The sequence below is a fragment of the Pseudopipra pipra genome, chromosome 1 (assembly GCF_036250125.1).
Source record: "Pseudopipra pipra isolate bDixPip1 chromosome 1, bDixPip1.hap1, whole genome shotgun sequence".
Lineage (NCBI taxonomy): Eukaryota > Metazoa > Chordata > Aves > Passeriformes > Pipridae > Pseudopipra > Pseudopipra pipra.
The window spans coordinates 96,679,729-96,968,086 of record NC_087549.1 but is presented as its reverse complement, the minus strand read 5'-3'; the positions used below and the strand labels follow the sequence as shown (position 1 = coordinate 96,968,086).

The 288,358-nt window shown below is 38.8% G+C and overlaps 4 protein-coding genes across 14 annotated transcripts; 3 read left to right on the top strand and 1 right to left on the bottom strand.

Moving 5' to 3' along the window:
- Positions 1 to 28,190: 28,190 nt before the first annotated feature.
- Positions 28,191 to 52,195, bottom strand: BRD9 (bromodomain containing 9). 6 transcript variants are annotated; one of them, XM_064666620.1, is made up of 18 exons: positions 52,053 to 52,195; positions 50,869 to 51,089; positions 49,064 to 49,196; positions 47,298 to 47,358; positions 46,234 to 46,378; positions 44,961 to 45,071; positions 44,021 to 44,196; positions 41,857 to 41,946; positions 40,913 to 41,045; positions 38,574 to 38,649; positions 37,220 to 37,315; positions 36,313 to 36,445; positions 35,489 to 35,600; positions 33,854 to 33,892; positions 33,326 to 33,397; positions 31,921 to 32,023; positions 29,068 to 29,235; positions 28,191 to 28,364 (listed from the first exon to the last, which is right to left on the bottom strand). In XM_064666620.1, exons 1-18 carry the CDS (start codon positions 52,123 to 52,125, stop codon positions 28,264 to 28,266), a joined length of 2,043 nt encoding a protein of 680 aa, XP_064522690.1. In that variant the 5' UTR covers positions 52,126 to 52,195; the 3' UTR covers positions 28,191 to 28,263. The 6 variants fall into 6 exon arrangements, with proteins under 6 accessions (XP_064522690.1, XP_064522699.1, XP_064522708.1 ...); XM_064666629.1 differs by having other exon boundaries at positions 44,021 to 44,136; XM_064666638.1 differs by having other exon boundaries at positions 44,021 to 44,133.
- A 74-nt stretch (positions 52,196 to 52,269) lies between these two features.
- On the top strand, positions 52,270 to 64,950 carry TRIP13 (thyroid hormone receptor interactor 13). 3 transcript variants are annotated; one of them, XM_064666666.1, is made up of 14 exons: positions 52,270 to 52,350; positions 52,571 to 52,673; positions 54,230 to 54,395; positions 54,702 to 54,831; positions 56,095 to 56,150; positions 57,883 to 57,973; positions 59,137 to 59,209; positions 60,157 to 60,220; positions 60,461 to 60,547; positions 61,276 to 61,382; positions 62,437 to 62,590; positions 62,772 to 62,884; positions 64,075 to 64,144; positions 64,700 to 64,950. In XM_064666666.1, exons 2-14 carry the CDS (start codon positions 52,582 to 52,584, stop codon positions 64,793 to 64,795), a joined length of 1,299 nt encoding a protein of 432 aa, XP_064522736.1. In that variant the 5' UTR covers positions 52,270 to 52,350; positions 52,571 to 52,581; the 3' UTR covers positions 64,796 to 64,950. The 3 variants fall into 3 exon arrangements, with proteins under 3 accessions (XP_064522736.1, XP_064522741.1, XP_064522751.1); XM_064666671.1 differs by lacking the exon at positions 52,270 to 52,350 and adding an exon at positions 52,366 to 52,474; XM_064666681.1 differs by lacking the exon at positions 52,270 to 52,350 and having other exon boundaries at positions 52,422 to 52,673.
- Positions 64,951 to 91,549: 26,599 nt separating this feature from the next.
- LOC135419770 (collagen alpha-1(XV) chain-like) lies at positions 91,550 to 217,841 on the top strand. 4 transcript variants are annotated; one of them, XM_064666583.1, is made up of 42 exons: positions 91,550 to 91,864; positions 91,982 to 92,064; positions 131,699 to 132,246; positions 136,475 to 136,549; positions 136,973 to 137,065; positions 141,334 to 141,460; positions 142,716 to 142,834; positions 147,113 to 147,235; positions 148,110 to 148,172; positions 153,396 to 153,473; positions 154,490 to 154,552; positions 156,630 to 156,755; positions 160,409 to 160,471; positions 163,508 to 163,543; positions 164,063 to 164,215; positions 167,268 to 167,330; positions 170,173 to 170,217; positions 172,592 to 172,627; positions 175,166 to 175,228; positions 176,130 to 176,165; positions 176,259 to 176,342; positions 182,415 to 182,480; positions 184,308 to 184,343; positions 186,784 to 186,846; positions 188,829 to 188,906; positions 189,026 to 189,061; positions 194,807 to 194,860; positions 194,941 to 195,000; positions 196,703 to 196,771; positions 197,137 to 197,178; positions 199,506 to 199,551; positions 200,596 to 200,685; positions 203,126 to 203,175; positions 204,915 to 205,025; positions 205,759 to 205,903; positions 209,367 to 209,431; positions 210,477 to 210,605; positions 210,777 to 210,836; positions 212,178 to 212,237; positions 213,152 to 213,337; positions 214,343 to 214,458; positions 214,799 to 217,841. In XM_064666583.1, exons 1-42 carry the CDS (start codon positions 91,854 to 91,856, stop codon positions 215,013 to 215,015), a joined length of 3,867 nt encoding a protein of 1,288 aa, XP_064522653.1. In that variant the 5' UTR covers positions 91,550 to 91,853; the 3' UTR covers positions 215,016 to 217,841. The 4 variants fall into 4 exon arrangements, with proteins under 4 accessions (XP_064522653.1, XP_064522645.1, XP_064522674.1 ...); XM_064666575.1 differs by having other exon boundaries at positions 91,551 to 91,864; positions 147,107 to 147,235; positions 214,799 to 217,522; XM_064666604.1 differs by lacking the exons at positions 91,550 to 91,864; positions 91,982 to 92,064 and adding an exon at positions 126,722 to 126,807 and having other exon boundaries at positions 147,107 to 147,235; positions 214,799 to 217,522.
- A 13,699-nt stretch (positions 217,842 to 231,540) lies between these two features.
- On the top strand, positions 231,541 to 265,778 carry TGFBR1 (transforming growth factor beta receptor 1). Its single transcript, XM_064666610.1, has 9 exons — positions 231,541 to 231,735; positions 238,727 to 238,978; positions 239,369 to 239,611; positions 244,614 to 244,844; positions 252,071 to 252,238; positions 252,801 to 252,957; positions 258,862 to 258,986; positions 259,645 to 259,775; positions 261,172 to 265,778. Exons 1-9 carry the CDS (start codon positions 231,648 to 231,650, stop codon positions 261,295 to 261,297), a joined length of 1,521 nt encoding a protein of 506 aa, XP_064522680.1. The 5' UTR covers positions 231,541 to 231,647; the 3' UTR covers positions 261,298 to 265,778.
- Positions 265,779 to 288,358: the final 22,580 nt, after the last annotated feature.

Below are 288,358 nucleotides of genomic sequence, written 5' to 3'. Positions count from 1 at the left end.
ATACTCAAAGCAGTCCTTTACTGCCCATAACCTACTGACAAATTCTGTGCACTTCATTAGTGCAGAAAGCGACTTCTGCACTGTTTGTTCCTCCACCTAACATTGAACTGGGCTTAATTGGGGTTCGCAGCCCCTTGCAGATCTTACCAGCTTTAGAAAGGCAGTTGAACATCAGGGAATGAAATGTAAAGGAAAGACCCTGCAAACTAACCTGTCACTACCTTATAATTAGCTTGATATCTCCAGATTTTTCTCACTGAAATATCTACTTGCTCCACCCCATTCCACTTGGCCAGCAGTTTTTGTCCATATATGTGGCAGAAGTGACTAATGATAGGTAAAGTGTTGCAGAACCCACTAAAAATTTTAGTGCTGCAAGATAATTTCATGCAAACAGTTGGACAGTCAAAGGAGGACAGTTGTTAAGGAAACTCCTCTGTCCCACCATCCAGGAGCCACTCTGGCAGTCACGCTCGTTGTCGTGGTTTGAACCTTGTTTTCCCCAGAGGCTGAAAAGTGGTAGACCCCAAGGGGTGGAAACCTCTGGAAGTTTTGAAGTTCTGCCCAATGGGCGCTCCTGCAGAAATGTAAACATATCACAACCAGACCGGAAGAGAGGAGTTGTAGTTTTGGTGGTTGTAGAAGAGGTGGCTATGTTGTGAGCCACGAGGTAGGGGCTCTGTGCCCCTTGGGGCCTCTGGGCCCTCCCAGCCCCTGGCTGGGGGGGCTGCAGGGACCTGGAACAGCATGAAGCTGGGCTAGGTGCCTGTAGTTATGCTGGGAGAGTGTTTTCTCCATGGGCACAGAACAGCAGCCGGGACTGACCAGAGAAACGGTGGCAGAGAGCCAGAGATAAGAACCTGAACTGAAGAAGCAGCAGAAACAACATGCAGCACCGCAGAGAAGACTCCTGGAAGACAGAGCCAGGAGAAAGAGAGCCAGCAGCTGAGAGACAGAGTTTGGGGTAAGACTGATACCAGATTCCCCAAAACTCCCTTGGAGACCCTCTTGGAGAAGAGGGACATGGACTCCTATTTTAGAGGAGCCTTGGAGTACAGCAGCACCGGAGAGAGAGAGGAGCTGAGAAGCTCAAGAGACGTCCCGGGAGCTGGACCGGGACGGCCAGATGGAATGCAGGGGGAGTTGACCTTGGTTCTTCCCCCCCTTGCACTGCTGCCACGGTGGCAGCCTGAGAGGCAGTGGCACAGACGCCCTGCAAGCAAGGAGCTGAGTCTCCTGCAAGAGATACCAGACAGTCACGAAGACCCCCCTGTGTCTTCGTGATATGACGTGGTGATACGACCTTGTCTGGGGTTACGAAGTCCACGGAAGACCCCTCGGTTGAGGCGATGGGGCCGAGGGAGTTTGATACCTCCCTCGTTGAGTGCTGGCAGAAAGCCAGCTATCAGCTGCTGCATGTGGAGAAGACAGACAGAACCTGCTGCCGTAGAAGATCCTGCTGCTTAAGGACTGGAAGGGATCTGTCCTTCTTTCCCTCCTGGACTTTTATTTGGAGGGGAGAGGAGACCTGATCCACTGTAAATACTATATGTCATGGTAGAGATAGTTGTGATCATGTGTATAATGTGATGTTATATTTATTTGTACAGTCATTGTAATATATTCCCTTTCCCCCACTTTGAGTCTGGTGTGTTTTGTCTGGAAAAAACCCATCTCACATTAGGTTGAGATGTGGGAGGGCGGATGGAGCCAGGGAATTGGATTTTGGGGCTATCTCAAACCATGACACTCGTACCACCTGAGCTGTGACTGAGGCCCCTTCACAGCTATGCAGCCCACACTCAGTCAGACCAGGTTTCCTTACCAGTTCGACCCAAGGTTTCCCATTGCAGAACCTCAGACACCTTGCTCCTTAAAATAATTTGATCTTGATGCAATAACAAAATAATAGCTCGAGTTGGTGCCTCTGAGGAGCGACCCCAAACAAAGAAAACCCTAGGCTTTTATGCCCTCATATTCTAGGTGAGGGAAAGTCTGGGGGGTGTCAACTCCCACTGTGCCCCGGAGTGCCCCCGAGTGTCCAGTCCCCTGGACGGGCCACAGGTCCCTGGGCCCTTTGTTATGCAAAGGGTCAGCAGGTCATGGCCTCTTGCCCAGGGCTCGGGCTCCCACCACCCAGAGCCCAACCTGCAGCTGCTCACTAAGCTACCTGCACTGAATGTATTCGTCAACACAGTGACCGGTAACAACTCCTGATATTTAACACAGCAAACTCAGCTGTTCATTTGGTGATGGTCTGACTGCAGACAACAGCCTTTAATGTAGGAGGCTGAGGTGCAAATCTGTTTCTTCATTCCCACAGCAGTTACTTACGCAGAAGTTAAGGATTCTGGAATGGATCATATATAGGTCCCTATTAAAAAACCAAGCAAACAAAATGTCTGCTTCTGATCTCACCAATTTTTCATCAGCATGGAAAGAACGTCTCACTTCTTACTCTTATTAAGGCAACAAAGCTTATGTGGCTATGTGATCATTCTCTCTGTTTTACATGAGGTTTTAATGAAACTCACAAGAGACTGAAATGGCTCTTCTGGTACTTAGAGTAAAGCAGAGAAACCCAGTATGTACCCTCATAACATGGAAAATTGATTTCTTTGGTTCCATCATCATACACATGTAGAGTATAAAAAGTAGCAGGAAAAAGGCAGACTGAATAATAGGATGTACTCAAAGGTGCCTGATGCCTCCATAAGAATTTTGTAATTGCAAGTTTTCAGTATTTTAACAAACACACTTCTAAAGTAGTTTACACTTACTCTGATTAAACTCTTAATTTATGCTCAAGACTATGATCTAAAGATCAGCAAAGCATATGGTTCTTGTTCATCAGCAGAACAGAAAGCAGCAGCCAGCATCAGAGCTCAGGGAGGTGGGCTAGTTGCTGCTTGGCCAGCCAGGCCTTCCTACTATTAAAATTGTTAATTAATTAAATGCATTAATTTAAAAGCGCATTTTTACCTGCTCAAGGCTCTTACTTGTTAGGTATATCAATGATCAAAGTGTTCTTTCATTCCAGCATGGGCTAAAATACATTCAATTAAGGTGTGTGTGTGCACAAACACACCCACAGTGCATCTCAACACCCTCCAGCCAAAAATGGAGAAGGCCAAGACAGTTCTTATCTTTTACAGCAACCCAGGTTGCAAGAAACAAGTTTGGCCACTTCTTTATATAGGTATTTGTAATTTTCTGGGGGAACAATGCCTGCTCCCCACAAGCCACCTGGAATTTATAGGTGAACAAAACAATGTTGAACCACAATTCAGGCTACCAAAGGAGCCTCTCCTGTCAGAATTTTGTTTGCACAACAGAAAATATCTATACAAGCACTCACTGCAACTTCAAAGTTAAAAATAACATATTCTGGATGAAAGGGCATTTACAAATCCTTATATTTGGGGGATCCAAAATGAAGAATTTTTCCCGTATTAAGATTTTAATCTTGAATCAAAGTTCTAGAAATAATTGATTTGTAGGAAGAACATGCAGAACCTATTATAGTTCCACAGATTTGAACTAACTGTTTTTAAATACTTATATGAAAGTACAGAGCTCAGCATCTCATATGTCAGTGTTTTGACACTGTATGGAAACATTCTTTGTGGTTGTTTACTTCTCATTTTAAAACAATTGCTCAATTGTGTATGTCTAGGACTGGGCAAGGTAGGAAAAAATTGATGTAAAATACTCATATATTTATCTTCCTGAAAAATTATAAAGAATTTGTGAACTGTTCCTTCAACTTAACAAAGGAAATTTCAGGCAGTTGCCAATACCCAGGAGCAGAATAAAGAACTAACAAACAAATGGATCTTCTGAGATTAGAAAGATTTTGTTTTGTTGGAATACCATTGTCATGAAACAGTCACTACAGTTCTAAGTACAGTGTTTTGGAAAATACCTCTGTAATTCAATTGCATGTCATAGCTCATCAATACTATCTCTTTAATTTTCTGTGGTACAAAGCTGAAAGGCCCATTGAAATCTCTTCCATAGGCTAAAAAAGTGTTTCCAGGCTTTGCCCAACTCAAGCACTGTCTAAATCTTTTCTGCAAAACCTCAAAATATACCATGTTTTTTCTCTGCAGTGCTGCTACTATTTTTTCTACTAAGAATAACACGAAAGAATCTAAATTTTGAACACACTTTCTGAATTTTATTCCCACTCTCTTCTGCCTGGGTGCAAGAATGGTTTTGTATAACTTTTACATTTTGCCCTCTTCCTGCTGCCCTGCAGTTACTGAGATAAGCATCTTTCTAAGCATTGGTGCCCACAAGTCCAGTGTTCTGCATCGAGGTAGCCAAGAAGGATATTTATTCTGTGTCAGACCATTTCAGTACTGCAGGTACAGGGGCAAAAGAACCCCAGTAGACTAGCGTCACTTAATTTTGTGACTGGCATGTTTAGCTTCAAGTTCTCTGAAGATGGATTTACATCTTTCTAGCATTTCTGCTAACACCCAAATGATTTTCCATGTTTCTCTTGCTGTTTACAGAGGCTATTTATCTAAAGGTATGAGTATAGTTTCACAGTTTCAAACCTGATTTTTAACGCAGAAAATGACTGGACATTATGTCTGCAGGTTTCCTGTGTAGCTGTAGACTTCTAGGATTTATTCCTCAGACAATACCTAACCCTTTGAAAAGCAAGTCTGTTCTTTTCTCCAAAATATGGATATGTCTCTCATAAAAATAAAATAATCCTGAATTTATCATAGAAGCAGCAATATAAAGGATTGCCTATCCATGCTGTCAGTCTTATTACTGTGTCCTCATTAAATTGCCTCCAAACTAGCTTGAGATTTCTCAGTGGCACAGGCAAGACTGAAGGCAGCTGTTCTAAGAATGAGCAGAATGGGTCTACATTGCTTCTGCAACAGCAAAAGGAGATGGTCTAACATGAGGCAAATGTGGCTAAGACCTGGAAGGCTTGGCTTAGTTTTCTGGCTGCTGTTTGGGAGATGAGGAAACTAAGAGAGGTGGCAACAACTTGCTTTACCCCCACCCTTTCCTTGCCATGTTGTACCTGTGTGTCCCCAGTGTCAGCCATTCTTTCAGCAGCAGGCAAACTTCCACTCAGGAGTAAAAAGCAAAAAAATAAATAATGGACATAACCCCAAGGACCAGAAGAGAGACAGAATGAAAATAAGGTCAGTAACTTTCATCAGAAGACATTCAGAGAGGCACACTGCATTTTTCTCTAAGATTAACCTACTGATGAAGAATGTAATTGTCTCATGCCTTTTTAACATATGTCAAAACCAGTTGCCCACTAACTCTGCTGTAAAATTGGAAGTTTCAGTGAAAGATCTGAACACTTTCCCCCCAGATACACTTACCTGGTCTCTCCCCCTTAGACGAGAAGCTGAAGGCACTAGAACAAGGAACCAGAACTAATTTACTAAGACATGTATGCTGAATGATAACAATCCAGGACATCATGTCCAGTCTGTAGGAGGCTTTTGTTCTGAATTTTGGATTGCTTCCATGGCAGGAAGTTGCTTCAGTTGTTGCATTAGAGTTTTCTCAGAATTACTATAGCAACAGAAAAAAAATCTTAGAGCAATTAAGGTTTCTGGTCTTATTAAAAATATTCATTGCTTTATTGTTTTGTGCAATGATCACAAAGTTATAATGAGATCACGCACATGTTTCCTACTAAGTCCATTTCAAAATGTTGCATCAGTTTAAGGAAAGAAAATACAGATTGCTTGTTTCTCTCTGCTAAGTTTAATAACTTTTGTCAAGTGTTGAAAATGATTATTTTCTTCCTCAAACCTACTGTAGAACTTATTCACAAAAACAGAGTGCTAGACTCTAGAAATTATAAAAACCACAAGTTAAAAAAAATATTCTACCATTCCTACCAGGAAAAGCAATATTTTCCCCATCTCTGGCTTTAGGTTGCCTCAAAGTTAAACCTTTGAAAAATTGAGAATTGAAAGGGATTTGCTCTGAAGAGAGGAATTTCATTCATGGAAAAGAGAATACCAGAAAAATTCACAGAATTCGAACTTTGCTTTAAATTTACATTTCTATTTAAATACCAACATTAAACCTTAATGTTAACTAAATCAAAACTCAATATTTTTGGTTTAAGTCAATTAGTGTAGCAAGGTTGATTTACAGTTACTCTAAGATCTTGGTTTTTACCACTTCTTATATGGATTAGTGAAACACTAATAAGTTAAAAACAATCCCAAGCTGATGTATTACCAGCTGTATCTCTTTTTACTGAAAAATTCTATTTTAAAACTAACATTTTTATGCTATTTTAGCCACACATTTATATGCAATTCTTAGCTTACATCTTGACTTTTTCTACAAGTTTGAGTGTTGAGGGTTAGTGTTTTGCCATACTGCAGCTGAGGATTTTCCTGAGAATTTGTCTTTACCAGCCCCAGATATAGCTAGCAGCTCAGCAAGGAAGCCTCAAAGAGTCTCCAATGCTTTGTACCTCAAAATCAACAAAATTAAAATGTGCTGATGATCTCCATCAGTTCTGTCAGCACTCAAGAGCTCTAAAACTCTGATTTCTAGAAGGAAATACAAACTGACAAGGGATTTTTAAAATTATTATTTAATAACAAAAAAATAACCTAGAATGGATGACATGAAATCTTTACAACACAGAGAAGATTGTAACATGCATGTTTAAAAAGATCATTTTGATATTAATAAGTTAAAATTGGAAAACAAATTCTTACTGTTAAATGCCTTTACAGTTTCATGATTTGTTTTCCTCATGTCCTCAACTGAAAATTTTACTTCAAAAAGTTCTTGTTAGTTCTGGTCTGATTTAGAAATCTAACAAAACATCTTGCTTTCTGTTGAGTTTTCATACTAGTATGTGGGACATATATAAATCTCATGTTGAATATTTTATATCTCCCTCTGCATTCTCTCCACACATCCCACCCCACCACCACCCCACTTCCTTAAAAAAATAAGCATGGTCTAAACTGAAGCTTTTTTCTTCATGTTCATAGATCAAGAATTGAACAAGTTCAATTTATTTGATTCTGTTTGCTATAAAATGGAAGTTGATATCAACTTATATAATCTTATAGCCAGTGAAAATCTCCATTTTGGGGAAATACTATCAATGCTTAGTTAGTTTCAAACATCCCCACATCCCATGTCTAAAACACATTTGTTGCATATTTTTAAGTAGAATACTTTTTCTAATTTGGAATACACAAGACCATAGGAATTCAGAGTTCATTAAGAAGTTTTCAAAGGAAATACAAATAAGATAAAAATTTAAAATAAACTACTAAAGAGAGTAAATTGCTCAGAATCTAGCAAAAGAGATCTGGCAGTAGAGCAGCAAAAGGACATGGAATAGGAGATCGATACATGACAGTGGGCAGCTGCAACTTTCAAGACACTTATCTCTAGTTTGAAGCATTTTACTTCATTTGAATCTTAATGAAAATTAACTAATTTGTCTTCAAGCCCTGACATTTTACTCAGTGACTGACATTCTTCCTTACTGTTTAGTTACTCTGACCTTCGACCACTATAACTGACCCAAACCCTCCAACAACAGAAGGCTCAGAGGAGATGATCAAATGAATAATCATCTCAGGAAGTATTTAAATAATGATCACCAATTATTGTAGAAAAAAGCTGAACTTTACACAAAGAGGACTGGAGGATGCTCTTGTTTTAGATACATGAGTGCAGCAGTGGGTCACTGGGTATATACCTTGAGGTGACTAGTGGAGACTAATGTCTTCCTGTGGCAGCCAGACCAGCATGAGGGAAGTGGGTATGTGGTTCAGCCCAACAGAGAGTATAAAAACTGAGCAACTAATAAAACTTGTTTTAGTTTGTGCCCATTTTCTCTTGTCCTGTCAATAGGCATTGCTGAGAAGAATCTGTCTCTCTCTTCTGAACTCTCTCCTGCTGGATATTTGTACACACTGATGAGACTTCTCTTCTCCAGACCAAAGAGTCCCAGCTCTCTCAACATATCCTCATATGAGAGGTGCTCCACTTTCCTCACCATTCTTGTCAGCCTGTGCTAGAATTGCTGCAGGAAGTACTTATCTCACTTGGGGAGTACTTGGGGAGAATGGAACAGAACACAGCATTCCAGATGTGTCTCACCAATACTGAGAAGGATCACCTCCCTCAACCTGCTGGCAAAGCTATGTTGTATGCAGTCCAGAACATGGCTGGCTGCCTTAGACCTGAGGGTACATTGCTGGCTTGTGGACAACTTGTAGCCCACCAAGGATTCCAGTGTCCCTCTCCGCAGAGAGGGCTCCCAGCATGTACTGGTGCAAGGGGTCATTCCTCTGCAGGTTGCAGGACTTTGCATTTCCCCTTTTTGAATTTCATGAGGTTCCTCTCTGCCCAGTTCTCCTACCTGCTGAGGCTCCTCTGAATGGCAGCACATCCATACCACAGGAGTGGTACATAACCCTCTCCTCAGAGTTTTGTTTTATCTGCAACATTACTAAGCTTCTCACTGGCACATCATCAGATCTCTAATGGAGATGTTAAGCAGGACTGTTTCATCTCCAGCTGGACTTAAAACCATGACACACAAATATTCATGCTTGGAAAAATCCTTAATGAAATGAGTACAAAGCAACCAAAGTGAGAAATGCACCAGAGTTTAACATGGCCCTCTAAAGCTTTATTTTAAAAATAGTTTGGACATTATTTCTATCCCTTCCTTCTCACAGTGTGATGATATTTTCAAGTTTCTTGAAAGTAAAGTAGTTAACTATCAAAACAATTTTATTTTTTTTAGGAGAAAAATTCCTTGCACATGGTAAGATCTGCCTGCCATCTCGGCAGATTCAGAGGACAGAGAACCACACAGCAGTGAAGACAGAAGGGGTTTTTATGTGTTAGCAACCATGAAAGTGTCTGAGGACAGTCATGTAGGAATTAGGACTTGTCTCACAAAAAGGGTAGCAGGATCAATAGCTCGACTGACATGCATCTACACCAATACACACAGCATGGGCAACAAACAGGAGGAGTTGGAAGCCATTGTGCAACTGGATAACTGACATAATTGCAATCATGGAAACATGGTGGGATGACTTGCACAACTGGAGTGTTCAATCAATGGCTGTAAACTCTTCGGAAGGGACAGGCAAGGTGAGGTAGCCCTGTATGTTAGGGAGGACAGCAGTATGTGACCTGTATCAACTGGATTGATAATAAATTTACCATCTGGAGATGCTGTAAAAAATTTCTATCAAATCTACTTGTGCTATTTTTCGGTCATAAGATTTCTCACTTCATTGAAAAGCTTTTAGCAAAAGTTTTCAAGAGGTAAAACAATTATGAAAATTTTATGGAGGAGATGAAAACAATTATCTGTTCTTGATATGCATACTAGAAATTTGACAATGCCAACTGAATGGAAACTGTAGAAAAAAGTTGTATGTGATAATAGTAATTATTAAAATAAATCATGAGAGAGAAAAATAAAGCAAACATAATACTAGCATTTAATTATAATTAGATATCTTGTGTTCAGACAAATATTATTTGAAAGAGAAGGTGCGTACAGGTATCCTGAATTACTGCACAAAATTAACGATTTTGATTGAAAGCCAAAAATTTACTCTAGTGTAGGCTTGTTCTTAGCTTAATAAAGCTCAGAGCTGAAGAATTTTTGTATCAGCTCATAACCAATTGTTAATAAAATGCAGCAATTCTGCATATAAAATTACTTGAGTGCATTACCAGAGGACTTGGAGAGAAACTGGTAAAGTAACCAATGACATTTCTGAAGTTTTGGTACAGCTGACTCTTTATCCTTTGTTTGGAACTGGCTTGATTCTTGAACCCTGGAAGCACTAAAACAGAACATTAGAAATTTTCAAGAAACATCACATTTCAGCCTAATTTCACACAACATCCATAATGGCAGATTAGTTTCTCTTAGTTTTCTGCTTAAGACTCCAAGACTGTGTTTCTAGGTGGAAAATATTTTTACATAGATACCACTATGGTATTATTTTTGAGTGAGGACTGGTACAAATATAGTAATAAATACACTATTCCCATAGGCAATTGATTCATGACATCTATCAAGCCAAGAGTGAGTAAATGCCTTTGAAAGACACAACAACCTTTCTTGAATTTCTAATGATGATTTAGGGGCTCTGGTCTGCAGGTAGAAGACTGAACATTTGTCTGTTTTACTGCAACCACCATGATCTGCACTGCAGTGGTTATACTCTTAAGAGACACCAACTGATAAAATTTGTAGGGGTCAGAAAACATTAGACCTGCCAACAAGAGAAAAAAAGTTGTTATACTTACCAGAACACTGATAGAGTTTCTAAATCGGAGCTGCAGAGCATAAATTGAAATCCAGTTCAGAATCTGCACTAGCCTTTTTCACTTTCAGATATTTAGAATACCAGCAGTACCACCCGAGGACAGTAACATGAGGCTGCTTGGCAATTTGCAAAAGCCCAAAGTAGTCAGGCAATCTAGAAATATCTAAAGTAACTAGACAATAATTAAATACTGCCAAGTGTAAAAGGTCCAAACTTGTGTTGTTACTATTCCACTTTATAAATGGGTAGAGCAGTCAACATAATCAGTCCTACAGCCTGACTACAAAAGTACCAACCCACCAAAACAACTTTCCTCCAGGAGTTATATTAATCAAAATTCGACCTTACCTACAATTTTACCATACTACAAGTCATGACATTGTTCTGCTGTCCTCCTGTCAGAATTATCCTAGCAAATGTTTAGTGGCAAACTATAACCCATCATATCATTCAGAAAAAAAGAAATGTTGCAAATTATCTGTCAGAACTGAATATTACAAATGAAATAAATCTGTTTTACCATAATCATATATTTTCACATCTGCTACATTTTTTTACAACTCCTGCAGTTTTTTTAGTGCACTAGGGATTTCTTGAGTGTATAACATACAGCTTTATGATTTAGTGCAAATATCAACGAGGATTTCTGTGTTCATCACATCTACAATGCTATAACTTCATCAACTCAGTTCATTCTTAAATCAAGTTACATGGCGATCCTGAATTACAACAGGAATATTACTGCATACCATTATAAATTGCTGCAAGCTAGGTTGTTTAATAGTAAACTTCAATAATATTCTAATCCCTGTGCACCAGAATTGGCCAGGAGATGATTTTTTCTGAAGCCTTTCATAGAACTTCTGGCAGCAAAGTAGCATGTAAGAACAGAATGCTACAGATAACCTCCTGTGTTATCTCAGTTGCTAAGCTATTGCTTGAGTCAGTTAACAATTCAAAGGCCAGTATAAATATTTATATTTTATTAACATTGGCCAAGCCCTAAGACAAAGGAAGCACCTTAAAACGGAGGACCTAAAGGTGCAAATAATTTGAAACAGAAGCTACACGTTTCTGGTTTAGAAAGCCTGTGCACATAACTTAAACTCTTAATCATTCATTGTCGTGACCCAGAAAATTTTAAGAAGCAGTGAAATGTTAATCCTCAAAAAATTATTTAGTAATTTCATTCATCAGGAATGGTGTTAAAAGTTTTCTGTGTGTCTTATGTCACAAGCAGTTGAACCTGTAATATATGAGTTCAAAAAGTTTCACATTGTAGTTTAATGACCAGAAGATAAGAGAACAAAACCTTCAGAACTCTGGCTCTGAGGCAGCATAAAAAGGACAAATGGAAAAGAACAACAACCCAAGATCTTCAAAAATATTACCAGCTTCAGAGCACAAAAGAAGAACCTTTGTTAGCACTTCATTTAGTATATAATGGTATAAAAAAGTACTAAATGGAAGATCTGCCACTACTTTCAAAAAGTAGGACCTGTTTGGGAGATAGGGAGAGTGCAGTTTGTTGTCCAGAGTATATGCAACCCTACATACACCCAATTAAGGATGCAGATATTTAACTTCAGAGCCATTTCCATGGATTAACAGAACTGACAAACAGCTGATCTAGAAATGGAACCAGCTTTCTCTACACTCTGTAGTGCCCACTCAGTTTGGCTAAATGTACAGTATGCAGCAAAAGGCAAACCACCCAAAGGAGAGAGGTCCAAACATGTCCAAGGAAATATATAAATCCATAAGATCTCAAAGAAATTTAAATAATCACCATTTTACTTCCAAGTGTCAAAACATAAATTCCAATAAAATAGTTTCAGCTCTGCCTTTGCACATCATTGCAGAAGGGGGTGATTGTCCACTACTATTTTACCAAAATATTTACTATTTTTTCTCTTCTCTCTCCCCCCACCTACATTTTTTATAACAGCATCAATTACTTTTACATTCTTACTGATCTACACAACTCATTGTTTGATTTTTTCAAATATCAATCCTTTAAATAATGGTCAACCTACAGATTTTTATTACTACTGCTCTTCTAAGACAGAGGTTAAGCAGTGAGAAAGAAACATCATCTGGTTGCTCTCAAGAAAAATAAGTCAAACTAAATGAGCAAAGCATATCCTGACCCGTTTCCCCTATCGCAGGCTCCTAATACAATATCTGTTCCTCCTGTCTCTCTTACATGTTTTCAAATTCTTTTGACCAGGTTCCTCTTACTGCTGCTCATAGTTAGGCATTACATAGAACAGAAAAGAGCATTCTAGGTATCTGCTGCAAATTTTGCCTCCACTTAAGTCGAATCATCTTCACTGCAATCAGGATTTTGTGCACCATGTTAGCAGAAAAAAAGATCAAGCCATGTACAGAATACATAAGATACCAATTTACCAATTTCAAATGTTTTGCAGTTCATACAAATCTTGCCAGTGGACATTTGACAGAATATTATATTTTTTCTTTATTACATTAGCATTCTTCAGTTGAAGAAAAAAAGACAAATGTGAATCTTAAAAAAATCTGCATAATAAATATGATAGTTATTTCATTTTGCTTAATATTTTAAAGAATGAGCCTTGTACACATAAATTTTTAGATCAAATACTACGCATACTAACAACATGGAATATAGAAAATTTTTTTCCAATTTTCTCTCTATAAACCAAATATATACATGAAATTAAAAGCAGCTGGTGTTAGCTTTGTTATAGTACATCCACTCAACACTCAGCCTACCTAAACTTAAAAGCTTGAATGCAATATTTCTTCCGCAACCAAGCCAAAGATAAGATCAAAAGACATTTAAAAAAATGTACTTGAATATTTGCATGGCTCCAGGAGTGCTACTATTACTATTTTTATTTTAAAATTCTGTGAAGCTCCTGTAGTATTTTGTTGCTTGGTTTTTCCTGTGCTAAAGAACACAAAGGCTGGTTACTGCCTGAGCCCCCATGATTTCAATGCCAACCCCACCCCAGTTAATTGCAGAGGTGTTCAGGAGTAGGGCAAATAGCTACTAGTAACAAGTTGATCACTGTACACTGGTTGGCCTGTCATTCCCCTCCCACCTCCAAACCTGCTGCCCATGTTCCAGAGAGAAGCCCAACAGAAAAAACAAAGCGAAAAATAAAACAAAACAAAGCACAACAACTCCCCCCACACACCTGGACCATTGTTCAGAAAAAACAATCCATGCTAGGCTTGAACTAGAGGACACCTCTTGCCCTGGTTGAAAACTGAAGTGTTTTACAGCCAGAAGAGGTATCACATGTGCAATGCTGAAAATAGTTGCCACACCATGTTTTTGTTTTGTTACCATGACAGCAATTACCAATATTTTGAAGAGAATGACTGCTTGCTGACACAACACTAGGACAATGGGAAGGTGTGTTTTCTTCACCAGTCCAGGAAGTCTCATTGTGTGCCAAAATGCAATTATTTCCTATGATGTTTAGGCAAAGTTATTCTTCATCAAAAACAGAAGAGCAGCTAAAGCTGGTGAAATCTAATTCAGAAAGGACCAATGCAAAGATACAGAAGTTTCAGGACTTTCCCTCTTCAAACATTTGCTAAGAGGCAGAAATTTGGGATAAAAGAAGTATAAATATTTCTTGTATTTAAATCCTCTGTCAGCTAGAACATAGAAACACTTTGGCAAATAGGTGAGAAATGTCTGTTTTGGCTGCCTTTTATACTTTCACTAGTGTTAGGATCAAAAACTCTTACTACATTCAACAGCTTTGGTATGTACCAACTATATTTTGAAAACGGCATCAATATCAAGCTTTATAACAGTTTGTATGATTCTTCAAGTCTTCATAGCTCAGACCTATCTCCTCCTCCAGAGATATAAATGGGAGGTCCTCTGAATGGACAACCTCATCTGTCATCTCTTTCAAGAATTCCTGAGCAAGAAATGGGTTTACAGGTCTGTCTTCCTTTCCTATATCTCTCCTGTATTGTAAATGGTCATGGGACACAACATTGTTAAAGTGCAAGTCCTCAGCTGATAATACAGAGGATGCACATAATTGAAAAAACAGGACTGCAGGCACATCAGAGCTTCGGCAAGGCTGTTAATTACTCACCTATAAGGACATGATATTTATCAGCACTGTGGTTTTTCCCTGTATGTTAAAGTTGTCTTTCATCTTCAAAAGAAGTAGAAGAGAAATTAGTAGACTGTTTTCTTAAACACATTGCAAAAAAACTTAGTCATTAGACCTACAGCTATGCTGACTACTCAACCTCTGTTTCAACAAGAATTACAGTGCTGTCATGAGAGTGCTCCATTGACACCCTACCACTTCCTAGCAACAATCAATGTTTTGTACATAAAAAAGTGAATGAAACACTGCCTATCAGTGTTTTCTTTCTCATTATGCTGCTAAACTTTCTCCCTCTTCCATATAAAAGCAAAAGAGTCTTGCTTGGGTATAATGTAGAACTCCAGACTGTGCTCTGTAATATACTGAATTGACAAAGAACAAGCAAACCTAACATAAAACAAGGTGTTCCATCTTATCCAAGCTGACCCTTCTAAAAACAAAATTAGTGTTAGTTCATAATTCCACAACAGACTCACCAGTTTTTAATCCTGCAATGATGGACTGAGAGCGCCATAGGCAAATAGAGTGATGGGCTTTCTGCTTTTCACAGAGCTGCTTCTGAGGGGTCTTTCCTTGCAAAAATAGCATCCGTTCAAATCCTTCATAAGCCAAAGTATTAAGCATAAATAATGTTTCATCCAGTCTTCTGTTCCCACTAATAAATCCCTAGTGACAATGGCAGCACACCTGCACTGTCACACGTTACTCCTGCAAAGCAGCACCAATTGCACTCCAAGCACATAATGGCAGCCCAGAATAACCAGTTTATGGTACCATTGTAGGATATCCCAACATTTATGGTAACACTGTAGGATACACCAATGTTCATGAGTAGAGATACCTGGACCATCACAGGCAGTCACGGAGATTGCATGGAGTTTGGTTTTGTGTATTTGTTTCCTTTATCCAGTATGTGGAAGAGCAACATCATTCTGCCCTGTCTCCTTGCAGATTTCTGGTGAGGATAACAACTCCTCACCTGCAGTCATCTGATGGGACAACAGCTGCTTAGAATTTGTTTCTTCCCTGCACTGTGAGCTGGGGTATAGAATTCATAGCGGAGGTGGGCACAGTGAAGAATACTTTTAAATTCATGTAAAGATGTACTTTCTTTCTATAGTATATTATTTTTTCAGTATCCAAAGGACTTTGATTTAAAAAAGAAAAAGACCCCAAAAAAGTTTGTTTTACTAGTTCAAAGACATACCGACATTTCTCTGTAGGAGGATATTTTCTGTGATTCATAGTAATTTTTGATCAGTCTAGGAAAAAATCATTCAACTGCATTGCCTCCTACTTCCAAACAACTGTGGCTCTTCTCCATCTCCTGCCCCCTGCCCCTTTTCTTCCAGTCACCACCTAAGTTAAAGGATCTTTCAAAACCTAATTAATATTTACAAACACCGAGTTACATACACACATGCCCTCCTGCAAGATGGGAACCAACATAAACCCAAATAATCTACTTCAACTGAGGTCCACAACATTCAACTGGGGGGTTAAACTCACTGGGAAAAAATGTCATCCCTTTGGAAATGCCCTGGCTCTCACTGGTAGCATAATTAGTGAGGCGGGTGGGTTTTTTGTCCCCTCCCCTTAATTGGAAACAGATTAGCATTTATAGTAAAACAAAATTCAAGAAGAATGGTAGAAGGTTAGAAAAGAAAAACAAACCAGAAAAAACAGCATGTTTCCATCTCTGTGGCAGTAATGGTGTGTAGACTCCAAATCCTATGGTAGCCAGGTAGATAAAAAGCAGTAAAGCAACAAATACAAAAAGGAGTGGCACGGTGAGGACCAACCATTCACTCTGGAATGTAGGGGTGGAGACATCAGGTTATTTCTGTTGGTCAGCTGTTCAGGTCTCGTCTGCATTAATCTCTCATCATAGCAATTCATCTGCCAGAAAGCAAAAGAACTACATGACTGTAAAAATACCTTGGTGCTTTTTTTTTTTTTTTTAAATAAAGAGCAAGGGAGACACATTAGAAAGATTTACTATTATTTTTTTCCCTAATATTTTCATGCAAATTCTGTCCCTATACTTGTGTATCTCAGACAGTGGAAGAAAGTTGTTTCATGCTGAATCCTTGTTTACAAAGATGTTTGAAATGTGTGCAATACAGTCTCAACATTCCCTTCGCTGCCACTGAAGATGGTTTTGCTAAAACATGAGATTGATGAGATATCCAAAAAAGTAAAAAATTAATCACAGTTATTTGGACCATTCTTCATTTTCATTGATGTATTTCTATCCTGTGGAAGAACAGAAGTAAGGAGATGTCTCTTACCTGAAACACAGGTTTTGATACAGCAGTATTAGAGGAAAAAAATAAATTGCAGATCAGTCTTCAGTGTTTCCTTGAAATCTTTCAGTGCATTTAGAACAAATGCAATTTGTTTTCTCAATTTTTTATAGAAACTCCGGGTTGGTTTTACAAAACACCCTGGGAAATTCGACTCTATTTCAATGGCAGCAACAATATTCAAACTGATGGGAACTCACAAAGTGTGTTGACATATGGTGCCACCTAGCTAGATGATTTTACATATTACAGATTTATATGTGTTGCCATAGACACGCAGTCCTCTTCCAAATGAGCTAAACAGGAAATACCTACCAGATAAACACCATCCCTTTCTAGTGTATATGGAATTAAATAATGACATACGTTAAATAAACCCACAGAAGTAAAACTTTTCAAATTCTTAATGTTTAGCTAGGACCATGAGATTACAGGCCTTAACTGGTTATTTCCAAGCTTTTCAATGTATTTTAGTAAGAACTTACAGCCTGCATAGACAAGAGCAAATGAGACACGGCTTAGGATTTTTTCCCCCTTTCAAATAAGTAGGAAGAGGACTGGCAAGATTGCATCCTATGTTGGGGAACGAAGGACTGAGTGGGAGGAATTTCAAAGATGGAGAGAAATCTACAGCCCCGAATGACATCCTTTACACCAAACAAGACACTCTTACACTGGATTCTACTGTACACCGGAAATGACACTTATAATGGACTGGACAGTTATCCCCAGTTGTTCCCCAGTTGATGTTGTATTGTTATGATGTTGTTTGTACCCCAGTTGTTGTTTTAAAAATTTATCCACCATATTGTCTTCTCCCTTCCCTCAGAGTTTCCCGCCTTTTTCCCCTGTTTTCCCGCTCCTCTGCCTGCTATTGGCCAGAGTTTGCTGCAGTGCAGAGGTAGCTTCCATTGGCTCTTTCCCTGGTTACGCCCAAGTTCCTCCCCTCCTTATCCGAACATCCAATCACCTTTTCCCCTGAAGTTGTCAATCCCAAGCTCCTCCCCAGTTCTGGATCCTTCCCTAGTCCAACCCTATATAAGTCCCTGAATCCCTTAATAAATTGGCATTGCACCCCGAGACCGTCTACTGTCCTTCGAACCCCTTTCGCAGTGCCCGATCCCGTTACCCTTCCCCCACGGGTCGAGGCAAGTGGCGCCCAACGTGGGGCACAGTAGAGGTCTCTCGTATCGAGAGAACTCCTGCGCCTTCACTGGACTCAAGGATCCTCAGGAGCGAGGATTTCTCCGCCGACCCTCCCCTGCACAGCGGACGACTACGGGCATCTTCTGCTGCCGCGTGGGTCGCGCACCGGACAGGTGAGCTGCGGGGGACATTCCCTACACCTGCACCCCACACCTTCCCCAGCAACAAATTTAAACAAAAAGGGAGGAATTACACCGGAGAGTGTCGAGATACCTATTTAACACCATGGGACTCACACTCTCCACCTCCCAAAAGTACGTCTACAGACGCCTCAAAGACTTTGTAATTGAGCACGGTCACCCTTTAGACAAGAAGTCAGCAAAAGCCCTCGCTAAATGGCTTGACCGCCATGGCCATCACGTCAATGATAACACCACGTTTGATAAATGGCAAGCCATAGGTTTCGAACTCTGGCGAGAGAGCGGCAGGGGTGACCGGCTCGCGAAAGAGGCGCTTATCGCCTGGAGGCTTATTCTGATGGTGCTACAGCACCAGATGATGAATAAGAACGACAGCGGTAACACCAAAGAAGCTGTTTCCTCCAAGTTTACTGAAGAAAAGAAATCACATACGGACACGGAAAAAGACTCTAAATATACGGACACAGACACTTGCACCACAGATAAGGACACCGGGAGAGGGAAGAAGAACATCGGACATCACACTCAAGATGGCGGGAGGGATTCGGACAGTGATTCACAAGATGGCGGGAGGGCAAGAAGAAGGGACTCGCGGCGTTCGCGAAATGGCGTCGAGGAGGCGGGGCCCCGGGGAGCGCGGGAAAGATCTAGGCGGGAGAAGCGGAGGCGGGCTCTTGTAGTTCCACCCACTGCGCCGTCTCCGCCCCCGTATCGGAGCCCCTCCCCGGACACGCCTCCCTCTACGCCATCTTCCACCACTCCAGACTCCTCCCCCGATCGATCCCCCTCCCGGAAGTCGCGCGGTGCAATGGGCGGGGCCAAGGCGAAGGCCAAGAGGGACATCCGCCAAGATGGCCGCGCCCATAAGGCCCAGACCACCGGGGCCTACTCCGCCCGCCGGCATCCCACCTCAGACTATTACTGGCCACCCTACTCCCCGGACGAGACACCAGACGCTCCAGATGTATGGAGCGAATTCCGGGAGGAAGCCGCATCCGCTAGGGATGCGGAATTCCTAAAAGCTTTCCCTGTGTACTATGAGGAAGGAAAGCCACCGGAGTGGCGCCCCATCTCATACCCCATGCTTAAGGATATCAAAAAAGCTATAGTGGAGTATGGGTTGGGTGCGCCCTTCACCATCGGGCTAATGGAATCATTCTTTCTAGCTTACACACTGATACCTTTTGACATCCGGGGAGTGATGGGAGGGCTGCTTACGACAGTACAGGCCTCAGCATTCGAATCGGAGTGGAAGAAACGTATTGTAACCTGGGTGAACGATAAGATGGAGAGGCGAGGTATTCCCCCGAGACAGGCAGTAGACATGCTTTATGGCGAGGGTGACTACACGCGCAGAGGGGATCAAGCTCGATTGGATCCAAAATTATTAGACAAATCAAAAGAATTGGCCTTAGACGCCCTGAAGAAGGTGGCCGACGCGTATGTGCCGACCCCCTCCTTCACGATGATTGACCAAGGCGTCAAAGAATCTTTTATCGATTTCATAACCAGACTTAAAGAGGCTATTGCCAGGCAGGTACCTCAAAAAGAGTGCCAAGAAATTTTATTTAAACAATTGGTTGTCGAAAAGGCCAACGAGGACTGCCAAAGAGCATTAAAGCTCTTGAAAAATCCCACTCTGCTTGAAATGATTGAAGCGTGTAAGAATATAGGGTCACACTCCCATAAAGCACGCCTAGTGGCTGCCGCTTGTTCGGGACCAAATCGTTGTTTTGAGTGCGGGGACAAAGGGCATTTCAAAAAACATTGCCCTAATCTATCACAATCAACGCCTAACCTACCTAATACTCTCTGTCGTAGGTGCGGGAAGGGACGGCACTGGACCTCCAGTTGCCGGTCCCTGACCAACATTAATGGCGAACCTCTCCCATCACGTCGTTCACCCAGGCTACAAAAAAGAGTCACCTTTTCGTCTATGCCGGACCTTCGGTCGGGAGAGTGTGAGCTGTCGGGAAACGGGGAGCTGAGCGCTCGGGGAAGCGCGATGACACCAAATGCCCCCCATGTGCGCTCCATCCTGCGCCAGTCATCGCGCCCAGCTACCCCGTAACTCGACGGCCGCTCCCTGACCCAGTCCCCATGACGAAACAGTGCATTCCACTCCCCTGGGTAATCCTGTCCGTCGTGCATCCTTCCCTTCACTTAAGCTCGTACGAGCAGCTCGCTAGAGTCGAGCCGTCGACCGCAGTCGACCCCGATGCTACTTACCTGATAACATCACATCTTTCGGCAGTGGATAAGGGAATATTAGTAGTGCCTTCACTCCTGACCGGACTTACAAACACTAACATCGCTGTTTGTCTCTGTGTTCACACTCCCCCAGTACAGCTAGAGGAACACTCTCCCGTGGCCAAGATGGTGTCCATGGATGACCTGCTGCGTGTGCTGTCTGTAGATGAGGAGCGAAGAAGAGAGGACAACAAAGAAGTGTTATGGTCAACAACAGTCGAGTCTTCTCGCCCTCTGTTAACATGTCTTATTTACTATTCACAGCCCAGACGCCCGCAGCGAGTTAAAGTGGAAGGCCTCTTGGACACGGGAGCTGATGTAACTATCATCGCCTCAAAAGACTGGCCGCACGGGTGGCCCGCGACAACGGCCTACGTGCAAGTCAGCGGCGTGGGGGGAACACAATATCCGGTCCGGAGCAAGGAGGTACTGACTGTCTATGGGCCGGAGGGCAGACCAGCGTCCCTCCAACCTTACATCTTAAACATTCCAATCACGTTGTGGGGACGGGACGCGATGGGGCAGTGGGAACTCTCCTTGAGAACCCTGTCCCCAGACCAAAATTTTTAGGAGGGGTCACTGAAGTGAAGCAGCTCCCCAAACTGAGCTGGAAGACCGATGTGCCAGTTTGGGTGGATCAGTGGCCCCTACCACGCAAAAAGCTGCAAATTCTCAACGATTTAGTAGATCAAGAATTGGCCAAAGGACACCTGGAGTCTTCCACCAGTCCCTGGAACACTCCAGTGTTTGTCATACAAAAAGCCTCAGGTGCCTGGAGATTTCTTCAGGATCTGAGAAAAGTAAATGAAGTCCTTGAACCAATGGGAGCCCTCCAGCAGGGAATGCCGTCACCATCCATGCTCCCTGCTGAATGGCCCCTAGTGGTCATTGATATCAAGGACTGCTTCTTTCAAATTTATTTAAATTCGGCTGATTCGGAAAGATTTGCTTTCTCAGTCCCAGCTATCAACGTTTGTGAACCCCATCGCAGGTTTCAGTGGAAGGTGCTTCCCCAGGGGATGAAAAATTCCCCAACACTCTGCCAGATGTTTGTGGCAGAAGTGTTGCGTCCGATTCGACAACAATATCCACAATCAATCATCTTCCATTATATGGATGATGTTTTGATTTGTGCCAAATCCCAATTGGCTGTCGACAGAACACTAAATTCAACCATCTTGGCATTAAAAGATAACGGATTGGAGATATCCCCTGAAAAAGTTCAAAGGGAATCACCTTGGAGGTATCTTGGACTCAGAATCACAGAAAAAACAATTCGGCCTCAATCGGTTGAAATTAATAAAAGAGTCCAAACGTTAAATGACCTCCAAAAACTACTGGGCGCGATCAATTGGATCCGGCCTGTGCTGGGGATCACAACCGGAGATTTGCACCCACTATTTGAGCTGCTTCGCGGAGACGCTGACCTGTCCTCCCCCCGCCATCTAACACCAGAGGCAGTCAGTACCTTATCCATTGTCGAAAGAAAAATAACAGAGAGACAATCGTATAGGAAGATGGAGGGACTGCCATCTTCCTTAGTAATCTTAAGAGAACAAAGACAACCATTTGGCCTTCTCGGCCAATTCACTGACAGTCACAAAGACTTCTGTCTGTGGGAGTGGATGTTCCTCCAGCACCAATTCGGAAAGACGATCACCACCGTCGCAGAAATGATTGGAAAAGTAATATTCAAAGGCCGCACTAGATGTTTGGAGCTCAGTGGTGAGGAACCAGATTTTATCTACCTCCCACTGACCTCCGAACATCTAGATCAACTGCTGCAAACCTCTGTCGATTTTCAAATTGCCATCGAGGGCTACCCGGGAAAAATTCAGATACATCTCCCGGCGTGCCCATTTATTCAGCGATTAATTCAAATTCCATTAAAGCTAAAAATTGTACAATCAAACTTACCTATAAAAAATGCAAAAACAGTATTTACCGATGGCTCAGGGAGAACCGGCAATGCAGTAATAATTTGGCACGAAAAAGATAATTGGCAGTATGATATTCATAAGGTAGAAGGTTCTCCCCAAATCGTCGAGCTTTCAGCAGTTGTGCGAGCCTTCCAAATTTTCTGTGGTGAACCAATCAACATTGTTTCCGATTCGGCATACGTTGTTGGTGTGGTCAAACGTATCGAAAATTCTTATTTGAAAGAAGTATCTAATCGGAGTTTATTTGAATTATTAACCAAATTATTGTTCTTAATCCAAAACAGGCAATTCGGCTTCTTCGTTGTCCACACCAGGTCACATACCACTCTACCCGGTCCTGTGGCGGAGGGAAACCAACTTGCCGACCACCTGGCAGGTATGGTCGTTACTCCCAATTTATACCAGCAAGCCAAAATATCCCACGAGTTCTTCCATCAGAATGCACGATCGCTAATGAAACAATTTGGCCTTAAATTATCTCAAGCCAGGGAAATTTTGAAAACGTGCCCTGATTGTCAAGTTATCACGCCTGTCGCCCCGGAGGGGACCAACCCAAGGGGGCTCTCAGCGCTGGAAATCTGGCAATCAGATGTAACGCACATCCCTGAATTTGGAAAGCTAAAATATGTGCATGTGTCCATCGATACTTTTTCGAAGATGGTCGTAGCCACCGCGCATACTGGTGAGAAGAGCCGTGATGTCAAGAGACACTTTCTGTCCGCATTCGCGAGGATGGGTGTCCCGAAACAGGTGAAAACAGACAACGGGCCCTCCTACGTGTCTGCGGACACGAAACGGTTCTTTGAGCAGTGGGGAGTACACCATACCACTGGGATCCCTCACAATCCCACGGGACAGGGTATAGTGGAGCGTGCCCACCAAAATATCAAAAATTTGCTTAAAAAACAAAAGAGGGGGAGTATTGGCCTCTCCCCCCAGGAAAAATTAGATAAAATTATGTACGTTTTAAATTTTTTGAATTTGCTGGAAGAACAGGAAACTCACTCAGACAGAAGTCCAGCAGACCGTCACTTTGGACCAAGCGTAGTTAATTCGTCCTCCCAAAAAGCTAAGATCATGTACCGGGACCCGCTGACGGAAACATGGGCGGGCCCTTTCCCCTTGATAACATGGGGGAAGGGTTACGCTTGTATTTCAGGTCCCGACGGACCAAAGTGGGTCCCGGCGAGGAGGATAAAAATCCACCGCGAGTGAACAGCACCAACAACATGTATCTACTGCGCTTTGTCATCGTCTCCGGTTTCGTCATCTTCGGACTCATCCCTCTCAGCGACACGTCACCTCTGCGAGAGTGGATGAGCCAGCCCGGAGAAAATTTATGGGTAACGCTGGCTAAGGCTACTGGCACAGACACCTTATGCCTAGCCTTAGCCAGCGCCGGAAGTCCTTTTCGCACATGTTTAGTTGGAGTTCCCATTACCCCTGCAGAATGGGGCTCCTTTGTTGCTCAAACAAGAAATAAAGGGGCAGGCCCACTCAGTTCCCCCAACCTCGCCCAGACGATATCAGCCCTCACTTTTATTGATATTCCTTTTGAAGAAATTGATTTATTAGGTTCGCTCCCAACCACCGCGTGTGTTTTATTCCATCGCTATACCCAACCTGTTTTGTTTACACCTCATAATGTGACAGCCAATAACCCCCTTTATCGCAACCTTACTTCGCCGTGGTGCAACGGGTCAATGGTAACAACCATCCCTACGGAGCATGTTCCTAGGAACATGAAGCTCCCAAAGGGATATTTCCTATTGTGCGGGGATCGGGCGTGGCCGGGAATTAGGGCCTACCCCGAGGGAGGGCCCTGCACAATAGGAAAGTTGGCCCTGTTCAACCCGGCGAAATTCCACCTGCAAAATCAATTTGTATTCCCCAAGAACAGAGTTAGAAAATCCCTTTCCTTTTCTATGGGAGCACCCCTTCGTTTCCCCGGGTCCAAATCTGTCGCCTCAAAAGTTAACTATGAACCTCAAGTGATCAACGCACCAATTCGGCTCCAAAATTCCCTCCCTGCACCCCATGCGAATGTTGGAAAGCCACAATATTGGCCCACTCCTCTGCCCTTCCCAGAGGATTGTGATTCTAACATTCACATATGGTCCAGAGTGAAGAATTTCTGGGCGTCCTTCCCTATCCCTGGGATAGGGACAGCGCATGCCCTCTCTTTGCTAACGCACCTTGGTTGTTGGCTCACCAAGGAGGCGAATGCTACCACCCAAGCAATTGAGGGCTTGCTAGCGGACACCCAGAAATTGAAAGAGGTCAGTTTGCAGAATCGAGCCGCCATCGATTTCCTCCTCCTGGCACACGGTCACGGGTGCCAGGAGTTTGAAGGCATGTGTTGCATGAATTTCTCGGACCATGCCGAGTCAATCCACCAGAGTATTGACCGATTAAAGGGCCTGGTCCGAGAAATTCGGCAAGACAGAGGCGGAGGACTCGATGACCTCTTTGATTGGCTACAGCTACCAAATTTACCTAGTTGGACCCGGAAATTAATTATTTTATGTCTTATTGCTCTTTTTGGTTTAACCTCGTTGTGTGTTATTTTACCTTGTTTAATTGTGTTTCTGAGGAAAACGCTGATATCGTCTGTGACCGCCAACATCGTTGCCGCTTCTCAAGCAAACAAAGAAGGGGGAGATGTTGGGGAACGAAGGACTGAGTGGGAGGAATTTCAAAGATGGAGAGAAATCTACAGCCCCGAATGACATCCTTTACACCAAACAAGACACTCTTACACTGGATTCTACTGTACACCGGAAATGACACTTATAATGGACTGGACAGTTATCCCCAGTTGTTCCCCAGTTGATGTTGTATTGTTATGATGTTGTTTGTACCCCAGTTGTTGTTTTAAAAATTTATCCACCATATTGTCTTCTCCCTTCCCTCAGAGTTTCCCGCCTTTTTCCCCTGTTTTCCCGCTCCTCTGCCTGCTATTGGCCAGAGTTTGCTGCAGTGCAGAGGTAGCTTCCATTGGCTCTTTCCCTGGTTACGCCCAAGTTCCTCCCCTCCTTATCCGAACATCCAATCACCTTTTCCCCTGAAGTTGTCAATCCCAAGCTCCTCCCCAGTTCTGGATCCTTCCCTAGTCCAACCCTATATAAGTCCCTGAATCCCTTAATAAATTGGCATTGCACCCCGAGACCGTCTACTGTCCTTCGAACCCCTTTCGCAGTGCCCGATCCCGTTACCCTTCCCCCACGGGTCGAGGCAATCCTAAGGCTTTTTTTGAAATAAAATAGAATAATTTTGAAAATGCAGCAGCATTACCCTGGCACAAGCATAGGCACATACACAAACAATGAAGAGGAGAAAGAGATTCTTTTAGCTCGAGAATCAGGAAAATGCACTATTACAAATATGTGACTGAAAGAAGTTACTTCAACCACTTAAAAAAAAAAAAAAGCTGAAGTTTTAAAGTTTTACCAGAGGCTGCAAACTCAAGAGTCTAATCTTTCCATAAAATAAATGAGAAAGAGATTTTTGGAAGAAAAACAAAAGCTTTTCTTGAGGCACTTAGTGAGCCCAGTCATGTGTATCAGTACATTCAGCAAACAGGTTACAAGTCAATGTCTGCCATTTGGGAGAAGACACCATAGCAAAAACATTTATATTTGCCTCTGGGAAGAAGTTTTGCCCTAAAAGCATTTTTTTCCTGAGGAATACAGGCAGCAGGCCTATTGAGAGGATTGTCCAGCACCTGTAGAACTGCAGTTGGGAGTGCATAGTGCTGTAAATAACTGACATTGCTTAAGGGTCAGATAGGATGAATAAATAAGCAAACCTTCCTCAGGCACAAAGTGCTTTCTGGTATGGTAATGATACAAACAACATACAGCCTTTGATACAACTAACTCATGGAGCCCATAAAGGCTGTTTTACAGAGTTTCATAAAGCTTGAATGTATTGTCTGAAATCCAAGATGAAAATATCAAATAAGATACTGCATGTTACTTCAGATTTCATTAGTAAACACTGAAGTTTAAACAAAACCCAAAACAAACCAGCACATTCCTCTAGAGGAGTATTTTGAACATTCTACTGTGGAATTTTATCCAAAAGCTCAGGCAGGCAATTCAACAGCAAGTGTTTCAATAAAGATTTCCTCACCAACTGCAACTATTACTTAGAGTATATTACAGGAATCAATTTATATTTACTGTATGAGAAATAAAACCTATTTGAGATCAAGACCACATTAGCTTTAAAGACATTTTTCAATTAAAATTATTTTAGGGAGCTACAGACCGAAACAAGGCTGTGTGTCCATGCAAACACCTTCCAACAGTCAACACTGTCATAGTGCAGCAGATCATACATGTTATTTCCAAGAACCCCTGGTCACGATAAATCAGAATGTAAGAGCAGCAGAGCAGCCCAAACACATTGCCACACACATTCCTAGCAACTACCAACAGAAAAACATAGCTGTATGCTTTCTTTAGCATATCTACTTTGAATTAACAAATCTCCCTATTTAGACTTTATCAAAACTTTGCCATCAGTTATCTGACAGACTTCCTTGATGGTTCCTAAAAATTCACAAGTTTTTTTTTGTTTATAGCTACATGTGGCATGATGAAATTTATCTTCTGAAGAAGCATATAAATTCAGACCCAAAACTCCTATTATTTCAGACTTAGTAAAGGAAACAAATTTTCTCCTGGAAAGAACAAGATATTTGCAAACATCAAAACTGCTTTTCTATTTTTATTAATATTTACAAAATATGGTAAATTCATAACATTTGTCTGCTTGCACATAGCAATAGTACAAAATCCCTCAGTTTTGCTACTGATGCATTATCCTAGTGTGTTATAAAAGTTTTATTTTGAAATTACTGAAAAGCACACCTTATTCAGTATTTTTTCCATTCACTTAGATATACGTCTTAAAAAATACACGTATTGTATTTTCTTGGTGTTGCAAGATACAAGGGATCACAAAAACACCCATCTTTTTCAGATCCAGGGTAGAAGTCCTGTAGTGAGCATTTTACTGCAACTACAAAGTACCGTTACTCTCAAATTAAGTATTCTCTAGAGTGATTAAAAAACAGATTTAAAAATATGGGGAAATGCTTAAAACCAACTTCTGCAGATTATTAGCATTAGGAGGTGGGAAACAATAATGATCCCAATTGCAGTAGTTCTTTGTTTCTCCTTGGATATGTTCAGATTAAGATCTCAACAGAACTAGTAGATTAAATATCATGGCCAGTCTTCGCGAACGAAGATCTGGGAAAGGTCTTTACCCTTCGAGCCTGCGCAGTGGATTTTTTAGGTGAGACACAGTGTGCGCTGAACTGAGCCCACCCTTTAATCCTGAGGTTCATCTGCCGGGGCCAAGTGAGCTTGGACGGTGGCAGCGAGGTCCTCAGGATGTAGGTTTGTTTAGAGTGACCTTCTCTTAGACGGGTGGCCTTACGGGGCTGACGAGCTCCATCTGCCCGGAGGGGTTCCCTGACCGGGAATCAAACCCGGGCCGCGGCGGTGAGAGCGTTGCATCCTAACCACTAGACCACCAGAGAACCCCAGATTAAACATATTAGAAATATTTAATGACTGCTGCCATGATTCTGGGAAAATTATCACTTTTTAGTTTCTATAAAATATGAATTTTTCTAACACATTATTTGTTGTTTTTCAGTCAAGATTCACACACCAGTAGACAACAACCTCCCTTAATACACAAATTGAAAGCAGTTCTTGGTACATTGCTAACAACACAATGCACTAAGTAGGGGGTTTTTTTCTTATTTTTTTTCTTTTTTTTTTTGTTTGCCTGTTTAATCCTGCATATACAATAATATTATACAGGAATCCTCATAGAAAAGAGGACAAAATTACGGTTTCTGTCATGGACAAAAACTTTATAAAAACATAATACAATTAAAATACAAAATATATATAGTACATGTCAGATTAGTTACTAGTGGCATTTGAGGTTTCCGGAGACTGAAGAAATTCATAGGGATCATGAACCATGTCTTGCTGTTCTCCAACACTCAGATGAGAGGGGCTTCCTGTAGAACACGGGGAAAAAAAATCAAAACTTTTAGAAGTACAGAAACATAATGAAGAGATAGTTATGTATATAAACAGCATGGTTATTTCACATTCTCAGTTTATACTTTTAAATTACATTTAAATAGGAGATTATGAAAAAGAAACCACAAGATTCTTAGTAATTTAGCTAATTGCTAATTTAGTAATTGGAAAAGTAGTCATATTACTCTGAGTTGAAAAATTATACAAAATGCAACTGAGTATCATTCAACCAACATCTCCTACCTTCTCAGAATGACACCAAATTGTTATGCAGTTTATCACCGAATTTTACAGTTAACAATGGAATGCTTTGTAGTAGTTGCTGCAACTACGCTGAAGCAAAATAAACATTATATACTCCTTATATTTCTAAAGGCATTAAATGCAAGTCCTTATAGGGATTTGCCAGTCAGTATTGATTTACTTCACGATTGCTTCAATCACACCTACTCAAAAAATAAGTAACTACAATTAGTGCCCTGAATTCCAGAGGTCAAAAGTATGTCTTCTTAGTTGTCTTTGCCATACATATTTAAAAATTAAAACATGATCCTGCAGTCAGTACACTGTTCTATCAGTGTAGTTTCACACAAAGATTCATGTAAATTAAAATGTAAGTTTAAATGAATTTCTATTGGAACACAAGTACTGCAACTTCTGTGACACAGCTAACTTTACCAAGATGATGTTGATCTCTTTCAGAGGTATTGGAGAGGGAACTCAAATTGGATGAAGGCCGGGATCCCACTCTGTCAGCCTGAGCTTCATGAAGGTCCTGCAGCAGCTTAGTTGTTTCATCCAGATGTAAATGATTATCGTCATGGTCAAGCTCCTTCTTCACTTTTCCTAAGAGCCACCAGTTACCAACCAAAATCCATAATTAGCATATGTACATTGACTCATGAATTACCAAGTCTTATAAAAAAATTCTAAAATAAATTAACACAAGTGTTGTCTATTACACAAATGACCTCAATCTTGCATTTTCCTTCGCACTTCTAAAAAGCAACAGCTGCAGATCTGTGTGATATTGGAAGATGAAGGAAAGCCCCACAGGAAATGGCTGAATCTGAACTGACTGAACTGAACTGAAATGCCCACTATTTAAACAGCTGTAAGAGCTTAACTTTTCTTCCTTATCTTTTAAACTCCAGATATGAAATCATAGGATAATTTGCTTTGGAAAGGACCTTAAAGATCATCTAGTTCCAACCCTGCTGCCAGGGGCAGGGACACCTTTTACTAAACCAGGCTGCTCAAAGCTCCATCCAACCTGGCCTTGAACACTTCCAAGAGATGGGGCATCCACAGCTTCTCTGGGCAATCTGTTCCAGTGCCTCACTACCTTCACTCTAAATAATGCATTTAGTTTGCAGCAAAGAAGTCAATAGAAAGATCACTTAAATATCTAACTTAAAATACAGTTAAAATAGGACATGTAATTTACAGAGGCAAAGAAATCTCCATCACAGAAGAACAGTATCTTCTCCAGTTACCGTGATTTTATAATAAGCCAAAAAAACCTGAAATTGGAAAGAACTGGAAATATGTGCCAATATATGCTATTCTTTCATCTGAAGACCTAAAAATAATTCACTCAACTTAAAACACGAAAATAAACTCTTTCCCTTTGTTTTCTTCGATGCAATTCTTGCTAACTTTTCAAGAATTATGATAAGTAATGCCATAAACTCTCTCTGGAAGCCAACTAATCTGGAAGTACTAGAATTTACTTCTAGTACTAGAATTTACTTCTAGTTCAAAGAAGAAAACATAAGCAGTTTTCAGTGGCACAAGAAATTCACAGTAAGATTGATATGTCTAAACATTATCTATAAAATGGATATTCGTTTTTTACTGAACTAAATAAAATAAACTAAATAAAATTAGAGTGTGACAGGATAATCAGAGCTTATAATTGCTTTTCAAAATGCATCTATGTCAGAAATCCTGCTGGAGGGCAGGAGGGCTCTTCAGAGGGACCTGGACTAGCTGGAGAGATGGTCTGATTCCAAGATGAATCAGATGAGGTTCAACAAGGCCAAGTGCCAGGTCCTGCACTTTGGCCAGAACAACCCCAGGCAGTGCTACAGGCTGGGCACAGAGTGGCTGGAGAGCAGCCAGGCAGAAAGGGACCTGGGAGTTTGGATTGACAGGAAGCTGAACATGAGCCAGCAGTGTGTCCAGGTGGCCAAGAAGGCCAATGGCATCCTGGCCTGGATCAGGAACAGTGTGGCCAGCAGGACCAGGGAAGTGATTCTTCCCCTGTACTCAGTGCTGGTGAGGCCACATCTCGAGTACTGTGTCCAGTTCTGGGCCCCTCAGTTCAGGAAGAATATTGAGGTGCTGGAGCAGGTCCAGAGAAGAGCAACAAGGCTGGTGAAGGGACTCAAACACAGGTCCTATGAGGAGAGGCTGAGGGAGCTGGGGCTGTTTAGCCTGGAGAAGAGGAGGTTCAGGGGAGACCTCATCACTCTCTTCAACTACCTGAAAGGAGGTTGTAGCCAGGTGGGGGTTGGTCTCTTCTCCCAGGCAACCAGCAGTAGGACAAGAGGGCACAGTCTAAAACTCTGCCAGGGGAGGCTTAGGTTGGATATTAGGAAGAAATTTTTTCCAGGGAGAGTAATCAGACATTGGAATGGGCTGCCCAGGGAGGTGGTGGATTCACTGTCCCTGGAGGTTTTTAAGATGTAACTGGATGTAACTAGATGGCACTTAGTGTCATGGTCTAGCAACTATGGCGGTGTTGGATCAAGGGTTGGACTTGATGACCTCAGAGGTCTTTTCCAACTTGGTTAATTCTATAATTCTATGATTCTATGAAATCTGTGGAAATCTTCTTTTCCTTTAAGTCTTTCATTACCTTATGTTTTATAATAGATAGTTTGGCCTCTTTCACATTCTGAATTAAAAGTATCTTAAAACATAAGCAGGTTGTTAGTTTGGATGACACTTGTGAAGGCATTTGACCAGCTCAGCAGCCTGCAGAAATGGCAACAGTACTTGTAGCATTTAAAAGATACCTATCAAAGGCATGTATTTGAAACAGCATCCTAATACTTTTACACAACTGCCTTATCTGAGGATAAAGTCTTTCCAGCACCTGAAGTTTCTTATGATTTTTGTTCTGGGATATTCCAAGTGGTGATATGATCGCCCTTCACATAATTACCTAATTCCCAAGTTATTTCAAAAGACATCATATGAAGTAACATCATTTCTGAGCTAAAGCTCCACACTGATTCTTAAAGTTTATGTTACTATGAACAAAAAATACAAGCAAAGCTATCAAAATTGTATTTCTTCAGTTGTACAAGAAAAGTTAGCTTGGATAGCACATGGATGTCTCAAAGGAGAAACAGAGCAAGGTTCATTTATCTTGTACCAGCCCTAGACTTTTACTTATGTCAAAATAGACTTGATACTACTTTTTGAACACTTTTTTATGTGTGTTTGACAGCAAATCCAGCTGTCATTTTGTCTGTGGTACAACTAAACCATAATTGATGTCCTGTATATTTAATTACTTACCTAACGAACTTAACATAGAAATATCAAGAGATACATCTGAATATGGTTTCATAGAGAGAAAATCCAAGTCAGAAGAGTTACTGTCTCCAGCAGATTCTCCAACCTATTAAAACACAAGAAATAGAAAGACTAGCCATAATGACAAGCTGCCATAATAACTTTCTAATGTTTAAGATAAATGCAAAATCCATTCCCTCAAAAGTGTGCATCACAACGCTTGAGACTGGGGCATCCATAACCATCTTGGCCAACCTGAAATTCACAGACACTTCAAACATGGTTTCAGGACAGACCAGTCGTATGAACGGCAAGGGATGTGCACAGTAATCTAAGTATCTTTTATCTGATATCCAGAACTGTTGAAACTCAATTACACACTCAACTCCTTCATGTCTCACAGAAGAACCCTAGTAGGTGTCCCTATCATGAACCACTCCCAGATCCCCTTTTCCCTCATCTCCTCAATGCATGAACACTGATTTATTGATATTTTTAGTATGGTGGGCCTTCCTATACGCAGTATCAGCTGGAACTGGCCTCTCTAGTATTTCTTCTATACATGTGCATAATGACATACAGCCTGCACTACAACAATTTCATTTCTTTCCACACCTGTTGCCATACTGCTAATGTAATGGCACGAAGTTAGAAATCAAAGTAAAAGTCACTAAGCTTCGAAACCTATTCTAACAGAAGTCTATGAGGATGCCTATTCCAGCAGGAGAAATAAGACACTCAGGTAAACACATGACCAGGTATTATCTTTTAGAAATATGAAACTTAGCACTTTAATGAATTAATTTAACCAGTCACCTTCTAGACAAAGATGACTTTTCACAAAACATAATGAATACTTATAAAACTATAAAATTTTATTAGTTGCTATATTGTAATCCATATAATTTTTATGTGAATTGGCATGGAATGCAATGCATTAGTTCTGTTGTCACAAATAAAGATAAAACCTGCACCACTTAAAGAAAGATTTGATTAGTAGCTGTGAAAGCATAAAAGATATGCATTTTTTACCCATGCTTTCTACGACATTTTCAATGGATGTGGTAAAACTAATCAATACTAACGATTTTTTACAATTTTACAGCAGGTTGAATCTCAAATATTCATCAGCAGATCAAGTATCGTTTTCAGTTTCCTAAGTGATCTTCCTGCATTGGATTTAATTACACATGCTGAAATAAACTGGAGAATACAGAACAATAAAGCCACTAACTGCCAAAGAATTAATTTTCAGTACTGAAACATTATTCTAGATACTGTAATTCTAATATTCTACTTCAGACTATGCACATCCTTGCCCTGAAACAAAATGAATGTCTCAATACTACTTTTTTGGGGGGTTTTATGTTGGTTTTTTTTTTCTGTTGTTCCTCTCCAACCATCTTACCATAATCTGTTTGGAAGAATCCAGACAGGTATTATGCAACTTGTGTTCTTCTTTTATAAGAACTGGCAGAACCTAAAGAACAAAAGAGTATTTTAGATCTTAGCATTTCATAGCTTATGCTTATATTTCCTAAAAATGTTTTCTAATAATGCTTGTGTAATTTACTGGTTTAGCACAAGAAGATCCTGGGCCACCACAGAACACTATCACATTTTGTGATGTTTGAGTAGAACCTTTATGAAAAAAAAAAAGACTAGCTCTTCTCTAAGGGCAACCATATACATTCATATAAACAATTTAGAACTAACCAGGACAGGCTCTTCAGGACTAACCTAACAGCCTCCTCTTTCTCCTATATTCCACTTACCATCTTTTTCTGCATTACTATACAGAACAGATGCACATTACATAAAATCAAGAACTTGAATGCTGGAAGCTCCAAGAACATCACTTTCTCTACCTTAAATGCCCAAACACCTTTTCAAGTTTAAAAAAAAACCAAACAGACTGAATGTCAACATAACTTACCTTAACTTCATCCAGTGGTTTTACTGGGATGTTTCGCCTCTGGAAAGAAAGAATACTAACAATTGCTTATATTCAACATATAATAAAGACCTCTTTCTTGTACAATTTCAAGTATTTTCAAACTTCATGCACAAAAGAAGGCTAGAGACAGCTAAGTTTTTGACATATCTGCAATGCAATTACAATGTAATAGTTAATGTTCTGCAATAATTTAGCATTATGCATTTTAACTAATCTTTGAGTCCCCTTATGCTATTTCCTCTGTTCACAAATTTTATACTCAAAAGCAGTATCTTAGTCACTACTTCAGTAACTTCTGAATCACAAATCATCTAAGGTTGTACTTTTAGAGATACTAATTCTTACTCAAATGTAGCAGCACAAAATGGTCAAGCATAAAACACCATGGCATATCATCACTGAAACACATTTAATTACGTGAAATCGGCGTATATTGACATATGTCACAACTGAACAGCACTTCTAAGTGTAAATACTCATTGACCATTTGAAAGGTCTTCAGAAATTCTCATATGGAACCACATTCATAGAACAAGGTGGCAAAAAGGAAAAGGCACATTTGTAAAGCTAAGTTCTCTATGCTGTATACACACATTTGTATATGTAGAGAGTATTCAAAGTACAGGGTTGTAACTTTTTTTAACTAATCCTTTACATTTCTTCCTGTTTCATATACAGTCTTTTTCCTGGTAAAAAATAGCCAGAAAATTCTGAAGGATTGTCTTGTGGTTTTCATTCTATTGCCTCCTTTTCTCGAAACACCGCGCACCTTATTCTCTTTCTAAGTGTGCAGAGATTTAGCATAATCTCATTTCCACCATGTCAGGAAATCTAAGTACCTTCCATCTTCCCATCCTGCCTCCCTTTTTTTATTCCTCAATCATTCACAATGTCAGCATTTTAAATAGCAGACAATTATTTCAAACTAAGAGTGGTTTTCAGAGTGAAAATAACGTGCAATTTCTATTAGACTATTTGGTCTTGGGAATGCAAACATTCCCACTAGAATCATACATATTTCTGAGAAAAATCTCTTCTGAAATCTTAGTATGAATCCCATCAGGAAAGTGTTTTTGTAAATAAGTTCTTCCTTCAGACATACTACATGAATTTAAAAGTTAGCACTGTTGGGTAAAAGATACCTGTACAGTGATATTAATCTGTTCTTCAACACTACTTCCATGTTCCAAACAATTAATTCTTCCAAAAGAAGTATATTTTGCATTTCAATTAAGAAAAAAACCCAAAAACCTCAACAAAAGCATAGCAATATAACTCAGAAGTAGGTACGTAAGTTATCACATTGAGTGACAAGGCTGCCCAAACACTATTCAGTTAGTTGGACCCTGCTATGTCACATGCCCCTGCCCCTTCCTTTCTGCAGCCATATAGTGAACCACAGAGAACTGATCGAGCCAGAGATAAGAAAAAAAATTACTCCTCTGTTGATTAATTCAGTCTGTAATTTGGTTCACAGCATGGCTGCTTGAACAGCTAAGCTTGAACTGCCTAAACTGACAGTGGAAAGCAAAGCATTTCATACAACATTGAAAAACAAACAGGTTCATTCTTGTTCTGATGAACTCGTGACAGTTCTGTGCACCAAGAACACACCTGCTTTAGCTGATAAATAGTTTTGGAATGATCGCCACTGGTGATCTGGTCCAGAAGATCATCCACTATTTTCTTGCTGTAACTTCCAGCATCCTTCACGAATTCTTGTAAGCTAGCAGGAATGGAGATAAGCATTACAGAAAATGTTTATTTTAGTAAAAAATATTTCAACTCAAAATATGGTTTTCCCCAACAACACTACATTACACCTCTATTTTCTTTGTTCTTTAACTCTTCCATGCTTCTTCAGAAAAGCAATTAAGACAGAGTTTTTTTCTTTTTTCTATCACTGATAGTCAGTTAAAAAACAAAACCCAAAAAAGAGAAAAAAGCTTGCCACTAATTCTTTTGGTCCAAGATTAAGAATTAATGAAAAGTGGTATTTTCCTTTTCAAGTAACTTTAACTCTTTTGAAACTCCTTGAAAAATATCACTGTTTTAAAGCCACTGAAATCTATTACTTGCCTATTTAAACTTATTTTCTGATGGGTGTAAAGCAGAACACTAAAGCTTTAGCAACCTGTAATATGCTGTTGTTGAAGACCCTAATAACAGCCTTGCAATAAAATTGGATAATTTAAAAGGGCAAATGGAAAAAAAATGCATCCCCCTACCTACAATCAAAAGCAAAAAACCAAAAAACCAGCACAAAAACCCCACCAACCAGGATGAAAGGTAGCTTCAAGTTTTATAGTGATTTATTTTAAAAATAAGTTTTAGAATAAAATATCAGGATTTGAACACTCCTAGTTGGCATTTAGTCCAAATTACTTTGCATAAAATTACTACAATAAGTTAAGACTTTCTAACTAGGAAGTGCTTACCTTAAGGCACACTGTATTCCAGTTTCATCACCATATGCTGAGTACAAGAGTTCCATCTCGTCTGGTTTCAAATCATGAAATATAGAGTTGTTTTGCAAGGAAGGTGCTGTACTAGCACTTGTAAGAAAGGTTACTAAGGTAGAAGAAAGAGATGATAAATGATTAACACAAGTGTAAAAGACCACTTGGGCAAAAAAATTGTTTTCTGAAATGGATACAGAAATTGCAGTGTCTTTTTTTCTCCAACTGAAATCAAGAGCAATATCTCAAGGACACTTCCAGACTCTAGAATCAGTGCAACTATTTTAACCATATAAACAAACGTATTTATATTATTGGCAAATCAAGAACTAAGTTAAGCACCACACTCCCAGAAGAAAAAGATTCATGGCCACACTTCCTTTTATATTTCTATTTTTTATGTGTGTCTACTTTAGTGTTGGTTGCTAGTCAGTTTCTGGACAGCAGATTAGAAACTATTAACAATATCAATAATACAAGGAAAAAAAAAAATCCACAGTCTGCGAAACCCTCGTCACGTGATGCAAAAATGCAAGTGACTGAAAGTTTTTTACCCTCAACTGTAAGCACAGTTAGTCTGGAAAAATTATCTCCCACAAAGAAAACACACTACCATTATTGAAAAGCTTCTAGTGTGGCTGTAACACTAAGGCAAAACATTAATCCATAAACTTCCTAATTAAGTGATGTTTAATAAGAAGAAAAGTCATTTTAAAACTGCATTCTGCTGTCAGTGGAATAATTATACACTGTAAGAATAACCAAGCAAACTTTCATACCAAGACAGGTAGAAACTGAAACTATTTTATTTTATTTTATTTATACATTTCATTTATACTATTTTATTTAAAAAACAAAAAGCTAAAACATGTTCTTTGGCATTTACCTTTATTTCTTCGTTCATCTTTAAAGCCCAGTGTAGTGAAGCCAGGTAGTAATTTGCTTGACAGCGAACTCAGATCCACTGGGTGAGTCTCTTCCTCTAATAATTTGATTTAAAAGAAGACTTAGAAAAGCATTTAATGCATACAGTTTATGGTGAATATTTAGATTTTACTATTTTAAAATGTTGCAATTAACATAAAGACTAAATGTCTTTTAATCTATACATTAAGCATAGGTACTGTAATTCAGGTTCTCCATTTAAACTTCCAACACATGCTGTAAATATGTTTCCATGTCTAATTGACAAGATCTATGGCTTACTTATTTCATTTTTAGAGTATACATCAACGTGTGATGTATACTAGCTGATTCACAAACATTCAAGACCCAGATTTTATGAAGTGATAAAAGCAGTTTCTTATGTTGACTAAGTGGTAGTTCGTTTACAGAAATCCAGACACCATTCCCATCACTGTCTAAACTTTCAGTGGCCTAATTTCAGAGGTATTAAAGCATATGAATTTTATTAATTTTTTATTTTCAGATATAGGGAAGGGCATGTTAGCAGACAAAATGCTCAATTTCATTCCAGAAAAATTTACTATCAAATGAAAAAGAATTGAGACAATAATAGTGTTAAAGGCTCGTGTCTCCCAGTGTGATTAGTCTAAAGCACTCATATATTCATCAATGAAACAAGAGATAAGCTGTGAACAAATTCCAATCTCAAAAGGTGCAAAGAAAGTGCTAAATCAACATGCCATACAGGAGCATAAAGACTATGACATTTCATTCATTACAAACTTTCAAAACTTCTGCATTTTGAGCTTGAAACTAAAACAAGTGAAAAGCATAAGCCAATATAAATAGCATATAGTAGTAACAGAACAACAAAATAACCAACAGAAAAGATAAGAAATTTAGCTAATGATTTAAATTAGGAAATAAAAAGGTAAAAGATTATTCTGAATTTCATTCTGTGCATCGCACATTTACATAGGATTACAGCACTTTCATTCACCTTCAGACTATTAGGTTTTAACACTAAACTGTACTTGCAGCAAAAGCTTGTATTCCAAGTCTTTATAAAGTTGTAGCAATGTATAAGTGCTTATGAAGAGATATTATCTTCTTACTGTTAGAAATAGTAAAACAGAGCACCTGAAGAGTGAAAATTTGGAACGCAAAGAGAAACAACTTTGGGGTGTTTGGGAAAATGGTTTGGGAAATAATTAATGAAAATAATAAAAATTGTTTAAAAATTAAAAAAAATTTAAAACTCATCTATACTACACAGGATCCTTATGTACAGTTAAGACTTCAAAATCTGCTAGAACATTCAAGACTGCTTTTACCTTCTGCTTCAGGATCAGATGAATTTACTACGCTAAATAATAAAGTTCCATCTCCATTTTTTTTCAGATAACCAATCTGTGAACAGAACCACAAAGATGTAGAAGTAATCATTCAAAACTGTTGAAAATTCAAAGAAGGAGTTACTTCCTTAAGAGAAAACTATAAAAATCATTTTTAGCTGTATTGGGATCCTGCACTGTGGTATTCACTTTTTAATACAGAGAATTATGGGTCACAGCTATTTAGCACCACTTAGCAAATGCTTCAGAACAGAAGACTTAGGAGTAGAAGTTCATATATGCAACTCCTTATTCATCTTTCTATATCAGATCTAATGTTTTCATCCAAACAAACCCAATTCCATTATCATTAGCATGAAGCCAGCCTCTCTGACTGCTAAATCTAGAACACACTTTCTTTTTAGAAGCAGAACTCCTAGCCACAATCTAAGTCACTGCTTATTTGCAAATCTAGAATGAACTGCTTGTTTTCATATCTCACCCACAACCTTCTCTAATTAGAAGTACTTTTATGAACACACAGTCAAATTCTTAAAGAGGAAGAAGTGCTGTGACAGACCTATTGAATCACTCAAGCACAGTGCTCAAAACACACCTGTGAAAGACAATAGAGTACACCAGGGTCTGTAAAGATAGAGCCAGATCTGATGCAACAAGCAAAGCTGATGCCAGAAACTGACTACACGTGAATTGGGCAAAAAAAGACTAACCTCTCAGTAAATGGGGAAAATGAAAACTATTCTCTCCCTACAGAAATATTAGTAAATACTTTGAAGTAAATTGAAAAATAAATCTCTCCCTATTTTGGTTTTTTTCTCCCCTCCCTCTGAAAAACTTTAAAACTCTCTCTATACAGGAGGCCAAAGCTAAAGCTGGCATAAAATAAAAACAGAGGTAAGAAATGCTGGAAAGAGAATGAACAGGAAAAAAATACCTTCAAGTAATGGCAAAAGTTAACAATGGTTGAGCTCTAAAAACATGCCAGTGTTACCTAGACGCTGGGACACTGAGTGAGTTGTCCGGCTGATTAACAGCCTAGACAATGAAGAGCAGCACACCTCGAGCAACTTTCTCAAAAACAGACTGCATCAGCATGAAAGGCCTTTTCAGTGAAGCTAGTAATTAGCAGAAGACTGGTATTGCTTTAAAGAATTTTTAAAAAGCCACTGTTAATTTGGAGGTTTCAAACAGCCTTCAATCCTAGCAAGTCTTCTAATTATCTAAAGAAACAGAAATATACTGAAGCTAAACCTTCACCCACTATTCTTTGAAGCTTTACTTCCTAATCCAGTTGAGCCTAAGGTGATTGCATGACAAGGGCCACTGCTCAAGAAACAGACATTTAAGTTTGAAGACACAACACCACTAATGCTTCAAAGCAAAGTTTCTTCTGCAACAGTTGTTAAAAAATTAGGTAGATAAGTCAGGATGTAGCAACATCCTAATTCTTTTCTCAACTGCAGTGACAGATGAGAAATGAGAACAAGGGTGGTAATGAGAGTCCACATGAGTCAACCGAAACAGAGTAAACGTATCTCAATATAGGTCTGTAGTGAATGTCTGTAGCATTCACTCCAATCCCAGCATAAAGAAATGAAGGAATCCACCACCACTATCACACAGCCCATAAACAGATCGTTCTAAGAAAACTGCACCAATGGCATCATTGTCCTTCTAACCCTTGGAAGGGCACAAAAGCCAAACACATGGAACATCAGAATCACATTCAGGACTATCAAACCTGCTCTCTTATCCCAGTTATTGAAGGATGTCTGTATTTTGTACTCATGCTACAGCTGACAGCTACTGCTTGTAGGTACAAAACTACAAGAGGTTACAGACTCTTCTCATGGAAAACTTCCCATTGGAATTTAACAGATTTAAATTCCAATTTAAATTTAAAAATTCCTGAAATCCTTGGGGGGGTTGGGGCAGGGAAGGAGGAATCCTAATAACACTTCAACTTATGCATAGTTTGCTTTTTCTGAGGTTGCAACAATAAGAAGAATGTGATGTTATTTTAATCACATGCTAAGGGCTGCAATTCAAGACTGAGCAACATTTCACTGCTTCCTGCAAGAGAATTTTCAAAGATGTTCAACAGACAATATAACCCGAGATCCATTTAGGACACCCTACAATGGCTTTCAGTGGGAACTAAATGACACACAACAGCCATACTGGCAATCCACACAGAGCACACATCCTAGATGTTACAGTCCCAGAAAACACAACACTAAAGCCTGTCTCCTAGCATGAATCAAAGCATCCAGTAGTCAGATACAAAATGGAATTGCAAACTGCACTGTGCAGTGGACCTTGCTGTTGGGTAGATATCGATTGATCCTATCCCGAGCTTCATCTGCCGCATGTTCCACTAGTGCCAGGACATGCTCTTCAGCAGTGCTGTCTGTCAGGCTGCATGCGTTTCCCTCAGGTTCAAAAATGCAGCTACAAAACAGAAGAGGAACAGCTGTAGAAATTAAAAGCGAAAACAAAACAAAGGGCTGAATTCTGGGTTTTCCTAATAGAACAATCAGTCCCACTACTCTCCCAGTGTCAGTCTACTTCAGCATTTAAGTGGAATCATAATCATACTATGAACTGAAGTTTTGGAGCAGAAGCTGAGAACTACTAAACTACTGAATTTCAAAAGTGTAATAGTTTCTGTACCTTGGTGAAAATGAAGTATTACAAAACAGAGACTGGGAGTAAAACTGCATTAATACAGGGTGAATGCTATATGCATCTTTAGTCTCCCACATGCATGAATATGCTATTTTCACAAATTCCAAACAGAAAGATGCAGAGAAGATATTACTTGATGAGGGATGGAAACTATGTAACTAATCAGAGAAAAAAAACCAACAGGCTTATCATATCGTTGCTTGCAGTAGGACACAGCTCCCAGTCTAACAGGGAGTCCTTTACTTCCTATGTTTGTTAGTATTGGCAATTAGCATTCCTAATCAGTATTAATCACACCATTCTTTGTAATTGAAATTACTAAATTTAACATTTATCTTTCAGTAGATCCCTTTCCATTAAAGCACCAGAAAAATAAAATTGTAACAGATAAGCATTTCCAAGATGGAACAGGACATAGGTATTACACAAAATCAGAAGAAGGTAACATCATAAGGACAAGTGTGAAGATATCACAGAATATGGCAGTCTTCATTATATTTTATATATAAAGTAAACTTGGTACATCAAAATATTTCAGGGCATTATAGGGACATTAGACACTAGGGCCAAACACCTTAGGTACTGGGTAGAGCATCTCCTCACACCAAATCCATTTCTCTCTCCTGGGTTATCTTCTTCCATTTGCTTAGCTAAGAATTTCTCTCTGTATAGAGATTCAGATCCGATACACAAGTAAGTTTTGCTATTAAAGACAATAAAAAGATCACAGGATCATACTATTGTGAGACAAATGTGTTATACAATTTTGTGTCATTGAAACTTAAGAAAGGGTGTACACAGCAGGAAACTCCTCAACAATTGGCACTTACTGTCACGCTCTACAGGATAATTAAAGGACAAGAATTTTAAGAGAATGTTCAGAAGGTTGCAACATCCTGAACAAAACTTTCAAAAACTACTTAAACATTAGGATGTCTGAGTGATGAAGTCACTTTTAAAACTACAGTAAAGTAGTTTAAAGCTGCTTTAACACTTTCCAGGCACTGACTTCCCTCTTTCCCTTTTTATAACTGTGAAATATGAAGGCAAAAATATCCGCTATTAGGTTCGATTCTCCCCGCAAAGCTTTTACTGTTCATCAAAAAGAATAATACCAGTCTTACTGATGCAAAAATACAAGTGTTTAAAAGGTCAAGTTAACTAGAAAAAACAAATTCATTCCAACGACTAAAGTTGCATAAACATTGAAAACAATAGGAAGGTAAATTAAGGTAAATTCATACCACAAACTCATTGCAAAGAAACCGGTACCCAAATAAAATCAAAGGTCAGTTATTTTTAACTACGTGAATTGTATGTTAAGGTACATATCAAAGACAGAGCAGTACTACATGGATTGGCAGTGCCATTTGCTGGCTCTTTGGCAAAGTACGAAAATACTCCTGTAGCAGAGTTTATGCAAGAATTAATCCTGGGCACCATACAAAACAAATTATGTATCTCCTAAAAAAAACAAAGAACCAAAAACCAAACTACCTCCCCCTCAAAAAGGTGCTTTCAGTTGATTTCTATATGCAATTCAAAAAAGAAGGAACAAATGACATTTTGTTAGTTCTCCATTATAAAGCAACAGGTATGTTTCTGTATGCTGTCAACAGAATAGTTTCCACTGAAAAAATTACTCTGTTTAAAATTTTTTTTGAAGATACACATTGCAGTCTTCTATTTCCACAAAACAACTACATTAAAATACCACTTCTTTCATCAGACATTAAAGAGGACTACAAAAATGCTGGAAGGGTAAAAGAAAATAAAAGATCTGGCTGATTAGAACCCTAAAGTTCACTTTTTAAAAAAATGAGACGACATTTCACCTTTTTTACTTTGAAGGTTTAGGAAAGAAGCCTGCAGAACACATCCACATGATCAGATTATTTAAGACATAACTAGTGATGCTCCGTTACAGGTTTTCTTTCTTAAAATTGCAGCTGAGATAATACTCTACAATTTAAATTCAACACCTGTCTTTGGATGTTTATGCAAGAACACTGAACAAAAGTTGTTTGTAAATTACAGTTTCTGCTAATATCTCATAAAATAACTACATTTACATTCAAAAAATTTACGAAAATTGGATTTTAGCTGTTATAAAAACATGGCTTTGTGAAATGGGGGTGCCTATTAGTTGGAAGATTACTATTGCACTAGCAATGTATTTTATAAAGAAGCTTGATAAGATTTCACTGGGGAGATGTTATCATCTGCTCCAGAAACAATCTCCTGTATCTACACATCATGCCAGATAAGGTTAAAGTTAAATAAAATCATTCACTGATCTGGGACCACTTTGCCCTCCCAGAAAGATCCTGTTACGTTTTGATACAGTCATCCATTTTAGGAAAGGAGAAAAAAGGGACAAAATGCAAAAGGTACTTGTGGCTATATTCCAAATGAAGTAATATTTCTTAACATCATGAGAAGAAACTACTCATTACTTAATATAAAGAATAATAAAAATATCTATATAGACATTAACTGTAAGTGTTTAAAAGAATATGCAGTCATCTTCTGAATTGTTTGTTTCAAGGTGGGAATCACTGGGTTATTAAACAAGTTCTATAAATAAACAAGCAAACAAAATACAATAAAATTGTCCATTTATCCTATGGACCTCAGCAAAAAAGGCCGAAAAGAGGGTTTTTTCCTCACTTCTTTGCTGCTGTCTAATATTACAAAAGCTGCAACAAAGCACTATGCATGCCCATTAAAACCTTTACCTAATAACTTCTTTATTTTGCTTTTTGGATTTCTTGGTAGTCTCTGCTTGTACAGGAACAACTTCAGGGACAGGTTCTTCAACTGCTGTATCTTCATCACCCAGAAGAGCTGCCTGCTGAGAAAAATCCATGTCCTGCATAAACGACATGCTGCGCTTCAAAGCTAACAGCCGTTCCTAGAATCAGAAAGGACAGAGCGGCAGGGACTTAACCTTTCCCTCATAGCCAAGATGCTATGATAATGGGATGGGATGGGAATGGCCATGGCCTTATTTTGTTCTTAATGTCTCGTTTCCAATGGCGATGCAACATGATTTGGTCATGGTAGCATGGCATCAGAATTTCTGCAGCCCAACTATCAAGAGAGAAACAAACAAACAAACAAACTGCATATACAAAACCAACTATTTTACACAAAACTTACCATCACTGTAACACATGCAGACACACACACAACATGTGCACACAGAGTAGCTCACCAAAACTTCATTTTAAAAGCCAACAACTCTATTTGAGTAAAAAGCGTATTTGCAACACACCTGAAAATTCTCCCACACCCAACACCTTGAAAAAAGTAGAGCTTTCTTGTTTATGCAGAAGTAAAACTTAAATGAGATCTTGTTTTTGAAGTTTCACTCAGAAGCAATATTTGACAATAGGGTTTTACAGATGTGAATCTTAATTGCTTCCACTGAGGCCAGGGGAAGAAACTCCTACAGACTTCTGCAGTGCAGATATAGTTGAGAAATAAATAAAAATTACTGAGTTATAATAAGAATGCTATCAAGCCCTTAAATACAGCAGCACTAACAGGCACTGCTATGGTTAAACACAGAAAGATGAAATAACATTTATCATTGCCACTAATTATGTTCCTTTTAAGTATGATAACAACAACAAAAAAACCCCAACTGTTTTCTGTTTTTAATAGGTCTCTTACTTTGCTCATCATCTTAAAGCCTGTGTGCAGTATCTTCTTGGCTAGCTTGTAGTAAACAGTATCTGGTCTGTTGTAAGTCATTGCATTATCACACATCAGTTTAAAATCTGCCTGTAAAATACAAGACAAAAGAACTGTTAAAAATTCTAAGTCCTTTATTAAATGACTGGAAGATACCATTCCACCATGGTAGCTCTGTGATGAACACAGTAATATTTTAGCAGCAAATTCATGGAGTAAATGCAAGCCAGAAAGTAACACAGAAATGCAAACAAGTCTTTTTTGTTTCTTCAAGATGCTCCCAAACTTCCCTTTTTAAGTAGTTGAATAAGACAGTCCAGCAAGCCAGAATTCAGAGACCTGAAGGCATTGCTGATGGCAAGGTTATTATAAATACTTTTTTACTATTTCCTACAAATCTCTGTAGCATACCTAACAAAACAGAATAATCTTTGTCAAAGCACTTGTAAGAAACCTAAGCCATTCTTTGTTCACCTTGCTGGACCTTTCAAGAGAAGAGATTAACCCTGAGAAGCAAGCCAATGCTCTCTGTCAAGTTTATTGTTACATCAACACCACTTTAGGAAACAGTAATTCTGAAGGCAGCTAATAGAACTTCATGGATCAGTTAAGGAAAACTCCTTTCCTTCCAGGAGCTGGTGATATCATGAAAAGATTTCTTACTGCACTCTCTGTAAGACCACGATGCATCTAATAAAGTATTACAACAATAGCAATACATAAATTAGCTATGGCAAGTTGCCAATAAACTTGCCAAGTAACTTTCTGCCATTTCAAATGAAGCCATATGGAAAATAAGACAATTAAAGATAAAAAATACGTAGTTGTTATTGACTCTTACACAAGAAGTTTTAGTATATCCATAGTTCTCTTGCAGACGAGTCAAAATTACATTTTAATCAATCTAACCAGGTCTAGATTAAAAAAAAAAATGAAAAAGGAGAGGCAAGGAGAGGAAAAAAAGAGCTCCAGGTTCTTCAACCACTTAAGTCTTCATGATAGCCTCACTCCTGTTTAAGTTTAGCAGCATGCTTTCCATAGAACTTTAGAACATGTTTTTGGTATCCACAGTAATTTGTAGTAGACTGTAGTAGAATCTGACAAATACAGAGTATTCGTAACACACTGAATACACAAAAGTGCTCAGTTCTGAACAAAATGCACATTAATTAATGTCAGAAAAGCTTCTACAGTTAAAAAGAATCTTCAGTTTCTTATTAGTTCTGAAATATCTACATCTTTATTAATTCACCTTGAATTCAGTGACTGATTTGTATTCATTTGCTGCAATTTTTTCCTTCATCGTACCAAAATCCATAGGGTGTTTTATTATCATGGAATATCCAGGAGCGATGGCATCCGTGACTGGAAAAGCAAAAAACCCATGAGGATCTTTCCTAAAAATAAAAACAATACATTTAGATTTATAGCAGCAAACAGAACAGTTCTTGTTTTTATACCACAATAATGACATAATGGTAGTACTTATAAAAGAAAAAAACACCAAAAGCATTCTCATAAAACAGAAGCACGTTTGACAAATTTCTTGATAAATTAAAAGCATTTTGATTATACCTTTGCAGACTTTTTGAAACACATTAAAAAAAGTCTTTCAATTCAATGATCAAATGATCAACTTAAGCTAGTTCTTGTATTTTTTAATTAATTTTTGTATGTTTTCTACATCTCTACACTCCAAATTAGTCTTTTGGCTTCACTGAGTAAAAAAACCCCAATTCTTCTTGTTCATAAGGTCATCTAAAAATAAATACAATGTTTAATATTTTTGAACTAGTTCCCAATTCAGCTTATTGCTATGTAATAAAAAGGATTTTTTTTTTAACATGAGGTACAAGCTTAAGATCTTATTGAAAACAGTAAAATAAAAAGCCTCTCCAAATCAAGGGGATTATCAAGTAAGCAGGTATAAATTTATTTTGTATCAGACAGGGGACACAGAAATAAACATAATTAAATTAAAACAGTTCAATCTTTTAAAGCATTACAGAATCATAACTGGGTTTTAATCCCTAAATTAAATCATCAGTATTTAATAAATTTAAAATGGCAATTACACTGGCCCAAAACACTTACTTCCCTGCTTAATGCTAGAATTGTCAAGTTGGTAATAGTTTTCCCAAACTAATCTTTAAAAACTACCAGGTCTGGCATGATTGCAAAGGTTAACAGATATACTACAGTCAGTCTTCAGGCACTATTTTCAAACACAAAACCAGGAGAAGAAGTTGTAAAGTAACACATATAAATATGCATTAGACACTGTCGACACAGCTGAACGTACGATACAGTTTATACCTTTGAAGCTGCCGAAGGAAGTGTTCTAGTAATTGCTGGATCGGTGTGCTCTCGTTTTCAGCTGCATTTTGAGATGAAAACACAGATAAGTGCAAGGAAACAGAATACAGGTATATTTATTTATTTAAAAACATAAATACCAGAGAGAACATCTTAACTACAAGTACAGCTTGTATATCTGAAGCTCAGCGTGACACAGGTTTCAAAGCAGAAGCATACAGTACCTATTTCTTCTCCTTTACTGTTTTCTCAGCTTTCATCACATTAAAAACTAATAGACATTAAGTCAGATGTAATGCTAAGTCTAGTAGCTCTTAGAATATATATTAATAAGATTAAAATAAGATGTTATATATTTTTACAGGAAAAGAAAAGTGAAACTTAGTTGCTGAAATCATGCAATTGGGAAATCCACATTCTTACAACATGTTATCAGTGCAATTTTAATGGTTTCTTTACCATTAACCCCATGCAATTAGCTTCTCTGAACCTTTCAATCACTGAGTGACAAACGGATGCAGATTTGCTGGCACGTGAGGTACTGATTACAATTTCACTTCCTGTACAGGTACAAATTACACTATTAATACTACTAGTTAATTACTTGTTCCATAGTTCAGAGAGGTTGCCTTTAATGTGAAGTTTGAAACACTAAACAAGCAGCATGCTGAAATCTAGAATTAAAACTCCAACTCTTCACCATGATATTGGAGCGACATTTCCCTTCTTAACTGGAATAGGTAAGGTAATTTATATGCTTTGAAATATCATTTTACAAGCAGATGAAAATAGAATAATAAAGAGACTAGTTTTTAGCCTGTCAGTTTTCCAAGGTTCCTGACTACCCCGAGACATAAAACTCTGACCAGAAAATTTCAGTTACCTTGACAGTTGATGGCCAACATTCCTTAATTTAATGCCCAGTCATAATTAGAAAACTCCTCAATGAATTACTTGACCAGTCAAAGGGCAGTATTCCAAAGACAAGACACACAATATTCCTAAAGACACAGCTTTTTGCTACCAGGTTCCACTTTCAAGCATATGTGTAACTGAGATCGTGATGTATTTGAAAATTCTCTTAAGTAAAAGTTTCCACTGGATAATGTTGAGTTTTAACTATCAAGCAATGGCTACAGGTAGAAAAAGCATGACAAAATCTGAAATGAATAAACACACAGAAGCTGCCACACACAGTTCATAAATATTTTGGTTGGTGACAAGAATTCAAGATTGGTAAATGAAAAATAGGGTGGTGGGGGGTGGTGTCTATGGTCATTAGAGACACCCTATCACAACTTCCTGTTAATGAAAATAGATACTAAAACTCAACATATGTTATAAAAAAAAAGACTGTAACAACAACTAAGCAGTCTTCACAAGATTTTTTTTTTTTGCCTTGAACTAAGGAAAACTGAAAATTCAGACATTCTGATCACTGTTCAGTAAATGCTAAGGATAAGGCATTAGGGGAACACTGTGCACAATAATACTTTTATGCTAGCTTTATTCTGCCAAGTAATAGAAGCCAGAGACCGATGTCCTTGGCAACTTCAGTCACCTGAAAACAAACCTACTAAAACCTGTAAGCACCATGAGGAATATTGACTTTTCAGACAATGCAAAGTTCTAAATGCTGAAAAAAGTGAAGTCTCTAGATTTCAGCAAATCTTCATGAAAATTTTACATTTTGGTACCTTTGACAAAACTTTGTTGTACATGCTTTAAAAAACAACCAAAATGATTTAATTCCTCACACTGCTCACCTGGCTGAGTTCTGCATGCTCTGACAGGACGATCTGGAGGAGGTTCAACCTCTACTTTTTTCCCAGGATCAAAGTCATCAGTTTCTCCTTCAGTGTCACATTGTTCTTTCTCCCTTTTCCTCTTTTTCTCTTCCTAGCACAGCAGGAAGAAGACATCTTTTAGAAGAACATACTTGGAACGTGCAATCCCATACACCAAAAGAAAAGAGACAGAGATTTCTTTCATTTGGAATAATCATTCTATATCTTAGTCATAATATGGTTTAAACAACACTGCATATATTTTCACTATCACTTTTTCAATTTTCTTCTCCAATTAAAACTAAACTGTTCATCTTTTGCTACTTTGTATTTAACATACTATTGTACTATCATTACTGTACTTTCATGGAAAAGAATGTTGAACTCTGAAGGTATTTATATGTAAAATTTCATGATAACAAGCTACACTAGAGAGCAAAGGAAGTTAATTTACTATTCAGTAAAGATTAGTCTGGAGCTATGCTTTGATCAGTGCACTTTTGTTTGGTGCATTGAACAGGAATGAGTAAAGTATATGATAATTCACAAAGCCCACAAAAGAACCACAAGGACTGCTCTGTAACAGTGGTGGCAATTAATGATCTCCTCCTGAGCTTCACAGCAAAGGCAAGCCTAAATCATTCCCATAATCTTGCAGTCATTATCCATGTTTTCACAGAAAAGCATATTTTCATTAGCCTTGTTTAGTCTGCTGTTTTGCTTCTTAACTATCTGTTAGCTTATTTTGAATGCACCAACAATGAAGTTCTGGGAAAAAAATCCAAACAATCCCCACACTGTAACTTAGTAAAGGCAATTGATGATGCAATACCTGGTATGAAGGACAGCTGTTTTGCTATATTTCAAATCCCAGCCATACTCTTAACTGAAACATTTGTACGAAGAAAATTTTGCACTGTCTATGCTGTATTCAAGAGCTTCTAACGATCCTATGAGATATGTCACTTTCAAGCAACTGAGTCTAACAAATCAATTGGAAATGACAGATGTTAGCCACAAACCCATACACAGTAGCACCAAAAAAATCATGATATGAGCAAAACTACATAACAAAAAAAGAACTAAAAAAGCAGAGAGGTCAAAGAATCATTAGCACACAAAAGAAATACTATTAAAATTAAATTGTACAAGTAACTGTACTGTCAATGCCTTCTTGCTGATTTTAATCAAACTCCTTAAGGTTCAACACAGACAACTAAGGTGATCACACCATTTGCTACTAGCAAAGTCACAAAGCCTTACATGAAGGTTATTCTAAGAGCCAATCTAACTATTGTACCACAATACTCAACAGATCAGACCTCAGAAAGCTGTTTTGAGTAAACATATCAATTTCAATGTCCAGTAACTTGGCATATCTCAGGAAGAGAAATGCAACCGAGATTTATTTGAAAAGCTGAAAATACCCTCCCTGAAAGGGTAGCAAAACATGATTGTGACCTGGCTGAAATACAAAACATCTAACTTAAAAATGGAAGTATTCATTCAAAGCAAATAAATAAGAAAAATGAGCAGTTACAAGAAGGAAGCTTTTACTTTGTTTATAGAATCATCACAAGTATATATCTCCTTTAAATGGCAGAAATACACCAATACACACACAAAAGTTTTCTAAATTTATGAGGTGCTGAGTTCAGACAGTAGGCTTCTTGGAATAGTGATTTAAACAAACAAAAAAAAGCTCTGGTACTCTGCACCAGATATTAGATCTGATAAGCAAGCATGGTGGCTGCTGTGCCTGAATTCTAAAACCCTCAGCTTACCTTTCTTTTTCTTCTTTCTTCATCATCTAGATGCTTTTCTTTTTCCTTCTCCGACTTTTTTTTCTTTTTTTTCTTCTTTTCTTTATGTCGTTCTCGCTCATGATCTGATCTGTCATCATAGTAACTGGAATCATGCCCTGACCCAGAGAGTTCAGTCACTTCGCTTCCTCCAACTTTAAGCACCAGCTTTAAGGGTTTTTCCAAAGGTTTATCCACGTAATCTAAATTAAAAAAAAAAAAAAAACACACAAAAAAAAACAAACCAAAAAAAAAAAATTTTTCATAAATGCACAGAGAGATGATAGCACACAGCAATTACAGAATCACAGAACCAATTCAGTTGGAAAATACCTCTGAAGTTATTGAGTCCAATCTATCACTGAACAACACAATGTCAACTAGATCATGGCACTGAGTGCCACATCCAGTTTTTCCTTAAACACCTCTAGGGATAGTGGCTCCACCACATCCCTGGGCAGCCCATTCCAATATATAACCACTTTTCCTCCAAAGAAATTCTTCCTAATGTCCAACCCGAACCTCCCCCACTGCAGCTTGAGGCTTTGTCCTCTCATCCTATCACTAGTTCCCTGGGAGAAGAGCCCAATTCCCACCTGGCTACAACTTCTTTTCAGGTGTTTGCACAGAGTGATAGGGTCATGCTGGAGCCTCCTGTTCTTCAGGCTAAAGACCCTCAGCTCCGAAGCTGCTTCTAGAAATACTGTTTGTAAGAATTTGCTGCACGTCAAAAATATACACAATACATTTGGAAAGAAAACAATACCTAAGACTCATAAATCCAAACTAATAGACAGTCGTTCAGCACATGTTACGTTGTGATTTTCCACAAACCCGTAACACGGAAGAAACCGACTCCTCGGCTTTCCCTGAAAACGTTGCAAGGTCCTTGTCAGAGCAAGGTGAAATTAAGCATCACTCGAGCACCGCAGACACCGGATCCCACCAGGAACAGCCGCAGGAACCACGGAGACGCCCGGGCTCACAACCCACCCCTCGTCCCGCGTTTCCCAGGCCGCCCCCGTCGCCGGCAGCCCCGGCACTTAAACCAGGGCCTGTCCCTGTGAGCCCCCAGCCCTGCAGCGATGCCGGGTCCCGCCGACAGCCGGGGCGGAGGGAGGGGCGGGCGCGTCCCGGGCACAAAGAGGGTCTCCCCCGGCGCTTACCGCTGTAGGCGGTGGCGGAGGTCGAGCGCCATTCTGCCTTCTCCGCTTTGTGCTTCTTGTGCTTCTTCCCCATGGCAGAGCCAGCGCCGGAGCCTGAACCAGCCCCGCCGGAAGCGCCGGGACGGGCGGGCCCTCCCACCCCGGGCGGAGGAAGATCCGGGTGAGGAGCCGACCCGCCCTGCCCTGCTCAGCGCGCCCTTTACGAACGGGCGGCGGCCGCAGTGTGCTGCCTCGGGCTCGTCCCGCGCTCCTTCCCGCTGCGCTAGCGCGTCTCTCCCGAGACCGTGCCTGCCGTGAGGTGATTCCCTGTGTCCAGCGTTGAGGGCAGGAGCGGCCCGGCCGCGCTCGCGGCGTATCCCGAGGCTGACGTCGCCATCTCCTGAGGGAGGGAAGTGCCGATCCCGATCCTTGCCGTGGGCGAGGTGCATGCGGACGGGGCACCGGGAAAGGACTGGCTGTGCCCTGGGCGTATAGCAGACCCTGGGAATTCCTTCTCCTTGGTATCGCTTTTCCCCTAGGAGCGAGAAGGATGGATGATGCCGCAGGGGAGCTGAAGCAAGCGCTCCCAAACGTGTGTGACAACGTTCAGATCCATGTGGAAGTTCATCAGAAATCGAACAGGTCTCTCTGATCACCATGTAATTTTCTGTAACTTGTGTCTGTTTCCTTTTGGCCTCCTGCTGTGCACCCTCAGGAGCCCACAGGACTCTGCTTTGCCATCTCTGTGCTCTCCCATGAGTTTCCACGCAAGTGTCTCTTCCTAAGATTGAACAAATCCATTTCTCTCAATTTCATCTGATAATCAAGTTGGGGGCCACATTCGGGATTTGCTCTGGTTTGTCCTTGTCTCTCTTATGGCAGAGCTTGAAACTGCACGCAGTACTCCAGATGTGGTCCCACAAAGGCAGTGGATGGGAAGAATCGCTTTCCCTAATGTTGACGCTCTTGGTAGCACAGCCTAAAATAAGGTTGACCTTATTTGTAGCAGGGGCACACTGCTGGCTCACTGCCATTTTGTCCAGCAGTACCCCAGGCCCTTTTCTACAAAACTACTCTTCATCAGGTTGACCTCTGCTCTGTTCTGTTATCTGAGCAGTGAATGGAGAGATAGGATTTCATGTTTACTTTTGTTGAACCTCAAGAAGTTCCTGTCAAACTATATCTCCAACCTGCAGAGGTCCCTCTGAATGGCAGCCCTGCTCTCTAGAGTACTGACAGTCTCCCTGCTTTGGTGTTATCCATAAACTTGCTGCAATTGCTTTCCATTCCATTGTCAAAGGTGTAAATGAGGGTGTAAAAACAGTGTTGACAGTACCCCCCCACCTCTTCCAGCCTGAGTTATTGGCAGCTTTGCTTAGTCTTTGTACTAATAATTGCAACCCTCTGAGCTGAACAGTCCAACCACCTCACTGTCCATTTATCCAGTCCTTATCTTAGCAGTCTGGCTATCTGAATACAATAGGAGAGCATGTCCAAGTTGTTGCAAAAATCAAGTTGTAAAATATCCACAGCTCTCTTTTTGTCAGGCTTAAAAAACAAGGAAGTTGGAATTTGCACTGGTTATACATCCCTGAAATTGCAAGACTAAGTTAAAGCCTTTCTGAAATCTTCAAATGGCATTCCTTTTCCTGTAGCTTTTTTCTCTTCTACTGGAATTCTGCTTATAGTACGTCCCCATCCCGAAGTACCAGCTGCCCTCAGACTTGAAAGTATAATGGAGCTTCCAAGCTAATCTTACCACATTCAGTCTAGTAGCTTGGCTATGAGTTTTTCTGTTTTTTCTGCTGAAACACAATCAGATTGCATAACTGATTTCCATTCTTGAAGTCTTCTAGCTGTGTCATTCTGTGTCCCCTGATATGATCTCAAACAGAGCAAATAGTATTCTTTGGATTGTGTCTTTTAGTGCACAAATTAAAAACAAGTATCAAGTTTGTTGCTTTTGCAAACAGACTGAATTTGATAGGTTTTTTTCTTTTTTCCTGCAGAATGTCGTGGGGGAGTTAAGTGGGTTTTTTTGTATTGGGTTTTTTTTGGTTGTTTTATTGGTTTTGTGTGTGTGAGATGGAATCTGTTTTCCATGAAGACTTAGTGTATGAAATAATGCACTCTGACACTAATTCATATTTCCTTATAAATGTCAATGCCATGTAGTAATGGTGTTCCTTTCTCGTTAGTGTGGCCAAGAAAGAAGATATTAGGATGAGTGTCCTAAAGCTGTTGAACAGACATACCATCGTGTTTGGTGATTACAAGTGGACAGAGTTTGATGACAGTTTCCTTAAGAACAATGTGCAGTCTGTGTCGATTGTGGATACGGAGCTGAAGCTGAAAGACAGACAGGTATTTTCAGTCAAGAAAGTACAGCTCTGTTCATATGCCTGTGAAAGAGTTGTAGGTAGACTGGTGGTGGCCTAAGGACATAAGCAAGACAAGGTCTATAGGATGACATAGTATCTCTTATTAGGCTGACTAATATAACCAGGAAAACATGGCTAATTTTTTGGGCCTACATTGCTTAGTAAGGTCTGAAATAGAAATAGTAGGCTTCAGAGATGAATACCAGCTGAAAACTGTAGCTGTCTTTTGTTATAATTAGCTTTGAATGAGAAATATGATGCATTAGAAGTCTTTTCATGTTCATTCTAGCCTATTGACTTGAGCAAAAGCAGTCTTTCTCTGCATATTTTTCATCTGAATGAAGAAGGACCAACCTCTGAGAACCTGGAAGAAGAAAATGAGGATATCACTGCAGCTCACCACTGGGTGCTGCCAGCAGGTACCCGTGTGATATTTCTGGAAGGTCTAGAGCAATTACAATGAAAGAAAACCTTGGAAAGGCTAGAAGGGTTTATAGGGTTATCTGTTAAAGGTATTATTTGTATATATTGTTTAACTTTGTCCTTTGTCTGTGGAACCAATATATTTGGACATTTTTCTTTATGCTTTTGTCTGAACTCCTACAGTGGTTCCAAAACACGTCATTTATTTCTATAATACTCATGGATGTGTGGAAATAACTGGTCTTGTGGTCTAAAATGTATAGGCATAATCAGAAGCATTGAAGTTTTTAATCCTACAAGCTGCATTCCAAATTTTGACTTGGAGACCCACAGGAAACTCATCACTTTAAATACTCATTTTCCAGAGCTCACTGCTGGCTTCCAGCCCCCAAGGCAGTGTCATTTTTATATCTGAAACAGACAAACAAAGAGATCTAGAGTCCTCAGAATGTGTTCTGAAGAGAAAAATAAGGCTTTGCTCTGCAATAGAGCACGACCTGCCTGTTACTATCTTGAGCTTGGGGAAGTTGGATTCTGTGCCTGGAAGGAGAAGCACAGCTGTGAGCTTAAGCTCAAACAGACAGTTATTCTGAAGTGTTTCCTACTTTCTCCGTGTTTCAAAATGCCTAACTATCTATTACATTTATTTTCAGAAAGAATTCAATCTGATACATTGACATTATTCCTACATTATTGTGATTTATAGTTGCTCAGTCTTTCCTGCTTTTGTTTGCTGAAAGTAAGAAACTAACTGCTAGGAATGACTGATACCCAAATGACAACTTCAGGTTTTTGTGCATTATTCAGCCATATGCTTTTTTTGGTCCTCTACATCTTGATGTTAATTAAAAAAAAAAAAAAAAAAAAAAGGCAAAGCTGAATAATAAAAATTGCCTTAGAACCCTCCTCCCACCCCAACTTCTCCTAGCTCTCTGTCTTGGAGAAATGTAGGTCCACCGCCTCTTGAGGGTGGAAAGAATTATATTTGTCCTTTCATGTTAAGAAATCAACATTAATTTCTCAACACAATTATTTGACGGATTTGTGCAATTTGAGAAACTGTTGAATTTGTCTGTTAGGAAGTAGTGTTTGCATTTTGAGAAAAATAACTCATGATTTTTTTTACAGATATTTTAATTGCTCTCATTTATCTATTTTTAGTTGAGAATAATTTGAAAACTGCTTTGTGCTGCAATGATAGGCTACAAGTTCCCAGACTGATTTATCCTAAGCAAGTATATAATATATTGCTTTTCCAGCTGAATTCCACGGCCTTTGGGAAAGTCTCATATATGACAGTGAAGTAAAAGCAAACGTAAGTTGAAAATTAATAACAATTAAGATTGCTTGAGGAGAAGTAAGAGCTGAAAAGAGGCCTGTTTGAAGTTTACTGCATCCCTTGGAGATGTGGTGGGTGCAGGCTAGGCAGAAGGGAATGGGAGTTTAACTGTGTGTTTCTGGCAGCAGCTAAACAATTAATTGGCTTGGCAGTCGTGTCAGCCAGCACTGTCGCTGTTCATAAAAGGCACACTGAATGATTGGAGTGCGCTCCCACTTGAATGCTGGTGAGACGTTTGAAAGAGGCAGAACAGTTCCATGGGGTCATTTTCTGGCTCGAAGATTCTGTGCATTCATCAAAGGTCATGATAATAAATGCCAGAGCTCGTAGAACAGAAATACCGCAATCTGGAATCTAGTAATTGTGATGTGACTATAAACCACAAGTGACTCAACTCAGTTGTTCTTATGACAGCACTCATTAAAATGTTTATTGTGCTTCTTAAAAAAAGAAGCTTCTAACTGACATTTTTGGACACAAGTAATTAATTTGTTAGCTTGTTTGTAATACCATAGGTACAGTATGCTCACTTAAGTCTTTATAAACAAATATAGAAAAGCAAAACATTCCAGTGATAGTACTTCATTTATAAGATAAATATGAATTAACGTGTCCATGTTTGTCTAATTTATGAAACTGATTTCCAAGTCATCTATGAAATGACAAGACTTATCTAATTAGACTTGTTGATGTACTAAATAACAGCAAGCTGATCACTGTTGACTGTAAGTGTATACTGGTAGAACGAAATGGTTGCTTTTAATGACTGAAACTAGGACTACTTCTGTAAAAATAATTGTGCTGAATCTTCATTCTTTAAAGCATGGAACTGCCTGGGCATGGTTGGGTTCTACAGGCTCTGAAATGGTTGCTGTGAATTTTCAAAATAGTACAGTCTGTGTCCATGGAATATTGAAAAACATGTGGATTAAGTTCAGTTGTTTTTACTGTTGTGTAACTGCTCCACTGTGAGCATGAGATTTTGCAGGAGTACTGTCATATTGTCCTGTTAACACCTGTGGATCAAAAGCATGTTACAGGTAAGTGTGACAGAAGGTAATGTGGTATCAGGTGTTATGATAGGTAAAAGTCAGTATAGATTCACACTTGAAGTTCATAATCATTTTGTTGAAAGAGTTCCTAATTCTAGAAATTCTAAATTGAAGTAGCAGTATTTTTAGAAGCAAGCATTCAGGGAAGTACATGAAACTTCCCTTATTTGGAAGGGTAAACAATCTACAAATTTGTTGCAGTAGCTGATACAAATGCTTCAGTAAAACTGAAGTAAAATGTGAAAGGAAATGCTTTGGTGGGCTTAGTAAAACAAACTGAACAAATGTATACCTGTACAAACAGTACCGAGAGTTTGAGTCTTTGACCCTCTGTGCTTGGGCAGCTTGTGTTTTATAGATGCACTGTAAGTGGGACAATGGAAAACGAAAATAATTTTGCTTCCTTAAAGCATTTAATTTATTAATTTAAAAGTTCTAGGTCTCTATTTGTGCCCAGTACATTCTATTCATATTCTTGAGAGTAGGACAGAAATTAATTCCCATACTTTGGAGAAATAAGTTTGCCTATGACTAAAAGACGTGAGCTTTTTTTTGTTGTTATGAGTACGCAGTAGGCATGATTAAGAGATTGTCTCTGTCTCTAATTGTATTTGCTCTTATGTCTCTAAGTGTCTATTTTTCTCCTTTTCAATTAGTTACTTGATTACGTGACAACAACATTATTATTCTCTGACAAAAATGTCAACAGCAACCTGATATCATGGAACAGAGTTGTTTTGCTGCACGGTAAAAACGATCTCTCTTAAATCGAGTACACTTGTTGGCCATCTGTTTATACTTTCCTTCTGGCAAAAATTGTATTGCAGGCCTGTTGTAGTGAAATTAGATGATACAAAGATAGCAGGGAAATATCCTCTTTATTATACAAGTTTAAATTAAATGTAATGTCAGAGTGAAATCAATATTCATGTGTACTATGTTTTGCAGGAATTTAAATTCTAAAATTTACAGTGCAGTGACAACCGTGGGGTTTTTTAATTTTCATTTTTAAGTGATATTGCAGCTTTTTTACATAAAGAGCAAAAATTATGCAGATACTGAGAACATTAGGAGGCTTATATTAGTTTCACTTCTATCCCAGTATTAAATATTTTGTTAGTTATGGCTTTATAAAAACTTTGAGGAAACTGGGAAATAAATCTATGTGTTGTGTTTTTTACACTTTTACACTGTGTGTTCTATTGCCAAGTATGTAGGCAGTACTCTCACTAATTTAGTTGTTTCAGTGAAGCTGTAACCTTCAGTCAGTCCTAGCTTACTGTGGAAGTTATATCAGAAATGAGATTAGCATCAGATGAATCCATTTGCTTGCAAAATGCAGCTTGCTACTGATTAATTGCAATTTTGTCATCAAGAATAATGTTCAAAAATAAAAGATCATAGTGGAAGTATTTGTTGATTGTACTTAGGTTATAACTGTCAATATAAAAGCTGCGGGATGTTTTTGTTTGAAAAACTATTTATTTCAGACTGTTAGCAATGTATTTATGATAGATATATTTAATTTTAATAACGAGCTTATTATTGTGATCACAAATAAATTAATTCTAGGAAATCTGCAACTGTTGTAGTGTGAAATACATTTATGCTGTAATGCCAGTACTGGCTTTGAATGAAAGTACTGTCACTTGGTTGACATTAACAGTTTGTTTGGCACCCACACGTGATTTCCCATAGATTCATACTCTTGTATGAATCACTATGCTTGTACTTGCCTGTTTGGCTCTAGGACTGTAGTGGGATAAGCAATTTTCTCAAAATACTCTGGCCTACTGTGTTTTTATTCTACAGTTAGTTCTATGATGAAATAGAGTACTTAAAAAGCTGTTACATGTCATTAACAATCTGATGCAAATTCTGTGTAATGTATGGATCTGATTTCAAACCAGGTCCTCCTGGAACTGGGAAAACTTCTCTCTGTAAAGCATTGGCTCAGAAGCTGACAATTCGACTGTCATACAGGTGATAATTTTTTTGAAATTTTTCACCTTAGTTTACTTTGTAAACTAGTTGCTCTTTTTCACTAGCCCAAATATATGTAATATTTGATTTCAAGTAACTTGTGCCAAGTCTAATATCCTTTTTTTTATACTGCACCCACCTAGCAATAAAAATGATCTGATAGACTGTCTATGATATTTAATGCCTTTAAAAATGTGTCATGATTTGTGCCTAGGTGTGTAAAACAAATTCCAGTGACAATATAGTAATTTGTGCTCCTATTGTACATGAATGAATATTAAAGGACAAAGGATACAGATTATTTTGATATTTCTATCTTCTTGTTCAAGAAAGCCTGTTCTTAATAGGTAGCAATTTTGTAACCAATTTGTTTTGTACTTGGATTGTCTGAATAACACAATCTACAGAGGTCAGTTTGTATATCAGACAAGTAATAAGAATTAGCTTTAAAATTTATAGCAACTTAACAAATTTATTTACAAAAATAAATGTTATATAAAATATGAGGTGTAACGTAAGTAATGGGAGCGATCTGAATGTGTGAAAAACATGGGCTATACGTTGTGTGGTTGAAATATTTTGTCATAAGGAGATCCATGCACTGCTAAGTAAATAAGTTTCATACTTTTATATGAGTTCTTGCTATACTGAAGAAAATCTTACATGAACAGAAGAATGAGGCAATTAGCATGGTAACTGTTACTTAAAGTATATTTAAATAGCACCTGTTCTAATGGAGACATTCTAATAACAATTTAATGTGAAGAATTCTACTGAGACATGTTGTTGGAAATCACAATTGAAACAGGTATTATGTCTTGAAAAGTAGGTAATTTAAAGTACTAATTCACAGAATCCCAGGGAGAGAATGAGATTTGCAGGATTAATGACAACACTGACTTTTATTTACAATGGAGTTGATACTTCCTTTTCCATTTATACTTTAGGTACAGATATGGACAGTTAATTGAGATAAACAGCCACAGTCTTTTCTCTAAATGGTTTTCTGAGGTATGTATTGATGTAGCTAATTAAGTAGACACTGTGTTTTAGAAATTACACTGTTTCTGTTGAGCTTGTTTCATGTATGCACCAAAGATTACTCACAATAATTAACATGTTTGAGAATGCTTAAATAGAAGTTATACTAGAAAGTTATTTTAAAAAACAGGTATTTCCATCTTTAAATATGGTAAGCCTTGAAAAGTTGTGTGGTAAGGAAATAAACATCTACATATGGTGTCTTTATAGAGTGGCAAGCTTGTAACCAAGATGTTCCAGAAGATTCAAGAGTTAGTTGATGACCAAGATGCTCTTGTATTTGTACTGATTGATGAGGTATGATTCCAATAGCATTGTTGTATATAAAATTTAGCAGGAAGTAACTTGATGGGGAGAAACTGTAATAGTCCTCATTTGTAAAGAACAATAAAAGCACATCTATGGTATTTCGTAAGCTATGCAGCTTTGTGCAGAAGAGTGAATTTTAATCTTGACTGCTGCAGATTTGAGAGATTTGGAAGGAACATAGTGCCATTTAGCAGGCAAATTACAGCTGAAAATTAATTGAAGCCTTTCTTGGTGGGACTTCCTTGCTGCTGTGTGTTTACAAGTGGAGCAAAAGCAGCCTAGATTTGTATTATTTGTACTCTTCACTTGTTGTAAAGCTCTAAAATACATTAATATGGTTCAGTTCATTGTCTACATTCTCTGCAGAGTTACATACCTAAGCAACTCAGTAAGTATGTACTTTATTAGCTTGTTTTATTGAAATATCTATGGGGAAGCTCATTCTAAATTAAATGTATTTATTATTCTGGTGGTGTGTTCCATTTCACTCACTACACTTTGCTTCCTTGACATGCCTTTCCTACTCCCTGTAATTTCCTACTTAACAAAAGATTTTGAAGATGGAGTTTTAGAAACCAGACACAAGGATCTGAGGGTATATTGTCTGGGTCATTTGTTTGCTGCCAGGACTCCAAATCTGCAATCTTTTTGGTGTTTTTGGTATTTGGTGATTTTTGTTGTTGTTGTTTTGGTTGATTGGTTTGGGTTTTTTGTAGGTGGAAAGCCTCACAGCAGCCCGCAGTGCCTTCAAGGCAGGCACAGAGCCTTCAGATGCTATTCGTGTGGTAAATGCTGTACTGACACAAATAGATCAGATTAAAAGGTAAACTCATATTATTAGAACAGCAAAAGATAATTGACAATTTCAGGATTCCTGCTAAATTTCAGTTCCTACTTGGAATGCTAAAACAAATTGGTTAGTGAACTGTTGTTTGTTAATGATGCTAATTTTGAAAAGACATAGGAGTAATCCAGCAGAGTATTTTGCATGTACCTGAGTGGACAATCAAATCACCAAGCTGTATACTTACCTTAAAGATAGGGAGAGAAAAAGGACAGATCATCATGATGTGTGCTTGGAGAGACAAGAATAAGATGAATGAAGAATTTGTTTATTATATACTGCTTCTGGATGTCAATCTAAATCAGACTTGGACAAAACATGGTTTAGAAGAAATTGTTAATCTTGCTCGCTCCACTTTGTATGCTGGATTTAGTGCAGCATACCAGCTGTTTTTCATTCCTGCCACTTCCCTTTCCTTACTGTGCATCCTTGGCACTGTTCACAGAACGGTGCCCTAGTATTTGGCCTTGTCGTGCAGCTAATTAAATATGTCTTATTCATATATAAAAGTTGACAGGTTTTGTCTAAAAGCAGCTGTGGTTAAGAATGTTCTTTCATTGCTTAGAGCAAGGATATGTTCTCTTTTAAGCTCACTCTGAAGTCATTTGCAGTTAGAATATGTCACAATGCCAGTTAAACTATATACTTTCTACTAAATTGAAACGGAAAACATGTAGATTAAAGTTTCAAATTTATGAGTCTTCTTTTCAAAATCTTTTTTTTGTGGTAGAAACTATGCCAATAGGCTCTAGATAGTTAATGTATATCACTTCTAGAATAGGATTAGAGAAACTGTGGACACTTGAGAAACAACCAAAAGAAAGAGACTATGCATTGAAATAGGCTGGCCAAGAGCTGAAACTGGCCAAGAGCTTCAGATCATTTAATGTAATTGCTGGTTGACAAGAGTGATGTGACTGCTTATTGCAAGAAATTACGTGAGTCATAAGAGGGAAGGTCTTGATTTGCCAGTCAGAAAAGGAGATAAAAGGAGATAAAACATGTGACCTAAAAATATGCTTTTGTCTTGAAGGTATCCCAATGTAGTTATCCTGACTACTTCAAATATTACGGAGAAAATTGACATGGCCTTTGTAGACAGGGCTGACATAAAGCAATACATTGGACCTCCATCTGCTGCAGCAATATTTAGAATATATCTTTCTTGCTTGGAAGAACTGATGAAGGTAATATTTGAAAGCAAGACTGCAAAATGTCCTATTTCGATAAATTTGACATTTTAACCATACTTCCTAAGTAACAAAAATACAAAAATTTAATTCTTTCTCTGTATTTCCACTCCTACTGTAGAATTTAATTTTGAATGTATTTGTTTTTCATACAACAATGTATAACTCTTCTTTCTAGTGTCAAATAATATATCCTCGACAGCAGCTTCTGACACTCAGAGAGCTAGAGATGATAGGCTTCGTAGAAAATAATGTGTCAAGGCTAAGCCTTGTACTAAAAGAAATCTCAAGGTAAGATTCTGAAATTCTACTTTTTTTCATATATATATTGAGTTGTGGAATGATGTATAAAAGTAGCTGATTTTCATAGCAGGGAGAGTTCTGAAACATTCCCATTTTTTTTCTGTTGGGGATAGTGCAAAACTTTTTAGGGGACCAAAAATCGAAGCAATCATGATTTGCTCACATTTCTTAGTCTCAGAACAGACTTGGCTTAGTACTGCTTCTGGTTTCTGCTCTGCCATTTGAAGTCCTCTTGACAGATTGCTGGCCAGATTAGTGAGATGCCTTAGGTTTCAGTGGATATTGGAAATTGTAATGCAGGTTAGCAGAAATAGCATGGGCCTCAGGTCCTGCTAAGAAAGCGTTTTGAAATACCTAGCAATCTACTAAATCAGTATTTAACATGGAGATGTAAGTGGACAGAAGCAAGGGGGAAGGGAATGAAGTGTAAATGGAACAGTATTATGGTTTTCCGAGGATGTTCATAGAGCAAATAGTCTTTCACTGCAGCCTAACAGTTCTTGAAACAATAAATAAAAATTATATTCACAGTATCAAGCAATTTTTTTTTCCAAAGTGCTGGTCCCTGTGGAACAAAATAAAATAACATAAAGTTAGCAAAGTGTGTTTTCTTTCTGTTCCTGAAGTATGCAATCTTAACCAGTGAGGAGTGGAGTAAAAGCATGTAAGTTTTTCCAGGGATAGAGGTTTGCAGTCTATGTACACAGAGTGGTGCTTGAAGACAAGAAATATGTATCAAGCAGGTGAGGTGAAGGAAACTGTAAATGGTTGGTAGAAGGAGAAAAGCAATAGCGATGAGGTCCAAACTTCAAAACAGTTTTTTTTCAAGTCCTTCCAAGAGTGGTTATGTCTGTACCATACCCTTTTGGTGTAGACATTCCCCCAAACTCATGAGATATGGCACAGTGATATGAAGGGCATGATGTAAGCATTGGCAGGCAACTGTGACTATGCTGTTTCTGTACCCTTGCTTCCTTTTTTGTATTATACTCTGTAGCCTCCCATAAGCAGAATTTGTCTGTTCTCTTCCTGCTCCTGCTAAAAGAGCTGCAAGTGACCTACTGAATTGTGATCTGAGGTTTTTTTAGAGCAATTTAGTGGAGGAACAAGAAAAAGGAAAGGTCTTCTAAGAGTGAACACTTAGCATTTAAGCAGCACTTGTGTCTGTTTTACTGTAGAAGAAGTGAAGGTCTTGGTGGCCGAGTCCTGAGAAAGCTTCCTTTCCTAGCACATGCACTTTATATTCAAGTAAGTTTATTATATTCAAGTGAGTTTATTCTATTCATTATAATTTAGTTTGGGTTTGAGACAGGCAGGAAGACATTGGGACACTGCCTGAAGTTAACCCCCCTTTTGATCTAAATTTCACTTGTTTCTGCAGCTTTGTAGACTGCAACAATTATGTGCTGGCCATAATCTAAAATGGGATTGAAGAAGTGATGGGGGATTGACCTGTCAAGCAGCATTCTACTTTTAATTAAATTAATGAATATTGATATTGGTTCTCTGATAATTCCTTGCTGAAAAAGCCCTCTACCACTTTATAAATATTATTAATTTGTTAAAAGCCTTTTTTTAAGCAAATCTACAGTAGTAGTAATTGACTCAAGACCTTCAATAGCTTGACTTTGACTTTGCCATGCTATCTTGTTTAAAATAAACTTGCAGTTTGTTTTGTAGCATTTTGAAAATTTTGTAACATGGAAGTCAAATATTTCTCTTACTGATACTGTGATTTTTATGTAAAATATTATGTCTGCCTGTTGCTGTAGTGTGTCTAACAAAATGTTCTCTTATTTTCAGTCCCCCAGTGTTACCATGACAACATTTCTTCAGGCTCTTTCACTTGCAGTAGACAAACAATTTGAAGAAAGAAAGAATCTTGAAGACTGTGTGTGATACTCTACTGTTTTGTAGTTGACTGTTGTTATATTTTTCATACAAATTGTGCAACTTTTATGCATCTGTAAAATAAATTGTCAGCACCTTAAAAAACCTGGAATGCCTCTTCTAGTTTTTAAAAATATTCATTAATAAACAATTAAGAAAGTTTACAGCCTCTTTTTTGAAGCTTTATTTCAAATGTCAATAAGAAGATTGTAAAAAGGTTTTGCTTTAAGTCAGTTTCCATCTTTTGCAGTTACTAAAAGTGGGCAGACTTCTGTTCCTTGCTTCTTAATCACTAACTTTCTATCCATGCATCAGGTTTTAAATTTCTGGTTTCTTTTATATTTTTAATAGCAATAGAAATTCACTCTTTGGATCTGATACTTCTGCTATAAATGCAGTATTTGTTATTGCTTTTGAAATAATGAGGATGAAACTGGGGCGGATTCAAAGTGCTCAGTGATAGACCAGACTTTTTATACTGACATCTCTTTATCTTGAAATTTAATATCAATTATTACTTTCTTTAAATTACATCAGATTCAAAAAATTAAATAAAGAGTACTTAATTGTATTTTGTAATACTAGGGGAATTTTGTGTTATTGCAAGAATGTGAACCAGAGCGGACCGTATTTTCTCCATGAAGTGTAACTACAGTGTGTAAGAAAGGTTCTTTAAAATGCATGAAGTTTGGTTTGGTGTTGTTTTATGAAAAAGAGGGAGGGGGACTTTTTACAAGGGCATATTGTGATAGGACAAGGGGGAACAATTTTAAACTGAAAGAGGGTAGGTTTAGCTTAGGTATTAGGGATAAATGCTTTACTGTGAGAGTGGTGAGGCACTGGAACAGGTTGTCCATCCCTGGAATTGTTCTAGGCCAGGCTGGATGGGACACTGAGGAATCTGGTTGAGTGGGTAGAATCCCTGCCATGGTAGTGGTGGAAGTTGGAATTAGATGATCTTAAGGTCCCTTCCAACCCAACCCATTTTATGATTCTATGAATTTTAAGGGAGTTTCCAGAAAAGTTTTTCTTAAATGAAGATAAAATGGTGAGATTTAAGTTGATGATACCCAATGCATGTCTCCTACCATCTTTTATCACAAACAATAACTTTCTAATCTGTTGTTAACAGATTTGTTTTAATTCTGATCAAAGCCACTAGATGGCAAGAATGAATCCTTGAGATTCAGCAAGTCATGTGAGAACGGGAATGCTGATTGAAAGTTTCCAAAACCCTAATGAACAAGACTTTGCTGCAGTGAAAATCCCTCTTCAAGATGTAATGTTAGCTGTAATGTAATGTAACACCATAGAACTTCTCTACTTAACCTAATAGAAAAATTCTGGGATTTAAAATGTATTGCCACATACAAGGAACCTGTTGATGCAAAGATGAAAAGCAGTGAGTTCTCTATGCTACAGCAGAAGTTATTTTGCAGTGTGCTTTAACCATTTCATCCACTGGGTGGTGGGTTTAGAAAAATATCTGGGATCTAGGTCACTATAAGCATAGATGATGAAATGTTAAACCAGTTGAATGCAAAGATTTTCAGCATAAGCACATTAAAGTGTGGAATTTTAGAACAGTTAAGTAATCCTGAGATAGAAAAGTAAAAGCTTTTCTTTTTCTTGCAAAAAGCAAATATAGAACCTTTGTGAAGCTGAGCATATCTTATTTTATGAGATATTTCTGTGACAAATGTTTTTCCAAGCAGCAAAGATTGTTCATTTCTAATCCACATCTATGATGTGATTTTCAAAATTTGGGTACAGAGATTGAAGAGGGAAGAAAGCTTTTATTACTTGCTTTATTTGCTGGAAATTAATGCAAAGACAGTGATTTTTCTAAAATGCATCTTCAAAGTTTCAGACAGTTATTTAACTTTTGACCTGCAGAAATATTCAATTAATTTCAAAATGATCCTACTTCCATGGCTTGCTGTCAGTGCAGTGTTGCACTTCATAATTTTCAGTTCAGAAAGGGATGAGAACCCAGGGTAGAAGAGTCAAGGCCATACACTGAGAATATGGTAATTTTAGAGCAAGCTTTTGGAAATCAACAGAGGTTTGGTATTGTACTTGGCAATATGCAGAAAGCTAGACTAGGGAGATGCTGTTTTCCAAGGAACTTTTCTTTCCCCCAGATTTCTTTTGTTATGCACAGAAATAAGCCATAATCATTAGAACTGTAGGAATATTTGTAGAGTAGTTTGCTCTGGAATTCCAATTACAACCCTGTGGAAGAAGTTAAGAGCCGTCATAGAAATATCTTTAAGGATTTTTGCTGCTAAAGAGAATGATCATCAAATTAATCTGAGATAATCATTAATCATTAAGTAGGGCAGTTGCCTTACTTCGGTTGATAATCTAGGAATAACACTAGGCTGGTTCTCAGCCTCCCAAGCAAACCAGGTGTGAAGCAATCAAAAATCATTTTCCTCTCAGGGAAGGCACCGATGTTAGAACTCCTAATCCTGAAACATTTTAATTAAACTCATTCTAAAGGTTAATATTTTCAACACACTGCACAAATAGAATTGCTGGGACCTACCATAAGTAGAAGTGCACCAAACAGGGAGCAATGTCCCTGCTGATCTTCCCCACTAGAAAAAAGCTGTCTAGGGACCAAATTTGTCTAAGAAAGCAGGCCCTAGATGTGATGGCTGTAAGATTATCCTGTCAGCTCTTCTAGTGTAATGAAATGTAAAACGGACTTTGAAACTGGACTCAAATATTTAGCTGTTTAGTAAGATGCTTAACTTTAAGTAAGATCGCCTAACTTTTTGTGACTGTTTGCAACTCTAGCAATTATTTTCATAAATATATTTTATTCATGTAAAGCTGGGGTTTGGGTCGTTTTATTTGGGGGTTTTTTTTTGGGGGGGAGATTGTTGGTTTGGTTTGGGGTTTTTTTAATAATCTCGTCTTTAAACCCTGTCTAGTCTGTAACTCACCTGCACTAACGAAGATGTTAGTATATACTAGTTTATCCTTCCACTGACATATTCTATTCAGCTAGAACACGTGGACTTATCTTCCTCAGACTGCAAAGAGCTGTCAATAGGGTATTTATAGGGTACTGTTAGAGGCAACCAGATCTGGTGAAATATTATCAATGGGTTATAGAGTTTTGGCAAGCAGCTTTAAAGTAGTAAAGGGTTGATGATTTGGGAACACTGCAAAAACTTTGACAGATTCAAATTCAGAAAATCATTTATCTGGAGTACTTAAGCATAGTCCTTTGCTTAAGTTGCTCAGGGCTGCAGGAGACTATTTATCTGCTTAACATTGGCTGCCAAAGTTAGGTTTTTGAAGGGCATTGGTCCAAAGACTGTGACTGTCTAAAAGAGTTTTCTTATAGTAGATTTTCTTTAAGCAGCTGTTTCATCTACTTAACACATCTGCTGTAAAGCATCTCATCTGAACTGCTCTGCATGCTTCTCTTCCACTTAGTCTAGGGAAGTCTGGAGTTTCTAATGGAATCTAACTAAATGACAACAGAAGAATTGTCATGTGTGCACACAGAAGCTAAGGTGTCTTTCCAACTACTGGCTTACTTATATTGCTTTTGTTGCTTTCTGTTTCTTGAATTACCTCACTATATATCCCTTCTGACAATTCCAGATAAGTTGTATGGCCTTATTTCAGTGTTCAAGCACCTGTGGTACAACCACTTAGGTGCCAAATTAAAAATTAATTTCTGAGAATACCAAGGTCTGTAGTATCAAAAACATATTTACAAACAAAATATGACAAAGAGAACTCTGAAAGCATTTCCCCTCCCCAAAGGCATAAACTTGACTGAACTGAAATCTTAAAAAAATCAGTCAAACAAACAAATAATTTATTGAGCATTCTAGGAAGGTTCTTGCTCAGCCCAAGGAATTATGCAAAGCATAATCAGCAGGACTGAAAAGAAAAAGGATATGGGAATACATCAGAAGTTATACAACATCATTGGAAGGGGCAGAATAAAAAATCCTTACAAGTGAATATTTCTTTGAAAAACAAAATGATTTGTATGAATAATTAGTGAGATCACTGATACAAACCAGGAATTTTCCCATGAAGGTGATGATTAGGCAAAAAATGCATTTACACAAGCATGTCTATATGAGCCTCTCTCATTGTGGTAATCATACTGTGCAAATTAGATGAATGACTCCACAAGTTCTTTCAATGAGAGTTTGCAGCTAACCTATTTTAGTAAAATTTTAGTAAAACTAACTTAAACTTTGTATTACTATAATTATTATCCTTTCTCAATAAAAGAATTTGGAAACTTGACAGAAAAAGCAATCTGACAGCAAGACTAGAGTCTTAGGGGGAATAATAATATTACTTTGAGAATTTTGTGTGGGAGTTTTAACATTTGTTCTGCTTTCCTCTTTTCTCTCAGGAGTATAAAACAAATATTGGGAGTGGTGCCATGGGAACTAAAAACGCATTTGCTTTTCTGGAAGCCCTCTTTTCTGCATTAACCTGCTGCCAATTATTATTTAACATTCAATTCTTATTTGTAGATTGAATATTAAATATAATGTGAAGCAACACTTCTAAAATGGAAGAGTAAATTATGTCAAGTTTTCATATAGCTAAATCGCTGAGCCTTTAGGGACTGTAATCTAGCTCTAATGGAATAAAAGATTCATGTCAACCAACATGAAAGGATTCATGGGTCCTTTGACAAGGCAACTAAAAGTCAGGTGCAGTTATTCTGAAGTTTTTATATCCAAAATCTGAATTTCATTATCCACATCAGGGGTTATTTCTTTCTCAAGACACTAACTATGAACAGGTTTATCACAAAAAAAAAAGAAGTCAGTAATCAGAAGCAGAATTGGTAAACTTGTCCTAGAAGCATTAACTTTTTGCTAATGCTTTGATTAAAGAAATGAGAAGACAAGAGCAAGAATCTTTGACTTGGGAGAAAAAAAAATTACGCAGAAAACAAACAAACAAACAAAAAACAATTAAAAAACCCCCGCACAAAACAAACAAACTCCACCCCCACCCCCACCCCAATTTTCTTTTCTTTTTCTGGAGAGTATACCGGAAGGTAGCCAACTTTTGGCTTTCCTTTTGGGGGAATTCCTGCTGTCCCAACCTGTCAGATGCAAACCTCTTGCAGTTCCATGTCCCCAAGTCCAGCCAGTAGCAGGATTGAGCCCACATCCTGTGCTATGGGTGGAGGCCCCATGTCTGGTGTCTCAGTGCCATTAAGGTCACCCTAGTGCACTCAGAGCCCTGACTCCTGCCTGGTGGCGGAGGCCCCTTACAGGTAAATGGGGTAGTAACACCTCAGATGGTCTTCTTCGTGTGGTGTCTGCATTTTGAAACAAAATAGAACTCTGATGAGCATAGGATTGCCTGCGAACCCGCTTTGCAGCTGTTGCAATAGTTTTAATGCTTGAACTCTTGTCTAATGTAAAATCTTCTCCATGTCCTTGGCTGGATTTGGAACCTTCTGAAGGCAATTAGATTCATAAATGGGAGGTGATCCAGGTTTCACTTCTCTGAAGGCACCTGTGGGATTCACTTTGTCAAATAAATACTATTTTTTTTCTTCTCTCTGTTAGCTTTGTTCTTCTTCCACCATTTTAGTAATTTTTCTTTAGTTTACATTCAATACTTGCAACAACATAATGTGTAGTGTTTATAGTTCTCTGTTACTGTTCCTCTTTTTAATCATCCACATCTGTTAACTGGGAAGCTGGAGTGCAAGTATTTACTGAGGTGATTAACTAAGTTGCATTTTACAATATTTGAATTTTTTTTTTAAAGTTACTGAAATAAAACGGAATGTGTACTGTGGATATTTGCACAGGGCTTGTTACATTACTGTTTTTCCAGCTTTGTTCAACATAATACTAAGTATTTTCACAAAAAGAAAAATCAGAAAATGTGACTGATATGCTTGAGCCAGATCATTCCTAGTTTTATAATAGCCTATGCCTGGCCTTGCTACTAATTTTTAAAAAACTTTGAACAACTTATTTCAGCTTTTTCTAAAGCGTATTCTAAAGCATTCATGTGAGTGCCCTTGAGAATAACTTTCATATTTCTGTAATGCCCATGCTTTCAAACACACAGGGGGTGTTCATGAAAACAGCTCTGGGGGATAGGGGTGCAACGGTGGAGAGGAAATCTTGTCCTGGCCACTACATTAGGCTTGTAAGAAGACTCAAACTGCCCACCAACCGGTGAGGTCATGGTTAAGATGACACTAATTAATCACAGCACGACCTCCTGGCCAGTGTCCTATTCACACACCTGCCTAATGGTATTGTGTTCATTCTGTTCATCATCAATTTCTTTACGGTTGTGGGATGGGTTTTACAAAGACAGTTTCTACATCCAAATGGCATCTTCTGAAGGACATGTAAAGGGCAGACTCAGTATTGGTCTCCTGCTGAGAGGTTCTCAGTGCTCATACCTCACGACTGCATGTTGGCAGTGTGAATGGGCCCTTCCAGGCCTCCTCTCCTCCAAAAGCCCCTGTGGAATCACAGACCCTTCCAAGAATTTGTACTGGAAAGGATTTCTGGATGTCAACTGGTCCAATCCCTTGCTCAAAGTAGGACCAACTTAGGTCAGATTGCCTATGGAATATCTCCAAAGAAAGAATTTTTAAAGCAATTAGCCTCGCTGCCTGCTGCATTTGCTCACTCTCACACATACAGATGAGCAAACCTGGGCCAACCCTGTGGTTAACATCATACGCTGGTGCTGACACAGTGGACACACAGACATGGGGCTAGGGGCTTTACCACACTCAGATTTTGTAGCCATGAAGGAAATAAGGAGATGCATTCTGGACTCACCTCCCTGAAGGAAAAACAGGGAGCTTTATTCACTCTTCTACAGAACCCAGATAGAGAAAAGGCTTCTTCCTTATATGTTGTCTGTGTACTACCTGAGCTGCAGACTGCTAGTCAGACTGACTACTGTGTCCTTTTCTGACTGCATTTTTTAATGAAAAATCCTTGTCTCAAAGAAATCGTATATATTTTGATTTTGCACTCCTATGCTTTCATGGAACTTCTTATTCTTAATACAGCCTTTCTCCAGGGTAAGCCTGGACAGAGGAAGGAGGAAGATATCATGTCTTCAAATGCTCTTTAAAATGCCCTCCCTGTCTCTATGCAAAGAAAATCCATATTACTTATTTCAAGATGAAATCTGACTCTAACATTTAGCTATTTTTTCTTTATATTAAATCTTTGTCTGTAATATTGTTATCAGTTTGACATACTTATTAATAATAATTAATATAGTCAACAGCATCAATCTATTTGGAAGGGATTTTTTCACTTCTTGCAAAAAATTACAAGTAGATTTGTGTTCATATTCCTTTAGAATATAAAAACTGCTCATGAATTAAAAAATTATAGGTTTTTTTTACTGTTAAAGTTTGTCCTAGAAATTCAGAAAATCCAGATCCTGAAAATATAGCAAATCACTGAGAAGTGACAGAAAAACTGGATGTTCTATCATAACTACAGCTATAGAATATTGCTTCTGTATATCCACAGGAAGAGCTAATCTAAAAGAATCATTTTGTTTTATCCCAAGCGCCTGTGATTTTATCACTGCATTTCTTGACTGAATGGATCTGACTCACAGACCTGTATTTTTCTGGTTACAAACACCTGTAAGAACAAATATTTAATTAATATGCAGTATACACATGTGAATGCATATGTATAATTTTTAATACGATCAGTCTATCTTAATTACATAATACAATATATGATTATTGTAATAAATTATGCATTACATAATTATTATTTATACCCATGCATAAATTATACATGGGTATAAGGGCTGTTTGTAATTTATATGTGGCTACCACATTGTACTGAGCAAGGAGATAAAACTGCTCTACTTTGTGCACATTTAGTGCTCTACTTTGTGACATATTTAGTACAGCTGCACATGTGGTGTTTACTCAAAGGAGCCAGTAAATTCCTATACCCTTAATATTCATATCAAGAAAATGTGAGGCATTAGCTGTAGTGAAAGAAACCTTCTGTTTATGTGCAGGCAAGCAACTCTCATGCACTGCTTTGCTCCTGTGCCTCAGAGTGAGCTTGGGGAGAACAGCTTCCAATCGGAGTATGTCCATCTACTGTAACCTGTTTGATTTCTCAGAGATCTTTCCTTTTTCTGTCGTAGACTACACACTGTGACAGAGAGCTAGGAAGGTGGGAGTAGTCAAATCTTTCAAAATATTTTTTTTTAATGTACAGATTTGCAGGACATGAAGAAATTATTTACAGTTCTTTACTCATTTTACTATACTTTTTCAGTTTGTATGAACGGTTCCATCAACGCTGCCTCCGTACAATCCTAAACATCCACTGGTCAGATTTTGTGACCAATAAATCTGTTCTAGAGCAAGCAGCAGTCACAAGTATTGAGGCCATGTTACTGAGAACACAGCTGCGCTGGGCAGGGCACGTCTCCAGGATGAAGGACCACCGCCTCCCTAAGATCTTGCTCTATGGTGAACTTGCCACTGGCTGCCGCAACAGAGGAGCCCCGAAGAAAAGATACAAGGACTCCCTGAAACAACATCTCAGCCTTGGCCATATTGATCACCATAACTGGTCTACTCTAGCCTCCAATTGGGAGGCCTGGAGACACACCATCTATAAAGCAGCTGTCTCCTTTGAGAACGCACGCAGGATCACCCTTGAGGAGAAAAGGCAACGCAGAAAGAACCGTGTCTTGTAGAATACACCATCTAAGGAGTCTTTCTGCTGTGCCTTTTGCAGTCAGATATGTCTGTCATGTATTGGCCTCATAAGCCACCAGCGTGCATGTAACAAATGTGGATAGAGCCTTCCCAAATCTTAGTTCGCGAAGCCCAGCCATGATACTTTTTCAGTTTGTATATATGCAGTGCAAGGTGAAGTACTAGCTCGGAAGATTCTACTTAAATCTGAATACATATTGTCTCACGTGGGGAAAGAGTTTTGTGGCATGATGAGCTTCTTCTGTTGTTCAAAACTGATCAAAATAAAGAAAGCACATCTTGCTGCTCCTGGCTGTACATCCATGCAAATTCCTCTTCCTGACCCTGGTTCTCAGCTTCCATGCTGTAAGCCAAAAGTTCTTGCTTGCACAGCAGAAATGGACATAATAACCCTTTGCCAGTTTAGTGACCTCACAGAAGGTGATGTCTGTGAGAACTGATGAAAGACCATGGACAGATTTGTACTGATAGAAAACCTCATTTCCAGGCTTTGGCTTCACAGCAATTGAAACCAAACTTAGTTCTGACTGTCATGGTCTTGTCTACCTGCTGCCCCCGGCTGTGGGTTACTGTCCTTACATTCTACCTTACTCTGATCTTACGCTGAGTCTTCAGTTGCTTAAGTCTTTGAGAAACTACACATTTTTTGTTGGAACAGGTTTTCTGCTGGCTTAGTACAACCCCTGTTCCTAAATCTCAGTGGGGTTGCCAGTGTATATGGTGATAGCGGACAGGAAAACTTTGGAGGCAATAGGCAGAAACATTGCTCCAGCTTGGTTTTTCCCAGGATACTGGCCCTGCTTACAGGATGTGTGCTCATTAAACTCTATGAATATTTTTGCTATTATTTTCCTTTATCAAAAATAAAAGGTATACTGAAAGCACACAGCCATTTTCTTTTCAGTGGAAAGTACATGAACTTCCCTCAAGTGATTCCTCTGCCAACCTAGAATTTATTTAGAAGAAAGTTTTGTAAAATGAATTTAGCTTGTCCTCTCATTTTAATGAAACTATAAGTTTACCAGGATTCTGAATATCTACTTCTGAGAGATGAACCAGATGTTTTATAAAAGTCTGTGTGCTATTTCTGTTTAACAGATAAAATGAGGAGCCACTGGAGGCAAGCTCTCTCCCAGAACCAACCTGTGCACAAGATAGAAGAAGTCACTAGAGCTACCTGTAACTCTCACTGATGACGGTCAGCAGTGGCCCTAGTACCCTTTTCCTGTATTACACGTATTTTGGGGAATACTCTTCTGCTTACAGGAAATCAGACTGAAGAGTTCTCCTACTTTGGTTGATAGTTTAAACATCAGATAAAACTGTAAAAAAAAAAAAAATCCAAATTTATTACTCTGGAAATCCTCCCAAGTAAGAACAAATATAGATTTTTATTCCAATAATTAGTTACTGATACATTTTCTATGTTATGATTAAAATGACTAATTTGTTTGCAAGTTCAGTTTTTGGAATGCACCATGGGATTTTGGATAGAGCATATTTTCTAAGTTTCTGTGCCATCCTTTGCTTTTCAGTTAAGAAATAGTAAACTTTCAAGATCTAAAATTTCACCTAAAAGTATGACTTTTTAGTTTTATAACATGTAAGGAATTGTTTAGAAATCAGAATTCTTCTTAACTGTAGAATCAAAAAAAAAAAAAAGTTGAAAGTAAGTACTGACAGTAACTTCTATATTGTGGAGAGCATCATGCATCCCTCTCAGGAGGTCCTGTTAGTGTTGAGGGCCAAAGAATGTAGGAACATATAAATATTGGAATGATAAATGAGTCTTTCTCTAGACAAACATTCACATTAGTTCTGCACAAGACGTTTGTTCAAATTATTTTTACTAAAATGCCAAACATCATTATGTAGGCACTCCTAAACCTGTTTAAGTCTGGTTTATATTCAACAGTGTAATGAACTTGCAACTGAGACAACCACAACCACACTTTTCAAATATTTTCATTTGAGTGACTGCAGGCCCTGCTTATGTTGCATTCAAACTGTCAGTTGCATAAATCCTGGAGAAGACATTGTCTACCAAGGAAACTGTAATGCCATGCACCAACACCCTTGATCTTATACTTCTAGCCCTTGACTCCTGCTCCAAAGGCACTGCTCTAACATATTCTGCATTCAAAGTATTTTGCTGCTCCCCCTGTTTTCTGTTTTCCTGGTATGTGTAAATAGGTGTCTGGTCAGGCTGTTTTTCTGGCCATTTGCTCCATTAAAGGGTTCTCTAGACTGTGTGGATGTGTGTATGGAGTTTAAGTGGCAGGAACTGTACTGGGCATCATTAAGTCTGAGCTGGATACTGGAGAGACCACAGAGTGTGTGAGTTGGCTACTGGAGTGAGCAGAAGGTTCAGGCCAATTACTGGAGAGACTATAGTGGCTACCAAGTGTGTAGACTTGGTTGTTGGCAGGGCCAGAGGACTGGACAGAATATCAGACAGATATTGTGCATGTATGTCCCTGTGCATGAGACAACTGGAAGACCAGAGGATCAATGGAACAGCAGCTGGACAGGCTGCATATTAGGATGGGCTTCTCTCCTAATCGGTCACGGGAATAAACAGAATGGTGCTCTCTGTGTTTGTGAGTTCTGTGTTTTCTCTATGTGTTGGTCTGTGTGGCCTTGTGGGCCTCTTGGGAATACATGCTCAGTCCCACTACTGTCAGGACCTAAGGAAATGGCTCTCGTCTCTCTCAGGCTACTGGATTTGACAACCCCTGATAGATAGTCATTACATCAAACCCCCAGGATAGTTGCAATGTGAAGGAAATTTTTTTTCAGTCACTGTAAGGGAATAGGTAGGATTCTAGGCTTCAGGACTCAAGTTAGTATTTTCAAGAAAAAATGGTAAGATAAAGATTGCCTAATGTAAAATGTTTTCATTTTAGAGTTGCATAAAATCAAAGCTCAATTAAAAAAAAAATTAAAAAGCTCAATTAAAGTATTTTTGAAGTAAGAAGAATTAATGATTCCTAACGGCTTTTTCTCCAAAAGAATTTCACCAAAATAGACATTTTCCTAAAATATCCTAACATATGCATTTTTTGTAAAGCTTTGACACATTTTCAGCTAACCCTAGTGGAGATAGAATTGTGATTAAATAGCATAGGCTTTTTGGAGTCTGCGTCACAGAGCAGAGTGCTGCTCTGCAAGGGAAGGTGAGCCAGGAGCTGAGTGATGGCAGCTCATGTAGAGAGAGACCTTGCTGTCCAAGGCACTGTTCCACAGCACCTGAGCTGGACCAGCAAAGTAGGGTGCTAGTAATAAGGTTTGTTGACAGTTCCAGCCAAGGCAAAGCAAGCACTGAGGTTCAGGTTCCATTGAGGGAATCTAGTCAGAAACAGAGTCAGAGCTGGAGATAAGGCTTCAATATAGGTCCAAAGTCCATCCAGGAGACAAGTTAACTGCAACATAGGTCCAAAGCCCTTCCAGGAGATGGTAACAGAGATAGGAGCACAGATAGTTATACTTGCAACATACTCCAGAGACTGAAACCCCTGGCCTGATATTTAAAAGAGTTCTTGAGTGAAAGTCCCTAATGAGGCAGCTTAGAGCAATTAAGGCCTTGACAATCTGCTATGTTTTTGCATCAAAGCAAAGGGAAGGTTTTAATTTAAAACAACTTGACTGCTAAAGAACTTGGCAGTACTGCCTTCTCCTCTGTATTCATATTCTGAGAAGCTGCCTTAGCAATAGACTGGGCTTCAATGTTATGCAGCAAATTTAGAGGTGAGTAGACACTAATCATCCCTCTTTGTCTAGACATACTCATGTGGTAAATAAAAATCACTTATCTGAAAATCGAATGCTTTAGACTGTTTTAAAAAAAATTCTGATAAGGCGCATTTATATACAGTTGTTACTAAATGTAAACCTTGTCCATGTCATTAAGTTTATTACTACAGCTCCATCTCTCTTACTTTCTTATATAATTATTTGGTTTGGTTCGACTCAATAAATAAGACATGTTACCACTATCAGAATAAGATGAAAGCAGAGATCATTGCTTGTACTTTAATGACCTAAATATTGTATTTACTTTTACATAGTGATACTATTGTCTTGTAGTTCTTTCATGTATTTAGCTTGATTTCTCACCATTTTGTGTTTTCACTGTCACATGAAAGGAATGAGCAATTTAAGGGCACACTAACAAAGGGACAATAAATCCCTGAGAAAATGTTACTGAGGAGAGGAAGTTCATCTAACACAGCTGCCAAGAATGAGGCAAATGAACATCTGCACTGGATTATAATGCTTCAGGAAAGCTAAAATGAGTCTGTGCAAAAAGAACCTTCTGTTAATCTTACTTGTTTTTTCCATTTCTCCTTTGTTTACTCTTTCTTGGAGCCAAGGAAACACCAGTTTTTTTATTACTGCAAGCAAGTGCTTGTAAAATTTTTACTTTTTTATATATGCTAACATCAAGGCTAGTAACAACAACAAAACAATGCAAAACTTCAAGTGTTTTTTGACAAGTCACCTCTGTAAACACAAACTTTGCTTGAAACAATCCCTGTACTCTGCAGCAGCAGCATCTGCTCTAGCCAGGAACTAGCTTACTCAGTGCCCTCTCTCCTGCTATTTGTAGCACTTCTAGAGGAAAAAAGAGAAAATTCTTCAGTAACAGAGCAGAAGTTCTGTGATCAGCACATAGCCTTGATCTGTGGAAGGACTTCATAACCCTGCATAGGGTCTCTATAATTGCATATTGGTCACACCTTACTAAATGCACTCAGTTTTAAATTAAAAATGTAGCTTTTTCCTGCTTTTTGCAGGTCAACCCATGTGCCAAAAATCCAACCAAGATTTTTTCTTTACTGGTGTATTACCAGCTGTGAAAATTTTCTCAAAGTAAACCCCTAACTACTCTCATAAGTTCTCACTTCTAGTCTGGGCATTTCCCACACTGCTGTCATTGCCACCACTGATGTAACTGGTGGATACATACTGCTCTATTTTTTTTGGGCAATACTCAAGAAAAGAGTAGAAGTTGGCCATGCAGGACAGAGAAGAATGAAAGTCTGGAAAAGTAGCATTTTGTTGCCCTAGTTAGCAAATATGATTGTTAAGTATGTCATCTGGTTTTTGTTGTTTATCTTGTTTTGTTCTCATCCAAGAAGCAGAACTTCAAATAACTGCCATTTTTGGAAAATCCAAAATTTAATAGCTGTTTCTCCTCATTTCTCTTACAACAAACATTCAGAAATTTTTCTTTAGCTTTTTTTTTGAAAATACATCCTACTAGTTTTGTTTGATTGATTGTTACATATATCACTTTAAACCACTGTTTAATTTTTAAAAATATTGAGATTACCTTCAGTCTTGGAAGAGAAAGATAAATACCTCTTATCTCTCTATTGCTGTACAGTGCAATGACTCATGCATGATCCTGACTGATGTAAAAGTAACGTGCAAAAATATATTTTTCCTTCTTTGACTTACTCTTTGCAAAGCATACAATCTGAAGGTTTTTCCTTTTCTTTTATTGGTGTTTTTGTGTTACCAGGACATCAAAGAAGCGGGTTTTACATACTTATTGTGGAAGAACGGAGGTTTGTGGCTGGTCCAGCTGAGCAAGGCAGTTAGAAGAAAACCCTGAAACCCAAGTAGAAGGTCTATACTGGCTTGCGGAAACAAACCCCAAGTCAGTATTGAAGCAGGTATGTTTATTCAGGCTCCAGATGTATAGGGGATATCTTCGCCCAGTATGCACACCTATTCCCTTTGTTTGGCCCTTTTTATGTGATACAGTTTTACATATGCATTAGATGTGATACATTAATTGTGTTACATATGCATTAGCTGTGTCAGCAATTTCCTGAAAACTGAGAGGGGAAATCATTAACATACACCACTCCTACAACTCCGCCTCAGAACGCCCCTTGGGCGTCTTCATTTGGCCGTCTTTTGGATGAAGTAAGTGTCTTCCTCAGCCCTAAACTTTTCACCTTTGCTAAAAATTGCTGAGCTGGCACTGTCCAATTATTTCACAACTGGTATCATCTCTAGGAGCCGCTCTTTATCAGCCTTCAAGATCTCTTTCACAGCCCCTTATCACAACTCTAAGGCCTCCGTTCCTGCTAGAATTCTTATTATAAAGTTAACTATATCCTGTCTGTGAGTTAACACAAGCAAGTAAGACCTATTCTAATCTAATAGTATTATATCTAAAATTAACTCTAGTAAGTATCTAAGGCCACAATCTTTTATCACCATTCTATATTTTGATCACCCCTTATCAACACATACCCTTCAAGAAATAGAAGTGTTGTGAGGTGGTTTGGCTAAGCAACAGTAAGAAAAGATTAGCTTATCCTTATAGGTAAGGAATATTTGATGTCTTGAGGAGTGACTGACATTGTTAGTATATTAGCACAAATTTATACCACAATAGCAGGTATCACAGTACCACAGAGGGCACCACACTAGCAGGTGTAAGTCTGTACCTTAGGCTTGTTTCAGTTAATTTAGTTCTATCACATAAACATAAGTGGAAACTTGAAACATGTTAATTTAAAACTGATAAAAAGAAAACAGTGAAAGGGAATGACAGCGGATTTTTTTTTCCATTTGAGAGGTGACTAGATTTCTAGAAGAATGCCGGGATGTTGTGTGTGTGTGCTGAGGAGAAATGCTTGTTGAAGCACTCAGCATTCACAGTATTGACTCATGCCCTTAAATGATTCATATTTGCTCAGTTTTGTTTGATTAGCTACTACAATTTCCTACCCAAGTTGTTCTCCTTAGGTTCTATTATATGGAAAGCCTTAAATAATTCAACGATGCCTGATAAAAAATGGTTGAAAGGAATGAAATGGTGAAACTGTCGAAACTGGCTTTACATCTTACGAGAACATGGAGAGACAGGTGGGGGACTGGGAGCTGGAAGAAAAGCATACTTATAATCAAGTGAGTGATGGAGTGGGTAAGGGGAGTGAAGCTCGGGACTGCAGGAGATTGGTATATTCCCTTCACTGTTCAGCTGGTTTCTGAAGCAATGAAATGTGATGACAGGGTATTCAGAATAGAGTCACTGTTCAGGTAATCAGTGTTCAGGTATTACAAGACTGTATGTCAGATAGGGATAAAACAGATGGTGAATGAGTTAGCACTTCCTAATTTGTGCATTAAGCAAGGAAGAAAATAATTATACAGTATTTTCTAGATAAAGGCCATCATAAATAGACCCAAAAAGCCAGGTGGAGAATATTGGCACAGCATTAATTAATTTACTATTTCTAAGTAACTTTTCAGAGTTTATTTTTTAGGAGGCAAACAATGCATCTGGCAGAAAGAATTTGTATCATCAAAATGTAAACTAAGCTTTTACAGTTGTTTGTTTTTGACCTATGAACAAAGTGAAGCTGACTGCATCTCAGCAGCAAAAGGAGAAAAAAGAGAATGAATCCTTTAAGCTGATTTGCTAACAACAACCACAGCAATTACAGGTAGTGGGACTCTTGATGGACAGGCAAAACAATTTAGGCAGTCTTGGCTAGTGTCAACAAAAATAAACAGAGTAGACCTGTCAAAGATAGAAATTTCCTAACCCCATAGTGGTTCTCATTGCTTGTGTGGGAATGAGATTCTCCCTCCCACTAGGCTACTGTTCCTACTGGTATGAAGGCAGCAGAACTGAACTCTGTGTCTCTTCTGAATGTAGGTGGGACCATCAGTGTACCAGTATTGCTCAGAGTAGCTGCTGCAGCACAGCAGAACACGCAGAAGATGTGGTGGGAAACAGCATCTGCAGTTGTTCAGTTAGAGGATATGTGATGTAAATCTCTAGGAAATCAGAAAATATACGCTGCATCTCTCTGAAGACAGAAGCAACTACTTCTAATTATAAGCCTTGTCTTGATCCGCATGAATTCTTGTAGCAGTGTTGAAAAATCCTTGCTGCTGTGTCAGAAGTCACGTTTTTGTCTAAGTTGTGGAAGAAGATCTCTTTTTCCTTTTGAGTAGTTTTGTGCAAAGCATTATTGGGTGTGTTTGTCTGCCAAACACCTCTTCCTAAAATAAAAACAATGAAAAGTCAGACTTAAAACATGTGAATCATGTTGTTGCTCAAAACTTATTTTGCCCACATGATATTTTTAAGATCTATAACTAAATGTTTTTTCAATTCTGGTAAGAGTCAAGCACATGGGTAATGTGTTTATTTCTGTCTCATAGCTGTGGGTGGTAGCTATCCTGTAACAGTCACACTCAGAGTAAACACACTTTCTGTCCTGCTGGCATTGTGTGTTTCCTCTTTGTGGTTCTTCAATGCCAGCTTTTCTTTCCCCTGCTCCCTTAATTAGAAGTCTCACTACCTGTGGGCAGGTTTCAGTTTTAACCTCTGCTGCCTTCTCCTGAAGAGGCATTCCAGATCTCTTGCCCAGAAGGTGATCAGAAAAATCACAATTTGTAATGGGAGGATAGGCAATATAGAAAGCAGAATTTACTGTATTTTAAAAAGAGAGGGAAAAGAATTCACAAAATTCCATGAAAATAGTCTGCCATTTGGAAAGCATTTTCCAAAAACACATAGATAAAGTAGAAACAGACATACTTGGATAACAGCAAAGAATGTATTTATCTGCTAAAATCTGATGCTAGACTAAAGTGGCCATATACTGTCCTTAGTTTTAAAATTCTTTGACAGATGACTATCTCAAAGAAAATTATTCTTGAAGAAAAAAATTCCATTCTGTAAACTGAAAAGCGAAACTTAAGACATAAAAATTGGTATTTTTATTTAAAGTTGTTTTTTGCTTTGAAAGCTTTTATTATTTTAATGTCCCTTTAGTCTTAAAAATAGATGGTATGGACTTTTTATTTTTTTTAAATAATTTACCAACAGAATGTTTTAAAGATTATTTGAAAATGCATTGATCTTTTTCTGCTTTTGAGTATATTTAATTTTCCTAATCATTACAAATTTCTTCTATTTTTAAGATAGTTGGATGCCTTAATTTTTTCTAAGTAGTATCATTGCAGCTGAGCTATTGGATAAAGGAGATTTGAAGAGGGAAGAGAAATATTTTTCAAAGATCTTTGTGACACTGCTATTCTGTATTGGCAAATAAAGCTGCCTACCTGTAACACAGAGTCTTGTCACTTTGGAAATGAAGTTTGGTGTTCATCAGAAATATATTTTACACACACAAATATGAATAGATCATCCTGCCTGCAAATGTAGCCATCATATTGATGGTCATCATATACAGTGGCCTTGTCTGACATTTTCCCACTGACAGCTGGTGAGAACTGCACGTGTTAAACTTCATGAGATCAGGAACTTCTGTTCTGACATCTCTAGTATTTGGACATTTCATCTTAATATGTGATTTTTTTTTTCTCTGAACACATCTTAATTTTAATTTATATCTTAGTTACACTTAATGTCTTATTTTCATCTTTTATGTCCTAGATTTTGTTTAAAATTTTTTAAATGTCCTAAATTCAAAGCAAATGTATATCAGGTTAGAGAAAGAATAAACAATCAGCTTGGATATAGTATTCCTTCCAGTGAAGGACTCCGACTGAGAACTTGCTGGAAGACCTCATCCCCATGGCCAACACCAGAGTGAAACCACTAAGACTAGGACCTAGAGGAACAGTGGAAGGGTGAGTGTAACATCAGAAAAGGGTTAGAAGCTAAAACATTTGTGTGTGTGTTAAATTTTAATAGTAGTACTGCTATTACCGCATCTTTTCCTGCATATTACTACTCTAGCTACTTCATTTTTCATTCTTTTTCTGCATTGATTAGCTGAAGACTAATGGTGATTCTTGAATTAGACTGTTAAAGATTCCATTATATTAACAATCCCAGAGGCACAGATGGCTGAGGTGGGAAGGGATCTGGGAAGGGATCTGGGAAGTGGTCTGGTCTAATCCTGCTGTTCACACAGGAGTAGGTTGGAGTAGGCTGCTCAGCACTATGTCTGTCTGGATGATTTCTGAGTTTCTCCAAGGATGGAGACTCAGCAACCTTCCTGACCAACCTGTGACAGTGCTTAATCATTTCACAAATGTTTCCTGATGGTCAGAGGGAACCTCTTGTGCTTCATTTTGTGCCTGTCACCTCTGCTCTTGTCACTGGGCACCACTGAAAAGAGCCTAACTCCCTCTTCTTTGCACCTTCCTTTCAGATATTCACATACACATTGATAAGTTCCCCCTCTGAGCCTTCTCTTCTCCAGGTTGAACAGTCACAGATATCTCAGCCTTTCCTCATAAGAGAGATGCTCCAGTCCCTTCATTGTCTTTGTAGCTCTTCATTAGACTTTCGCCATTATGCTCATACCACTTTTGTATGGGGAGCCCAGAACTGGACACAGTACTCCATGTGTGACCTCACCAGGGCTGAGCAGAGGGGAACGATCGCCTACGTCAAATTACTGGCAACAGGAATGGTCTGTAGACCATCCCACCATGTCTCCATGACTACAACAAGATTACAACAAGCCCTGCAGCTGCACACAGATCTCTAAATCATCATCTTTATTCCCTGTGCTATGTACATGCACTTCAGAGAGTCACCCTAGAATCCTGAGAAACCCAAGGGCCTGTATTTTTCCAATGCTGTTGCCTTGGTTACATGCAAATTCTGGAGGTGCCCCTATTTAAGACTTGTTTTGCTGATTCTGTGCGTCCTTTCTGACACATCACCCCACGCCCTTTGCTTATCAGCCCTATCCATCTCACTCTCACTGGACTGCTGGTAATTCTGTCCCTTCATTGTAAATCCTAGTTTGAATATCTTCTTCCCAGATCAGCTATCTGCTGGCAAAGAAACCTTGCATATTGAGGTGGATCCCATTTGTCCTGAAATTCTAGGGTTTATGTGTTTGTTGTATTTTAAGAGATGTGTAGTCATTTTGCCCATAAAAAAGGTTCTAAGTGTAGCAACCAGACCTGGGAAAAAATGTTGCTGTGTTCTTTGCTATCATGAACACAGTATAAATACCACATCTCATCCTGATCATTGTCTTGGTCTAAATGTATATTTAGGACAAGTATGTTGGGTAAAATCCTCACACTGCAGGCATCTGAAAACCTTTTTCAATAAGGCCAGATTTTTAATCTTTAGCTAAGCAAAGTACTTGTACTCCTTTTAACTATGAAGGTGGATTATTGGTCATAGAATCATAGAATGGTTTAGGTTGGAAGAGACCTTAAAGATCATCTCTTTGCAACCCCTGCCATGGACAGGGACACCTTCCACTAGATCAGGTTGTTCAAAGCCCTATCCAACCTGGCCTTAAACACTTCCAGGGATGGGGCATCCATAACTTCTCTGGGCAACTTGTGCCAGTGCCTCACCACCCTCACAGTAAACAATTTCTTCCCAATATCCCAACCAAACCTATCCTCTTTTAGTTTAAAGCTATTCCCCCTTTTCATATCACTACATGTCTTTGCAAAAAGTCTCTCTCCAGCTCTCTTGTAGTCCCCCTTCAGGTACTAAAATGTGCCATAAAGTCTCTCCAGAGTCTTCTGCTCTCCAGGCTGAACAACCCCAATTCACTCAGCCTGTTTTCATAGAAGAGGTGCTCCAACCTTCAGAGTATCTCTGTGGACCTCCTCTGGACTCGCTCCAACAGGTCCATGTCCTGTCCATGGCCCAGGACACAGATGGCTTCCTGGGCTGCAAGCACACATTGTAGGATCATGTTGATCTTCTTGTCAACCAATACTCCCAAGTCCTTCTCCCCAGGGCTTCTTTCAATCCATTCCCCACCTAGATAGTATTTGTGCTTGGCATTGCTTCAGCTGAGGCGCACTTGGCCTTGTTGAACTTCATGGAGTTCACATAAGCCCAGCTCTCAAGCCTGTCCAGTTCCCACTGGATGGTGTCTCTTCCCTCCATCGTGTCAACTGCACCACATGGCTTGGTGCCATTGGCAAACTTGCTGAGGGTGCACTCAATCCCACTGTCTATGTTGCTGACAAAGATGTTAAACAGTGCTGGTCCCAAGACTGAGCCCTGAGGAATGCCCCTCATCACTGGTGTCCACTTGGGCATCAGGCCATTGACTGCAGCTCTTTGAGTGTGACCATCCAACCAATTCCTCTTCTCCTGAGTGGTCCATCCATCAAATCCACATCTCTCCAGTTTAGAGACAAGGATGTCATGCAGGACAGTGTCAAACGCTTTACACAAGTACAGGCAGATGACATCAGTTGCTCTTCCCTTATCCTGTCCTTGTTATCGTGATGATTTGCAAAGCAGAAATTTGTGAAAATAATCTAATGGTGATTAAAGATTCGTGGTTGGGTTAAAAAGTAGGATTTTACTTTTCTGAAAACCCCTACTTCGTATAAACCAGTGAGAAAAGAGGTTTGTCCCAGTGTAGGAGAACAGGCTTTTTACAAGTTTATCTCAAGGCAGTGTAAAAAGTAATCACTGCGGTCACTCATTGGGTCAAGCTCTATAAATATTTTTACAAGGAAAATATTTGAGTCAAGTTAGCTTGCACAGAACAGGAGAGGGATTCTGGTGAAGTTTTTTACTTTCTGTGCCCTGTGATAGACCATGTGTGTGTGTGTGTGTGTGTACGTCTGTAGGAAAAAATATTTCTTCAGCTCAACTGAACGTGGAGACCAACAGTGAAAGTGCTGCGTGTCATTCTTTTTGGGTTTATTCATATAAAAGGAATGTGTGACATTTAGTCTGAATGGAGCCTTTCAGTGCAATGCATGTACTTAATATGGGTAAGACTTATTTTTTTAAATATGCTTTAAAACTATGTACCCTTCTGCTAATGGTAAATTAATGTAATATACCAGTGGGATCAGTGTTGCCATGCAAGTGAGTTTAAATTACAAGCAGAACATCTACTTACGCTTGGTTTTACGGCTGTCCCACATGCTGTATTGAATAATTTCAATTGCTTGTACAGTTTCTGAACACTGACTTTGTGTCTCATGCCAATACCATAAATTTCACCAGAAACAGTTTAACCATTTCTGGAAACAATTTTTTTTTTTTTAGCTTAGTTAATAGTTCTAATGTTTTTGCATTTCAGAACACACACTCAAAAATTGATAGGGGCATACTGACACTTGCAAGTGCCATCAGAAGTACTGAAATATCCTTATTCACAGCATATACTGTTTGAAATATTATAGTATTACACAATTCATGCTTTTCTAATAAGTTTCATGTATGCCTGCTTATAACAGAAGTATCACAGCGTTTTTCTTCTTCTGGTTATGCTGCCTGGTGAAAGACTGAGTCAGAGTTTGTAGAGGGGAAATACATACGCCTAAACATTTATTCTTGGTTTACTTGCCACATAGTGTCAGGTAATTTACCAAAACTTCCCTTTCCTTCTGCTTTCTAACTGGCTTCCAGTGGTCTTAGCTTTGTCCTCATCTCTTCCCAACTTCTTATCCCAGGCTTTTCACTCCATCTTATTCTTCTTCTTGCACATCTTTTTTCTGTATTATTCATCCATTCTCCTAATTTTTCCCATCTGTGTGCCCAACAGTCCTGGTCTCTTCCCTTTTCAAAAATCATCTCCCAACATAAGTATTGATAGGAGATTCCTTTCTTTCTAGGGTTTCCATTGCAACCTTCAGGTCCCTGATCTCTCTTTGCCTTCTTTGCCAATCAGCCCCGAGTGAAAGATTTTTCACAGTGTTTTTTATAATACAGTGAGGGAGGGATAGAGTAGGCAGAAAATCAAATTACTTGAAATTAAGTACTAAAGAGCTAGAAAACGCCAGCATTCTTTAGCTGTGTGACCTTAGTTTGTTCCGTTCTGTAGGTTATTATACAACCTTGTCTTAAGGTACATAAATGCGCACTCTCATTCCTTCATAAGCATATCTTAAAAGATATATTTATAGCATTTTTTATAAGGTGCTTTGTTGAAAGGAGAAAAATGCAGAAAGACAGATATTGAAGCATTTGTTATGCTTGTGAGAGTGTATTACCAAACCACTGTGAAATTAGCCATTTAGCAGCTGATTATATTCAAAGCCGAAATGTCATTCAAAGTTTCTAGATGAATTGATACATCCTGCAGCAAACCATCACTTAAATGATGCACTCTGATTGGCAATACCTTTTCAGGAAGCCAAGACACAAGAAATGAGTCTGTGTGTGAACAACTGGTTAAAAGAGGGGCAAAAATGTGAGGAATATACAGACAGCCCTTGTAGCAGAGATTGGTCAGCACTGTAATCATACAGAGATTGCACTGACTGCCTTATCACAGAATCAAAGAATGGTTTGGGTAGGAAGGGACTTTAAAGATCACCTAGTCCCAAACCCCCTCCCATGGGCAGGGACAGCTTCCCCTTGACTAGGTTGCTCAGAGCTTCATCCAACCTGGCCCTGAACAGGGCTGGACCATCCACAACTTCTCTGGACAAGCTGTTCCAGTGCCTCAGCACCCTCACAGCAAAGAATTTCTTCTAATATCTAATCTAAACTTACTATATTTCAGTTTAAAGGCATTCCCACTTGTCCTGTCACTACATGCTCTTGTAGTTTCTGTCCATCTTTCTTGTAGGATTCAGTGGAGGCAAGCGTTTACATGACTGCTGAGTGGTGAAGTTTGCTGATGAGGAGTTTTTTTGCTAAGGATGGGGCAGATTGTAAAGAATTACAATTGAGTCTTCTAAGAGTGAATAACTGCAGAATGAAATGGTAGATTAAATTAATTTTTAATTAATTAAGACATTTTCATTAAGATATTTAATAATAATTAATTAATTAATTAATTAATTAATTAATTTTCTATTTGTTATAAATTTATTCAAAGTGGGAAAAGACATCCTAATTACACATAAAATTACCTCCTAGGTGCAAATTATTGAGCTTATGAATGTTCCATGGAAATGTCGTCTTGGCTCCAGTCAAGAAAACACATCAGTTGTGTTCCTCTTCAGAAAAAACAGAGAAAATTGCTATGTTACTCGAGAAATCTTGGGATTATTTGCGTCATGTACAGTTATGATTCCCCTGACTCCATTAAAGATCAAAAATTTTGTCCAAAACCACCAAAACTCTGAGAAAGGCTAAAAAAGATAACTAGAGATGTGGAATGGTTGCAGCACAATAAATGACCAAGTTCACACTTAGTACAAAAAGAACACAAAAGGGTATATAAAAGAGGCTTCTGAAATCACAAAGGGCATGGAGAAAACAGGAGCACTCTATTCATTTCAAGAACTTGGAGACACTGAAGAACATCAGCAGGACCTAAGCTGAAAACAAAGAAGCAGAGACTTCTTAATGAAAGGTGTAACTGAGCAGTGGACCTTCTTGCTGGAGGATATTGCAAATGCCAAACATTTGTACAGGTGAAGGAGAAATCTAGGCAGAAGAGAAATATTTTATTCTTTTCTAGTGTGGTTCTTAACTCACTCAGGCCTTCCTGCAGACTGCTTCTCTAACACTAATGTTGCACAAGAATATTCCTATGAGGAATTATAGAGGATTATAGAGGATAGAAATGCACAGCTAAGAAATTTCTGTTGTAGCAGGAAAAAAACAAACCTCTGATGATCAGAAATGTAAGAACAGCCAGCCAGACTAACACAGTGAATGGATAAGAACTGCAACAGCAGAATTATCGCCTGACATTTCAAGTCTTAAGGAATGCAATCAGTTGACAGAGTTAGCAAAAGTAAACAAAACTTTTGCCTGGAAAACGGAGATTTTTAACCAGAAGGAAAACTCCAGCTGGAGACAGTACCGAAGGAAAGCACATATGCCCTAATTCAAAGAAGTCCTGTTGTGTTTGAAAAGGAAGAGATAAACAGTAGGGTTAATACTGCATGGATGTGTACAAATGTCACTGCCCTTGTGAGGAGCAAGATATACATGGATGGATAGATATAGCAGATACAGAGAGCCTATTAATATTCGGTAATTCCTGGGACTACAAATGAACACTGGAAACTCAAAAAATCTCAATGCCCTACAGGAGTGGGCATAACAAACTGTTTATATTTAGAGGTTCCTCCACTGCTGTCCATTCAAAACTAACAGCCTGCAGAGGTCAAGAACATGCTTTGTCTAATAGTACTAAAAATATTGAGCATTGGCTAGACACGTTAAATACATGTTAAAATGTCAAGCAGAAACTAAAGGCGCTCTCAGCAGCATTTCATGAAGATCATCTGCATGAACAGCATATTACCCATGGGAGAAGGGAGGTGTTACTTCCCTCTTTTCTATGGGTTTTCTAAAACCAGAGGAAAAATCCATCTAATAATTAAATCTTTGCTGCTTATATTGTAAAAAAAAAAATCATTATAAATTTTATAAATCTGCAGGCTGATTATACACAGGTCTCTTAATTAGGTTAGTCTACATTTTGTGTACGGAAAGATAGAAAGTTCTTTATTTTCTGTGGAAGGAGGGAACTGAGTTAAAAAATAGTTTGGCAGGACTAATAATGGCTCTTGGTAGCTATTGCTAAATATTACCTGAAAAAAATAGAAAAGCGAGTCAGGCTGTATGCAAATATATTTTTCAGGAATGCTTAGAAACTCAGTATTTTCTCCTACGATAATATATATCTAGTGTCTAAGATAAAGGCATAAGATAAATGCTTTTTGTATATGATTTGCCCACATGTTACAAACTGTTCCTATAGGCAGCACAGCTGGTGGTGGTAACAATGGAGAAACTTCAGGGAGAGAGAAAGGAAAGAGATCACAGCCTCCAGTAGAAAAGATGAATGATGAAACTTTTTTTCAGCCCTGATATAGTACTATGGGACTGAAAAAGGGGGGCCCTTGGTCCTCTGAAGGAGACAAAACAGTATGTGTGTTTATAATAAGACAATTGATTAAAAGACAGTTTGATCTCTTGCTTCCTTGTCATTATGCAGAAGGTCAGCCTGTGGCTTAGCTAAAAATATACCTGGAGAGAGCTGACCTGTTATGATTCTTAACCTAAAGGCGGAGTCTGTGGCAGAATCAAGATTCTAGATTTTAAAGGCCTAACATCTGTATTTCCTAATTTAATAAAATATAAATAAATAAACAAGCAATCAAAAATCCTCAACTACTGCAACAACAAAAAACCACACTCAAATAACCCCAATCACAAATCTCCCCTAAAATAACCAACTAAACAAAAACCCCCAGACTCAAGCATTTTATTCACTGTATAATGAAATTCTCCTTAATTCTGTTTATTGATTGGGATTCTCCTTTCATTACTGAAAAATCTTTACTCCTATTTGTCTCCTGCTCTCCTGGGTAAGCCCATTTTTAGTTTTGACTTTCCTAAAATGATCTCCAGCACCTTTAAGCCTAGACTTACTAAGAGCCAATTGGTCTCTTTCCATATGCAGTGCTTTCCAGGCTCCTTCTGTCCCAGTCAAAAAGTGACAGTTGCAGCCTTTGTTAAACAACTCTTGGCTTAAAAACTGTCTGATTAACCTCAAGCATATTCTTGCAGAATTTCTTCTTTGAGCAAGAATTAGCTTTGAAGAACTACATGTGAAAAAAACGCTTTTCACAAAGGTAGGAGGGAGGGGTGAAATAACACTTTTAATGGAAACTACAAGAAAAGCTCAGCTACAGGATCTCTATAGGAGACATAAGTACAGCTGCTGAGGTAGAGACACACTCTTAAACTACATGCAGGGTGTAAATCTTTGTAAATAGGAGTATTAACCTTAGAGAACTTGTCAGAGAGAAGCGTGTACTTTGAAATGTCTCTGTAGATGACAGAAAATCTCTAAGACAGTGCAGCTCCCAGGTATATGTTGCCACTTAACTGGGGCTGCTCCGTCCTGCTCATATCTAAAAATTTGCTTCTGATAAAGTTTGGCTAAAATGACGAGGGAAATGTCCCATTCCACATAAGTATTTATATCATTAGCTATGTAATGCTGGATTGAAGGATGTTGGAGGTCATGTTTTATTGGACAAGTAAGTGGAGGTTATGACTGGGCGGGGGCGTCAGAGGGGGAAGCTGGAGAAGCTGTGCTACTGTCTGTCAGGGTATACAGTAAAGACAAGGCTGTACACAACGCTGGGATGGTGTGCAGCAGTAAGGGGTGTCCATCAATAAATAAAGTAGGAAGTTTTCGGCAGTGGTCTGACAGGAAAGTCTACACGGAGTCAGATTTCAGAGCTGGAGCAGTGAATTGCAGTGAGTCACACAGAGAGCCTGAGTGCTGCCTTTGTTCCACTTGTGTCTGAACGTTGGAGGAGAAACAGCGGGCTCCAGTTTTTATTGACTTCTTATTTTCATAAACGTAAAACTCATGTGCACTGAACTTTTTCCTCACTTAAGTTCTTTCAACTGACTTTCAAAAAATGCTCTCATGGTAAGAATTCTTGCTTCTAAATTTTACTTTTCCTTTTTTTCCCCTTGTGTTTCTGTATTACACTCTTTGGTCTCATTCTTCCCCCACCCCCCTTTTTTTTTGGCACACCTGCTCCAGGCACGCCTGGTGGACCTGGGACTTGCTGCTGCTCCTCTTTGGCTTGTCAATCCATGCTGGTTCAGCAGCTCAGATCATAGAAGGTAAGACTTCTCCAAATAGTGTTTATCAATTGAGAGTAACTGTGAATTTTAAGATATGCTTTCCTAATATGGAAAGAGACTCTACATTTCACATCTTCATTTTCTCTGCTACTTACTATTCATCATTTTGTACAGGAAAGCTGCTGCAAGTTAAGACCTTAAATTCCCATTCGTTCTGGATAAGGGGAAATAAATACATTGGTTCCCCAGCCCTAAGGTAGCCTATGGTACCTGCTCTCTCAATATTTCTTCAGAGTGTAATGATTAACAGAAAGTACTTAAAAGAAATTCAGAATGCTGAATGTTTTTACAATTAGGATAGATGTATGTGTCACTGTGGACATATCAGGAATGTGCCAGGCATGGTGTGAGTGCAAAGACATAGATGTGATGCTTGTTTCAGTGCATAGAGATTTCTCCTGGTAAGTGACTGAACAAATTGTAATTTTCAAATCTCTTGAGTTAAATGTTTAGTTTTATCAGCCCAGTCTTTATGAACTTTCTGTGAAAAGTCTTGTGGTAACTTCAGATCATATGTTCTTGTAACAGAGCCAAATTCCTCAGCATCTCTGGAAGACACAGCCTCACATTTAACTAGTGAGAGAGAACACTGTTACATGCAATTTTGAGAAAAGTGAAAATGCTTCATATCTTACTTTTCCATTATGAGCAATGATACTTACGTCAAAAAGCTTTTTTACTACCTTACAAAAATAATTGGAATTTGTCATGTAACTGACCCCTAGATAACTATGAGATAGGAGCATTAGGAATTATTGATGGGCAGTAGATATCACACATGAAGACTTTAATGTTACTCAGACTGTTTTTTTCCTTTTTAACTGACACTGCCATTGATAGTGCATCTGAAAGCCAGAGCTCCAAGTAGTTATTTCAGAAAGAGAAAAAGCCACAGCTTAGTTATCACTAACAAATGTTGTAAGTGCAGATGAGAAATATGTAATGCTGTATTACATGTAATTAATTAAAGAAACAAACTGGAATCAGCTATTAGAATTAAGAAATGTATATCTGAATAATGACAGAAATACAATATATTGTATATCCATTGGAGGTAGATCTGTTGCATCAGATGAAAATGTTTTTCTTGAGCTGATGAATGACAGTCCATGAGAGAGATCTGGACAGGAGAGAACCAAATTTTGGCACATAAAATTTAATAAGCAGAAGCTCACTAGAACTACAAGCATAGTGACAAAAACTGCTTTCCAGGATTCTCCAGCCCAGTGATTAATGCTGCACTGCTTTTCTGAGCCTGACCTCTGCTTTATCTATCCATATCACAGATTGATATCTCTAGATTCCTTTTAATGAAAGAGAAACTGTGAATGAGTAAACGTGGTTTTAGACGAACGGTGCAGGTGCCTTCTGTTGTACCACTGTACCATTTTACCAGCTATATGCAAAGGAAAAAAATGCCTTGAGGTGTTCTTGAGTTGATTAAATAATGTCAAGAAAATTGCTCAGGGATTGAATTATTCACTGAGGGATGGAGAAGGGGTAACTTATTTTTTACCAACCTGAAGTCAAACCAGCCACTCTCACAATTTATAGGAGAAAAGTTTGCCTTCTTTGCCTTCACCATCTCTATCTTCTTGTTTTCCCAAGGGGAGCACTGAATTGCAGAGCAGGGTTGAGGGTGCAGATTAAAACAGAAGCTTCAGCAGCCCTCCAGCAGAGGGCTTGAGCTCTGCCATGCCTTTGTGAGAGATACATGAGAGATATTAGAAAGATTAGTTAGGAAATGTTGATTGGTTTCAGGAACAGTGTTTTGACCAAGTCTTTTTCTTCTTGAGGAAATTCTCTAGTTATGGATATTTCCTAGAGAGAAGGAGAGGGAAAAAAACAATGGTGGGAAATTGTAGGGGAAAAATTCAGTCTTTGTTTTAGAACTTCTGGGTTCTAATTTAACTGCTTAGTGAAGTTGTGAGGTGTTGGACCTTTTGTTTCAGTGAAGTGTTGCTTTAATTTCCAAGTCCTACAATGTGTGGCTACTTCTTTCATTGTAGAATGAAACAGACAATACAACATTTAAAACCTTATATTTAAAGTAGTGAACTACATTTAAAAATTTGAAATATTTAATTCAGAACTTTAAAATTCAGTTGCACAGTTTGCAAATTGATGGGATTTGGTCATTATTTCACCAAAACTTTTAAGAAATACAGTGATCTTGCTTTAAACTGGAACTGAACAGGAGTTCTGAAATCTCAGCAGATTCTGTGAGTTAGAATTCTGAATTTTTACTATCTCTGTTGAAAGATTTTAGTTCATTTCACTGCAGCTAGCTTTGCACATGTACAAAAAGGTAAGGAATAAAATGCCTTCTTCCTTGTTATCCAAATACAGTGTAATTTGAACTATGGAGGCCTTTTGCAGATTTTGTCCTGTTTTCACAAAAATTGTGCAAATATAGTACTCTATTCTACTTGGGTTTGCGTGGGAGAATTAAAGATATATTGGTGCCTTAATAAATTACTTCATCTCTTCGCTTTAGTTCAATTGACAATTAAGCCTGTATCTCTCTGTTCATGAAAGCGTAGTCTGTCTTACCCTATCTGGCACTGCCTTGTGGTGCATGTACTTGACCTTTAATTATGTCTGATAATGTATCTTTGACTTACACTGATTACCCTGTCTGCTCTTTCCATATTTTGCATCTTCAACAACAAATTAAGTTAGTGAATAGAAGGTGCTCAGAACACAGTCCTGAATATGCTGGCACCCAGACTGTAGACAGAACTTAAGCTGGAAAATCTCAGTGCTAACCCTGAAGAAGTTTGAATGATAGACTCCTCCCTATTACTTGCTCTAGCCTCTTGCAGAAGTCACATTTATCTTTCTAGGCTACCTAGGCAGTTGTCAGTGTTTTTAAGTTCTTGGCATTCAAATCAGTGCATGTGTTTCAAAAAAAATAGAAAAAAAATATTTAAATGTATGTGGTTCTGCAGTTTATATTATGTTTATGAGCTCTAAAAGAAGCTTTACAAATTTCTCATTGACATCTGGGTTTTATTATTAGCCAAGCTGAACAGCACTTTCTTGGCCTAAGCAACATGCTTAGCAATAGTTTACATAAAGCAAATATTTGTCTCTTTCATTGGCTCTCTGTACACAAAAAGACTGTAATTAGGCTGTTGACATAAACTTTGCACTCATGACCTGCTGAGTTTAATGGAGGAATCCTGAATTATTGACTTCCATTGGCTGATGATCAACTGATGTTATTCATACAAGCAGCTAGCTGAAATTTCTCTTCACAATGAACCAACATAATGAGTGTAAAAAAACATGTATATACATGTAAAATCTTGTTTCTATCAGGTAATTGCTGTATATGCTTTAAATGTTAAATGTGTGCAATCACACGTGATAGGGATGGTTCAGTCTATTCTTTCCAAAGACACAACACAATTACAGTGATGTTGGTCTGTATGAAGCACAGTACTTCATAAAGAGACCTTAGATGGCACTATATCCTCTTGTACCAGACTGAGCACTTGGACATCATTAAACTGCACTTGAGTCTAAATTGAATAAGCCACTGTTATCTGCCTGTCAGGCATGTCTTCAAGCTGTTACCAGCTGTTGTGCATGTTTTTAATGTGGAGCTGAGCCTGGTTTCATAGCTGATAAAAGGTCTTTCCATGCAAAACATAGTAATTTACTATAGAAAATCAGTTGGGTTCAGTTGAGGTCATCTCTTTCCGCAGCTGAAGACATTGGTAACACCAGAAGAATGAACCTGATTTAGAAAACTTGTTCCTTTCTGTCACTTTTCTAAATGGATTCATTTTCAGGGTAACACCCTCTACATGTTAATTCTCTTGGAAAAAACCTACATGTTTCCTAAGCTGCTCTACCAGGCAACAGAAGATTTTTTGAGTCTTTTTTGAGGCCTCAGAAGGGGAAACCAGCTGGGTTGGATGTAGTGTTATAATAACTGTCTTCATTTCCTCTCTGAAGGCATCCTGGTCACATTGGAAGCCTGCAGTAAGAAGTTGTTTCCATGATCTGAATAGAACTCAAAATCTCAGTTTTGCTTACATTTGCCACTAAATGGTGTTTGAAGGGCCATTTCAATGAATGAACTCAGGAGAAAAGATTTGATTGCACTGTTTATGTTTGGAATATTCAAAGGGCTCCAAAAAACTTGTTTCTTATTCTAACATGTTAATTACCAAATCAAACACTTGTTTTGGAGGCTGCCTGTCCCTTTGGCTGTGATTTCTTCCCCTTTCCTTTACTGTGTTAGCTGCGAATGGGTTTGTTTTTTCTTGTAATTGTATCTCACATTTGAACAAATTCATGCAGTGGCTTTGCCAATTTATGCAGTGTGCCTTGGATAGGAAGACAGTGAATTTTAGAGTATAGTGAATTCTGATTGCTGTATTTGAGATGTCTATCATCACTATTTTTAAGTCCCCAAAAGTCTTTTCCCATTTGGCCAACCCACACAATTACAGCAGGTTTAAAAACCAACAGAATTAGCCAGCACTTTAGACTGTGCTGCATTCTGTTCACATAATCTTCCCATCTCTAGTAGCTCCTGTTTCCAAACCCAGAAAGTCATAGACATTGCAGACAGTAGAGTGCATGTAGAATTCTTCCAAAGAACAAGTAAAATCGCCAAACCTCAATTTTAATGTATTTGCATATGAGGAGTGTGAAACGACATGTAGAACTGACAGAGCCAAATGTGCCCTGTCAAAGAATTGCAGTATTTTAAATGAATTTTGGCTGGTTTACATTCCAGTCTGAGAAGACCCAGGGTCTGAACTAAGTTTTTTTGAAGGGTTCTGAGAAGAATCAGGGTTTTCTGGAGGAACTCAAGCAAGTTTTATTCCAAGCATTGAATTGATGGAGGCCTGAATCTGGTAATATTGATTCAGTGATGAGGTGTTAATTTGAATTGCATCATCATTCATGGTCTTTGCTTCATCGTCAGTACTGAAGACAAAATATTGACAAGAAAGGGTTTGGGGCAGTACTTGGCAGCCTCCAGGGTCTCATGACTCTGGGTATACCTTCCCTGCTGCCACTGAATCCACTCCTTGCAGTCATCAGTTCCTATCATAGTGACTTATAACTGCTTGGATAGGATTAAATTCCAGTCCTATTTGGGGCATATCTTTCTCTAAACTGTGAAATCAGAGTTCCATACGTAGTCAGGATGTCTGCCTCTGCTTCTTTGGAAAGCTAAATATAGCTTTTGGCTTTCTCTTTTTTTGTGGTCAGTGACTAAGAGGGCATTGTAGTACCTGGTCATTATTCATTGCATTTTATATTCACTTCCCTTCTTACAAGTGATATATATTACCTAGCTCAAGGAGAACAGAATCCACCCAGAAAAAATTTTAATTCTGTGCTGCCTGCTAAAGAGTAAGTTTATGACTCTTGAGAAAAAGAATAGTGCTCCGAGACATGCTTCAAAGTTTCCTACAAGCTGTGGATATTCTGAATATCCTGTAATTGGGGTTTACTGCAAAACAGTTTCAGAACATAAACCAGCATGACATCCAAGCTCTGATTCATCTCTGGTGATATTTCATATAAGTAAACTCAAACAGTAAAAGAAAGCATATGAGAGTTGGAAACAGGGTCAGGTGGCATGGCAAAAATATAGAGACACCATCTGATAGCACAGGAATGAGGTCAAGAAAGATTGCAGGGGCATGGAAACAGCCCAAGTACTCAATGTCTTCTTTGCCTTGCTTTTTTACTGGTAAGATATCCCTTCAGGAAACAGCCCCTGAGCCCATTTGGAAAGTCTGAAGCAATGAATACTCCTTCATTGAGGAGGACTGAGTGAGGAAACATTGAAACCAGCTGGACATAGGCAAGTCCACAGGACCTGGTGGGACACATCCCTGAGGATGGGAAGGAAACCAATGTCACTCCTATTATCAAGAAGGGCAAGGAGACTCCTATTATTAAGAAGGGCAAGGAGCAGGATCTGGGGATCTGCAGGCTGATCAGCTCACCTCCGTTACTGGGAAATGTGGGAGTACGTAATTGTGGAAGCCATTCTAGTAAGAACAAGGTGATTAGGAGTAGTCAGCACATATATGTGAAGGGGAAAATCATGCCTGAGAACCTCATAGCCTTCTGCAATGGAATGACCAGCTCAGTGCGTGAGGGAAAGACAGTTGATATTTGTGGTCTTATGCTAGACTTTCAGCACTCTCTCTTGCTAACATTAACATTGATAGACTCATGAAGTATGGATTAGATAAGTGGACAGGGAGGTGTATTGACAACAGTCTGACATACATGTGCTTGAAGGGGTGTAATCAGTGGTATGAAGTCCAGTTACTGGGTGCCAGTTACTGCTACATTAATATACTACCCGGGGCCCCCTGGTGGTCTAGTGGTTAGGATGTGGTGCTCTCACCGCCGCGGCCCGGGTTCAATTCCCAGTTAGGGAACTCCTCTGGGCAGATGGAGCTCGTCAGCCCTGTAAGGCCATCCATCTAAGAGAAGGTAACTCTAAACAAACCTACGTCCTGAGGACCTCGCTGCTACTGTCCAAGCTCACTCGGCCCCGGCAGATGAACCTTAGGATTAAAGGGTGGGCTCAGTTCAGCGCACACTGTGTCTCACCTAAAAAATCCACTGCGCAGGCTGGAAGGGTAAAGACCTTTCCCAAATCTTTGTTCGCGAAGACTGGCCATGAATATACTACCCTGTGGTGCGTACTGAGACCAACACTTCTTAACATCATTAACAACATGGATGATGTGATAGACTGAACCCTCAGCAAGTCTGCAGATGACACAAATCTGGGAGAAGAAGCGGATTCATGGGATGGTTGTGCTGCCACTCAGAAAGACCTTGACAAGCATGAAAAATGCATTGATACAAACTTCCTGACATTCAGCCAAGTCCTGAAGCTGTTGAGGATGAACCTAGTACAAGATAGGGTAGGACTGGCTGGAAAGTAGCCTTGCTGGAAAGGACTTGGAAGTTTTTGTGGACAAACGGATCATGAGCCACAATGTATGCCATGGCAAAGGCAGCCAAAAGCACGACAAACAATTACATGAAAAAAGAAGCACTTCCCCCAACAAAAGAAGATGGTGGAGGACACTTTGCTCCATGTATTTTCCACTTGATTTTTTAGAAAGTGTCATTGAAACTTCAGAGCATATCAGTTATGTGCATTCAGTTTCTGTTTAGGAAGTACTATTTTCTCAGACTGTCATTATATTGGTGTTCTAATTAGATAAGCTATTTAACTAGAAAGTACTACATGATTTTTACAGACTACAATGTAAGAGATATCACTTTTGTTCTGGGAAAAAAAATAGTGGAAGGTGACCAACAGAAACTCAAAATTGCCTTGGAAGAAACCAGAACTACTCCACTAAAGCTAAACAAACCAAACTGAAAATGCCTTCTAATGGAAATTACTACCTTACCACAAACTTACCTGAATGTCCCAGGTAGAATCTGGTCCCATAATTACAAGCGTTCCCTGCAAAAGTTTTACAACTTGTTGAGCCATGAGCCATACTCATGTGAAAAACAGGCACCTAGAGAAAGCAGATCAGTTTGGGGTGGGAACTATGTAGCTTTTCTAGATGTATTATTTTCTCTTCCCTGATGGTACCAAAGATACTGAACCAGATGACAGTATACATTAAATTCTTTTCCACCCTCCCCCTGCTATTTTACATGGATACTGTATGTATGTGTTTGATGTCTTCATTTGATAACTGACAGCTGACAGGCATACATTGCAGGTACAACATTCCAGAAATACATTATTTTAGAGTTGTTGCTCTTTGTCCCTGTATTTCTTTCTGACCCACAGAAAAGTTTTGGCTCAGTACTGTTATGTTGCATTAGAAGGTGAATCTTTAGGTGTCAAAGGGTTGTTGTGGACAACTGAAAAAAATGTGCTGGCAGCTTGCTTAATTAGTAGGCATTGCTGTGTATATGATGGTCTACAAAGCAAACTGAGGGGAAAATTATGCAAAATCTAAGGCTTTTCTAGGAATCCTCTCATATTTGGAACTCCTAACATCAAAGTATCCATTGATCAGGCTCAATAATCCTTTTTCCAGTCCATTGGCTGGATCACAGGGTGAGGTGTGAGGGAACAGTGCCTCCCCACAGTAAGGATCTTTATTTCTGCTCTCCCACTTCAGTTAACTACATACTAACTTAATATACTGCATCGCTTCTGGGAATATGATGCTTTTTTATTCTCAGAGGCCCAAAGTGTTAGCTTTTCTTAGTCTTTCCAAAAGCTGTTCCAGTTCCATCTATTACAACACTTTGCCAAACCAATATATCTCTTGACTTGGTAGAAGGAACCACTAATCTATAATGAATGCTCCACAGTAGTACTGCCACTTTGTGGTGCTTGTGGGTGTGTCTATGTGTGACTCTAACCCTTTCCTGCAATTCACTGTAAAAAACAAGCAAACATTTCATCCTGTTCAGACTAGCTGTGAATGTGCTTTAACACACATGGTTTCGGTTTTTTTATTTTCTGTCTTTAGTTTCTTTCACATGCAATTACAGGAAAGGTATATGACACGTGAGTTTTGCAAGTTTTCTCTGCTGAAAAAATCTGGCTCTTGATGAAAATAACCTATCAGATATTGTAGTGAAATGGTATTAATGTAAAGACACTTATCTGAAAGAGTTTAATTAGAGTTCTTTAAAGTATGATATATTAGTGTATAACTGTGTTTGTTTTGACAAACAATAGTTGACTGAACTACTGCTAAGGTGGCCTTATATTATAATCAAGGCCTTGATTCTTCATGTATATTTCTTGCCTTTTTTTTTACTATTTTTTTGGTTGTTGTTGGGGTTTTTGTTTGTTTATTCGGGGAGGCCAGGGGTTTCTTCTGATGCACTTATATTGAAACATATATCTATCATAAAATGCAGATCTGACAAATAGGTACCACATGGCAACTTCCTGGTCCAGAGATATGATGAGAGCCAGGGAGTGGGGGTGGTGTTCAGTATAAGTATAAACATGCATAAAATTTAAAGGATGCATTCTCAGTAGAAAAATAAACAGAACACTGTTGACCCAAAGTATTGTAGCTCCTTTTTTACATTTCTCTTATAGAATTTCAAAATACAGAATGGAATTGTGGTAACTCTGTTAATGCTTTGCCCACACCAACTTTGACTTGTTCAACAAAAAATTTTTCATTTAAAAAAAAAAGTTACTTTTATTCTCGTATTCTAAGTGTCTTTCAAGATATATTATTTCTGTACCCATTGCAGAATTTCCATAAAGAGAATTCAAAAGAAGTTATTGCCTCCTTTGGCTCCAATACAGTCAGCAGAACAAAAGCTCACTAGTAAATACATGATTTAGTACAAATCCCTGAGACAGCTATGGGGAAAGCTAGACTATCTACATGAATACTTTGTATTTCCCTCTGTTCTGTGTATAATTACAATACTGTAGCCATATGTTGAAGTATTTTGGAAATATTTACTATCCCTGTGTGATACGTTTATCTGATAGGAACAAAAGTTGGTTTTCCCCTCTCTGAATATTTAGCTCTGCTATGTTTTCTCTTCTTATGGATAAATCTCTAAATGTAGGACAGTGCAAGACAAACAATGCAGACTGAAATCCATGAAGGAAAATATGTTAGAATGACACCATTGTCCAAGTAATTAGTAGGCAGTGTTTATTTCCTCACTAAGGAAGCTGGGGCAACTGTGTGCCTCAGACTCTCTTTGGCCTTACCATTTTTGATTTACAGTATGTAGAAGGAGCAAACTTTGCATTTTGAAACCAGAAGAGGCAGTGAAGCACTCCACACTTGTCTCTACATCCTCTGCACAAGGATCAGGGAAGAACTTGGTCATAATACCTGTACCTATCCTGAAGTGCAAGTGAACCAGTTTGACAGGCTTTGGATTGTTCTCTGCATTCTCTATAATGGTCATGAGACAAAGAGTTCTCAATTGCCAGATTACTTAAAATACATTTTGAAGTTTAAAATTCTTTCTTTTTCTCTGATCTTTCAGGGGCCCATGGTCAGACAGGTTACACATACCACAAACTCTGTGGTCCATCCTCCTCTGCGGCTGTTCCACCTTTGTCTCAGTTTAATGAGACTGAAGTGTTTTGCTAAGAAGGATGAGTTATGAGGAAGACCAAGCTCCTCCCTCTAAGCAATTGTAAATCCAAAATTAAGAGTCTCCAATTGAGGAAGTATGGAGAAAAAAAAAGATAACAGCCCTTTATTAAAGGATATATGTGTATTGGCAGAACAACAAAATAACACAAAAACAACTAAACAATAATCCTGTACCCAAAAGTCCCCTTCAAAAAGGAAACAGTCCAGTACTTTCCGCCTTTTGGTGCAATTCCAACCACGTTGGATCACTGGAGGAGCAGAGCCTGCAGTGCTCGGTGCTGGTCGGCAGGGGGCGCTGTTGGGCTCTGGCGGTCGCTGCGGGGCCCTGGTGTGCGGGAGAAGCCAAAATGGAGATCTCCCCCCCACCGAGAAGGGGAAGGGGAAAAGGGGCAAAAGGGGAAAAAGGGGTTCTTCCCATGAACTCACACTGTCGGCAGCTGGCTCCAGCTGGGACTCCCCCAAAGGTTCCTTCGCAGAAGGGTCAAACCTCTCCGATGAAATCTGAACAAGTCCAGGCTGGGGGCAGAACAGGGCGAAGGAGAAAGGAAGTGAACAGGGGCCAGAAGCAGACAGATGACCCCGCCGAAAAAACCAAAACAAACTTTGGATCTCCCCACCCACACACACCTCCTTCCTGAGTCAGGGCAAAAGTGGAGAGTGACTGCCGTTTCCCGAGGAAAAAAAAAGAAAAAAAAACTCATCAGCCCCCCACCCACCCCCCCAGTCTTCTGAGGACTATCAGCCTGGAATGTGGGTCTGCCAGTTAGTTCTTTTGTATGTGTCAATCACCCTAGGCAAACACCCTTCCCCTCCGTCATTCAACATCTTTCTTTTTCAGTGATGCAGGGGAAAGAAAAAAAAATTGCCAGCTCGGTTTTTTTGGAACAAGTAAACCTATGACAACCCTGTCTCAGAAAGACCTTTTCACAGTGACTACAGTTGCAAACTTCAGCTGTTTGGGACAGAGGCAGAATGTACATCTGCATTAATACAAGCAAACCTGTTATTGCAGTGACTATGATGACATTTGGTCCTGAATTATTGTCCTTCTACTATTGCACAAATTAAACTCTCAATATAAAAACTTAAGTCTCTGATTTCAAGAAGTACTTCTCAAAACAAAACAGACCCTGAGCATGGAAAAATGTCTAAAGACAGAAAATTAAAAACTGTCATATTAACGATTTGACTAGCATGATCAATATAGTACTTAAGACCAAATGCATTTTCTTGATATTCTGTTTAAATACATTTTCGTTTTTGCAATACAGAAGAGTATGTAGGAGAATTTCTCCTCTAACTCCAAGACAAAATCTGTTACTTGGAGTTAATTATTTTAAAACACTATCCTGTTCTGTCAGATACGTTTGCCTCAAATTAAAAACCCAGAGGACTTTGTCCTAAATGGGATAAACTCTGAAAATACCAGTTTTGGTGACTCTGTGATCTAAGCTGTGGTTTATTGTTCTGATTCTGTGTTCTGATTCTGATTCCTGCTATATGCATATGTCACAGAAAATAATTTAGGATAATCTCTGAACATTATGAAAGGTTTCCACCCTGCAATATTTATGGGTATTTTAAACTTGAAGCCAACAAGAAGTCCTTGCTGAAACTGGTGCTTTATTTAGCTCCTAAAAGTTAATCTCATACATTGTTGTTGTAGGATCAGGGCTTGAATAAACAAACAAGAGTATGTTGTAAGATTAAGAAAACAAGCACATATTTCTTCCCTTAGTTACCATAAATTTATAAAATGCAATCCAACCTAGCACAGGTGTACAATCATTATTTATACTACTTTCTCCTAACTTTAACTCAGAAACAAATACATATGTACTTCCCAAACTGGAAATCATTCCCTGCTGAAAAAAGACTTGTGCCTATTGTAGTTGTCACTTAAATCATTAATAAATTCTTATGTGTATTCCTCATTATATAAAGTTTTAGAGCTATGTGACCTTAACAAAGAATTACTTTACAGAATTCTATCTTTCAAGACTAAAAATTACTAGACTTAAAAATTTCTTCATGGTTTTGTATTAATCTGATGACACATTTGATGTTTCTCTAGATACAAGAAAGTTTTGACACATTAATAATTTTTTTTCATTCATAGTTTTTATTCATTTAGAAGCCATTTCATGAATATGTCTGTGCTCTAAATATGCACTCATGTTCTTGATAGCAGGTGTAGACTGCCGGGAAGCACCAAAGGCAGTCTTTCCTGTAGTGGTCAGGTGGCTGGAAGCCCCACATGTGAACAAGTGACCTCACCAGCAAGGGCACAGTCCCACAGTTACAAAGCAAAATGAGCAGAGTACGTTTGTTGATAGTAGCCAAGTTCAGCCAAGAGTCCATATCATTGCACAAGTTCACAATGATGAGGAAGGTCCAGTGTCAAGCCAAGAATACAAGTTTTTGGTTAAAGGTCTGGGTCTAAGTGAGTGGGACTATGGCTGGACATGGGCTAGCCAGCTGCAGCATAACACAGGCAGGGGCCAAAAGCAAGATCCTCCGTTTAAAGGGAACTGCCAAAAGAAGGAGCGGGAGGGAAACTGGTTTCTTGGCACTGTTTTTGCAGGGGATGTTAAATGCATAGAAGACCTACAGCTGTCACAGAACAAAGAAGCCTCTGTCCCTGCTCTGGAAATGAACCTCTTTGTAACTGAGGTTTTAACAGATTTTAACATACGATGTTAACATAACACTGTCTTGGTTACCTATCTGGATGCAGAATAAAAAAGCTTCTCCTAGCTTTTACTACAGCTGAAGTGGTTACATCACGAATGTGCATATTATGTGCGTTTGTTGCACAGAAGCAATAGTGTGCTAGCAGCAATTCTTGTCAGATACAAATGGCAGAATGGTAGGAATCTAAGCCCTGACAGATGGCACTATGTAATATCCCTGGTCCAATTGTGCTATTCGAACTCTGTCCCACCTAGGGTGTGGAGGAAAATTTGCAAAGGTTTGTGGTGCAGAGCAGAGCCCCACACTAGTATGGGCATTGTATGATTTGGAGATTGATAAGCTTAGAGATTTCACTATGCAGTACTTCCTCTTTTTCTCAGCTTGTATTGCAAATATGCCAGAAGTTACTCTGTCACTGATGATGATGATGGTGGTGATGATAACGACAATGACGATTGTGATAATGATGATGATGCAATTTTTCTGGGTCCTGGGATTTCCTGCTCTGTCATATTCTTGCTGATCTATTTACACTTACATACTGAGGAAAAATATGCACATTTGCCAAAACAGAGAACCAGATATTCTCTGGATTTGCAATCCCATTTTAAATATTGACATGAAAATTAAAAAATAATGTGGTAACTAACATAATGACTAACAACAAGAAGACCTAGTGAGAGCTGTGTGCAGCTCATAATGATTTGGGGGCAACATAGCTTACACAAAGATACATGATATTTTGTCCAGAGAAAACCTTATTGCCTTCTTATTAGCAATAATTTGTTTTTAACTTTGCTGCCTTGTTTCTATTATTTCAGTATGGCCAACAGAAGAAGTCTGAGAGATGGAATGGCATGTGCTCCTTGAGAACATCCTTCCTTGGCAAACAAAAAAAAAAGGGTTGAAGTTTTCTTTACTGTGTCTGACAAAAGCCAGCAGCCTGTCTTTTGCCAGCAGGAGCAATGTCCTTTTTTTTGCCAAGGGGCTGACCAAGTCCATTGTAATTGTCCTTTATTAAACTGTATGTTAGGAAATGCATAAAGGAATGTCCACAGTGTTCAGAGAGAAATTGCTATTTATAACTGCTTCCAGCCTGCTCTTTCTCTACATTAAAGCATTTTATCCTATGGCCAGCTGTTCAAACATATAGTTCTGTGTATGTAGAACATTGACACTGCTTTGAAGTCTGGATCCTTTCAAAAGAAACTGCCCTTGGCTTTCTGAACTCGGTATTGGTGCTGACTTCTTTTCCCCTGACTATTTTGAATTTCAAACAGGTAATGCAGTTTTGCAGTACTTGAATATAACTCTTCTCAAGGAAAGTTGATTGCAATGCATTTTGTAGAGAAAGTAATTCTATTTTCTTAGGCGTTTCTGTAACACCTCTGACTCCAGGCCATAAACCAGCACATTTGTGAGGGGAGGTGCTCTATGTACCCAGAGTGAAGATACACAAGTGTGACACAGAAGGCAAGAGTTGATCTATGGAGATTAGTGAAGGAAAACAGCTTTTGGATACCTATCAACTTCAAATAATTTTTAGTTGCAGCAGATGGTCTCCAATTACTCCTAAAGGACTTTTATGTAACTAATAGTGGCTTAGTACTTCCACTCTTCTTCACCAATATCCATTTGAGTGAACTGAATGCTAAAATTAATGCAAGAGCTGGGAAGAACTTTTTTAAAAAATTCTGGAAGGAATACAGTTCTTGTTCCTCCAGGCACTAGCTGACTAGTGAAAAGATGCAAGGATTTTTCAAGATTTGAAGGATTTAGTTTTCCATGTCGGGAATCTCTTGCATAATTACTCATTTCAGATTTTCTTGTACTCTAACTTGGGCACCAGCCATCACTGAAGACTAAAGAGAATAATGTCTTGTGAGACAGCAAGTGGGTGCCTTCTGTATTGCTAACAGCGTATGGCTCACTGTGTACAGAAAAAAGTTGACACCTGCTGAGGCAGTGCTAGGGATTTTATTTATCTCTTTTATTTCTGTTGCAGACCAAACCAGGTCTAATTGCTGCTGGATATATCCTTGCATTTGAAACTATGCCAAGGCCAAGGCAAACCTGCTATGATTAAACATAAATTTTATGAGCTTGTAGCTTTGCCTTCCTTAAAAAACCTTATGCTTTCCTCACAAGTTTCAATATGGAAAGACTGCAGAAGTGAGAGTGAGCTGCAGAATCAGCTTTACATAGATTTAGCTCCAAACAAAAGTCAACATTTGCTTTTCTTACGCACATCTGACACTTCTAAAAATATCAACAGCTATAATAATTTGGAAGTTTTTTTTAATGTAAAATGAAACTTTAACATTTTTTTCAACAATTTCCCCCAGTTCTTTCAGTAAATTAAACCTGTTCCAAGATCTCCCAGTTTGGTTGTGGTTCCTGTGAGTCCATTCCTAAGATCATGACTGTGAGAATGATCAACTCCCAGTCAACCCTGAAATTGTGCAGGATCTGCTGCTCCAGCTGGATCTATGAGGCCTAACAGGATTCATCTCAGAATCCTAAAATCCCAAAATCCCAAAATCCCAAAGAGCTACGTGATGTCATGGCAAACCCTCTCAATGATGATTTTTGAGCAGTCTTGGGAATCCAGAGAGGTCCCAGCTGACTGGAAGCTGGTGAATGTTATCCCAATTTTCAAGAAGGGCAAGAAGGAGAAATTACAGGCCTGTCAGTCTCACTTCAGTGCCTCGTAAAGTTGTGGAGAAGATTAGTCTGGGAGGTATTGAAAAACACCTGAAAGACAATACAGTCATTGGTCACAACCAGCATGGCTTTATGAGGGGAAAGTCCTGCTTATCAAACCTGATTTCCTTCTATGACAAGGTAACCTCATTGATCAAGGGAAGCCAGTTGATGTAATCTTTTTGGATTTCAGTAAAACTTTTGATCCTGTCTCTCCTGGGATCCTTCTGGACAAAATGTCCAGCACACAGCTGGATAAACACATCATGCGGTGGGTGAGCCATTGGCTCATGGGTCAAGCATAGGGGGTAAAAGTGAATGGAGTGACATCAGACTGGCGACCTGTCACTGGCAGGGTTCCACGGGACTCCTTCTTAGGCCTTGTGCGCTTCGACATCCTCATAAATGACTAGGGTCTCAAAGAGATACTAAGTAAGTTTGTAGATGTTACAAAATTGGGAGAAGCTGTTTATTTCCTCAAAGGCAGTGAGTCCCTGCAGAGAGACCTCAACAAATGAGAGGACTGGGCAATCATCAACCACATGAAGTTCAACAAAGACAAGTGCCAGATCCTGCACTCGGATGTATGTACAGAATGGGGAGTGAGATGCTGGAAATGAGATGCCAAGGAAAGGGACCTGGGGGTCCTGTCAGTCAGCAGTGCCCTGGCAGTCAGGAGGGCCAACCATGTCCTGGGGTGCATCAGGCAAAGCATCACCAGCCAGTTGAGTGAGGGGATTGTCCTGCTCTGCTCTGCACTGGTGGGGCCTCACCTGGAATATTATGTGCAGTTTTGAGCTATTAGAGAGCATCCAAAGAAGTGCAACAAAGAAGGTGAAGGGCCTTGGGGGGAAACCGTATGAAGAGTGACTGAGGTCACTTGGTCTGTTCAGCTGGAGAAGAGGAGACTGAAGGGAGACCTCATTGCAGTCACAACTTCCTCGTGAGGGGAAGAGGAGAGGCAGGCACTGATCTCTTCTCTGTGATGACCAGTGACAGGACCCGAGGGAATGGCTTGAAGTTGTGTCAGGGGAGGTTTAGGTTGGACATTAGAAAGAGATTCTTCACCCAGAGAGTGACTGGGTACTGTAATAGGCTCCCCAGAAAAGTGGTAAGAGCACCAAGCCTGGCAGAGTTCAAGAAGCATTTGGATGATACTCTCAGGCACATGGTGTGACTCTTGGGGATGGTCCTGTACAGGGCCAGGAGTTGGACCTGATTATCATTGTAAGTCCCTTCCAACTCAGCATATTCTGTGATTCTGAATCCAACTCCTAACACTGTGTCAGTCACAAGATGCAGAGAGCTCAGAGGGGCTACTAGCCATAGAAGTTCTCCCCATGATGTGAGAAGTTCACAGCATTTGATTCAAGTCTTCTAGGGATGCTGGCTCAAAGGTGAGAAAGATGGAAAGATCTCTTGAAATTTTCGTGCTCCTTGCTTTGAAGTCAAGATTAGTCCATGTTCTCCCAGTCCAAGTCTTCCCAGCCCCTTGCTTACTTTCAGGGCTTCTGTACTTCTTGTTGTGGAGCTGAAAGCAGAATTTTGGAAGCCAAGAAGTCCCTGTCTCTGGGGATTTCTGAATTATGAGACTGTCCTGAAGCCATGAACTTGAGATGGCCAGGTGACTTAAAGTCAGTTATAGTTTTATGTTTAGTATCTGATTTTATGTAGTATGCCACACCTGTCACAAGAAGCATACTTGTGTTTTGGCAGAAGTTCATTGACATCATCGAATTTTCTAAAAATCTTTAACCAGTGGGCTTTTTAAAAAACTCTCTTCATTATAAAAATCCTTCTCGAATCACTTAGGGGAAAAAAAATCAGAGCTATGTGCCTGAGTAACAGGAGTATTGTCTGTGGTGTTTACTGGTAGAAAAGAAAATTCCAGCAAGCTGGATGCTGAAATGAATACAAAAGCAATGGAAACATGGGGCCAGTGGAATTGAAATCTTTGCTGTTCTCTGCAAGCTTGGATCCTAAATCAGCACACAGTTTGATAAGGCCATAGAAGCATCATGAGAATCCCAGCACAGACTTGAAAACAGAAACTGCACAGAGGTAAAGTAAGGGCAGATGGAACTTTCTGAATCTTGCCAATATTCTTCTCAGCATAAGTGACTGGGATATGACCAAACTGTTGTGAGATATGACTAATGAGTGGTTCAGTCATTCTGTGCTTCAGTTGGAAATGTTTGGTAGACACTGGAGTGGAGTCAACACATTTGTGCCAAGAACTTTGAAAGATGGCTTCACTACACAGAAATTAGAGGTTGTCCAACATAATTCTAAGTGCTTTATAAAAATTGCTATGAATTCCACAGGTGAATATGGGCTTCCTGATGTATTGAACACATACAAATTTTTGAACACATGTAAAGATTTTTTAAATTCCCAGGAATGTTATAAATACTGTTAAGATAGAAGGGACTTTCATAGAAGATCTCGATCACAGAAAAGCATTTTCAACTACCTATATGAAGAGATTGTGAATTTGGTGCAAAAATTTTTTTCAGAAGTTCTGATAAAAGTTTGAGTTTTGAGGAAGAAGAAAAATTCTTAAGTTACAAACCTTATAAATATCAAAAAGGACTTTGATTTGACCAGTCTTGAGTTTTCCTATTTCTATTATCTGCAATGAAAACCTATCTCATGAAATTTGCCAAGTATCTGATTTCTTGTGTTTTAGTAATAATAACCATAAAGATTACCAGATGCTTTTATCTATCTCTCTTAGCTGACTTATATAGGAAGTGTGAAATCACTGAAGAGTTGAGAGCTGATTTGTTTTTCTACATTTTGTAAGAAGCTGCACAAACAATTTTAATTGCATTCAAATGAGAGAAATATGCCATGCACTGCAAACTCCATAGTTATTTTCCTTTAGCACTATAGTGGCCCAAGAGGTTCATCCAGAAAGACAGACTGGGCATGAAGTTTGGATACGGTTATTGCTGTCTTTGTTACAAGAAATTATATAAAAAGCAGGTAATCAAAGGAAAACATTTCTGTGATGACTATGAAGTAGATAAAAAATACACAGACTAAAGGTATGCCACTGTCAGTGTTTCAATCATTTAATCACAGTCTAGCATCAATCAGAATATGCAAAAGCAGAAAGTTAAACATAAGACAGCCATAGACCTTCTTGAGTGGCTCCAGAAAAGGGGCATGAAGATGATGGGGGAGATGGAGGACCTGTCCTATGAGTACTAAGAGAGCTGAGTTTGCTTAACCTGGAGAAGGCAAGGCTTTATATCATCTTCCAGTACCTAAAGGGGGCTGGAGAGGGACTTTTTACAAGGACATGTACTGATAGGACAGGGGGAATGGCTTTAAACTAAAAGAGGGTAGGTTTAGATTGGATGTTAGGAAGAAATTCTTTACTGTGAGGGTGATGAGGCACTGGAACAGGTTGTCCAGAGAAGCTATGGATGCCCCATCCCTGGAAATGTTCAAGGTCAGGCTAGATAGGGCTTTGAGCAACCTGGTCTAGTAGAAAGTGTCCTGCTCATGGCAGAGGGATTGGAACAAGATGATCTGTAAGGTCCTTTCCAAAGCAAACCATCCTATGATTCTATGATATTCTGCCACTGAGCAGTATAAAAATAAATTTTTTAAAAATTATGCCACACTCAGATGTTAACCACCCCTACCATCCCTCTCTTGCAATATGCTAAAGTCCATAGTACATCCTAGTAGCTCAGGGATGGGTGCTGACACACATTCTGATTTATCTCAAGAAGGTAAATTCTTGCCAAGTAGTTTTGCAATACATTTACTAGGCTCACTGTCTGCTTTTTATAAGCAACAACATAAGCTTAAAATGCAAAAGCAATCAAGACTTCCTTGGAATAATACTTTGCAATGTTTTCAATAAGATTCTCCAGGACTTCTGGGAGTTGTTAGCTTAAGAACATGTACTAGAAAATTATTTCTGTAACATTTGCCTCATTTGTCTTATTTTTTTCCTTCATATTCTCCACATTCTTCACTCAATCCTGTTGCAAGGATTAAAACATTTATAGTTCTTTTTCAAAGTATTTGCTTGGTCCTGTGCTCATTTTTATGTCCTCTGTTACAGGTATCTATTCTGAGGCTTTTGAGATCATAGTTCTCAGAGATTACTTCTTATATATCAGCAATAATCCTGTCTAATATAACAAATTTAACATAGAAGAGTTGCTTGATAGAAATATCACAGTTAAAAAGATAAAAGAAAAATTATACTCCACAGTCCTTCTAGAATAATGCTATTTGTGAATTTGTGAAAGGAAAGCTAACATAAATGCTATTAATGTCTGTCACAATTTGCTTCTGCAAAGTGTTCTGGACTATATCACTTTGAGTGATGTTAGTATATACAGCCATATCAAGCGTGTTAATTATAAAAAGAAAACCTCCCTGCTGCATGGAAAATATTTTCCATTATATGATCCATTCCACAGTGTATATGATCAGTGATGACATAAAAGTCTGATTTCCTACTGGTTGTAGTCAGATCAAAGGATTATACAAGGGCTTGACAAATCAGTTCTGTAAGAAGCACAGTAACAGATCCACTAACATCCTGTATCACAGAACTGGAAAACTCATCTGTGTCTAAGAAACATCTGTTTTAGTAACTCTGCACACAAAGTTGCTTTTTCTTTCCATTTTAAACAAATAATACTTTAGCCATTAGCTTTACTTTGGGGAGATTTACTGCTACCTATCAGTAAGATATCTGTTAGTTTTTCATGGTAATGACATTGGGTAGGATTCTTTTGCTGTAGCTCTGAGAAGTTTCAGTGAGATGTGAATTCAGTGAGATGTAAATTTAGCCAAAAAAATAAAAATTCTGTAGTCAGGAACAACGAGGATATCACCAGATAACAGAGGGAAACTTTATCATCTTAAAAGCACCAAGGTGTTCAGCCTTTTAAATACACCATTAGTTTTGATTGTCAGAGATCTGACAAACCCACAGTTCAGGAGAGTATTTCAATATGTCCCTGTTTTTAGATACATGAGTACTCACATCAGTGGGGTCATATCCCAAAAGGCACATCTCCTAGTGCAATTCTGAACCAGCCTAAAAACCACTATCCTGCAGCCTACTTATATCTTGAGAAGGGGCTTGAAAATGTCCAGTATTTTCTGAAACTGACAGAAGCAGAACTTGGGAAGCTGCTTTTCCACACTTCCCAGGATTGCGTCCATATAAATTACTAGAATGGAAAATACCTGGCAAGCAAAGCTGTATTAATGTCTAGGTGCTTGTAGCCTTGGTATTTACCATACAATTAATGGTATGGATTTTCATAGCACTCCAGGAGCCTGAGACCTTTTCTGTGTTTCATTTTCACTGTAATTCCTATTCAGACTTCTTTCCTAGCATTTGTTGCTTACACCTCCTTCTTACCCCCATATGCTTCATTATAAACCTTTTTGTAAAGGTTTCTTCAAAAGAAATGCTGTCTACCACTCTTCCTGCAAGATTTTTCTCAAGTCACGTTACTTTCATAGAAATCAATGGAGCAGCTTCCTGTCTTCAAATGCACATATAAAAGTTTGTGCAATGTAGTCTCAAAGTTCTCAGAGCAGACTTGTTGCCTCCTAGTTCTCTTTAAAATGCCAATAATATCAGTGACCTATCAATGAGTAATGATTTTCTACCTTTAAAACAAAATAATGGAAATACAAGTTGAAAGGAAAGGCACTCTGAAGATCCCCTATTCCAAATTTCCACTCAAATGAGTCATGGTCATTACTAGATCAGACCAGATTTAGCTTAGCCTGGCTAGCCTTGAACTTCCTAGATGTGATGTTGCTACTTGGAGATAAATATTTTAACACTTCTAACTGGTTGATATACATGGCATTCCCTATAGCCTGGCAATTGAAAGCAAAACATAATGCTTCTTGGGAAGACCATCCTGCAAAGTAGCATTGGCAACGTCATCCTCTTCCGTGTACACTGTAACTCAGTTCCACCCTGATATAACACTGGATTCCAGTCACTGCAGTTTGTAGGTAGAAGGGTTTGTACTCCATGGCTGAGGAAAAAGTATCTAGTTTTATTATCTTTATTATTTAGTTCTGGAATGAGCACTGAAGAGATGGGAATGAAAAATAAATTTACGTGTTAGAAATGAAGGGGTTACTTTAAGAGATTACTTTTGTTCTTTAATCAAGTATTTCTACATTACGTACTCATTTCACTGGCATTGGAAAACAATTTGTTGTGAAATGTGTGCCTGGAGAGTATATTATATAAGCATAGAATTATGACTGCCCTCAGTTCTAAATACAGTTTGCAAAATCTGTGCTTAAAAATGTAAGAATTACTAAATGTGATTCTAAAATAAATAGTTTTGCTCTGCATGGCCTCTTATAACCCTTAGTATGCTGGGGACAAATGAAGTGGAGCTGCATAAAAAAAATGGTTAATAATGGTTAATAATGGCTAATTTTTTTAACAGATCTGCACCTAGAAAAACATCTTTCACGAAGTGTGAATTCAGACTTCTGTTATGCAAACAGTAACTCCATTGATCAATGTATGGAAGTAAAAAAATTCCTATGGAATGTAGGAAACTGTAGAATCAGAAAGGCAGCCACTGAGCAGTTTGTATAAAGAAAACAGTCCAACAGTGTTTTGAAATAAATCCTATTATTTTGTAACCATGTTTTAGATCTGATGTTGACTGAGGCATTTAACATTTAGATGATACATTCAGCAGGTGATACTTTGCAGGGCTTCGTTTTTTGACCTAAGACACATTTTGTCATAGATGATCTGATTCACAAGCTAAGCAATAAACATCCATTGATTTTTACCATCAAAATGAAAACTTAAAAACAAATTTAAAAATGTTTGTTGGGAGCATGACTGCCATAATTATGAATTATGAAATTCAAAGACATGAAGAAAAAAGTGAAGTATTACATTTAGGCATCCAGTCGATCTGCTTCCTCTTTCAGCTTGGGATCCGCTTGGAAATTAAGTAAAAAAATGTACAAGTACTCAAAAGTAATTTCAATTTTACCTTTCCTTGGCTCTATATTTTTAATAGTTGAAACTACGTGTATTCTGTAAAGCCTTGTTTCCTTTCCGTAGTGGAGAAGGTTTAGTTCACTGAAGAAACAGAACTCTGGAAAGATTCCTAGAACCTCAGTATATAAATGATGGAGTAACATATGTAATGAAAAAATCTCCTGTGAATTTGATTATATTTAACAGTTTCCAACAGTAAAGAAATTGAAAGAAAAGACTGAAAGTCTGTCAGCCAACTAGAATAATTTCAGCAGTCAGGACACGACCCTCTGAAAGGGCCGAAGGATTTATAATTCCACATAGAAGTAGGCTACTGAACTGGCCAGTCAAGGAATACACAAATTCCAACATCAAGTTGAAACTCTTTTCAACATTAAGCTCATGAACTGAGCTCAAAGCTCAATCCTACCATATTGGCTACCAGTGAGGAGACAAACAATCCCTGGCAAACTGTAAAGAAAGACTCTATAAAGCTAAACTAGAAATTGCAGCCTTAGCATTAAGTGATGATATTTTTATACAATTCCAGAAACCTTGGAATCTAAATTTGTCAAATAAAGGCATTTGACATGGCTTTATGTTTTATTTTACTACGAGATAATGTGCATCAACGCAGCTCTTAAAAGAATTACTTATATATCATGAGAATTTTGTTGTGTTGCTTTCATCAGTTAAAAATGGCTAATTAAAAAACAATGTTGTAAACCAAACACAAAACGGGTGCATGAAAATAATCATAGTTCACAAGGCATTTCCAATCCCTTTTGAGGGAGTTTCTTTGGCCTGTACAAAGTCTCCTTTTTACTCAAAAATGGCACAGTCAGTTAATTTCATTAGTGACTATGGTGAGTAAATGCTACAATCCTGTTAGCTGTTAACAACCCAATAGTAAAATAAATTTTCATTTCCAAAGAGAAGTACGTTATTTTTCCAGCTGTCTCTGGAGGGCATGTGCTTTGTTTTTCACTTTTCAGCATATTATTCCTCTGCCTTGTGTCCACTGTTTGGGTTTGGGTTCTTTTTTTCAAGAGAATAAACCACAATCATTCCTACTTGAAGTGCTCCACATCTCCTTCATGCCTGTTGCATTTGGGTGCAGGAAGCATGCCAGAGAATTAAGCTTCTGTGTTCATTCTGTCCCGCTCCTGGACTAAGTACAAATACAAGGGCTCATTTCAGACTTGTCATAATGGAAATGTATGAGCAATAAATATCCAGTTTTAGTCTGAAATATCTATAGCTGCCACATAGGCAAACCTGGATCAAGCAGCATAAGGCCCTGCTGTTAGCAAACGCTTTACCAACTGCTTCAAAACTAGACTGAGCAGCTCTTGTTCAAAAAAAAATAAAAATCTGTTACCACATACTGTTTTAATGTTTATGGGAATTCCAGAGTGGTTGCATAATTTGAATGAATTTGTCACACTTGTGCATTTTGGATTATGTAGTTTCAGAAAGAAAATTTGTATCATTGTAACATGAAAACTGGATAAGATAAATTTTAAAAAAAGATATATATCTGTGCACACATATCTATACACGTGTATGTCAGCAACAGGGATCGAGAGCAGAATACAGGCTTGTAGGCTTTTGGTGTATCACCCTGCTGTCATGGCTAACTACCTGAGCAGCCTGGCAGTTTGCACAGCAAGACTTATTCAGTCTCTGGTTTTTAAACAATTTCTCCTTAGTGGCACATGCTGAAAATAAAATGGGACTTCCAAGTGGGAAGAAAATCAGTGGCTCTCTTCACTATGAAAAGTCTTTTGGACACAGAAGCACAGAATGATCCAGGTTGGAAGGGACCTCTGGAGGTCATCTGGTCCAGTTCCCTGCTCACCAAGGCCACCTATATCTTGTTGCCAGGATCGTGTCCGCACAGTTTTTGAATGTCTCCAAGGATGGAGTAACTCTCAGGTTACTCTGAGTAACCTGTGTCAGTGCTTAGTCATCCTCACAGTGAAAAAAATGTTCCCTCATGCTCCAAGGGTTTCCAGTGTTTCAATTTGTGCCCATGACCTCTTTTCAGGTCAGTGGGCACCACTTAAAAGAACTTTGCTCCATCCTCTTTGCACCCTCCCTTCATGTTTTTGTATTCATCAGTAAGAATATAATAATAAGGTCCTGTGTGTCAGGTCCTTGGTACTTTTTGAGAAAGTTGCCTCTAATAGGTACAAAAATAAAAGACTTCAAAGGATTCAAGCTCTCTTTTCTCCAGCCACATTTCCTGTGGAAAACACTTATGAGTGTGTGTGGTTTTGTGTGTGTATAAAAATATGTGTATTTACAAAGAAGCTATGTCAGGTTCCTTATAGCTCATTTTTTCTTTAATTACAAGGAATTGTCTCCTAAAATATAAAGTCTTTGATGCTATGATCAAACCAATGGACAAGGATTCCACTTTCTGCAAAAGTGTTTATGAAGGCAAGGAAAAGTCTTAAAAGGAAGGACAATGGTGAAAACATCCACTCTTCTTTGCCTACATTTTATGTTGCAATTCAAATACAGCACTGCTTCATAAGTAGATTGTTTGTTATTAGCAGACTGTTGCCATTAAATGTGTTCAACACCAGAGTAGGAAAGAACTCTGAAGCCTGGAAAGGAGTATTAGGCAAGCATGGTGTTGGAAACTGCAACGATAATGGTCGCCTTCTGCTAGTGTTTTGTGCGGAGCAGCAGCTCACCATCACCAAAACTATCTTTCAGCAGAAAAATAGTCTGAAGACAACCTGGATGCATCCAAGATCCAAGCATTGGCATCTCATTGATTATGTCTTGGTGCGACAGAGAGATGTTTGCGATGTCCACCATACCCGCATGATGCCCAGTGCAGAATGCCAAACAGATCATCGACTTGTGCGCTGCAAACTTAACTTCAATGTTAAGTTCAAACCTAAAAGGGGCGGTATTCCACGGAGGAGACTCCAAGTTAACGATCTTCAAACAGCTACAGTGAGAGACAGCTTTCAGGCAAACCTTCAAACTAGGCTCAAAGATCATTCCATAGATTCCTCTCCTGAAACACTTTGGCAACATATTAAAAATAGCATCCCGCAGTCCTCTGAAGAGTCCTTAGGGTTCTCCTTCAAGAAGAACAATGACTGGTTTGATGAAAACAATCAAGAGATACAGGAATTTTTGAGGAAGAAGAGAACTGCTCACCAAGCACACCTTGCTCAGCCATCCTGCCATGTAAGAAAAGCAGCCTTTTGTCTTGCATGCAGCAAGCTCCAACAGAAACTCCATGACATCCAGAACAAGTGGTGGATCAATCTAGCTGAGAAAACTCAATTATGTGCAGATACAGGTGATCACAGAGGATTCTATGAGGCCCTGAAAACAGCATACGGGCCTACATACCAGGTTCAAAGCCCTTTACTCAGTGCAGATGGTCAGGTGCTTCACACAGATAAAATCTCCATTCTGAATTGACGATCTGAACACTTTCAGACTCTTTTCAGAACTAGCCGTGTAGTGCAAGACTCAGCAATTCAGTACATTACACAACAACTGGTGAAGAATGAATAGGACATTGCCCCTACTATGGGAGAAACTCTTAAGGCCATAAAGATATTGGCAGTATTGCTGGTAGTGCTTTTGAACACTGTTTTTCCTCCTCGTCAAGATCTGTATCTTTCTGTTGGTTCCCCTTCAGTCTGGCACAGGCCCTTCTGCTGGGACACAGCTCTAGATATCTACTCAGTGTTCTTTAAAAACCTGTCTTAATTTTCTGGCCAATAAGAAAAGTCTAGGTCACTTCAGGTCACTGCAGATGTTCAGATTCCAGATATGAGAGTGCAGCCAAATACTTTAATATCTGTGTAACTTTGGCAATGAGGTCATGTAACAGAACCACAAAATTTCGGATGGAGAAAGAGACATCCTGTCAGATCCAAGATAAATCTCTTGCCCTGTTGAGTCTGAAGTTCTGTAGTTGCATTTTATAAGCAAAAATAGCTTTATAATTCTTTTCCTTACTTTAAAATAACAGAAAAACCCTACATAGGACCCCACAGGCGATATCGGCTGGTTCCTTGGTGTTACTCCAAATCAAGCAATGCAGCTGCCAGAGAGACCACTGGGAACTGACCTGGCTCACAAAGAAGCTACTCGTTATGGAAAAGTGCTTGGGGAAGGTGTGAGGAAATTGATACTTTCGATCTCTGTATTGCAAATTTTAATATTCTAGTTGTACCTTCTACATTCAGCTGCCATGATCATGTCAAATGATAATTTATGTTTCTGTAGAACATATTCAGGATTTAAACAAGAGCGTGATGATTAAATAAGAAAGTGATTAAATAACTGATGAATACAAGTTTAGGTTTACCATCAGCCATATGTTTCCACATCTGCAGAGTCTCAGTTTGGGTATTGAGAGTAGCTGCTGTATTATATAAAATTGTCATAGCTGTACTGAAACCACCAGGATTCACCCCATGTGAAAATCAGTTACACTACTTTGTTTTTTTAACAAGTACAAAGCTTCTGAGATAAACCAATTTAAAAGCAATCTCTCCTCGTCTATTTTAATAACTGTTTCAGGTTTAACCTATTACAATATTACTATTACTTGAATGCTTTTTATTACTGCCACATTTTGTGTATAGAGTAGCTTGTAAAAAGAAGGTCAAAGCTCACTGAGTGTAACCAGAACTCCTAATGTTCAGCTTCCAGGGAATGAACCAGAACATGCTGAGGTTTTCTTGGTAGGATTTTGTGACCTGCTGGAAAATCAGTAAAAAATCAGTGAAGCTACACACTCTAAAACTGTGGCGTAGGAAGCTGCACCTACTTGGCTTTCTAAGCAACCCGTATGTATCTATTGAACCACTAACCTTGAAGGAGGATTAACTGAGACAGCTTTGGACTTTTACACATGCTGCCCTCTTGTTAATCACATTTTCTGGTGCCTAGACTTTTTTTAAGATATCATTTTCCAAATAATGAGTTGTGATTTGACAGTGGATTTTCCAATAAAGGGATTTATCCAGATAAACCCCTTTAGAGTATGTATATCCAGATGCATCAGCTTCTGCGTTTCTCACATAGAAGTCAAGTTGAAAATGTGGACTTAACTGAAGCTGTATCCTCTCTTCACATGTTGTATGCTCATAATCTATTCAGCCACAGAACATACTTATTTCCCAAATACTTTGTCCAGAAGAATAGGTTATCTCTGTGATTCCAGAGCAGTCATGTTAATTGCTCCACACTCAGAAAAGCATACATGAGTATTACTATTTAATTACTAGAACAGCTTGTAAAACAAAACAAAACCAAACCAAACCCATATAAGCTTAATATTCTTTTCAAAGACTGATAAGAGAGAGGGAATATTTAGATCCTGTTCACTTTACATTTTCTCGATAGGTCTGAAAATGTGAGTAGGAAATATGAGACAGAGAGGGGAGGTTTAGCAGATTGCTGTGACATTTTTGTTGACAAGAACATTGACACATTCAGAAGAGACCGAAGACTGATACTTGTTGGTCTTATACAAGCTCATGAATGTTCACAGGTCTGGCAGTAGTTTGTGCAGCATATGCCACAGAACAAGATTAAGCTGTGGTATGTTCTCAGGGAATAGGGCTACAGAACTGCCTATAACATTATTCATAAAGCCTACAGTTTGAAAAATACCTCCTGAAGCTGGAGCCCAGGGCATTGGATGGCATGTTCAGTGTTTTTGGCAAGAAGTTGCTAAACAAAGTCAGAGCAAAGATGAGGTCGTATTTGACTATATATGGCATGGAGAAGGAGGAAAGTGATTCCCCTGACGGTGGAAATAAAACGAGGTGAGAGCAGACGACTGAAAGGATCTAGAGAACTCACTGCTCAGAACATGGAAAACACAGCCTTTAGGCTGCATGATGCTATAATTTCCACCACCTGAAGACTTCTGTTGAAATCTGACACATCAAAGCATATGCTCTAATTCAGACATAATTAAAACTTTATGCAACATAGTTGTGCTATTACTAAGGCACAGCTGTGCTTATCATGAGTGAAATTGGTGAAACCAGTGTTTTAAAATACAAATGAGGGCTCAGACAGTGAAAATAAAGAGCAAAGCATATAATCAAAGCCAAAAAATGCCAACAACCTTGTGGTTTGCTGTTTATTATGTTGGTTTCTTTTTTTGACTTTCTGAATATTCACTTCAAATAAGCATTAACAAAAACACAATAAATTCTAAGGACATAATTCGTTTTTATTCTCGTCACAATGCTAATGGCCTTGAGAAAGTAACCTTTGAAATTTAAGCCATAAATAAAATATTTTGTGTCAACCAACTTTTTAAAAGCAGAAGGTCAGTATGCCAACACAGCTTAAATGGATTTATAAATATTGGATACAGATGTAAATCAGCTATACTCTTCAAGTTTGGGATAGCATGCAGTTGAGAATTCTCTGGGAAAGACTTTCAACTGTATATCAAACATTAAGACTTCAGAATTACTGCTGTATGCTACTTTTATCTCTTTTATCGTTTGGTCTCTTTTCAGCTCTTGGATCAAATAACATTTGACTGAACTAAAAATGTAATATTTACCAAAAATAAGACATCGTCTACTCTCTACATACTCTGGAGGAAATGAAATTATTTTTGGCCATGCACATGTAAAACGTATTCTTTGTGTCATAAAAAAAAAAATCATTTTTTCTGCTTTGGTAATACAGCTTTAAATCCCGCAAAAAAATCTAACAGATGATTCAGTTATTCTAGATAGAATCTATTGATTAATTCACATTGTATAAAAGCAGTGGAGAACTGCTCTTGAGGGCAATAAGTTGCAGAGATATAAAAATTAGTTCAATAATTCTGCATTAATGTTACCAAGATGGAAAACGTATTATCTTCTATTTCACTTTGAGTCAGTGATATCACTGTTAATTATGATCTACCTGGCAATCTAGTCTATCTGATTTAGTTGTCAGGCAATGATCAATGTTGTCATACCTAAATATGTGTTTTGGCACACATAAATACATATAAAATCTTACTTACGTGCTACAGTCTGATTAAAACAGTGAACTGCATTGATGAAAGATCTGATCCATATGGCTTTCCAATGTTGTCATACTGCTCCTGTCATATTTCCTGGGAAATAGCACAAGAGAAATGAAGCTTTTAATCAGAGTAAAAGTTTGTCTTACCTCTCTCAAGTTTCTCAAGCCACTGCTTGAGACTGTATTTTGGGTCGTGTGATGAGGGGTAGATGAAGATGGAGTGAAAAAGGGGAGTGCATGCCTGAAAATGGAGCTGGACTGTGGGAAAAGACTTCTGGTCTTCATCTACATAGAATAACACGTTTCATAGCATGGTCATTTTCTGCATGGTGCCTTTTTCGGAAAAAAAAATCAGCAGTTTATTGATGTTCCATGGTATTATTTCAGTTGAAAGTGGGGTATTAAAACAAAAAAATTATGATAAATCTTGTTTGTAGAACTTCTCATGAGTATATTGACCTTTTCAGAGCTATCTAACAGAGCTAGAAGTGAGGCCAGTATAGGTCTGTATTTGAGTATTTATTTTGAAATTCTAGTAATTCTGGTTGTGAAGAAAGTTCCAAAAACATGGATAATGTAATGTTTGAGGCTGTGCACATCTGAAGCTAGGTGAAAGTAAAGTCACTGCACTGTGTTACTCCATCTGTGTGAATGGGGTGAAATACCTAATACCTATATCCAGCATCACTTTTTATTTCATTTGTCTTCTAAAGAAAACTTCTATATTCTTCTTAGTGAAGATAGCAATTTCTCTAATAGATGCTTTGCAAAATATTTCTTTATGAAGACATGTAGCTAAAATCAGATTTGCTTAGTTTACTGTCACACAGGATCATATGTGAAGCCCACAGTGGAAAATCTGTGGTTTGTAAGCAGTAAAAGCAATTACTCCACTGAGCTGAAAAAAAAGAGCCTGCTGTATTTGTGTTCAAGGGGAGATCTGTAGGCATGTATTACAGTGATACATTGAGTTTAACCCAGTTTCACAAGGAAATGATGAATATATAATTGCAACATGTCTTTGCAATGATTTCTGAGTCTGCTTCTAGTCTAACTTGCATGCATCAAATTTGATAAAGACACAGAGGCCTGATGGCCTTTAAGTCCTTACAAGCCTCATGGGTTAGTAACAGAATAAGGGTGGGAAATGCTATATGTGTCTCCAGTACGAGAGGGACTGTTTGGAGAACCAACAAATTTGCATAAGATGTCTTAAATGCTGGAAAAAATTTAGTGAGTTCTTACCCTTTCTTGGCAACAGAATCCAATCATAACAAATAATTCTAGGAATTTATATCAATGAGTCATTTTAAAACCAGAAGGTCTTTCACTTAGGACTTTAGCCAGGATTTCGACCTAAAACTGAAATGTCAGAAATGACATTTTTATGATATGTTGTTTAGAATCAATTGACTTTTTAAAAATTCGGTGCATTGGGGAAATGAAAAAAAAAAACAGGAGGATTATAAAAACATATGTGATTTACACTAAGATATAAAAGTAGTATAATGCAGCTCTTGGGAAATTAAATTCTTAGAAATAAGGAAGATGGAAAAAGGATTATGTTGGCTGGATTTTATTTCTACATTTTTACGGGTGCATTCATGCTATAAAAGCATTTAGCTGTCAGAAATGTTAATATCCAATACAAGACATACTTTTAATATTTACTGTTCCCATATTATCTATCTCACAATTGTTTTTTAACTTCTCTGAATCCTGGCCATTTATAATATCAAACCTACTAGCTACTGGATCCAATACTGTAAAGAATATATGAGAATACACTTAAAAGGATAAAAAGCAATGATAAATGCCAGGTACACAAATTTAAGAACAGTTATGAAAGGGATACTCCTGGCAGACAATAGAAGTTCTCTCTTTCAAGGACTTGAAAATAAAACTTTAGTAACAAAATACCAACTTCTGTTGCTTAACATAAAAGGATGGATAGCTTAGTCATCTGAGAGAGGAACACAGTCCACCAAGTGTCACAGTGCTGTGGAAGACTCAAGGTTGCATAAAAATTCCTTTAGTTTTCCTTACTTTACTTGGTCCATAGCCCTTAATCTTTAAAAAACAAAAACCAACAACAACAAAATCCTAAAGCAGCAAAGACCAAAACGAAAAAGCCAAAACACAACCTCAGTTGCTACAATATTTTTACTTTTCTGTTCTGATCTAACCTGACCTGGAACTAAGTGATTTTCCAGTTTCAGGTTAGTGGAAGGTCTCATAAAGCTTTGCATAAAGCTCTGATGATGTCTTATATATGTATCAGCCTCCATAAAGATTGTAGAAGCTACAAAAGTATATATCAGCTCTCTGTTTCTCTCATGTCCCACTCAAAAATTCCTTGCAAACAGCCTTTTCAGACATATTTGAGATAATGCTTATCGTGGGGTGTTCTCGGGTAGGCTCAAGGGTGTGCTTGCAAGATCAAACTGCACACAGCATACAAAGTTGGCCTAAAGGCAAGCCTCACTGAACATACAGACTCTTACTGCTGTGACAGAACAGATGTCCTGAAAGTGGGATGAGCAGGGAGCATGACATCTGCCCTTTTATACCAGCACTGACTGTGCACATCATGGTTTGGAGCAGGATTTTCTGACAAGAGAGAGTTTTCTGGGTCATTCACAGTGTCAGAGGAAAAGCAGAAATACATGATATATTACACATGAGAAATATAGGGAGACGGTAGCATTTCAAATCATTTGATTGAGATAAGAGATAAGGTGTACCACAGCAGGTGTGAGAAGTGAAGGAGTATCTCTGGGTGAAGGCTTCTAATTTTCTAATTTTCATAGAGCAAATTTTAACGGACAAATCTCACCTGCCCATATCCTTCTTACACCCCTGTTTTATGACAGAACCTTGTAGTGGAGACATAGTCAAGTGAAGACAAGGAGGGGCAACTGCAGGAGCTGCTGATTAAGAGTTCTCTACTCTTGCTTCCCATTCAATCTCTTTATATAGGATGAGAATGTATATGCAGGTCAGTGTGCCAGACTATGTCAGCGTCCGTTTTTCCACATTTGGGCAGAGACTCTTTGCTGGCATGAATAACTTAAATCTAGGAAAGTGTCAGCTGCTTCTGCAGTGTTTTAGAGAGAACTGTCTTCATGATCTTAGAAATACATCTATTTTTGCAATGAGGGTGTTGGTCATGGCTATGCAAGAATTTTCTCCTTTAAAATTCAAGAAAAAAAAGAGAGAGGAAAAGAGAAAACAAGAACAAGAATTTTCTTTTTCCCCAAGAAAATACCTAGCAATGTACTTCAATTTCTAAGGTCATTGTGAAAGAAAAAGTGTAGCGTGATAATTCACATCTGTTTTGTTATGACTCTAATGGAAATTAAAATGTATGCTAGCTTAGCAGTTGTAAAAGAGCTTGCACAGCAGACACTGACACTGGTGACTCATAAGTGATTTTCTCTCCTCAGCCAAAGCCCCATCTGATTTAGGAAGTGCTGTGTTGCTGCCTAGTGGTGAAATGCAAAAGCTTCTGCTCTCCAGCAATCATTAAAGGCTACTTGTCCCTCTAGCTGGCAATCAGATTGTCCATATCATAGTTACATATGTGCATCACAACAAATTTTATTTCATAGAGTCAGTGTCCAACCTTGTCACAGGTGCCTACTATCGGACAGCTGCAATATTCAATGCAGACTCTGTAATACTTACACAGCTTAACTTTGTTCAGTTATCTTTAGGAGGGTGGATGTCCTAACAAGTCTGGAAATCTTTTTCCATGAAAGGCATTTGTGCTATTCGCCTTTGCTTTTTGCACTAGTGCATATGGAATACATGGTATTTATGCAATTGTAAAGAAAAAACCTGAACTTAAATGGACCTGGTACATCCCCAAAGGATTAGCATTATTCCTTCATGTTTGAAGGAATGCTTTTCACAGGTAACTGAATGGCTTAAAAGGCCTCATAAGCCAAGTGTGAAACAGGCATGGAAGGAGTAGAGCAAGTAAAGAGAAAAGTGTCAGGGGGCTGCAAACTCAGAAAGAGAAACAGGACTCTGAGTTTCCAGACTTGCAGAGTTACTTGTAAAAAGTTCTTCAACCAAACATGCACTTGCCCCCACCCCAACAACAACTTGCTCTCTAAACATTGCAAAATACTTACTGTGAATTTAGAAGCCTGCAAGAGCAACACAACAGGGCATAAGCAGCCCTAGAGAGTTGTGGAGTGCATTAATGGGGGCCTCTCAATGGAGGGGATCATGGAGCCAGTGAGGGGGTGCTGGGCCTTGTATTTACAGTCAAGGAAGAAGTGGGGAATGTGAAAAATGGAGGCAGCCTTTGCTATAGTGATCATAAGATAATGTTCATGATATGACTTTTTCAGGATTCTGAGAAGACGGAACAAGGCAAACAAGTAGCATTACAATGGCATGTATCCCTACACGTGTGCACATACAGTTGCTCATTATTATAAAATTGCATGGGTCACTGTGATTGTTTGACCTTAAATATAGCCTGGGCCATATGTTAACCTATATCATGAAGAAGATAATGGATAGGTTTCAGTCTCTTGACATTCTGGTTAACAGCTCAGTTAGGTTTGCCTCACCACTGGAGTTGAGTTGCTAAATATTTCCCACTTTTGCCTCTCGTATGTTTCTGAGGAACACGAATATTTGGTCTCTGTGCTATATTTGGTATTCTATACTGCTGTGGCTCAAAGAAACCAGTGTGTTTAAAACACAGATTTTGTCATTAAAGGAGAACTGCTCATTGAGTGCACATTAAAAAGCCTTGGATTTATGTACAAAAAAAACCAATTGTGCACAAAAATGTGTAAGGAAGATCATCTTCGCAAACAACTGTCAAAACAATCAGAAAATAGTATTAGATCGAGGTTGGGGGGGGGAAGACTTGTATGGAAGAAAACTTTTTTTAATTTGGTGGTTAGTTTGAAATCATTGTAATGAAATAAAGTTTCTCAAAAGGATAAAATGAGGAAAAAAACCCAAACAAACAAACAGTACTTTGTGCAATACAGACGCACATTTAATTAATTATATTTGCCCAGTAGAGGGCAGAATGACAATGACGTAAAAGCAGGAGCTGGCGCAAAGTGTTGGGAAACAGTTTACACGAAGAAATGTCGGCGATGATCTGGCGTGTCAGTAAGTACCGCAGCTCCTGCTGGCTGCAGCCTTCTGCGTGTGCAACACCACTAGAAAGCGCTTCTGAGGTTTCCTGAGGCATCTGGAAGGAAACACTTCAGCCTTTAATACCAATATGTTCTATTCATGTTTTCCAACAGTATATTAATGACAGCAAAAAATGTGTTCAAGCTGGGTAAGTGGAGCAAATGCTGTTCTTCCTGGTAGCGCAGTGATGCTGGCCTCTTCTGTTTCATGCAGCACATCTGGAAGTGTGCTAAAATATTTCCCTTCTTTTTCTCTTTGCAGTACTTGATTAAATTTTATTGAGTAGATGTGGAAATCCTTCTCTGCTTTATGTTATTGCTATAAATATTTCTTGTTAACTGCAAAATAAATGCACTTTGGCAGCAGGGAAGAAGGAATTCTCTTACTGCACCTCGTTACTGCATTGAGTATAAAATAGTGTTCTGTTACAGTTACAGGGTTTCTTTGAATGGAGAGCAGAGACAGCAGAGGCTGTACACTATGCCACTGAGACGGAGATGGTTTATTTATGCTGCTGGAAAGGGAGCTTACAACCTAGAGTTGTGATTATTTGGACTGGAAGAGGACAGGAAAGCAAGGTCAAGGTCAGCTTGGATCAAGTTTACAGACCCAGAAGTGCCTGATCTTGGCTGCTCTGAGCCTGGTCTGGTTTTGAAAGACTTCATAGAATATAGCTTTTATCGCATTTACTTAAAAGAACATGAAAAGGGGCTGCCAGCAAGGCTCATGCAGCAGTGAACAGCAGTGACACAAGGTGTTCTTTCACAGGATGCAAAGTCAAGCACCATAGAGCAAATGGACTTTAACAGGCATGGGCCAGGATTATGGATAGCAGCTCTGATAAAAATCTCTGAAAATGAACAGAAGGAAACACTAGGTGAACTTGAGTTATAAATTAAAGGGAAAGTAATAAGTTCATTCAAAAGCCAGCACCCACCCCACTCCCATCCCCAGACCTCTGAAGCCATCCAAGCCCTCTCTTGACCAAGTTAAAAATAGCTGCCATGATTTTAGCTACAGGCTGGTTGGCTTCTTACATTTGGCAAATAACATCCACTTGAGCATGTTATTCTGCGTCTTTTATGTACCCATCATGGTTCATAAACATGGAGCAGAATTGGGCTAAGTGTGGCAGCTGATTTACCCGAATGGTTGTGTTAAAAGGCATTTCTAGCTAACAACATAATGGAAGAACTAAATGTGACAATCCTTAAAATTTTAGCTGAAAAAATATTACTGCTAAAAAGTAAGTGGTTGGGGCCAAATATGACAAATATTTGTAACTTCAGTCTTTGCATTCATGTAGTTGAGATAGTGGAGCATTTCTCAGAGAATGGAAGAGAACAGTAGTGTGTTTATTTTGCAGTAGTGCAACATGTTCATCTCACCATACAGTGGCAATCATGTTCTTTTGGTCAAAGGACTTGTCAATATTTCTTTTCTTTTCTTTCAAACTTGGGCCATTGGAAAAGTATGTTTTAAAATGGGGCTAAGATGGGTAATTCTGTCTGTGTCAGAGATGAGGGCCTTGCCTTTGAGCTCTGCTTCTGATATATTTTCCAGTGAAGAAACCAAGAATAAAAGTACACTGACAAAGTGTCCTTATTGAGAACCCTGTAGTCTTTGACTTGTAGTAATTTCCTAAAGCCTGTATGATTGTATACTTTATACCACCTTTGAAGTTAGGTTGCGAGGAAGTGCAGTGTATTAACTGGAAACAGGGACTGTGGCTATTTCAAGTTTTAGATGAGCTCTCATAGACAACAGGAAATACGAATACCCTACTCCAATTGTTTCAGGTTTATAATTACTCTTTATAAGAAAGGTCCAGATTCTCATCATATTCCTAAAGTAGCTTTTAATATAAACATTGCAATTCATGATAACATTAACAAACAAACAACCATAAAAAGGCAAATAAAATCAGTCTTGGTAATAGAGTTTCATGTGTCACTTCACTTGTGCTTGTTAAAAATGGGTCACTGAGTACATGGATTCACTGATAAGGATGCTGATAGTCTGATGCAAAGCCTGCTAGGATCACAAGGATTCTTTCCACTAATTTCAGTGGACTGACATTGATCTGGGGTCCCTACCAAAAGTGTTGGAGTGAGTCCACAGAAGGGCCACAAAGATAGTCAGATGGCTGGAGCACCTCTCCTTTGAAGACAGGCTGAAAGAGTAGGGATTGTTCAACCTGGAGAAGAAGCAGCTTCAGGGAGACCTTATAGCATCTTCCAGTATGTAAAGGGGCCTACAAGAGAGGTGGAGAGGGACTTTTCCCAATGACATGTAGTGATAGGACACTTAAGCTGAAGGCTAGGTTTAGGTTAGATATTAGGAAGACATTCCTCACCATAAGGGTGGTGAGGCACAGGCACAAGTTGCCCAAAGAAGCTGTGGATGCCCATCCATAGGGCCAGGTTGGATGGGGCTCTGAGTAACCCTGTCTAGTGGAAGATTTGCCCATGGCAGTGGAGGTGAAACTAGGTGATCTTTAAGGTCCCTTCCAACCCAAATCATTGTATGATTCTATGAACGCAGCTTGATCAATCAATGGGTTTGGATCAGGCCCAGCATTGGCACTACCCTGCTCCATGTGGGAAAGCATTAGGAGGAGGCAACCAGGATGAGGTCATGTGTGTACACAGTCCAGGGAGCAGTGCTGTGGGTACCAGGAACTGTGCATCCAACTAGGTTCTGTGTTCCACCTAAACTGACCAGGCATTTTATCTGCATCCATGTTCTTTCAATGATCAGGGATCTTTGCTACTGCTCTCAATTCTATAGCACAGATACAGCCTGACCTTTGGATATGTTTTTCATCTACATCCATGTGTTTGAATTCAGGTCCATTTCCTGTAAGGGTAGGAGTCAAATCTGTGTGTGTAGACTGTGAGAGAGCAACATGTCCCCAGAAGCTCTTGGGTTGGAGTAAGTTGCCTTTTTGGTGTCACTGGTTACACTGTGCACTTTTTCTGTAAAGACGATTAACACGTCTCAAGGAAGGCTCCTAAACAAAAAGTCACAGAAGGGTGTAATACATTAGATGAATCTGGACCTTCCTCTGCTTCCTTTCCCATTTATAAGATATAAATACTGTGTTTCTTCTTTAACATTTAAAGCAAATGTACCTCCAAGCAGGTAGTATTTTTTCTCTCCTCTGTACTTCATCCCTTGTGAGCAGTGGAAAAGTATTTTGGATCCCACAGGTTTGCAAGTCTACCCTGCCTAGGTAATTACATCCAAAAAATGCAATAAAAGAAAAGCAAAACCCAAACCAACCTCTAATATTGTCATCTGCGTATTGAAACACTCCATATACTGATTTAGAGGATGATTTTTACCACACACTGATGCTTCTCAAATGGTCCCTGAAGCTACTCAGTGGGAATTGCCAGCTATTTGCAAATTCCATAAGAGTTCCAACTATAACATACAGTAACAAAAAATGCTATCCCAATTTATGGGATTATACTTTTTGAGAAAAAATATAGCTAATATTAAAGCTGCTTCTGTACTATACCTTCCAGTGCCTCAGGTCTAGGAAACATGAACATAAATGGGATGAATTCTGGATGCTCCCCAATATGCAGTGCCTTCGTAGTAACATATTTGAAACAAAATTATTCTGCTGGCTTAAAGGTAATTAACATAGCATTTAGCTATTCATGTAAGGGAATAAGAGAGTATTTTTATTCTAACATAATTAAATCAGGAAGACATTAATTTTATCAGAGATAATTGAAAACCTGTGGCTGTAAGTCTATATTCTGCTTTTAATTGTATCTGTAGACCCTCATAAATCCATTAATAGCTGGGGATGAGCTGTAAGTACAGAATTTGGCTGGAACCTTCTTGTTTTGCTTTTCTGTAGTAGATAGGTGAAAGCTTCAACCCCAGCCTCACTGAAGTTCAAACATTTGCTAAGCCTTCTGACTTATGTTACTCAAATGAAAAACCTGATTCTTTACTGTCTTTTACTGTCACCTTTTGCAAATAAGTTTCATTTGTCTCAGAGGCAATGCTAAAAAAGCAAGTGTTTGGGGCTCTGTGTGTTACTGTTTGGTAGGCTATTGAGAAACTGCAGCTTCACATGTTGTGTGGGGAGAATGAACAGGCTTTTTTGCAATAATCAAATCTTCCTTTGAGAATGGGAAATGGAAAACTGCAGTTGTATTCATTAGTTTTGCTTCTAGGGTGTGCATCCTGCTATCCAAGTCTGATAAGCTGATTGCTGGCTGCATTAGATATTGTCCATCAGCATTCTTGATCACTTTACCATGGCTCTTTGGACGTAGGTTTGGTATCTGTGCACAGTTCCTGTATTCTCCTTCAAGATTACTATTTTCCTTACCTTTTTACTCTTATATAATGGCTTATGCATTTTATTTGTGGTTGAGGTTCCTTTATGTGTATATATGTGTGAATAGAAAGCATGGCTCAATATTAGATTCACAATCAAAAAATTGGTAGCTGCGTTTAGTCAGAAAAAATGTATGTCTATTTTTCAAACTATTAAGAAGGGGGAAAAATCCATCTGGCATTTTCTGCAGTTTATGGACATTTGAAGTAAATATATCTTTTAAGATTGGCATTCAATTTCACCAAATGTTTACCTGTGCTTTTCTTTAGCATACGAGTAACCTCAGTTAGTCAAGGGACAAGTTAGACAAGAATGACTTGTCTACACAGCTAAATATGTTTAAACACTACCTGAACTGTGGCCTGAAGTATTAGGAGTATGTTCCTGGTATTATGACACTGCATTTCAGTTTTTCAAGCCTTTCCTAAATGGTTTAAATTAGGTTGGGCTGTGCACCTAAAGAGTAAATGACATGTTTTTTTCTTATGCACTTTGTAGAACGAGGCTCAAAAGGACACCTTGACCTCACAGAGTTAATAGGAGTTCCTCTGCCTCCTTCTGTCTACTTTGTCACCGGCTATGGAGGGTTCCCAGCTTACAGCTTTGGACCGGATTCCAACATCGGTAGATTGACAAGTGCTATAATACCATCGCCTTTCTACAGAGATTTCGCTATTATAGTTACAGTGAAACCAAACAGTGATCGTGGAGGAGTGCTGTTTGCAATAACAGATGCCTTCCAGAAAACAATTTACCTGGGATTGAGAATTTCACCAGTGGATGACAGCACCCAGAGAATAATTATGTACTACACAGAGCCTGGATCCCATATCTCCAGAGAGGCTGCTTCCTTTAAAGTGCCAGTGATGACTAACAGGTGGAATAGGTTTACAGTGACTGTTCAGGAAAATGATGTTGCTTTGTTCATGGACTGTGAAGAATATCAGAGGCTTCAGTTTCAAAGGTCAGCTCGAACCTTGGTATTTGAATCTGGCTCTGGGATATTTGTTGGTAATGCAGGAGCCACAGGATTGGAAAAGTTCACAGTAAGTGCTGTCTGATAAATTCACATGTATCAGTGTTTAATGCATGTACTCTCTACCCAAGAAAGTCTGCTTACAATGGTTATATCCCAAATGAGGTTACAAATCGTATAGTTTCTATTTTCCATACCTGGCTAGACTTTGGGCAGTGCAGATATATAAACTCTGGTTTAAAATGCAAATGTTCTGAGAACCTCAGAAATTTATTAATAGTCCAGGTATAAAGCTCCACGTTCAGTTTAAATATTAGAAACTCCAGATTAAATATGTCATAAATTTTTATGGCCTTTCAACAAAGGGCAGATTTCAGAGTATCCATGTTTTTAACTTCTGAGAATAATACCGTACTATAAAGTCAATATTTTAAACTCTTATAAGTTAGGCTTTCATATTCAACATCAGAAATAGAATGATGTCATCAAAGATAAAGATATTTGGAAGATAAAACTGTATTTCTACAGTTTATGTATTATTTGAAGCTTATCAGGTGCTTCAGAAAAATAGAATGGACCAAAATCACTACTACAAGCCTCTCAAGCCTTCTTAGCTTGAGTGCAAGCATCCTTTCTGCTGCATCCTGTGGGATTCTCAGCCACTGAGCTTGCAAATGGAAGTGTGAAAGCAGTCATTATGGGTGAGATTGACTCATTGTAAAACGGAAAGGGAAATGTCACAATTTTTCCATCTTGTTTTTGTACTTCCCTTGTACTTCAAAACTTGCAGAGTATTTTGTAAGATTAATGTCTTTTCCCCTAAATTAGTAAAGCAGCAGTGCAAAACTGAGTGGATCCTTTTCTTTAGAGAGTAGAGATGTTCTTACCAGAGTTCAGGGGTACTGAAAGGTTGTGAGTTCCATCTGGTAAGCAGCAAGGATAATGTACTTTTATCATTTATCTGACTAGTCTAAACACCTAGAATTACAGGATTATATTGATTAGCAGCAAATAAGTGGTGGAAAGTGAAATGTATGAAGATTGCCTGCTGGTGCTACCTTTCTTAGGCAGACAGGATGACTGGAGTATTGTGGATGCCTGATTAGTAAGTAGGATTGAGAATCATCCAGGAAAATAAGACTGCTCTGGTACCCCACCTGGAAAACACATGTGATGATCAGTTGCTGAGATTATCACCAATAAATCTGTAAATATGGTGACAGGAACACATGGTGGATTACACCATGATGCATTTCCACAAAAATGGGTTGTTCTGTATGTTATATTGAGTACATAAATTTCAGCCAATATTCTGATTGTTTCATTGCTACTAATTGTGACCTGTACTCTAGGTCCTGTGCCTTTATTTCTTCATCATATTGCTTCATCATACCCAAAAACTAAATGGCTGATCCCTCCTCAAACTCTGTTTGTATGCCAAGAACTGTTTACATCAATTGCCCAAAACAGAAACAAATCACAGCAGATTGTGCAAATGAATAGATGTCAGTTGCTGTTTGCTCTGACTAATGGGAATTCATGTGTCTCAGACTCTGGTTGTCAGACACAAAAGGAACATAATTATCGTCAGATTTATTGAAACCAAAGGAAAATCTAGCCCTGATGCTTGTAAAGAAAATAGAAACCATACAACAACCAAATATATCTGAATCAGTAATGATGCCAGATGCTGCAAACCAGCTTTAACAGGGAAGGCAGCAGCAGGCACAAGACCCAGAGAGGGAATACAATATCTCGTATCTATCATCCCTACCATGGTAGACTGAACCATAGCTTTCCTAGTTGGAGTAATTGGCTAGCAGCAACACTTGGGAAACATTAGAGCTCTCCATTCTGCTTCCTGGACCATACAGGGCCACAGATTAGAGCAAGAGGAAAAAAAAATGTTTTCAAAATGTGATTCACCTGTACTGTGGAAAAAAAGCATCACTGCTTAAGTGTCTGGTTGTGCCTTCTTTCATGTATCATTTTTCAGTGAACTATTAGTCAGTCTGACACTGTTAAATATCTGAGTTGTCCATTAAGTTTTGAGAGAAATAGGATGGTTGAGACTACTGAGCTGTTGCCTCAGAATGCCCAGCAAACTCAAGATGCACCAACTACATGAATTTCATGGTCTTTAAAGGTACAGAAATTAGAGGATTGTCAAAGATAGAATCACAGACTTTATTCCTTTCTAAAATATCCTAGGTCATGTATGTTAGGTAAGATAGTTCTTGATTTGAATATCCGTCTTTCTGCCCTATGTGTGCAACATGTCTAACTGTGAGATCCCAGAATAGGGAAATGTCCCTCTGTAGTGGTTTGAACCAGGTTTTTCCCCCTGAAGCTAAGAAAGTGGTAACCCCCAGGGGGTGGTGACACTTGAGATTTGAACCAATCTGCGCTCCTGCGAAATATAAACATACCACAAGCAAACGGAAGAGAAGGTGAGTTGTAGTTTGGTTGAAGAAGTGGTAGCCATGTTCTGAGGCCATGAGGAGCAGAGGGCAGAAGCCCCTGGGGGGCTTTGGCCCCCCAGCCCCCAGCGGGGGGCTGCGGAGACCTGGAACAGCATAAAGCTGGGCTAGGTGCCTGCAGCTGAGAGCTAAGAAAGTTTTCTCCACTGTGAGTAAGCAGAGATAGAGCAGCCGCAGACGCAGCGTCCAGAGGCTATGGCTAAGGGCCAGGACAGATAAGAACTGAACCAAACAGCAAACGGCATGTAGCAAGAGAGAGAACTCCTGGAAGGAAAGCCGAGAAAAAAGAGCTAGCAGCAGCCGAAAGAGAGAACTGAGTTCTACAGAGTTTTGGGGGTAAGAACTGAACCAGACCCCCCAAAACTCCTTTGAGACCTCCGAGAAAGGAGGGAGATGGACTCCTATTAAGGAGAGGAGTCTTGGACATGCAGCACTAGAGAGAGAGAGGAGCTGAGAAGCTCAAAAGCGTCCTGAAGCTGGACCGGGACAGAGAAGGAATGCGAGGGGGGTTGACCTTGGCCCCCCTGCTGCTGCTGACAAACCTGGCAGCCTGAGACAGAGCACAGGAGCTCTGGTAGAACTCTTGAGGCAAAGGCTTTCAATTGAATGCTGCCCAAGATGTTCTGACTCAGGGGTGAACCCCCCTGAGGAAGGGACTTTCACGAAGATGCCCTTGCACTTTGTGATATGCCTGTGGTGAAGCAAGTTTTGTCCCTGCTGGCAGTCCACAGGCGAAGGGGCTTGGAGACCCCCTTGTGTGTATTGAAGACCCTCACTTGGAGACGACGGGGGCCGAGGGGGCTTGGATACCCCCCTCGTGAGTGCTGGCAGAGATCCAGTTATCAGCTGCTGCATGTGAAGAGGACAGATGACTGCTGCCCTAGAGAAACTGCTCAGAGACTGGAAGGGATCTGTCCTTCTTCCCTCCTGGACTTTTATTTGGAGGAGAGAAGAGATCTGATCCATTGTAAATACTTATGTCATGGTAGAGATAGTTGAGATCGTGTGTATAATGTACTATAATATTTATTTGTACAGTCATTGTAATATATTCCCTTTTCCGCATTCTGAGTCTCGTGTTTTGTCTGGAAAAAATCATCCCACATTAGGTTGAGATGTGGGATGGGGCTTAGACTAGGGAATTAGATTTTTGGAGTTCTCAAACCATGACACCCTCACGTGTTTCTTAAAGTACTTTGATTCTTTCTAATCCAAGAAACAATAGTTAAGTGTTTAAAATTAAATTGTTACTGCTCCTTCAGCATGTCTGAGAAGTACAGTTTGTAACTTTGAAAAAAGAAACCTTTGTTATTAGGAAATCCTTCTCCTTTATTTCCTCTCTGGAAAGTTTTAAGCTGATTTCTCTCTGAACCACTTCATCACTTATTGGTATTCCCTTCCCATCCTTTGTCTCCATTGTTAGGGGTTTTCACATGCCAATTTTGGTGCTGCAATGCACTTCATAACTAGAAAAAGGAGACAGTGCTTTACAGACTCTAGGACATAAACCAGGACTAGATCCTTCAAGGGGAGCACTAACAATGTGGTGTGGCAATTGTAGCGTCACTGGGATGTGACAGCCATTGTATTCTGTCACCTTCAATTTTTTCAACATTTTGCAAAAGGAAAATGTATAAATGTATTTACATCTTTAAATTGGCATAATTATCATAAAATTTTGTGCTTCAGACAATTTTAAACCAAATCAGAACACAGTTTGGGGTATTTTGGTGGTTTGTTTAATTCCCACCGCCCAACCCTTTCACACATGCTACTTAAAATATTTCTTCCTTGAACTGTTTTTAATGTTCCATGCAGGGCTCAATTCAACATCTAACAATCAAATCTGACTCAAGGGCTACTGAAGATCATTGTGAAGATGATGATCCTTATGTAAGTATTCTTATAAACGCTTGCTCAGTGCCTCAGAGATTTCAAAGTAATTTTCCGTTTAATATTTTTAATAAGCCTAAATGTAGTATTTCTTCTTAGAAACATTTTATCATACTTAAAACTATCTCTGTGTGCGAATCATTTTTTTTTTGGCCTATACAACCCTCAGAAGTGACTTTTCAAAAAGCATCATTTTATTTTGTCTAAAACAGCTTCCAGAAAATGAACTAAGGCTTTTATTTTTCTGAAGGGTAATGAAATTCTGCAAGTACTGAAATAACTTAACATCATAATGACACTGAGGCTTCACCAACTGAAAAAGAAAAAGGTTTTTTTTTCTTCATTGAAGCTACCAATTCCTTGGAGATCATGGTTTTTTCCCTGACTTTTATGAACTTGCTCTCATGATTGGGTTTTTCACAGACTTCAGGGGACAGCAGTGGCAATGGCAGCATTCAAGAACATGAAGTTTCTGAGGCACAAGGCGTCCTTTCACCTTCCCATCTTCCCATGAGGGTAAATTTGTTTGATTTAATTGTAGTTTTTTTACTGTCATAGAACCAGAATTTCTTGTATTTTCATTTGTGTCCATTGCCTCTTTTCCCTTTGCTGGCTACCACTAAGAAGGATATGGCTCTGTCTTCTTTACTCCCTTGTATCAGGATTTTGTACACATTGATAAGATTGGTCTGTGCCTTCTTTCTTGAGGCAGTCCTTCCTCTCTTATCTTCCTCTAATATATCAAAAGGCAGGCAGCTGGCCCCTAGCCAGTATTGCTGCATAGGGTAATTCCTCACTGTATGCAGGACTTTGCTGAACTACTACAGCCAGGTAGGGTTCTTCTGGCAGCAAAATCACCCAGTGCTTGATGGCTCCTCTGTATTTTGCATCACATCCCAAAATTTAATACAGAAATCTTACTGTGCTTTGACTTTTTCTCATTTGGATGCAACTGCAGCGAATTCAAGAAAGATATCTGGATAGCTACTCTATTTAGAAAAACTTAATTCTTTTAGCTATTATTTTAAGTTTCTGTTTAATAACCTTCTTGCACTATTCAAAATTACACATAGCAATAGTAGAGTTTTTGGCTTTTATTCCTTCTTCTGAAAGATGTGGTTTAATCCCAGCTGGCCACTAAACACTGCACAGCCACTCACTCACTGACCCACCAACCAGAAAACTCGTGGTTGAGATAAAGATGCTTTAATAGGTAAAGCAAAAGCCAGACACATGAGCAAAGCAAAACAAGGAATTAATTCATTGCTTCCCATGGGCAGGCAAGTGTTCAGCCATCCCCAAGGCAACAGAAGTCCGTTGCACGGTGACTTGGGAAGACAAATGCCATCACCTTGAACATCCTCCCCTTCCTCCTTCTTCCCCCAGCTTTATATACTGCAATGACACCAGATGGCCTGTGTTATCCCTGTGGTCAGTTGGGGTCAGCTGTCCTGGCTGTGTCCCCTCCCAGTTCCTTGTGCACCTCCAGCCTCCTCACTAGCGGGGTGGGGTGAGAGGTAGAAAAAGCCTTGGCTTTGTGTAAGCGCTGCTCAGCAATAACAAAAACATCCCTGTGTTGTCAACATTTTCAGCACAAATCCAAACACAGTGCCATACCAGCTACTGTGAAGAAAATTAACTCTACCCCAGCAAAAAACAGCACACAAGAATGTTGTTTCTCAGCATAATCTCAGCATATTACTTGCTGTTGCAGAGTACAAAAAGTAGAAAATTTCTATTTTAATGAGCAAGTATTATTCTTAGATTGCTAAAAAATTGTGACAGATCTATGATTTACATGAATAGGGACCTGAAAGTGTAATAGCAATTGCTTATCACTATATACCACCCCCAAGGAGTAAAAATGTGACATTTTCCTTTAATTTTCCAAGAATGTGAGATCAGTCTTGGATACCAAAATGTTATTTCAAGATCTGACAATGTTGAAGTAGTACAGCAATGTCATGCCTTCTTCAGAAGACCTAGAAGTTGCCTACAGTTGAATTCCATAATTAAGCTAGAATTAATGCCCAGAAGGAAAAAATGTTACAGAAAAAGTATTACAGAATATAATTTATTATTTGCTAATGATGAAGTTGTGGTTGTCATAAATGAAGAGACAAAACATACTTTTTCCTGATTCACCTCTTGAAGACACAGTTGCTCATCAAAGATTATATCATTGCAAACATTTTTGCATTCAGCTATAATACTTCACTTGCTTTATTTTAATTTCTCCACAAATTATTATCTGTTATGATGTTATTTTAATTTGCTGTTGAAATGTTTTTAAGACTGTCTGGTAAACTGAATGATGCTTTAAGTACACAAATAATTTTCTCTGAAGTGTTACACTGCAATGTTAATAAAGAAAATACATATATGGCAGATTATCGCCCTTTGACAGCAAGAAAGAAATAAGCTTCACATAGCTCTTTTTGGTTCTTCAGACACTTTTTGGTGGCAGACTGTCAATGTCTTGGACTGTGTAAAAATAATCTTCACTGTGTCTGTGTGCAGTCCCAGTTAGTACTACAGTAACTCTTTGTGTGAGCCAGTCTCCGAATGGATAACGATACATAGATTTGTGAGCCTGAAAGGCCAGTAAATGATTATTCTCTTCAAAATGCAAGAACTTCATGTGAAAGTATTTCCTTGGATTGCACACATAGTTTTTTCCAAAATGCCTGGAGAATTTCAAAGGCTATACCAGCATGTAATTATGTAGTCTCCTTCAGCAAAATGCTGTTGTTTAATGCTATTGTCAAATTAGAAATGCTTAAAAGCAGTCGTGGGATTTGTATGCCTTCCAGAGTGACTGCCCATGGAGTTTTAATGGGTTTATTCTTTAGAAATATTAAGCAAGAGACAGAGAAACAAGTGACAGTTTAACAATCAGTACAGCCACTGACAGACATTTCTGAGAAGGTTTATATTTATTTTCTACTCTGAAAAACAACTGAAAAATAACAAATCAGTACTTCAAAGCAAATTGCTATGCTGAGATGGAATGAACAAGCCAAAGGTCATAATTGAAATTATATCTCTGAATAAAGACACTTAGCAGTGTTTATGGTGTATATTCTAACTTGTATTTTTCTAGTAAACACTTCCATACTGTGCAGTAGGAATGGATGGCATTATTTGAATTAGTTCAGAATATTCCCACTGAGGAAAACCCTCAGTTTCTGGATTAGGGTGTATGTATGTATGGATGCCAAGAACTGTCAACAAAGAAACCTAAACCGTAAGAAGATGGTCTAGGTTCCACAGAAAGTCTTGTCTGTATTACCAGAGGACAGAAAATATAGTTTTTCTTTATAACTATTTCTCAAAATAAAGCTTTCCAATCTTTGTCCTACCGTTCTTTTATTTATCTTAACAGTCAGTAATAAACAGAAGGAATGCTTTATAGACTATGCAATGGACACATTCTGAATTGTGTGAATTATTTTCTACTGTTTATGTGAAGTTTTGGTTACTCTGCATCAGCAGAGGGAAGTCACTGGACATTGCATTTAAAGAGAAAAGTTGGTCTTCCTTTCCGAAGTCACAAAGATCCAGTCTTACTAAAGATTTAAAATACAAAACCCTGTAATACGTGACTAGCTTAACAACATACTTTTACTATGATTCAGATAAACAAGGTGCATAAAAAAGTTTATTCGTCTCTAAAGATTAATTGAAATTGAATGAGATGAAATTGAAACAGAATGTCAAGAACAAGATGTATAATAATAAGAGAAATAAAAGCAAAGGAAACATGAATCTGTTTCTTTCTCAAGTGGAGTAAATAAATGAAATAAAAGTACTTTCATTAGCTATAGTGGGGATCATATCTGGCCCGCTGTGGAAAAAATTTCATTTCCCCTTCAAATGAAGCCCTAAAGCCTATTTTCAATATGTTTCTCAATAACAAGAAGTATCCTGAAGATTTTCCTCAATTTTAAAGGATGGTGCTACCTCTCTTCCTTTCGCTGACAACTCAGGAACAATTTCAGCAAGCCCTTATTATGGCATTTTGCACATATAAACCTGGTTCAAGACCAGGATGCGTGGTCCAGTAATTCTACTCCAGGTTACCCTGGCAACATCACTTTTAGGTTTTATTTCAGTTGCACATGCAGGTTTGCATGAAGTAATCTCCTCACTCCACTGAGATAGCCCTTCTCCAGGTCTCTCATTCCATCAGGGAGTAGGCTCTTTACATTCCTGCATGCAGCTGATGCAAGGCTATCGAAGTGGCCACCCATTGCCTACCCATAGACAGCCTGGGGAGGCAGGGGGAACCAGCCAGGCTCTTAGGCCTGCAGTGAGAAGTGTACATTTCTTGTGATTTTCTTCCTCTCTAGGAGTTTGTCAAGTGTACATCACTTGCTTTGGAGGAATGGAGTTCAAAGGTATTTTGCTAGTTTTTCCCAAGATGCTTGACCAAATTGGTGTGACATCTGCTGAAAAGCAGAAACTAGATTAGAACTGTATAGAGAAAAATGAGATAGAAGGTGAAATAAATTAAAAACTTGTAAATAAAAGAGGGTGCATATATTGGCCATTAATAAATTTTGGTTTTCATGATAGCAATGACAGTTAATATTTCTAGAGGAAGCATAAGTGTAATGACATACTGGCAAGATAATAATTGGGAAAGATCTAGATTTCTGTTTTGCTTCATAGATGTGGCAATTCTGATTACTGTACTTTGAGGAAGGTAATCTAGGGTTTCTTGCTTTAAAATATGTGATAAGCCTTTACTCTAAACAACTCTTTGGGATTTTTTTTTTTAGCCTGAGGATACGTTGGCTGAGCCGGTGGAAGCCCCCCCAACTATATTGTCTTATTTGGAAGAAAATGATTTCTCCGGAAATCAGAGATCAGAAGAAACCTCTGAAGCAGCTAAATTAAAAGAACAAGGCACTGCCTCGGGTTTGGGGATTTTATTTGGGGAGTGGGGTCTCTAGTTCTCTGAGTCTGTCATTTCCCTGTGTATGAAAAACCACTGTCATATTTTGGGTGCTGCCAGGAAAGGAAAATCCTATGGTTTTGTACATACTGTGTGCTAGAAAAGAACTGGCACATCAAACATTTGGTCTTTGAAACTGCTGTCTGTTAGACTGCAATTCGTTAATAGCAGCAAAGGTAGTAACTGCGAAGTGGTAGCAACTATAGCCAGCGTTAAATACATCTCTCACTTTTCCCTCCATATAAGGACATATCTCAGTCTCACTGTTAAAAATGCAGAGAAGAGATTTACCCTTCTATAGTGTGAAAATTTCAGTCACAGAACTATGGTTTATATTTTGAAATTATGAAAAAAATGGAAATTGGATAAAACTAAGAAACTGACCTGAGGAGCTGCTGCTGGGACACTCTACAACACTCTAGTAAAGTGCAAGCATTAAACAAAGGGAATGAAAGGAGAAAAATCCTCTTCATTCTGCTCAGGTCAGTAAGAAGTATGGCACCCCTTGAGACTACCTTTGCAAACAGTCCTACTGGCTCTGAAGCCATGTGGCACCTTTCAAAGGGATTAAGATGGGTATTTATTTGGTGACCTGTTAAAGTAAAGCACAACCTTTCATATAAAACTTAATAATGCCATTGAATAAATAGCTATATCCTACTTCTGTTCCCTGAATAGAATGTCAATCTGCCTAGTGCACCAGTAGGGTGTTTTGGATGTAAGTGTAGGCAGCAAAGCTATGAGAGTAAGACATAATGCATTGAGGAATCCAGTCCTCTGCTAGCAAGACAACTTCAGTGCACTCCTAGAAAGCAAAAAGAAAATCTGGTTGTCTTAGTAAGGTCAAAGATAATGTTCTTATTTAAATGTCGTACATACTGCAGATAGTACCTGTTGTACTTACCTCTTATTTTTTATGTTATATAGCTGACAAATAGGCAACCATCAGACTAGGACTTGAGGCAAAAATTATGATGCAATACAGCCCTTGTCCTTAAAACAGACATTTGTTTTATAATTTTACTATCACTTTTATTTTCTTTCCTTTTAAAATTTTCAGTTATAAAATGATTAATATTAATCTTTGGTATGTATTTTGGTCATAATCTAAATAATTACTTTGTACAACTTGCAGCATGTCTCTTATAAATACCTCTGGGCAGGTTTTATTTTGCTCTCTCAATAGTAAGTGATTATTTTATTTAGATTCATCTGTCATGGAAACTGGACAAGGAAACAGCGAGTCTACTACTGTCACGCAGAAAATCTTAAGAGAAGAAGATGGCTCTGCTGCTGGTGTTTTGCCAGAAGTAAGCGGAGAGGAGGTCTGTATAATGGATTTATCGTATACCTTATCTTTTTGTCCTAAGAACAGGAAAATCTGTGAATTACAGGTCTTTCTCTGAGTTGCTACCTCTAGCTATTCCATCTTAGCAGCATGGCAAAATAAAAGCTACTTTTTAAATTCTTGAATATCTTCTCAAGATGTCAGACTGAAAAGCACTTACACTACATAGAAGTTTGCATCTATAACCATTGAAATGGGCTTGAGAATTTTGACTACCAAAATGAGTTTTTTTTTTGGGGTTTGCTTCTTTTTTTATTTTACATCTAAGAAAGTGAGAAACAAAGAAAATAACCAGCTAAATCCTCATCATAAAAGTCCACAATTTTTATACCCAAAAAACAAACATCTTGGTCTTAGTCACAGTAACCACCTTGCAGGTGAAAGTCCTACTTCCTTCTCTGAAACAGGACATATAAACAGATATTAAATTGCACCAAGTGCTTCTGTATGAAGTACTAAGTGCAAAGAAGTCCTTCATTATCACACTCCTTCATTATCAGATGATCCAGACAGAAGACTGACGCTAAACCACACTAAACTTTGGGGGAATTCATGCCTAAAATGTGTCTCAGTGTCTTTCCTTAGTTGACAAGAGATTAATCTGAAAATTAATAGTTTATGCAAATTATCTCTTTATAAGCCCAATCTTACTTGAATTAGCATCAAAGAGGCTGATCGTCTATTGAATGTCTTGACAAGGGAATGACTGGGTGGATTGCACTGGAGAATTGTCTGCAGCTCCTAGTTATTTCTTTAAGAAGGCGGTGTATGCTGCCTCTTGACAGCTGCATACTTTATCCTGAGAAGAAAATTCCATTAAACAAGTAAGAAGCAGCTTTTCTAGCACTCACAATAAAAAGATGCTTTGACTAATAAATTATTAGGACTGAGCAAACTTTACAGCCATAGATGGCCTTATATCAAAGTTGAGGCAAGTCAGTGAAGTTTCTTGGAGTCCTTATATTACTCATGTCTGTGTCAGAGTAGTTCCATGAACAAATGCGGTTTACAGCCATGCTGAGCTTCTCTCTAGACTGCCAGCACATTTTTTAGAAGTACTCTAGGAGAGGTGATACTGGACATCTTTTGCCTGTCAGAGATGCCTTCCAATAAACCTGGTCAGGCCATCCTGTTGTAAGCATCCAAGCTTACATTCCTTTCAAGATCCCTCCTGATGGAAAAAGCAATTCTATAAAGTGTGTGTGTGACCATCAAGTGAGTTGTACACTACTGAGCAGAAGAAACTCTTACAAAGATGGGCTGTAATTTAACTGGCAAATCAATTTTGCCAGGACTAGGAATAACTGTAAATTACATTCAAAGCATTGAGGGTAGTCAAATTTTCAGAATAACTCTTTGTCGAATCCCTTATAAAATTAGATTCTCTATTTGAGTAGACTCCTGTAGGCTTCTAGACAGGAAAATTAAGAGAAAATGCAAGTCTGTAGCCTGTCTCTGGTTTGATGTTCACACAGAGTTAAGGAAAACAGCAGCCCCTTTTAACTCCTACATGGAGAGTACACCAGCCTACATGACTGCGGGTACTACAAACCCCAAGGGCAGTGTCTATCCCATAGGTAGCAAAGTCATCCTCTCTGGTGAGATACCGGACTTTGAAAGATAACATGCCTATTGCATTTGAAAGGTAATGTGTAACCTGAATTTTGTGGGATTCTGCAAATTAGAATTACATATGTCACTCATTTGGTTGGAATCCCATGAGCTGGAGGACTCGAGCTCCAGCTACTCGAATACTTGCATTACTTGTCAGCATGTTTCAAAATAATCAGCTGGCAGTACGTTTTTCATTAATTAACATTCCTAATCCAACAGCCACCACAGATTTTTCTAAGCAGAAAATATATAATGACCTTTCTTTCCTCTTGCCTTTGTGACTCCTATGCCGGAAATTCATTCTTTGTATTGATTGAAAGTGTAGTCAGTTATGACAGTTTCTCTTTGCCAGAAAATGTACAGCATCACGAATGGCAGAAATTTAGAATAAAAGATCCAAAAGAATAAAGTGTTTAGTTAAGTGTTTAAGGTTGCTCCTTACAGGGTCTTCTGTATTTACTGTGTTAAGTTATAACAAGTGGTGAAACATTAGGTCATGGGTGATCCATTGGAGATGACAAACAAGAGGTTTTAATATTTGTTGGAGAACTTCCAAATATAATTCCTCTAACATTTTCATGCCTGCATTCACATTTTTTAAAACAGCAATTTTAATGTTAGATGAACTATTATTTGTGCAATCTTTCTTTTTTTTTTTCCCCCAGTTTTGAGCCATTTTTCTTAAATAAAAATCCAGTCTTGGTTTAAGAAGTGTAACACATAAAGCTTAAATCTATTGTGACAAGTAGTTTTGCTACTTATTCATCTTTACAAGTTTTTTTCTTGACCTTATTTCAATTTCCATATGCATTTCACTGCATAGATAACCAGGATGATTATATAATATGCTAATGAGCAATCTTTTAGAAAATATTAATAAAAAAGTTGTTACTGCCATTCATCTCTCAATTTTTACTTGTGCCTGATGATACTCCTTCCTCCAATGCTCCAATCTCTCTAGATCCCTCTTCAAGGCCTCTTGGCCTTTGAGGGAGTCAGCAGCACCTCCCAGTTTGGTATCATCTGCAAACCTAGTAATGGTGCATTCAACTCCTGCAGCCAGGTCACTGATAAACGTATTGAACAGAATTGACCCTAGAGTCGATCCTGAGGAATGCCATTAGTGACAGGTCACCAGCCATATGTAGCCCCATTCACTGCAACCCTTGAGCTCTGCCCTTCAGCCAGTTCTTTACCCAGTGCACCATAAACCCACTCATCTCACACTTGGACAACTTGTCCCAAAGGATGCTCTGAAGGACAGTATCAGAAGCCTTACTAAAATCCAGAAAAATCACATCCATCTCTGTCCCTTCATCCATTATGTGAGTGACCTCATCACAGAAAGGTATCAAATTAGTTAAACAGGACTTTGCCTTTGGGAACCCGTGTTGAGTGTGCTTGATGATTGCAGTATTCTTTAAATGCCTTTTGATAGTACTCAGTATAATCTTCTTCTTAATTTTTCCAGGAACTGAGGTTAGACTAACAGATCTGTAGTTCCTTGCATCTTCCCTTGCATCCTTTTTGTAGACTGGAATAATGCTGGCTATCTTCCAGTCAATATGGACCTCCCCATATTCCCAAGACCTTTAGCAGATGATTGAGAGGGGTCCTATCATGACATCCACTAGCTCCTTCAGTACTGTTAACAATCTCTATCAACAATCCTGTTATCTTATTCAGGTTATGATCTTACCCGCAGCTTAACTAAATAGATTCTCTTCTAACACTTTTTCAGATGGGAAAAAATGAGACGAGATTAAAAAAAAAAAATTGCTGGGCTGGACTTTGGGACCTTTCCTTGTGACAAAACCCAGAAAGGTCTTTAAAAAATCAGCTAACAGTTCTTCTGTTAAAAGCTGTCAGCCTGGTAATTTTAAAATGCTTGGAATGCTACTATATTACATCTCTCCTAGTTTCATTAGCTGCTAATGGAACTCAAAATATTTCATCAGTGCTATAAAATATGAGTAAATCCTAGTGTTTATTTCAAAATACAGTAATGACTTAAATGTTCCATCCTGTACACTGGACTTTAATTTAAATATGAATTAGTGTCTGAGCTTCATTCCTGAAAGGTTTTATTTTATTCCTGGAATATTGTAAATTATTCCTTTTATTATTCTTACTTTCTCTTGATTAAATACTAATGCTTAGCAATATTTTGGTCTTGTTTGCTGTCCATTTTTACTCTTTGCTCTCAGTTTTCCTGTTTCATCTTCTGTCACATTTTTACCAAACTGGACATATAACCCTCTTTTGTCAGTTTTGTAGATCTTGAGCATTCCTAAACACGTCTATTTTAACTCTCACAATTTTCTCCCAGACAGACTTAGTCTGGGAAAATAGCCTTTTTCAAACCTATTTTATTGATTTGGACTGTGCGGATTTATGCAGGTATAAAATCAGATCATGGTAACCAGCTCAGTGAGCAACTTATTTGTATGTGCATAAATGAGCTCTAATATGGATTATCTTTGCTGAATGGAATATACTGTTTGTATGGTGCCTATAAAGTTTGTGACTGCATTGAACAAGGCAAGGATTCTAAGAGGGAAGGGGAGAAAGAAAGAGGGAAAAATAGGAAAAGTAATGCAACACGTTTTTCATATATCATATTTTATTTATTCAGGGCCAGAAAGGTCAGGAAGTAGAGGACGGGTCCACGGGATCTCTAGGAGGGTCAGGAGCAGAAGATTTGCAAAAAATAGGTCAAGGACCTCCTGGACCTCCAAGGAAACTTGGACAACTTGATCAGCCTGTGAGTATTTTCTATCTGTTGAAAGAATGTATTTAAGAAAGGGCAATAGCCAGCCATCACACGTGCGTGAAGGGCTGTAACTGCACAGCCTTACACACTGGCATCAGTTGTACTTCTACAAGATGGATTTTAGCCAGATGTATGTCCTCAGGAAGCATCCTAATTGGTAGAAACTGAATAGATTCACGTGGGTCAAGACAAAAAATGTTTTAGCAGATGGTGGCAACAGGCTAAGGTTAATGGTATGATTTGGTGCACTCAGAGCAGCAGTTTGCAGTAGTGTGTTACAAATACATCTTTCTATTCTCTGTTGACTATCACTTTTGTATGAAATTAGATTTCTTTCCAATGTCCAGTTCCTCATAGTTTGAAAGTTGTCAGGGAAGAGGCAGAATTTTAGCCCAGAATTTACCTGCTGTAGGCATATTCAGCAACTTTGCAATATTTCAAGATTTTCTTACTTCTCAGATAAGTAAATGTGTGAGACAGAAAATTTGAAGAGGACTTCTCAGACAGCTGTCACTATTTATTTTAACAGAACATTACAGTTTTCAAAATATTTGTCATCAGTACTGTGGTGGTCCAGTTAGCACTCTGTGAAATCCAAATGCAACCTGCCAAGTGTTTCCATCTGTATCCCCCAAACCCACAAAGTGGCTCCTCTGCCACTTTGTTGTGGGAAGTGCAGTAGTGGTGAGAGGCAGATTTTGTGCGCTGCCAGCTGCATAGAGGTTCAAGTCCCAAATCTCCTTCTACTGCACAAACCAAAAGTTAGAAACTAGCACCCTTATATCCAGCCTCTGCTGAAAGTGTACAGCCTGTTTAACCTGCACAAAAGAGAATGTCTAATTAAAAAAAAGTTATTTTCTTTTAGGGTAAAAATAGACTTCAGGAATTGCCGGGACTGAAAGGAAAAGCAGGCCTAAAAGGTGAAAAGGTATGTGTCCTGTTAATAAACAACAATCAGGTACCATTTATGCTTAGAGATATGTTAATTTGTACATATTTGTATTGGTACGGTCCGGGAGATAGATGTGGAATCATGGGAAGAATTTAAACATTCCACTGTTCATCCAGGAATGCATGGAGGTCACCATAACAGAATCATAAATATTTTTCAAGGATATGAATAAATTTCAGCTATAGAAAAAGTTGCGTTTTCACAGGAGAGCTAAGGAAGATATATCGAACACTTAATAAAGAAAAGTCAATTGTTATATATGACCACTTTGGGCAACTTACTCCACTGGCTAAGTAATTTAACTGAGATAGTGTAATCAAATTACCCTTAGGAAATGAACATAATTGAAATAAGAGCTAAACCATCTGAAGTAACAACTTGTATCTCTTCTGAGATAAAGTGAGATATAATAGATTAATCTGTTATTAAAGTACATGTCGTACACACAATTGGTATACAGACAGTTACTCCAAGTGCCAAATTAATAATCCCTTTCATCTGTTTACCAGAACAATACAGTCACTTTCCAACAGAGATGAATTATCTACAGCACTTACCAGCCAGCTCAGTGCTTCTAAGATAAATTGCACAATCAGCACTGAGAATAGTAATACACAGTTTCTAGGTTTTACTAATAATAACTATTCCATATGGTAATTAATCACACGTATATCTTGGTATTCTCAAAGGCACATTATAGTTCAAATAGAAATATCCTGCAATAAATGAGTTAACAGGGTCTTGAATGATGACCAATGTATGTTAGAAATTAAGATCACAGTAGTTGCCCATTTTGGGCAATGCTGTATCCAGAGACAACATCTCAGCCTCGGCCGTATTGGTCATCATAACTGGTCTACTCTGGCCTCCAATCGGGAGGTCTGGAGACACACCATCTATGACACTGCTGATGCCTTTGAGAACGCACGCAGGATCACTCTTGAGGAGAAAAGACAACGCAGAAAGAACCGTGTCTTGCAGAATATTCCACCTAAGGAGTTTTTCTGCTGTGCCTTTTGCAATCGGATATGTCTGTCATGTATTGACCTCATTAGCCACCAGCATGCTTGCAACAAATGTGGGTAGAGCCTTCCTAAATCTTCATTCGCGAAACCTAGCCATGATGATGATGAGTATCTAGAGAACAGCATTGCTCTGTAGGTTTGACAGTCAGACTGGTTTTGCCCCAGAAAGTACATGGACTCAAGAGCCTGTCAGCCCTTGCATGAGTGGGCTGCATGGCAGAGTGAAGCAATGGCTATTCTGCTTTTGGAGAGCCACCACTGGAACAGTGCATATGCATTATTACGCCTCCCCCTAGGCTCGGTAACCTGTGGTACAGCAGCTTCTGAGAGGAAAGGTATCATCTTGCATAGTCCCATTGGTGGCAGGAATTCATGCTTTCATTTGAGCTGGCACTGTTCCCAGACACGTTGTGTCTGGAATATTGGTCAATGCTTCACAACATATCTACACACTTGTCAGCCTTTCCGTGACTTTTGATGAAGCCCTTGAGCAGGAGTAGAATCTCTGGATGTAGTCCAGAACTACAGGTGCCTGTAGTCCATTATTCTCTATTACTATTCACCCCATTTGGCTAATTCTCTACATTACTCTTTCCTGATACACTCCCATTGCAGATAGTGTCTTCCCTCTCTATGGACACTTGCAAGGAGCCTATTTTCACTCTTCTGTGCTGTGGAACTACTATAATCCCTCTAGCAAAGGGTCAATTTCCCCTATAGTGTTTGCCAGTCACACTGTGGAAAAATAATGGCCTAAATGTCATTCAATAATTAGCTTCTTATGTTTTGGGCAAATCTGCTTTGATCCTTCTTGTGACCAGAGTAATTTCCAGGGTGCTCAGTACTGACATAAATAATTAATGTTAGGAAACTGTAAAATTAGTCAAACAGCTTTTAGTGGAAAAAAAAGCAAATGGGAAAGATGTCAAGATAATGGTTGTTTACATTTCTTCTATTTATAAGCTAAGTGAAAATTTGTAAATGCAGCTTTATTTTGCAGCTGCTACAACTGCAGCTGCTGTTAGGTGATCATTCTGATCATTCTGATCTTCAGCAACAAGTGCTACAGCTACGCTGCCAAATGGAACAGGGCAAGGAACTGACTGATTTGCTGATATTTGGGACTTGTGAGCGTGGTCCCTGACAATGTTTTGGCCCATGTCAAATAGACCTCTCTCGGAAAATGCCTCGAGGGTAACTTTAGCTGTTAACTGTTCCCACTACGCTGCAAGATGAGACTGCGCATAGGCTGACTCTGTGCTCCCCCAGTGCCATCCAGTAGGCTTTTTACTTTGAAATACTCATGCTGATGGATTGCAATACAGTTGTCATGTTATTTCATGAAAAGCGCACAAAAACCCCGTACTCAAAATACTAGCTTTGAACATACACAGCTAAAAGGAGGCCCAGGGTCAGTTAAGTACTGTGAGCCCAGCCAGTCTGTTCTACCTGACCTCAGGGACAAAGAATGGTCCCCAGCCTTAGTTTATTGATTAGAATAGCCATCGGAAGGAGAATATTTCAGCAATAGGAGAAGCAGCTTAGCTCTGGAGAGCTAAAGTTATATTGGGAAGAAAAAAACTCCAGTAATCTCTTCCTGATTTCTTTTATGACTATTTTAGTAAGGACATCTTAAGCGTAGATTTTCATTTTAAAATTTGGACTAATATTTTCAAGGGACACTTCGAAGAGACATTGTGAAAATAAGTTAGCAAATGGGCACTAAAAATCCTAACAATAGCTTCAAAAGCACTAAGGAAAACTGACAGCTTCATATGTAGAGCTTTTTCTTGGCAATACTTTCATCATCATCATCATCATGGCTGGGCTTCACGAACGAAGATTTGGGAAGGGCTCTACCCACGTTTGTTACAAGCCCACTGGTGGCTAAAGAGACCAATACAAGATAGACATCCGATTGCAAAAGGCACAGCAGAAAGACTCCTTAGGTGGTATATTCTGCAAGGCATGATTCTTTCTGCATTGCCTTTTCTCCTGAAGAGTGATCCTGTGTGCTTTCTCAAAAGCATCAGCAGCGTTATAGATGGTGTGTCTCCAGACCTCCCGATTGGAGGCCAGAATAGACCAGTTATATTGATCAATATGGCTAAGGTTGAGATGTTGTTTCAGGGAGTCCTTGTATCTTCTCTTCGGGGTTCCTCTCATGCAGCAGCCGGTGGCAAGTTCACCATAGAGCAAGATCTTAGGGAGGCAGTGGTCCTTCATCCTGGAGACGTGCCCTGCCCAGCTCAGCTGTGTTCTCATCAACATGGCCTCAATACTTGTGACTGCTGCTTGTTCTAGAAGAGATGTATTGGTCACATAATCTGACCAGTGGATGTTTAGGACTGTACAGAGACAGCATTGATGGAAGTGTTTTAGGAGACGCAGGTGATGGCGGTAGATGACCCATGATTCAGATCCATATAAGAGAGTAGACAGCACAATGGCTCTGTAAACACTGATCTTGGTACTTTTCTTCAAGTGTTTATTTCGCCAAACTCTTTTATGAAGCTTTCCAAAAGCACTATATGCCTTTGCTAACCTGTTGTCTATCTCTCCGTCAATCTTACCATCCGAGGAGATGAGGCTACCTAGGTAATTAAACTGCTGGACTGATTTGAGCTCTGAGGCAATGCTTTAAACAAACCCAATTCCTGCAGTAGAAAGCAGGACAAAGAAGAAGACACTGATCTGATCCTCTTTTACACATGTGAATAATTTTTAAGTTATTAGTTGTTCAGAAAATCATTTCATTATCCCAATCAGTGTGATTTCCTAGGACTGACTGTGTTCACAGGGTGAGCAAAGCTTAAAGAATTATCTGTGCACACACAAAAATTCAAACCAGTTATGCTCTTCAAAGAGAATCCGCATTTTTTTTCCAGCATAATAATATTGAAATTTGAGGAACTGCCTGCTTGTTTCTGGTTCTTCTCACTGAAAATGGAAAGCTGGAAATGAATGGGGTGCTACATATCAGTGGAGAGTGGGCAGCTGGTTGTCACTTTTCCACTATGGTCCATGTTCTGCACAGAGATACATCCATGAGATGCTCCTTATAGAGGGAATGGCTGCGGTTAGGCTTCCAAAACAATGGCTGTGATCCAAATGTGAGAGCTGGGGATTTTTTGTCTTCCACACACAAAGTGGAAGAAATTGCATGAAAATAAACACCAAAAACTGACAGAAGCTAATGTAATAATCACTGGAAAAGCAAAGTATATGTTAAAATTAATGAAGAGCATCTGTAAAATAACACACTGGCAGACAGTAAAAATAGCCCCAAATGAATTAAACACATTCTCTGTGGACATGACTGAAGTATCACTATAGGAACCATTTGACAAAGCCACAGGGAACAAAGAACTGAATGAATACATTTATCTAATTAATTGTCTAATTAATAAAGAGCAAGTGACCAAGAGGCAGGTAAAAGTCAGTGTTTCCTGCTATGTAACTGAATATGTGAATCTAAAAAACACAGTTAAAATGCTCATAATCTCAGATAGTAAACTGGCAGGTTAGAGGGGAAAGCATAGATCAGTAGAGGCAGAACCTCAACTCTTGACTCCAGTGAAAAATACTGGACTTGGGCAGAAAAATTATTAAAATTCACAAACATCTTAAGCTGAAGCAGTTCAAACTAACCTCAGCAAAATGTCAGAGGTGATGTAAGAAAGCTAAAGTAGAAGAGATGGTACTAATTATAAAAGAAAATGACACATATCTGAACAGTGTCTTTCATTGTGTTGACACTAGATAAAGATCAATATATAGGAAAAAAATCATGATGCAGTGGTATTGGAAAAAGCATTACAGATCTGTGGTGTGACCACACATGTATTTATTTGTATCCTAAAAATGCAAGTTCCACAGTAAAACTTTATTCTGGCAAGATATATACACTGTCTAATGCTGTCAATGCTGCTTGTACATTTGCAAATTCATTGCAGAAGCTAAAAAAAGGAAGAGATCTTTCTTTCTTTGCCAATGCAAAGATCACGTTTCTTGAGAGCTTATCTTAGAAATGAACAAAGTTCAACCCTGCTCATAGCATCTAAGCAGTCGCTTTTGTTGTTTCTTGTGACTGGAAATCCACACAGATTGTAGCTAATGCTTATAGTATTTATATGGTTAAATCCTTGCTGGTTTATCTTAATTCCCGTTTCAGGGTGATCCTGGTGAAGGATTGCCAGGACCCCCCGGACTACCAGGACCAGCAGGACCATCTGCTCCTTCCAGAGGATTAGTAAGTATTTGAGGATCTCTGTCAATGAGCTCAGCTTGCCACAGAGGAATCCAGAACTAAATAGGTTTTCACTGGGAAAGTAGCCTGACTGCCATAGATAATGTTTTCTAAAACAGTCATGCAGAAGTGCAAATAAGCACCTGATTAAGGTGTGTGCATACTGTAAAACCCAGCATTCTCTGACTTCAAGAGACTAGCAAGGCAGCAACAGATCCCTAGGACAAGGTGCTCCAATCCAACAGCTTTACCTAGTCAAAGGCCACTTCTATAAATGTAACAGTGAACACCAGGTCCTGGTGTTCACCTTAACTTTTTTGTTCTCTGTGATACCAAGTTTCAAGGCCTTTAATTCTGGAGTGGAGGAAGTCTCAGTGCATCCTTAACTCCCAGACTTTTGAAACATTAGCTTTTGTACTACAATAACAGATTCAGGTAGTAGTTCTCTCTGTGCTTTGGTTTTTAGTTTGCAAAACATACACAGCTATGAAACTCATCAAGAACTAAACACTAAAGTGTTTTTTAACAAAATACTTTAGAAAAAGCTTCAGTATATTAATTTTTCCTTATAAAATGCCTCTTTTGATTCCAGTTGTGAGAATCTTAGAATCTGGCTTTTTAACCAATAGGCACGTTCTAGGAAACAGTGGTTATTTGTTAGGTATGTGTTTTGGGATATTTTTAATCTTGACAGGTATCTTTCTGAAGTTAAAATTTGTCTGAGATATTGCTTCATCTTCAGTTCACTTAGTCATATAGCATGTGTGTCCTGCGGGATGGTTGTCACTGTGCTCATAGAGCATCTGCAGGTAAATATAGTGCTCAGTGTCTGCAAAATAAGATGGTATGAAACACCAGAAATGTGACTGAAATGTGTTTGTTGTATTATAATTTATTTCACCAGTGGCAGACTGCTGCAAGGATATCGACTATAGCTGTATTTCCAGTAATTGTCAAGTGATATTTTCATTTGTCACCTTTAGAAGCAATATTTTAAAAGGGAATTCTCCTAATTTCAGAATAGACTGGAACCCGAAGAATCAGGTTCTGGAGATAATGACAGAGACACTGAGATTTTAATTGTAAGTATATGTTGGTATTTCTCATTAACATAGTAAAGAGCTTTATTTTACTCCTCCAGATCATATAAGGGCAATTTCAAAATGTAAATTTTGAACATGCTTAATTTACAGCATCCAGAAAGGATTTGTAGGGTTTCATTTCAAGATCTGAAAAGGCCTTAATGTATGTGAGTGGGGAAGAAGTATGAGAAAGAAGGAGGAGGACAACAAAGAAATAACAGCAAGAGGACTTTTAAAAATGAGAAAATGCTTTTAATCTGATTCTGAGAAGACAGTAAAGAGGAGAGAGGTGGCAACCATAGATCCATAGAATCGTAGAAAGACTTGGACTGGATTGGGATATTAAATGTCATCTTGTTCCAACCCCTCTGCTATGGGCAGGGATACCTTCCACTAGACCAGGTTGCTAAAAACCCCATCCAACCTGGTCTTGAACACTGCCAGGGATCGGACATTCACAGCTTCTCTGGGCAACCTGTTCCAGTGCCTCACCTCCCTCACAGTAAAAAATTTCTTCCTAATATCTATTCTAAACCTACTCTCTGTCAGTTTGAAGCCATCTCTGCCTTGTCCTATCAGTCCATGCCCTTGTAAATAGTCCCTCTCCTGCTCTCTTGTTAGCCCCCTTTAGTCACTGGAAGGTAATACTATTCTTTGCTTTTTTGAATTTGGAGTACCTGTTCTAAACAAATGAGTGTGTCTGTATGAAATGCTTTACAGTGCAGCTTCCTGACAAACTGAACATCAGTAATACCTCAGCTTTCTGAGTTCATTGTGTTTCCAATGAACTCCAGAATGCTATAGCATACTGAGGCCTTTCCTTTGCAACAGAGCTAGTGATATTTTTCATTCTCTCAGACTGGTTTCTGCCTCAAGCCTTCTGTTTCTTTTCTTTCCTTTCTTGTTTTGCTCAATACCTTATTCTCAAGGCTCTTCAGAACACAATTGCCAAAAGCTGAAAGTTAGTTATCATGCCTGATTTAGGAGGTTCTTTAGATGCCCTATGTAGGTAATGAGACAGGTGAGTGCTTGGAAAGCTCTGTTAACTGTACTGAAAGTCCAAGATGACCCTCTTCCTAACAGAATCCCTTAGATGACCTTAAGTCAGAATTAAAGATTTTTTGACTTTCAGTGACATGGCCCAAAATTTCCAACTTTACGTGTTTGCCTGCTAGTGCAAGCAGCAACAAGGATAGAATTGCATGAGAGAGAATATTTGCAAACGCACTACTTCTCCTAAAGTAACATTTCATTCATTTGATTCAATTTAATTACATCTGCTCATGTCTATGGAGGATAGATCTTCAGAGTAGAGGCCATTTTTACAGCACTAAGCCCTTGACCATGAGTAGAGATTCTTAGTGCTCCAAAAACAGCATGGAGAAAACCTTTGAAATGGTAGTTGAGAAAAAACTAACCACTTCCCTCTGATACAAATTTTTTTGGTTTTCAATTTCCTGCTTGCCAATGCATGCCATGAAGTGGTACAATTCAGAGAACAAGGGTGAGGGAGGTGCGGGAACAAGTTAAGTCAGCAGCACCTGCATTCAGTTAATTAGGATCAAAAAGGAGCGTTTTGACCTTGACTGGTGTTTTTGATAAAGAGAGTTCTGTGTTCTCAAAGAGAACACCGCTTTATGGCCTTCATGCTCTGCGTGTTTTTCCCGTGGCTGAATACAGTCAAATATGATGTGGAGGGAGGGTCAAAACACCAGTTTAGGATGATCCTAGGAATTCCAATTAACTAAAAGACAAACACTAGGTACTGTTTATAAGAGAACATGAATAAAAGGGGAATGCTGTAAAAGATCGGTGGACAAATCCCAAAATCAAATTCTGTGTGGTGTGCAGCCTCATTTCTTTCGGCACCCATATTTGCCATAGGAGATCAGTGTGACCCTACGAAAGGAGTGTGTATGTGAAACTGAAATTGGTTCTTAATGAAGAAAAAGTGGGGTGGAAACCCAAACTGAGAGTTTTATGTACCTGAACATCATATGTGAGCTTTTTCCTGTTCCGTGTATATACAAATGAACCTGGTTAGGGTAGTTTCTAACAGTGCTGCTGATTTATCCAGGGTCTTCCTGGGCCACCAGGCCCTCCAGGACTGCCTGGTCTTCCAGGAAAGCCAGCACCTGATTCAGGTGTAGGACCTCCTGGGTCACCAGGGGAAGATGGAGCTTCTGGGGAACCAGGCCCTGAAGTGAGTACCCATACATGATGTTGTTTCTGTCCTGCAACACTAAGTTCTAAGGCTGACAGTCTATGTAATTCTTTAAAAAATTGCAGAATATTTTTAATTTAAGATGTTGGATTTTATTCAAATTTTGCACAAAAAGAAAAGTCTTGTTATCCAAAGCACATTACTTCTCAGCAGCATGTACATTTGGCACATGGATACTGGTAATCTGGACCAGAATAAGTAAAAAGTAAGAATGCTTTTACCAACACTGCATAAGCTGCAGGGAATTTGTAGAGTAAATTGAATTTTCCTCTTTCAGGAACTCCCTTTTCTTTAGCTAGGTAGAAGCACTTATTCCTGTGGACATGTGAAATATAATTCTATTGTAAAAAGGTTGCTAAGGTTTGAGTGTTACCTATTTGTTAATAAATCCTCAGTAAAATGGTTTTTCAGTGAAGAAAACCAATTTTTTAGCATTGATCAGCTCTGGGAATCCTCTCTGGAACTAATAGATTAGCTCAGTTAGTTAGAGCATGGTGCTAATAATGCCAAGGTTGCGCATTTAATCCCTGGCTGTCCACTTAAGAGTTGGACCTGATGATCCTTGTGGGTCCCGACTCAGAATAATCTGTGATTCTGTATATTTAGTAATATGGTTCCCTTATTCCCTATCAACCATCTGCCAGTAGCAGTTGTACTCACACTACCTTCAAAGTAGGTCACCATTACTGTATCTGACAAGGTGTAATTAGCATATATTAAAGAAATGTATTGGTGACAGATGTTAAAAAGGAGATCTCATTACATCTCAGCTGCCTTGGCATGGTTTTTTTTGAGGATAACTAAGCTGGGAGTTAATACAATATCTAAGAAGTGTTTGGCCATCAAGGTGGAAAACAGCATCCTTTGTGCAGAGAGAAATTAAGAACCTGAAAATCTTTAATATGGGATTCAAGAAGCACGTGCATAGGAAGCTGGTGAAATCCGTTATTCTCTGCGCCTACTGATGACATTCTAAATTAAAAAAATAGTCTGAAATGCTGATCAGATGTCATTAAACTGTTAAGCTCCCAACAGTTGTTTTTTTTTCCCTTTTGAATCCGAGACAGGTCTAATTGTATTGACGATTACAACTGTAATTTTAAGAAAGTCCATTGACAAGTCTTGTAAAATAGTCAGTTACCCTAATGCTTTATTTGCTGCATTTGACATAGTGCTGTATTAGATTAAAAGGTGCTCTATAATAGTGTCTTTGCAATTCAAAATATGCTTTCAACTTTCCTGACTATGGCTGTTTATATGTCTTTAGAAGATAAAGTAACTAGAATGGCCTAGGATATATTGCTAAAATTTGCCATAAAATAATAATGTAAAAATGAATTCAAAGAAAATGGAGAAATATGTATTGACTAATCTTTTATTTTAAATATTAATGTAACCCCTCTTGTGTAATCTAGGATTTCACAGGCCGTGGCATTAATTACTTGTAGCCACTCAATTCTCTGATGGAACAGAAATAATTGTTGTCCACTTTCAGGATAATTCCTGGGAGGCATATCAATTAAAAAAGTAAAAGTTAAATGTTAAACAGACTACTGAAGTGTGTTTTCAGAAGAATCAGACCAGGACAAGTCTTCAGGCTGTTGAAGGAAAACTCCAGCTATTAACAGTACAGACTCACGTATTCCCACCATTTCAGATGACCTAAGACGTTGTCATCCTGCTCTACAAAGATATGCACACATTTGCACAGTCTCTGGGTAAATGAAGTGAAATCTATTCCCAGAAGAAATTTTTGGATGGGAATCCTCATTTAGTAACACGTTGAAATATTTTTGTTATTGAGGGTCTTCAGCTGTGAATTCTAATTTCAGAAGACTAACTAATTACTTGAAGTTGCAGACAGGCTTAAGTCCTTGCTAAATCAAGGACTTTGTGATGTAACATCTCTTCTCTTAAGAAACATGCCTTGGAAATGTTTGAGCTTCACATTGCATCTGATACTGATGTGATATTGACCTGATTACACATTTTCTAAATGCTACATGAAGTTAAATTGCCTCATGGCATTGTATAAGGATAATTTCTATCGTAATTTTTTCATTTGAGGTAGCTCACAAATGCATTAATATACTCTAATGAGAATAACAAATCTCCCAGTGTTGCCTGCTGGCTAAAAAGAGAAACTATCCCAAAATCTCTAAAGGTAATAAGCAATTTTAGCACAACAGAACTTAAAATTGCTGAGCAGCATAGGGGAAGTAGCCAGTAAACTTTAGAACAATTATTGTTGTTAGACCAACCTCTCTTCTAATCTTCTTCTGTTTATGTAATTATGCCAAAATACAATATGAAAATGTTTGAAACATACTTAAAATGTTTCTGATCTTTTTAATATTGAAAGTAATCCATTAGTTACTCTGTGACATATAGTGAATCCAAAGGGCAAAAGCAGGGAGGAAAAAATAAAGACATCAGGAAAAGTGAGCCTTTGTGATGATTCTGAAAACATCAGAGGAAAACAATGTTTTCTATCTGCTTCTGCAACCATTTACATCCTTCTCAAAAGCAAATGAATAAATAAATGTATAAAAGATCCCCAAAGGCCCAAATACATACCTGTAAATTTAATTAAAGGCTTTCAGAGCCCAATTTAAAAAATATAGGCCATGCAAAATAGCATGTAACTGTTACCTTTCCTGCATGTGTAGTTACTGTGGGCTGGACATCAATACCTGTACTGATTGATTCATTGACCTTACGAAGACAGTTTTTCCCAGCCTGCCTACTCACTCAAAAGCATGCTAAGTCATGGATACAACACAGGAGATTGGGTAGAGAATTTAATATACATTTTTCAAGGCAAAATTAAAGTGGGGTATCATGAACAATCTGAGCACCATCAGCCAAAGCAAAGTGGCAGCACCTTTTTTTCTGCAGGAAAACTTCTTAGGAGTACTTTTCTTAAAAGTATAGGAATGCACCTGCAGGCTCAGCAACCTAGGGACACTTGACAAAGTGAGTCTTAATAAACCAAGCACTCCCCTGCATGGAGAGGTGAGACCCAGCCTCATTGTTCCCGTGCTAGGGTATCACTAGAGTTGTGTGAATCAAGACCTCTGTCACCCTACTGGCTTCTCTGTTTCCAGTGACAACACAGAAGCCTCCTGTTTGACACCATGCCCTCTGTATCACAACTGCTTTTAATGATTCTTTGATTACCTGGCCACATTCTGATTTTGTCAATATCAGGGTTTTCTCAACTGGGTCTCATCTAGCACTGATATTGCCAAAAGTGTGGATAACTGAGATGCCTGGGGATTTCAACCTCATTGCATCTTTTGTAGTGTTGTCAAAACCTTCTTGGATAGCACCATTATTTTGCATGCTAACGTTATATCCACATCATGCTGGGTTTTATTTTTATTTACTATTTTATGATTGTTTGATATAATTTTCTATTAAAATGCATCTAAATACTGTTTTGATGCAAAGCCAAAATCTCAAAAGAGAAGAAATAAAAGTGTTAAAACTTAATGGTGTGAGGTACTACCTGGTGCTACACATTAGTCTTTGATAATGCTGTATCATCAGTTGGTCCAAAATACTTAAATACATGTGCTAGAAACTGGGCTCTCGAATGGCACCTGCCTTAGATTCACTATCATCCACAGGGTCCTCAAGGTCCTCCTGGTCGTGATGGAGTGGTTGGCCCACCAGGGTGGAAGGGAGAAAAGGTAAGTTAAATGTCTGTCTTGCTCCTACTTCAGTGGAAAATCTTTGTCAATTCTAGGCTGCAAAAATCATAAATAGTTGTCCCTGCAACACATTTTTTATTGGAATCCAGCGGCTAACAGCTTATTAGAACACATCTCAACAGGCATTTTCAAAAATCCAGAATTTCCTATTGGATACTGTCTCATTTTCTGCAGCATGCAGTATTCAAAATGCAATATGAACTACTCTGTTGTGATTTGCCACTAAAAAGCCCTTCATGACTGGGCTCAGACAGGTGAGTCTGTAGGGGGAAAAAGAGAACTCCAGATAATCCAGCCTGGCACAGACTGACAGCACGTTATGTGACAGGTGAGGAGAGTCTGAAGGAGCTCAAACCATTTAATGTGGCGAACAGGAGACAAAGGAATGGTTGACTTTGGCTGGACACCAGGGACCCACCAAAGCCACTCTATGACTTCCCTGCCCAGATGGACAGAGAGAATGTGATGAAAGGCTCATGTGTTGAGATCAACCAGAAATTACTGTCACAGGCAAAACAGACTCAATGTGGGGAAATTAATCTAATGTATTGCCAATCAAAAGATCAGAATCAGATAATGGAAATAAAACCATATCTTAAAAACATCTTCCCTCAACCTCTCCCTTCTTCCCAGCTTTAACTTCACTCCCAATCTCTCTACCTCCTCCACCCCAGCCAGTGCAGAGGGATGGGGAATGGGGATTACAGTCAGTTCATCACATGTTGGCTCTGTCACTGCTTCCTCCTCAGGAGCGAGGACTCCTTACAGTCTTCCCCTGCTCTAGGATGGTGTCCCTCCCACGGGAGACAGTCCTCCAAAAACTTCTTCAACAGGATTCCTTCCCACAGGCCACAGTTCTTCATGAACTGCTCCAGCAGAGGTCCCTTCCACACACAGTCCTCCAGGAATAGGCTGCTCCAGCATGGGTCCCACATGGCATCACAGGTCCTGACAGGAGTCTGCTTCCAGTGGGGGCTTCCCTTCCTTCCTGAAGGGGGTCATAGCCCCCTTCAGGCACATCCACCTGCTCCAGTCTAGGGCTCCTCCACAGGCTGCAGGTGGATCTCTGCTCTGCTGTGGACCTCCATGGGCTGCAGGGGCACAGCCTGTCTCACCATTGTCTTCACCATGGGCTTCAGGGGAATCTCTGTTCCAACCCCTGGAGCACCTCCTCCCCCTCCTTCTGCACTGATCTTCATGTCTGCAGGGCTGTTCCTCTTGCGTATTCTCACTCCTCTCTAATCTGGCTGCATTTGCTCCTGTGCAGTAATTCTTTTCCCTCTTTAACTCTGTTATTCCAGAAGTGCTTCCACCATCACTGATTGGCTCAGCCTTGGCCACTGGTGGGTCTGTCCTAGAGCCGGTTGGCATTGGCTCTGTCATAGGGAACGCTTCTGGCATCTTGTCACAGAAGCCATGCCTGTAGCCTGCCCATTACCAAGATTTTGCCATGCAAACCCAGTATGGAAGGCTACAAAGTTTGCATTTTAAGTACTGAATCGATATTTTTCACCCCACTTCAAGAAGGATGTGGAGAAAACAGAGACAAAGACTACAGGACAATTTCATCCTCTAGTGAGCTTCTACAAGACGCTTTATGCACAAGAACTTGAAAATAGATTCCCAAGTGTACATTGTAAGCTCACATACTGTAAGAGAAATGAAAAAGCAAGACTTAAATGGCCGGAATATTGATTTATTTTTGTCTCTGAAGGCTGAAGGTTCTGAGTTGTGATTTCAAAAGCCTGAGGTTGTTAAAAGTTCAGCCCACATGGGAACTAGCAGCTATCCAGAAAACGCAGTATATATATTACAAAGCAGGCACCCAAAATCTGTGTCCATTGTAATAAGTGGTATGTGTTTTACATGAAGGAGTCTAGGAATAGAAAGAAGTCTAGCTGAAGTAAACTGAATCTGAATTGCATATTATAGGAAGAGACTGATGTGGAAAGGGAAGTGATTGGAAGAGACAGTAAATTTTCCAAAAATGCATAATCCTCAAAAAAAGGACAAAACTCAAATGTTTTACCTCACTAAGCGTGTTTTGCTGCATTGTGTAATTTGATAAAAGTTCAATCAGAAATTAAGTACTACATATTTGCATCTGCTCAATACAATCCCAAGCACACTGGCATAATAGAATTTTTTACATTTCTACTTCTAATTTTTTTTCTGAAAACTTTGATTTAATCTATATTACAGTATCTATTTTAATAATTGTCACTAATTAATCCAGGGAGGATTACAGGGAGAAACTGCAGGATGCACTGAAAATAGATTCAGTTTGTTCCTTGGAGTAACATTTGACATGGGGTTTTGCCGTTGCTTTTGGAAGAAAACTATCATTTTACTCCTGGTGCTTACTCATTTTTTTCAAACCTTACTAAATTAATATTTCTGTTGAGTGAGTAAGGACAGGAGCTTGCCAATATAACAATTAATTCCACTAGATTCAGTGCAATTTGGAAAAGAGGTATTAGCATGCTGTGACTTTCTGTCTATTCAATGAACTAGAAGTGGAAAAAACCAGTATGTAAGTGAAGTGTATAAGAGCAAATCTTGGCAAAATCTTGATTGCTGCAGAGGAACCTTAAAATCACACTACTCATCACATCCTGTGTTTGGAATGGTGCCCTAGGCAACGTGTGGGATCAGTTTCCACTTCTTATATCCCATAAGAATTTTGACATTTGCGTTCAGAAGCATGAGGATGTGACCTGCAATGCTTAACTATGTGTGTTCCAAACCTTTAAAATCTGCGCAATAATTAAAATACAATATTGCATTCTGTCAGCATATCAGACCAGAGCTGTTAATATTATAACTCCTGAATTACAAATAGTTTTCTTTTTAACTATGAGATCTGGTGTTTCAAATAAAGGACATTCACGTAAAGGACATCAGATTAATAACACAGAAATCTGTAGCATTTTTAAGGAAAAATATCATAAATTTGTTTTTGTTACCTGTCTAATGCTCTTACTGCAAATATTTAGGATTGATTTTCTTTTACAGGGTGATCAAGGTCTTCCTGGTTCTGTTGGTCCAAAGGTAACAAAAAGACAGTGTCTTTATAGAGTGACAGTATCACTCTGATACAGGACATTACTGAATAAGGGATGAGAAGCCTAAAAGATTATTGTTGTGAAACCTAATGAAGTCAACAAACTTGGCTTCTCAACTGGCCAACATACTTCCTTATGAAGCTTGGCCAACAGGTTGAGAGAGGTGATACTCCTTCTCCACTCTGCTTTCATGAGACCACACCTGGAGTACTGTGTCCAGCCCTGGGGCCCCCAGCATGACAAAGACTGTTGGAGCAAATCCAGGAGAGGGCCGTGATGATCAGAGGTGACCGATCATCTTCATGATGACCAAGGCCAAGCTGGATAGGGCTTTGAGCAACCTGGTCTAGTGGAAGCTGTCCCTGCCCATGGCATGGGGATTGAAACTAGATGAGCTTGAAAGTCTTTTCCAACCCAAACCATTCTGGGATTCTATAGATCTACTTACTTGCATCTAATTAATTATGCACATTTAGTATATGAATAGACTGACTTTTTATTTTAGGGTGATACTGGAATCACTGGATCAATAGGCCCCAAAGGAGAAGCCGGTGCTCTTGGGTCTCCTGGGAAACCTGGACCACCAGGACCTCCTGGGCCTCCTGGACCGCCTGGACCTCCTGGACCGCCAGGACTAAGCTATAGCTTGGGATTTGAGGTACTTTGCTATATGGAGTTTGTTGTAGGTATGAATATATTTCCTCCAGAGGAGGGACAATGTGATCACCTGTGAATTTTACAAGTATTTGAGGATGAATTTATGACAGGGAGAATAATTTTTTCTAGATTGAAATTTGCCTAGGAGTAGCCTACAGTTCCTTTTACATTTGACCATAAAATTGGCCATGCTTAGACCATGGAAGTAATTGACTTCTTTGGGCAATATTCATTGAACTATTTAGTGGTAACAGTGTTCAAGTGCTATTTTTGATGCTTATATCATTGCTAATATAAAATACTCAAATACTGTACTACAAGGGAAAATTCTTTATCACTTTTTCTTATGTAAGTAATTCAGAGCAGCAATCAAAATGTACACAGAGACCTGACAGTATTCATTAAATGGAACTCCAGGCCCCCCTAAAGATATGACATTTCCCATGCTGTCACTCATGAGGCCACAAGTTTAGTTTAGGCATGGCATGGTGTAAAGTGTAAATACAGAGACACATGTTGGTCATTTCTGACCTCATGGGCTGTTCTACATAGAAGAAAAATGTTCTATTAAAAAATAAAATTATGGATGCAAACACAGAAGGATCTCAGCTCTAACTGCAGTAAAAATATCTTAACTGGCTTTATCTTGAACTTCATCTAGTCCAAGCAAAATTGGCATATTTGTCATTTCACTATGAGGAATACTACTGTAAACAGGCTTGCTAGTTCTAGCTGATCTTTTGAATGCCCACCCCTGCCATCTGTTAAGGCATCACCATGGTCTGCCAGTTTGTTAGGGTGACACTACTTTTTGGTTGGCAGTCTGTTTATTGCTGTAAGACTGTTTCTGCAAAACATTCCTGTTAGCACTTGTTAGCATCTGTGATCAGCTATGTGCAAAAACCAAATGGCATGGGGTTTGCTGGCACTTATGCTTGCCAAAAGAACAGTTTGAGCTGCAGAAGGTACCTGATAAACCCATTAAAAACATGCAGATGTCAGAAGAGATGGTGTTATATAAAGCAGGCATCAAGCACCCTCTTAAAGGGAAAAACAGACTGGCACAGAGCAGTCAAGGAAAAGGACCCAGAAACACAATTTGTGGTTTACCCTAAGCAGTGAGTGTTTGGTTTAACAAAGAGAATATAAGGACATTTTCTGTTGATATTTGATACATCGATGGCTGATGGTGGAGCAGAATGAAAGTCTGAATAACATTCAGTCTCAGGTGAAATTACGTGAAAAGTCTTCCTTGGCCCCAAAAGGAAGGACTTGATTCCAGCTGTGCATTCCTTCTGCTTCTCTTGCTCCTGTGGAATTGGCAGAAAGGGCGAAAGAATTAGATCTCTCATTTTCAGTGGAGTCGGGTCAGCTGATGTTTTCCATAACTTCGGCATTAGGCTGTCCTTCAGTAGCAGCTTAAGCTCATCTAATTGGTCTCCCACCCTTTCCCTTACACCGTCTCCAGAGTGCATCACACTTACGCTAATCCTAGCCATTTCAAGTCACTAACTAGCATAAAGCTAAGTAGGCAAGGAGTGCAGGTCCTCTAAACATGACAAATTGATACAAGGGCTCATGGTCACTAAGAGGTGGAGATTCTGCTTTGTTCCTGTTCCTTTTCCCATCTCAGACATTCCTGGTACATGCTTGCCCTTCACATGCACTAACAAGCAGCATTCCATCAATTCTTCAGCAAGCCAATTTAATTTATTTAAAGTTTAGAGAACCATCCCAGAATGATCCCACACCCAAAAAGTAGAGTATTTTCTGCCATTTTAGTGATGTAAAGGAAAGTGAGAGGATTCAACACATAGCACTGATGTTGAAAATGAAAGCTGTATGGCTCTGAGCAAGGAAGTGGAACAAAGAAAGATTAATATTTTCTCTTTTCAGAAAAAGGCAAAAATTAAGCCAGCACAGCTGCAATTAAAACTGTGGCTAAAAGCAAGTGAACAGTTTCCTGCTGGCATGGTTCATCCAGATGTTTTGAAGCACATCTAGACAAGTCTAGACTAGGCATAAGACAAGGGATAGGAGCATGACAGGGATGGTGCTGGGAGTGAAACAGGTAATTATGGCAGCCTGCAACTTTACTTCTTTGCTGCTTTGCAACTGGCAGCTCCTGCTTCTGCCATGGATCTGGAATGTCAAAAACAATGAAAGCTGGAGGGAGGTTGCTGCTTTCTGTGTAGTTTCCTTTAAAACTACTAGAAAATCTCCACAGAAATATGGATGCTGCTCTCAAAGACTCCCACTACACAGACTTCTTTCTGAATTCAACAGAAGGTCATGGCAATGGACAGTGTGCTGGAGCAGATGACTTATAAGGAAATTCCTAGGGAACCAAGCTTGCTCAGTCTGGAGAAGGCTTAAGTCTCCATCCCTGGAAAGTTCCAAGGCCTGAGGAGACAAAGCCCTAAACAACCTGATTTGAATTTAATGTTGACACTGCTTTCAATAGAAGGTTGGGCTAGATGGCCTCTGAGATCCCTTTCAACATAATGAATTGTACAATTTTGTGATGGAACATTTTTTTTCTGCTCAATTTCAGTAAGCTGTATTTTAGACAGGAGTTCAGCATTCAATTAGGAAGGATCTTCATTTGTGAAAAATTATTGCTGCTCTTACCAAACAGTCTGCAATTTCTTCTGACCATAAGTCAGTTCTGTAACCCTTACTATGGTGTTTCTGTAGCTGGGTGGTAGGCAAATGCTAAACAGAAAAATACTGCTACAGAATGCTTAAACATAGTACATACTTAAAAATGTGATGTTGTCTCACTTCTGCCTGGTGCTGTGCAGCCTGAAGTGCTGGAGAAATGGTGTCAAATTGGCAAGATAGTAAAGAACAGAGTTTCTGTAAGGAAGATCAATATGGGTTTATCACATCTGAGTGGAGCCTATCTCAAGAACATCATCCATTGGTCAAAAAAAAAGGTTAATGAGAAAAGATAAAAATATATGTTTCTGGTTTTTACAGGACTCCAGAAAACAGAGCAGTTACAAAATTTTAAATTCTTAAATTCTGTAGCATTTTTTCTCTTCCATTAGGACATGGAAGGATCAGGTAGCCTGTTAAGTGAATCCAGAATTCCAGGATCAAAGAGGCCAAAGGTAAGTGGATTTTTGGGGGAAGGGAGTGTAGTTTGTTGTTGGGTTGTTGAGAGATTTTTTCAAGACAAAAATGTCCTCCTTTCTACACTGGACCGGATTCACTTGCTCTAGAATGGTATTACAACAACTATGTCCTCCAAAGAATATGAATAGTATTTCTCTGATACCTCATTAGCTAATGATTTTTAGATTCTACTCTGGTATATTTTTGAGCTATTAAAGGATGATATAGGGGGATGATATTATCTAGCTCTCTATTTCTTTTTTTACCCCAATAGATTCCCTTCTTGCATATGAAGATGAATTACGTATATGAAAATGAAACTGAAATGTTGTAGTTTGACAATCAAATGTGCATAATTTGACATGCCACTTTGAAACTAAAAAATTGTTCCCAGTAGTGTGGATAAATGTCATAGAAAAAGAGATGCTTTTTTTCCTCCATCACTGTGTCTCAGGACATTTTTTGCTAGCATGGGACACTTTAAATAATCAAGTAGGGAATATGGGAATATAATGCATCAGTGCCTACAGATCATTTGGATTTACTTTCATTCTTAGCAATATCATCAAAACTGCAGCCTATGATGCCTTTCCCAAAGCAGGCAATTATCCAGCATTTCCCTTACAGAACTGTCTGCACTGTTCTAGTTTGGTTTTCAGCTGTCCTGCCCCTGTGCTCGCTCCAAAAGAAATGTTTGAACTTTCAAAGCATAGATTTGTAAGGATGGCTCTTGTTGTCCAAGTTTGGAGAAAGTGCTGCTGCTGCTGACCTTGGGTTGTGATAGATGACAGACTGAACAGTAGGCAACAGTGCACAATCATTGCAAATAAGGCAAACCCTGTACTGGAAGGTATCAGAAAGATAAAGATGTAGAGATGTTATTGTTACAGGCCTTCCCTCAGGGCTAGCGAGGCTGCATTGAAGTACCAAAGCCATTTTCTTCTACTCACTACAAGAAGGATGTGGAGAACACAGTCCAGCAGAGACCTGTACAGAGGACATGGGACCTAAAGTCCATGACCAATGAGGAGAGACTGAAGGAGCTCCAGTTTAGTCTGGCAAAAAGGGAGACCAAGGCATGATCCGATAGCTGCTGACAAGTCTCTGAGGGGCAACTGCAAATATGGTGAAGCCAAACTGTTCCTTGTAGTGTCAGATGGTGCAACAAGGGACAGTGGTCACAATTCACAGCTTGAGATGTTCAGGCTGAGACTTACGAGAAGCCTGTTCATTAGGAGGTTGGTGCAGAACTGGAGCAATTTGCAGAAGACCTGTTGTTGGAAGTTATCAGGACTTTGCTGGACAGAGACACTGATCTGATCTAGAGCTGGTGACAGTTCTACTTTGAGGGGATGATTGGATTAGATGGCCTCCACAGGCCCTGTATAACCCTATTTCTATGATTCCATGAGTCATCAGAAACTAACTGAACACTGGGGACAGGAGTGACTTTGAGCAGCTCTCTGCTGTGTTGGTTTAAGGTACTAATAATCATGAATCACTGAAGTTATAGCTGACTCAGTTTAATAGCTTAGAGACCTTTGACCCCTTTTATACCTTTTCCTGGATACTAAAAAGTGGCACAAAATAAGTTGCAAAAATAAGAATTGAATTTGTTAGCTGAAACAAGCTAATGTCCAAAACCAGGGCCAAAATTCCCTATTCTGACCTGCTTTAATGACAGCCTTACTCTCATTTTTGGTTTTGTAACAGGCTTTGTTTCCAAGTGACTCAGCTATAAATATTCAAAAAATGTCTTGTTGCAGTTGAAAAAAATTTTCCTATCACTGCTCAATTAGTCTGCAAAGTTTGAGTCAGTAAAAAAGGTAAATAAGAATTTTGTTGTAATCATGAAAATGCTTTTATGTACTAACTGGAACTGCATTATGAGCCACTTACACCCATGAGAACTCCAGAGTCCCCAGTTGAGTTCGGGTGAAAACAGAGTATCTGCTTCTAACAGGGTTGCAACTCAAAGCATCTGCCAGGAAATATATTACATTTATTATAACTATGTGTATGAAATAAATTACATTTATTGGCACTATATTTGTACCTGTTGAAATTTTTATTCATCTTTTATCAGAAAATAGTTGTTATGTTTTGAAGTAGAAGTATCAAATTTATTTTGTCTGTGGGCTCAGCTCTCATTTCCAGGGTTTCTATTCTCTTTCTTCCACAGATCAGTGTAAAGTTTTGTTTGTGTTTTAGCGTTATTTAGCATTTATTAGTGCCTTTGTATTCCAGATAAAGACAACTCAATCACTTTGCTGAATTCCTTTTTTCTTCTATTCAACTTTTGAAAGTGATCAATAATGAACTGTTGTCCATTTTACCATCAAAGAGTCATAATTGTACTTTACAACTGATGTCACCATACAGAGACATGATAGGAATTTGCATTTCCAAATGTTTTTTGAAACAAACCTTTTGGGAAACTGCTTTTAAACCAAGCAAGACTGTGTTACCTCTAAACTGGTAACATACGTTAATTTTAGCCAAGAAAGCAAATTCAAAAAATTGTAAGCAATTGCAACAAATGTGATTGAATAACTTTATTTCTAATATTTTCTAAAAATATGTGAAGTATTCAGTGACAACACTAAAGTTGTCTTCGTAAGAAGAAATCTTTAGATATTTGCATGATAACATAAAGCAAGGCAGTATTTGTCAGAACAACCACCCTAAAACAATGCTTGTATTTTATTACTCTCTGTTGATACTGTTACAAAAACATTGTTTTTGTAACAGTTGTGGTTGTGAATTAGGTTTTTTTCTGACAAAAATTATTAGGAAATACTACACAGATTTACCAGTAAATTCACTGTGTTTTTATAGGGTTCTACAGGAAGACAAGGACAGCGTGGACCATTAGGACCAAAGGTACAAACACTTGAAAAATAATCTATTTGGCTTTGGCATGTATTTTTTATATTTTTTTATTTCTATATTCCCAGAATTTGCCTGAACAAAACATCTTCTGTTTAATATTTGTATACTAATTAAGTATTAGACAAGTTTTTTTCCCATTTACACTGAGTATCTACCCAGAATGTTTATTATTAGAATTATTTCATATTCACACCAGAGCAATGAATAAATCCTAGACGGGCCATTACACACCATGGCATTTGTGTTTAACATTTGGCAATTTCTCTTTTTTGGTCACTTATACATCAGTCTGGTTTCCCAGAGATTACATGTAAACTGTTGAAAGAGAAATCTGCAGGAGGAGATGTTCTGGCATGATCCTAGAAATTGATAGGAAAACATTCTGGAAGGTGTTGGGAGCAAGAAGGGAGGTGTCATGACTACTTTGCCTTGGCTTGGATTTGAGCTCAGTAGTTACTGAATTTTTCCACTTTGATGCTGCTATTGGTTATGTAACCCATGAGGAAAAAATGGAGAGATGAAAAACCAGAGAAGAAAAGGGCAGATTCTCAGAATGGGACCTTAGACAGGAAGAGGCTTTTCCTATTCCTACATAAAGCTTGAGTACTGTTCAGGTTAAAAGTACAGCATGACAACACCTTTTCAGCACTTTAACGTGAAGTTAAAGAAATTCAAAGTCTTCATTACCCTGGGAAATGACATTAGCATTGAGAGAGCAGGAAATGGAAGACAGTAGGTGGGGGCCCCCCTCCTGTTCCCCTAAAATTTACACCTGAACTCACACACAGCAACAATCACTGACTACTCACTGCCAGCAATAACTGCAGCTGATTCCTAGGACAATAGCCATCAAAGATCTGACCAGCCCCCTATGTCTAGAGTCTATGGAGCTCAGCTTGTAAGGCTGAAAAAGCCCCTCCATCGAGTACTACTCCTGTTAATGCTGGAGCACATTACTTACGAGTGAAAAAATGAAAATTTGCGCAACACGTGTTGATGAGTGATGCTGCAAAGGACTGGCAAGAATAGATGTGCTCTCACATGATGCCTCTCTGTGCACATGAGAGGTGCCGAGTCTCCATGCTGAAAATAGATTTTTTGTTAAGAACTTGTTCTCTGCCCTTAGCTAGAAATTTTGTTTCTAAGAAATGCTGCTTTACAAACACTTCAGAAATGGAGGTAGCATGATTCCTAGGATTCAGGAACTGGACCGGGACTGAGAAAATAGTCATAAACCTCAGCCAAGAGACTTCACCATCACCTACACTAATGTTTTAGTTGTTGAGTCTTGTCACTGATTCCCAAGATACAGGAGAAACAGAAAGGAACATATTGCCTGACATCTTACAAAATCAGGTATACTAGGGCAAAATTAATATAAAGTGGTTATAATACACTATCATTCTCATGGGTATGAATTCTACACCCACTTTTCATGATTATAAATTACTTCACTAGGCAACAGTGGCAAAATACAACAACCACCCACTTGCAAAAACCAAGAGCTAATGCATCACGAGGAGTTGAAGGTATCGTTCTCTTTCATGCAGCCTTCACCATTCAAATATCCCACAGTAGTACAGCTGTCAGAGAGGACCTGCTGCGATCAGTTTTCTCTCTTTCCCAGCAAGTAAGCATAGATCCAAATTTTGCTTTCACTTTTATTATTATGAAAAACTGTTTTCATTAAAAAACAGTCTAGAGTCTTCATGCACTCATGAATATAAGCACCCCTAAAAAGCAGCAAGCATAAGCATAACATTTGAAGCAATGGCTGTAGCTCCTTAATGATTTATTCCTGCTTGTATTCTCTATCTCAAATGAAGTAAACAAAATTGCATATTCTCTGTCTGCGATGAAATTGAGGAACCATGTCCACTTAGAGCTAAGTGGAACAGTGGGAATCAGTCCCAAAGGTGAAATGGCGCATTACACAGTGGGCTGGGTAGATGGAGAGAGCAGTAGTGTGGGGGAAACCGAGTTAACTGTTTTGAAGGAACATGGTGAGTCCTTTGCAGAGGCATAAGGCCATGGTTGCATTGCTAGATCTGGGGAATGTTACCATGTGCTGATTTCAGACATCAAAATGAAAGTTCAGGCGTGTGGCTTGGTAGATGCTCAGCAAAATAATGTGTGGTGACCAGAAACTGTTGAGATGTGGGTGGCAACTGGGAGATTAAACCCCCAGAACCAATTCACAAATGTATGCTGAGCATCACTTTACCAAAAATACACTGTGTTTTTACTACGCATTTTACCACATTTAGTTTCTCTTTTTTGTAAGGAAAGTATAAACATGTATGTTTAAAATCCTTGCAGCTATTGTTCACTGTAATATCTGAGCCCTACTATGTCTCTGTTTCAGGGAGAAAGAGGCAACACTGGTCTACCAGGTTCAAAGGTGGGAAGTTTATCTAACCCAATCTAAAACCTCATCCTTTTCTTTCCTCAGTTTCCTTTCATGTCTTAATGCACTCAGAGGATAATGAATATTTCTTACTCTGTCAGCATATTGAAGTCCAGGATGGCTTCTCTGGGAAAACAAAACCCTTTCTCTGTTGAATTGTGATTATTAGGAGCCAGTTTAAGCTGGTGCTTAAGACTTCTGCTTAAAATATGGTTAAATTTGCATTTTAGAGCCTCGGGTGCAGGGTGCCATGGTGTCTTGTGAGGCCCTTTACATTTTCCCCAGAACAAAAATTAAAATCAGCCAAGCTTATATATAGAAAACTAAGTTCTACATGCCCCCTACTCCTTGATATCATGGTGTGTAGCTCGCACCCCACACCAGAGCACTTTACCCATGACACAGGTCTGTGCTACAGTAGCAGGTTCATCGCTGTCTTTATCCCTACCTATTCTACTTTAAACTCCTTTTGGAGCCCACCTCGAAGCTTCTGTTTGTGTCTGTGCTGCTTGTTGCTGTCCCTGGCTGACCTGAGTGCCTTTTACAGGGATAAGCCACCAGAGAGCGCTGATGTAACTTATAGAAAATGAAAAGATAAAATAAAGAAATAAATAAATAAAATTAAATATAAAATCTTCTCTTGCATTTGGGACAGCACTGAAATCAAGAGTTGCTCTAGGAAGCAAGATAAAAGCAATTATGCTTACTGAGTATTTACGAGAGTATTATCACAGTCTTCTAGCAGCATCTGCTTGTTTACTTTTTTAAAACAGACAACAATGTAGCATGACTCTGCTTGCCATAAAATCCATCTGCTGTACATATTTTGAGTGTTGTCATTTCACAGAGATATTTTTCAGCATGATAATTAAAGCTGATGCATGACACATAGGACAGTTGTTTAACTCTTCTTAATCTGTTTGAGACTACAGAATATTTTCTTACTTTTTCTACATACATATGCTTTCTTCTGAGGTCCTTGTTCTAGTAATTATTATTGTCTCATGTGATAAGTACATTTCAGGCATGTCTTGTAGATGGAGTGTCTATAGGGCTGTTTAAAAAATAATCAATCTATCTTTTCAATCTTCAGATTTAAAAAGACCTTAGTCCTCTTACATTTGAGCAATGAACTACATTCTTAAAATATGGAGGGAGTTAGAAATCAGGATGTCTCTGAATACATTATTTGCAATAAAGCATCTTACCTCTCCTGGATCTTTTCTTCCAATTTAAATTTCATTAGGAAAATCAATGGGAGAAATTATTCAGCGTTTGTAATAGTAGGAATTTTTCAGGCAAGTACCAACATGCCTGAAATGACAATACTGTGTTGCAGAAATGCTGTTAGTCCAAAGTTATTTCTTCTGCCCAATTACCTTTGCTGCAGATAGATACTTAAAATTCCCCACAAGCACTGAGAGGCTTAAGTCCCAAGTACCATTTTTACTAGACATGCAGATACCTAAATCCCAGTAGTTGTTTTGATGCCTAAACTCCATTAACATTCAGAGACACCTTTTATCTTGCACTTGTCTATAAAATGAAAAATAGTGCTTCAGAAATTATACTTTATTCTTGAGCCACACATTTTGCTGATCACAGACAAAAACCAGAAATAAGTGAGAATATTCTTTCTCAATGAAGTAGACACATTAAATCTCTTATGCTGCTACTATCTACTGTAAAAACCCCAAAAATATTTTCTTGAAGCAGATCAAAAGGTTAGAACCAAAACAGCCTTTTTCTAAAATAACAAACAAAAAACCAACTAAACAAACAAAAAAAAATCCTCTAAGCCGAACAAAAAAAAAACCCATACAAAACAAAACAAACACCAAAAAAAACCCCACCAATCTAACAAACAAAAAATAGCCCCCCTACGAAAACAAAATAGGGCTAATTGGTCACTTGGATGAGTCATTAGGCTGCTCTGTGTCATTTCCTTTGCTCTTTCATACGACACAGAGAAAAGCATGCAAAAACTATAGCTCACTGTTTATATGATCCTTTAAGAGCCTTCTTTTGTCCATTTTTTTCTGCATTATCATTTCTGCTTCTGTTTTTCCCATGGAATAGTGTGACTGTCAGATTCCTAGCAGTCATATACAGTCCTATATTTAACTACGGCAGGGGCTATCAAACCTTTTTGCCCCACATACCAACTCCTGAAATGCCTCTCCCTTCTCTTCCTCCAGCCTGAGAGTCACCTAACTGAAGGATGGAAATAAATCACCAAATGTATTTTGGGGAAAGCAACAAAATTCACTCTTTTGCTAACCAGAGGTGGGGGCAGTGAAGAATGACTGAAGCTGCATTAAAAAACACAACCCTGCTCTGGAGACGGTGAAAGAGAAGGAGGAGTGGAAAGAGCAGATGACTAATGAAATAATACTGACTCCATAGATGCTCCCCCAAACCTGCCTGTTAGTCCATTCAGAACCATATCTGTCCCTCCCCAGAGTGGCAGCATCCTGCTTGTATGAAACTCAATACAATTTAGAGAGAATAACAATATATTTGTTGTGACAGGGAATGCCGGGCACAGATGGAAAACCAGGCTTTCCTGGCATTGCTGGGCATCCTGGAGGTGTGGTGAGTAGGGCTATCATAACCTGTGATCACATAAGACACACTGGCTCCCAAACCTATGTCTTAGGGATTAGCAGGAGCCATAGCAGTACTTGCTAACAATGTGTGGAGAGCTGGGGCAGCATTTGTCCTGCTTTACCTGGAGCAATTACCTCAGACACCAAACACAGGAGCAGAGTGTCCCTTGCCCATGTCTCCCTCATCAATCAGAAGTGATAAAGGCATCTCTAGAGACTAGTTCTGATTCCTTGATGCTCCTTCTGCTTTTAATTATTCAGAAATCAGCTCTGCTTTTAATTAGAGGAAAGCTAACAGGCTCATAGGTGATTTTAATGTATTTCTCATGCCTAAGACCCTCGAGGATTACAGAGCACTTTGCCTGGGAAGTCCCACAGGTCCCCTGACGCCTTTCTCTCACTCGTGCCAGACAAACTGTCTGCATCCCCAGCACAGTGAGTTGATCAAGCTTAGAAATAACCTGCCTGAAAGATGACAGTTTAGGTCCCCTGTGTTCCTCTGTCTGGTCCACTGGGAAATCCCAGACACAAATGATGTGGTTAATGCTAGAAAAGGACAGCACAGCCAGGCATGGCTGATTTCAGTGCAGTGAAAGAAAGGTTCATTGAATTAATTCCCAACTAATTAAATGTTTTTTGCCCATTTTCTTCTGGTTGTCTGTGAACTCTGTGAAAAATTCTGGGAAATACTTTTAAACATCAGATTCTCAGAAGGTCTTAGTTGAAACCAGTTGGCCCTATGTGTGGTTTGAGAGAGCTGAGGATTGATCATGATCATTCCATACCTGCAACTTGCTGTTGCACTTTTTGTGAAGCTAAAAAAAAACATATTTCACAATTTTTATTTTTAAATCACTTATGATAATTTTTTTTTTTACTGCATACAGGGTCCGAAAGGGGAGAAGGGTGACCCAGGACCTCAGGTGAGATTGTGTGGATTTCATTCTTTCCAAAAAACCTATGTGAAATGTAGTACTTGGTATATAGGTTTTCCACATGTAATGCTTTTGAAACAGGGTGAACCAGGAGAGAATGGGAACAGTATTGTGGGACCACCTGGACCACCAGGACCACCAGGACCAGTCATAGCAATACCTGAGGTAAGCATGTCAGGCACTGAAGTATGTAACTCATCTTACAGAGAAGAAGGCTCAGCTGGTTAACAAACTGGCAGTTATGCTGTTGATATTCAGGTCATAAGTTTACTCCTTAAAACGAAAGAATCTCAATGTGTCTCTGTATCAAATGGATTTGTTTTGAAAAGATTAAATACAAAGAAAGTGGGCAAAGACCTTACATACCCCTCACAAACTCTTCAGGTGATTCTGCAGGAGTTGTGAACATCAAATAAAAATCAACATAGAAATACAAAACTGTGAATGTTTAACTAAGCAAAGTGCTCAAGACACAGCAGTATGTAGGGGAGAGAAGTGTTTTCTGACAGTTGTCCGCTATACAAACGAGAGCACTGATTCCGTTGTGGAAGCAAGAGCCAAAAGCACCAGAGGATACAATACTAGCAGCTCATAAAAACTCTCCAGTATCCTTTAGATGCACGTACATTTTCAGTTAGTTTTGCTTTGTGGATATCAGCCTCTGCAAAGCAATACTATTAGCAGTAATGAAGGCTAGAGATTAGGATGAACCCCATTTCAAGCTGACAACAAAAATCCTTGTAGGTGGCTTGATGTGACATTAAGATCTGGAGAAACTGTGAGTGATTGCAGGAAACTTCACCTCTGAGAGGTGGAGGTGCCTGAAACAGCCAGACTTGTCCACAGGAATGCATAGAAGGGCAGTAAGAAGCAATTTCTGATTGCAAGAAGGGAAAGTGTCCGGCTGAGATATCTGTATTAGGGGGAGTTTGGCTCCAACATTATCATAAAGCTGAACTGCACATAACCTTTTTTTGACTGAAATAACTAGGCTTTCACTCAGGTTTCTGCTACTGAGAACAAATATAGTATCCCATAGGCCACATCACCAGTCCCAAAAAAATTGTTGTCTTTATTAAGTTTACTGGGATTCCATGCAGAATCTCAGGATCTTGGATCCTGAGTTGTAGATGAGCAGAATTCAGGATACATTTCCGTGTAGATTCACGGAAATGTTAGCTGTGTGAAGATCATCTAGTTTGAAGTCCTGCTCAAAATGGGACTGTCACCAGCTCTACACTTTATCCAAGCTTTATCCAAACGTTTCTGTTGGAGTTTCTAGGGAATTCCTCAATAGCTGTGATAGAAATGCTCATGCAAACTTCATGTTCTTTCTCACAGCCCTGCCACAGTGCCACTGTGGGGCCTTAATTCTTATCAGTGATTAAACAGCTCTGTTTGCAGTAATTATAAACCTCAGTGTGTTGCTCCTTAGTTCATTTATACTTGAAAAAAACACTGTGAGAGCCTCAGAGGGAGGAGAAAATGTATATGAAATGTAAAAAATATTGCTGAAGCTGACATAGCAAACTAATGACACTAGTTTGCTGGAGGCTGCACGGCTCCCTAACACATGATAGTCACAGTCCACACATCTATCTAGTGTATAGCTATGTCTGAAGAAACCTAGCGTGCATCCTGAAGAAACCTAGTGTGCATCCTGTGAATTCTCCTGAACTACTGTATGAACTACCTTTACCACACATTACAGAAATGTATAGAACCTGATAGAAGTTGTATTGCATTAGGTGTATTACAAATCCATACAGAAGCCCATTTCCTTCTCTAAAGGCTTTGGATTTTTAGAAGTAAGCTCTCTTAAAAAATAGGGAGCATAATATGCCTTCATATACCTGTAGCAAACAGGTGTTCTGGGGAGTTACAGCAAGAGTCTAATATGCTTCAGATCCTTTGTATTGTTAATCATATGATTTCTCTGGGGACTTGCTGTACTGGATTTTGATACAGTTAACTAAACAAGTGTGGAAGTATATGTCACTATGTATGACATTGAATTCTACCTACCTCACAAATGTTTGTGTAAGAGCAGGACATTTTATACATTTGCTGAGATAGAAGGTTAAATTTTCCAAGTGCGTTTTGTTGGCTGAGTCTCTCATCTTTCATAGTTTGCTTCAGATACAGAAAGAACTTTTGCAAGTAGACCTATCAATGGCAGTTGGAATTGCAGAACTAAAATAAATACCAGTGCCAGCTGTTGTAATGTGGATATTGGCTTGATGTGGGGTAGAGCAGCAGAGATCAATTCAGCGATTTAAGTGAACCATGGGGCAGTTAGAGAGATCGCTCCCCAGGTCAGGGTCATTTAGCCCATTCATTTAACCATTGTATAACCAAGGACAATAGTTCTCAAGCTACGGAATTCCAGTGGACTGCTCTATCAGAGTTGGAAGGATGTTTTCTTAGAAAGGGCTGTGTGGCCACAACTAAACAGATTCTATGCTTCTTGACCAAAATAAAAGCAGTAAAGCACTTTCAGTATTGTTGAAATATTAAGACCTGATGTGGACAGCTGTGGCTCAGGGCCAGGCCTCCCCAGCATCTGGCCAATAGCACATCGACTGAACTGCACTGAAAAGTGGACCTTGTTTTCCTCCTCATTTAACTTGATCCCTATGTGAACTGAGGGGATTTGGCCTTCAGGAACCACTTCTAACACAGTAAAAATACATGGTAAGATAGAACTGAGGTCTGTAGTGTAACCTATCCATTTCCAGGCTTCTGCAGTACCCACCAGCACTGTGGGTCTCAGGGGGCTTCCCATCCTTGCTGCCTTCTCCTGTGACTGGTCAGGAAGTCTGCTCTGACCTGTCCTGTTTAAAAAGTGTCCCTCTGTTTGCTGCTCTTCAATATTCCAAAACACTAAAATCGGTATTTCTCATCCTTTATTGGCTATTTCACTCTTTTAGAGCATAGTCTCTGATACTCAGTGCATTTTCATGAATGGATAACCAGAAAACCATATTAATTGTTGCTATGATTTTATCACAGAAATGTAGTTGGGCGTAGTACAGAAGTAATTTCAAACAGAGAAATGTTATTTGATTTAAATTTCAAACTTTTAAACATATATATTTGGCTGCCATTATTCATCCATAGAAACAAAAGTCCTGGAGAAAGTCCTGAATAAAGGTTAATGTTAAGTGTGTAAAGTAAAAGTCAAAATATTTTGTTCCCTGTGTTCTTTCTGTAATTCTAATTAGGCCATATTCATGTCATTTGGATACAAAGCTGAAGGTTTACTTAGAACCCAAGCCAGACAATCATCCTAAAACATAACAGTGATGAAAATATTAAAACAAGGTTCTCCTTACTTTTTAGTCTTCACTTTCTGAACTAATTTGATATGTTGAAGAGTTATATTGCTGGATTGTTGATATTAAAGCTATTTTCACACCCAAACCCAAAGATAAATAACTCTACACCTGGAGGAGGTGGTGAAGAGTACAATCTTTTTCTCTAATCATCACTCTTGAACCCTTTGTTTTCAAATCTTCTTCAGCATTATGTACAGTTTCTGACTTCCAACCACAATTTCCATTTGCAGATCAACTCTGTTTATAAAATATACAATGTGCCTGATCCCAAGCTCAGCAAAGTCTTTGGGATTCTTTCCACTGACTTCAGTATAGTTTGGATTGAGCCCAAAAACAATGAATACTGAGTAATTCCACAATGAAAAGACAGCGTAAACCCAGGGCTCCTGGATTTCTGCCACCAGTTGTAGATAAAGCAGAATGATTGCAGCAGCAGGACTCTTTTATTAATGTCATTAATGTCGCAGCCCATGTCCTGTTCCCTTTCTGGGCAATATACAACTGGAAATAGAGTGGGACCAACATCACCACACTACCCCTGAAGCAATGTAGCAGAGCTCATGCAGGCTGGGAGATGGATTGCTGCATGCAGGATTTAAACTGCCTTTTTATTTGACAATTTTCCAGTGGTTTTTGTAGAACATGAGGACAGGGAGTGGGAAGCAGCACCCACTAAAATTTACAAGCTTTAGCTGCATGAATCATGCCAATATGACCTTAAAGCACAGAAAGTTGACTGTACACTGCCATGCTCACATAAGATAGGATAGGATAACTTAGAATAGGATAGGATAGGATAGGATAGCATAGCATAGCATAGCATAGCATAAGATGTGTGATGTGGCCAAGCAGGTCTGTCCTCTTTTGTGTCCTGCTTCACACACCAGATTAGAAAAATAGTATTCAGACTCATAAGAATATTGGAAGTGATCTCTGGTCAAACCTCTTATTCAAAGCAGGGTAGCTTTAAACTCAGTTCCTGGATACTGTATTCATAACAAATGTTGGAAAAGATTGTGATCTGATAGCATTGATCTGCACATGGTAACAGGCAGAAAAAGAGGCATTCAGATTTCACAATACCTCAGTGACAATATGTTTATTCATGTGCTAAGTAAATCCCTGGCACCTGAAGGCATGCCCTGCCTTGGCCTTGTGAAATTCAGATTTTCACTGCATGGAATGGGAATATAGCACTTCATACAGAACCTTATATAGAATTAACGGCATGGCTTGCCTGTTAAGCAAATGCACAAGTTGAAGCTTCCAAGAAGATTCAGCATGTACTTCTGAATCCAAAACTAGGATAAGTGTCCAATGGGACTGTTGGAGTGAAAGAAATTAAACAAAGGACAAAGACACTAAGGACATCTTTTCACCTAGAACATTTATGTGACATCAGCACTTACATATTGTCAGTCTTGAATTGTACTGTAAGACCATATGATATAACATTGGGAACACCTATTTAAACCAGAACAGTAGCTATCTGAAACCAAAATGAAAACCTAATCATAATATCAGGACAAGAATCTGATAGGGAGCAGCCAACATGGATTTACTAATGGCAGTTCATTCCTGATTAAAATCTTTGCTTCTCTGTGGACAAGGGATGGGCACTGGAATTTTCCTGGAATTTGTAGACCCACATTCTCCCACAGTCTTGCTATAACCAAACAGATGGCATATGAAGTCAATAAGAGGATGATAAAACACATGGAAAATTGTCTAATTGATGGACTCAGAGAGTTGTGATTGGCATTCATAAGACTGCTTCTGAGTACTGTGTCCAGCTGCGAGATCCCCAGCACAAGAAAGATACTGACATAATGGAGCAAGCCCATGCAGGGCTGCCAAGATGTTCAGGGGACCGGAGTGCAGACAGAACTGGGTCTGCTCACCCTGGTGAACAGCAGGCTGAGGAGAGGCTTTGCTGCTGTCCTCAATTACCTAATCAGAAGACACAGAGAAGATGGAAGCAGCCTGTTCTCAGAGGTGTAATATTATAAGATGTAACAGACCCAAGTTGGAACAAGGGAAATTCCAAGTGAAAACTTTTTTACCCTGATGATGATCAAATACCGGAACTGATTGCCCAGAAGAATTGTGGAATCTCCATCCTTAGAGGTGTTCAGGATTTAACTAGACAAGGCCTTGAGTGACCTGATCCATTCAGACCTGCATTGAAGAGTATTGGACCAGAGCTCCAAAAGTCCCTGTCCACCTTCATTATTATGATACTGTGATGGAATTATGCAGAAATCCTGGGCTGATGCTGAGCTCACTAATTCCAGGATAGGAATAATAGCATTGCTATTATACTGCTCTGTTCAGGGATCTTGAAACTCAGAGCTGATTAGCATAGGTGCTGCTCCACATCCAAGTGACTATACTGTTTGGGGGATCCAAGCTAGTTTCAGACGCAGTAGTGTGATCAGAGCTTACTTAGGAATCACTGCATGGCACTGCATGGTGTGATGCAGACATGCCAGAATATAATTATAGCTTCAATTCTACAACAGAATGAGTTTGGTCAGGCTGATTCATTCTTAGAATGCCAGTGACATATTGGAATATAAAATCTTCATTTCGATCTCTATCTTGCTGAGGAGAAGTGACTTCAGGCTGCAATATTTGGTGTCATAGCTTTCAAATTAAAAATGAGAGTTAATTAAATTTTCAAAAGCATTCTGAGATCCTTACTGAAGAAATGTAAAACAAACTCTATGTTTTGTTATTCCCAATGTATAACAAAATTAGAAGTAGAGAGCCCTCACTGTAGCCTTATTTATGGTTTTTTTCCATAGTTATAAAAAGATAATTTTCTGTACATTTCTAAAAATGTATGTGCCTTAGATAATCAATTTGAAATAACCTCTTTTTTAATCCCTTTTTTTAGTTACTACTCAATGACACAAATGGAATGTTTAATTTTACTGTAATTAAAGGACTGCTTGGGCCTCCAGTGAGTATACACTGCTTTGTTAAATTTTCAGATTTGCTCTATCTTCAGTGTCTCCTTTTAAGTATCAACTAGAGATGAGTTTCCTGTGCTTTCAGATTGTGTTCCTGCTAACCTCAGCACTAAACTCTGTAGAAGTAGTTTAGGGCAGAACTGAATTCTGTGTGAAAAAATTACTTTTACACATTTGTGTGAAATAAAAAAATTGGCTTATCTCTGATTCTGAGCTATATGCTCAGTATTACAGAAATGTATAACTGTTCAAAAAACAGGGACCAAGATTTCGATAGCATTTGTCCCATTTTTTTCGCTTCTTGTTTTTCAAGTCACAAAATGTTGGGATGGAAGTATTTTGGTCATTTCTGCTTGAGACTGCAACTAGCAATGCTAGGCTCCTGTGTATGACTTTAGTCTCACAGCAATTATAGCTGGGATGAAAAACTGGGAATTTTGTGAGATAAAAGAGATGTGATGATCAGGTTCTGTTTTGCAGCTAGCTCCAAAATAGTTCAGTCAAATATTTGAAATTCTGAATGCTTTTTGGTAATGATTTCAGGTTCCTAGGACTGGATCCAAATAGAAATCTACCTTTTCCAAGCTGTGGAGTCTATTCAAACTTGCCCAAAAGTGTTGCACTTCGCAAAATCTTAACCCCCACAAATTAAGGAAATTCCTTCACAGCTAGTTTCATTTGTGGACATTGTGTATTTTATTTTATCTTTTTTTCTTGTTTGTGAGCACAGTTGTCTCTGTCATATTCAATCCCTGATGAAATAAGGAAAGCCAGAATGTGCATAGCCAATAGCAGAATTTTACTCAACATAGCCAAAGTCTGAAAAAAAAAATATATCTTATTAATACATCTGTCCCCAAACAAATATTTACTAAGTCTGTCATTGAACAGGAAAGAAGGGCATTAGCTCCAACGACAGCATGTAACCTTCATCTGCTAGTCTAGCATGGCTCTTTCCCACTTGTTACACTATAGAACAACTTCATGTTATTGTAGCTGCATCCAGCTGCGCTTATGGTAAAACTGTTTTCATGGAAGATGTGTTTCCTAACTGATTCTCCTAATCCCTGGACATAATAGGATGGCAGGATAGTATGGGCCCTCTTTCGTGAGCTCTGTTACTACAGGTAATTGCCATTCAACTACAGCAGAAATGTGTGGATTTGTAATAGCTGTTAGAGTCACATCCCTAAAGAGTGTGACAAAAAGAAGCGGGTCCTGCAGCTTAAAGCACAGTTGCAATGGGAAAGGTTTGAACCTCAGCCTCTGAGCTCACCAGAGTCAGGAAAGAGGTGCAGGCTCATAGTGGGTAGTGTAATAGAAATCCTGCTATTCTAGATCTAGATCTGAACTAGAACTGAAGTGTCTCTCTGCAGTTATCACAGCAGGACAATATGCCCAGTACAGATCCCAATCCATGTTTCTATTCACAGTCTATTACACACTCTATTTTTTATCCACAGACATCCAGGAGAAAAATGGCAACTGTGGGCAGGCTATTGTGGTCTCTGTGCTGGCATCTGGAAAAGATTCAAAGAAGGCTGAATTATGATTGCATGCCTTTCATATCTGGAAACTGTCACCTTTTTTTCAGCCTTTTCTGAATCGCTGCTTCTTCAGTTTTTGAACATAAATGCTAAGTTAGAAGCATAGAGCATAGCAGAGCATTCACAACTTTACCATTGACTGAAGGAAGTTGTTAATTCAGTTGCAGATGAGTTGATATTCACAAATCACACAATATATAAAAAACACATATTCTGTTTTGCAAGTCTGTAATACATGTTTGTAAAGGTGTGGAGGTTTTGATTTTGCAGGGGCCAGATGGAAAGCCAGGTCTACCAGGATTTCCTGTGAGTATTAATTTCCTTGGATTTAAGTTTTTTTCAATTTAGTTTAATATTTTTAAAAATTTGTATTGTACACAATTTGCACAAAGTCTAGTAAATTTTCATATGGGAGATGGCAGGTCTTTGTGGAATTGCCAGCTTTGGTACAAATTTACTCTGTTGGAAATGAAGTATACTCTGATATGCTTATCTCAATGTCAGTTCTGTAGTTTAAATCGAGATGTAATTGAAGAAAAATTACTACCTAAGGAAAGACCTATGCAATAAAGGAGAAACAAATGGAGCAAATGGACTTCTAAAAGTTATCTTTGTATGTATATGTAATTGTGTTATTATTTAGGCTTTTTTTTGTTACCACTACAGAATACAGTAAAGACCTATGAGACATACACGTTTTATTTTATACTTTAGGAAACATTTATGATGTTTTTACAATAATGTGCCAGGGCTACCATGTAAGAATTGCACAACCATAGTATCAAAAGATGCCTTATTCTATGCTACCTACCTGTTCTGTTCAGACTGCCACACCATGCAAACATATAAAAACATCTTCATAAATGACTTGGATGCAGGACTTGAAGGGATGCTAACTAAGTTTGCAGATGATAAACAATTGGGGGGAGCAGTTGACTCCCTCAAAGACATGGAGGTCCTGCAGAAAGACCTCAACAAATTAGAGGACTGGGCAATCACCAGTCACTTGAAGTTCAACAAGGGAAAGCGTCCAGTTGTGTACTTGGGATGGGGCAACGCTGGATATACATACAGACTGGGGAATGAGATGCTAGAAAACAGTGCTGCGGAAAGAGTCCTGGGGATCCTGGTTGATGGCAAGCTGAATATGAGTCAGCAGTGCCCTGGCAGCCAGGAGGGCCAACCCTGTCCTGGGTAGCATCAGGCAAAGCATCGCCAGCCAGTTGAGGGAGGGGATTGTCTCATTCTGCTCTGCACTGGTGCGGCCTCACCTTGAATATTGTGGCAATTTTGGGTGCCACCATATGAGAAAGATATTAAGCTATTGGAGAGTGTCCAAAGGAGGGCAATGAAGATGGTGAAGGGTCTAGAGGGGAAGCCATACAAGGAATAGCTGAGGTCACTTGGTCTGTTCAGCCTAGAGAAGAGGAGATAGGGGAGACCTCATTGCAATCTACAACTTCCACATGACAGGAAGAGGAGTGGCAGGCACTGATCTCTACTCTCTGGTGACCAGTGACAGGACTTGGGGAATGGCATGAAGCTGTGTCAGGGGAGGTTTAGGTTGGATATTACGAAAAAGGTTTTCACCCAGAGGATGGTTGGGTGCTGGAACAGGCTCCACAAGGAAGTGGTCATAGCACCAAGCCTGACAGATTTCAAGAACATTTGGACAATGCTCTCAGGAACATGGTATCATTCTTGGGGTGTCCTTTGCAGGGCCAGGAACTGGACTTTAATGATCGTTGTAGGTCCCATCCAACTCAGTATATTCTATGATTCTGTGATTATTTAGCTTATAACTTCAGATACTATTGATCATACTATTGTATTCGTATTCTATGTAACATGATGGAATTATTTTCCCTTGTTATGATTTTTTTACAGTTCAGAGCATGCATAGGATCTAAGGATTCTTTGTCTTTTGCCTGAGAATAACTAAGTAGAAAACTGGGAAAGCTGACAAAAGATGTTTACAAAATGCTGGCAAATTTTCCAAAATTCTACACAAGGTTGTTTATTGAGTCCTGGGTGTTGTGGTCTGCATAGGAAACCAAAGAAAGAAGGAAAAAACTTCTTAAAAATACTTCTCATTTGAAAAAGAGCTGATACCATTTAGAAAGTGGTATAACAAATTCATGGTTTCTCTGTTATTTATGGAATCATGTAGAAATCGTGTAGACTTGAGTTTAGTTCTTGGTGGGTTAAAAAAAATTGCTTCTGAATGCACTTACAATGGCAGATTGTAAAGCACAATTTAATCTGAGTGGAATGCTTTCACCATGAACAGATAAAGAAATTATCTTGTTTTCAAATAGATAACCTCTATTTCAGATATTTTTTTTTTTTAACATACTGTTAAAAATATAGTTTCAGAAATTCTGTTGAATATCAGTCTGGCTGAAAGATCATGGAGGGCGAGAATAGAGTATGGAGGAAATAGAGAATTTTGCATAGAATTTCCACTGTTATTAATGTTTGCATATTTCCCTTTGTGAATCTGTGTATCATCTACACTGTGATAAACATCAGAGATTTTTCATTTTGTTCTTTCTAACAGATTCTCCCTATGTGATACTTGGTTTAGGGAATAATATGATTCAAAGAGCAATTTAGTCCTATAAGAATTCTTAGATTGCAACCAGAGTGATTTAAGTTCCAGTTTACCAATTATTGAAAATTACATGGCCTAGCTCCATATCCTCAGCAGATATCACTCTGGATTTATGTGCTTGTTTTTGCATAGGGCCCTCGGGGACCAAAGGGTGATACCGGTTTGCCTGGATCACAAGGACCCAAAGGACAACAGGTATAAGAACATGCACAGGGAAAAGTACATGCCGGGAAATGTTTTAGATGGCAAATACTTAGTGACATTAAAAGTTTAATGATTCTAACTTTAGTAGGGATTGTGATGTTAATAAATTCATGTGAAAAATTTACTAGGTGGAAATTGAAAGTGCTAAACAACATCCCTTGATATAATTCCACCAGGAGCTAATGTTCCTGCCCCCACGCTGAAATTCTGGAGTGCAGTGTGCACTTATCAATTAAGTTTGCATAAACTTAAACATGAAGTGACCTCTTCTTGCCAGCTGATTGCTGTGTTGACACTCTGGGATCCTATTCAAAAGGCCAAATAAAAAAAGATTGATCTTTTCCTCCTCCTTTGCCTACAGAATGAAGGCTGCAGTTTTCAATTCCCAAAGAACGTGTAAGACTTGGAGAGCTCTCTTTTTAGGATCCTTTCTCTTATTTCTTCATAAAAAGTGTGTATTTTATAGCATTCCTGGGATGTTACTAAAGGCCGACTCTTCTAGTTTGTAAATATTGCAGCTGTTCTGGTTTTCTTCCCCTTCTCATCCATCTGCAGGAAGCAGGGTAGAGATACATCTAATATCTTGGGGATAAAAAAATAAAAACAAAAACACTTTCAGCTTATTCTTTCTAAGTAGCTGACCACACTTTCTCACAAGGAAGACTTAGAAATGGTTAACTGTGGTTAGAAATGGGATTGTAGATGAAAAGCATCTTCGTTATTCAGAAGGAAACATCTCAGGCCACAAATACCAGCCCATTTTTGTCTAAGGTTTCCTGTTCTTTTACAGAGTGCGTAAAATGATCAAGCTTAACCTTGAAACTGGTTGTATGGGTTTTGGTTTGGTTTGTGGGGATTTTTACTTTCATTTTTTAGTTGGCTCTTTTTTTTGGCTTCTACTGTCCACACTGGTAAGAACTCAAAACTTTGAAGCCATTATATTTTGTATCCACCAAAGACATAATGATGTATCTGAGGCTGTTTTTGAGGCATGAACACCAGATTATGCTCAAGACTGATGAAGGTGGAAACCACAATGAAGCTGTACAGACACTAGGAGCATTTTACTTTAAAGATCATGAAATTCAATTATCAGGTCAATAAAATCTCATTGAAGATAAAGTCAGTGAAGCCAACCAAGCCTTAGGGAGACTCCAAGATATCCAAAGTATCTTCAAAGAGACTTCGAAGACACCAAAGATTTAAGAACCTGTGAGAGGAACTGAGTTATAGCACTTACAGCTCAATGAAAGCGCTATAACCTGGACTGTCATTTTAATCACCAATGCAAGTGTTAATTTCAAGCCAGATTTCTTCCATGACATCTTGGGAAAGGTGTTGTACCAAGATACCCGAGTTAGGAAGAGGAAAGTTATAGATGAAGATCCAGAGTGGGAACTATATGCTAGCACCAAGAAGTGATAATTCTTGGTTGTGGAAGTGGAATGCAGAGGGTCACAATTTGAATGCTGGGAATTGGTCTTCATTAAAGTCAATGAAACTGCATCTTGCCAGGCATATAGAGAGAATGATTCATGCTTTTGTGATAGTAAAATCAGGACATTTACTGTTCTATCAAGATTTTACATTTCCAGCAGGATTTGCTGACCATTGTCTAAGCTGATGGTAGATAAGAAGACACCAGTAGCCTGTTTTGCCTTTTGCAGAGATCTTTTGTGAACGCACCATGTTTCACATAGTTACTCTATGGAGAGTAATTTAAAGTCTTTTTAAAAAAATATGTACTTATTCATCTCAGGGTGATATTTTTAGTGTACTTTATTATGTTTTAAGAAAGATCATCCCTTTTCTCCCCCAGAATCCATCTTTACCCTACTCACACTGATATAACTTTATTTTTTATATTACAGTATGACTAATCTGTCATGCTTCAGACAGCAGTGATGCTGTTTTGACTTCTTCTGATTCACTGAGAACTGCTTTGTAAACAGTAATTACTTTGATAATTGCAGGGTGAAAAGGGAGAACCAGGAGCTATCATTGCTGCTGATGGATCTTTAACTGAATTAATAGGAAGAAAAGGAGAGAAGGTGAGCTAATACTGTGAGATGTTCCTCCAGAATGTTTGGTGACCTTGTTACCACCCACCTCTGCTAGACATTGTAGGAATTCTCCTTGTCATTTCTCTCTGTGTGTCTGTTCTCAACAGGGTGAAGCTGGAGTGGTGGGACCGGCGGGACCAATGGTAAGACGACTCCAAAGATGAGTGGCGCTTGTTTTTTTTAATTTTGATTTGGTTTTACAGATATTAGTGAGTGTAAAGGTAGTTTGGTTTTGCTTTTCATTCCTTCTGAGAAGGGATGATATGGAGTATTCCTGCTTCAGGGTGATCAGTGTTGTGATAAACAAAGTCTTGTTTCTATGTTTTTGAATAGGAGTTTATTATATGGTAAAAGCAAGCAGCCGGCTTGGTGACAGAAATGGGGACAAATTTCCCAAATCTGCACACACACTACAGTGTACATTTGGCATTTATCTTAGCTACTTCATGTATATTAATTATATTATATACATATACATTTTACAGGTTTTTTGCTAAGCATTTAATATATGGGTTTTCTTACAGCTAAAGCTAAATGGTTATCTCTACAACCGGTCCTAATTCATGCGTTCTTGGACCAACAGGAGCCTAAAAGATTTAAAGTTCTACCATATTTTATTCTTAGAATAGTAGGGAGGTTTTAGGGCCGTTTGACCCTGTAAGGGTCTGTTTTATTTCTTTATGGGGGTGTAATTAAGTTTTACAATCCGTTTGTTTTATTTTGATGTAATCACCCATTTGTTTCACGAATCACAATTATTTATTTATCACAAATGTCCTTCAGAAAAGAATGTGGTCATTACATGTGTGGTGCTGCAAACTACTGACTTGATGCAGAGTTTAAATTCTGGTAGCATGAATGTATCTGTTACTATCTAAACAGACAGCGAAATATCATCAGAGCTAGAACCTTACAGAACTTATGACTGAGTGAACTGGGTTTGTTTAGCCCTGAAATAAAAGACTGAGAGGAGCTCTAATTGCTCCCTGCTGCAGCATGAAAGGAAATTATAGAACAAAGTCAGGTCCTTCTCAGAGGTGGACAGGAAAAAGACAAGTAACAAAAATCACAAGTTCCAGCAAAGAAAATTTCAATTAAAGAAAAAAATGCACAGTAAAAGTGGTTAAACACAGAAATAGGTGCCCAGAGAGAAAGTGGATTGTGGAACAAGGTGCTGAGCGGCACGACTTAAAAGTTTGTCTTACTTTGAGCAAAAGGTTGTGCTAGAGGATCTCTAAGGGTCCTTTTCTATCTAAATTATTCTGTTTCTATGATTTACATTAAAACAACTCACTGTGTCAGCTCGATTTCTATTGGTGTCAATAATTTGCAAGTGCCTTGGATTCTGAGAAAGCTGCATTTCAGACAGTAGAGTCAGACCATATACCAAAATCAGGATTTAGAGGCCTTCTTTCATGTATTTGGTCTGATACTTTTTGACTGGACTCAGAATGTTGTGTGAAAGCACAAGAAATGAGTTATAAAATAAGAATAATTGCCAAGACTCAGGGCACCAATTTCTTTTAGTCTAGTATTCCAAAGACCAAGGATATCCAGTGTTTCTTTGCTTCTGTTTTTGATGTAGCCTGGTTGCTGTTGTGCCTAAGTAAATGTTAGTAGGTGTTGACACTTCTGCACACCATGGTGTGTAGGAGATTTTGACATCAGTTTCTGTAGTCTTTAAAAGGGGCTAACTAGATGTGCTAAGTAACAGCTTTCTTAATTGCTGCGTATCAGAATACCTAAGGGGGTGTCGTGGTTTGAGAGCCCCAAAGGCCAATTCTCAAGTCCAAGCCGCCCCTCCCACAACTCAGAGCAGTGTGAAATGGGTTTTCCAGACACAAACACGAGACTCAGTATGGGGGGAAAGGGAATTATATTACAAACACTGTACAAATAAATATTGTAATACATCATATACAATCTTAACTATCTCTCCTATAATAAATCAGTATTTACAATGGATCAATCTCTTCCCCCTTCAGTAAAAGTCCAGAAGGGAAAAGGAAGGATCCTTTCCACTTTCAGAGCAGCAGCCTCTCTAGGGCAGCAGTCTCTCTTCCTCCATGCAGCAGCTGTAGCTGGATCTCTTTTCATTACACACGAGGGGGGTCTCCAAGCCTCTCTTGGCCCTTTGACTCCAAGCGAGGGTCTTTCTCTTCCGTGGGCTGTGTTCACTGGGACAAAGGTCGCTTCACCACGTCATATCAACGAAGTGCAGAAGCCTTCGTGATGGTCTCTATCCTCAGGGGCTTCAAACTGCCTTGCAGAGCTCCCGTGCTCTGTCAGGCTGCTAGCTTAGCAGCAACAGCGGGAGGGCGAGGCCCTCCTCCGCATTCCATTCTGGCCATCCTGGTCCAGCTTTCCAGGACGCCTGAGCTTCTCAGCTCTTCTCTGTCTCTCTGGTGCATGTTGTACTTCGAGACTCCTCTCAAGTGGGAGTCCACCACCCCTCCTCTCTAGGAGGGGTCTCCAAGGAGTTTTGGGGAGTTGGTTTCAGTTCTTACCTAAACTCTCTCTCTCTGTAGAGCTTAGTCCTGCTCTGTCTCCATCAGACATTTTTCTGTGTCTCTCTTCCTTGGCTGCAATGCCGGCTTTGCTGCTTCTTCAGTTCTTATCTCTTCTGGCTCTCTGCCACAGCTCTCCAGTCAGTGCTGTTTCTGCCGCTGCTCTGTCTGCCCACTCACGGTGGAGAAAACTCCTTCAGCTTTCTAGCTACAGATACTTAGCCCAGTCTAACACTGCTCCAAGTCCCTGTAGCCCCCCAGCCGGGGGCTGGGGGGGCCATAGCCTCCAACGGGGCTCCTGCCCCTTCTCCTCGTGGCTTTAGAACATGGCCACCTCTCCAGCTACAACTACAACATCACCTTCTTTTCCAGTCTTGTTGTTGATATGTTTATATTTTGCAGGAACGCTCATTGGCTCAACCCCAAGGGTCACCACCCCCTGGGGGTTACCATTTTTTTAACTTCAGGGGGCTATCCTGATTTACAAGAAAGGGAGTTGCTTTTCTCCTCCTTGTATGACTGCAAAATGAGTCAATCCTTTCACCTTGACACAGAATAGTTTTTAGTGGAATTGAACTTCAGAGATGATCTAGTCCACATCACTGCCTAAAGGAGTCTGTTTAACTCTGGAACTGGCCAAGTGGAGTTTTCAACAAATCTTAGGATAGAAATCTCACAATCTCTCTGGGCAGCACATTCCAGTATTTGACAACCTTCAGGGTAAAAGAAGTTTTTCCTTGGATTTATTTGGAATTTCTCATGTTCTGGCTGGTGTTCGTTGCCTCTCGTTCTATTGCTGTGCATCCTATAGACATGTCCTTTTCCTGTGAGCCCCAAACTCTGTGTTTACATCTCCTTTTGTACTGCCACGAGATGTTTCATACAGTTCAGCAAGCAGACAAGGCCGTTCAGAGGAAGTTCTTGCCAGCACTGATGCAAATGATTACACTGCAGGAAAATTTTGCACACAGTACCTGTCTCAAGGCTTTGCTTAGCCAATTACTCTTCTTAGTGCAGAACTCCAGCTTGATTATCACTGCTAACAGGGTGATAAATTTTGGTGTTGGCCCATAGAAAAAAATCCCTTTGTTCTTCATGTGAGTCCTGTGCAGAAAAAATATACAGACTTCAGAGTGCTGGGCCAGAGACTCCAAGGCATAACTTATCAAAGGTTTTAGTACAATGGTTCTGTTCCACTTTGCACAACACAAGACTCTTTTTAAGGCCCAAGAACAGCTTTGAGGTATCTGGGGACTCTTGCTTGTTCCTCTCTGCTGTTAGACCAAAATGAACTCATAGACAAGTTTCCAGAATTTAAAAACAAATCCCTACTTATTGCTCCCCTCCTTTTCGAGACTTCAGCTGGACAGAAGAGAGGATGACAGAAGCCGGAAGCACAGAGTGCTATGGAGAAGTAGTAGTTTGGTAGATGAGAACGAGGGATAGTCAGGAGGTCAGTACCATCATTAACAAAAGCAGAAGAGACAGACTGAATCCAACCTCCTGCGACAGGAGAAATTAAAATCTTTTACCTGCTGGATTATGCTGTTCCCTGTCAGTGAAGCAGATGATTGCACATTATTGAAGAAGAACCCTTAGTAAGAACCTCAGTCTGCCCAAATCGGCTCTCTGTTGGAAATGAAATTTTCTTTTCTGGTAAGCATTCTCCTGTGACTTCCTCACTTCCTTCTTTCACTTCTAGCTGGCCACTGTCTCAGGGAGTCACTAACATCTGCCAGGACTGGGCTGGCACTTTGAGAGAGAAAATAGTAAAAGTGGCCTCAACATAGCCAACTTTCATATTGTTAGTGTTTATTTGAAGTCTCGGTTAAAGCACAAGATCAGACACTTCTCTTTATTTGAACTAAAAAAGAAGTCTGTTTCTAATCTTCACTGCTGACTGAAGTTCAGATTTGCATATTCTTTAAGGGTTCAAGTACCAGAGAGTGAAATAGAAAAATGCCTTATAACATTTTGGATTTTTTTTTCCAAACCTTATTATTGGATGTGGTAGCATGGAAAGGTGAGTTGAATCATTTCAAAAGCTTGGGGGCACAATATTGAAGTTCACATCTGCCAGAGTCCACCAGCAATCTCTTGCCTGATTTAGACAGAGGCATTAGCCCTGATCATATGGGCATAAATTACCTTCAAACAGGAAATGAAATAGAAGATTAATAAAGGTTGTACCATCTTCAAACAATTTCAGCTGACATTAGTGAACTTTAAATTCTGATTACAATGGGGATGTTATGGATCAATGTGTTCATATGTTAACCATTTATGAATTTCAAGTCTAATCCAGTACTCAGTTTTGGCAGAATAAAAATTGCAACAATTAATCCATGAATTTCAGTTTTATGCTAAGACAAATTGTCTCATCATAATCAGATAAATTTTTCTGAATGTATAGATCACTTTTCAATGAAATGATATTACATGAAGGATTAAACACATCAATTGTCACCTATAAGTAGTATCTGTGTGAGATCTATAAATAGATTATTTAACAAATAATGCAAGAAGGAGTATCTCTTAGCATTTCACCAGACCAAAAAAAAGGAAATGAAACCATAAATGCTGAAACATATATAAAGAGATTGTCTAGACCCTTGTGGTTTTGTTAACTTTCAGGAAGCTGACAGCAGTTGAAAGTTTGTAAACCCTCAGATTTACTGCTTCTTGTTGATCACTTGCTGGCTGCCTAGAAGCTGCATGCTTGCAAATATTCAGTCATAGACCATCCACAGTCCTGAACTACTTTTCCCAGGAACCCTGCTTGTTCTCACTTTTTGCAGTCACTTGTATTACTTCGTGAGGCCTGATGAGTCAGTCACTCCTGTCTAAAGAAGGAGCTGTTCTGTTTCAGCTGTCAGCCCCCTGAATCCATGTACCCAGGCTGGCAAGAGGCATGTAGAAGCCTGGCACTTCTACATGCCTGGCCTGTATGAATTCGGAGGCTGATCTGCAGACATTTCCTCACAGGGCCTAATTAAAAAATAATTAGAAAAAAAAAAGGAAAAAAAAAAAGAAAAAAGGAGATACACAAAGCATACATCTCTAACTTCCTTTTTTCTACTGACTGATGCATTTAATTTTTCTTTGATACGTGGTGACTCAGTTTCAAATTGCATACCCTACAAAGGGGTCTGAGAGCCCCAAAAGATAGGCAATCTTTTCCAAACCAGAGCTGACTGTTATATGCAGTCCTCAACTTCTGGGATCACTCAGCAGAGCAAGCAGAGAGGACATTCTGTGCATTCTCTGCAGGCGGTCACTGATTTATTTTTAACACAGATGTAAAACTATGCCTCTTATTTGAAATAATCAAATATATGTCAACAGTATGATCTGTAATCACCTTTTTTTTTTTTTGTCCAGGGACCAATAGGACCTACTGGACCCAAAGGAGAACTTGGTTTCCCGGGTCGTCCAGTATGTATTATGTTCTCAAGTGGAATAAAGATAGATGAGTTTGCTTCTGACACATACTAAACTACTTCTACTTATTTCAGGGCCGTCCAGGACTGAATGGACTGAGAGGTGTGAAAGGTGATCGAGGTGAAGCATTTAATGTAAGTTCTTATATGTTGCAATTAGTTGGAAAAAAGACCTGTTAAAATCTGAAGTCCGATTTATATTAATTCCTTTCAATTGATGATGGGACTAAAAACCTGAAATTATCTAGGAATCATTATATGTTTCTGTTACTTTTCCTACCTAGCAGCAATCATTGAAAAGTCAACTTCTGGGTCCATCTGGACAGTTCTTGCAGATATATATATACATATATATGCAATATATATATTTATATATATCAAGGACTTCATGATCCAGGCCACCAGTATGACCACTCATAGTGTGAAAATACTGCCGTAGGCTCTTAGCTATCCAGCACGGGTACAAACAGCACTTGAGCATATCATAGTGAAGTGATATTTACTTTACTAACAAGGAGATACTCGCTAATACCTACTACCTGTTTTAGTTACCATATACATGTATCCAAAATAATGACCTCTGCATAGAGGATAGTATATCCATGCTCACCTACAACCTGTAATTATGGAATGACAGGTGGTGAACCAAGCTCCTGGTGCTGCAAGTCTGGAGACTGGACCACACAACAACTAACACTGCTGAGTATAAGCAATAGGTTTCACAATGGCAGAGTAATTTGTGTGGTTGTTCTGATGTTATGGGGCAATCTGAGCTAGAAAAATGGGTACCCATACTACAGCAGCTGCTAATGATATTTCATCTGCATCAGAAATAATGCTGAAAGAAAAGACAAAGGAATTTTACTGTGTTAGCATAGAATCAGTGTAGCTGTATTTCAGTAGAACACTTTTTTTAAATGAATTCTGTTGTATGAAGCCTCTAGTTCTACTTTGTTCAAAAGAAAAAAATATATGGCCCACAAAGTACAAAGCACAAGCATCTTGTCTATCTGGACAATAAATAGGAGTGAGATTATATTGCTTTGTTTGAGTAACTGGGAGACTGAGAATTCGTAAGCATCTAAGTATCTTCACAGAAAAAAAAGACCAGGCACTGAAGGTTGCTTATACCTCTAGAAAAAGTTATAAATAGAAATTTAGTTGCTGGAAGGTGAAAACAGACAAATTAGACAAATTCTAATAGGAAGAAAATGACGAAAAAGGTGACTACCCATCAGCAGAAAATATTAAAGTAGATTTTACATTCCTTCACATCTTCAAACAATAATAAAGTTCATTTTCTGGATTGTCTGCTTTAACCAAACAAAAACTCTTTTAGCAAGTACAACTAGGTGAAGTACATCAGGCTGACAAGTTAAAGCAAATAAGCAAACAAAACAGGCTACATGTTCTATTAGTCCTTCCTGGAGTGCTCAGGGAAGATAAAATCTGATGGATCTCTAATTATTGATGAGATGACACATGTCAGCTCACAGAAAGTTACATTGATGTGGACTGAAAGATGAACATGGTATTGTGTTTTCAAATGACACAGTTAAGAGTTGACATACATTTTTTTTTTAAAGAGCAGTCATGCCTCCAGTCTAGCAGGGTTCCTTGGAGGTGCTAATTATCAACATACTTATCTGACTAGCACCTGAAAATATATGAATCCTAGCAGTCTTGAGAATCCTAGATCACTGTAGAATACCTGATTTTCCTTGGATGAGAGATCCACTGTCTTTAATTGAGTTTCAATTTTATAGTGCTTTGGGGTTTCCAGTTTGGGGTTAGGTTTGATTTTTTTTATCTTCCTTCTTTCACTTTCTCTTACCAGGGCCCTCCTGGCTTGCCTGGACCCCCAGGGCCCCCTGGACCTCCAGGACGTATACTTTATATCAAAGGAGTAAGTACAACTGGAGAGCAGTGACTGGTCTATCTCTGTAGCAGAAATGTGCTGCCCTAGTAGCAGTTTGCAAAGGGAAATATCAAAACTTGTTTCGGGCAACACAGTTTACAGTGGGTGACCTTGCTTGTGTGCAGAGAAAAAAGTTTCATAATCTAAGCCACTGTCATGAAAAGGTTTTGCCCTCCCCCACCCCCCCAAAGAGAGACCTGATGACAGACCTGGCAGCAAGCTGGGCTCTCTGCTAGGGAGGTGCTGATTTTGTTTCCAGGTTTTGTCCATCATCTCTATTAGATCTATATAGTATGTTACCTGCTGTATTATACCTGTGCTCATGAAAATAATTTTCCTCCTGTTTTCAATAGACAGTTTTCCCAGTCCCTCCCAGACCTCATTGCAAAATGCCAGTAAGTCACACACAGAATCTGCTCTTAGCAGAATGCATGGCCATGACAGAATGTAACCAAAGCAACTATACACCTAAACATGGCAGCTTTGCAGCTTTTCTCCCCCTGCCTTCTGCTTTGCACCAGGGATGTGTTTTACCTGTTCCTCAAGATAATGGATTTTCAAGTGTTTAGATAGTCAAACTTATCCATATGTGAAATATATAACAGAACTACAAACACTATACTCTTTTGCTTAAAGCACTTTGATTACTTCATTGTTCTAACACTTTTAATGCCTTTCAAAGCTTGTGTTTCCATGGTCTAAGAGCTGCTTTGTGGAGCTGAATGTGTATGCATACAGGTACACATATTTTTTGGTTGTATATATAAATACTGTCCCCATAACAACAAATGTTGTTATGTCTTTAGCCATTTTCATTTCCCTGTCCAAAATAAGATTTATTACATATTTCATTGTGGCCTGAAAGATGCATCAGAAAAGAAAGGTCATGTTCTTTATTTGATCCTCAAATGCAGTCTATTCACATATAAACATTTATTATCTCGAGAAAGGCAGCAGGTGAAGCTCTGCCCCTGCTTTCCAAAGGGAATGACAAAGCCTTCATTACCTTCAAAGGACCTGCAATTTCACACATAGTGTGAAAATAAAGGGGAAAGGTTTCATATTTTCAGAACACCCTGGTGCAATTTTTGTTTAATAAATCATGGAAATTGTACCCTACAATGAATGGTGAACAGAGTTCAGTCCTGAAACTACTTTCCCTAGGGTAAGATCATACTGTTAAGCTGTAGGTTAGGTGCTTGGAAAAGATTCTGTCTTTGAGAGCCTGTACAGTGTAATGTGCAGAATGGCTATTCTACTTTTCTGTTAAACAGTATATCTCAAAATAATACTGTACCCCCTCCTCCAATTTCCACTCCAGTTCCTTTTCACTTATTTTAGAGAAACACCCCTTGACTTACACTATACTAGATGCATTGATATTCATCATCACCCTAACCTTATTGCTGAAGAAAGATGTATCTCAACTTGTGAACTTTCTCTTAATTAATGATAAATAGTCATTACTCTATGCTAATTTGCTATTTCTGCAGTTTTGGCCTACCACCTCCAAGCACAATTTTTTTACCTCTTTGAATTCCTCCGTTAAATCTTCTCATTCCCACTGTATGACATTCTTGTATGTTAATCACATAATGTCCATCATCACATATGTATCTGTAAGCCTCACCTCTGAAACCTGACTGGATGAGACCTTGAACAACCTGATGTACATGATCTTCTTTTGGACTAGACAATCTCCAGAGATGCCTTTCAACTTCAACTCTCCTATGATTCTCTGTGGAATGATTCAAAGGAAACAAGCCTGTTTTATCTGAATTACAGATAATAATAAAAAGCCACCTTTCAGGAAGGTTACAATTGGTGAATAATAGCAGTCACTTTTATGTGCACAAGTAATAGAAATGTGTACTTATAAACATCTCTTCGTGCACTTGAGTATGCTAGATAGATTTATCCTACATTTGTGAATAATCTCCTAAACCTATCCGAGTTTATAGATAAGAAGTCTGCTGTTCATGCCTACATAAATGAATGTCGATACAGAACTACAGACTGAACCCCACCAGTTTTCCTCATGGGAACTGAACTTCTGAAGTTAATGGAGCTATCCATGTGAGTAAGACTTCTACGAGCTAATACAGCAGGATTTGCGAGATGCAGCAACTTCATTTTTTTCATACACTTGCTTAGAATAATGTAAATAGTACTACCTAGTACTAAGATTTCCAAGTACTCTGCCACATTTTAATTCTTGCACTGTCCCTATTTTGAAGACAGGCAGCAGAGGTAAGTAGCATGCCCACTGTTACAGGTAGCTGGTGTCAGAAGAGGATAGACTAGAATAGCTTCTGCCTCCCAGTTGTGGTCTCAATGCATCTGGAGCATAGGTTAACATCAGACATAACATAGCCCTGATCTGATGAAAAAATTGCAAACACAATCTGTTATCCTAAAGTCAAAAATCAAATCCTGCTTTCAAATACAGTGGTGTAAATTCAGAATTGTTCTTGGAGACTGAGTTTTCTGATGCTTCACTGGCACAGCTGAGAGTAGGATTTGCTGATGTCTCCAAAATGCATGTTTTGCTGAAAGCATGTTGCATGTTAAAGAGCACACCATCCTCATAAAAACTTGATCAGCTAGTGCTCAGACCTTGTCAAACTGGAGATAATCCCAGAGTGTTATAATATTCACTATCATGGAAATATACTTCCATTGCTTAATGTGTATGGATATTAATAGATTTATTTTTCTGCAGGTGAGCACTCCCTACCCTGGAAATCAAGAACCTCTTAATGAACATGGTGAGTAATTCTTGTAAATTGTATTTTAAATTACATGGTGAGTAAACCTTGGCTTAAATAAGCTCTTTTTGTTTGTTTCTGTTTTTCATGGTTAAGTGCTTTTTGCTTTTTCTGGGCTATTTCATAACTGGATTTCTGGGAAGGGAAGGGAGGGGAGGGGAGGGGAGGGGAGGGGAGGGGAGGGGAGGGGAGGGGAGGGGAGGGGAGGGGAGGGGAGGGGAGGGGAGGGGAGGGGAGGGGAGGGAAGGGAAGGGAAGGGAAGGGAAGGGAAGGGAAGGGAAGGGAAGGGAAGGGAAGGGAAGGGAAGGGAAGGGAAGGGAAGGGAAGGGAAGGGAAGGGAAGGGAAGGGAAGGGAAGGGAAGGGAAGGGAAGGGAAGGGAAGGGAAGGGAAGGGAAGGGAAGGGAAGGGAAGGGAAGGGAAGGGAAGGGAAGGGAAGGGAAGGGAAGGGAAGGGAAGGGAAGGGTTTTCTTTCTTTTTCTTGTGAAACTGTAAGATCATATCTTGGTCCAGTCTCAACATGAGCCTAGGACTGCGCCTGTGAGAAAGATTTATAAATCTTGAGAAGTGCAGCACAGTTCCTGCAAGATCTAATTTTAGAGGTTCTCTGTCGGAGGACTATGATTCTGTGCAGCTATATTATCATTTATTGGTTTGGTTTGTAGTCTGGACATAGTAGAAGATGTGGGATGTAACATGCAGTCATAACTCAAGAACTGTTTCTGCACTTGCTGCAGTGAAATTCACAAATGCAATAAGAACAAGTTTGTTCAGAGGGTCTTAGGCTAGGTGGTTGGGGAAAGGAGAGTAACAGATCTACTTCTAAGAGAGAAGCTGTCTTGCACTTGTTGGGGTTGATAAGAGAGGAAAATTGGGCAGCCATTCAATGATCATGAGAAGAGTGAGACAAGCTAATCATATAAGGGCAGGAGCCATGTGCCCCACATGTATGGAAAAGTCTGCTGTCACTTTCAGTGGTTTGGTTGTCACTGCTATAGTCTCTGCTGTTTGCAAGTTCTCATGAATTTGTGATGCTTTTATGGCAGGTGCTAAAGCAAACAGGGATTCCTGGGGACTGCACAGTTCAGCACCCTTGAAAGGAGAAAAGGGAGACAGAGGTGCTCCAGGACCACCAGGTATCCAAAATTCTAAACAGAAAGTAAGAAAATTTTCTCTTCTGTGCTGGCTTATCCACCATGAACATCTGTTCCTTTCCAGGTTCTGTATTGAATGTAAATTAATGTATCACAAGTATTTTTGCCTATACCTGATGATTTCAGGTGCTTCATAGGAGAGAATTATGAGATGGTTATTCTTATAATCTTACTGTAAAACTGCAGCTAGTGAAGGTTGGCAAAAATAACACAAGAATTCTGGTTAGACAGAAGACTAATTCACCTTTCAGCTAAAATAACAGAGGTTTATTCATTTGTTTGCCGACCAAATCCAATAGATTAGCTAGCTTCTATGTTTTTCAAGTTCAAGCATGTTAACTAAGACCAATACTGTTGCTGCTCTAAAAATATTCCTGTTTGGTTCTTGCTTATTGATGTAGTTGCTAAAATATCTTTCATACAAACCAGTTGTCTAGGTCTCACAAATGTCCACATAATCATTGACAGGGAAAATTCACAAGCCAGAAGTTGCATTATAGAAGTACAGGAATCTTTTTAAAAACCTTTTTTGAGATGCAGGTGGCAGAAACTCTTTCCACTACAATATCTGTTGAGTTTCAGCAACCAGAAACCTTTCTGATCTGTCATATTTGTCCATGCCGTGGATTTATTTTTAATTCTTACAAAATGTCTCCTCTCCAACCTTACAAACAGGGTCTGTTAGCTGAGACCATGCAAACATATGAGGCCAGCACAAAAAGTCGGTAAATGGCTGGCTGTGCTTTATTTAGCTACTTCATATAGAGGCAGGTGTAGTAACTATTCGGAGCACAGGTGCTGTGCTCCAATCAAATGTACAGTGGTCAAGCACAACCCCAATTTTTCTGGCTGGAGGAACACAGTCTGGAGCCTTCAAAGAAAACACATTTAGAAATATACAAGGAGAGCTTCTTTTCTGTATGGAGGAGATTCTTTGTGAATCCTGGAAACAATGGAGCTAAAGGAAAATCAGTGAGGTGAAGCAAGATGGCTTCTTGCTGGGCAAGCATTAGGTCTGGTAATAAGTGAGTTCTCTTGCTCCAGGGACTAAGTCAATTTCTAGGGCAGACTCCAGGTGTGAAAGCAGTGTAGCTTCACATTTTCTAAAAGAAAGTTCACGAAAGATCTATGACTTTATGATTGTTGGGAGGGCATGATTTTGCCATTGATTATGCACATGCAAAGTGCTGTTAGCACTTAGTCCATGCAGCAACATCTGAAAACAAAGAGAAATGAAAATGTCTGGTCTACTAGCAGAAGCCACTCAAAAAAGTATGTTTCCCTCTGGCTAGTGCTAAGATCCCTAAAGGTCCTGCCAAAAATTGCCTACCAGACCTCTACTGAATGTCTACAGAAGAAAGCTGGAGTAGGTTTGCCCTTTGAGAAGCCATATCAGTCAAACTTCTCTGGCTGTCTGTACTAACAAACTAAACTCACATGGGCTTCATGTAACTTGTTCAGGCCTAGTCTGCGTGCTGGTCATTCTATGAAGACCACCTACCATTCCATTCCACCTCTCCATCCCCTTCCCCTCACATAGATCACTGCAGAAAGCTGTAACTGGTGGGGTTGGAATAAAATCTAAATAGCTGCCATACTGGGAATACATTTCTGTTCCACAGCGCAGATGTACAAAATGTCTGCTTGACTTAATTTTATCTGAGGTGACATACTGAGGTATGAGCCCTATGGCTGGACCCAAAGATCTCAGAAATTAATGAGAACACATTTGAGGAAAATGCATTGAACTGTTATGGACAGCTGTAAAATAATTTGAGAGTTTTTTCCAAGTCTATGCCAAACAGATAATATTTGAAGGCTTTTTAGACTTTTTGTGCTGGCTTGACAGCTTTGGCTGACCACCATTGGCAGACAACGCAACACAGGTGGTATAACATTTGAATCCAATATTGGTTTTCATTGCAGACAAACGTCAAGGAACAGTTATTATACAACCAGCAGCACGGCAGCAACACCATGGCTTTCTCTTGTCAGCTATGGTACTGTCTTGGCATGAAAGACCACACAAGTACTGATGGATCACCGCACTACCAGCAAAACATATGAAAAACTTCTCTTTTACCTTGGTTTCCATCAAAGGGGTTAACTTGGATGCTTTTCTTTCACCCCTCTTCCGAGCTGCTATGTTGTCAGAAAACAGATTTTTTCATATTTGAGCCTTCTTTTTTGCTAATTTATCTGAAATTCACAGTCAGATTCAGAAGTTATTAAGGTAGAGGAGTGACATAGGGCATGTAAGTCTTGCTTTGTTAGGAAACCAAACTAAAAATATCTGTTTGATTTAAAGGTTAATGCTATTAGTGTAAATAGTTTTCCTTGAAACTCCTAAACCAATAATACCCTAAGCAATGCTTTTAAAAAGAAAATTACAGTTAATTATCGTATTTTCTTCATTTTTCAGGTCCACCTCTGCCTCCATCATATTTCAGCCACTTTATTAATAGCATAAAGGTAATTATATCCCATTTGTGTTTGAGGTCTGTTAAGTTTTTTTTAAAAGTGTACTTTACTATAAATTAAGCATAAAACAGTGTAACATAGTGAAATACAAAAAACAGATAAGAACAGCAGCAGTTACAAATTATATTAATTTCTTAAACTCCAGATGCATAGGCAGGTTTAATTCAAGCATAGAGATGTCCATTGTCAGTAGTATATAAAGATTACTTTTGAAAAAAACCTTTATTACTGAAATAAACTTTTTTACTGAGGCTTTTTACCTTCCCAGTGGTATTAAAGTGAGTCATAATTCACTGTTACCTAACATATCTGCCTTAAATGAATGCTTTTGTTTCCATGCCAGCTCAGGTAAGAGACATCCATTACCTAATGGGCTCCTGGAACATTGGGCAGGGGGGCTGGGGAGCGTGGAAATCACTTCCATGTCATGCTATTTATCTTTTAAGCACACTGAATAAAATCAAATTATGGAAACTACTTTTCCTGGAAGCTTTTACAGCAAAGATGTATCTGGTCTCTCTCTGTTCTATTATTCTCCTGATTGCTTCAAGTGGCTTAAAAAATGAATAACAATATGATACTATTTTAAATGTTTTTAAGTGAACAAGGCTCTTTATCAGTAGAAGATTTGAAAAAAATTGAATCAAGTTATCACTAAACGATGCCTCCAAAAGTGGTGTGCTGACAGTCTCCTTGAAGAACTCTTAAGTGCTGTCTGGTTTCTGGATTTTGTTTCTGCTTGGTGGAGTGCACCTAAGATTCCTATGATATAAAGTTCCCCATGTATGCATGGCAAAGCGGGTATGGCTTCTTTGACCTTATAGTATAATGTCTGTAGCTTTACAGCATTAGTTGCAAAGAACTCATTTTTCGTTTTCCAAAATGGCCTGCCGTACAGAAAGCTTTAGTCCTGTTTACTGGGATACTAAAAAGACTAAAAGTTGGAGGAGGAGCTGCACACAACCATCTCCTCTGGCTGTCTACAGATACCTGCCATTCTTGCTTTGTCGTTTGCCTCTTCTATTCAAAGGTTTATATCTCAGAGATGTGAAACAAAGTAGGAAAAAAAAATGAAGGACATAAACCATCAGATAAACGAAGGGGAAGAAGGAATGTACGACTGCTGTGGTTAATTTTGCACAAAGAGATAATGGTTTAGTACTTAAATGCTTCTTCTCACCCATTGTTTCCCAAACTAACTGATAATCAGCGATGGAGGACAGAAGACATACAGTTCAATATGTCTGCAATTTTATGTGGTGTCTGTTTTGTTTTCCTGGTACACATCTCCACCCACCTCTCTCATCATATGCACTGTAACCTTCACTTTGCCACATACATTCAAATACCTCTCTTTTCCATGTCAATCTTGCTTTGCTTTTTCCTTCGTGATGGAGAAAAGCAGAAAGCCAGGCTTTTATGCTTCCTTCGACTTCCTCTTTGCCTTCAGCTACAGCACAGGACAAGGTTTTGCTGGGAAAAATAGCAGGAAACAGCAACAGAGGCATTTTCTCTGCCTCCACCTAACCCCACCTCTCCTAGCCCTGAGAGCCTTTCAGCCTCGATTGAGAAAGCATTCCTTTTCATCCCATATCACAGAAGAAGGATGTTTAAAAGATTTCATGCAGATGCTTTTCTTTATTAAGCTCAGAGATTTCATGTAACTTTAAAAGATCAGTACATTGAGTTCTGATCTCAGCTCAATGTTTTAAAATATTTTATCTTTAAAGGGTGAAAAAGGAGACAACGGAGTCACTGGTGTAAAAGGAGAAAAAGGAGAACCAAATGGAGGGGGTTTTTTGACAGGACCTCCTGGACCACCTGGAAGACCAGGATTAGTTGTAAGTCACACGAATTGTAGAATAGGAATATTTGTGAGTACCCATTGTTTTAATTCAGAAAGCACTAAAAAGAGACAAACATCAAGATGATACTAAGAACTATAGAAAAACTCATATACTAGGCGTTAGGAGAATGTTGCATTAAGTGTAAGCACACACACTTCACTGTTGTGCACAGAATTAATTTGCTATGAAATATTGATGTAACGCTGTGCTCGTCTGTCTAATATAACTACCTCAGTATGTAGATCATGCTATAACAGCATTACAAATCAAAGAAGCATATATGAAGTTTTGATGCTACTAGTTATATTCCCATAAATGCCAAAATAGGCCATATAAAATTAGTCACAGGCTGACTTGAAAATTATTGGCCACCTAAATAATTAATCTTATTTTCCTAGTAATCCAAAAATATGAATGAAAAGTCCAGTGTGTACCAATCTGGATCATTCCTGTGAAATTCAGCCACTTTTTGAAGGTGGTCTTGTGTTGAATTAGCAAGACCACCTTCAAAAACCCCGTTGGAGCTAGACCACGTTGCTGAGAACCATCTCCCTGGTTAAAATTTTCTTTTTCCATTATATCCATGCCTCCTTGAAGAAAATTACACACAAACTGATGTCTAAATGGCAGTGTGCTGGCAGGCATTCAGAAAATGTTGCCACCGGAGATCATGGCCCTGCAGTAATGAAACCAATACATTCAAGGAAATACTTTTCATCACCTACAGGGACCAAAAGGAGACTCAGTTGTTGGACCCAGAGGACCTCCAGGGTTACCTGGCTTACCTGGCTTACCAGGTTATGGAAAAATTGGACCTCCTGGCCCACCTGGCCCACCTGGCCCACCAGGACCCCCTGCAATATATGGTTCAGGTGAGCTTTTCACTGTATAAGCAAGTGTATAGCCATGTGCCCAGACTCCCCTGTGACCAATTCCTTCACACCTGGCAGGATATCCCACCTGCCCACTCTGCATACCTGAATCAGGTTGTTTCCCACTCTCCTCCCACCCTACACTGATTTCTCCTGGGGGGTGAGTTGGAACTGAGACAACAAAAGGGACAATTTCCCTGCAAACAGTTTTCACTAACTAGTGCCATGGGGAGTGCTGTTGCATGAAAGATTTTACTGTGGCTGTGTTTGTGGCTGGGAGGAAATCTGCATAATAGAGACAGGCTGCCTTGAGAGCTTTGCAAAATCCATCAAATTGAGCAGTTGCCTAAATTTGGGCCAAACCACTCTTCTTGTGCTGAATGGACTTGAATGAAGCTGGTGGCTGTCACAAGTGGTTTTCTTTATCAATGATCTGGGCAAGGGGATCAAGTGCACCGTCAGTCAGCTTGCTTCCAAGTTGGGCAGGAAAGTTGATCTGCTGAAAGGCTCTACAGAGGGACAGACTGGATCAATGGGCCAAGGCTACTGGCATAAGGTTCAACAGGGCCAAGTGCCAGATCCTGCATTTGGATCACAACAGTCCCATGCAGCCCTCCAGGCTTGGGACAGAGTGGCTGGAAAGCTGAACAGTGGAAAAGAACTTGGGGGTGCTGGTTGACAACGGCTGAACGTGAGCCAGCAGTGTGCCCAGGTCGCCATTGGCCAATGGCATCCTGGCCTGTATCAGAAATAGTGTGGCCAGCAGGACCAGGGCAGTGATTGTCACCCTGTATTTGGCACTGGTGAGGCCACACCTCAAATACTGTGTTCAGCTTTGAGCCCCTCAATTCCAGAAGGACATTGAGGTGCTGGAGCAAGTCCAGAGAAGGACAGTGAGCTGGTGAAGGTCTGGAGCACAAGTCTGATGAGGAGCAGCTAAGCGAGCTGGGGGTGTTTAACCTAGAGAAGCAGAGGCTCGGGGGAGACCTTTTCCCTCTCTACAACTACCTCAAAGAAGGTTGTAGCCAGGTGGGAGTTGGTCGCATATTCCAAGTAACAAATAACAGGACAAGTGGAAATGGCCTCAAGTTGCAGGAGGGGAGCTTTAGATTTGATATTATGAAAAATTTTTTCATCTAAAGGATTGCCAAGCACTGGAACATGCTTCCCTGGAGTGTAACCATGGTACCTGGGGACGTGGTTTAGTGGTGAACTTGGCAATGCTGGGTTAACAGTTGGAAGTGATGATCTTAAGGGTCTTTTCCAACCCAAATAATTCTCTAATTGTCTGTTAAAAAACAGTACCCACAGTAGTCTAGAAGAAGACTGCTGGAGAACTGCTTCTAAAAAGTAGTTCCTACACAAATGCTGAATAGAAACGAAACTTTGGGAAGGTTGGTTGCTCTACCTTTAATGATTGTCAACTTAATGGATTAGAAAAGGAGCAAAATGTGCCATAAATAGTCATATCAGAAGAACTTTGCAAACAAGGTGGTATTAAAGGGAATATGTGGCTATAAACCAAGTGTCACAGTTCAAGACATTTGTGCTTTTGGCTCCTTTTGGGTCACAAGTTTGCTAGTGACAAGCCTCAATGTCCCTTAATGTCCCTTAGATTAGGTTCTGGTGGATGGGGTCCTGGACTCCTCTGACATTACTTGATAGGTCTGCCTGAGTGAATGACTGATTCTTCCCTCTAGGAACTGTGCCCAGCATGGGAATCCAGCCAGGTAAAACCAGAGCAGAGCATTCCTTAATCTCAGCTGAAAATGTTATACTAATAGAAAGGGAATTTTTAAGTAAATTGAGAGGCTGTAACACAGATCTGTTCTTCCTAAAGTTTGGTAAGGTCCTGTGAATACTTCTCTGCATTCCTGAGAACTAATGATCAGCTTGTTTTCCCACAAGACCTGTGCCTCCAGTACTCTAGTTTGGGGAGGAGATATCTCTGTCTCCAGTTTGTTCTCTCCAAGTATTTTGTGAACCTGGTCAGCCTGGTTTATGCAGCAGGTATACTGGAGACTTCCAACCTGTCATCCAGTAAATATTAGTAATTTAGTGTCTGTCAGAATTATTCATCCTCAGAATAATATTTGAGAAAGAAAAAAATCCTTAATATGTTCAACCTTGGAACATAGGCTTTATCTGAATCATGATCATCATGATATGGACAGGTCCACAGCATCCATGAAGTCAATAAAGGCCTTCAAGCCTTCTGCTGTGTAATTTATATTAAGCACTTCTGAATATTTGCTATGAGACCCAGTCAGACAAAACAAATTATTATTAGTATCCCATCTCTATACTTTCACTTATCCTCTCTGCCATTAGTCTTCATCATCCTCCTACACATTTTCCTCTTTGCTTTGTAAAAAGCTTCTTTAGGTAGCACACTGATGAATATTCGTTTTACTAAATGTTTACACAAATGTTTATTTATTTCCTATCTTCAAGGTTCAGTTATCTCTGTTAAAGCTCTTACTATCTGTAATAGGGGGTTCACATACTGTAGTATGGGGTCCCCATATTTTAATATGGGGAAGGAGGAGTAGCTTATCTGCGGGTGAATAGCTCTGAACACTTCTAAGAACTGAACCCCTTTCCCCTGCCCTTGGCTTGAAGGACCTGCTCTGGAGTATCTTGGTAAATGCCTCAGAGCATAGGTTCTTCAGTTTGTAAAAGGTGATTTCAGGTCTCCCCTGGGATTCACAAAAACAAACAAGCGAGGTCATTGTGTAGAAGCTCTTTCTTCCAAACAGCTTCGAAGTTCTGATATCATGCCATGCATTTGCACAAGATGCTTGCTTTCACTCTTGCATATCTTTCAGTCTTTCCTGCCTTAAAAGAAAGAAGTTTTTACTCCAAAAAACAGGGACTTCTCAGCTCAAGGTGAAGAAATTCAGTTTTGGAGTAAAGACAGGTACTAGTTATTAGACGGTGTGGACTGCAGTCTTAGAAGTTCAAGTTCATACCCCTGAATAATTCTTTATTGCTTTGAAACATAAGCTGAGCTTACAAGGGAATTTTTTATCTAAGGAAAAGTATTTTTTTATTTACTTTTATAGTAAAAGATATAACGAAGCCCTCCAAGTTTATATGGGCAGGAACCAAAAGTTCTTCCTCTTCCATATGCACATCAGCAGCAGCTTGCAGAACAGCATTCTGGTCAATTTAAGTGGGTCTGGCTCTTCATTTGCAGAGTTTCTATGACAAATTACAATCAAAAATTTGTCCTTAACCTCCCAAATAACAGAGAAAAGATTGTTTTATCCTTGCTTTTAAAAAAATCCTTAGAAGGCATTTTCTGTAGTTGACTTGAACACAGCTATTCAGGACTTGACTATGGCTATTTAAAACTTCCACTGCTCCTAGATGTCACCACTAAGTCCTTTCTTTATGTCACTCACATTCTCTCTCACAAAACATGTCCTTCGACATGTATTCTGTGCTTGTTTTATTTTAGCAGCTGCAATGCCTGGGCCACCAGGTCCTCCTGGAGAGCCAGGGTCACCTGCCACCAGGAATCTGGTAAGAGACAAAATAAAGAAGTTGCTATATTGAAAGTTTTCATCAAATCTTTCGGTGATCACCAGTAGCACTGAAAGAAGAGTGAAAGTTCCATCCTGTGTTTTTGTTTACTAGATTGTTTTATGAACCACGTAATTTTTAGCAGGGAATCCATATAGCTGAGAAAAGGGATGAGAGGAGAAATCTGTCCCTTGCCTTGTTATAACAGCCTATTCAAATAAATGCAAAGATTGGTGGCATGCTAAAGTAGTGGAATGTTATATATTCCATGTTCAAAACAATGTGGCAACTGGGATACTACGTGAGATGATACAATGTTGAGATACTAGAATAACTACTGAATGCCCAGTTTCTATGAAAAAATACTTTACATTACTAGATTGAAACCCAGTAATATAGGTCATTTGATTCTAAGATGAAAACTGTAGATTTCCCTAGCAAATCTAAAAATCATTGTGCCAGAATATACATATAAATTTGTTTTCTTTTGTTACATCATTAATCAAATCAGAATTGGATCCCAGGTATCCATGAAGTAAAAAACCATCTAAGACAGAAGTCTTGGTAATTTCTAAATTAAGATTTCATAGTTCCTGGGGGAAAAAAAAAAAAAAAAGAAAAAAAAAGCCAAAAATCTCTTCAAGCTAGCAGAGGGCATTCATTGCAATTGTCGGGGGAGAAACAGATATTCCAAGACTAGTGCCCCAAGGTAGAGGACTGTAGTTACAGGCTACTGTCTCAGATAGGAGGTCCAAGCCCACTTAGGTCAAAATTAAGATTAAAAACCAATATGCAAACCTATAGTAGGGCCTGCATTATTCAGAATCCATTAATATGCATTCTGATGATGCTGGTACGCCAAAGTAACAAGATATTTATGTTACCGAAGCTTTATGAATTAAATTATGTAAAACTGACTTTATGAGCATTTCCTTCAGAAGAAGCCTTGATACTTATGTGTTCAAATGAGACTTCAGTTTAACAATTTAACTTGCCAAATGTTCTCTGTGTCTGATGAAGTATATTTTCTTTTCCTATTTGACAGGTCACAACATTCCAAAACATTGAGGGTATGTTGGAAAAAGTCCATTTTGTAGCAGAAGGTACACTAATCTATCTGAGGGAAACCAGTGAGGTTTTCATCCGTGTTCGAAATGGATGGAGAAAATTGCAGGTACTATTGTACTGCGTCTTAATCTTTTCCAATTCCCTTACTCACAATGGAGTTGTGGGAGATATTTTTACACAGGTGGAGTAGTATGGGTACAAAGATTCCTTTTTTTTCTTTAATTTAGAAGCTCCTGATGACATGCTTTTATTTTACTCTTCTTTTTGGTTCTTTCAGCTTGGTGAGCTAATTCCTATCCCTGCTGACAGCCTTCCTCCTCCAGCCATATCAAGTCATGTAAGTACAAAATATTGAACCATGAAAAACTGAATCTAGATGTGTGATACACTTGGCAGTAGTTGCATGCAGATCACTACACAACATGATTTTCCACTGAGATTTTTTAGTTCAAAATAAACATCCTACCTCTACATAAGCTTGCAAATTGGTTTGCATTGGACAGTCATCTCTTTCCAGTATCTTCTGAGATTCCAAGACTACAGAGACAAAGCAGAATAAAGTAGGCTGCCAAAAAAAAAAAAAAAAAAAAAAAAACAACACCAAAACAACCAAAACCAAAACAAAAACAATCAAACAAACAAAAACAAAACAAAAAAACCCAAACCCACAGATTTTGGTTTCATAACACTGAAGTCAGTCATATGAAGCCCTGATCCCCTTCAAGGAAACTCAAACAAGTGTTTCTGAAAGCAGATTTTCTTTAAAAGATTATAGTCCTGTATTCAGTGCACGATAATCAACACCTTCATGTAGCTTATCCCACAGTGTTCAGAGGGTCTATTCTAATGCCTCAATTGTTAGTTAGAACTTGACCCCATTCTGCAAGTTATTGTACCAACCTGCATGTGAACATGCTGCCTGTTCCAAAAAATTACAGGAGGATGAAAACCAAGAAGTGGCAAATTGGATAGAGAACAGTATTGTTGGTGACAGGTTAATTGGTCTGCTGAGATAATGAAAGGGCAAAAGAGTGCTAGGAAGGAGCAGTGAGAAGGAAGATGGCCAGAAGGAAATAAAAAAGGTTAGAATAGGTCAGGGAGAAATTCATTTAGTATACTGGGAAAATGTCTAGATCTGAAGTTGTAATAAATTGTCTGCAGCCTCCAGTTGACACCACACGAGTTTCTCATGTGGTACAGCCAGTGACTGGTTACTCATATGTACTGTAACTGGAGAAGAAAACTTTGCTGTTCCTGAAACAACTAATATTCCCGCCCACTGCATTTTTTTTTTTTCACATCCTCCATACCCTTTCAGTTTTGATTTTACTGAACTGCTCTTCTATTCCTGCCAAGAGCAGGCTTCTTCCATGCAGGATGCCAGGTGTGATCCAGCACTAATACCACCAGGCAGAGCACTGTGGAATGGGTACATTCGGGTCTAGCAAAGCTACACTGGCCAGGCCAGCTTTTAAACACATGTTTATGTGACACACCAAGCTGATGATATGCAGATAAAGTATTCTGGCTATGTTGTTTGGGGCTATTTTTCAAAGGCAGGACAGTTTTAGGTTCTCCAGTGTTCAATGTTTGCTTTATTTTAAAAGTTATTGAGTGTCTAAAATTCTGATCTCAGTAGCATATTTAACATATCTGTTTGCTTGTGTTCAAATATCAGGGATTTCAGTCCATTCCAGCACTGAGACCAGTATCAAATATGAACAATGGAAAACCAGCAGTAAGTATGAAATCTGTATTGCAACTGCATAGTTGTGGTTTGAAATGTGATAGATTGCATCTTGAGGGAGAGTTGTGATATTTACTCTTCAAATTCAGAGCTTTTACTTTAGAAATTTACAAATACGCTTCTTTATTTTGTTTAGACATCTCAGACACAATTTTAAATTGTTTCCTCTGGATCTATTTTCATCATCCCAGCCCCTTTCCCATCTCAAAGAAAAAAGAATCCTGACTCTGAGTTAGGAATACCTCTTCACTTAGTGATTGTACCCACAACACAGAGTAACTTTTAAGTTAACAGTAGTGTAACAATTAAATAAGAAAAATATTCATTAGAATATTTTCTATCTATGTGGCACTGCTTGTTTTAGACAGGCATTTTAGAACCTAAGCCTTCATTTAAAATACTTTAATATATTCAGACAAAGAAAGCAAAGTAACTGAGTTATATTTAAAAAGACTGAAAACAAAAATTACAAAAAAAACCAAGAATGTGGATTAGTTCTTGCATCTGTGCTGTTATACTTAAGCATGTTACTTCTTGTATTTTTTAATGGTATATGGTCACTACTTACAACTTTTTTCCATCCTTGTAGGATTTGGGATTTTGTTTGTGTGAAAACTCCAAGACTTCTACTTGAAAATACTAGCTGCTTTAAAAAGAATTTTAATTTTTAGGAGTATATAACCTTCATGGTTTCCTTAATATTGAAAGATAAATTGGTATTTCTGCTAAGAGCCTGACAGCTCTGAGAAATGTAATGTTATGGCACCAAATAACTTTCATACCTGTTATGGAAGTTACACATTCTATGCTGGCAGGAAGAGGGGGCACTATTTTGTTTACAAAATGTCTTCCTAGTGTTATGAACTTTTTTTTACAATGGTGCCTTTTCCTTTTTTTTCCTCTAGTTGCATCTGGTGGCTTTGAACTTCCCATTTTCTGGCGACATGCGAGCGGATTTTCAGTGTTTTCAACAGGCCCAACTAGCAGGTTTGACATCTACCTATAGAGCCTTCCTCTCGTCGCATTTGCAAGATCTGGCCACAGTTGTCAGAAAAACAGACCGATACCATTTGCCAATAGTCAATCTTAAGGTAAAAATGAGTACTTAGTATTTGTTATATTAGAATAGGCTGCAGGTGCCCCAAAAATCTTGGAAAGTGACAAAAGCACAAAGTTTCAGCCCAAAAATTTTACAAAGAAGCAGCTTTGCTTCATATTTCACAGTCAGGTTCAAGAAACAAAAAAGCAGTGATGAAATGGAAAACTACTGAGCTATTAATGTTTTACCTTCTGGTATGATCATGGAGTATAGTAGGATAAAATGCCTGTTTTTCTTATTTCTTACTAAAATGCAAATTCTCTGCTTAGGAATGATGTTGGATTTACCCCAATGAAACAGAAAGGAGAGTCTAGAGCATGAGTCATTTTGTGGTCTCACATAAACAGACACACACTAAAACTGAGGAAAACAAACCATGTCTCTGTAGCATTGGCTGGCTCCCAGAACAAGCGGCCAAAGAAACCTACAGGAATAACACATGATGCTTGGAACATGTTGAGTGGATGCTACTCTGAAGTGCATACAAATACAGAGCCTTGAGAGAAATTTGTGAAGACAATTATGTTTCAACTTTGACTGGAAAAACTCAAAAGGATTTTGAGAAGTAGCCCAGTGCAAAGCTTTTGCGTTGAGCATTTGCAACATTTTTCACAAAATTGTGACCTTAATAGAAATTCCAGTCCAAGTTATTTCTATATTTTCTCCATATAGCTATATAGGACTTATAAGCAATTTTTCAAGCAATGCCTTAAGAACAAAAGGACAGTGGGTGATCAAGCTGAATTTTTGGAGTAACAATAGAACAGACACAACTGTGAGGCAAAGGCATGGATTGGAGAGCATCTGTTTGCACAGAGATGACAGATGAGACAAGTTTGTTCAGGAACATCAAGCAGAAACTGATGAGAAAGCTGAAATCATAGGTGTCCTTAAATGTAGATAATATTTTTGATTTGTAGATAAGTCTATAAAGGTCAGGTATGACGCAGATTTGGGATTTGTTTTGTTTGTAAAAGTAGCTTTGACATTTTAACAGGGAGAAACCCTTTTCAGTAACTGGGAATCTATATTTGATGGAAATGGTGGACAATTCAACATTCATGTTCCAATATACTCCTTTGACGGGAGGAACATCATGACTGATTCATCTTGGTAAGTTTACGTTACCCTTTATCTTTTATATGTTACATATAAGGGGTTTTTCTACTTTTATCAGATAGTAATAGAAATAGTAGCAATATCTTGGACTATTAGAAATGTGATAAAAATTTCTTGTTTTCCTTATGCCATTTTTCTTTTCCATTTCTGATAGTCTAGGAATGGGATATTAAGTTGTGTTGTCCTTTCTTTCTCTCCTTTCTGTCTTTACCTAGCCACTATTTGCTTCAAGGAGAAGGAATGCAGAAATACAGGTCACCACATATATAGGCATGCAGTTGAATAAAGCAAAAGAGTCTCTTCCAGGAAATAACATCTTAACGTTACCTTTCAGGCCTCAAAAAGTAATATGGCATGGGTCAACTGCAAATGGGATTCGACTGGTTAGCAACTACTGTGAAGCCTGGCACACAGCTGATGTGGGAGCTATGGGACAAGCGTCACCACTGAAGACAGGGAAACTTCTTGATCAGAAAGTGTATAGCTGTAACAATCAGTTCATTGTTCTCTGTATTGAAAACAGTTTTGTGTCTGATCCCCAAGGAAAATAATTCACCTGTTGCACATAGGAATATTCCATTCAATGACAGAAAAAGATGACACTGAAATTTCATTTGTAGCGATGTAAATATTTTAATTTTTGTAATTGCACATTTCAGGAAAAAAAATAGCCAAAGAAAACATACCTCAACACAAACCACATTCCAGTTACATGAAACATCCAGTGCACATATGGCTGGCTTAAAGCCCTTCCTTCCACTTGAACCCCATGTGGTTCAAGGTTTGCCAGCAGCTAACTCACAGCCCCAAGTCTTTCTGGCTGAGCTGGAGGTCACTTCAGGGCATGAGTCAAGTGTGGTCTATGAGGAAGATCCAGTAGCTGTCTTATAAGCAGTATGGCTCAGCAAGGCTGCTGCTGCTTCAGAGCTGAGAAGCTGCATGCTCCATGCTCTCCTTCTCACTTGCATAGATTTTGAATACCTAAGGCACTGTTCATATATATGCATATATACATACTGTCCCTGAGCAAATACTGGAAGGCTGTTACACTTTACAGGGCTCGCATTTTCCAAAAAAAGCTTTGAGAACGAAGGTGCTCACCTCCTCCTAGTTTTAGTGGAAGTTGAGTACCTGACTCCTATAAGCTTGTACAGATTGCAGCTAGGTGCTTACACAGAAATTTAGCAGCTTCCACATCTTATTTCAGCTTTTTTCTGTGCAGATTTTAGGCATAGGGCTTTATGCAGGAGGAGTGAATTTCGCCTAGACAAAATCTGGTCTTTATTTTGGTGCTACTGTTACCAGGAAACCTGAAAGCAATGTTAATAATAATAATAATCCTGTTTTACTGGTAGAACTGTGCAAAGTAAATGCAGACAAATGAACCATCTGACCTTTATTTATTTCATTGTGTATTAGAGGAGTCATTTCCTTTTGTGTCAGACTTCCAAATGAAGTATGTCTGTCATGGTTTCTTTAAAGTGGGTTCTACACATTGTTATCCCACTAAATTGTATGTAAAATGACTTTCCTTTTTGTGAATTTTACCCTTCTGGCATTCACATAATTAAAGAATTGTTAATATAAAATAACTGCAACAATGATAGGAATGATCAAGTAATGGTAATATTCTTCACAAACAGTTTCACCATAATATCTGAAATCTTTTGCTCTTATATTTGTCTACTGCATACTTTAAAAAACATATTTACTTGTATTTTATCAGAAGTGACTGTGGTGGTCAAACTCCATGTTATCATTTTTTTAAGATTTAATCTAGAATCTATGTCGGAAATACATGTTCATTTGCTGACAAATAGTGTATTAGATAACCAGACAGCTACCTTCAACGGACAAAAGCAAATCACACTTACAGTACTAAACTCATATATAATTATAAAACCAAATATTGTGAAATCCAGCTTTTTTTTTTCCAGTTGATTATAAAAGCTTATTTCCCAGGGTCAGCTGAATGATATGTTCATTTTTTTCTGGAAAAGCAAAAAGTGTAAATTACTCCATTATTACAACATGGTAATAAGGCAAAAGCCATTTATATTACATTTAAAATGTATACACAACAATTCATTGCACTTATTTATTGTTCACTTCCCTAAAACACTGAGCGCTTTTGTGCAATGCCAAATTCCTTCAGTTCACAGAGTTGGAAGAGTTGTTATATGTACATCAGGGTTTCACTCTGAGTCACAGAAAGTTCAAGGGGGAAAAATAAAGTGCTTTTACCTGCTTCAAGCAGGGACCATCTACTTTTAATCCTTTAATGGCCATCAGTGTTTCTGCTTGCAGCCAGTCATCATCATCATTCCTTGCTTTTCCCCTCCTGAGCTAGAGCAGCCCTCGGGGAGCTGGTTATCTCTTTGCCTAGAATTGCAGTGACAAGAGGTGACAGGGTGATGGGATCACACAGAAGATCTCCGTGAAGGAGGAGGAGAGAAGACTAATAAAAACACACAGATTTTAGGAGATACTGAACTAGAGTTCAAGTTGGGTCCAGCAAAAGGAGTCCAGAGTTTGATTTGTGCCAGTCCTTTTACAGAGCTAACCCGGGAACTGAAATGGTTAAGCACCATCAATAAGTTGCTAGAGAACTCTCAGTGTTTGCTTCCCACCTCTAACATTAATCTGCAGGCTACAGTAATTGATTGCACACCCTTTAACTGAAGAAAGAGAAGGTAAACAAAAAGTTAATAACCATTTGAAAAAGAAATACTGAATTTTTCCTGGAAACATTAATTTATTTATCATGGATACTTTGGGGATGGTGCAAAATGCAGGAATACGTAGTCAATCACTCACTACAGACTTTTTCTAGGTGAAAAGCATTTTTTGTTTTGAAGGTAAATTGGCACATGAATTAAAAATTGACTTTGAATATACTACTCAAAATAGGACTTGGTTAGAATCAAACAACAGTTTTCAGCGGAAACATTATTTTTAATGCAATGTTTACTGGCTTGTATTAAATTTGACAGATAACTTTGGTCCAAACAGGAGACATGAACTGTGTCATTTTCAAGAGACATGCATTAAGTCACAACACTTTTTGTTCTAATTTACCTGCTCTTTAATAATCAAAAGGAATTAAGACTCCTTGGTAACAAATGAAAACATTTTTTCATTGTGTGTTTCACCTCCTCAAGGACCATTCTTTTAAAAAAGTGCAAATACTGCAGCAGATAGCCCCCGATTTAAAAAAAATAATACACAAACCATACCTGTTATCGTCACTGCTTTATGCAGCCAGAATATAATTCCTGCCAGCAGGGCAAATGTGTACTTACAAGTCGTTACTCTTTAGTATTTTGAAAGCACTACATCACAATCAGTAATACATCTGTCTGAATTGACTGAACACATCCAATGGACCTTGTGGTATCATTCAATGATTTTTAAAATAATTTTTTGATGTGAAATTGCGGGGGTTGGGATTTTTTTTTATTCTGAATTTGTAACACATCCTTCCGAATTGTTTAAAAGTTGGTGTGAGAGAATATAGGTTTTAATCTGATTAGGAAAAGGGGGAGGTCATATTGGGCAAAAGTGCAGGAATGTGCATGCATGCACATATAAATGCAGGCACACTTCTGTCCAAATACCTTTTTTCATCCTTGCCACCTTATATCCCATGACTGAGATAGTCTTTGACTGCCTCATTATCTATTTTGACCTCGTGCATGGAGGTAAATGTTATATTAGGATGGAGGAATTTCTGATAGTCAATTTACAAATCTGAGCTCAACAAAAACCTAGCTTCCCCTCGAGTCACTTTCCTACAGTCCTCTTCTTCATGATTGCAAATATTCCCCCACAGGGTCATATTTGTACTGAATTGTGAATACCTTGAAGTCCTGCTCTGTCCCACTGATTTTGTTAGCAATAGGTAATCAGCAGGTCTTTTGCCCTTCTCAGTTCAGGGATCTTTTCTCTGGGCGACGGCAAAACATGTCATGTTACCATTTATCAGTAGTGTGCTGCTCTGCCCAGATGAACCACAGCGAGATGAGTGGTTTCTCCTCTCACTGCTGCTATAAGCAAGCCAAACCTGTGAGTTTCTGCAGTGCAGCATGTAAATCTCAAAGGACTGATAATTAACAAAACTCATCTTGGTGTGACCAAAGGCTGCCTAGCCTTGCCTCAGAGCTGTGCAGTGAAAGAAGACAGAATGAGTTGCAGTATGTCCTGCCTTGAAGATTCCACAGTTCCTCTTCTTTTGTGCTGAAATTTAGGTGTTACTTGCAATTCTCAGTACTCTCCTGGAGAAGAAAACCTGTCTTCTAGATTTTAAAGGAATTAGATGCTAGAATTGCAGTTTCATTTTGGTGTTCAAGTATTGGAGTTAATGGTATGCATGCATCTTAAAAAACATCTCATTGGGGTTTGGCTGTTATTTGTTGGTTTAATATGTAGTCAGAGCCTGCACTCTAACTGTTCCTCCCTGCTGTCTCTCCTTAATGCGTCAACAGTAGCTGTCCAGATATAAAAATATTTCTAGATTAGCATCTACTTAAGTACTTTGCTACTGTAACCTGAACCTAGCCTCCCTTTTTTAACCTGTCAGAGGACTGTCATTTGCTGCATCTTAAAAGGCCTATTTTGTACCTTGGTACAGCTTCCACTGTTACCTGTCGATCTAAACTTTTTACTTACCAGATTCTCTTCCATTGTGTCTGTAATAAAAAACCAACCAACCAAACAAAAAAAAACCCACCAACCAACAAAGCCTACTAATTCTACTCCTAATTAATGGCCATATGTACATACAATCTAACGTGGAGGTGCACCCAGAGCTCCAGCAGTTCAGCTCCAGCAGTATTAGGCTTTGCCTGCAGAAGAGGGGAAAAAAGTCAGAACATCTCCTTGTCCTGTGTGGGCAAGAGAGGATAATAGAATTACAGACTGTGGGAATTTCTACACTGAGCCAGTTTGCCTGGGGTAGAGTTCATTTTCTTCACAGTAGCAGGTATGGGGCTGTGTCTTGGCTGTGTGCTGAAAACAGTGCTGTTAACACAGGCATGTTTTCATTATTGCTATTTCATTATTGCTATCACAGCACCAAGGATTTTTCTGCCTCTGACCCCGCCACACCAGCGAGGAGACTGGGGGTGCACAAGCAGTTGAGAGTGGAAGCAGCCAGGTTGGCTGACCCCAACTAACCCAATGGATATCCCATACTATATGGCATCATGCTCAGCATAAAAAGCTGGGGGAAGAAGGGGGGAAGGGGGAATATTTGGAGGGATGGTGTTTGTCTTCCCAAGTCACAGTTCTGCACGATGGAGCCCTGCTGTCCTGGAGATGGCTGAACAATGCCTGCCAATGAGAAGCAGTGAATTAATTCCTTGTTTTGCTTTGTTTGCATGCATGGCTTTTGCTTTACCTATTAAACTCAGCTCATGACTCTCCCCCACACCACCCAGAGGGAAGTGATCCAGCAGCTGTGTGGGGGCTTAGTTGCCAGCCGGTGTTAAGCCACGACATAGTCTGAAGTCAGTTCAGCATCACACCCTGGTGTTGATCAGAGGTAACATTATAACCTTTCCTCACTGGTCTCAGGGGTACTAGGGATGCTTCTGCAGAAAAGGGAATGACAGCCCTGTTTAACCTTATATAAGAATTAACTAAGATCACCAGCAAATTCAAATTCAGCCCAGGATTATGATGACAGTGCTTCTGCAGGAAGGGTAGGTTTTGTACACTGCACTTGGAATATGTTCACATGATTAACAGCATAATAGCTGTGTTTTCCACTGAGCAGTACCAATACCACCTCATAGGCATTTTGTTTGACCTTCTTTGTTTCGAGATACATCCACCAAGATCCCAGCCACAGTAATGGCTTGCTACTGGAAAAACATTATCTCCCCACATATTTAGAGGATGAGTTGGTTTTAACCTCAAAAAAATGTTTCACTGGTGTTCAGCTTTGCTCTACAGTTATGTATTTTAACTTTGCAGTCTTCAAGGTTTCAGTTATAGAGTCACAGAATATGCTGAGTTGGAAGGGACCCATCAGGATCATCAAGTCCAACCCTTAGCCCTGCACAGAACCATCCCCAAGAGTCACACCATGTGCCTGAGAGTATTGTCCAAATAGTTCTTGAACTCTATGAGGCTTGGTGCTGTGACCACTTCCCTGGGGAGCCTGTTCCAGTCCTCAAGCACCCTCTGGGTGAAAAACCTTTTCCTGATATCTAATTTAACCCTCCCCTGACTCAGCTTCATGCCGTTTCCTCAAATCCTGTCACTGGTCACCAGAGAAAAGAGATCAGTTCCTGTCCCTCAGCTTCCCCTCATAAGGATGTTGAAGACTGAAATGAGGTCTCCTCTCAGTCTCCTTTTCTCCAGGCTGCACAAAAGAAGTCCCTAGGGCTTGGGAAGTCCCTAGTATACATCTGTGAACAGGTTGTTTCAGAAGTATTCACTACTGTCTTTCACTGACTTTGGTTCTGCCTACAGAGTAAGAACATGTCTGGCTCTTAGCAGCTTTTTCCCATATGGCTACTCTGCAAAGTTTCTCTATCATTATGGCAAAGCTGCTCTTAAATCACAAATTTAACTCAGACATTTTCTGTTCTTGATCTCAAACATCCAGGATTCAGAGGTAGCCCATACCAGGAAGACACAGCAATCTTGACACCTTACACTCACAAGTCAAGATCTTTCAAACAAATCCTGAGACTGTCTGCCTCCTTTGCTGGGATATTCAAAGCCAAAACCACTGTATAAAGGCTAATTGGCTTAACAGTTTGGAAGAGTACACTAAAATTTGCTATGGCAGAGCTGATCTGAGTAATTAAAGCATACACCACTGACATGGCTTGAGCATTTGGAGGGTTATTTAAAAGTGTTTTCATCCTTAAGACTGAAGAATTCCCATCTTGATCTCCATTTTCATCCAACTAAAACTTGCAGAAATTCTAAAGAGTAGATATAGAACTGCTGTTTTTGCAAAGGCTTCAGATCCAGCCAAAGCTGATGCCATGCATTAATCCACATGAATTAGAAACGGACATACAGACTTGTTACTAAAAAGTAAAAACTAATAGGCAGAGTTCATTGAGATAATTGAATGTGTATTCACTATCTCTATCCTTGCTTTACTGTAATTTGTCTTAGAATGGTAGAATAATGTAGATTGGAAATGGTCTCAGAAGGTCGTCTAATACAACTACCTGCTCAAAGTACAGCTAAGCTAACTTCAAAGTTAGATCTTCTCGAATTGCAGGCGAAGGAACTGAAGGCGCAGCAGTGTGCTCAGATGCCTATGCCTCCATTTTAAGGCAAGAAGTTGGTATTATATGCCATAATTTTTTTCTGTTAGGGCAGGAAAGTTGATGGACAGAAAATTATCACCAAAGTCAGAATAGGTTTGTGGTCTTGGCCTCTCAAAATACTATCTCCTGAAGAAAGACCTATTTCACCTATTATGAAGAAAATGTTGGGGGAGAGAAGCAAGGTAAGTTAGTAGAATGTAACTTATAGTGTACACAACCTAGCTATTGATGATATATCAGAGGACACAGCAAGCCTTAGACACACACTAGCTACGTCCTGTTCTCAGTTGAGTGTCACACAATGACAGATAACAAACTACTCATTCTGTGAAAGTCACTAAACTACAGTATCTTTCTTACAAAACCCAATTCCTCATCACCAAGAGAAAAGGTTAGGAGAACTGATGAATAGCATAGATGAGGGATCAAAATAGTCACAGCTGCATCCTCTTGTACTGGTACACTCAGTAAGACATAAGGTGGAAAGGGAGAAGGGTAAGACAAGTAAAAAGGACTGGGGAGGAGGAATAATAAGGTTCTGAAGTTGTGATGAACTCTATGGATGAGAAACTAGAAGGAAACAGGAAATTATCGGCTCTGGTTTGGATCTATAAAAGCAACTCCAAAGGCAATAAACAAGTTAGTCTACAGGTTGGAGCTATAAAAGGGACAATGAACTTGGAGGAGATGATTGTGAAGAGCAGCCCAGTTAAATCTGACATGTCAAACACAGTAATGAAAAGAATTTATGTATCCATGTCCAAAATTCATGATCCTCTAATTTCCCCTCAGCCACTGGTAACTATCCATAGGCAGCTGTGCTGCCCTTAACACTTTGGACTATGAAAGAACAAGAATCTCTTTCCATAGCTCATGAGTAAGAATCCACAGTCATTGAAATAGCTCCAGTAGGAAGCACTCAGAGTAGCACTCCCAATATCCTTAGTCTTGCAAATAAGGTCTGTGAGCACAAATCACTTGGGCATTAAACCTATCTTTTCCACTAAAATAATAGGTTAAAATGTAACAGCTCCCAGGCATACTTTTGCAGAAAAACTCTGATTCTAGATAAAAGCTATTAACTCTATGAAGTTTAGACAACCCTGCTCACAAGACTTTCTGTTAATTTTTAAGTATCTCTGTACATTGTGCAGAGAACTTAAACATCAACTGTAAAAAACTACAGTGGCAAGACTTGAGCTGCCTAAATTTAAAATAAGCTACTTCTAAACTACTGAAACATCTTTCAATCAAAGGCAGGTCAAGATAAGAAGCAGAGCAGCAACTTTCTCTCATCAAAAATTAGAGCCTGCTCAAAAGTCAGTCCTAGTTCACAAGCAAGAGAGATCTAAATTTCTTTTAGCCCAAAGTAAAATACCACTGATGAATGTGGTAACAATCCATCTATTCCACTACTTCTGGGAGAACTTGTCAGTGTCTTTCATTATTATTAGCAGTGTCCAGTGACAGCTGTGACTCTCCCATCCAAGCCAACTCAGAAGCATACAGAGAAGTAACTACAGGACAAAGTTAGAAGAGTACAGAACAGGACAGGAACCTTCTGAGACTCAATCATGCCTTTACAGTTTTTGATGGCAGTGTTCAAATTCACACTGCACTTCAGGTTCAAGAGGTTTATGGTGGATTCATTTCACAACATTTCTTCCTCATTTTGCTCACAAGGAAAGCAATATCCAGAGAACTAGAATTACTCATCAAGGGCTTCAATGACTAAGATGTGGTGTGGCCCAAGAGAAAGGATGATCTCATGTTTGTGGCAACAGAACAGTGCCCAGAGGAGTGCAATTCTGTCCCTGATTCAGTCACAGAAGAAAAGCTCCACATAAGTGGATCCATTTTTCGAGTGTGGAGTAGATCAACATGCAATACCATGAGGGTTAATGTAGGCCTAAGTCAGTTCAACCATATCCAAACACCTCTGTGTTCCACATCCCCCATTCTTTCTTGTGCCCGCAGAAAGTGCAATGTATTAAAAACACTCTGCAAGTAAAAGATACTTGTTCCTTTCTGGCTTAGCTCTTTATTTTGGCTCCTATGGGATAAGATATGGGCAAGTGTCAGCAGAAGGGAGGGCAGAATCCCATAGCCTCTCAGGCTCAGAGAACAAATCTTACAAATGCTAAGAAGTCTCTCTTCTCAGCCAGGCCATGAGAACAAACTAATGCTGGTGTGTTTGTAGGCCAAGCCATTTTAGGGAGTTGATTCAAGTGGAAACTGAAACTGTATTTTAAAGAGCCACAGCCAGGCTTCAAAATATAATACTTACACAATTCTTTGACCTTTAGCAAAGTTCTAAGAAAATCTGTATCCTGGAAAAAGATAGAGCATTCAGCTTCCCAAGCAAATCTGTTATTCTGAAAACTAAGAGCATAATAGACTGTATTTCTAATGAATTCAACTGCACCTACAAAACGAGTAATCTTTTCCATAAACTAAACTGGAACAGAATGATGCACAGAGATACTCTAATTCTAATCTTTTGTCCTACTGAATCTTGAACATTTATTAGGCTCTTAATTTTCTGTCCTGTAATACAATCATTAGTTTTGGCAAAATTAGTGCTATGACCAGTTAGTTAAAATGAAATTATCTCCTTGCTGGTGAGGGATTTTCCTTTCTCATCTTTTTTTCTTCATTAGATCAAATGAATATATATTCTAACTAACATAATTTCCAATATTTTGTTGGCAGGATAGTCCAGTGCCATGATAGACACATTCCTGACCTTCATTTAAAATGCTTATTTTTTTTCTTGATTTTATCCTGTCTTTAAATTAGGAAGTGATGTATTTCTCCTGCTTTTTGGTAATGGTCACCTTTAAACACCATGAACAACAGGCAGTTTGGTTGTGTGGGTGTGATGACAGTATTTTCACCACTACTATTGCAAAAGTTCTAGGATATGTAGTTATCTAGAATCTTGGTTTAACATTCTTACAGCCTCAAGAGAGACAGTTTCTTCAGCAATCTAGTATCCAGTCTACTAGGACTTCTTGGATAAAAGTCAATTTTTGGAATTACACTCCAGGGATATGAGTGATGGAAAATGATCGTGGTAACAGAGAAACAGAATTCTGAGAAACAGAATGAAATAAGTTATTATTTGCAACCAGAAATTGTTGTTCAGGAGAATTCCTGGGCTAACTCAGGATGAATTATTATTTTTGTGTAGGTCCAGTGAAAAAAGTCTTCCCTCTCAATAATGTCACTTGGAAATGGAGAAATAACCAAGGACTCAAGTAATCTCGAAATTATATATTCTTAGAGAAAAGTTAGAAATTTAATTGGTCAAGAACTGGTAAGGAACAAAGCTCTGCAAAGGATTTCCACCATCTTTCTTGTCACCGAATTATCTGCCAACTTATTCTAGTAGATCTTTAGTCTACTTTTGTCTTTTTCAATTTTTACTCCCAAGTAGTTAAAACCTCCATGATTTAAAGGAAAAAATACCTTTTCAGAACATACTACAGGAAATCTCCATATAATTTTCTTGGTTAAGGTATAGCATCTTTATAGAGTGAACTCTATTGTTTGCAAATGAACAAATGAAAACTTACAGCAAATACTGCTTAGAGAGACAACAGAAATGGGATTTTGAAACAGCCAGGTAGCATCTGAACTGTGATAGAAAATTTGATGCTATCACTTCAGGTAACATACAGCCACATGCACTGAAGAATGAGAGTGGATAGGGAATACGTAACAAGTCTAGAAAAGCTGCAGCAAAACAGGCAATTCCAACAGCGTGCTATAGAGTAAATTCTGTCTTCTCTCATTCCCAGTTTGAAGGGTTAATAAATCAGTGTAAGGAATGAATGAATGATGTTACTTTCTTCTCTCTTCTTTTTTATTTTATTTTTATTGTGAGTTTACACTCTACTGAACAAAATGTTTCTTTAATGACAAAGCAAAAGTTTTATTAAAAATCTGTTTGGTGGGGTTTTTTTAATGATAACTGATATTTAATCCAAGCTGTGATCTAGATCTCCAAATCTAATTTTGGGGTCTTAGCAGCTTATCACCACAATTCCCACATCCTACTCTAGGAAATTTCTTGTCTGCTATGAGCCCTAATTCCATGGAAGAAGAAGTCAAGTTTGTCAAGCCCACAGGATGCCTGCCTACTAATGGGTACACAGAGATTTACAATGGAAAAACCTTATGATCTGTGCATTCCTAGAGAGACATCAACTTTTGGTGAGTTACACATGCTGTTCCTCCCCTCCTCAAGGCAAAACTGAGCCCAGTCTCAGGAGGAAAATGACCTTTCTTGAAAAGCAGAATGATATAAATTATTACTTGCACCCTCAATTTGGTATGAGGAGTAGTGTTCAAACAGGTAAAAGTTGTATCTCCACAACAAAAAAAGTATCCCTCCTTAATTAGAGACAAGCTGCTTTAATGCATCTATCCTTTGCTGTAGTCATAGGTGAGATGCCCATTCAATTTCAGTTACCATAGCAATATAAGGTCTTCAAACAGACAATGATGTGCAGTCTAAAGCAATTTCCAGACACCGCTGATGTCAACCTTTGTGCTTCAGGCAACCACTCCCTAAGCTAACTAGTCTTCCTAGTCCCTGATGTGTTTATCAACATGTCTTGGACCATACACTTTCGACCTGAATCAGACCTCTCTTTAGTGAGACTCACAGTGGACACCGCTCTTTCTGACTACCTGATTTCAAATGAAGTTGAATTAGCACACGTAGTAAACAATCTCAGCAGCTGATGGGCTCTACAAGCTGGAATGAAACACCAGGTTCAAGGGGTTTGACTGCCATCATTGAGATCTGCTTAAAGAACTTAGGATACTATAACATGTCAAAGTCTATTTGCTATATAATAAGGAGGGTGTTAGCTGGAGGGATCAAGCTGATGTGGTGTATTGCTGGGTTGCCCAACTTGTAACTCAGAGATATGGCACCGGTGTGTTTCACAGACTGAATTAAAAGTAAAAAGGGTTTCATACATCTTAAACTTTAACTGGCCTTCTGTTAAAGGAGATGATTAACTGGTTTTTCAATAACTAATATCTCATCTTTTCAGCTTTAGAAACACTGAGGAAGCAAATCAGACAATGTTCATAAAGGTTATAAAATGAGTAATTCTGGGTATTTCATAAAGCAGTGACTTCAAAAAAGTTATTCCTTTTGCTTGTCTCTGATTTAGCAAGATTACAGATCTTTGTGAAACTTTCAGATTTGTATGCTTACAGAAACCGCACGCTAATAAGCACTTTGATCTTTTCTGTCCTAGTTTGAGTAAAACTGCTTGGAAAAATCAAGGACTGGGGGTAGGGGCTGGTGGTGGGGTTTTTTTCAATGGTGTATTCTGTTGTTTCGATAAATGTTACACAATTCCATACTTTTCCTCTTGCTGAGTTCCTTGGTGAAAGTAATTAGTAAATATCTTGATGCACTGAATAGTTCTTAAAGAAACCCAACCAACGAACCAAGCAAATGTATAAAATTTAGCTCATTACCATGGACATACAATTATAAAAACTGCAAATGAAATTCTGCAACACCATTATATCTTCTTGCTCTAGCAGTAACTGTGCATATGTTGTTGAGAGAAAGATTCATTAGAATTCTTTATTACCCTGATACAGTACCACTTACACTGAAAGACTAATAAAGCTTTTAGTCATCACAATTAATAATATTTCCTATCAAACCTCCATACATTGTTACTTTAAAAGCCAAAAAAATTCCTTTTACTAGTTCCTGTTTTCCAAAGTAAATCAACCTGTAATGCCAGAACATTCATGTTCTTGATCTGTCTCAAAAACCAATCTATAGAACAAGTTGGTTTGTACAATTGTGTATCTCACCACTTGTCCCTTTCCAAAATTTCTTTTATTTTAATGCTCTGGGTAGTTTCTTAGTATGTGGGGTTTTGCATTACAAAGTTCTGTTTGAACCTTTCATGCAGTTGCAATTATTTTGTTTTCCATCTCCCAGGAAAAAAACCATAAGAAATATTCAAAAACTGACAATAATTCTTCCAAGAAATAAAACCAGCACTAAGTAAAAATTAATTATTTCACCCTCTCTCCCTATGGGTGCTGCACGTGTTGTATGAATGTCACGTTCTAGTACAGAAGAAAGAAATTAATCAGTGTTTAAATTGCAGATATTCCCTGTATAATAACCTGATTTAATCTAAAAAGCAAGGATTTTTAAAATAGGTCCAACCCCTTTGATGATTTAAACAAATCTTAAGAAACCAGAGAGTTTGTGTTTTCTGTGTAGTCTTTCTTTGTGTTCTACCTTGTATTAAAAAAGTATGATTTTTGTTGCATATTCCTATAATTGGAATATAATTATGTTGTAAATTCATTAATTTGTGACATAAATGAGCCTAGGCAAAATGGGGGTTTAACCTGTTCTTCTAAATATATTTCCACTGACGACATTATTTCCATTTGCAGTAAGCACTGAGGACTGAAGTAAGTAACAAGTGCTCTGAAGGATTCCTTCACAGGCAATACTGAAGAACGCTGTTTAGTACATCCAGTTAAAATGTCATAAACATACAATGGTGATGAATTGCTTTGTATTGAACTTTCATATTGAAAAATATGAAATTGTTTTTTCATGCTATTTTGGCAGAAAAGGGGTGAGCGATTATTGTAATTTTGTAAAATCTGAAATCACAGAATAGTTATCTTCTTCCTAAATAAAATGTCACTTTACAGAAAGGCATATCTTGGAAACTGTTCTACTGACTGCGTCATTGTCTGTCTTAGCCTCATTTGCCCAACTAGCATGTTTGAGGATGAATGTAACTAGATGCAGTCATCAAGATCACCTTGTTTTCTTCGGACTGGTATTCAATTTGTTTGCAGACAAGAGGAGAAACTGATGATTTAAATCTTCTCAGGCCATCATCTTTATTTTGTAATTTTTCTTTAACCTCTCCATTTTGTAGAGAAAAAAAAAAAAAGACAATTTTGTTTCCAAACAGGACATGTAACATGAACTACTTTGCAACTCAACATATAAATCTAAGTACCTCTCATATAGCCCTCCTAAAAATGCCAGGTACTACCCACATGAGCAAATCTCCTGCTGCACTAAAAGCAGTCATGAAGCTAATATGAAGGAATGGGAAGACCTAAACATTAGAAGAAGGGAATTGACTGCAGAAGTAACAGTGGGAGAAAGATGATGGAAAAACAGTGGGAGGAATCTTACAGTGATAAGGGGGAAGCTAATGGGGAAAGGTGCCAACAAGAACAAGACCCAATTGTGTACCAGAGACCTCTTAATATCAAGAGTCAGTATCCTAATCAGAATTTCTTAGGCCCTACCTTAATCAAGACCACAAGTTTCAGTCTTAAGAATCTGGAAATATGGAATAGAAGCATAGCAAGAAAAGGGGATATTCTGGACATGCCGAACTCATTTCAGTATCTTTGCTTCTGCCCCACATTTACTTTGGCTTTTAAATCTAATGTACACAAGACTACAGATAGATATCCAGGGACCAGGACACGGGATGACCTAATTTTAGGTATTTCTTCAGTATTGGTATTTACCTCAAGCATGATATGACAGATGAGTAAGGCCTGACAAAAAAAAAAAAAAAAACAAACCATTTAATTTGTGGTGGCACTGTTCACTACTTGGAAGTGACTTGAATCTGTCTTAGTTGGTGAGTTGTTATCTGCAAGTTATTGATTTATTTTATTCTTTCTATGGTTGGTAGTCAAACATCATTCAGGATGTTAATTCGGGATGCTCCCCACAGGACTGAACTGGGATCCCTGAAAAAAAAACCTTCACCATGCTCTGCTTCCTGTTCTCTGCCTTCCTTCAGTGACATGGTCTGTGACCCTTCCTTAAATCCAGAAGATCTGTGACAGGGAAATGAATAGTGGATTTCTTTTTTTCCCTGAGCATTTAATTTTCTTAACTTATAGTTTCAGTGCTCTATATGAATTTAAAAGGTGCCTTGGGATTTGAGCAATTCTAACAGTGTTTCAGTATTTCTTACTGATGCTAGCATATTTATTTGAGGATTAGCCCTCTAAGTAGTTCTACATATGGATAACTAAGAACCTGTTTGCCTGTTGTTGTCTGCTTCAGTAGTTCATTACTATGAATGAATCTATATCAAATCCAGACGTTTGGTCCACCATCAGTCACAAAGTACATGTCACTAAAATGTTATTTTGCAAGGGAAAATATAAATAGGATCTGTTTCTGTACAACAGTGATCGTTAGAGAGAGGGAATGAATTAAGAAAAATTTACCTCACTTCAAACAGTTAAGTTAGCAAGATTCTTACCGAGGTGAAGCGTACTGTAGGAGAAACAAGACTTTTAATAAAGGTAGTGTTGGATGAACAACTGCAAGTAAAAAGGAGACAGGAGATCAGTGTGACATGGCAGTGAATGTGCTACTGGGAGGTTGCCGTGGAGGTTGCTGGCCTGAACACTATGAACTGAGAAGTCACCATCTGGCAGAGACAGTACACGCAAGTGACCGCAAGTAACATGGAAAAGTACCCATGACCTACGTGGCTTGGACTGTGATGGGAGGGTCACAAAGCAAGCAAAATACGCAACAGAAGTAGTACAAACGCATATGCTGAGGGTCTCTGAACTGATTGAGGATCTGAACGCAACAGTCAGTCAATGGAGCTGAGGAGCGCAGTGGATTCCCAGAGCAAGCAGATATCTGTGGGAGAGGGGTGACCTGATCCCAAGAGGGAAGAGGAGAGCCTCTCCTCCTGCTCTGCCACCCATGCTAAGCTAATAAAGCTGTGGATAAAAGTAACAACCTCAATCCCGGTTATTTTCTTCAAGGAGCGGATTCTAGTTGCCCCAGGTTATAAGATTCAAACAGCACCCCAGACAGGTATGTGGACTGCTCAAGTTCGTCTCCGATTCCCAGTTAACTCCTGCAGCGACGTACAGACTGTGCCATAAGCCGGGAGCTGCACACGGAGCGTGGAACCGCTCTTCCCTCACAGGGTGACAAACCTTGCGGGCTCAACCCTGCGGCTCCTGGTGCTGCGGGAGGGCAAACCCTCCCTCCTGGATGGCGGAGCGGCCGCAGGACTGGCAGCGGGAGCGCCGGGCTGTCCCGTCAGAACGGGAGCGGGCATCTGCGCGGGGAACGAGCTGACAGTGCCTCTGAGCCACAGCCCCAGCCCCAGCCCCAGCCCCAGCCCCAGCCCCAGCCCCAGCCCCAGCCCCAGCCCCAGCCCGCGCAGGGAGCAGCCACGGGGCTCAGCACGCTGCCCCCTGCCCACCCGTAGCGCCTCCCAAGAAGGGTAACTTAGTGGCTTTTCCTCCGCTCCCGAGGCAACCCAAGGGCTGCCCAGATCCTCCCGCACGTCCCCCTCCAGCGGTCCCCGCGGCTCCGGACCGCAGCGGTGCCAGCGAGTCCCTCCCCGCCGTCGGCAGCGCCACTAGCACCTCCTGGACGTGTGGGGAAGCTCCGTGCCCGCCACCGGCTGCTCTCCCGCCAGGACACCCTTGGTCGTTCCCCGCCGCCCGGGTGCATCCCGGAACCGCGCGGCGGGGACCGGCTGCTGTCCCGTCGGGACACCCCCGCTCCGACTCCCACTCCCCCCTCCCGCCCCCGCCATGAGGGAGCAACCCCCCCCCCGCGGGTCGCGCCCCGCTCGCACCGCCTGTTGTTGTCCGGGCTCCCCGCGGCCGCCGGGGGGCGGGGCCGGGACGCGGCGGCCAATGAGGCGGCGCCGCCGGCGGCGCGTCGGTGGCAGTGGCGGCCGAAGCGGGCTGGGAGGGCGCACGCAGCGCGAGCGCCGCTCCGTTCCCCGCGCGGGCGGAGCGGAGCGGGCGGGGGGTGCGAAGCAGATCTCGGCTCCGGGGAGTCGCGGCCAGGACATGGCGGCGGCGGCGGCCGTTCGGCGGCGGCGTCCCTGGGCCCTGCTGTGCGTGGTGGCGGCCGCGCTGCTCTGCCCCGTGACGGCCGGTGAGTGCGCGCGGGTGCGCGGAGAGGCGAGAGCGGAGAGAGGGAGCAGGCGCAGCGGCGGCGCCCGGGGCGGGGAGGAGGGGGGGCGGGTGGGGAGAGCGGCGGGGGACTGTGGGTCCCCGCCGGTTCCTTTCAACAACATGGCGGAGGGGCCGGCTGGGGCGGAGTCACCGCCCCCCCACCCCCGGTGTCCGAGCCCGGCGGGGACCGCTCGGCCCTTTGTTGGCCGAGCGCGGCGGCGGCGGCTCCGAGGGAGGAGGGGCGGTGGGAGCTCCCTGCCGCCCCCGCCTCGCCCCCGCCGGGCAGCGCTCCGGGCGGTGTCTGCCCGGGGCAACTTTCCCGCGGCCGCCCCGGCCCCTGCCCCCGTGGGGACTGTGGCTGTGGCCCGCGAAGGGAACTTTGTTATCGCTGGCGGAACACCTCCGCCCCTCCGGCCCTCCCTGCGGACAGAGGAGCCCTTGAGAGCCCCCCAGCTCCGGCCCGGGGTGCGCCGGCAGCGGGAGGAGCAGCAGCCCCCGGACGCTCAGAGGCGGTGCCGCCGCGGAGCGGAGACAGAGGAGCGGGCGGTGCAGATACGTGTTGAATGTTCCACGTAGCGGGAGTGACAAGAGGCTGCCCCGGCTCCGGTCGCGACACAGCACAGCATGCCCAGCACCTCCTCGCCAGGGTGCTCGGCGAACACCAAGCCGTGAAAATTAAATCCTTGGTGAATATTGTACGGGGAAGCGGTTTTGTTCCTCTAGCCTTCTTTACCTATGCTCTTTTGCGAGAGGGATCTGATATCAGAGCTGCGCTGTTGCAGAGCTAATGCATGAAACAGGAGCGATTAACAGTATTCATAAGTGCAAGAATTAAAACCTTGTCATTTATTTTCTTTTTTTTTTTTCTTTTTTGTAAAGGCCACTTCATTCTGCAGTTTGGGACATATGTCCTAACAGGGCATACAACTGTTTGAGACGTGAAACCTGATTTAGGTTTCAGTTTCATCTGTATTAAGTTAGATGATGACGACAGATACGCAAAATCTGCATTTTATAAACAATCCACTTATTAAATTCCTCTGTAGTTGGGTTATATATTGCTTTGAGTTTTTAAAGAGGAAGTGAGAAGCACCACAACTTCTTCAGTTACAGCTTCAGTCTGGATCTGGATCAGTCTGCTGTTCATAATTCAAACTGGTACTCATGCTGTACCAGTTAAAAAAAAAAGTTACTTAAATAAAGCATAACTTGCTATACTAAAATATGGTGTTAATCACCCTTATTCTTATTGAAGATAGTGGAGAATCTCTCATGTGGAAACAGTGAAGTAAGCTTAAGTTACCCGTGTGTTCTTGAAAAGGTGCATCAGGATTTAATAATTTAAAGCTTTCTTATGTAACACATTCAATTTAGACGTTGACGGAAATTTTACTTCGATTTCAGCTTTGAACTTTTCCCTTCTAATGCCTCTCATCAATCAACAGTTTTCCCTTAATCTCAAGCATGAAATTAAGGTCTAAAAGCTTTATGTGAAAACAAGGCAATAGACTCCCGTACAAAAGCTTAGGCATGGTAGTGGTGGTGTTCTACCTTTTGTTTAAAAAGGGAGAAATCCTTTCTGTCCAAGGGGAATGGGGAGGGATCCAGAGTTCTTGATTCATAACTCATAGAGAGGCCCTGATACTGGTAAGGGGATTAATTTGCTGAACATTGTGTCTAAGTTGACAAAGTGAAAATAAGCTTTCTGGTTTTCAATGTGTAAGTCTTTATTCTTACCAAAATTCTGGGGAGTCACCTCTTGGAAACTCTTGCAATCGTACAATTGCTTCTAACCTCAAATAAAGATAGCAATCTGATTCATATGGTGGAATGAATTTAAAAGTGCAAATGAAGATCTTTCCTATTTCTGTTTTTGTGACACTAGTAAAATTATAACCTAGCCTTTTAATTTTAACTTTGTTCTGGTTTTTTATTTATTTATTTATTTATTTGAACAAAACTCTTCTAGGAAAGATACACTAACAATTGTTCTGGTATCCTGCTGTAAGAGGCATGAACATACCTGTGGGTAATGTTACCAATGAAAGGCAAAAAACCTGATTGTGCCATTTGGCACCTGCACTACAGAGAATATAATACCACTTTTTTGAAGCTCAGATTCTACATGAGGTTTTATCATTGCTTGCAAGTTGAGGGTAGGACCTTAATAAACTAGTTTGTTTTCTTGAGTGCATCTCTTTGGTTGGTAAAACCTGCTGTTTGCAGTGGAAGTTTTACTTAACAAAGATGGATGAAATGTATGTGAAAGTTTTCCTGAAAACTTGATATCCAGTGCTGTTACTTAATATGAGTTAAACTTAAGAAGTGCATTTGTGAGAAAAATGCATTAGTGAAGGTCGTGAACTATCATGATTTTAAAAACTGTACCTATATCCCAGATATTTTAAGACCTAAACATTTTTGTATCTTGAGCTAGAAGAGTTCAGAACAGATGATTCAGGTGTATTGTTTGAGGAGATTGAACTAGAGACTCAGAAGCTGACAGCACTGTTCTGTATTATGCTTTTTTGCTTCTAGCAAATTTTATTGCAGAGGAAAAAACTACCAGTGAGCACTACAGCTGTCTTGCTCATCCTCCCAAAATCTGTTAGTCTCTTGAACAGCACAGCCATGCTCCTTTATCCCTTGAAACTCTGCGTCTTGTGGAACCAAGGGATCTAATTGTTCTTGTGGAGTTCTACTTCTGGTGAAATTTTTGTTTCAAAAATTGTATTTTCCATGAAAGAAGAGTTAAATTCTTCTCTTGTGATGGAATTTTTTCACCTAATGTTGGTGTTGGGGTGCTGAGAGTATTTGTCTTTTTTTGTAAATTTGTAAAACAAAGATATATTATTAAATGGAGTATTAATAATTTAAAATGTTAATTGCTTTTAATAAGTTGTGAGTTGGGTTGTTTGTCGATTTTTTTTTTTTATTTTTTTTTTAGAGCACCTCACAAGTTTTAACTGCTGTAATGCCCCTTGTTAGCATCCTTCAAGAGACAGTATTTCAACATATGACTTCCAATTAAAAATTCTTTGGCTGAAGGTGGTGTTGTATGCTAAACTGTCTGGTTGAAGTAGTTCTGCAGGATGTTAACAAACATTACACAGTGATTCACAGGGTATTATGTAATTCTAAACGTAAAGACTTCGTGCCATTTTCTTACTTTAGAAAGACAACAGATACAAAAAAGGCTGTTTCAATAGGTAACTAATGGTACAGACTTCTAAAAGTTAAGTGGATGGGGTGTACCTAATTCTCTTCACATTATGTATATAGTATTAATATCTGAGCTCTTGGGAACCAGCTTATTTTAAGTCTTGTCAAGCTGCGTGGTTTCAGGGTCTCATTTATGCTGCTCATTTGCTTCACCCTCACCGGGGACTTTCCAAGCTGCAACACCCATGCAAGAGAGACTTCTTAAAGGGAAGACAAAACTGTCACACTCAGAGTCTGAGCAATTACACAAGTGATTGTGTTCATCATGAGAGGTTAATCCATTTTTAAATCAGATTGAGATATGAGAAATATGTTGTTGATAACTTCTATGACACGATATGTGTCATAAACCACACACACACCCACTTTCAGAACTCTGTTGTCTCACTGTTTGCTTTTATGGTAGTCAGTCATACAAAGTAGGAATGATTATGTAGAATAGTCCTAGTGCACTGAGAAAATGCAATAGGGAAGGAACTAGATCACTGTGTTGACCCAATTTTTGCTCTAGACTATGTCCCTGGTTGTCTGTATAACTTTCACTGCATTTGTGTAGCTGTCTGTACTGTAGTTTCTCAAGCCTTATATCTCTTAAACAGATATGACCTTTCATTAGTTGGTAGTGGAGCTTCATGCTAGTGGTTCCATCCAAACACTGTTGTAATACTTAAAATAATTCTCTGACATGGAAGATATGGACTAAGTCTTAAGTAAAAACTTTTTTTTCCTCTTCTTTGAATTTAATAGTTTTGAAAGACCTCTAGAGTTCTTTGTAATAGTAGATTTAAAAGGTGTTTTCCAAATTTGTATTGAAATGCATTTTACCTGAAATATATTACTGGCTCTGGAAGATCAGCTTACATCAGAGTTGTCATTCTCTCATCCCATTCTATTATCTCCATTCTAGAAATGTACGTATTCATTTAAGTGAACTTGGAGACCTGACTAATTTCTGTCTGAGTTCTTAAAATTACTATAGTGCTTCTCTGAGAAGAAGAGGGACTACTTGGAGACAAAGCAAAAATTCGTATCTCCAAGAGGACAACAGTATGCTATTTTTTTCTTTGATATTAGTTAAAAGTGAAAACTCTTCCTTAGAGGAATGATTTAATTACAATTGGTTTTTGACATCTCATCCCATTGATGTTAAATGTCACCTACAATGTGTTCATGTGGTTGTAGTCTGTTGTTTTACCACAGATAACTGGAGAATGACACATGGGCAAAGATACTCCAATTCCATATTCCCTCGTCCTTGTATGGATTGTTGCTGAAGATGCTGAACTAGTTTTCCTGTTAGTAAAATACAGAAATTCTCCTTTTACCTGCTTGAGTTGGAAGACATGAGGAGTCATAAGTGGCCAAAGTAGGAGGGGGCTGAAGCATTTTTAGATGTTTTGGTTGGTTTTTTTTTAAGATATGCCCACTAGAGAGCAGCAAAAACCTGTATTCCTGGGAGCTTTGGCTTATTCAGCTGATTAGGCATTGTCTTCCCCTTCTGTGGGAGGGGGAGAGTAGCTTCAGAGGGAAGTAGTGATCTATTTGTGCGGAGGAAATCATTCTGTTGTGTGTGACAGTGTACCGTGTCTCTGCAGGAGACTAGAAGGTAGTGGCATCAAACAGGAACAAAAGTGTGTATTGTATCAAATTGTTTTAACTGGGAATTCTGTAGCAAAAGAGAGGTGGAAACCAAGCCAATGAGGAAGATAAGATGCCAATGTGTTACTTAGTCATGGTTGTAACAGTGTGTCTGTACAGCTTCAAGATCAGGAAGATGAATGAGTGTAACAAGGTCAACCCAAACCTAATTTTTTACTTCAAGTAACTTGGCCTCTGTATAGTGACTAAATGTAAATATATCTCACTGAATATCTGTCTTTTGCTGTAGGCATTCAGATACTACACATTCACATGTGTAGTTACGATGAGCCAAAAATACCATTTAGAAAGTAGAAAAAAAGGTCATGGATGAAGCAAGTGAGATAAAGGTGTGCTTGTTTAAAAAGTTGCAAGAAAGTGTGTGAATATTTTAGGAAACTTTTCAAGGTTTTAATGGGTTAAAAATAATTTCTTCAGGTGTAAATTGCCAAAGGCACAGCGACAGGAAAATAAATATTAAATGTTCTCATAGTTAAGCTCTGAATAATAACTTTCCTTGCTTCCTTGGTTAGTGGGGGGTAGAGATATGGGTGGGAAATTGCATCTTCAAAAAGTGATGCTGTTAAGATTCATCTTCCCATGTGCCAGTTCTCATTTCATCTACCTTCTAATTACTTTTTTCAATAATCTTCATAATAAATAATTTTGCAATCCCATTTGCGGGTTTTTTCCCCCTCCCTTTTTCTGACTGGTCTATGTGCTGATGAATCTCTGAAGTCAGGTTATCTTTCCATAGTGGGTCCTTAAAACTTGATCAAATCTTCAGTAACAGTAGAAGATGATTTGCAATTATTTGGTTTGATTCAAGACCTTGAAGGAAGGAGGTGTTTTTGGAAAATGTTTCTCAGAATCCACACTTCGAGATGACGTGTATATATTTGAGAGTAGATCACCATTTATTTAAATCCATGATATACAGTGATAGAGAGGAGTGTAAAATCCAAGGCAGTCCAGGTGGTTATATCAAACTCTTCCATTTAAGTGAAATCCCAGAGTTCAGATTTGTGGGACCTCTGGCTTTGCCAGCTATTAATCCTCATGATTTTGGTGGGAGTTTTGTTTGTACCCTTGAAAGAGACTTTTTTTATGGCTCAGTACATTTTTTGGTATTTTGGTCATGAATGTTTAATGTTTTAAATCTTTCTAAATTTCTGTATTTCAGTCTTTCTTTATGCATGTACACAAGTCCCAGGCTAGCTTTTGGCCTCTACTGGTGAATAAGTGGAGGCAGAGTGTATTGATATTTTTGTTGTTGCCACTGCACTGTTTTCTGTCTGGCTTTGGTCTGGTAAATGCAGGAAAGAATAGAGAAAGAAATTAGAAGTAGTAGTCTTCCTTCTCCAAGAACTTCTGCAATGCAAAGAATGAAACCTGATCATCCTAGAGATGATTAGCCTGTCATTCCTGCTTCCCTCCCCTCCTTTACTACTGCAATTGATAGCTTTAGTAAATCACGAACTTGGGTAATGTAATACAGCATTTTCCTGTGGCTGCATAAATAACAAGTCTAAACCACCACATTCTGCTTCTGTGACAGGATGTGCTCTCAGGTCATGCAAGGTTTGGTTTTTAGTGAGGATTAAACTGTTATATGCCCCTTTGGCGCTAAATGAAAACCATCAAGTAATGTATAAAGTAATAATCTTGGGTAACCAGCAGCATCCTATTTGTCACTTAGAAAAGATGTACCTGTGGTTATTGTGGGAAAAAATGGCATTATTTGTATTTGGTTTGAAAATAGCAGAATAGCGTGCTGTAGAGAATACAGTGCTGTTTAGAAGTTTGATCTTTAGTGTGAGGAACTGTAATGGAACTTATTTACCCAAAGGATAGGATTTCAGCCTTTCTCTTTTACTACATCATTATGTAAGGAGAGATGACTTCAGCTTTAAATTTTACTTTCTTCTGCTTGTCTCCTAATTTTTTTGTCCCTTGTAGTGTTGTCTTTCAGTGATTTGGCTCTGTGTTTATGTAACCAAAAAGATTACAGACCTCCTAGCATTTTGAATTTATATTTCCTTAGTCATTCAAGTTGTTTCTCAACTCAGAACGTGTACCAATACTAACATTAATGTTTTTTCTCAATACAGAATTAGAGTGTTACTGCCATCTATGTACAAAAGACAACTTTACGTGTGTGACAGATGGAGTATGTTTTGCCTCAGTAACACGAACTGCAGACAAAATAATACACAATAGTATGTGTATAGCAGAAGTTGATCTGATTCCCCGAGACAGACCGTTCGTTTGTTCCTCCTCCACCAGAGATGGAGTCTTTACTGTGCCTCATTGCTGTAACACACCTCTCTGCAATAAAATAGAACTTCCAATTCCAACACCAGGTAATGGGGGTTTGGCTGTTTTTGTTTTTCCTTCATTTTTTTCAAACAGAAAATTCTATAAGCATGGAAGTTTCAGTTTTGAAGTTTGTAGGTAAATTTGAAGGCCTAAAGTACATCTTATATTCTGCAAGTACAATTTCATGGTATTTGAATATGAATTGTAGTCTTCTGGGTAGGAATGTTAGGGCCAGTTTTGAAGACTTACATGCAAGTTAAATGGAAAGTGTAAGTAAGCACATTGTTTTTTCCTTTGTAATACTTATTTTGATTCTTGAAATGGTTACTGTGCAAAAGTTTTAACAAATACTTTGAAATAATTTGAATACTATAAGTTTAGTTGCATGAAAGGAAAGAAATAGTTTTACCATTTTCTTTAATTTTTACTGTCAGGCCCTACTGCAGAAAAACCAGCTTCTAATCTAGGACCTGTGGAACTGGCTGCTGTCATTGCTGGACCTGTCTGCTTTGTCTGCATTTCACTAATGTTGATTCTGTATATTTGTCATAATCGTACTGTAATTCATCATCGTGTGCCAAGTGAAGAAGACCCTTCATTGGATCGTCCCTTTATATCAGAAGGAACTACCTTAAAGGATTTAATTTACGATATGACAACTTCAGGCTCTGGTTCAGGTAAAGGCACACTTCTGGTGGTTATTACTCTGTGTTTAAGAGCCTTGTAATTCCTCAGGGTTTTTTTTATATTGTCAAATCTACTCAAACTTATAATTAACTGGAGAAATTACTAAAAAAGCAACTTCCATGCAGATTCATTCAGTGTCAGTGAAGATTCAATGTATGGAAATAAGTGAAATAAAAAAAAATTGAGTTGTTGCTACTGTTCCTTATCATTCTTAGAGTAGCCTGATATATATATGTGTGTGTGTGTGTGTATATTAAATATTGCAGGGAATATCACAGTCACCTATTGTAAATGTTTTGTTTCCTGTAAGGCTCAGCCATTTACCTTTTTATTCTGTGCAGTACAGCTAAACTACCATCTTCTATGGTTTTTAGATAATTTGTGAAGGGTTTGTTTTTTTAGCTTTAAATTGGAAATTCATTTATAGGTGTAGCTATTGGTGCATGAAGAATATTCTGAATTCTGAGTTAATATTTTAGGCAGTTATGTTTGTTCTAGGAAGGATATAGGGAAGTAAGAGACTTAGAGATTATGGAGAGTTAGAGATTTACATATCTTGGAATGCAGAAAGATTTTATATATAATTGTTATGCTATTAGAACCATAAAACTCCCTATTTAATGTCTCCAGATACAGACCTCTAAAGAAGGCTGAAAAGAAATTCTAATTAAAATTCAGACTTAGTTGTCAGTTGGTCTTTTCATTTGTTATCAGGAATATTCCTTCATTTTCCTTTTGGCTTTCTTCCTTGTAGTGCTTCTGAACCTCTCTTTGTTTGAAAACTCTGGAAGTACTCCTTCAAAATAAGCTCTTGAAAAGCAGAGAATCTAAGTTAGAAGAAACTTATGATTCTTCTTCTGGAGCAAATGGCTAGAAACTACTGACTATTCCCTTGCCTATTTGCAAATTACCCTTTAAGTAAAAGCAGCATGCTAGGGAATTAGCTTTCACAGCTGAATTCAGGGCACTCAAGCTGGTCTAGACTCCCAGAGCACCTGACCTACTATAGTATTTGAGCGCTGGCTACTGGTGAATGCATCAGAGGAAAAACAACAAATGTGTTTGATTTTTGACTTACCGCTAAGGAGACTCTTTACTAATTTGCTTTTATGCTTGAAAGACAGTCACATTTCTTGTAAAACAAGACTGGATGTTTCCTTTAAAGGGATCTCTTAACTTCAGCTGCAGTGAGTTCCATGTTGTTGAGCTGTTTGTAAGATAAGGATTGGCCTTATTTACTGTTCTGTACATCACTGTGATTAGGGCAGTGAAATAGGAGATACTTCAGATACTTGTTTTCTGTACTGTTGGCTGTGTATATATTTGCAATGACTTGTGTCACTGTCTCAAAATTAGTCAGTCAATGACTATATAAATTCACAGTGCCTTTGCACTTGAAATGATAATTTTCTTGTGTCCTGAAGTAAGCCTGCAGCAATTGAATCTCATTGAAATGTGTGTTTTAATCCGGAGTTTGGGTACAGCACATTTAAAATTGAGAAAACTGTACATTTATGGAATAAACTGGGGGTGGAAAAGAGGGTTGTGGAAGGGAGAAAGGCCACAGCTGGTAGTTAAAACAGTGCTTAACCCTGTCAGAAACTGAACTGTGTGAAAGGAATGATGTTGGGACAAGAGATTGCAAAACGGCAAAGGATATGTACAGAACAGGCAAAATAATCCAGACCTAAGAGGCACAGCTAAGGAATTGTTTAGTCTGGTGACACAAAGGCTATGTTCTGCTCCTAAATTCATGCCAAGGGACTAGAAGAGCTCATAGTCTATAAATAAAAAGGATTCTACCGATTTTGTTAATTTGGTGTTCTCATTAGAGAGGTGTATAAAACAGAGAAATGATCAAAACTCTACAATTGAGCTTCCTGTGCAGATCAAAAGGGAGTTAGGATTCATTTGCTGCAATGGTGAATAGTAACCTGCTATTAATTATTCAGTCTTGACTTACGTTAGTGTTGCCCTGTTGTTCCATGACGAACAAGACCTGAAACAAGTAGATGCTTCATGAAAGGAATTGATGAAACATCTAAAATAGATCCTTCTGCTGAAGCTACAGCTTCTAAGAGAAGGATTTCAAAGTCTTTTGGAACTGAGAATGATTTTCAGACCATGATGTAAATCTCTAAATATCGGCTACATATTGTATAGACAGATGGGGATGCCCATCTGTTACTCTAACTCACTCAGTGATGAAGTAACTTAGTTGCAAAGGAGTGGAAAGAATTGCCTAAAATGGGAGGGAAAGCTTTGAATAGTACTGGTAGGTGACTTCAAGAAGGAGCTATTTAGGAATCCAGAGGGTCCCAAAAATCAGTGCAAAGGTGAAGTGAATTTAAAGCTCCTTAAAAACTTCTGCAATTCATGCAAGCTTGAAGGGAATGAGATTTTTCAGTCCATGGAATGTTGTTTGGTTTGTGTTTTTTTGTTACTCTTTGGAGAAAGTTTTCTGGGCAAAGACTTAAAAACGGGAACAAAATTCTAGCAGCTGCTCTTGTTGGCTACCTTTAATGCTTTAGGACTTAATTCCTGAATTATCCGGATTACTTACAAACTTCTTATGCATTGAACAGTCATTAGTCTAAACTAATTGGAGTATGGTTAGGATATGGAAAAGAAAAAGAACTTTTTTCTTTTTGCTAGACTCTCAGAACACTTGAGGATACTTTGATGCATAAAAATGATGATGAAGGTTTCAGGAATAAACTGGATGACAATGGCTGAATACAAGGGGTCGAATCTTTCTTCATGCACAGTTAAAAGGAGCTGTATTCTATGAGCCTGAAGTATGGTTGTGCCAAATGTGTGTGTCAAGGGCTGAGGCTGTAGCTGTCTCCTGTGAGCTGCTTTTCAGGCAGTCTGGCTTATAGTACAGCAGATGCTCAAGTTCCTGGTGATGCAGGGCTGTGTTTCCTCTATAGCAAAAGGAGGAAACTGCTCATTTGCAACAGAAAGTCTGTAATGAATTGCTATGAATGCAAGATAAATATGGATTCTAATCTTCTGGTTTTGTTCAGGAGCAATACTAGGAGAAAGGTCAGTTGCCAAGAACAGAAGTTGAATCTTGTAAATACTGTAAAAATAAGTATAGGAGTAAGTGGATAGATCACAGTAGGGTTTTTATCCTATTGTGACATATTAATGTGATGAATGGGGGGTTGTAATGTGAAATTGAAATACTTCATGTCTGGAAGGTTTAGAGCTTAGTATCTGTTTAGAGGTTGGCTGATATCCTTGGACATATTTTTTAAACAAGGAGGGATGTCTACAGCAAGTTCAGAGCAGCACATCTAAAACTGAAAATGTACAAATGGTTTTCTGATACAGCTGTGGGGAAAAAAGTACTAGGCCCATCACCCATTTCAGGTACATAAAATCAGCTTTGATATTGTATTTGATAATTGCCAGTGGACTTTGCAGTAGTACATGAGTTCTAAGGAAGAAGCTTTCTATGGCCAATGAAATCAAATTTTCCATTTTCAGGGTTGAGTTTGGTCCTGTAGTTGTTCTAGCCTTTTCTGCATTTCTAAAGTCTGTCCATAAAGAATGCAAGTTAGGCTTCACAGAAGAGCCTTTACGGTTTGGGCATGCAGCACAATTGACCTGAGGACAGCTATTACAGTAAAAGTTTTAACTTTCTCAGTAGAAATTATTGCAGTACCTGACAATGATAAAGTCACTGGTGCAATGTGCATTTTTATTCCTTCCTTTCTTCATGTAGGTATGTTGTCAGCACAGATCATACAGAAAATTCCTGTAGGTCTAGGAATCTTGACCTTGGTTGAGCACTGGAGTGTTTTAATTTGCACTCCTCAGACTAAGATATAAGCGTAGCAATGCTGCAGACCAGATCAGGTGTCCTTCTAGTGCTGCTGTTAGCAAAGAATGTCCAGAAATGCAGAAATGGACAAGAATTAGTTATTTGAGCTATTAGTTGGGATTTACTTTCTATAACATAAGGAAATACAGGTGTTCTGTCAGCTATTGGAACAGTGATTATGGAGTAATAGATTGCAAAGTGTTTGGTTTAAGTGAAATAATCCTGTACCAAAAGAGCTTATTGTAAGCAGATAACCTGGCTGATGCATTCATTCTGCAGTGTAGTATCAATGCAGAATCCAGTGACAAGCCTTGCAGTTACAACAGGAAAGATTTAAAATTAACAAAAACCCACTCTGGTTGAGGGATACCACTGCTTGTATAAAATTACTGAAGCATGTTAAGAGGTGCTCTGTGCTGAAAGCATGTAGATGTTCCAAAGCTATAAAATCTTCATGAATGTAAACCTTTTTTTCAAGTATAATTACTGCAAGGTGCACAAGAATGGCCTCTAAAAAGGGAAGCTTCCATTACAAGGATGTTTTCCTATTTTGCAGTGACTTGGGATTACTAAGAGGCTACTGGCATATTTGGGCATGAGTGTAAGTTTTCAGCAGTAAGTGTTGCTGATAAGTGTGGTTTAACTTTAAACTTAGAAATGGATGGTCATATCTAGTGCTAAGTAAATTTAATCATTAGCGACAGTATTCTTAAGCCGCTATGCCAGGAGAGTTATGGGCAGATCCTTTTTCCAAAAATAAATTTAAAAAAAACAAAAACCCAAACAAACAAGCAACCAAAAAAACCTCCCTCAATCCCGGTCCTGATCGCTTCATGGTTGTTTCTTTTTTTCATTTAAATAAAATATTATGAATCAGCAAGTGCCCACATTCTTAACTGAAAGGAAGCGTGTGTCATGTTTTTAACAATTGTAGCATAATGTAATGTAATTTGTAACATAATGTCCTAGAGTACCTGTTTTGCTGACATTTAAGGTTGAAGGCAGAATCCTACCTCTGCTTGTCAGCAGTTCACAACAAGCTGAGAGAATGTGCATTCTAAGAGAAATACCTTAATGGAATAGGATCTCATTTATTATTTGGGATAAGTGCTTGTTTTGCTGGAGTGATATTTAAGGTTAATGTAAAATCCTCTTTTCAGGTTTACCTTTACTTGTGCAAAGAACAATTGCAAGAACTATAGTACTTCAAGAAAGCATTGGTAAGGGTCGCTTTGGAGAAGTCTGGCGAGGGAAGTGGAGAGGAGAAGAAGTGGCTGTGAAGATCTTCTCTTCAAGAGAGGAACGTTCATGGTTTCGAGAAGCAGAAATTTATCAAACAGTTATGCTACGCCATGAAAACATACTTGGATTTATAGCTGCAGACAACAAAGGTTGGTGATACTATGAATTCATTTTACTATTTCTGTACCTCGTCAGAATAGACAGTACATGAAGGGGAAAATAAAGTTGTGAGGATCCTGTTAAGAGTAGCAAGAAATGATTTTGTTACTAGAGCATTTCAGGGTTTGACAGGCTTTTCATAAGTTTAATGAAGGAAAAAAGTACATTGTCTCTTTTCAGGAAAACATGCTTTCTATACATTTGTTTAAAATGCTTTGGTATCAAAAAGGAGATACCTTATCATGTGAGCCCACACATCTGTTGAATACTTGTACCTGTAATTACCTAATAGCCTAATAATATACATGCTTGGAAGCAAAAGAGATCTAATCTCATTGTCCCAATATAAAGTAGGAGGTAGAAGATTTATTTTTAAGGCTGAGTTATAAGAAGTTTATTCTTTCAAAACTCCAGTTAAAAAATAAATTGGAAAAATGAAATTAACAATTTGTTCCTAGCAGTAAAAAACTATACCTGCTTTCTGAGCTCTCCTGATAAGTCTTTAAATATCCACTAAGAGGAACAGTTTAAACATTTTTTTCAGCTTGAATTGTTGTGGCTACAGTAGATTAAAGTTTCTTGGATTTTCCTGCAGTCCAGTTTAAGATGCCAGAGTTTGGTAAAACCTAAACAAGTTTTGAATTTCTTACCTTAAGGGGAGCTAAGATGTTACACTGTTTCATTGAGTTACTTTCATCTGAAACTGCGTGTTTCACCACAAATGGCCTTTGACTTTTTTGCAAAGAAAGCAGAAAATTCTGTCACCTTAAGGAGGAGTCAAGAATTCACACACATGCTGAATTCTTAAAGGGCTCTCAGTTTTGTGGGAAATTCCTAAATGGTATTAATGTAGTTGAAGTATATGTGTAAATAGAGGGGTTTTTTAATTACTCCTAGATTAATTTCAAATTTTTATATCTATATAAATCTGTAGAACTGGGACAGAATCCAAGAGATTATGTGGAACACTTCTCCAGGAAAGGATTACCTGCAGTTAACTTGCTCCTAACAGATATTTGTGCAGCTTGTTATCCTCCAAGAGCTTGCAGATCTGTACCATACCAGGCAACTTCTTCCTGAAGCTTATTATGCTTACCATTAGAAACTGTCTTATTTTCATACTTAAAATTGTACTGGCTATTATTAGTACCTACAAGAGCTTGAGTTTTTTCTGGTGGACCTACTAGAGTATCTGGAGCCTGGGTTTAAAATTAGATTAGTTGCATTAAAACCATAAATGAAAAGCCATCGCTGCAGAAGCTTTAGCTTCTGTATGTCACTTAAAAACATGGAGGATGTATTACAATACCTTGGCTATAACTTTTAACAAAATCCATCAGTGGTTAAGTATACCGGTCTCTCGTTTTGCCCAAAACCCTCAGGTAATTTGTCCCAAAAATACACTTGACTACTCTGCAGAGGAGGTATGAGGAAGGCTTCTTAAATGGTTGGCTTTCAAAAATAATTTCTTGATTACTGTTTTGAGTTCCAGATGAAATAGCGTGAAGTTCCATTTGACTTGATCATCATTAGGTTCCTTTTAATATAATTGTTTCTAGTTTCTACTGTTAATATGCTTTACATACAAAGAAGAAATCCTTAACTGATAGCTCATGCCATTACTGGAGGCTTTAGGGCTTCAAGGCAAGGCTCTTCTATTTTCTTGAGAACTAGTTGGTGACTGGTTTACGAAAAACGGATAAAAACATGTTTTGAAAATGCTGCTATTCTTGACTTTTTTCTAACAGTATTGCTGTCTGAGCAGATATAGAAAGTTGTGTTATTTTTAACTCATCAATGCAGAATTAATTCTCAGTGTAACCTTCTACCTTCTCTCAGTGGGGAAATATGTACCCACCATTCTCTCTCTGGGTTAAGAATTCAGTCCTGAATATTGAAGGAGGTAAATACTTCAACTCTTGCTAAGAATACTTCAGGCCACCTACATCCCATTAAATGGAAGGACCTAGAGGGACAATTATGGGGATAGTTCTTTCAGTTTAGCAGGTGTGCTATCCTGGTACTCTGAAAGGGGCAGGTGTATCACAAATTTGCCTTCAGAGACCAAAGGCTTAAGAACACCTGTTAACAGTCTTTCATTGTAGATGCTGGTACTAACTGATAAATACTTATTTGGTGCTGGGTGCAAGATGAAATATTCTTTCACAGCGATAATATCTGTGAAGGATTTACATCCATTTCTCTGTAGGGCAGACTGCTGAATGCATTCAGGAGTTCCTACAGCCTATCTGGAATGCACAAAGTCATTAGACTGCAAGATGTAACTGCATTTCTGAGACGTTGCAAAGATGACTACAAGAGATACAGGAGTACAAGTATTTTTAAAGTTGGCAAAGGACTAGTACAGCGGAGCTTTGAAACAAAGTCATGCTGCATTTCTTGCTACTGCTTAAAGGCATTGTTTAGGTCTGTCCTCTTGCTGCAACTGTATGTTTTTCACAACTGTGGGGGAACAGCTGTCTGGCCATTGTAGTGTACAATTGGTGGAAGGGGTTCCTTTGGGTAGGAGGGTGTGTGTATAGATTAGAGCTTGTGACTGTCTTCACTTCTTGTTCTACTACACCATTTAGACAGTCCTCATGCCTTAATGGCACATTCTCTTCCTCTTCTTCCCCAGAGCTGCATGTTCAGAAGGCTATAGGAGCTGGTCCAATCTATCTGCTTCCCATCCCATAATTTACTGGGAAATAGGTGCTGCTATTAAGCCAGCTTGAGAGATGAGAAGCAGTGAATGATTTTTAACTGCAGTTGTGTTCTGCCTGACAAGTGTTTGTGTTCTCGATAGCTCTGTGCTTAGCCACGAGTATACACTAACTTTCAAATACTGCTAGGTCAGGGAAATTACTTTCAGGGCCATGTGTCTTGTTATGAACCACCTAAACACACAGTTTGGGTTTTGTGGGTTTTTGTTTTATTTTGTTCTCTCTAACCCAGATATTTAAAGGTAAAGTGTATCAGGGACTACTTATCTATGCTATTCTACTAACAAAAGAGTAGTGACAGCAACCTACAGTACTAAAAGTTTCTCTTGATTAGCTGTCTGTAACCATAACTGTAGTCATGGTACAAGTAAGGCGAAGTCTTGTACTGCACGCTTCCAAAGCACTAAAATACTTTGACCTCCCTTCCACTTAACTGAAAGCCGCACTTCCCTTGGTGGAAGATTTGTTCAGAGTACCTTTAATGGTAAGCAGAACCTCAGGAATGATGTTAAGCAACATGCTGCAAAGAAGTGAGCAGAATTCCTTCCTCTTGAGAAAAGTAATATTTGAGCCATTTATTCTTTTGAAGCTCTGGCTTTAGCCTGAGAATAAGGAATTTGACTGGAAGGTCTTGCTAATCTACATGGTTCAAGTGCTTTTCATCAATTTAATCAGATGACTATCTCAATGTAATAGAGTAAAGCTGTTTTGCTAACAAAACACCAGTCATCCTCCAGTCACTGACATCTCCCTGAATATCTCATTTCTAAGAGTTTTCTCCTTACACATTCCATCTGAATCTTATATTTTCACTGCTCTTTCATGTTGGGGTTTTTTTGTGTGTGTTACATTATCTCCATGCCAAAAAAGGCTAAATCTGTGCTTTAAAACACTTGACACATGACATGACACTACTGAACACATAGAATTAGGCAGTTTCTGTAACAACTTCTATACATTCAACTTGTAACATAAATGTATGTTTGAAAACCCCTGTGCCAAGCAATACTGTCACGGCTTAAAACCTAGTATTTGATTTAAAAACAAACATGTACAAAGTGAGAATTTTTGCTTTGCTAATGCCAATGTGAAAGAAGCACTTTTCACTTAAGTGAATTCAGTCAATTGAATTTTAATTGAAACTTGATTATATATTTGATAAAGCAGTTGGTATAAATTCCTTTTTTCAAGAGTCAGCCTGACTAAGGTTGATGTTGCTGACTAAGGTGTTTCTCAAACTGTAATCAGTCTCCTGATTAACAAGAAGTCTAAAAGCTTCTTTACTCAGAATTTCAGTTTATTTTTTTTAGAATTGCAAAAGGAAAGCTTTTACCTCTGAGTGATTTTGATGGTCTAAAATACTTTTGGGTCTCTTGCAAATAGATGAAATAACCATAATTAGTCTCTTAAATGTATTTCTAATAACATATGTAAATTTTTTGTAATTTTCTTCAACATTCTGAAATTGCTTGAGATTCTTGATAGTTGTGTGTATATAAACCAAATTAGATTACCTTATCATGGAAGGCTGTGCTACTGTATGTAATTACAACTGAGTGTAATTACTTTTTCTTACCTGATAATGCAAATCCTGTGATTGAAAGCTTCATGGCAGATGCTGTTTACTGTGCAGCCAAAAATACTCAGGGTCAGGTTAATTATTACTTGGTAATAATTAACTACTGTCAACAGTATAAAAAGACTTAAGTTTATCATAATGTGTTCTGCTTCATGTGCTAAAAAATTTTATAGCTTGTCAAATACAGCAAGGCAAGTAAAACATAGTAGGTCCCCTCTGATAGCTGGACACTGTATCTATTGCTGCATTTCAGCTTGTCTGTAATTAATAAGAGACAATGTTGCATCCAAGCTTACATGAATATTAAACTCTGGTTGAAGGGCCACAAATACAACATATAATACGAAAAAATCATGGCTCCTTTCAGAATGGATGGTAAGGCCAGCTTTATATTTTCTTCTTTGGAAGGCAGGTAAAAACTGAATATTAAGGCTTGCAGGTAATAAATGAGTTAAAACTGAAGTAGAAGTCTGTAATCAGCAGCATATTCTCCTCTTAGGTGGCCATGTAGAGTTAAGAGGGAGGAACTTTATGCAAAGGCACCATAGTCTTGATTCAGAGCAGTGATAATTATTCAGAAACTGATATCTTTTAAAGAGCTTATATATAAACACAACAGATCTGGTAGATTAATTAAAATTAGTTTATTTCTCTACTTTTTCTTGTCTAAATTAGACACCTGCTGAGGTCTCTCATTCATAAGAAAGAGGAGAAGAAATAAAATACAGGACCAAGCAATGAATGTGTATGGTGTTAATGCCCAGGAGAGGATTATTTAAGGCAGTGTAGGGTCATAACTGATGAAGCAGTAGGATAAAACTGAGTGAAGAGAATATTCTGAAGTGATTAAGTTAGTTTACTTTGGACTTTTGCAGCTCTTTGGAGCTCTTTGATTATATGTATTTGAGAGTATCTCTTATGTGGCTGTGAACTCATACCTGTTTCTAATGGGTCTATAAGACTGCTTTTATTGAAGCTAATGCTGTTAGATTGACTTTTCAGAGACCATAATTCTCTTTGAGAAAAGTCACATTTAATACTATGCTCAGTTAAATGAGTTCATGCTTGGATATTGCAAAGTAGCAAGAGAAGGAGCAGTTCTAGAAAATAATTGAAGCTATTTTAAAAAAATCTTTAATTTCCTTATTCTTTGTTAAAAGACAAAACTCAGGCATCCCTTCTGTGCCCAAGTCTGGGCATATTATAGGACTCTTCCTGCTGCAATAGCAACTTTCAAACAGCCCTTTACAGGTTAGAGCATGTGACTGCTTTCTTTTGCCTGTTTAAATTAACAACTTAGTTGAGACTATTGTAGCAGTTGTAGTAGTAGTTGAGACTGAATGTAGCAAGCCAGAATTCTCTTTCCGTTATGGGAATTATTTGAATGTAGATTAGCCTTTTATTTCCCTACTCTGAAGTATTTGGAGGCTTTTTTTTTTTTTCAGATTGTTTTTTAGTGGCGTCGTCGCTGGCCTCCCTAGGAACATCCAAGTAAAAGACATGCTTGCAAATTTTCCCATGCCCGCTGAAGTGTTCAGTTAAAGATAAGCATAAGTGCTTTCATGAAGGTAGTTTCTGCCAATCTGTAAATCAGGCATTTTGTGCCTCTGACTTTCATGAGGCAAGTGTGTTCTTTGGAAACTAAAAATTTTTCAGTGTGTTTATGATAGGAACTAACTCCTGAATTTACTTCTCTGCTTCATGTTCTTTGTATTTAGTTCCTGAGTAATTCTTAGGGACTAATACATAATGAGACATCTTTTTGACTTCTGCTGAGTGGTCTCACTTGTTCTGAGCACATGGGGGCTGTATAATTCAGGATAGAAGTCCAGTTGAAATCTTCTATGGGATAGTTAGTCTTCTAAAGAGATGAAAGATTCTTCTTCAAAAGTTGCTAGCTATAAAAGCACTTCTCAGGTCTGCCACAGGAGAGTTGCTTTCATAACAAAACAAAATTGGAAAACCTATTTGGTGGCAGAATTGTTCTTTTCCAAGTGTGTTTTTACATCTTAGGTAAAAAATCCTTTTTCCCCTCTCTTGATTTGGAGTGCTTTAATAGTCTTCTCTGTGTGTCTTAAACTTCAAGGTATTTTGTGTCCAGTACTTTACAATGTGAACAACTAAGTTCTTATCTGTCATTTATATGCCCTGGAATATCTACACATGTATTATGGCCTGTCCTGTTTTTCACAGTTCAGCAAAGTCATGCAGCAAACTGGTTTTCTCAGTGTTTTTCTTTACTCTTGTGCCTCCTGGAAATCTCAATTTTGGCCAGCAATTTAGAGGTCATTAGAGGTGGGATTTAACTTTATTCTTGAAGTCATGTGTCCAGTTGCTGCTTGTAAGCTTCTACTCTAGGAAAAAAAATCCACCAGCTGCTGGTAACTCTGGAAATTGTCTCCCAGGTTGAGGGCAGATTATGGGAAGACTGAAGGAGTTAGGAGGCATAGCTTGAAACACTTTTTTTTTTTTTAAATTAATGGTTAGCCTGGACAATATTGTACTAGACTGATAGTGACAGGATTAGTTTTATGTTGTGCATTCAGCACTGCTTCCTGCCTCCCCACACTCCAGCAGAACAGTTGGGAATGGCAGGACCTGGCTAATAACCTGAATAATTCACTCTGAATATTCACCTCAGAATTATGGTGACATGAGTTTTCTATGGTTTGTCTTCTAGTTTAAATAAAAGAATACTTACTAAGATGTTCAGAAAGCCTCCCATGATATTGTCAGCCCTTACAGAGGTGTTTAAATGTTACAGGGATAGAAATAAAGATTTAAGAGTATAACTTGCTGAGTTAACTTGCAAAACATAATTTGTGCTTCGTAAGCATTGTATAGAAGTGGAATATGTGGTTTACTTGTCTTTCATGTGTGTACGTGTGTTATTCATGCCAGTGTTATTTTACAGACAATGGTACATGGACTCAGCTGTGGTTGGTGTCAGACTATCACGAGCATGGATCACTCTTTGATTACCTGAACAGGTATACAGTAACAGTGGAAGGAATGATAAAATTAGCTTTGTCCACTGCCAGTGGTCTTGCTCATCTGCACATGGAAATTGTTGGCACACAAGGTAATCTTACAATTTTTCAGCTTGTCACATGGATAATACTGATTGGTTTTCTGTTTGGTTTTTTTTTTTTAAATGACACATCAGTAATTCATTCTATGTGATAATTTCTTATTAATAGAACTTAATTTGGACAGCTCTTTTTCTTTCTATGGCATTATGATGTAACAATCATTCCTACAAAAAAAACTATTAAAGGGCACCAACTAATGGTGCATGTAGTGTCTTCTTAACTTCAAGTTGAGACAGCACTAAGGGTCTATTTCCAGAAATGTTAGAAACTTTTTTATGGGAAGCAGTATGTGTGTGCTGTAAATATTTGCAGGAAGAGGGAAAGGAGCAGTTGAGTGGTGTAATATGGTAAATGTGAGGCACTTTCCTGAACAGCCAGACAATCCACAATGAATGATTTCAGGATACACGTAAAGTGTGAGAACTGGAAGGAAATCTGTAACTTCAAACAAAATTTGCACCAGGCTTAGAATAAAAGCAGTTTGATTTTTTTTATTATTTTATTTTTTATTTTTTTTTTGTAGATATGTTATTTCTGTTTTTTCCCTTCCAGGCAAACCAGCAATTGCCCACAGAGATTTGAAATCAAAAAATATATTGGTGAAAAAGAATGGAACATGCTGCATTGCAGACCTGGGATTGGCAGTTAGGCATGATTCAGCAACAGACACAATTGATATTGCCCCAAACCACAGAGTGGGAACAAAAAGGTAAAATCATTCACATGATGTGCCAGGCGATGTCTATAATAACATGCTTTTTTTTTTCTTGTCCCATATAGGTTTTTGTTGATATAGATATAAGCAGCAGGGAAACGTAATGGCAGATATAGTTAGAGAGTAAGAACTTTAAAGCATGTTGATTGTTGGTATGTGTAAAATACTGAAAACTTGCAAAATATTGTAGGTACAAGTATGTATTAAAACAATTAAGAGACTTCAAGACTGATGGTTTTAAAGACTTCAGTGCTTTATTCTTGCCTTGTGTTGCATGAAAATGTTACTTGCAGCCCAGTCAGGCAGGAGTGTGAGACAGGATATTAACACTGAAAGTAAAAAGCTGAGGTTTTCCAGTGTGAAGCCTATATGGTAGAACATAAAAGGTGCAAAGTCTTGGACACGTTCTTTCCTGAAATCACATTTTTGAGAGAAATACAAGAACTTAAAACAGCAGTCCTCTTTGTCATCTAATGCATAGATAGAATCATCAATGGATGAGTCTTCTAAAAGACTACTTTTGCATTTGGAAATATGGATTTTTCTTGCCCTCAAAAGAATTTGAAGCTATTTAACTCCATCAGCAAACTGCAAATAAACTTATTGGCTGTAATTTATCATTGCTGAACCATCAGACAATAATAACTGTAAGCTGTTCTGAAGATAAATTTCCTTTAGTAAGCTGTGCAGCTATACAGCATACAGAGATAGCAGCACTAACAGTGAACCATAGCAACCATTGGGGATGTCGGAACGTTTTGTTCTTTTGATGCCTAAAAGTTCAGTCGTATGGCAAACTGAAGTTTGGACACTGGTCATGGAGAAATGTGTGACAGCCAAGCCTATATGTCTTAGCAGTGTTAGAGAAAATTCTGTGTTGGATGTTCCCTAGTTTCCAGTCCACACATAAAAAATACTTTTTTAATGTATCTCTATAGGTAGTGATATTGCAGGGGAGGGGTGCGATGTGTGTTTTAGTGTGAACTAGGATGCCCCTTGAGCATCCTAGTTCCTTCTTTTGGAAGGAAAAAACCCCAAAACATTATTTTAAGGCTCAATTAACTAAAGCTTTTAGAACATGTACTGAAAATTTATTTTTCTTACAATTATATTATTGAAGTTACTTCGTTCTAAAGCTCTGCTGTACTATTCCTTTGCCAGCTTTAAAAATACCACACAAATTGTCAGATAGGATTTATTTTCTGAACTACTGCTACATTACAAGGTACTGGGCATTATTCCTTCTCAAAGTCTCTAGTAATCATTGGTAGTGAAACAGCAGGCTAACTTTGGAATTTGTCATTGCAAACTTAGCTGCATGCAGGACGCATACCACGTGTGATTTTGTATTTTCTACTACACCTACGTGCCAAGAAAAACAGTGTACAAATCGGTTACTCTCTTTAGTCTAGTCATTGGAGAAAGCATCCTTTCAGCTGTGTCCATAGATCCCACTTACCAGATCTCTTCTTGCATAGGCATTATTAAATTGCTTGTTCATCTGCCTTAGGTTTCTTCTCAAGGGTAAAGCTGTAGCAACTCTTGCTTACTGCAGTGGGCACCTGCAGGACTAATATGTTTCCCATTTAAAAGATATTAGTCATTTCTACCTCTCTGAAAATTGCTTACTCTTGTAAAAGGCTTGGTCCCCTCTTCCTCCTTCTTGTGCATTCTTAGGTAACTTAATCTGCACCTCTGATTAATTTTTCGTAGTACAGGTCAAATCCTACCTGCTCAGTGACAGTTTTAGCTCCCATTGATTGCCACTGCTGGTAGCTCTTCTGCACGTTGAAGCTCTGTGTACAAGTTCAGGGGGATTTGACAAAGTTTATATTTCTCTAATGATTGTTGTAAAAAATGTATGGTCTAGGAAGCAAGCAAAGTCGCTCTTGGGTGAGTGAATGAGGTGTTGAGTCAAACTGATGATCCTTCCTTTCTGACTTTATTTCTTTTCTGTTCAGAGGCTTAGCTTTACCAGAGGGTGTGAACTGTGTGCTTTCATAGCTCAGCCTGCAGCATAAAGCAGGGAACATGAGCTTTAAACTGAGGAGGAAATAGAATCCCTCTCTCACTCCCTGAGGCAAGTAAAAAAGCCCTCATTCTCATTCTCTTTTTATTTCTTTTAGAAGTGTGGCCTAGCTGTTACTTTTGGTAGTTCAAATAGGCTGTGTTTAAAAGACATTTGGCAGAAAATTCTTCCTTTACATGGGTGCTTCTCTGAAGTTTACCTGAATCAAATATGAGCAGAATTCTACCTTGTGACTATAGGCTTGATGGAGATGTCACAGTCAGTAGTGTTGTGTATGGGTCTTGTTTGATGACACCAAGCTCCCTCTATGTTGTACACGAAATTTAGGCAATTAATACTGAGCTTTTGGGGTCAGGAGGCACCCAAAGTTTGGCAAGACCATACTCAACAAATCTGTATATTTGTGCTTTCATTCTTGGATGATACAGAGCTGCAAACCTTGTTCAGAAGGTCAGAGTTAGTCTGTGTAGAGTAGCTCTCTCCAGAACCTAAAATACTGTTTCTGACAAGCAATGCATTTCCAGTGCATAAGCTGACAAGGAGATGCCTGCTTCTCTCCCTTTTGTGTAACAGCCATGAATGGCTCATCTGCTAACCTCACTTAGATGACCTACTTGCCTTTCGCCTCTCTTCTTCCAGCAATAATCTCTCAGGCTTTTTGAGCAATCACCATTCAGTGTTATGGAAGCCAAAGTCAATCTAAATGCATTGATCGAGGATCATGGTAAGAGGTCACTTTGCCCATAAATTCAATGGAAGTCACACTGGGGGGAGGGAGGGATTTTTTTGTCACATTCAGGTCTCTTATGGTCTTACCTGTTAAACCTCTTGTCCTTAGGATGATTTACAGAAGCTGAGACAATCTCTTTTATTGCTTGTTTAAGTGATTCTGGCTGACCTCTTGCACCATGGTTGAGGTTTTTGGTTTGGTGTTTCTTAAGGTCCATCACTCTTCTCATCCCCATGTGATCTTAAGATAGAACAAATATGCTTTGTGCTAGGTTCCAAGCTGATTACTATACTGTCAAGCACATGAAGTAGCACAAGAGTATTCAATAATGCAAAATCCTTGGAGAGCATTAAAACACTCACCACAGTCTTACATTCTTGATTAAGATGTTTTTGATATGGTGGACCAGAACTATTTGAGCCTTGTCCATATTAAAGCTTGTGACATGTAAACTTAACTTGACTCAGCTTCCATTCAATAATTACTATTAAAGTAAACCTTACATTCCACTTCAGACAGTTGTCCTCTGCTTTGTGCTGTGTTTATCAATTGTGAGGAATTTGTGTGCCTTAGAAGAACTCTCATGTCAGCAAACCTTGTTCTGGGTAGTTAGAACAGACGCAGCTACTGGTTGTGGTTTTGCTCCTTTTTTTGATAGCCCTTGCTTCCTTGTGTCTGTGTAATTTCTGTAATACACAGTAGTGCTGAGAGAGTTCTGAAGGGTGTGATAATCCTGAAATTTATTTTAAGTAGTGTTTCTTATATTCTCTCTACCATCTGTGGTACTGCAAAAGAAAGAAAACCCTAGTATTATGTGATTAAATGAAATTGTGCCTAGGCTTCTGTGGCTGTTCCAGGCACTGTATTCTACTCCAGTAATCTATAGATGTTGCTTTCCTACCAGTCAACAGTGCTCTCCAAAGCCCTGGTGCCATTCTTTGCATGCTTCATTCATGTGAGCCTGAGACTGATGGGGCAGTGATGTGGAGAAACACACTGAACTCTGCTAAACACTACATACTGGATTTGGCTGCCAGAGCCATACCAGAATGAGAGAGCAAATACTGCAATTGATGTTGACTTGATGCAGCAAACACCATTCATTCTTTCCAGCAGCCAGTGAGGATGCTGCTGTCAGTAAGGTCCACACTGACATTTTGCTTGACGTAAACAAGGTAACAATCGGTTGGATGCCATGACCAGTTTTCAGTCCTTGTTTCTCAGTTGAAAATTTGTCACAGTTTTTTTTTGGTTGTTTGTTTTTTGTTTTTTTTTTTTTTGCTGGGAACGTGGATAAAGTAAGCTTGTGAGCACTTGTTAAAGTGTAACCCAAATAGAATTTACTATTATGATGAAGAACCAGCTGCTGCAATGGTAGGGAGCACTTCACACCTATTCCCTCTCTAGTCTTGTTAGGGGATGTTTTAAGTGGCTGCTATAACTTGTCAGATTCCTGGAACTGGGGCTTCCTCCTGCCTGCCCTCTGGAGCCCAGATGGTGTGTCCTCTGTTTATCTGAGGCCCATGGATGTGGCTGCTGCTTCTTTCTTGGGATTCAACCAGTCATACACAGATATATATACAGTAGTGACAGGGCTGATTACACAGATTGCTATGCACCATGTGCTGTCTTCAACACCCACATAAAACACTGTCAGAACTTGTATAAAACATAAGTATAGACAGCCAAGTCTCCTTCCTTCTCTTCAGCTGATCAGAATTGAACTTCATTACTGAAAAGCACACACTCCCTTCTGCAGCCTCACAAGTCCATGCATGTTTATGAATCCCTCAACCCTCCATACAACACTCTGTGTCTAATGCTCTCTTTGGTGCTCCATGGGTCTCCTATTCATCAGCTGGATTAGTGCATAGTAGCAAACAGGTGATGTATGCACCCCTACATGCGTGGATACCCCCTCAAATACCAGTGTGGGCACCCCCCTGTCAAACATCCCTGCCTAGGCCACCTAGTTGCTGGTCTAGACCAGCTTGAAGTTTGCTAGAGAATTACAGCCATGTACACCAACCATGTATACAAGGTTTGGGGAAATGCAAACCACCTGGCCCACCCTAGCAGCTGGCACCCAGGCACATAGACCTGTGACTCCCACTCCAGTTGCTGGTGCTGGGAGACCCTTACTCTGCTTTTCTCATCCCCATTCTCTCCTGTAGCTGGTACATGTAAGGTGTAACCGTGAAACCTGTGACCCATGGTCCCACTTCAGTGGGACTGAAGCAGAGACCCTCATTTACTCTAGTTGCTGGCACCAGGGGTTCCTTCACCTGCTGTCCGACTACAGTTGCTTGCCTAGAATTTATTCACACTGGTCCCCTCGTAGTTGCTCCAGATATTTGGTCTTAACACCTGTGGACATGTACTCCTAGGATCTGCATTTCCCCTTTCAGCTACTGATGTTGAGACCCTCCTTTTCTCTAGTTGCTGTGACCCCAGGCCTGAGGGCACCTTCATCCCTTGTCCCACTCCAATTGCTAGACCTGAATTCACTCATACTTGCCTCTAGTTTCTGACATATAGTTCTTAGAGAACATGTGCACATAGGGTTGAGAGTGAGATTGCACAGAAAAATAGTATTTAATAAAATAGGGTACACTGGGGAGCACGTGCAGACTGGCAACCTTTTATGCAACTGACCCTTTTGCTACCCTTTTCTGTCTATTGCCCCACTTCTGTTCCCTTTCTCCTAAACATTCCTTGATGAGCATTGCATAGTCCCACAGGCCTCCCTTGAGTATCCACAGTCCTCATGTTCCTCTTGTTTTCTATTTATTAGCATTCACAGTGTTCAGACTGGGCCTCTCTTTAATCTATGAATTTCTTAGTAGCCTATCAATTAGCAACTGGACACTTTTGGTCTTTGTTGTTGTCTCTGTTTATGGCTCTACTTGTTTGTAGTTTCACATTTACTTTTTCCCCCCATTTCTTTGCTTATTCCTCTCAGTTTACTTATCCCCTTTGCACTGAAAGGTGTGTGATTGAATAACCTTAATGAAGCAGATTTTCCTTCGTCCTCTTTTCCGCATAAACATTTTAATTTGGTTTTGAGCTGATCAGTAGTAGTGAACTTTCTCTGCTCTAAGTGTTTATGAAATTAAATGGTTTTTTTTATTGCAAACAGGTACATGGCTCCTGAAGTTCTAGATGATTCCATAAATATGAAACATTTTGAGTCATTCAAACGAGCAGACATCTATGCAATGGGATTAGTCTTTTGGGAAATTGCTCGGCGATGTTCAATTGGTGGTACGTGACAATCTTTACAAAATTGTATATACTAAGAAATTTTAAGTATCATACTCAAACTTATTTAGATTCTGATAACAGTTTGCTCTAAAAACAGTGCAAGATAATAGCCAGTATGTCTCAGACTTTCTAATTGTTAATGCTGTAAATGATGACTGGTCTATTCAACCTCATTCTAAACTGATGAACCATACTTGTTGAAGAAAAGAGGAAATATTCGTGTCTATTCTTTTTTATAAAACTTTACATAGAGTGGAGAAAAGGGTGAAGTTAAGTGTTCTGTGAGCAAGGGGCAAACACTACAAGTGAGAACTAGCTAAAATGTGTCCAGATAAAATCTATACCTTATTTAAAATGAAGCATGCTGTTATTAATTATATGCTCTGAAGAAGCATGTCTTTAGTATAGCATATGAAAGATTTGACATAGCTTATATCTCTTCCAATTTTATAAATTTTAAATTCTTCAAGGGTAATGTAAATGCTCCCAAGGTATGGTTAAGGGTTTTTTTATTATTTATTTATTTGTCAGTCATTGTAATGTAACTTTTAAAAATAAAAACCAAAAACTGGTAGGGTACTAATAAGGAAGACAGTAAAAAATGGAGAATATGTCATCTAATGTCAGCTAAAATAAAGCCATTTTCAACCTATTACAGGAATCCACGAAGATTACCAATTGCCATACTATGACCTCGTTCCTTCAGATCCTTCTGTTGAAGAAATGAGGAAAGTTGTGTGTGAGCAGAAGTTAAGGCCCAATATTCCAAACAGATGGCAGAGTTGTGAGGTATTAACTAACCTTGTTAAAGCTGCTTTTAACAGACACTAGAGCTTTTAGTGATTTCAGTGGCTTAAAAACTGTGCTTGTTGTTGAATGGAGAAGGGCTGCTTCTAGGAAAACCTAATTAATTTCATTCTGATCATTGTGGCTTTTTAAATGTTCCTTGGTTATACACTAGTATTTAAATGTATTTTTGTAAAAACTAATAGCTAACTCTGCATGCAGGATTCTAGGATCCTTCCTTTGAAGCATAGGTGATGCTATTTAAATTAGAGCTAGTCTGAATTATATTATGCAGAAAGCATCATTGCAAATAAATTTTGCAGCGGGGAGTTGTGCTGTGTCTAAGTGGAATTGACTTAACTTCCTTCACAGCAGCCTGTACGGTGTGGTGTTCTGGATTTGTGACCAAAACAGTTTGATAGCACACTGATAGCTATTGCTGATCAGTGCTTATACAGCTTCAAGGCATTCTCCATTTCTCATGTGAGTTGGGGGTGGACAAGAGTATGAGAAGGAACACAGCTGGGACAGCTGACCCAAACTGGTCAGAGGGAATATTCCATTGCTCTGGGAACTCAGCTAGGGCTAGAACAAGTGCTTTCTGATTCACAGCTTAGGAGAACAGCTGTGGTAGGCTACAGGAGGAGTAAGGGATTGATAAGATATGATGTACATTAGATACATTAGGGGGAACTAGGTTGTGGCACGTGTGGAATGAATGCATGGGTGAATGCCTGAGATAGGCGATTTGGGAAGAGAACACAGGAAAGAGAGAAAGGTGATGATATTCACTAGCAAGCTGTGGAGTTATTTTTTTAAATGATGGCACTTCAATCCTGATAACTTCCTATCAGTGTAATGCAGCTTTCAGTGTAAAATTTTGGAACATCTTCAGGTTTTTGTGATTTGCTTTGTGAATGCTACTACACAAGTAACAGACTTCAAAGAATGGTTGTTTAAAGGATACAAGTACTCCAAAAATTTTCAGTCTCATTACAGAGGTTCGATTTGAGGAAGACAGCTGATAAATTTCTTAATTGCTTTGTACTGAACTAACTCCTTAACTGGAGGTATGGTTAAAAAAAAAGCATATTTTTGTCTAATGTGAAAATTCAGAAAACAGTTACAGACAAGCTACTAATTTTTCATTAAAATATTTTTTCATGGGCCAAAAGCCTGCTGTAAAATACTGGGTTTGCTCTACAGTATTTAGAGAGTTTTGGTTTTCTGTAAATAAAGTAAGAATTTGATTTTTTTTCTTTCAGGCAGCACACTCTTCCATGCAGCTGTAGCACTGGTAGTAGACTTCAGAAATGCTTGAAGAGGCTAAGGCAGAACAGTGGTTCCATGGGCTGCATTGGAACAGCAGTACATATAATGACTTGTCTTTCCTTTGCAGGCATTGCGAGTAATGGCAAAAATTATGCGGGAATGCTGGTATGCCAACGGAGCTGCCAGGCTGACAGCTTTGCGCATTAAGAAAACATTATCGCAACTTAGTCAACAGGAGGGGATAAAGATGTAATCCTGGATTTGCTACCGAAGAACACTGTAAAAATCCCTATCTGCACCAGAGTGGCGTGTTAAGATGGTTAATTGTTCTACCTCACTGGGGGAACAGAAGGATATTGCTGCCTTTTAGTACTTCATAGGAACGTCACGTATTAGGATTTTTGTGGATGTGCTAAACAGTTGTGTTGGGTCCTTTCTGTGCACTATGAACCTCTTTCCCAGGTTACTTACAAAACATCATGTATTCTAGTTTTATTAACTTGTAATTTTTTATTTGGAAAGTTGATAGCTGGTTTTTACTAGTTGACTGTGCTAAAAGTAGGAGGTCACTTCTAAAATGGAACTGGCTCACTATATTGTTCTAAAGTGCATCAATGGCTCTTCAGGCAACTTTATTCCTGGCTGGTACATTGACTATTCTGAACCACTGTCTCAATTCCTTGATTCAGATTGTGAATGTACTATTGGAGTATACTTTGCTTGCTATTAAGGTAGTGTATCTTTTGGACTCTGATCTTGACTTACAAATTGACCTCATTCAGTTGTGGGAACGTAACTTATGCAACTATACTTTATACATGATTACTGGGTTTTTTCCACTTTTTCAGAACATTACATTGCCTTCAAAATAGATTGTATCACACCAGTAAGTGCCACTTTTGAGTCTTTTAATGCAAAACAGTAGGAACATATGAAGCCTTTGGTACTTTTGGTTTCAAAAATACAAGTTAAAAATCAACTGTTCCTTTGCCTAGCTAAGATCTAATTCTCACTTGTTTCAGCAACATAATTCATGGAATATTTTTGATTTTACCAAAATCTGACTCTTGATACCACTGTAGGAGTTTTAAATAGTGTAAGCTAGTAAATTCACAGTCATATTTTGTAATTGTCAAGTTATGAGTCATAATCATGTAGATGATTTTTTCTTAATGAAGTGGTACTTCTAAAATGCTTAAAGTACCTCTTTACTTCAGAAAAGTAGCAAGAAGAGTAAAATGTTCTTAAGGGAGACTTTGTTTCATTAAATCAAACATGAAAAACATATTTTCTGTGCAGTTCTGCTGAGTCTTAAGGCTCAAAGAACAATATTTGCAATTAAATGAGGATTAAGTGCACCTGTAATTAGAGAAAAGTTATTTGGGCTTTTGTACTAGAAAGTTCAAAGCTGCTTAAAGATTTTATGTGCATATATGTTGTGTGCCTCATACACAAAGTGGTGAGCTGCAGGTCTTTGGATAAAAATACCAGAGGATTCCAGCAATCCTCTTCATAGTTAGAAGAACAAAGCTTATGGTGACTTGTGTTGTCATAAGAACACAAAAGAATATGCATGGCTTTAGTCAAGATTTCCGTGAGATTTTAAGGGTATCATAAAATCTTCACAAACCTGTATAGAAATTGAATTGCTTCCTGCCCAAATGTACAACTTCTGGAGGGGATGGGAAGAATTAAATGGAAAATTGTCCTTAAAAAACTGCTGTTACCAGGATATTTTAATTGCAGTTTTAGGAAGAGTCTGGTTGACCTTTGGTTTCATCAATGCCCAAAACAGTCCATAGTATTTCAGTGTGTAAATATGCCTGGCAGTTAATATGCCCCCTCACCTCCTACTCTCAGAACACATCTGTACCCATCCCATTACACAACACACATGGCAATGTTATCTTTGCTTCCCTTTCATCCCTCAGCCCACTGAGAGTTGATCACAAAGCTGGTAGCAGTGATTGCTGACAGCAGCATAGTCTGTGACGTGGTAGCTAAAGCAGGAAGATGAGTGGGGCCTAGTAAGAAGAGGCTACATGGGTGACTTAAGCCTTAGCCAAGATAAGCCTTTGCACTTCACTAACTTCTGTGTTGTTGCCTGCTTGGAGGTCAATTTGGTTGATTTGGGAATTACAGACCCTCAGAGGTTGAACTGCAAAGAATGAAATGCTTTTTTCGGCCACCTTTATGGATGAGTTTACTCATACTGGAGGACAGCATTCAGGAGAAAAGGAAAAACTAAGGGAAGTTCTTGGAAAACAGTTAGACTTAAACATATGTACATCTGTCACAGTTGTGTTTGTTTGGCACTATCTAACAAGTCAGGCTTATGTGCTTCAGGCCTCCATCAATCAAAGCTGAATTAAAAGTTACTTCATGTAGGTATTTAAATACACTATGCCTGTGTGCACATGGACAGCTGTGCACCACAGCATTTTTCAGTTATGAGTGTTCAGAAAAAAATCACAGAATATGTTGAGTTGAAAGGGACCCACAAGGATCATTGAGTGGCCCTGCACAGGAACAACACCTGGCCCTGCACAGGACCATCCCTAAGAGTCACACCATGTGCCTGAGAGTATTGTCCAAATGCTTTTTGAACTCTGTCAGGCTTGGTGCTGTGACCACTTCCCTGGGGGAGCCTGCTGTGGTGCCCAACCACCTTCTAGGTGAAGAACATTTTTCTAAAATCTAACCAATGCTTGAATATAACTTAACTCCAAAGCCTATCTACGTGGCATGCCTCTCTAGCAAGTTCTATATATTTAGGCACGTATTTAAAGAAAACAGATCAGTGTCAAAGTGTGCCTTATTGTATCTCCATGATAATGTCATAGGCTTCCTATTTAGCTTTGTTAGCTTTTTTTGTAACTTTGTTACATTTCAAGTTTTCATAGATGTAGTTGGGTCCTTACCATTGATACAAATGATGTAGATCATACTTTAGAAACGTCAGGCTTCTGTCCTGCCTCAGATCTCTATAGTTGTCTTGATGGTGACACAAGGTGATAATATAATTCATCAAATAATTTTTAGTGGCTTTTTTAGCACCTACAAAACTTTATCAGCATAATGTTTAATCTCCTAAAGTATAAGGAACAGTTCTGTGTCATTTTAAAAGGGATCTACAGCACCTGAACAGCATCATGGCATGTGGATTATTCTGTCAACTGTAGAGGTTTGTTACATTGTCTCAACCACCTGCAAATCTTCATTCTCCCGACTTGCTAGCAACTATTTTTACTTTGTTCTAATATTTTGCTTTGTAATCGAACCTTGCAAAAACAAAGCACAGAAGGATGCTTGACACAGTGTATGACATTAGGAACAGTATTTTGGAACAACCTTATTATTCATATTGGGCTGCAGAACAGGAAAATTCTGAGTAGAGCTATATGTATCCTCAGTTCTGACACCACAACTTCAAGCTTTGTTCTTCTTTTCCATTATATCAACTGAACACCTTTTACAAAGGCTGTGTCTGTATATATTATGTAACTTTAAATGTTACCTGTGTAAGATCATATCTTATATATATGGACACAGGTACACATAAGTATTTTTTAAATTAAGATTGTAATATCACCAGATCTGCTCTTGGAAATCCAGGGGGACCAAAATATTTTAGCATTCAAAATATTAATTTTGTATCATTTCAAGTATATACCAAAACAGTTTCTGATTAATACTGATGCAAATGTTTATTGTAAATATTACATACATTATACATCACTTAAGTTTTGTGGATTTAATCAATTTTACGTGTTAGTAGCGTTGAAGCCTCAGTTTGGTTTACAGACTTGTGACCAGGGGGATGTGGACATGGAAAACAAGGAGCATTTGAAATGGTCTGATGCTGAAGAGCCTGAAATGTCATTTTTGGAATGCTGGAATTCTTCAGGGACGTTACAACCTTAAAAGCTGGAATTCTGGGAAATTTCTCAAGCGGACTTTCCAAGTATGACACACTGTCACCCTCCAATGGTTCCACTTGTAATCCTAAGAAAGACTTTGTATATAGGTAAAGACATTGGGATTGACTGACTGTATGGGGATGTGAAGGTGTCAAATGAAGTAAGAGGCTATTTTATTTTTTCGTTAATGGCTCTGAGTGTGATTGCCATGAAATTCACCTTTTAGTTAGTTCCTCGTTTATGTTGTGCCATTGAAATGATTGCAAGGTGTTAATCATTGTGTTTAAAAAACAAACAAACCCTTCACCATATCAGTTGCTTTAAAGTCAAATTACCTCTTAAAAGACCAAGGTACATTTACCTCATGTGTATATAATGTTTAATATTTTTCAGAACGTTCTCCAGGTTTGCAGTTACATGTTTCTAGAAATATGGGTATTTCTAAATTTACAACTTCAGCGGTACTAAGTATATTATCTGGTGCCCCAAAACACTTTAATTTTCTGTATTTTATTGTATTAGCAAGTTTGCTGCTTTGTCACTGTAGCACCTGCCCTTACATAGCTGTGTGGATACTGCCTTGTAAATTTTACTTTTTTGGATGATTTGAGGATCCTGTACAGATGCGTGTCACTTTTCTAAACCTTACCAAATTGTGCATTTCCCTTACATTTCTGAAAATATGTATTGTATTTGTAGAGTATACATTTCAATGGATTGTAAATAGGGTAGTAGAAGAGTGGATGCTTATCTTAAGTGCTAACACTACAGTAGAAAGATTAAAGCAGTGAAAATAAATAACTTTTTTTCAAAATGCGTGAGTTGTCTTTCAGAGCAAGAAGTTGTGGGTAGATATGGGTTTACATGTAATATTCTTATCTGGTAAAATGGGGGTTTGCTGTGAATTCCTTTCCTCAGAAGAAATTTCTGCTAGCACAAAAATGATACAAGAATTTGTTAATGCTGAGGCAGTCCATCTCATCTGTGCTATGCAGATAATGTGCTGCTCTTCCTTGTGTCCTACAATAACAGTTGAATAAGAATCTTTCTGGTGTGTCTCATCTCCTGGACAAAATAACTCATGACAAATTTTTCTGTCTCTACTTTTATATATGAGTAGAAATAACAGAGCTGCTGAGGATTTCAGACTACTTAAACAGCTCCATGCATCCCAGAACAGCAAGTTAAATTATCTTGTGTTGGAGTGGATTGTTCCTGTGCAAAACTCTGGTTTAGGCTGCTGTTACATTTCTGAGGGAAAATGAAGATTTAGACATGACAAAAATAGGACATCTTGCCCTTCCATAACTTTATGTGCCTCCCTTAATTTTGGCTTAGAAACAGCCAAACAGAATTATGAAAAAGTACTTGTTCCAGCAACCTTTCTCCAAAAGGGGAAGCCATAAGGTGTCCAGAGAAGGCCAATAGCTCTGTCAAAACACTGTGTTCCTGTTCAAATGCTTTTACAGGAAATATGATTATTTGGCTGAAAATGCATCCCTCTCCTGTGAGTGGCTAAAGGAAGGCCTCTGCTCCCACTGCAAGCAACCAAAACTCAGTAAAATCCTGAATCCCTCTCCTGCATCTACTAGTTGATGAAATGTATGGTCTGGAAATAGCATGGCAGTGTTGCTGTTTACCACACTTAGTTTTTATTAAATAGTCTTCTGTGCTTCATGCTTTGAGGGCCTGAGCCTAACCACTGAAAAGCCATAAACAGCAAACAATTACCTCAAGTAACTTAAATGTAAAGATGTTTTAAGATCATTTTAGAGGAGACACTGAATTTAGAAGGTCTGCATGCTGGTTTGGATTGCAAGTCAGCATGAAGAGTGGCAGACTTTCAGCTGAATTTTTTAAGTATGGGGCTGTTAAAATGGCTTCTTTTTAGTACCCACTGCACTGAAGTAATGAATATTTTCTGTAGGTGTAGCTAACAAGAGAGTATATAAACAAACCACTTCTATGCAGTACCAAGTAAGTATTGCAATTTTCCTTTTATCAATTTTTGTGATATTTTTAAGTGATGTACAGTAATTGATGAACCTAGTAATTGTAGTATAGCATAAAGGTGGTCTTTATGCAATACTAGAAAATAGTAGAAAATAGATTCCTTTTAAAATAGGAAATAAAAATTCCAAATTTCTCATTCAGTGCTCTTACTAGCTTTTTTTATCTATCAAGCCAAGTAGTGATGTTTTAACTGGAACTAACAGAGTTCACTGTTTTGCTGATGAAACATTTACTAGAACCTTAGACTGCAAACCCCTTTACCCACATGATTTGCTGCTGTGGTTTTGAGTCTCAGAATTCTGTTTTGGAGTGGCTGGAGTTGTTCCAGGTTGTTTTCTAGGTTGGAAAAAAATGTAGGCACAGCATTTCCTTTGTTAACTCAAGTAGACTGCAAATAAAGTGTCCAGTAATGCTTGGGAAATCCACAGCCTTGAGTCTTCCTGAGAGGTTCTTGAAGATTTAAATCCCCAGTCTCCAAGATGTAATGGTACCAGAAATCATTACCTCTCTTTTGAAGAGTAAAAATCCAGAGCAAACTGTGCTGACAGGTTCCTATGCAGGATTGCTGTGTTTATTGGTATTAAAAGAGCTATATGGAGATACTTTCAAATTGTTTTAAAAAGAAATAATTTATGCTAAAGGCAGTATATTCTCTACATTTCTAATTAAAAACAGATGGTTTCTTTAGGCCATTTGAAACCTGGCTCGAGTTAAAGAAACTTCTTTAATATGTTATTCAGCTGATATATGTTTAGGTACTACTCTTTTTCACATCATGTCACTCAATTTTAGAAAGTGAATGGCAGCTTGGATCTTTTTTCATCCAGTGGATCTTCTCTGCTGGGAATAATTATATTGGTATTTTTGTGTTGCCTTTTGTGTGTATTTAGTGTTGTAGCATGAAGAAAGACAATTCCAGTGCTTATCTTCCTTTCTTACTTGCTTACTTCCCCTCTCTGCTTTAGCTAATGCAAAATTCTACTTGCTAGCATGTGTGCTGAGTCACTGGCACTCAGCTCACCCCATCTCCCCACAGCTGCATTTCCTGCTCCATGTGAGAAAGGCATTTGGAAAGCTGGGGGCAGTTGGTTTGTTTTAGTTCATTTGAAGAGGTACTCGTTCTCTGTGATTTCTCAAGCTTTTCTTGCTTTTCTTACAGCCTGGCTCTTGGAGACTTTCTTCTCAAGTAAACTTCAGTGAGAAATTTTATCCCAGTAGTAGGTCTCACTCTCCTTGAAGTCCTACCTTTATTGTTATGAGGGGAGAAGAATTTTCACAGGCCATTCCTGACATGAGCTCCCTTACTTGTGCACGCCTTCACACAGAACACTTCACAGGTCGTTTTGCTTTTGCTTTGGCCCCTTACTGTTTGAAATTTACAGGATGAAACATCTCTATTGTGTGCTTGAAGTTTGCAGAATAAAACATCTCTGTTGATATGGACTGTGACTCCAATATCCTTAATGTTCAAAATCTCTCCTAGATTTTTTTTTGCATAAAGCAGTTCAAAAGTATACCGTAAAATACAGCAAACTGTAATGCTTTATTTCTTCTGTAATGATGTTCTGGTTGAAATGAGTTGCTATTGCAAGACTTCATTGAGTGACTTACAGAAGTACACCTCTGTATTGGTTTATGATACCATCCTGGGAAATATCTAAACACTGCCTAGATATAATTTAATGGAATTACTTGGGAGAAAAAGAAGAAGGGTTACGAGACTAGAGATCATTCAGTGCTGTCTTGAGTGAAAGGATCATTATCATGTTATCCCTATTTGAACTGTAAAAAGATAGAAAGCTGTTCTGGTTGTAATTCTTAAAACCTATGCTTTAAAAAATACTTTGTTTACAGTAGCCCTTAAGAAAACCAAAAAGATAGAAATAGAATCAAATCAAAAGACCAGTGGTGTCACTTTGAACTCGTTAGCATATATATCAGCATGTGTTTCCTTCAGTGTCCATCTGTTAGACACAATTACCAAGGCAGTTACACTCTGGGGTAAGCGTAAAACTTAAGTGAAACTATCGGATTTATAGATCTAAATTAGTTTGAGTTTCTCCTTTAGAGGTTAATGCACTCCTGGGTTATGACAATACTAAGCTCCTACAGACTCATATTTGATTAGAAAGCTAAAAGATTTAGAAGAAAATTGAAGAGGTTTTTTTTTTTCTTTTGCACTCTTGAGGGTTTTAGTTTTATTCACATGCTTTATCTCTGTGGTATTGGAAAAATTAGCTGGGGTGCCCAAGGCAAAGACATGCACTTCTGAAGCAGCAGTAGTGTTTAAGGAGCTTCCAAGACAAAGTTCTATGTTACTGATTCCTAAGGCATAACTGCTCTGCCAGTGGTCTAGTCGCTGGGGGGTTCATGTGTTTTCATGCATTTGTTTTTCCTTACAGTCATGAGCACTATTGGAGGTGATTTATATAGGCCAAATTCAGGAAGGTGTTGTCTCTCAAGACAATCTGTTTACAGTGTCTGAGCTGGAGTACAGGAACTTTATAAATTATTACAGATGTTTTACATATGAGTGACTGATCCCTCAAATGCAGACCTTTGTGCTTTTTCTGGCTCCCTGTCAGCCTCTTTCAAACTGTCTCCCTAGATGAATCCTGACATTTGGGAAGTAGTCCTTGCTGAGTATGTGATCGTGGGCCTGAAAAAGGTGGTCAGGCTGAAGGAATATTGCTCATCTCAGTTTTCAGAAAGGGAATACTTTGAAGACTTAATGGAAGAAACCAAAGCTGATTCTTAAGCAAAATTCTTCATGCCAGGCCCTACTAAAAGACATGCATTGGAAAATTTCCGTAAAAGCAAGGAAACAATATCTAAAGTCAGAGGCGATCACAGAGAAGAAAGGAGGTGAGATAGCTGGACACCACTTGGTGTTGCTTGGGCACAATTTAGTATGGATTGATGGCTTTTTACCTAGCCAAGCATTTCCATTCACGTAAACAAATATCTATCTATTCACAACACCACTGAGACAGTGAAATGCCCACCCTGAGAAATGAAGTCATCTTTCTCAAGGAAAGCTTGGGAGTTATCTGACAAGCTAAAAATAATTACAGAAAGAAGAACATCATAGAAGAACATAATGCAGGTGGTTTTGAAGCTCTCTATTAAAGAAATAGCTGTGCAAAACCATGAACATGCTCTGATGCAATAAAAATTCAGAAGACATAAATATGATAAATCAAGGATGAAAAATCAAGGCTAAGAAAGTGAGAAGGAAAGAAACAAAGCTGTATTGCTAGCAGTTCTCATACCATCTGTGCATACAAGGAGGTGCCAGACAGAATTTTGCTGACACATCCTATTTTGAAGGGGATGTTGAAGATAACATAAGTAGTGCATTGTCTGTACTGTCAGTTTTGGTCTTTCATACAGAAAATCAAACCAGAATGAGTTTGTTTTCATATATGCTTGAACAACAGCAACAAAAGCGCGCCAAAACATGGAGTGTTGTAATCTGGGTAGCTAGAACACTGAGATACAGAGAAAGCACAGTTCTCCCATAGAGAAAAGAGGAGTGAAACAATAGGCACTGAAGGAGAACATGCTCCTTATCTAGAAGGAAAGCCATGATTCTTTTTGTATATCAGATAGCTATAGTGAAAAGACATAAAACAAGCTGGAAAATAGTGATGTAGTGGATTATGTTTCTGCTGTGAATGTAGGGAAAAAGTTATCCCTGATTATTCCATTCTGCAGAGGGCACCTTGCTGATAGCTTCAGGGAGCCAGAAAGCAGTGGGCTTTATTATCCTCCTCTGTGATGAGGCTTCTTCCCTTGCTTTCTCAGAAAAGCAACAGATAGCTTTATCCTGTAGCAAGTAATACTAGGCAGCTTTAACAGTGTCTGCAGACTCTGTATTTTAGTCTCCCACTGCACACTCTTGATTAGCCCTGTGGTTACTCAGGAAAGGACCACAATTAATTCACATGGGACAAATACATAGTGAAATAGCAGCCAAGTAGTGTATCAGGGAATGTAAAGACCATATCTGTATGTAGGACAAAGATTTGCTGCAGTCAGGTAAATTCTAGCATTGCTAATGTTTCCAGACTCCCCACAATTACAGTTGTATCTTCATGACTGGAAAAAGTAAGTTTTCCATTCAGGTGTAGTTTTGTGCATGTGCAGTAATGTCATGCTGCAGTCAGCAATCTCTTGGATCTCTTGGGAAGAGGAAGATTGTTCTGCCAGCAGGTCTACAACTACTGGGGTTTTGCCTGGGTTTACAGCACAGCACTCTCCCATCTCATTCCAAGAGTGAGAGAAATGACATACAGGACTGCACCCTCAATAAGTCATGTAGTTGGATGTTGTTATGGCCACTTCCATAATTGGAAGACCAGTGAAAAGACACTATTTTCAAGGCACATGGTTTTCAATTTTTATTATTCTGGTTAATGTAATTAATACACAGATTAATAAATATGAAACTTTTCATATGTTTGTTGTATAATTACAGAACTGTCTGAATACAGCAAGCATTTTGGTGTGGTTGCCATATGATTTATTGTCTCTATGCTGTTGAGGTGTTTTGGTGTTTTGATTCTGGTTTTATTGCAACTGACTGTGCTGTTTAGATCAAAACAGGCTGTTTCCTTGCCAAAAAAAAACTCTTATCTACAAAGACACAGTACTATTCTGTGCAGGTGATCACAAGCATTCAGTTCTTGCAAAGTATTTTTATAAGTCTCAGTCTAGTTCTTCATACAAGCTTGAAGTTTGGCATCTCCTGCACTGAGTTTTGTATGTGTCTTATTAACTGATAAATTAAAAAAACCTTTATAGAGGAGGACTCACTGAACAGATCAAGAAATCAGGTTGTGGAGAAAAGTTTTTCCTTTATTTTTTAAAATGCCTTTATTTTCCTTGATGCAATACCTGGAATTTTCTGTCAATGTACTTAGAACAGAGGCAACAAATACATGTTGCCTGAACATGGCAGTCAAAGAAGAAAATGTATATTGTTCCAATTTTTTACTGTTTTTTTTCTGTTTCCTTAGTTTCAAGGGCATGAGCTTGACAGTCATGTAGGTAGATTGATTTGGTGCGTGGAAGAAACAAGACAGGCTACCATGTAATTATGTCTGTCTCTAGTTTATGTGGCTACTTCTGCTAAGCTGCTATCAATCAGAGGCAATTAATTTCTTTGCAATGAGTCCTCAAGCTTCTACAAACTTCAAAACCTCTATAGACTTGGAGAAAGTTTAAGTTAGGTGAAGTAAAAGCAGGTATGGAAACTGTCCTTTTCTTATTTGTCATAAGCCCTACTGTAGCGCTGTTAATTCTGTCACTTTTGGCTATCACAGGCTGTCACAAAATTGATCAAACTCAAACGCATCAATTGTATGTGCACATTGATGCTGGGCATGTAAAATAAAATATTTCTTTTCTAAATATTGCATTTAATACTCAATGAAAAATCTAATTGATTTTTGGAAAATAAGGTTTTCTTAATACTGATGGGGGAGAGGGAGTCAATCTTAAGAGCTGCCAGTCAAGAATTCTGAAACTCTTTAAAAGCTGTTCTTTATTTCACTGATTTCTTTGTTTTAACTGGAGAAAAAAATCTCTCCCCATGTTTATGAATTGCTAGATTATTCTTGCACCTCAGGAAAGGGCTCAGCACTGCTATTTTTACTGCAAAAATGCTAGTAGATGTAGGTAGATCAAGAGTTACTCGTATCTTACAGCAAAAATGTAAAAGCGCCAAATCAAAACACTTTGTCAAAACTTGCATCACACTTCTGAAGCATTCACACCTGAATTTATGAACTTTAAAAGTCTACCTTTAAATAATTTGATACACATTTTCCCTGTTGAAAGGAACATTGGATTTGATAGTTACTCAGCTGTTTTTAGTGGCCTGCCTATGTATGGTGCCAAAACAGCCATGCTATTTCACATTTAAATGCAATTGTAGTTAGAATCATAGAATGGTTTGAGTTTGAAAGGACCTTAGAGGTTATCTAGTTCCAACCCCCCTGCCATGGGCAGGGACACCTTCCACTAGACCAGGTTACTCAAAGCCCCATCCAAACTGACCTTGAGCACTTCAGGGATGGGGCATCCACAACTTCTCTGGGCAACCTGTTTCAATGCCTCACCACCCTCCTAGCAAAGAATTTCTTCCTAATATGCAATCTAAACCTACTCTCTGTCATTTTGAAGCCATCCCCGCCTTGTCCTATCACTGCATGCCCTTGTAAAAAGTCCCTCTCCAGGTCTCTTGTAGTCTCCCTTCAGGTACTGGAAGGTGCTCTAAGGTCTCCTGTCTTCCATATTCTATGCATCTATATCACATGTGATGTACAACTGCAATTTAGTTTTAGAAACCACCTCAGTTTCTCAAGTCATCTTTTATTTTAAAGTATTCAGTAGTGTATCATTGTCAATTGACTGGAAGGGATTACTAAACATGCAGTGCTTTGTGTGAGTTATCGTACTTAATTCATTGAGGTTAGAAGGTGGAGCTAAGTGTGGGTGATACTCTGCTTTGTACACAGCAATGAAAGAGCTTTTCTGTTGCGCTTTTGGGTTGTTTGTTTTTCTTGTCAACTAATGCCGCTTATCATTTTTTCATTCCTGTGAATCTGTTTAGGGAACCACTTAACTCTTTGAGCTTCTTGTTTGGACCTGTGAGAATAATAATAACATATTTGCTACAACCTTAATTAATTATTCTGCTGCAGTTGAATTAAATATTTTGGATACGATCATCACTGTTGGAAGAGGGAGAATGAGAAAAAACAGTTGCCAGCTCTGCTTTCCATGCTGAAGATCAAAGCCACCAGAGAGCAATAAAACTTTTAACTGAGAGTGGAAGTCTACTTCTTATGAGTCTTATTCTTTCCCAAAACAGAACATTTTTGCTTCAGGCATTGGAGAGACGTTTTTTCTTAAGAACTGAACAGCAGTGAATTTGTTTACAAAAATCCATTGCAATGTTGCAGCTAGATGGTCTACTGTCCAGACCACTTGCAGCGCCCCTTTAAAATCCTGACACCATCTCCTCTCTTTAATCATGTTATAAATGCTAAAAAACTGCAGAGAATAATAACCTTAGTCCTTAATACACATCTACTTAAACTGTGCCCAGCACTGAAAAGAAAAATATATAATTATTAAGCAATTTTTTTCTTTTTTTTTTCAAGAAGAGGACAGAATGGAGAAGCTGGAAAGCCCAGTGTCAAGCAGAGAATGTTGCTGTGAGAATCTTTTCATGAAGGGATTAAAAAATTCATTGTTTAATAAGGCTGACATTTTTAGTGCCATACTAGTTCAACATGAGTGTATACCGGTACCATTATTTCCAAGTTAAAAGAGCTGACTTTTTAGATATTTATCTCTTAATGAGAAAATCTTAGTCATGTCCTTTTAGGGTTCTTTTTAGGGGGGAAAGGGAGTTATGTTGTACTTCATTTTTGTTCAAGTCTATAATTTACTTGAAATTTTTGATAAAGAACTTTTGAAGTATCTGAATTATATGGCTTTGAAACATTTTTTTCTTACAAGCCTGCAATTTTTCAGATAGTTATCTCTGATTTTGTTTGCTGTTGCTTAAGCAGAGGTTAAGAAAGAACATGCACTGTATGATACAAAGGCTTTTCATTTCCTTTTTTCAAACTAAAGCATAAAACATTCAGGCTCCCTTACATGTTATGGAACCAGAGGAGAGTGCCAATTACCAATCTGTCTAAAATTATTTTCATAGTTTATTCACTTACTAAAATCCTAATCAAACCCAATTTTACTTAATAAGTTGGTGTACTGGTTTTGACTGGGGTACAGTTATTTTTCTTCACAGTGGCTGGTATGGGGCTGTGTTTTGGATTTGTGCTGAACACAGGGATGATAATATAGAGAAGTTTTTGTTATTGCTGAGCCGTGCTTACACACAGCCGAGGCCTTCTCTGCTTTCCATACTGCCATGCTGGTGAGGAATTGGGAATCCATGAGAGGATGGGAGGAGACACAGCTGGGACAGGTAACCCAAACTGACCAAAGGGATATTCCACACCATATGACATCATGCTCAGTATATAAAGTAGGGGGAAGAAGGAGGAAAGGGGGAATGTTTGGAGTGATGGCGTTTGTCTTCCCAAGTAACCAGTGGGGGGTCCCTGCTCTCCTGGGGATGGCTGAACACCTGCCTGACCAGGGGAAGCAATGAATTAATTCCTTGGTTTGTTTTGCTTGCATGTGTGGCTTTTCCTTTCCCTGTTGAACTGTCTTTATCTCAACCCATCAGTTTCCTGTCTTTTACCCTTCTGATTCTCTCCCCACTCCTGCTGGTGGGGGAGTGAGTAAGCGGCTGCATGGTGTTTGGCTGCTGGCTGGGGTTAAACCACAACAGTCAGAGAAACAGAAAAATAATCTTTACAATAAGACCTAGAAGGAACAGATTTCCTTTCATAGTATACAACACTTACTGATCAGTGAGTTCATAGTCATTGGCACAAAAAGGATGGTTGATAAGATACAAGGAATGTGTTTTGATTTTTTTTCCCTTAAAACAAATGCTGGAGTTAATTAGTAGCTCTACTGATAGATTTAGCAACCCACTCCTGCCATATCAAATTATTATCAAGTGCAAGCATAGTAATACAAGTTAATGAGAAGAATTTTCTTTTTTTTTAGGGTTCATTGCATCAAACATGACATCCAAAAATTGCAGAAAAAATTCAGCCTTGCTACCACAAAAATCAGTCACTGTTTACCACATGCAGTTCATAATTTATAGTTGTTTAAATTTTATACAAGTGGTCTTGTATATCAGCACATTAAAATATTTGGATCAGAGGGTAAACCAGCAACAATGCATAGGCACTAAAAAATCAAAATATGTTTGTTAAGAATTGTGCCACAACATTGCTGACCTCGATAAGGAATTGTCATTGTCTGAAAAAGAATCTCCTTCATAACAAATCCTGAATTACAAATAACATGTTCTTCTTTTAGTTAGTAGATCTGTTGTATATTTAAATGCGGAAAATGTAGTAATTATTGGACAACAATCCTATTGCATACAAAACACCATATGATATTTAGTCTCAGGAATAACATAATCTGATCAGAAGTCCTACTCTTTTAACCTAATACCTCACAAATGATAACACATGGTTCATTATTCATTCACTTGTACATAGAAAATGCTAAACAGAATAAGAAGACTGTGACAAAAATCCTTAATGTCTGTTTCGTTGCATTGTAATTCACAAAGGAATTACCAATGCTGATAGTTGAAGTGATTAGAAAAACAGTGATACAGAAGCAAGGCAGAAACCTATCAAGGATACCCTCTCAATAGATTATAAATATTACTAGAAACTATTCTTAATCTAAACTGCCTTTATTTATAATGTTTTTTGAAACCTTCCTGGTTTTTGCCACCTGAGATTTAGGATTAAATAATAAAATTACTGAAAAATTATTTTAACAATAATTTAAATGATTATGTAAGTATTTTGATAATTCAATTTAAATAATTCAATATTTATTTATAATAATTAACGTAAGTAGGGAATAAAATAGTATCTAATTTTGTAATATTCCACATTTAAAAACCTAAACTACTGCACATCTACTCATAAGTGTGGAAAACGAATGCTTTTATATTTTGGGGGATTGAGGTAATTTTATTCAGCTATGTATTTTCTGCTCTGTGCTTTCTCAGACCTCTGCCATACGTTCTTCTGAAAAAAATAGTTCTATAAATGTATTTAACACGAAGAACAGATTTTGCCAAGATTTACTCCTGTCAGTCATACACTCAAGCATCTGCAGAAGCAATAGAGAGAGGAAAAGATATATAACTAATTTTCTTTAAATTAATTCTACAGGCTTATTTCTCACTTCTTTCATAGTATCTCTAATTCCTTTGGTTTTAATTACTAAAACAGACTGTTTTCATTAGCTTTTCTTAAAAAATCCCTTATGGAGCAGACAGCAGTGGTGTCAGGAGGTTGCTGCAGTGGTTGTGAATACAGCACTGCAGCATACGATGTGCCTGCCCAAGGCAAGAGCAAACAGAATTTCTCCTGCACTTATAAGTGAAGTAAAAAACATTCTCATTTGCTATCTCCTTTGAAACATTTGAGGCCATAATTCCTATGATACGTAATACTAGTTTGTTTCTACTATATCTTAAAATACAGGAGGAATATGTCACACAGAAAATGAATGGAACGGATAGACAATAGGAATTTTGAACTTTGTGCTAGAAAGAGATGAAAACTAGGAGGTTTTGAATGTGGGAGATGAGTCTTGACATTTAGAAAATGTTCTCAAATGCAGAGCATTTCCTAGAGATGAAATAGTTTTGTTAGTGCTGTCTTCTGTGGTGATTAGGTCTTGTTCAGATGTTGAAAATGTAACATTTGGTTTTAATCCCCAGAAAGTGAAAAATCTCAGCAGCTCCGTTTGTTAGGTTTATCTTCCAGCTCACACTTACAGGTGGTCACTCTCAAAGGTCCAGCCAGAAGAAGGGTGCTTCCAGCTGCTCCAAATTTGTCTATGAGAACCTTCAGATATGTCCTTGATGCCCAAAAAAGGCCTTTACAGTAGTCTCTGCCCTGTTAGTGAAGGCCCCATATATAGCCTGGAGGTCTTTGTGGAGATTCAGGGAAAAATAGGCCTGAAAAACATTCTGGAAATCATCAGTTCTTTCACAGTCCTCCAGAGGGAGATAAGTCATATGCATGTGCTTGGTAAATGTTCACCTAGACTATTTCTGAAAGATTTTCCAGACTGTTTCTGTTGGATATTCTACAACTTCCCTAGGCAATACATTCCAGTACTTCACTAGCCTTATCATTAGAAAGTGGGGATTTTTTTTATGTCAAATCTGAATTTTCCTTGCTTCAGTTGTTGTGAAGGGAAATAAGCTATGTTTCCTTCAACTTTTTCATAAGAAAATGCTTGCTGACTCTTGCTTTCTGTCACAGTAGTACTCAAAAATAATGTTGGATAACTCATTTCAAGGTGTTGGGTTTTTTCCCCAAACATACAAAATAAAATTGACTGGTGTAAAAATTCTTATTTATTTCCTTTGTCCTTCTTCAAGAGAATCACTGCCCACCATGTCAACCTTCCAGCACATTTCCATCCTTCACAAGCTGTCAAAATAACACCAAGTCCCACCATTGCTTCAGGTGGTTTTTTTTAATTCCTGTGATAAGTGAACCACCTTGAAGTAATTTGAAGGCAATATTCTATGTTTCACTTTTTCTCACTAAGTGATATAGTCAGCTAGCTAGCAACTTCCAGAAATTTGGAATTAATTACTTCGAATAATTTGGAATCAATTATTTTCAGTAATTTGGGCGTTGGAGCTTTGATGATCCTTAAGGTCATTTGCAACCCAACCCATTCTATTATAATTTCAATATTTAATCAACATAGATGAAATCATCTGCCACTTCCTGTTAGACCATTTTTATTTCACTGTAGCACTTTAGCCTTTCTATGTACCTGATTTGGTATTAAATAGATAATACTGATCAATTAAATGTGATAACTGCTAATTTCAAGTCATATTAATTAAACTTCCATTTTGAAGTATTTTTTACCTTAATTTTAGGAATTACAGTTACGCATTCCCAGACAAAGACCTGATGGGACATTGGAAACAGTCTTAGACTTGGTACATGGCACATGGTACATGGCACCAAAATTTCTTGATGACTTGATTTTGGTTGATGGCTTTGATGCACATAAACATACTGACATGAGTGCATTTGCTCTTGTTCCACGGATGATAACAAGAACATTCAGTAATGGAGAGTTTAAAAAAAAAAGAGAAAAAGAAAAAAAGAAAAATTAAAATGAGAATTTTTCTAAACCTGTAAGTAGAATTATGAATGCCTTGTCAATGAATTAGTGTTTTAGTGACTAATTAGAAATACTACAATTGCACTACTAGTACAGAAACTGTTTTGTTGAAATAATAAACAGAGAAAAAATAACAAACATTAACTTTGCCAACCGTCCAGAAAATCCACATGCCAGAATGCTCTGTTTGCTTACCTGCATTGCACCTGGAAGGATGCCCTCGATGCTTTCTAGAAAGAATGAGTTTGCTCTGTTTGCTGCATTTTCACGGTTTTAGGAGCAAGATGGAATCTTTAGGCATTTTGTAGAAATAGTACCTTCAAAATCGCACACTGTTCTTTAAGATGGCATGTTTTACTCGTATGTAAGGTATTCAGAAGCTGCAGTGCACTTCACAGGGATACATGACTGATAATATGCTCATCTGGGAAAAATTCAGGGAATGTAAGAGGAAGGGCAAGGAATGCAAAATTTCTACAAGATTTCTTAATTTGTTTTACTCCCATTGTTGCAGATCTTCTTCAATTTATATTCTGAGTGTCTTTTCAGTGGTAAGATAATTTATTTTTTCCCCATTTTGCTTTCCTACCATAAATGTAAAATCCTTCATGTCCTTTTCAAAAAAGAGGATCTCAAGCTGGCTATTACAAGGCTAGTAATCCAAAGACAACTAGCTGATTATGTGTCCTGGTTATTTTGGTCTTGCCAATAACACATCAAGAGATCAAAAAGTGGATTGTATTATTTTGTTCAATGTTGGTTGATGTGATAAACAGCTCATTCCCATAAATGCAAAGGAGCACAGAGGCAGCATGGGGAATCCCTATAGCCCAGTAAGAGGAATGGAGACCCTGCTCCAATGCTGCCTTGGGAAAGCCATCAGCTTTCTGCCCAGCTTTGAAACCCAGGCAATGAATTTGCTGCTGGAGAGGCTCTCTGGGTCTGGTCTTTGCGTGCTGGACTTGCCATAGCATATTTAGGGGAGGAACCAAAGGTGGGGAAAGAGAGGGAAGGAACAAGCATAGGAAAAGAGAGGAAAGTGGGATAAAATGGACTGATTGGGTATGAACAGGTGGTTGGCCATTACAGCTAAGGTCATTATGCTTTGGTCATTACATGAAGTCTGCACGCTCTCTCCTGTCATATCACAAAACTTCATTTCTAACTACTGTAAATATACTTTCATTTAAAGACAGCTTTTTCTTTAGGAATCACAGAAGAATTTAAAGTACTATTTAGGATTATGTTTCACTATTTTTCTCATATCTTCAAAGCTAGGAGGTACAGAACAGCAAAAACCACACCAGAGGGCTTTCAGACCCTGTAAGTTGTTTTACAGATAAAATTTTCGTTCTGTTTTTGAAAATACTCTTGCACCTCTAAATGATAAGGTACAATTGATAATGTTCCCCTTCCCCACCTTTCGTCTCACTAATGTGTCTTTCATATTTGCTATTTACTGAATGAAAACATAAGTAATAGTGTAAGGTAAATAGGTAGGCATAAAGAGAATCACTAATTTGTGACATCACTAAATCACTACTTGATTTTCCTTTTTGTTAGTAGCAAGAACACTTTTAAACCAAGCTAATTCTTTATTTTCTCCTTTTAAGATGCTATTTGATGGGCTTCATTACATTTTTGAGAGGTTATTTATTCTCAGGCTTTCCATGAGAATAGTGTGGGCACACAGAAAGGTTTTGTCTGGGATGTTGATACCCTCACCTGCCTCTGTTCCACTGGAGGAGTTGAGCTTTGGAGGATGACAATCCACCAGGATAGCTAAGGATTTAGGAAGAAGCGGATGGTGAAGGAACTCGGGAAGGTGAAGCATGAAGTACATACAATGCTTATGTGCTTCCAAGCAGTCAATCTTCCAATTTCAATTACAATTTTACATTTCTTTATACAGCTCTTGCTCTCGCTACCCCGCTGTCTTGTCCTACTGCATGGCTCCCTGGCTTACATTTTTCTCAGACACGTGTGGCTTCTCTTTTCCTAGCATCAGAGTTCTTTAATAGCTTTCTTCACTCTTAAATTTAATATGTAAATTTTGCATATTTTTTTTTATTACAAACAGTTACAGAAGTTGAAATAAATAAAGCACTTTTGACATTTTTATTAAGGTATTTTGAGAAGCATTCAGAATTAATGTATACTAGCAAAGTTCTACCCTAATTCACTCATGTCACTCAAGCACAGGTACAAATGGGAATAGGCATTGATCTGTAATTCACATAATTATAATGTCATCCTGACAGAACTTGCTAGGTAATGTATGAAATTGCAAGAATAAAATAATTTTATTTTAGTTAAACTGATTAGTTTTATCGAGTTTAACTAAAACTGATTTAAATAATATGACACAAACTGGTTGCAAAAAATGGAATTTTATGCCTTCCCCTTCCTTTTTTATTTAATCTGTCAGTCTGCATTGATTTTTTTTTCTTTTTAAAACTAGAAGCAACTGCATAATTGTCAATTAGCAGCATAAATGATTTCATACCGCCCACACCCTTTTTGCAAAGCTTGCAGACTCTGCTCATACGGAAATATATGTATAGCAGTGAATGAATTATAGACAGGTCTTCAAAGATTACTAATTGAGGGAGAATTATAATTGCTAAAATGTGGAAGAAAAGGAATAAAGCTCTTCAGATGCTTTAAAATATCTCACTGTATGTGCGGGTTATGATGTAATTTTTAACATAATTTCATAGTACAAAAAACCATACAAATAACCCTTGGAAAATATTCCAGCAGCAATTTGGTCCTTAAACACCATATGGAGGAGTAACTAATCCTATACACAACTAGATGACTCAGTGGGATAATCCACAGAAGAATTTCCATATGGCATTCTCAGTGTTCTTCCAACACATCCTTTTCTGTCTCCAGCCCATGCTTATGATACACAGATGCACTGCTGCTACTGAAGCCTGAGCTGAAAAGCAAAATAAATAACCATTTTATCTGCATCCAAAGACATAGATGTGTCATCATTTGCTAAATGATGTTATTTGCCCTCTTGGATGGTGAGCCAAGGCCAGAAAGAAGATAGGATTTCAACTAGCAAAAGCGCAGCCCATCTCTCTATGGTACAGGTGTGCCAGACTTGAGATTAGATTCAGATTTATTTAGATCATTAGGATGGTTGAAGCATTTGACTGGACTGAACATGACTCCATTTGAAACACTCTTTTTCCACATTTTGAAGGGATGAATTTTTTAATCCTCAAACTCCAGAATCTGCCAGTATAATTTCCCTCATTTCCGATTCCTCAAACAGAAAAACAACTTTTTTTTTTCTTCTATCAATCCCTTAATGTTTTTCTAGAAATCAATTTGAAATGATCTGTCCAATTAGAGAGTCTCTTACATGAAGGTACTCCACACAGTTGCTAGCAACCCTGGTGTGGCAGTCTGAGCCACATTAGAAATCTAAAATCCAATTTCCAGGCTTCCCCCACCCCTTCTCAACAATTTATCCTAACACCGGAGAGAGACTTTCAGGCCAGAGGCTTCTGTAGGGGAAGGGGGAAGTATATACATTTATTTACACAATAAATACTATACATACTAAAGGCAACTCTCTCTCTCTATATATATATATATATATATATTACATTACTATCAGTCAGTCCTTTCAAGCCCCTCCTTTAACTTTAGTCCAGGAGCAGCCTTTAAGGCTGATATGTAAACACAGTCTTTTGCTGTGGGAGTGTTCTGGGCTCCTGAACACTCCCTCCTCACCAAGTTCCAGCAGTTGTTTGTTGTAGTCTCTCCTCCTCATGAAGTCCAAGAAGATAGCTTTGAGTCCTTGCTCTCCTGCTGCTGGTGATCTCTCCCTCTCGGTGTCCCACCTCGGTTCATAAGCTGCTGTAGTGTAGCTTAGTTTATCAAGCATCCACATCCTGGAATCCTCATTCCTCCACGTCAGTTCTCAGTTGCCCCCGGTCAGCTTCGGCAGGCAACTCTCGAGCTCTTGGCTCGTCTCCAATTTCGCCCGGGACTCTTCTCCTGAGCGCCAGGCCTACTTCCACGGCCCAGTCTCTTGGCTCAGCTTTAATTCTGAGCCCCTCCTCCACTTACAGTGGAGAGAAAGAAAAAGCCCCCCTCTACAGCTTCACTGCAGAAAAGGAGGGGGAAGAGAGAGCTCGGCTGCAAAGCCTGCCTCTCTCCTCTTACCTCAGGTGCTGTGAATCTCTTCCTTCACAGCACATACTCCAAATGCTGACTCTAACTCTAGCCAAAGGCTGAGTTGGGGGGTCACAGGGCTCCCCTCTCCCCCCCGGAGGGGAAGAGAGGGAGCCCAGCTACCCCCTGGCCTTGTCCACCTACACGCAGCAGACACCAACAGCACAACAACCAAGACTGCAATGCCAACCGTTTCCAGTGCTGTGATATATGATTTTGAGCAGAAGCGAACAACATGGACAGTGACTGGCTCTCCAGGGAACACTGCCCTGGCACCCAATCACCTCTGAGCCCCCCCAGCCTCTCAGGGGGGGCCAATTTCAAACTATGACACCTGGCCTACATGCAGGAATCTTGAAGGCAGCAAATTGATACAGATCCATTAATACATATCTCCATTATAAAGAGTACACAGTACAGAGACTACAGAGCATACAAAGCAGCATAGAAAGGAAAAAGCATCTAACCAAATACCATACATGTATCTTGGTGAATTTTTAGGTATTATTTTTAGCATCACCTTCTTTATCATGGAAGGACATAGTAATTACATTTTACCAATGAAGTTTCTCTATGCCAAGAAGAAAGAGAATGAATGGTCTTGATGCTTCCATCAGTCCACAACCTGGTTTTAAATCATTCATTTCATAAGCTCTGTTACCAAGTATATTTTACTTCACTCAGCATTCTCATTTGAAGAGAAGCAGATATGGCTCTACTGTAACTGATTTCAGGAGCTTAAAATTTAGAGTGACAGGTAACTTTAGTTTCAGGTCGTTTGCTCTGCTGAGAAAAGTTATGCAATGTGAAGCAGAGTCAGATTTTTAATGGTACCTTCTATGAACACCAAAACTGCCTCTTTCAGCAAAGATGAGATCTATTTCAAATTCCTTTGCAAAACAATAGAATAGTTTCTTAACTTACATTCACTGATGATGACAGAATCTTATTTACTTTTTTATTACCTTCACAGAAAATTGTAATTAATTATATACTCCTTGATTGTTTAATCACTTCCAGTTGGCTATCCTTCCAGACTTGATGTATGCAACATTAATTATTTGCCTATGGCAAAATTTTATGAACTCTAATATGCACCACATGTTCAACTTGCCCAAAATTAATTGCAGACATTGTATTTAGCATTAATGTACATATTTATTGGCTGTAATTTCACATCTGTGTTTCTTTCATGGCTGGGCTTCACGAACGAAGATTTGGGAAGGGCTCTACCCACATTTGCTACAAACACGCTGGTGGCTAAAAAGGCCAATACGAGATAGACAAGACTGGTTGCAAAAGGCACAGCAGAAAGACTCCTTAGGTGGTATTGGCAAGACACGATTCTTTCTGCGTTTTTTCTCCTCGAGAGTGATCCTGCGTGCTTTCTCAAAAGCACCAGCAGCGTTATAGGTAGTGTGTCTCCAGACCTCCTGATTGGAGGCCAGAGTAGACCAGTTATGGTGATCAATATGGCCAAGGCTAAGATGTTGTTTCAGGGAGTCCTTGTGTCTTTTCTTTGGGCTCCTCTCTTGCGGCAGCCGGTGGCAAGTTCACCATAAAGCAAGATCTTAGGGAAGCGGTGGTCCTCCATCCTTGAGACGTGCCCTGCCCAACACAGCTGTGTTCTCAGCAACATGGCCTCAATACTTGTGACTGCTGCCTGTTCTAGAACAGATGAATTGGTCACATAATCTGACCAGTGGATGTTTAGGATTGTACAGAGACAGTGTTGATGGAAGCGTTCTAAGGGTTGTAGGTGGTGGCAGTAGATGTGTTGCCTTATATATCAGCATAACTGCACACTGCTTCTGATGCCTGTAATAGCAGCCACCAAACACAGCTTTTGTATTTATGTTTTGCCTTTTAATAGAAGTCTATTAAACCTGCTTTTCTGGGTTTCAAAAAAAAAAGAGTAATTTGAAAATAATTAATTTTTCTCATTCATCATTAATTAGCTGGAAAGTCAGATGGAAAATGCTGACTGAGAACTAATAGGGAGAAAGTAAAGTTGCTAAGCTTTGCCTGAACAAGAAGGTTTGCCTGTTTAAGAAAAAAATCTCTTTGAAAGAGGCTTTGTTGTGGCAATCCATCCTTAGCCTGAAGAAACAGGCAAGAGCCTCACTCACTAGCTAGCAGCTTGTTAGGGACAGTCCCATGACTGGTCCCACAACTCCTATCAGTTTGCACAGAGACAGCTTTACATTTGAGGCAGCTGTAAAGCCCTACCTAGTTCCAACCAGAAATAAAGTAAGCCCCAGCACAGGGAAGTTATTCAACAGACACTAAAAAATCTGGCACTGGCTTATCATGCAGGTATCTCGTTGTTGATAAACAGATTAGACAAATTAATGCTAATTAGGGTAAGTTCATGAGTGTTGTAACTACATTTCCAATCGTAAGGTGTGGATATGCTAAGAATTACAGCAAAGCAATCATGTACATCTCAAATGAGATACAATATGTAAAATTCAAATATAAGACACTGTATTTTCTGTCCACAACATACTGCCACAACAACTGCCTAAACATATAGAGACACGCTACATGGACAATTTTGTTCTCTGGATTTAAGGAAAATGTAGCATCATTTTACTTTCTGAGGGGATCCTGATCATGTCAGATCTCTTTCAGTAAAATGTGTGTTTGAACCAGTAACTTAGACCATGACTACATCAGAATGCTCACCTATTGCTAAGGGAGATTTCAACATAACATATAAAGTAACATTCAGCAACTTTTAGGATAAGAAAGCAGGACCAAATGCTACTCAGTACAAAACATAATGAACTAATCATTCAAGATAATACCAAAAGTGAAGCAGAATGAGCAGATATTATTATATTCTAAGTAATAGGAAGTACAGCATATAGAATAAAGTATTCTTTTTCCTTTAGCAGTTGACAGGAGCAGCAAAAAACAATATAACACTTGCAGAAGGGTTGGTGTCTTATCACCAGACTTTAAAATTATGTGGTCAACATATTTGTAGCAAACTGCTTTACACTTTCAAGCCCCAGAATTCCACTTCTCATTGTTAAATATTGGGGAGGAATTAATTTTAAATGGATTCTGTTTTAAAAAGGCTGATAAGCGTGGTTTAACTGGAAAACAGTAGCCTGCAGATTCAACATCCAAACTCCCAAGGAAAAAAAGTCTTTGCTTTCTAGAACAATTAGGTTAAACTTTATACTGCCCTTACTGAAAGCCAAACTTTAAAAGCTTATACTATTTCAAAGTTCAGTTTGCTGCTATAAAGTGAAGGAAATACTATCCATGGTCTCGGATACTTCATCTGGAACTGGAGAGGTGACTCAAAGTGACAATGCAGAACTTTTCAACCATCAGACCTACCTGCCTCTTCTCCCTGCCTGTTTGCTTGTAGTGTAAATTATTGCTGACAATGACTTTGCACATAAATGGCATTCAGGGGAAGTGGGCTGCACAGCATTGATGGCTATGATAGTTGATGGCCAGATGTGTGAGGCTGTCAGAGGTGCCTTCTTATGCTGTTTAGCAGTTTTATGCCTCCCTTTCAGCTTTTGCTGCTACAAAAAGAAAAGTGGGGTTTTTTTCCAAAATTCAAGGTTGCACTTCATCAGTGACTAATAACTGACCATCATTGAGTAGCTTACAGTTTTGGGGCCTTTCCTTTCAAACTTGTGCCTGTATTTTCCAGAGTTTTGTTCTTATATCATGTGTAAGCTGTAAAAAGAGGCACCTGGTACCCAGCTGTAGCTCAAACAACCAGTTCTCAGAGTAATTTCTTAAGCACAAGAGGCCAGAGTTTGGGCCTTGCGCACTTAGCATTGAAAGCAGACCTGTTCCTAGCAGTGGCAATATTATTTTTACTGACCCACTTGATACAGAAATGTATATACACTGTTTAGTAATCATGCTCTGTAAGGCTGCTTATGTTCGAGTTCATAACAGGCTAATAATTAAATACAACTCAAGTTGTTGCTTTTATGGGTGCAAAAGCTTCTTTTCTGGCTACAGACAAATAAGGTTTTATAGCTGTGTAGCTAGTGATGGACGGCACATTCAGCTGATGAAAAGTTTAATTCTGAGTATCCTGAGGATAGTGATGTTCGAACCTAATTAAACCATTTAGCACGAATGGGAGAAAATACATCTAAACTGTTCAAGCCCCTGGTATTTTCAGAGAAACTAAACCAGCCTGCAAATTTGGCCATCCAACTAACTTTGCTTTGGGATCTGCTGCCGCCTCGTGGGCTCGGGATGAATTTTAAGTCCCGAGATAGTAGGCAGACAGAAAATTACCGGATGTTAACGTTGGATTTTGGGGGGAAAGCCTGGCTACTTAACTGACATGAAAGCCCACTTATATTCCAGCATCATTTCCGTCCTGGTGTGAAAAGATTTTTGCGTAAACAGGTTACATTTGCGACTTTTCACTTTCTTGAATTCACAATTACAGCGACAACTTTAATTTGTTAAGACTTCAAATTAAAATACAAGTACATGTACTGTTATTTCTTATGGCTTTGCTCCATAAAGAAGTAGTGCCCTTTAATCACTCTATACTTAGTGTATAGGCAAATAGACAAAGCTTTTTCATCTCATTGGATTGTTCTCCTGTATTGCCTTGTTTAGGGTATGTTTCTGGATCATTTATGAATTTGATATTGGAACTAAAGGTATCCTACACCTTCTCCAGGCTATATAAGACCATGGAGTCATTAATAGCTCGGTAGCTTGTCTTTGGAGAAGGAGATCACTGGGATATTAGCTTGGAAAAAGGCTGGAAGCACTTTGTGGAAAAATGAATTCTCTGGGTTCTTAAAAATTTTCCTGTTTTACTACTGCCATAAAATCTGATAATGGGATGCTAAAGTGCTCATCCAAGAAGTTTGGAGCTGTCAGAAGCTGATCCACTCACCTTGGAATGGCCAGACTTTGAGGCAAAACGGCCACTAGCTATGAAATGAGCAGTGACTTAAATTTGCTTTAACCGTATTAGATAGTTTACACTTAATTTCTGTTTAATTATTAATTTTTCTTTATAAGCCCCCTATAAGTACTGTTACTTATCAGTGCTCTAAAATCAATGCTCTAAAAACGATGAGCAGAAATACGTTAATAATTCAAATACTATATATGAATAGAAATAAACTAATTCAACGGAGTCTCCGCCTCCTTCACAAAATAATAATAAAAATAGTCTTTCTCCTCTCCTTAGCCCTCTTTTCAGCCCGAGCCCTCCCTGCGGGCAAGCCCCTGCCGCTCCATGGGCCAGGGGGGAAGGAAAGCTGCGGGGTGCCTGTGGCCCCGGCACCACAGAACCGGGACGAGGAGGCGGGCCTGGCCCCA

Excerpts from the sequence above, each read along its gene's own strand:
- BRD9 (XM_064666620.1), bottom strand. The coding sequence starts at position 52,125 with ATGGGGAAGAAGCACAAGAAGCACAAAGCGGAGAAGGCAGAATGGCGC. Across the intron at positions 44,197-44,960 it reads GCTTTAAGATGATGAGCAAA|GAACGGCTGTTAGCTTTGAA; the intron begins GTAAGAGACCTA and ends TTCTGATTCTAG. Across the intron at positions 41,947-44,020 it reads CAAAATAAAGAAGTTATTAG|AGAGAAATTCTTAGCTAAGC; the intron begins GTAAAGGTTTTA and ends ATCTCTATACAG.
- TRIP13 (XM_064666666.1), top strand. The coding sequence starts at position 52,582 with ATGGATGATGCCGCAGGGGAGCTGAAGCAAGCGCTCCCAAACGTGTGT. Across the intron at positions 59,210-60,156 it reads ACAATTCGACTGTCATACAG|GTACAGATATGGACAGTTAA; the intron begins GTGATAATTTTT and ends TTTATACTTTAG. Across the intron at positions 64,145-64,699 it reads CACATGCACTTTATATTCAA|TCCCCCAGTGTTACCATGAC; the intron begins GTAAGTTTATTA and ends TCTTATTTTCAG.
- LOC135419770 (XM_064666575.1), top strand. Across the intron at positions 164,216-167,267 it reads GCTATAGCTTGGGATTTGAG|GACATGGAAGGATCAGGTAG; the intron begins GTACTTTGCTAT and ends CTCTTCCATTAG. Across the intron at positions 213,338-214,342 it reads TGCCAATAGTCAATCTTAAG|GGAGAAACCCTTTTCAGTAA; the intron begins GTAAAAATGAGT and ends ACATTTTAACAG.
- TGFBR1 (XM_064666610.1), top strand. The coding sequence starts at position 231,648 with ATGGCGGCGGCGGCGGCCGTTCGGCGGCGGCGTCCCTGGGCCCTGCTG. Across the intron at positions 244,845-252,070 it reads TATAGCTGCAGACAACAAAG|ACAATGGTACATGGACTCAG; the intron begins GTTGGTGATACT and ends GTTATTTTACAG. Across the intron at positions 252,958-258,861 it reads CACAGAGTGGGAACAAAAAG|GTACATGGCTCCTGAAGTTC; the intron begins GTAAAATCATTC and ends TATTGCAAACAG.